This window comes from Falco biarmicus, chromosome 13 (genome assembly GCF_023638135.1).
Source record: "Falco biarmicus isolate bFalBia1 chromosome 13, bFalBia1.pri, whole genome shotgun sequence".
NCBI lineage: Eukaryota > Metazoa > Chordata > Aves > Falconiformes > Falconidae > Falco > Falco biarmicus.
In genome coordinates, this window is record NC_079300.1 from 1,310,160 (window position 1) to 1,536,598 (window position 226,439).

Here is a 226,439-nt window from a genome sequence, read left to right on the forward strand (position 1 = left end):
ATCATAACATTGCCTAGGAATGTTACCCATTGCTTCAGTAACCTCTCGTTCAGCCAGTGAACACACTGACACTGCAGTCGGGTAGTTCCAAATGTTGGCCTGACAAATACCAGCTTAATTCAGTACCATTGGACAGAGGATGCTAGCAATTTAGTAACTCTTTTCTTATTAGTCTAATTTTTTTAAGACAGAAGGAACATGCAGGAACAAGAACAGGAAGCACTTCACAGTATCATAGACAAACTGTGGCTTGCAGTTCTTTTTAGGTTTTCCAAGTAATGACACAAAGGTTAATTTTTTTTCTTTCTTTCAGACTGCAGTTTAGAATATTTTCAGCCACTTTGTCTTTCATCTCCTGAGAAACTTTGAATAAAACTGTAAATGAAACACAAGCACTTTGACACTACACACAAATCCAGATGTGTATTTAACAGCACAGAGCTCACTAGGAAAAAGTCAGGCAAAATTTCTGAGAGCTGCAAAGAAACATTCTTGCTGTATGCGTGCGTACCTTCATCCACTCTTACCCTTTCTTCTTCTATACCCCAGAGGAGCATAATTCAACATTAAAAAAAACCCTCCATACAAAATACATATCATCCTGTAAAAATAGAAACCCAAAGCACAGTAAGACCATGCACAAATATGAGCAATGTTGTATCAGTAACCACAACGCACGGAGATCCTTCTAATCATTCAGAAGGCCACAGAGCATTGTCACCTGTGCTGTAAAACCACTGAGAAGTTGCAGTCCGTGTACTAGCTCAAATGACTTTTTTCAGCTCCCTAAAGCTGGCTGAAAGCCAGCACTGCTAGTTGTTGCTGCTCAGCTTAATGGATCATGAAAACATTTGAGGTGATGCCCCAGCACATTCAGGGCAGCTCATGTTTTGTTTCCACAGCCACCAGGCGAGTGCCATGTTCACTTCCAGTTTCAGGTACTTGTAAGGCCTTTACCAAGTCAGTGGAACTCAGCTAAGTGCTCATCCTTTGAAAAAGGCTCTTGCCTACCAAAGCTCTTCCCAACTAGGTAAGGTATGTGGACTTGAAATTGCCCGAGCAGTCTGCTCTTTGTTAGTCCCACGCTCGTGCACACTGGCCAGCTGACCTGCTGGCATAAATAAGTTTGCATGGCTCTCATGCTAAGATTTTTCAGAGTAACTTGGAAGTATTTAAACTCTGTTAACATTTCTAAGACAGCCTATTCTCCACAGCAGCTATGCTGGGCAAGGTTTCTGCTTATTTTGGGTCCAGTATTGCCTCTCTGGAAGAATGCCTTTTTCAAGGTCTTGATCACCTTCAGTTTGAGTTAAGGGATAAAATCAGTCTGTGACTAATTTTGAAACCAACTGAAAAGCAATAAAAATGTTTTGTCTATGAGGACTTGCTTCACAGATAAAATTAATAATTTACTGCTCAGGCAGAGTGCACTAGCTGTTCTCCTTCAGACAGAGGCCTTTGGCAAAACGGTACTTGTGTCTATTCACTTCTTTTTGTTTTTTCTTCCTTTTGAATCCCGAGTTCTTTCTTCTGGGATTCTGTTGTGTTCTTGGCTCAGTAAGTGTCTTTACCCCCATCTTCTCTCTCTTTAGTCTTGTTAAAAGTGTTGTATGAATTCTCAGACTTCTCATTCTGCTTCTAACTGGTTGTTGTTTCAGCTGAAGGTCTTTTCTTTCTTTTCCTGCAATATTCTGTTATACATACCCCCTCTCCTTTTTGTCTTCCCCATAACTGCACCTATCGTTCTAGAATTTCAATTGCCAGAACTACTACTTACAAACCACAAAATAAATGTGCTTTGTAAATTATGCTTCTGTAACACTTTGTGGTACTGAGACCTGTGCAAGCACATCACCATCTCAGTCTGTTGAGACATGCACCCGTGCTTTGCTCCTGCAGGAGGAAGTACTTCCCGAAATCTCTTACAATGGGAGGTGTAGTGCTGGCCAAGCTGTGTTTGAAAATAAACCCAGGTTCTCTGCTATTGCTTTTACTAGCCTGCACCCAGCACAGGCCATTGGATAGTAGATCCAAAAGGACAGCTGGAGATCTCCTTTGTACAGGAGAGACACTGAGCTATAGAAAGCTCTGGTGTCACCAGTTTTATGTTTCTTACTGCAGCAGAAGTGGGGCTGAAGCACATGACTCTCTGACCAATCCTTCTTTATGTAATGACTCCTGGCTGTCCATGGGCATGTCATTTATGTCTTCATGGCTAGACAATGAACTGGGGAGAACGGTCCTTACCAGCAGAGCCAAGTGCAACAACAGCTCTTAAGCTGACCAGGTACTAAGACAAGTATTTGTAAGAGATGCTTGAGTTGATTGGTTAATGCTTGTGCTTTCAAGAGAGAAGTGCTACATCAAAAGTGCTGAGATGTGCTTTGGAGTTTTCTGTACTTTTTTTATAGAGACATACATACACACATGAAAACATGTATAATTTAAGTATGAGAATTATTTTGTTAGAGCTCTACAGGTTCTTGTGCATTGCATATCTAATTGTGTTCGTTATTAATAGTCTCCTATCTTAATTAACATGAAGTTGAGAGAAGTGAATGATGAAAATTATTTCAGACGGGCTTATTGTCTGAAGAAGAAAGATAATCCATTCTGAAAATGGTGGTGTAGTGGATGAGAAAATGGAAGGTTCAGTATGGGATGTGTCTTTTCGTTCTTAAGAATCTTTTGAGAAGCAGAGAAGTAAATTAACCTTGCAGTTTTGTATGGTAGGCTAGGAAATAAGTGACAACCAAGGTGAAGGATGAAAAAAAGACTTAGATAATATGATATAAATTATTTCCAAATGAGGAGAACACTGAAGTGACTGCTAGAAAAGAAGAGCATGAATCTGACTGGGAGGGAGACAAATTTAGAAAACTTGAGCTTAGAGAAACTATATAGCTGAATTTTGGCACGTACAACAACAGAATATATCCCACTAATTAAAATGTATTTGAGCTAATTAGTGGGTTCAGAGCTGAATTAGGAACAATTCTAAAAGCCTGAAGAGGAAAGATAATAAAAGAAGTGCCAATTTTTCAGAATGTTTAGGAAAGGAACACCCTTACATATACTGCTATTGATGCATTAGTTGCACAATATATTGGGAATTGCACAATGTGGGAATGGCCTCTCACTAAGTAGATCAGGGAATTCTGTCAAACTCATGGTTATTCAGGTCCAATTAGCCCTACTGCAGCCAAAATTATGGTCTTGTTGAAGTCAATAATAAAACTCCCACAGCCTTTCGCAGAACCAGGATCTCACCCGTTACTCACGCATTGATGCATAGTTTCCACTGAAGGAACTTCAGCCAAGAAGCTAAGTGAAGCGTGAAATCTGAATGTAGAGAGTACAAATGGGAAACTTGAACTTAGGGAGGAAATGCACACTTCAGAGTTTCAGCTCATTAGAGAAAAAGAGAGAAGCTTCCATGCCTCACACTCCACATCTCCTAATTTTCTGATTCTGTTGCTATGGCATTCATAAAATTCCAGCATTTTAATGCATCAAAGGGAAATCTGGGATTAACTCTGGGTTAATCAGTTGTCCAGTTTTTTGAAACTAAACCAGGTTCAGTGTTTCTGAAAATCATCCACATTTAGGTAAGCCATTAAATAGGGTTTAGGTATCTACCCTGAGAGATTCAGGTTTGAAAATCTCAGCCTCGATTTACAACAGCTACCCCATCTGTGCAGGCAGCAGCACTGAGTTGCGAGTGGTCCACTGGAGTTATGTGGTATGGAGGTTCAGCAATCTGCAAGTGGAACCACGTCTCACTTGACACTGCAGGGTGGACTGGCCAAGTCCAGTGACACAGAGAGGCTGGATGGTCACAGCCTGAAAGGGGCTACAGAACAGGTGACTCCTGCTCTGACTGCTGAAAATGACAGCAGTGATTCAAACCTATAAATTATTATCTGTCACTAAGGAGGCAGATCAAAAACATAGTGGTTCTCCAATATTTTTTATTTCATTTCTGTATAAGCAGAATGTTCATTCCTTTAAAAAAAACAAACAAAACAAAAAAACAAAAAACAAACCACCACAAAAAAGCTCAACTGAAAAATGAACTTACAGGATAAGAAGCAGCTCTTTGGAGACATACCGACAGTAATGATCCTCTCTTCCTCCTGTCATTTGTTCAGGCATTTTCTGTGCAACATGCAGACAAAGAAAGAATAAAGAAAGAGCAGACACAGAGAAAAGCATCCTTTAGTTGCAAAGACATGTTTTTGCAGGCTCCCAAGCTTTCTTTAGTTTCTAATAGCAACCACAAAATGTCTTCAGCTATGGCAAGCAATGCTTCAATCCTTTTGTTAGGAAATGTTTGAGGTACCTTATCTTCCTACTAAACTGTTTAAATAGCAACATCTTATGAACTACAGTAATCGGTTAAAAGAGTTTATATCCACATTTTTCAGAGACTTTTCCTTAACTGTTCTCCTATAGAAGGGATGTTCTTACAATTATTGAGATGAAGTTCACTGTCAGCATTTCAAACATTGTAAATGGAAACCTAAAACTGGAAAAACAGTGTATATACATAAACTGAAGATGAAGGGACCCAGTTTTCAGTTTCACAACTCTCCTTTAAAATCCAGATTCGTTGCACATTCACTGAACAAAAGACAGAAATAGATGTAACTTTTGGAAAGTTTGATAACCTTTTACAGAAGTTACCTACTTTAACAATAGACAGGCCTAATCCTGCTGGACCTAACTATCTACATTGAAGTCCATGGGAGCTTCACTAGTAAAAGTATTGTAGATACCAACTTTGTATGTCAGCAAAGAAGGACATATAATTCAAGCAAGGCAGGAAATGCTTTTCTCATCAAAATTTGAAATACCACATACACACACAAAATTTGGTTAAGATACTGAAACCTCAGATACTTCCTGTTGGAAAATTCCCAAGTGCCTCCCAAATGATGCAGTTGCCAGGTAGCTTCCTTCTCTCACAGTAGGACATGATCGGTGGACCCACTTCTGATGCAGTAAATGAAAAGACATTATCAGGAAATGTTGCCGTTGAAGTACCTGGGTAACAAGTAATATCATTTTAAGACTTAGTAAACATGAGGTTATTTTTATGATCATGTAGATAAGAAATTTGTAACTTCCATTACTAGAATCAGAGGTAGCAGTACCTCAGTCATTTGTCATGTTTCTCAGGATCCTCATTCTTTCTTACTCTTTTTCTGCTGTTCTATTCCAAGCTACATCCCAGTCTAACAGTAAAAATAGCATCTTATTCCAACATTGATACTCCATGAGCATTAACAGGTCCTTTATTACTGCAGTACAATGGGATTTGGTTTTCCCCTAAAAGCTTTTAGTTAATGCTGGAAGGCTTTATACTATTGCTGATTATTTTAACAGCAAAAACAATTAAGGGGAAAATAGAAATAATGAAACTGTCTTCTGCTGGTTTTGACTTACAGTTAAAATTTAGCTGAGCGTAATTCAGAGTAAAACCTCTCACAGCGTACAGTTGTATAGAAAAGACAGAGGGAGGAAGAGGCTAAGAAGGCTCTGCCCTCTCTACATGGCATGGCTCTGAGCGCGCTGGGATTGCCTGTGTTGCTGAAGTAACAAGTGTCCTTCTCGGTAAAATCCTGCTACTTTCCCTGGCAAGCTCCACTCCCTTGCAGTTCATGGCCCTGCCAGAGCGGAGCAGTGACAGAAATATTTCAGCAGTGGCCTGGCTCCATCACACTTACATCTCATCTTTTTTTCAGTTTGGGGTGACCTCTGTCACTCCTGTTGTTGTGGTCAGGATTTTGTGAGACAGTAAGAGTCTTATTCCTTCATGCATGCTAATTATGAGATAGAGACTTGCACTAATCTTCTGAGAACAGTTGGTTCTTTTTCAGCTGACTGTAAACAGACCAAAGTAATGAAAAGAGAAGAGTTTTAAAATAATGTTATTTATACTAGTATTTCATAGCTGCCAGTTAACACAGGTGGGACATACAGGCGATTTCACTGCAGATTACGCAGCAGCTAGTCCCTTCACCTCTGCTTGCAGGCACACAAGAGGACAGGTGTCACTGAAAATGCCGACAGCACGAGGTTGGCTGCAGTGAAAGAGTTGCAGACCCCAAACAGCAGTGAAGATCATCTGCACTATTCTGAAGTTTTAGGGGCATGGCTAGTCTGGGACCTGATTTGCGGAAGGGACAGTTTCCAAAGTAAATGCAACTCACAGCACCTGCATGGGAATTGTTTCTGCTACGGTCCACTGGCACTGGGTCTCGCTTCACACCTCCTTACACCCTAAAACTGCCTGGGAGATAGAGAGGACTGATACAAGGATGGATTAAGAAGCACTCCGTACAGCAAACAAAGTCAGTCAGTTTATTTAAAAACAATGAATTACAGGTGTTTCCTGAACATGTCTAGGTATGTGCAAGGCTGAAGAGCTATAGCCCAGCGCACCCCTGAGAGACAGCCGTGAGCTTGATGATACATTCTAAATGGTTTTGAAATTGAACATACAAAGTGTTCAAGTATTTTTCTTCCTCTTCTGTTGTTAACCAGAAAGCATAGTCACAACTCTTGAGTTTTTACACATCTCCTGTAAGTTCCTGCATGAACATTTTAATTTGATTACATTAAGATTTTACAAAAATATATATATTGAAACTTGCAACCTTTCCAAAGTTATGTTTAATCTTACCATTACTTGTTGGCTTGTGAACTTGAGAGAATCTCTCGTTCGCATCTGAGTGACAAGATATAATTCTGCTGTACGGAACTGGAGAAGAGAAAATGGTGTATTTAACATACATATACTTATATATGTATATATAATAATATACATACATTAATATAATCTAAAATATGTAGAGTACGATACTGATTACACTGCCATCTATTAAAATTTATCCTACAGGACCCATATAATAAGCACTGCATTTGGGACTGAAGCACAGCCATTCATTTAATAAATGAAGGCAGAGTCTCAGCAATGCTTTCTCTCTTGGATTTCAGAGAGAGGATAAGTATGCTCTTAATTTGGATGTGGGGAAAAGATGAATAATCCTCCATTTCCCTTGGTAGATTTTCAGGGAATAACCATATTCACCACTGAAAATATCTGCACATGTCTGCTAATCTCTGTCTCATACTGGTTATGATAAACATAGTCTTCTGGCTATCAAGGAATGTTTAGTGGCAAGCAGGTATAGAAACGCTTTCTGGTTTGGTATAGATTTATAACACTAGCTTTTAGGTATGTTGTACTTGCTAGCAAATGGTGCGTTTGCTTAAAATTTTCCCTAGAAAATGTTCAAGGTCACTAACTGGATTAACCCGATGGCTGTGAAGACACGGCTGAGAGCTTTGCTGGCAGATGTCTGCTCTCGACATGACGGGGTGTACAGCGTTCCAGGTTTTACCCTTGGCAAGCAACCGCTCTGTCTGTAACGGGCCCTGTAGAAAGGCACGCTCTCCCTGCCGGTACTTAGCTAATTTAAGGTTTTTTCTTTTCTAAAAAAGTACCTCAGTGATTTTATACTGAGACCTTGCTTTGTATGAGGTGTTAATAACTACATTTAAATTTCTTTTTCTCTCTTAAGTGATATAGTTGATTTTACTTTTCTTATGATGGCAATCTTATTGTAAGGGGTTTATTTCTTTTTTACCGTGTCTGAAATTGAACACTGAGGTGGCTGTCCAGAAACCAAAATTATTTTTGCAATTGCGTCATAGTTAATAAGTATGTGTAAGAGAATAATCTTGTAAAAGCTGATTACCTCAGTTATTAATAATTAGGATTTACAAGTTAAGTAATAGGCTGCAACTATATCCAATTCCTTGGCAATTTCATGTGGAAAGCTGAGAGATAATTTTAGGAATAATCCTCTGTGTGAATTTTATTTATAATTAATGCACAAGGCTGTGAAATCCTAAGTGTCAACTGAACTAGCATTTTAGGTTACACCTGTGGCTTCTCCTTCTGTGCTTGTAGTATTTTTACATATATGCAAAATTTAAATAGTATGGTATAATATCTTTAAAAAGGTAATAGAGCACTTATAATCTATTTTTTTCTGATTCAGTGATACATGAACTCTTCCAAGTTTGGAGAGAACAATTAAAAATCTAATAATATTTTTTCCAGCCCTTCTCCTTTCAAGTTTAGCCAGGAGTTTAAGCAGATACCCATCTTTCAATCAGCAAGTTATTTTGTTGAACTCAAGTCAGAACATTAGCACTCTTGAAGTTAGGCATGTGCTGATGCACCAGAGCACATTATAGCCCATGTGAGGCTACCTGGCCCTTTCTCCTCTGCTTCCGTACTCATGGGTATGTTTGGGGGGGGGGGGGGGGGGCGGGGCAGGAATCACTTAGCCTTTGCAATAGTTTGCCATCAAGCCTGATGATAGCCCTTCTCTTTGTTACAGTTCTCTTTTCTAATTTAATTCCTTTCTTGTAACAAACATGATCATCACCTTGGCTTTCAAACTTCCTAAGTAGCAGTCCAAGATTTGGCATCTGCCAAGTAGAAACCTGGTGGGGTTTTTGGTTAAACACACGCTCAGGGGGGCGACATCCCTCCCTGCCCCCCTCTTTCTGCCAACCATAGCGACTGGACCAGTTTTCTAAACCTGTGTTTCTAATACCCAGAGGACAGAGCTCTCATCATTCATTCAGGAACACCTGTGTCACAGATGCATAGAGCAGGGCCAGCTCTGCACCCCCCTAGAACCCCCTGACAAACCCCCTAGCTGGTGTCTACAGCCCTGAAGAAAGCCCCTGGAGCGGTTAGTAGCTGGCAGGGCTTCCCCAGCCAGGCACCTGCCATTGCCGGGGTGTTGCTGGCCCAGTCTCTACATCAAAGCTTTTTGTATTACTCTTTTTCAGTTGAAATCTGTGGAGAAATCAAGTTTGCATCTTGCAGGTAATGAAAGCAAAGTGCCCTCTCAGCCAGGTGTGAGGAAACCAGTTCCGCCTAACAAAGCTTTCGCAGCTCCTAGCTGCTTGGCCATTTCCTGATGGTCACTTAGGTGTAAATGACCTGCGTGTTTCAACCACTGATTTCAGTGGCAGAAAACCTGAGAGTGAAGGCCAAGATTAAGGGAAATAGGTATGTGCTTTATCGTCCCATCTCCAAACCTCTGGATTGCAGAGTGCCCCAAGCTGTGAAAGCAGGGCCTGGACTCTTCAACTGTTCCAGGTGTTTCTGTCCTGCCATCTGGACTGGGTACATTGCACAGGAACAGAAACCATACCTAGATTTGATCTTTCACGCATTTGAAGGAAGCCTGACAAATAATGCAGGTTTGCAATTTGATACTAGGGAAGCATTCTAAATTATATTTTACATTCGTATCCAATGTGACATTTAGTAGCAGAGCTAAATAATTACTCATGCTAAATGTTCTACATACTGTCACAAGGTAGCTTTTAAAACATAGGGATCCTTATTTTTTCCCCAACAGAAGCAGAGACAATTTTAACTGCAGAGAAGCAGATAGTGAAGTAAGGGCACGCTGGAATTATTACTAAACGTAATAGAAAAATTATCTGTGCTATTTATGCCGGGGACTCTGCCGCTGAGGCTCTCAGCGCCGGGCCCTGTGGTGTGGGTGGCAGCAGCCTTGGCTAGGCTGCAGGGCTGGCAGCAGGGTGGCACCATGCGCAGGGACCCGTGCAAAAGCATGAAGCATGCTCTTGGCTTTACTTTACTTTTCAAAACCTAGTTGGTTCTCCTTTAATTATGTTCTATGATGTACCAAAGTTACAGTTAAGTTTCTATGTTTTTACCGACACCATTTTTTCAGGGTGGTGTAACCTGTTGGAGTTCCGAGCAGGTTCACGGTTTATGTCCTGTTTTCTTAACAAAAAGCTGCTCCTTTTTCCAGCTTTCTCCCACCACTTGTTTGTTAGGTGCTCCAACGCCTTCTCTAAGGCCGGAGCAGCGCACGGCCCGCGGGCTCGCGCCAGCCCCTGCCCGGGTGGGCGCCGTGGGGGTGGCACAGGGGCATGGCCTGGGGGGGGCACGGCACCGGGGGGGCGTTGGGGCTGCACGGCTCCTGGCGCAGATGCAGCATTTTCCTGGTGTGCCGGCACCACTGCGTCCCCGCAGCCACGGCCCGGGGCTGTCGCTGCTGGGCTGGCCCCAGGCGCCCGCGCACGGCTGTACGCCCCGCGCGCCGCTGGACGCCCCGCGCGCCGCTGTACGCCCCGCGCGCCGCTGTACGCCCCGCGCGCCGCTGTACGCCCCGCGCGCCGCTGTACGCCCCGCGCGCGGCCCGCCCGCCTTGGGCAGCGCTAGGTGAGGTCGGCCGGCGGCGCCCGCTGCTCCCGACCCGCCGCCCGCCACCTGCGTGGCGCTGGCCCGCGCTCGGCCTGGGGAGCAGGGGGGGCAGGGCAAGGCAGGCCCGGGGAGGGGCCCGGCGGCGGGGCCGGGCGCGGCGGGGCCGCGGGGGCTGGCGGAAGGCAGTGGGGGAAGGCGCGCCGCCCTCCGCCGCAGCCGGGCCGCAGGTGGGGCGGGGAGGCGGCCGTGTCCCCCCGCCCCCGGCGGGCGCTGCCGTGAGGTGAGGGCCGGGCCGCTGCCGAGAGCGGGAACGGGCTCGGGCCCCGCGCTCCCCGCGGCCGGGCGGCCCAGGGCGGGCTCCTGGCAGGGGGGAGCAGCCTCTCCCCGAGGGCATTCGCGTCCCTTCTGGCTGGCGGCGGGCAGGGGGAGCTGGCGGCGCCCCGCGGAGCGGGCGATGGATGGGGCGGGCGAGGCGGATCTCTGCGGCGACGAGGCGGCGCCGCGCTGGAGGAGGAGGGCGACCCCCCGGCCGCAGCCCCGCGCCTGGAGCAAAGCCCGGCTGCAGTCGTACCAGAGCCCCAGCGGGGTGCTCTACACCGACTTCCCCGTAGGGGACAGGTGCAGCTGCTTCACCGTGACTCAGCCGGCCGGTACCGTCAGCACCTGCCCGGGCGGCGGAGCGCCGCGGAGGGGCCCCGCCATGGGCTCCGTGTCCAACGGGAAGGTGCGGCCTCCAGCCCGCGAAGCGGTCTCCCCTGAGCCGCCCGCTCCGGCCTCTGACGCTCCGGTCGGCGTTAGCGCCAACGGCGCCGTCACCTCGCCGGGCAGCCCGCCGGGCCATCATCCCCTGAGGGTCCCCGGGCAGCCGGCACTGTCCCCGCAGCGGGAGCAGACCGCTCTCGCGGGCAGCCCGCAGCTCTCGCCCGCTGGCAGCGCAACCTCGCAGTGCAACCGGCTCCCCCGAGCGCCGGGCCGGCCGCCGCCGGGATCCCCCGCGACCTCCCCGCCGCCCGGCGCGGCCGCCGCGGGCCCGCCCGCCGTCCTGAGCACCGACAGTCCGGCCGCCCGCAGGGTGGGCACGCAGCAGATCATCCCCAGGAGCCTGGCCTCCGAGATAAAGGTGACGAGCAAGCACAGCGGCCAGAGCGCGGAGGCAAGCAGGAGGGTGCTGAAGGTGCGCAGCATGGTGGAGAGCCTCAGCGCGCCGTTGGCGGCCGATGCGGAGGAAGAAGCCGAGGGAGACCTGGACAGCCCGGGGACCCTGAGGCGCGGCCTGCGCTCGACGTCCTACCGCAGAGCCGTGGTGAGCGGCGTGGACTTCGACGGCTCTTCCAATTTTAAGAAAAAAAACCGAATGTCCCAGCCCATACTTAAAGCGGTTGTTGAGGATAAAGAGAAATTTTCAAGCCTGGGCAGGATGAAGGTAAGTGGTGATGAACGGAGACACGTTGATTTTGAGTGGTGTAGGCGACACTGGCGGCGATTTGCAGTCTCTAGGTTTTCCATAGATGCTGGAGTCCTTCCAGTCTGCTTCTTGCTACCACAGAACTTCTCATAGTTATTGGTGAGTCTCGCAGATCACTTACAAATGTTGTTTTCAAAGTGAAGTGGTGGAGGCTTCAGGGACAGGGCTCTGTTGAAATCCAGGCAGCTCAAAAATGTGTGATGGCAGCCTCCTGCTTGCGTTTCCTGCAGGATTCCCCAACACATAGAGGTTCTCTTCCACAATCAAGTGATGTTCTAAAACTTTTCCCCAGAAAGTAGTAAACATGGAAAAAAAAGACTTTGACCTAGTAAAGGCTACCTGCGAAGGTAGGCAGACGGACAGAAAAAATGAACTTTCACCCTTGCTCCTCTGGGATGTTAGTATTTTTAAAAATCGGAATGTGTTTTTTAAACTGATAGCAGCCACTTCAGGTATGTTTATTTGTAGCTTGATTTTAATGACTGCAAGTAAAAGCAGAATGCCCGTTTTTAATTCTTGGTTGTAATCTCTTAGGAGTAGTAGATTTATATTGAATGTTAATGTATTAAATTATAAAGACTTACTGAAAATACTTTTACTTGAACATATCTTATTGTAATATTGTATTTCTTTTTTAATATAATCTGGTACTTTTTGAAAAATATATTGGTAGATTTCTGCAGAGTTTGGAATTGTGTAATAAAGTACTCAAGGCTAAGGGTAATGCTCTAGCTATTAGAATAATTATCAGTTTTCAACCAAATTAAAAATCATGGTTATGGCAGCTTTTGTGAAAACGCTATAAGTGGCGAAATAGTAATCAATCAAATTGTAGACTGCTGCAGAGTAGGGAGGTGGTGATGTGATTTGGTTTTGGTAGTAGTCTTTAACAGTATGTTTTGTTTAAAATAGGAGCATGTGATGTTGTCCTGGCTTTACACACAACCCCCTTTTTGCTAGTAGCATTTTTTTAAAACAGACTTCTTAGACCGTATGACCTGTTGCACCAAAACATCTGTTTTGCCTCAAAGTTTTGTTTTGGTCTCAAAACATTAGTTTATAAAATACTTAATGTGGTTGCTCTTTGCAAAGTGTGTGAAAAGAGCCGCTCAGTTGTGTACCTTCTGTCCTCATAGGAAAGTCCAGTGACAGTGGAATGAGTTGCAGATTCACAGAACTCTTGTAAAGCTAGTGTACTACGCTTTTGAAACATAAGAGAAGCATTGGGGACAAGTATGTATAAACAGCATGTGAGAGAAGGAAAGCTAGAGTAGCTTTTCACTTTCTGTGGTGAAACCATTGTTTTCATGAATACTTGTCCAATACCAGAAGTTTATAGATTAGGGCCTGCTAATGTGGTGCCTAAGTATCAAAACAGAAGTTCTTGTTACCATTGATTGTTTTGCATTCTTTTAATGTGTATATATCTCTTTCTTGTTAAAATTATCAGAAGAAAATGCTGAAAGGACAAGGGACATTTGATGGGGAAGGTAAGCCCTTTTCTGTACAGACTTGATAATCTGCTCAATCACAAGAGAGATGAACTCCAAGATTATTTTGCACGCTTCTTTCATATGTAGTCAAAGACTTAAGTGCCTTGTTTTTCAGTACACTGCCTAAACCATGGAACCATAGTTTTGGCACTAGACATACTTCAGGGAATGTTTTAAAGAATACAAAATGGCAGGCTAAAAATGGGGTTTTGTTTGAAGGGCTTCTTTCCAATTTAAATTCCATTCCTTCCTAAAAGATTAATTGATCAATGTTTCTGTCTTGGCCCTAACAGTTCTGTAGAATTACATAATGAGGCTTCTTCCTCCTGTTGGGACTGCCTTCCTGCATATTCCCTGTGACTCCCTAGGTGCAAGATGTAACTTTTGTGGATCAGTTTATGGGTTTGGGGTCATCGCTTGCAAGCAGATGCCCAGGTTGCTGTTCTCAGAGTTTATGGTTCATGTGTTTCTCCCTTTTCCTCATAAGGCAGGGGTGCTGGGGTGTGTTCTGTGAATTCGTAATCCTTTTCTTGCTACCTAGGCTTCAAGTTTTAAGTGTCAGAAAAACACTGTTAATGTTACTCGTTAATTCTGGGCTTTGCCAAGTTTGCTGCTATTCGCAATATTTCAACAAGAAAAAAAATCTTTCCTGGCTATGACTCCATTATTAGTCTATGGAAGTTTAATTCTAGCAACTGCTACTCTCTTGGCTTTTCTCTGCTTAATGCCTCCTTAAGGTCGTATCAGCTGCTGTGTTACCTTCCTTTTCCTCTTACTTCTATTGTCAAGACTTTTCTACTTTGCTCCATTTGCATTGCTCTCTATCTTACTTTCATCTTCTCTCACACTATCTCCTGATGACGTTTTCTAGATTCTCTTTCAATGTCTCCTTTCTATCTTGAACTGATCCCAGCTAGTACCTTTCTCTGTAATGCCTCTCAGAATTCAGTTGCTGTACATATTTCTGGCCTTAAAAGCATATATGCTGTGTAGACCTGTTCCAGAGGGCAAATACAAAAGGCCAGATGTTGTATAATACTCAGGTGAGGGCTGTGTGGTCTGAGAGGTGGAACATACCTACCCAGTCCAGCATCAGACCTCAGGAGTTGCACCTGTGTGTGGAGCATCCAGACTGTTCACTTCTTTCCCTTTTATCTGGTAGGGGAGGACTGGATATTGTCCAAAGCCTGGCCCATCTCTAAAGTACCTTTTAGAGCTTGCTTTCTTAACAGCTTGATCTGCCTGTTAGGTTGTTCTGGTCTTGAATTTCTCTGTCCTTTTCTGGCTGCTTTTGAGAAGAGTGTGTGGTCAAGGAGATTGGGAAATGGAAAGGGTGTGCTCCACACCTGCATTTCGTTGCCATCGATGATACTGAATGAATGCTGGCACTACTGATACAACGAGTGTATTTTGTCTTAAGGTTCATAGGCCTCATGTTTACTCAAGCAACCTTTGAAGTTTCTATTTGGAATAGTTCTGACCTCAAAATTTTGAAATTTGTATCATTTCCTTAGTGAAGTGCAAAGATGGTACTTAAAGCTGATGGAATGAAAGTTGGCATGGGTAGTGGACTTGTAGATTAAAATAGCTAGACCTCCAGGTTAGTGACTCTGCTCAACATGCTTGTTCAGTTTTTAAATTGCTGGCTAATTTTGAAACATTGTGCAGCAAACCAAGGAAGAAAAAACTGTTTTCTGGTTGTTGTTTTTTTTTTTTTACAAAGAACACATCTGTTATTTAATTCAGTCAGTGTGGATCTTTTGGTAGTGGTACAGTGATCCATTGTTACTGTACTGCACCATTGTCCATCCTAAATAAGATACTATCTTTGTCTCGGAGTTTGTGAACAGCACATTGACATTTGGGGTTTTTGCATTGTTTAAGTGTTACTTACAATTTTATGAAAGCAGCTAAACAAACTTTCTAGCAATTACTGACATACTATTGTTGTTTTATAGAAAATGCTGTATTATATCAGAACTATAAAGAAAAAGCTCTGGACATAGATTCCGATGAAGAGTCTGAGCCCCGAGAGCAGAAGTTGGATGAAAAGATTGTTTTTCACTGTAAGCCCCTGAGATCAACATGGAGTCAGCTGTCTGTTGTGAGTATTTGATCATCATATAGCCAGACAAAGACAGAGTATCTAAGAATGTATTGAAGCAGGTCTTTTTATTTGCTACTGGAATTTTTGGCTGAAGTTTGTCATCTCCTTTTTCCCTTCCAAAATAAAAGATGTCTCAATTTTTTTTTTTACAAGTTTGCAACTATTCAAATATTAATAATACAAATCCAGAGGTCTCAATTTAGCTTTTGTTCAGGTTTCATGTATAGTAACTCATAACAGCTTAAAGAAAGCATAAATCATGTCTTCTCAGTCAATTTTAGTAGGTATAGACTGATGCTCCTGCCAGAATCCCTGGTTATACCGACACCTTCCTTTTTCTAGTGCAAGTGTGTTTGTAGGCTCGTGTGGCCACACAACAGAGTATGTGATTTGAAATCACCAAAATAATAATAATAATAAAAAAATCAGTGTAGTTTAAGGTGAAATCAAATGCAACTTTGAAATGCAAAGGAATTAATATTTCACAATTTTATGCTTTAAGATACTTTTTTTTCTTTTCTTTTTCAACTATGCTGGAAAAAAAAATAATCAAGCATGTCTCTTTTGTATGTGCATTGAATTTAAGACCCTAACTTTGTACTTTCCACAATCACTGGAGGTGGTTGCTTAGGCCTTACCTGCACAGGGTGCTGGCAGCTGTGCTGATGGAGGTCCTCAGAAGAGTTACGGTTTACGCCAATGCATGTTACTGTATCTGGCTGTTCTGAATGAGGTAATGCCAGCCTGAAAAGACAGGTTGAAATCCTAACAGTGTGTAAACTCAGAGCGAAAACTGTGCTTTGTGGTACCATTCAATAAATTTGTGTGGACTAAACCTTGAACAGGATTTAGTCCTGTTTGGCTAGTTTGTTTGTTTGCGTTTGGTTGGTTGGGTTTTGCTGTTTTTGCTAAACATTGTTTTTCATTTCATGAGAGGGACATGGAAGTCCTGATCAATTACTGGTCTTTGTTTTGCATAACAATCAATACAATTGAGAAGGTCCAGTTTAGGGTCCTTTATTTGGCAAAGACAGAACTTTACCTTACTCCTTACCTTACTCCTTACCTTACTCCTTACCTTACTCCTTACCTTACTCCTTACCTTACTCCTTACCTTACTCCTTACCTTACTCCTTACCTTACTCCTTACCTTACTCCTTACCTTACTCCTTACCTTACTCCTTACCTTACTCCTTACCTTACTCCTTACCTTACTCCTTACCTTACTCCTTACCTTACTCCTTACCTTACTCCTTACCTTACTCCTTACCTTACTCCTTACCTTACTCCTTACCTTACTCCTTACCTTACTCCTTACCTTACTCCTTACCTTACTCCTTACCTTACTCCTTACCTTACTCCTTACCTTACTCCTTACCTTACTCCTTACCTTACTCCTTACCTTACTCCTTACCTTACTCCTTACCTTACTCCTTACCTTACTCCTTACCTTACTCCTTACCTTACTCCTTACCTTACTCCTTACCTTACTCCTTACCTTACTCCTTACCTTACTCCTTACCTACCTTACTACTCTAGGTTGATTTGACTGCATGTATTAATGGAAACCATTTTTAAAAAGCTGAGTATTCAGACAGTGGTATTCTGCTACCCATAGCACAGTCCGTGAAGCATCCGCAGTGGCTTTTTCTTAGTAGCGTTGTTAAACAAAGTAGAATTCAGCTGTTTTAATCAGTAATGTAATCTTGCTAGCTTCCCTGCTAGTAAATTAATGATACTGGTTGATATTTCAACAGGCTTTCATCATGTGCATGATTTTGAGACTAAAGGAACTGTAAATAAATCTGTGGTTAATTTTGTTATCCTTTGATCATTTCTGTGGCTTCTAGAGGGATATCCCTAAAATGAAGGGTTTGGGGTTTTGTTGGTTTTTGTTTATGTAACTTGCAGAATGTTGCAGAACTTCATCTCTGTATGCAGCATTGGAATGTTACGTGACATCAGCACTGGGTTAATGGTTGGACTCGGATCATCTTAAAGGTCTTTTTCAACCTGAATGATTCAGTGATTCTACGATCACCTAGAATATTCAACAGTTGGGGCCATTGTCTTTGTATATCCTGTATAGATTAGTTATTAAGCCTCAGCAATATCTTCTAAGGCTATTTATGTTGTCTGTTTAGAAGAGCTGTCTTACAGGTGTTGATGACCTTTTGCTGTTTAAGGTATGGAAATAGGAATCCCTCTTTGATTCAATAATTATGAAGCAGGCAAGACAATGTGGTTTTGAAAAGATTAGCTTTAATTTTTTTTTTTCAACAAAGAAAGTACATTAAATGTAGTTTATTTGCTCAATGCTGCAAAAAAAATTGTTTATAATGAAGTCAGGTTTTTTTCTGCCTTTAGGCAAACCAGCAGTTAAATGTTCAACAGCTGAGGTATTTTGGGAGGAATGCTATTCAGTAATAATAATAATTTCAAAAACATTGATTTGTTGCAAGACCAAAATAGTACAAAGATCATTTCAGTAAGAGAGCCATGCCTATGCCATGCTTACAGTTATACAAACCAGCTTGTTCTTCACGATTTCCAGCACAGCAGACTTGGTCAGTGTCTTTACTTGATTTACAAGGATGGAGGTGGGGAGTATATGGGAAAAGGTAGTGGACTGTGAAAACAAAATATGGGAATCTGAATCTTGTAGTGTCTCTGTTTATAACTCCCTGGAAAAATTACATGCTGTCAGTGTGTATTAAAAAGCGAGTGTGGAATTGTAACAGGAGGTCAGCTGGAAAATGTCAAAGTATTGGGTTTCAACATATGTTAGGAAAGAAGGAGAATAATACATTTATGGTATTTGTTAGGAGTGACTATGCTAGGAAATAGAGGGGGGAGGCAGCAGAATGAATCTGCTCTTTCTGCAGGATGTTTCTTTGGCCATACAGGCTTGATGGCTGATGCAGTCAGTTCTGACCAGACTTGCCATTTGAGGGGAGTAGTGAAACCTTCATGTATAGAGTTGTTGAATCCTTTATGATAATAATAAAAACATGTTTCTCTCTTCCTGCAGTGTATGCACCCATGTGAAAGTAAGATTGAGCTTTTCAGAGAACATATACAGACTCTGAAATGGGGTGCTGTTTAAGTCCAGTTCCTTTCAAATTCTTCTCTTGAACCTTCTTCCTGTTGCAGATTAGACAGCTAGCAGTAGTGAAGCAGGTGACTAGGTAAAGAGCTACCTTATCTACTATCTCTGTTCCTTGCAACCTTCATCTGTTAATTTAAAAGTTTAATTTAGGGAGAATAACCAATATTTCCAAATATATTTGAAAAGTATCTTTCGATAATTGTGAAGATTTCCAGCAAATCATAGGCAGTGATACTAACTTGTGCACTATATTAAATGTGTTTACTTTCCAACAAATGCAGCATTCAGTTGGTATGGTATGGATAATGACAATGTGTGTTACTGTGCATTCGAAGAATCACAGCATCAGTTAGGTTGGAAGGGTCCCCTTGAGATCTTGTCCAGACCCCTGCTTCAGGAGAGTTGGCTGGAGCAAGTTGTCCGACTGTGTCCAGGTTGTTAACATTTCCATGGGTGGAGACCTCGCCACCTCCCTGGGAAACATGCTGCAGGGTTTGACCACTGTGTCTGACTGGTGGACTTTGAACTTAAATGTGTGTTTTTCGAGGTCCTTACCATACAGCCTGGAGATACGAAGCATGTTTACTTTTCATTACTACTGTCAATGCTGCTATGATTCTTACAAATATTCTTGAGATCTACACTGGAAACAATGTCCCATAGCATGGGTAATTCTTAGAATTATTGATGTATTTGATCTCATACCCAGTAGGTTCAATGTGTTTGTGTAGCGCTGCATCAAGATTTTGCATGTTCTCTCAACTGCTGTTTCTCTAACCTGAAACTCTTTCCAAGCTTTGGTCATCTTGTGTTTCATTTTTCTGATCATCTCTTTCTCTGGCTTGGGAAAAGTGCAGCTGTGGTTTTTCTTATTCATTTAAAAAGCTGCTCTAAGTTGCTTTACCAAGCCACTCGCACTGTCACCTTTCCATGACTGCCTCTTCCCTGTGGTATCATACAAAAGCTGCCTGGTTTTATTGTTGAGGATCTTCAGGGCTAATCTTTGCTTTAGCTCCCATTTCTCTCCCATTATCAGAGGGCTTATGTTAAAATTGTTTATGGTGCAGCTGCTTCCTATATTTGTCAGAGAAATATTTCTGGTGAGTTACCCCCATCCAGCACCTCTGTATTTGGAGGAATGTCTTGTACTTAACCACAGAGTTAACCTGTTGTTCTTTTCATCTTTTCCTCCTCATCTCTGCAGCTGAATCAGTCATAAGTGAGTTGGAAAAAGTCCAGTGGGACAGTAAGTCAGCGGTAGTAGCTGTAGTGTTGGGCCTCTTCTTTCTGGTTATGTTCTTAAGCTTATATTAACTTTTTGTTTGCATAGTATGATAAATATAATTTTTAGGCTATTTCAGCTAAAACATTTTGGAATAGGAATTGAATTTTCTTTCACTGTGCGCCAAAAATAGTCTCCATATTTGGGCCTCTTTGGAAGCGTTGCCATTGATTAAGAATATAAGGTTGAGCCATTTGCTTATGCAATTAATTTATATGTATACTTTTATGTACACATCCATATATGACAGAATAATGATCACAAAACACAGCTACACTTTTTGAACATTAATACAGTGGTTGCCGCAGTGACCTCACTGGAAATTTGCAGTTGCTCTGTTAACAGGAAGCATTGAAATCTCTTGGATATGTTCATAGGTATTTCCTGTGTTGGCATATTTTTAGAAACGTCTTCCACTGCACCCAGAAAAAAGTGACATTGTGCTTCCTAGTGAGTGCTTTAAAGCTTTCAGGTTGTTGATTGAAAGGTACTTTAATTCTTGCTTGGTATTCAGAAGTGTATGTTTGTGGTGAGGGATCTGTAGCTTAAGTTCACAAGTTCAATTAAGTTCACAAGAACAATTGCTCGCGCACTGGAATATTTGTTATTTTTGCAAGTATATACGTGCATGTGTATACTTTGGTGTGCATGCAAACCAAAGTGTGGCACTTGTTAACCTTGTGCCATCTTGACTGTTGAGCCTCTTGTGCCATCTTGACTGTTGAGCCTCCTATTCAGATTTGTGGTGCCTGGTAGGCAGGCATAAAATGAGGAATAATACATCCTCTAAAATTCCAGGGAACAAGTGGAGTAAGAAGAGAAAGCTGATGATGATAGTGCATTGGGAGCTTTTGGAAAAGACTGAAAGAGAAATGGGAGCATGAAAGTGCATCTGTTAGGTTTCGTGGAAAATGGCTACAGCTGGAGTTCATGATGGTTGCATACGGAGGGCTGGGGCAAACTTGTCTTGGCTGATTTGGCTGTAGGGTGCTGGGTGGGGGGAGGTGTCATCGTAGGGTTGAGGATAGAAATACTGGGGTATTTACTCAGGACTTTGCCATGTTGTTTATAGTAAAGCTGGAGCTCCTCCAGAATAATTTTTTGGCCAACAATCTACCTGTCTACATAGTTTGTCTATGCCTTTAGGTGTTTAACAAATGAAGGCACTAAGATTATCCAGGGCAAGTCGGAAAACAAACCTTGTGATGTACATGTGTCAGTCAAGAAACCTAACTTAAAAAGAGAAAGTAGTTTTCATGCTTCTGTGTGTGTGTGAAATCCAAGGAGGTTGTACAGGGTCACCATGATTCAGCTGTGCGTGCTTTTGCTGCAGTAGTTCTGTGTTTGTGTCTTGGGATAGTTTTTAATGAAATAAATTTACTTCTTTTGGTAAGTCAAATGACAGATGTTATTAACTTTTTAAAATTATTTCATTTCTGCTAGTTCACTGCTGTCTTTCTGAAATGAATAGATTCTTCAGCTGCATTCTTAGGGCAATATTTTGATAGTCCTGCATATATATATATATATAAAAATCACATTTTTCTACAAAACATGTTAAAAAAACCTGATTTATTTTTTAGGTGAAGAAGAATGGATTATCTGAAGTGATCAGCCAGGAAGAAAGAAAAAGACAGGAGGTACTCCTTTAAAGTAACATTCTTTCTCGTTGCTTGTTTAGGGGCGCACTGCATGCCTGATTAAATACTCTATTTGTTGATAAGAAGGCAAGTTCATTGGGCTGTTTTCTGTCCTAGAGTGAAGTGCCGTCTTTCCTCAGGGAGAATAAATAAACAAAACCTGTCTATTGCTGATGTGCATGACCCCCTGCCACAGGTCTCCTACCAACCCGCTGCAGCTCTTGCCTAGGTACGCTCACTCCAGCAGATGTAGCATGGTTGGTGGCTACTCAGTAGCAGCAGGCAGGCACTGCTGCATGCTGTGCTGGGGAAGGTGTAAAATTAACCTTGTATTCACAGAGGGTAGGAGGTGGCACATTTTTAAAGGCAGTGAGGAAAAATTAACAGCTTTTTACAGTGCCTCTTAGTTGTAACTAATCCTATGAACAAATTTGAACCTGCGAGCACTGTGTAGCTGGCGTAACTAACCTTTTTCCTTTCATTCTGCAATGGAGTAGGTGCATCCATGCTGTCAACAGTACAGACAACAGCAGCAATTACTGATGTAGTTACCTTTTCTCTCTCTGTCTCTTTCCCCTTTGTTCCTTTTGTCCTCTTTATCCACTTTCCTCTTCCTCTTTGCTCCTTTTGTCCCCTTTATCTGCTTTACCCTCCTTCCTTACTTACAGGGTCTATTTCAAATGAATGAGAGGTGTTGAAAAGAATAGCCTGACCTAGCCAACTGTATACCTGCAGTTCTTGAGGTATGTCCTTCAATAGGGAAAAAACCCCAAGTTTTTTTCAGTAGAAACACTGTAGCATTACCTGCCATGGTTGTTTCATTATCTTCAGGACATACCTCAGTGAGTGTAGCCGAGTGAGACCTGACTGGGGTTTTCTGTGAAGTCCACAGATGTGTATAGCAAGCCTCAAATATTAATTTAGCTGCATGACCTACAGCTATTGTGTTCATATGTGAAATACAGAAACATCTTGTATTGCATATGTGGGATTTGTACAATGGTTTGGGGGGTCTTTTATCATGTTCCAGTTCTTTGCTTATCTTTTGGGGCTGTGCAGCAGTTCAGGCCATGTGTTCTGCTTTTCTGTCTCCTCCTGCTGGGAAGCTTTAAGACACAAAAGCATTTCTTTCAGTCATATCCTTTAGGAGCCTTAAGTCTATGTTTCTGGGAGTCATATTTACATCCTGTCAAAGAGAACAAGTTCTTTAGATGCCTTTTAAATGAAAAGTTTTTAATGTTACCAAAAAAATGTTTTCAAGCCTGAGGGTTTTTTATTTGAATGTTAGAGGCCTGTTCCTGCAGAGAGAGCCTAAATAAATATTCCTAGCTGTATTGCCAACTCGTGCTTTTGTTGTATTTCTTTTAAATTGCCTTTTATCAATTATTCGTTATCTATTCTTTAAATTGCTTTTTATACCCTATTAGATTATTTTTGCCATTGTAATATAGTCACTGTAGAAAAATAATTTGTTTGCTTTCTACCTTGATTAAATGTCAATGTCATACAGTCATGCACATCCCATCTTTCAGAACACATTAGTGAGATGGATGGATGTGCATCTTTGTCTAAATATATATTGGACTGAAGACTGGAAACTTAACTGCTGGGCAGAGGCCAGAATGCCCATTTTAGGTACCTTTCTGCACTCTGTTAGCCAAGCAGGATGTAGATTTGCCACCAGAGTTTGGCTGATTTATGTATATGTGCTCTAGATTCTTGAGGCTGATGGGAGTTGGCAAGCAGGCAATGTAATGTCATTTTAAGCATCACGTTTGTGCATCTTCTTGCACAGCAGTACTCACTCCTGCAAATAACATGTTGTAGCTGTAACCTATCTGCTGCTGTGTCTCTTACCAAGATCCCTTCAGCTTTTTAGGTAGGTAATAAGACAGAGGCTACTGATAAGTACATTAGACTTCCTTTCCTTGTACATATAACGGTCCTGTAGGCTTTCTGTGGAGTGCAGTTGTCTTTGGACTGCATAAATCTTGAAGGCTTCAGCTAAAGCAGGTTCTAAGAAATCCAGAACTTATTATTTCATTATTAAAATCTCAGTTCTTTGAAGAAGACTTTTTTAGAAGAGCAAGAGGAATTTTGAAAGCAGAGTCTGGGAACACTGAGTCTCAGGATACCCAAGAGAAATTGTATTTAATGAAAAACTTACCTTAACACCACCAGAATTCACTAGGCTTGAAGTGTTTTAAGAAATCTTAGGAGCAAATACTCCCAGCAGAATATTTTGCTCTCCCCCCACCCCACTCCCGGTACAGTTTGTCGCAGCTGGCAATATCCAGGGAGACCACCTTCAACCTGCCTGTAGTCGCCCTTGACTTTATACCTGTCCCTGGAGGAGCAGGGTTCCTCTGAAGCACATACATCAGCCCATCTCAGTGAGCTCTTCCTGCAGCCTGTCAGCTGCAAGACACTCTCTCTGTTTCTCTCTGTATATGCAGAGCCATGGGCATCAGCCTTTCCAAATACTTAACTTGTGCACTGCAGCATTTAAAGTATCTATTTCTCCTTTGGTTTGAGAATGCTTAGGGAAGTTAGTTGCAAGTAGCTAATGAAACTATATGCACAAGTATTGCCATTAGCTATATTGAGAAGAAAGCTGTATTACTTCTGCTGGTGGTATTATTCTGTGCTAGTAATGCCTGGAATGTGGCACTGATGACAAATGTGACTTGGTGTGGAGCTTGTGACAGAAGGGTTCACGAAAACTATTTACTTTTTTCCATGTATATACATACAAGAACTCTGTTAGATTAACAACAAATAAAGCCTAGGGAGGCAAAAGGTGTCTAAAAGCTGAAATGGTTTCTATTTGAGAGATGAAAATTTCCAGTGGAACAAAGATGTGGATTTCAAAGTCCAAAATCCATTAAAAGTTTGCTTTGTATGTCAGCCTGCTGATGGAAGTTACAGTGGCTACTTAGAAAGTGGTAGGGTGATAAAGCAGAAGTTGTTTGTGGAAGGTGAGGGAATGTACTGGAGGGCTGCCTGGCTGGTGTCTGGTCGCTAATCACTAAAGGGGATTGTGGCTGTTACCCCCTCCTGTCTGCTCTGCCTCTAGGCTCCTGCCCCTGTTGCAGATAGCTCAGCTTCTCATCTGCCTGCTCCTAACTTGATGTTTTGAAAGTAACCAAGATATCGCTGCTGATACAAGACTAAAACCTGAATTTTGCAAAGGGTTTTGCTTTTTGGCAGATGCTTGAGTAAGCAGAGTTCTGTTACCCAGGAACACTTTCAAGTAAATAATGCAGCAGCTTCTGCTTAAAAAAGAGCAAAAGCAAATACTGGCTGGTGAACAGTAGTATGACTGATACAAAGCTTCCAACTGGACCACAGAAAAACCGACATGTTTGGGGTTTTTTTAGCTAAAAAAACCAAACGCAAACCCCACCTTTCAGGAGTATGAATGGGGAGTGATCACAGTTGGTTTTTTGTTTTCAAACTCTCTGTTTGTGCTTGCATTGAAAAGTCTAATATAGACACTTAAATTTTTTTTGTTGTATTAAATAACTTATTTCTAAGTAAATGATGCAGCTATCATAGAAATGAATATTTACGGTATAATCTCTAGCTTATATCCAATAACTTTTCTTTGCACACCACCTCCACGTTTTCCTTTTTTTTTTTTTTTTTTTTTTTAAAAAAAAAAGAAAGTGTAGTCAATAGTAAGTCTTTTCTTTCCCCCTCTGCTTTGCAGGCAATATTTGAAGTGATATCTTCTGAGCATTCTTATTTGCTGAGCTTGGAGATTCTCATCCGGATGTTTAAAAATTCCAGGGAACTGAGCCTTACGATGACCAAAACAGAGAGCCATCACCTTTTCTCCAATATCACGGATGTTTATGAAGCAAGCAAAAAGTAAGTGTAGCAATGCATTTCTACATTTAAAAAAAGTACGCATTTTAGATTAGAAATAAAATCTAAAATTTAGATTTAAATTGTTTACTTTTTAAAATTATATCTGATTACTGCTAGTCAAAAAACATTTCAAACAAGTAATGAAATGTAGCGTACAGAATAATGTCTTTAGTGTTACCACACATCAGAGGAACAGCTGCAAAGTAGCAAATTCAGCATAAATTTAGGCCTGACAATTTAAGAAGAGAAATCAAATGCTGCACATATTAATATGCAGTGTCTTAGTTTTTTATAAGCTGTAAATAAATCAGAATGGAAATTGATTCTCTGTTCTTTGAGAGCACCAAGTATGTGCTCTGCAGTGCTAAAGAATCATATATTACAAACAGCTAAGGTTTTATTTTGCTGACCATAGATTCTGTCGTAATACGAGTAAGCCCCTGTTTATTTGGATTATATTTTCCTTACATACCTCACAGACAGCTCCTTAAATAGTAGAACTTTGGTTAGTGCTGGCTAAGATATATGGTAGTATTTGCAGACTCAAGCTGTGCCTTACCTACACTCTTGTTCTCTGAAGCATCTTGCTGTTATTTGGAAAAATCTTAGCTTTTCTTGCTAGAACACTGCATTTTTAAAGTTGTTTATTTTTCTGCGTGTATGATTTAGTAAGGAGAGCTTGCAGGTAGGCTGAACTGGAGATGTCAGGTTATTTTAATACCTGTTTGAACATGAAAGCAAGTTTTTTATTGGAATCTCAAGTAACCGTTTTAGTGGTAACCATTTCTTCCAAAACTGTTGTGCTAGTTTGAAGATGGAGAGTACGACCAACAGTGGACATGCCGCATGAGTTTGACAGACTCACCCTGCCACTATGTTGGAGCCCCATTTAATGGGGTAGGCTTGGTATTAGTTTCTCTGAAAATTGGTAAGAAGGAAAGAACATAGTGTATTTTAGTGGAAATAAGCGTCCTTCAAATCTAAACAGCTCCAAAGCTCAGTGTTGATACATTAAGCGTTTGTACCTAGTCTTTACAGTCTGTTGAATTAAACTTGGTCTGCCCTTACTGAACTGCTAAGGATTGAGCAAGAGTTTCATACTTGCCCTTAAGAACTGACTCTTGCCAGTGTTTTCCTTAATCAGTTGAATCACTGTTTACTTTCTACTGAGGACTCAATGTGCAGCATACTGTGTGGCTGTGGTATCTTTTATGTAAACAGCGTAGGCATTTTGCTGTTTATGAACAGTGCTGTGCACACCATAGCACCTGACACCAGAGACATGTATTTCTGTTAAAAAGAAGATGATCTGCTGTGCTCTTTTTATTGTTTTTATTATATAAGTTCCTTTGGTACAAAGTCAATAACAAGAAAAACAGGCACACTACAAAAAGGAAATGTCAGATCTTACATGATACAAACGCTGAAAAGTCTGTTGTATGATTGTTGGTAATTACTGCCAGGATTATTTAATACAGGACATGCATATGTATGTGCACTCACGGTGTACTGCAGGGTATGAATACTTCAAACAGTTGTTTAATGAGGCTTTGCTTTGTTTCAATTTGTACATTATTTAGCCTGGTTAATAGTAGTAACAGCAGGTGAATTACTGGGGTCTACATAACTAAAAAATAAAAATGTCAGTGCTTCCTTTCATAGACCTTATTTCCAGTTTGAATTCAAGCACAATGGCTAAAGGATGCAGATGGCCTAGTTAAGATACTGATTGATCATAACTATAGCACTGTACAGCTTTAAATGTCTCTCTCTTTACCTGTGGAACAGAAAAATACTAGCATCGTTTCAGAAATGGGGCTAATGGTTGGATAAGGAATCTTTCAGGCTGGGAATGTTTCTGGAGCCAGACCTTCCTACCTTTTCAGCTTTTTTTTTTTTTTTTTTTTTTTTTTGTTTCCTTCTTGTAGAAATTGTGATGTTCTGAATTCTTTAGCGTTAAACCTGTATTTAACTTTGTGGAACTTTTCAAGTTTTATGTTCACAGTCATGGTAATGGCCTTTCTTGCTTCTATTGCTCTGAAACCCCGTGAAGTCTGTGGAATTTTACCTCTTTGTGCAGCAGTTTGACTTTGTCTTCTGAAGTTTATGCTGTAATAAGATTTAGTTTCATGGAGCATACATGTGAGAGTGTCTAATGTATGGTGTCAAGTGCATACCTAATTTAGGAGATACAGAACAGGTGTATATTTGGACTTATTGGGTGTACAATCATTTCTCCATCTCCCTGTTCCCTTTTGTTTCTCTCATAGTTGAGGTCTTTTGCCAGAAGTTGGATATTGTCTGAATCCACAGCTACTGCAGGAATGAGAGTGGTGTGACAGTAGTGTTCTCAGTGAGTGCAGGTTAACAAAGACCTTATTTTCAAGGAATTTACAGTCTTCTCCTTAGACAAAATGTGAACTGTAAAAGTGTCATGAGCCTGTTTTTTGTTAGACAAACATTGATGTCACAGGACCGTCATATATTAGAGGGTGATTGCCATCTTTTTTAGATGGCTTAATAGAAATCAAAGGTTTAATTGGTGTGCAGACGTTGCCTTTCCTTTGGATTGTTTCTCTAAGATACAGCTGACCATACTAGTAATAGCTGTGTGAACAGATGTGTGTTTGGTTTTTTCCCTCTGTTGAATAAGCCTTCCAAGTCACTTAAATCCACTTTTAAATTTCTTACTTAAAATAATTAAAGCAGAGATGGAGGTGGGGGAAGCAATATTTTTAGGGGAATTCTTACAACCCTTTTGATTAACAGTCTTCAGAGGAAGTGGGATGGGGGCGTGGTGGGAGAATGGAAAAATACTACACTATCCTAAAATTATAATCTTAATTCTTTCTTGTTTGGGAAGTCTTAACGGTTTAAGAACTTGGGGGTTTTATAGCTTGGAGTAAAACCAGAATTTGTAACTCCTTTTTAAGCTTAAATGAAAACATACTTTATTTCCCGAGTTATGCAATACTGTTAAACTATAACAAAACTTTGTGCTGCTTTTCACAACCTCATTTGTGTAAATAACGAAAGTGATTTTAAAACAGAAGCCTTTTTCTTGGTATCTCCAAACTATTGCTTCCCATTTTCAAGCTTTTGTTATAAATTTGCAATAAAGTTGAAGATCTGTTCCGTTATGCTGTATTTTAGGCAACCTTTCCTTTACTTAACCACACTTGTACTCAAACATATTTTTATCAGTGGTTTTGGTTGCTCAGACAAAGGTTTGGTGAGCTGAGGAACATGAACTGATAAAAATACTATCTTTAGTCAAAATTGCTTAAAGCTTATATCTAGGAACTTTGACTTGGAACATGTTTAATGGAAACTCTCTAGAAATGCCAAGATATGCTTCTGATGCATGACAAGGCCATTTCTGATGGAACAAAGCTGCCTTTGTGAGAAGCAGAGTACAGACAGCAAAGACAGCCTCTGCTTTTGGGAGCTTATTGGAATGTCTGTAACACAGAAGAGTTGATCTGAATAATTTGTGCAGCATACAATGTGTTTGTTTATGAAAATGTCTTGTAAGGTGGCTTCAGAAAGCTTAAGGTTTTTATTGCGGATTTGCCTGTATGTGTAATAGGGGAATTCATAACTGATCGAACACAAAATCCCACAAATTGCAACCTGAGTCAGTGCAAGCTGTTAGAGATGTGATGGAGGATGCCATAGGCCAGCTTATTCAGCAGTAAAAGTTGTGTGCTGTGCTTGTGTAGTCTGAGAATACTGTGCAATCTATCTTACTAGTGAGAAAAACTCTCCAGTCTCAGTATGCAGTGCAAAAGAGGTCAGTTTCCCAAGAGCTTGGCTTGGGAAAGGGGAGTTACAGGGAAATTGGTGAAATGCCTTGAAGAACAATTGGTCTGACGGGTCAAATCAGCAAATTTATAGGAGAAAGGAAAGCTTTAGCATTGTTTCTGTCTGCCATTAGGTCAGCGAAAGGCAAAAAGCTTACAGAGTATCACAAGATTAGCAGGGAAAAGCAGGAACAAAAAATGTTTTGACAGGTCTGACTTTTTAAACTCTGTCTTGACTTTGGTAGTGAAGCTTGTGTGGGTTTGTGAGGTAGGTTAACGTCTTATCTGAGTATCTTCAATTTAATTTTGTATGTGTGAATATAAGTTAGGAGCCAGGTAAGCTTTCTCCTAGGACTGTTTTGTAAATCAGGTTCATGTTTCACCTCTTCCCAGCATACCTTAAATGATCCAGCTTCATCTTTTTCCATAGGAAAATACAGTCGTAGTGTTTATTTAAGGAGTGTGTGTATTGAATCAGTTAACTAGACATTAAATAGATTACTTTTAGAGAATGCAGAGTTCTGTTGCTCACTTTCTTTAGAAGATTGCAAACGCCACCACCACCCAACCCCAAACCCACATAAAACAAAAAAAGTAAAAATAAAAACTTAAATACAGTGAGTAGACCCTGGGTGATTCAGGTGAACTACAATGATAGAGAATTATTCCTAAGTTACAGATCACCAATTTGATCTCCAGGTGACAGTGGTATAAATCATTAACATCCTTTTTTCCTGTTTGGTCTAGACTGATAAACTTAGTCTGTGTTCGGTGTTTTATCCCAGTTGTGGCCATTAGCAGTTTTTGAAGAAAGCTGAGTAATGTCTTGAGGGCACCCAGCTGCATGTGGTTACTGTGTTGGTGAAGTGGCACTGAGGTATATTCTGGGGGAGAATTTCTCTGCCCTTTCAAAGATGTTCATACTGGGACATTGTGACACGGATAAGCAGCTTCCTTATCAGTAAGTCTGAGTGATGTTGGTTATGTTGGACAGAGTAATGGGAACAAATGGGGGGGAAAATCCTCCCAAATGATGTGGAAGCAGGATGTGGGGTGTCTGTGGCTCTGTGCAGAAGCTGATGCTGGTGAGCACTGGTACCCATGGCAGATGTTGGTGAGCACTTGACCACAGGTGATGCTTGGGTTCTTGAGGTGTTGCAGAGCATGGCTACGTTTATCATTTGTGGTTTTTGCTTTTCTCCCTCATTTGCGGTTTTTGCTTTTCTCCCAGCCTAGCTGAATAATCTGCTTTTACTACTGATGGGGCCTTTTTTGATTGTCAGGAGATTCCAGGGATTCTGGAGGAAGTATTGTAGAGCAGTGAGTGCAAAATACTGTATTTTTTCTTTAAATTTATGTGCCCATAGAACACGTTTGTGGATTTGCATCATATTGATGACTTGAGACAGTGCATTTATCCTTGTGTTTCCTCAGATTGCTTCCTTCATGGTTCATTCTGGCATCAGCACTCATTGCTGAACTCTTTGGCTTGAATATCTAGGAGGTACTTGTTCAGAGGGTTCTTCTGGCAGCTGAAATAACTCTGAGTTGACTTGCACTGTGTCTTTGCAAATGACTAGCAGTGTTGGTAGACCGCAGCTTTAAAATAATACGCAGCTGGTACTTGCATTCCTGACCCAGTGATTGTTCTTTTATAGTTTAGCTTCCTTATTGGAGACAAGATTAGATATGACTTCAACACTCAGGAACAACAAATCTGAACAGAATCATACTTCCCTCCATTCATTTCCTTGTGTGAACAGAACTTAAGAGAAAGAATGGTTTCTTTTTTTTGAACAAGTTTAGAATTTTTTGTACATATACATATATGCATTGTGTAATACTTAATTTAGTAAATACCTGGCAATTACCTATACAAAAAGTGCCCTTGAAGAAAATATAGTTTCCCAGAAAATAGAGTAAGCTTATTCACTTAAACATACTGAAAAGAATACCCTGAACTCAGAGATCTGCATGCATCACCTTCATGTGTATTTTCGTGCTGTACAAATAGACTGAACTGTTGCCAGCTGTTGCTACGTGTAGGAGGAGGATGCAACAGGAACATATTTGGACAGTGACTCTGCCACAGTGACTGGAGAATGATGACACTGTTTGTGAGCCTGTTCTTCCCTCTGCTGCTGCGCTGCCCTTCCTGGTAACCCAGACTTTGATCCCAGAGCTTTCCTTTCCTGTAGCTCTGATGTGTCACCTGCAGCCACAGTGGTGACCAAAGCAGGGAAGTGGTTTTTTGGCTAGCACCTATGGAAGAGTTTCTCAGCCCAAGATACTGCTGATAGTGAGCTGTGGGGGGTTGCCAATAGGGATGGGTTTAACTCTGAAAAGATTTTCTGAAACAGTTAGTGTTATATTAAAACACTGGTTTAGAGTAGTGGACAGAAGTGTTTTTCTGTACGTTCCCCTCTGTCCTGTGTAGAGTCCTGCTCAAGCTGTCAGGCTGTCAGTGTTTTCCATTTCAGGTGCCCCTCTGTAGGAATGCCAGCTAATCGCAAAGAAAACTGAATCTATTCACGGTTTGCTTGTCTCAGACTTGTGTGACCCTCCGTGAAATTAAATATAGCGTGTGTTAGATTTCACAGTCTCTGCTCAGGCATCTTTATCTTTGCCTTCACGCCTGCTCAGAGGTGTTGTAAAAAATGACTTTTGGAGAGGCTGTCTGAGAGTCTTCAGTAACGCTGTGTGTGGCGCAGAAAGTGTTGGTGGAGGGCATTTGCAGTTGTGTCTCTGTTACCAATGGGTTTAGCTTCAGCCTGAAGCCAGCTATTAAAGCTAGATGGGACTAGAAGCTAGAATAAACTTGCTTTACTTTGTCACGTGGACTGTACAGTATCTTCAAGAAACACCAACATAAACATAAACCTTAAACTGCATTTATGCAGTTATATCCCCCCTGCCGGATATATGAAGTGTAAACATTAGTTGCATAAAACTTGTATTTCTTCAGAAAATCTTCTGTGTCCCAGGAGTCATTTACATGCTGACTGTGTAACCATGGTTTTGTTTCTCTCTAGCACCTTGCCTCCATGGTGTTCTACCCAGCAGATCTTGAAAAGTTGTGTCAAGCTTTGTATAGTCACGGTTTAATCCATTTAAAATTGTACTAGCTGGTGTGATCTTTTTAAGGAGAACTTCAGATCATGTTGATGATTGTCTTAACTTACTTTGCTAATTAAAATAGACACTATGTAGCTGGATTACGTTTGAAAGAAAAAAAAAACCAACCAACCGAATTGCCAGTGTTTTCCAGATCCCTGGAGCTGCCACCTCCTGCTTTGCTCTGAGTAGACCCTTCAGGGCATTGTTTCTGAAAGAGATTACATGATGAAGTATTAGATTAAGTATCTTGTTTGGATTTTAGGATTTTCTTACTTGGCAGTGTAGATGTATCCTGTATTGATCAGCTCTTTTTGCCGCGTAATCAAAACCTAAATGACTACTGTTTGCCCAGATCACAAGCAACAGATGAAGGTCCTCTCATCACAAACTGCAGTACTGCCTGAAGGGTAGGGGGAACCCATTCTTCTGATGAGTTTTACTCAAGAATTTTCTGCAGTAAATCAAGGTCGTTTTTCAATGCATTCTTTTTTCCCCTTAACTTCTCTGAAATAATATGATGACAATATTCTCAAGCATTTGCATGCCAGGTGAGGAAAGAACTAAGAACAGTCCTGCTCAACCCTCGTCTGTGGTAGGGGTTGATTTAAACTGTTGTGGTGGGGTTGAGCTCACCTGAAAAGGCACAGGATACTGGCTGCACTGTGAACCACTTGGCTGTTCTCTGTGCTACTCTGGTTTTCTCTTGAGGCCTTGGCAGCCTGTGCTGTGTAATGCTGTCTCTGGTTCCTTTTTTTCCTGCAAAACATGATTCTGTTTCCTTCTCGCCTGAACTGGACTGACAGCAAATGTTGCGGAATAGTGTATATTTCAGGGGGAAAGGGTTCAGTAAAAACAACTGCAAAGCACCCGAGGCTGTGAGATGCTGGTTACAGTGGTACAGTTGCTGTGCCATCTCAGCTGCATGATGGTGGGTGTGCATTTTTACTGGATTTTAATTGTGGTTGCTGGATGACATCAATGGTGTTTGTCAGCTGAAAGGTAACTCAATTTCTATTTTAAATTTACAGAAACAGTATTATTGAATAGTGGCCATTAGAATCGTACTTGTTTTACTAGAATTCTCTAGAAAGAGGTGATGTTTTTTCTAGCCTATCTATACTTGTATTCAAAACTTAATCTGCATGCTGTCCTCTCTGTATTCTTCATGTGTTGCATTACTGCCAAAATTATGTTGACAAATTAATTGTCTTTGTGTCCTTTCTGAAAAAAATATGACTGAAGCGCTGTACTGTCAATTTATCTTCCTGTGGAAATGCAGCACAGATGGTATGTAACTCAGTGTCCCAGATTCTTCCAAGGAGAGACTCACCGTCAGGTCCCCTTAGAACCTTTCCTCTTCTGATTAGATTACTTTTCAGAACTCTTCTGCCAGTCGTTAGGATTTCGTGGTCAGTTTTTCCTTTACTTCTGTCTCAAGTACTTTTGGAGATACTTCTTTCTCTAGCTGAGGTCCTCAGCCTAAGAACTGATACTTCTCTACCTAATTGTCTTCTAAATGACTGTTTTTAACGTTAACCACCCAACCCCCCTGCCTTCCTTCACCAGTGACTTAAGATGGTTTGTGTTATCCAGCAACAGATAGTTTTGGCATCAAATAAAAATAACTCATTTTGAGATTAAATACTGTTTGAAACAAGGATTGAAACCATATTCTAGATGAATGGCCTTAAAACTGTGAGTTTAACCCAAAGAGTTGTAACAGCCCCCTCTGTTGTAGAGGGCTGCTGTAGGACCAGCGTAGTAGAGTTTATTTGTATCCTTTTATTTTTTGCACTCTGATGTAAAAGGGGTAGTTTTGGTGCTGGTGGTGCCTGGAGTTTTCCCGCCTCCTCCATTACTCCCTCAGGTCAGCCAACTACCAGCCAGATGAGATACAGCTGAAAAATAACTTGCAAAGCAAACCTGGTCAGAGGTTTTTTTCTCTTGCCTCCTTTGCATCCCCATCAGAGCAGCTTCCAGATCTCATCAGCTCTCAGCCCATGAGCAGCTGTGCTGATGTACCTGAAAGAGCATGGTAGGAAAAGGAATGAGTAAGTTGGACAGGAGCTGTCGAAGCTGGCATTGCCGTAACTATGGATGAAGCTGCCATCTGCCACAGTACTTACTTGTACTGCAACCCCTTCCTATATTCTGTAAAAACATATTCTCTGTTAAAAAAACTAATTGCACAGCAGCATTTGTAATGCACTTCGTGGAACCTCTGGCTCTTCTTCTGTGGCCGAACCTCTGCATAGGGAGTTCTTTATGAGAATATTTGTGCTTAAGGACAGTAGAACAAAAATACTTAAAGCCTTCCAGCTGTAACCCAAAAACTATTTATCCAGTAGGTGTTTACGCATCCTTTCCTGCAGAGCATCACTGTCGTGAGCATCTGAAACTTAGTGCTCACACAGATCCCATCAAGCAGTTGTGCTTTGTGGTTGGTCTTGCAGGGCTTGTTCTAGCAGCAGCTTACGAATCTTTCACCAGTTTCCAGAGACACTGTTGCTGCAGGAAGAGGGAAGCTATTTATCTGCATATTTCTCTGGTAGTAAAGTGGATGGATGTCCAACAGTTCCCGACCTTGCATCTCTGCTTTCCTTGTGCAGAGACCGATAAGGAGTGACAAAGCAGCCTTTCTTGGTTGAGACTGAGAAGTCTTCAAGATGTCAGTCTTGTTTCAGAGAACTGCTGTTGCCCTCCATGTGTAAAAGGCACAGAGTTGTTAAGTCTAGAAGTGCTGTCATGGTGGTAGAGATACAGGTGTTCCCTTGGCTCCTCTCATGTATTGTTGGTTGGTGTGCTTTGTTTAGATGAGATTTTCAACTTGAAATTCGTGAGGAGAAAGCTCTCATTGCAGGTAATGAGTTAGGTTATGTTGTTCCACATTACTTTGCCAACAGCAAGGCAGGTCTGTGCAGTGTTTACACCTAGGAAATGTTGCCTCCTGCGTGTTGTGCTGTAACTTCTGCTATAGGTGTGGCTGTATCAACATGAACATTGTGTATACAGGTGTTTATTTATACATTTTATAGGAAAAGCAGCTTTATGTGCAGCAGTATCAAAACCTGCAACTTTCTCCCTACCTTCTAGCATGTGTGATAGTTTGCTGCCCCAGGTAACTGCTACCAATGTGTAGGAAAGAGGCTGAAGTGCCTGTGATGGCACAAGGAGGAATCCAGCAGCATTTGAAGGTGTGCAGTGTCGCATGTCCTGCCCCTTGGCCTTGCTGGTGACGGGCATTGCTGCTCTCCTTCAGACGGCGCTGGCGCAGGGCGCGGAGCACACTTGCACTTCGAACCCGTGTGCCCTCAGCTGCCGAAGCCAGGCAGCTGCCAGCCTGACAGGGCTGCCCCGGGGCAGAGATGAACCCGGAGCTGCTGTGGGGCTGTGCCCATTGGGCTCTGGGGAGGTGGGGCAGGAGCCTGGCGGAGCGGGTGGGGGGTTGTAGTTGGAAACAAGATGACAAATGCCAGACTTTCTCTGAAGAGTTTCCTGAGCGCTCTGTAAATCACCATTATTTCTAGACTGTGCTGGAGAGTTCCCTGGCTGATTTCGCTTCCCTCAAGACTCAGCAGTGCTTAGTTTGTATTTGTGTATGGTTCAGTTTTTATATTAACAGAAATTTCTTCCCAGATAGCAGGACTGATTAGCTCTCCTGCATGCAGCAGCGTCGGTATTTGCCCACAGGTGGCTGTTCGGAGCTAGGGGTTAGAGGTGACAGCCCAGGGCTGAGGGGTGGGACGTGTCCAGTCCTTCTCTGAGGTCTTTGCTTGCTGTGTGTGTTGGTGTGGCCGTTCTAGTGGGTATATACATGGGGAAAGTCTTCATCCTTGTTGCTAGAAAGCTTCACAAAATGGCTTAAAAATTGTGACATGCAAGAGATCTTTTTGTTCTGTGACAGGTGAGTATGTAGGTAACTTTTCAGACTCGTGGAGACAGGCAGAAGTACCCTGTAGAGGAATTTTTAAAGGACCGAGGTCCTTTAAAAATTCCTCTACAGTACCCTGCTGCTTCTCGGTAGTGTAAAAAGCGTTACTTTGTTTGGCATGGGAAAGGTTTTTAAAATGAAGACTCCTGTTGCGATGTCCTCATTGATCAGAAAGATTTACATTTCTGGTGCCACAGAGCATTCTTTGTGTGTTCATTCGTCAGTGGGTATTAATCAGCTGAATCAAGATCTGTTTTTCTGAAATGCATCCATTGAGCTAGATGCTGTGAGCACTTACCTGCTATCTGAAGAATCTCACTGTAACAAAATATATTGGCAGGGTTGCCACGGCCGTTTTGTTGTTCTGGATTTCTGCCGGAATGCTGTGCAGAGTTGAAAAGGCAGGCAGCTTACCGTTGGGGCAGTGACATGGGGGGGAGGCTCCCTGACAGTTGTGCCACTTTGTTGAAGAGTGAATGAATATGCTGTCAGGGTCTTCCCCACCCCCTTCCCCCCACCCCCCACCCCCCTTGTTTGGCTTTGTAATCGCTCAGTGGATATTGCCTAACAAAAGGTATTTTTATGGGCTATTAGCTTTGTGGTGTTAGGCATTATAAATAGATGTGTGTGCATGTATTGTGTGTATTGTGTGTATGTATTATTGTTTTCCATTACTTAAGGTTAACCCCTGTAACAAACAAATTATTTCAAAGGCCTGTGGATGCAGTCCCTCACTTTAAATGCCCTCTTTGCAGCCATTGTTTTGCTAAGAGCTCTGATTCTGATTCAGCATAAAATTTTTTGTGGAAAGCCTTATTTTACCACCCCCCCTCCCCAAACAAAAACACCAAACCAAACCCCAACAAACCAAACAAAAAACAATCAAAAGCAAACAAAACCAACCCAGATCTGTAATGCAGATGTTAAGCTTTTGTTCCTGATGAGAAGATACAGATTTGGAGAGGCTGATCAGAAATTTTTATTACTTTGATGTGAAGTTATCAGAAATTAGCAGTTGTTTTGTCAGCTCCCTTCTTGCTAAGAGGAGGCAGCTAAATTGTACTTGCTTCCATTCCAGCAGCAGCTTTTTGTGTTAGTGGGCAGTAATGTTGTCAGCAGCAACACCACTATGAAGCTAAATCCGCATTATAATCTTTTTTATGCCAGACATACAGGTCATTATGACTTAAAAACATTAAGCAAGAACAGTAATAATAATGAACTTTGAAATAAGCGAACTGCAAGCCAGACTGCAGTTGGCTTCCATATACTGAACAGCTTTGGTCATGGACTGATGCTTTCAGTGAGTGTGGGGTTGGCCAGAGGAGCAACAGCACTGTCCAGCATGGCAGGCAACAGAGAGCTGCATGAACCCGCTGGCAGTAGAAAAAGTCAGATAAATGTTTGAGAACCTGCATTCGATCGCTACGTAATGACCCGTGTTCAAACCCACAAGGATGCCGTGCCATCTGTCCCTCTCGCCAGCCTAGTAGTGCTGTTGCATGTATTCTGTCGTTTTGCAAACAGAATAAAATGACCTCATAAATCTTATTGCTCTCAGGTGCTGATCACCTCATTCTGGGGGCTTTTGGTGTTCCCCAGTTACTTTGGTTTCTGACAGATCTTCTACCACGCTTGCTCTTTCCTAGTCTCACTCACCGCAAAGGCTTTGCTGTCACTTGTCTTCTGTAGTGACCCTTGACGTAAATAAACTGTTAATTTTTTTGCAGTAGCTCTGACCCTTCTGTATATTCCTTTTACGTGCTGTCATTTGGTTCTACATGCTACTTGCTCCCAGATAATAATTGATTCTGTAAGATAATTGTTTTTTGACTGCTGATTTAAAAATCTCTTTTATCTGCCTAATTGGAATTATTTTTAATTCAGTACAATTTAGTTCTGGAATATTCAGATAGCAAGATGTAGTATTCATGTGAATGTAAGCCTTGCCCAGCTAATACCTTTATTTAGGGGTGATGGGAGAGTAAATGTTGAGAAGAAATGTTGCCCAGAATGGTTCATGGCACCTGTTTAAGTAGAACTCTGTTGATGGGAGTTTTGCAGTTGGGAATGAGACATTGTTGAGGCCTTATAAAGGGGAATTGTAGGAATTGTTTGTAACTGTGCGTGTACCACTGCACGTTTGTGTTTGTACAGCTGAATTAACTTGAGTTTTTGAGAAAGTTGTGGGTATCAGTCATTGATTAAAGCAGTGCTAATGAGTAGAAAAAAACAGGTTAAGAAAATTGCCCGAGTAAGCCTGTTAGGATGTTGTTCCTGGTGGCAATTACCAGCTTGTTAACAATCTACCTAAGGACATGGGAACACCCTTAACAGGACCCACCAAAACTTTGAGGAAACTCTTGTCTTAGAGATGGGCAAAGTCCAGTACTGGTGAGATCTCTGGTGTTTCTAGATCCTGTGCTATAAAAAGAAACAAGCAGGATATGAGTTAAACCTGTATTTCTAAATTTGGCACGTAGCCTTTAGGGGAGGGGGAGCCTGAGTATTACAAATTGGATGTTTCTTTTAAACAACATAAGGGCAAGATGAGGGAGATCAAATACTGTCTTGTGATGCTGTTTGACTTTCACTGAATTGGATCTAACTTTAACCAGGAAAGTTTTGGATTTACCAGAAACAGATGCTTTAAATAAATCTTTTTGATATTAAGCAAAAAAAGCCAGTTACACAGTGCAACCGATTTGTAGTTGGTTATATTGAATATAATCACTCAGGCACTCAGTACTGATCTTTGAGAGATTCTGTCATAAAATTTTAAGAAAAAGGTTTTTATGATGCGTCTATCACTGATTGATATTGTAATTAGCAGATGGATGCAAAAAAAGACAACCTTTTAATCAAACTTTGATGCATGGTTTCCAGAGGTAATAGTACGTTCTGTGGAGGGTGGTACTTGGGAATGCTGCTTCTCTCTGTCCCTCTCTTTTTATTGTCTTAAAAAAAAAAAAAAATTACTATCCAAGATTTCTACTGTTCCTTACAGTGACTGTGACTGGATAGATTCTAAAAGTGGAAGTTGTAACCCAGCATGGTCACACACCCTGTCAGCGTGCCATAACATATACAGCAGGAAGAAATGTTGTATTTCCTAATTTCCTGAGCAGAGTAAATTGGCAGCGCACCGACGAGTTCTCCCAACTATAAACATGTCTGAGTAGAGTAGAAATGAATTGCAGTTGTCTGCAGCCAGTGGTGGTCAGCGGTTGATATCTGGTTCGTGAGAAATTGTAGACTGTGTAACTTGGAAACTTTTTAATTTTTTTTTTTTATTTCCTTCTTGGATGCCAGTGCCAGTGAAATTTCAGGCAACTGTTAACTGTAGTACTTGTCCATGATCGTATGAGATCTTATAGCAACTTTGTGTGCTTTGCCAGTTAGTGCTGCTCTTGACACTAAAAAACCAAGTATGTAGCATAATGCAAGCCAGCGACAACTTGAAATATTTTGTGCTTTGAAATAAGATGGGTGGAGGACAGAAGGCTGCTGGAGGGCTGCCTGCACGAAGCAGCCAGGCTATTGGAAAATTTTGTGGCACCGCTTAAAGGGGAAGAGTGAGGAGAGAACTGTGCACTGTAGTAGACAGCATTAGGTGTGTCTGTAGGCAGTGTCCTGTTTTTCATTAAATGATAATACTGATAAACATTGCAGTGCAATCTGCAGTTAGTGTCAGACCTTTAAAAAACAAAACTAAACAAAAAAATCCCAAACAAAACACCCCACCCCTTGATTATTCTGTGTGATTGAGACAGACTCTGGCAACCACTCAATTTAGGCAGCTGCTTCTAAGCACCCCTGAAAAAATGTCTTCGTTTTGGTTTACCCGTGTTGTTAAACACTTGCATGGCAAGTCTCTGTTCATCCTGTTGTCCTCCTCTTACATGTTTGAGGTTTGTTTGTAAAACAAACTATGGAGAACACTGGTGGTGCACTTTAAAAAAAGAAAAAAAAAAAGGAAATGCTGCAAGAAGAAGGATTTTGAAGAGCCAGTGTTAGTAATTAGATAATGTAATAAAGGGCTGAAATAAAACATTTCAAAATACTTTAGCTTTTTTTTCTTTTTTTTCCCCTGTGCTATAAGAGAACTTTTTTGTTAGCTGGTTTACTCTAGGGAGTTCAGGATTCTTTGAGGGACTCATCCTGTATTGATTTGAAGAATCAGTCAGCAATATGCAGGCGAGCAGAGGTTATCTTTATTCTGGAGCGCTGGGTGCATGGGGGATCGCTCCACCAAAGTCATGCACACTGAGGGGACTTTTCAGTCCCCCCTTTATACAAGCTACTCAGACCTATTCATTAGTTTTCCAAGAAATTGTTTATATATTCATTACAATTCTGAGAATTCATTTACATATCTCGTGCCTGCGCAATGTCCTTGAGGAGTTGTCTCTGCACAGACTCTTATTCCTTAGCGGTCACGTTTAAAGTCTCCATCTTCACCACGTTGCATGTACAACAGGAATCTAAGACCAAATGTCCCTTCTAAAGATAACCAACACAAGGACTTAGCAGTCTGTGCATCCGTCATGTGGCAATAAGGGTCCTTGGACACTTCCCGACTTTTAACTCAACATAGGTGCGTCATCCTTTAAGTGGTACAGCATTCGCTATTCAGTATAGAGGCTGAAGGCAAGATCAGTGTATGGGTTGCAGCAGCTTCTGCGTTTTTAAGGATTGCACTGACGTTGGCGTGCCAGTGTAGGTAATTCTAATGACCTGCAATAGCTGATCTGCATGAGCTCTTATACCCCAAACTGTAAAGTACTTCTAATGAGCATTGTGGAAGTAAATGATTTTGTTTTCTGGTAAAATTCAAAATGCAGGGAGGATTGGAAAGCTTTCAGAGGCCAAAGAGACTTGCATATATGGACCAGAGGGCAAATGATAGGGCAGTTCTTAGAGCAGGCATGTTTAGGGTAAGAAGTCAGCACAGGGTTTTGGTTTCTGTTCCCATTTTCCCTGTTTCCAATCTGTGTTTGGTGTCGGTGGCAGACTGGAGCATATGGCACATGAGCACCATGTCCAGCTCAGCCTGCTGTGTATTGGTTTTGTTCATCGTTTAGCAGTCACACAGAGCTTTATTTCATTGAACATTTCTGGTATCATACTGCCTTTGTTACAAGAGGAAATGTATTAATGTGTGCTTGAAGTGGTTTGTTTCTAGAAATTCTAGTCTAACCAGATCAGCAGTGCTGTTTCTTGGGTTTGGCAGCTGCAGCTAGAGAATGGGAAGTCGCTTTGCCAGCATCGCTTACACTGAGCTCTGCCAGGTGACATCGCCACCCTTTGACTTGTATCGTCTGAAGGTTTCCCGTACTCCTCTGCCAAAGGAGAGCTGATCTCGCCCTTCCACAAACCATTTAAGTTGTCCTTAGCTTATGAAAGTCAGGGGTTGTGTCAGGTGAAGTGTAAAATGTGAGAGAAAGTCCAATTTTTTTGTAAGAACAAGTAATTTATTTTATTTTATTTTTTCACAGGTTCTTTAAAGAACTTGAAGCAAGACATCAAAACAACATCTTTATTGATGATATCAGTGATATAGTTGAAAAGCATACCTCCTCAACGTTTGATCCATATGTAAAATACTGCACCAATGAAGTCTATCAGCAGCGAACGCTTCAGAAATTACTGTAAGAACTGATTTTAAAATACGATTGCAAAATCACTCCCTTTGTAGGACGAGTGGGTAGTAGGCTGTGGTGTTTGGTGCAAAACCTATGGCTTCCAGCTGAGCATGTACTTACATGCTCAGCGTTCCTCAATGTACAGGTTCCTTTGAAGTAATTGAGAGTGAAAGTACACCTGGCTGTGCGGGCCGGTCTGTTTGTGGTCATGTGTTACGTTCCCTCTCCACTGACAAGTATGGTTTAGTCAGTGTCAGACACACATGCCGTGTTTGTCCCACGGGAGGCTGCTGCACTCACGTTTGTCTACAGGAGAACTTGAGGTTTCTAAATGGCAATACTGGTCTGGCGTTGTACGTAAATAAAGCTGAAGGCTTAGTCAGTATGACTCCTGCAGATCACACTTTCCTATTAATAGAATAACGATTTATTTAAAATCTAGCAACTTTCACAATTCTTCGGTAAAACATACTGTTTAGTTCTCTTCCCATTTTCCCCAACAGAGCCACAAATCCAGCATTTAAAGAGGTGTTATCACGGATCGAGTCCCATGAAGATTGCCGGAATTTACCAATGATCTCTTTCCTCATTCTTCCCATGCAGAGAGTTACTCGTCTCCCCTTACTGATGGATGTGAGAACAGAGTTATTTTTCTATTTTTCCTTGATGCATATTCTTTTAATGTTACATTGTTCCTTACAAAATTCCTGGTTCTCTTCATATCTTCTTACTTACACCAAGTCCGGGGCTGTAGATACTGCTCTGTTGATTGTGAAGTGCTGTTGTGGTTTTTTGCTTACTGTGCCTGGTATCTCCTTTTCCTGATCCTCCATTCAAAAATTAAATATTTGACATTCTGATAAAAAAATGGTGTAGGAAAGGGTCAAAACAATGATGAAACCAAGGAGGAACCTAGCACAAAACCTGTATATAGTATTTGGGTTAAAATTAAACCCTACAGTTTAAGAAACAGGACTTCCTGTCATATACGTTAGGTGAGGGTCCTTTAACAGTAAATACTTCCAGGAACAGGGTCGTTAAGACCCTCAGGTAAAAGGGTCCTGGTGTAACCCCGAAGAACGAACTCCGCTCTCGAGCGCATGGTGGCTGTTGGCGAGCGGGACAGTATTGATGCGCTTGCTGTCCCCACAGTGTGCTACACTGGGATGTTCCCTTCCTCCGCAGGTTACTGCGTGACTTAGGAAGCCTGATGATGTGCCAGTGAGCGTTTGTGAAGCAAAGTTCACAACGCTAGAACTAAATTTATGAGCTTGACCACCAGCAACAGTGCAGATGAAAATCCAGGCTCTGATTCTAGCATTGGCAGGATCCAGAAGCAGGACTAACAGTTTTGTTTTATATATTTGCAAACTGTGCGCTGATTAATTTGATCATGTAGATAGTTACTTAGTTCATTCATGGACACTGAAAACTGTCTTCCCTGCAGTACGTTTCTAGGTGAAAAATGGAATAATAACCCACTAGGTGTGCCTTCCCTTCTTCAGTTTTTTCTTTTCTTTGCATCCTTCCCCTTGCATCCTTCCCCTCTTTGGCTAAAAGAATCTAAACAAGCAAACCAAGCATTTTACTTTCCACTGTTACAGTTTTGTTTTGTTTGTTTTTCTTGGAGATGGTTGTGTAAACCTTATATCGAGACTTCAAAGTGAATTTGATTTTTAAGGCTTCAGTACCAGAAATATGGCTCCAACTACATTAAAACAAATGAAAAAAAGTGATTTAACTGGTCTGTCATCGATTTAGATGCCTGTTTCTGACAGCACTTCATCTCCACCTCGAACTCATAAGAAAAACTCTGTCAATAGTTAAAACTGTCATGTGTAAGTCATAGAATTTATTTCTCATTACTTTCCAGTACTTGCTCTGTCTGGATGCTGCAGCTGCCTTCTCTCCCATGTGCTTGTTTGTTTTAATAAAATAATAGTTATGTATATTTTTCTACGGTACACATAACAGCATAGCCTTACGAGCTGTTTCTGTGAATCCTTTGGGAATACCTACCTTCCACAAAAAGGTCAGACAGAGTAACCCGGCGCAGTTTTCTTATTGCACTTACGGTTGTACTTCAGTGGGCAGTTCAGCTTCCAGGAAAACCGTAATGCTGCAGCAGGAATGACCTGTTCCTGTGCGGCTGCAGGGGATCCCATTGTGGTTTGGGAAGAAGGAAGAGGCAGGGCAGCAGCAACTCCCCTCGCCGGGAGGGCACAGCCCAGCTCTGCCGCAGCGTGCCTGCGGGTGGAGGTTGGCCCAGAGGGGCAAAACATCATTTACATCACGTGGCTCTAGAAAGCTTTCATGGGAGGCATTCCTTCGTGTGACCGCACACTCTGAAGGAGTGATCTGGTGTTCCCTCGCTTACCCCAGTCCACAGCTATCACTGGGTTTCCAATTAATATGTACATAAAATTCTGTATTTGTTACGGTCTGTGCTTCTTAGTTTTCTGAAGTAACTGACATTTTATTTCAGACTATTTGTCAGAAAACTCCTAAGGATTCATCAAAATACGAGAACTGCAAGCAAGCTCTGAAAGAAGTGAGCAAGGTATGTTCCTAGAAGTTTAATCTGGATGCAGTATTCTTTCTGCTTTGTTTTCCCGTCTAAATTGCACTGCATGCTTTTGTTATTTCAAAAATCCACTTGGAGAAGTGGCTGCTTTTGCTTTTTGTTAGTCACTAGAGAATTAATTTTCATGTTTATTACCCATTTTGTTCACTGCTTTCATTGTGTAGCTGGACAAATTGATCCTGTTTGCTACCACTCCTTCCAACAGAAAGCCATATGGTGGGCCACAGATACAAAAAAAGCCAAAATGCTGTCCTGACAGTGAAAGTCTGAATTTTCTGAGCAAACTTCAGCTTTTGTTGTAAATTAATCAGATTATCTTCTGTCAGTTGTTCAAAACTGTTCTCCTGTAGTCATGCTCTTCTGCCAAGAACGGATGGCAGAAGAGCACAAGTCCATTTTCCATGAGTGAATTGCAAATTTCAACAGCACTTGTATAATAAATTCCAGTTCCTTCCATTTGAATCCGAGCAATCAGATTACCTTTTTAAAAAAAAAAATAGTGGGAAATTACAGTCCATCTGTTTAATATTTATGTTCTGGAACTAGACAGTTCTTTAAAACAGAACATGGTGGTACAAAAACTTAAGGATCTAAGGGCTAGCTATTTTTTGCTTCCAAGATCTGGGAATTTCCAAAACTACAGTGCATTGTAGGCTGTTTGGAGCTGCGAAGTACTGGGCATTCTTTATTAAAACCAAAGCTTTCTCTGCATGTGTAGTGGGTTTGCGTGGCCTGGTTGGGTAGCGGGGGGCTACAGGAGAGCTGTAACCCTTCTCAGTCAGAACTTTGGGCTGAACCTTTGTACCATGTAGACTCCCCTGAAGAACAACTGATTCTCATGGCTTTGTAGGGTAACTCAGGTTGCGGGGATCTCAGGAGATCAGCCAGTGCAGCCTCTGGGTGGAATCGGCTGTGGGGTCAGACCTGCTTACTGGGGGCCACCTTCAGCCTGGTCTTGAAAACTTTGTGATCCAGTGTGAAAATGTCAGTTCCTTCATAAATTTTATGCGTCCCTGGAAGTGTGTTTTATAAAGGAACAAGAGTTTGTCTTACAAGTCTTGAGTACATTAAACCTGTTAAATAAATGTCTTGGTTTTAGCTGGTGCGTTTATGCAACGAAGGTGCTCGGAAAATGGAAAGGACGGAAATGATGTACACGATCAACTCCCAACTGGAATTTAAAATCAAGGTATGATGATACTTCTGACCATAAGTCATGTAGCTTAGAAATAGCTTTGACTGCGTGTTAAGTTTTGATGGGTTTATTGCCAGCGTAAGCGAAGTAAATTAGCATGGGCTGTAAATACTGATGTGACTTTTCAGTCAAGGAAGACAGGTTCATGTTCTGGAGTAGCTGAAGCCCTGGAAGCCTGGAGGGTAACCACCAAGGACTGCTGCATCTAACCAAGCAGATTAAGCTTCCAGATGAGGCTTTTCAGGGAAAGGGAGTATCTGGATATGTATTTTTAAAAAGAGTAATTTTAGCATTAATTACTGAAGAATGAGGTATGCCCAGACTCTGGGTTTACCTTTGTGGATTAAACCCTGTCCCCACTGGGGGGACAGCACCTGTGCCACCAGTCACGGTACGGTTTTCTGTTGTTTGACGTAATTTGTAACAATGTGTGTGATGGTCTCGTCACCACTCACACAGAGTCATATGCTGCGGTGCCTCTGTGTCCGTCCCGTCATCCATTCCCTCACGGCTTGCCAGGGTATTAACTGCTTTTTTGTCTCTTTCTCCTCATGTGAAACAAAAGCGGAAGAATGCACAGTAGCCCTTCCGCGCAAAGGGAGGCTGTGTTGCTGCGCAGCGCACCTGGCCAGCTGCCTGTGCTGTGGAAGGCTCTCATAGGATGGGAACTTGCTGGGTGGATTAAGAACTGTTTTTTGGGGAGGTGCTGCAGCGAGCTGTGGAACAGTTCTGTCTGCTGTGCTGGCACGGCTGGCTGTGCACGAGCAAGGGGTGGTAAATTCCATCATCCCTGAACTGACTGGTCTGCAAGGTGTGGGGAGGTTTGACGTTCTGCTTAGGCTTCTGGCTGCAGCTGAAGGACAAATGGTGCATTTGTAGGGAGTGAATTAGTGTGTGTAATTGGAGCTGTAAACAGTGGGACTCGAACAGCACTTTCCTATCGCACAGAAATTCTTGCATTGAAATGATCTGTGATGGCAGGATAACAAAACTTTTGTCAAGTATTTTCACTTTAAGTAGAAAGGTTGTGTTTTAGCAAAACGGTTTTAAAATATATATTGAATTAAGTATTCTTTGCTGTAAAGACAAAGTTAAGTTGCTGTGAAGATTTTGCTGTTAGGAGAGGCCAACTGCTGCTGCTTGGCACAGAGATGCTCTCCCATACGTGACAGGAGTACGCTCAGGTAAATGCCTTTAGGCCAGGGAAGGATCCCAGTAGTATTTGACTGTCTGAAAACTGGTATTGGACTACCCAGATCTACAGCAGCATGAATTAACAACCCAGGCCTGTTTCTACTTGGAATTACGGTCTGTTTGTACAGGAGTCTGATGGCCTGCTGTAAAAAAATGGCCTGTGTGAGGTGTCATCCTCTTTGTGGGAGATGCTGGAGAACAGGGTGGTGTCCACGGAGGCAGCGCTGCAACCCCCCGGCCTGGCTGGCTCCCCCAGGAGCTGGCTCTGGCTGTGCCTGAGGGCAGAAGCTGCTGCCCCGGCCTGCGACAGCACATCTGGCAGCAGCGTGGCTGCGCAGCTGAGATCCTGCGACGCCTGCCTGGGACTGCACGCTCTGCAGCAGCAGGCTCCAGGGTGGGGAAATAATCCCAGCTAAACGACACCTTTATTAATGCAGTTCACTTTGGTAATCCCACAGCTCTGTCTTGCTAGTGCAGGTGCTGCTAACCCTCAAGTAATTTTAAAAACTCCTAGGCTACTGCAGTATTAAAATTTTTTGTTTTTCTAGCAGGAAAAAATAGCAGACACTATAGTCATAGTTAGTAGCCGTTTTATTGTACTTTCAAGGTATTTCTTCCAAGTACAGTTACTTTTTTTCTTTTCAGTGTTTGTTAAAATACCATTTCTATAACCAATGTCTCACGGTTACATAATGAGTGTCCCTTTGTGAGAAGACTTCGTTACTACTACACATGTAGTAAGTAGAGGTCCATGTTTTTAAAACAGTTCTTTAAAGGATCTTGGTCGGCCTTTGAGGAAGTGCTGTGTCCCCAGAAGATGATTTTCAACTTGTCTCAAGTATTTTGCTTTTCAGGCTTGGACTAAAAACTGTAAGCAATTACAGTATTTACTTGTAACAAACACTTCTTACCGAGTGACATGGCTACATTTGCTAAGTGTGGTGATAATAGCCTAAAATAGTTTGGATCTTCTGAAGTCCTTGGGTGATTCACCTTGCAGTTTGATTCAGTTTTCAAATGCACAGAAGTACCGAACAGTGCGTTACGTGCGTATAGTTTATAGCCCCTCACTTTCCCCACGGGAAGAGGACGCACGCTATTGCTCCCGACTTCACAGAAGCCAGAGGCCCTGCACAATTCGCTGCACACGCTCTAACTGGCAGTTCTTGCTGTTTTCATGGGAGTAACAACAACTTCATCCATTTTGCTTTTCTGTGTTTTTTAATGCAAAATTCTTTGTGCATCTTAAATATAACATATTTGTGGTTTAGACCTTATCAGTGGCTTGAGAGCTTGCCAGCTGGCATATGAAAGACTGCCTTGGCCACATTTCAATACATTTTTAAGTTCTGACAGCTTTTTTTATACAGAAAAGAGATGGTATACACGATGTACTCTTTTGGCAATTAAGGAAAGATTTAATATTACAGTAAAAACAAGCTGCCTCTGGAATATAGTCCAAGAATATAGGACAATGTGGTGAACTTGCTTGGAGGACAGATGAGTTTTTAGTTCATCCTGAAATAGAAATCTTCAAAGTACATTTTGTCTGTAAAACAAGCATCATGGTGCTGTAACTCTGTTTTGTAACCACTATAAATTAGGTAAACTATTTCTATTCTCGCTTCAGCATCCCTGTGTTCTGGGATTTTTGTTTATTGTTTTGTTAGATGTAACTGTAGAGCATTTTATGGGGAGACAAGGGAAGCTACTCAAATATTGTCACCTTTTTATGTAGCTAATCTGTAAATTCAGTTTTTCATGAAGATTCAGAAGTTTTTATTCCTGAGTTTCTCAAATTCAGCCCCAGAAAAACTGTGGTGTGTTTTTCTTTTGTGACTTCTGTGTTCAAGGACCATGTAGCCCAAAGTCTTTCAGTTTTGTAGTGTCACAGAAAACGCAGTGGGATGTAACTGTTAGGGGGTGGGCTGGTGGTGTCACGTGGAGCCATGACTGCATTTCAGTAAATGTAAAAGCTGTATTTTTAAACAATGCATTTTGATGTTACTTGAAGGTATGGAACCAGCCAAGTTTTGATTGGAAGTATGCCAAATTTTTTAAAGCCAAACGATGATAAAACTTTGCTTGATTTCAATGACTGAGCTTGGGAGTTCTCTGTGAGTGTTGTATCTGAGTACTGAGCGAAACTAGCCTGTCATTAACACCCTGTGGGCTTTAACGGGGTCTTTAAAAAAATGACCTTCCGTAAGAAAAATTGCGTGATACAGTCCTAAGAGAAAGTAATAAAGTTGACTTGGTAGAAGTCTGTTAGCCACTGCTCCAAAACAAATCGCAGTATCAATTGATGAACTTGAAGTTACAGGGACTTATAACCAGGCTGATATACTCCGATACACTAACAGACTTCGATAAAAATCTGTTTATGAAACACAGATTTGAAACTAAATTCTGCATTTCCAAATTGGAGAATACAGTAGGAAATGCATTTAAAAAACAAATGGGTAATACAAAACTAGAGATGTGAAAGAAAAAAAAAAAAAAAAAGTTACACCAATAAAACCAGCATATGTGAGATTAGGTTGATTTGGAGGAAATGTCCAAAGGGAATTTCACCAGGATTCAATCCATTAATACTATCTTGGTAATGTGAATGCAAAAATACTAGGAATCACAGCAGGTAAATTAAATATGTTGGTATTTATTTGTAGTCACTGTGGAAGGATGCAAGTGTTGAGAGGTCCTGAAAGTGCAGCAAAGGTTTTGTTCTAGTGGATGCCTGTGTGCAAGTGCCAGGTGACGCTGAATGGTCATTGCCACCTGTTCTGGGTATGTGGGGACATACATCACTCTAGGGCAAGGTCAAAAAGCTCAAGGCTTCTTCAACCTGTAACAATTTGCAGTATCAATTGCAATCAACAAAACTGCAGTAGCTCCCGAGGGTTGCTGCGCTATGAGCAGCCTTCACCTGCTATTGGTACACACTAGCTGCCTCCCAAGGGAAAGTGCAAGGAAGAGAGTTCCCTGCCTGCGTGGTGGTAGAAAAAGCATCTCCGTGAAAAATTCCATTGTGTGCCGTTTCAGTCAATGTAAAATCATACCTCAAAATTCAAAACCACGGGCGTGTCTGCACATCAATTTAGAGTTATTATTTTATTCTTCCAGCAGCAAGATCCCAGTCAAAGCACTGTTTTGGTTTTGGCGTAGGATGTGGGGCAAGTATTGACATGTTGAAGTTAGCTTAGAAAGGCAGCTAAAGCGATTAAAAGATGCAGAAAGACAACCCAGGCCCAATGAAGATGACAGCTGACAAACTGAATGAAGAAATACTTCTTTACAAGCATGTGAAAGGTGCTTTAAATGAGGGGTAAAAAGCAGTTGTCTTCATTAGTCTTAATCATGTGAGACCAACAGTGAATTTGAACAGCAGCAAAGGAAGCAGGCACATTTAATAAGCAGCAAGCCAGTTACATTGAAAGTAGAAACAACAATTTGATTATTTTGCTTGGGGATGAAGAAAAATATATAAGCTCCAAAAAATATAGCAGTAAGCACTTACTTACTGTGTCAGGTCTTGGGTACAAATGTTCAGCAGTGTGGGCAAAGCAGCTGCCTCTCCTGTTCCTGTGGCGTTGTGTACCCGCTGAACCAGCTGTAAGGTCAGGCTGTGCAGCTCGGGCTTTGCTTGCAGAAGTTCCCCAGAGCCTCATCCTTTTTTGTGCCTGGGAGAAGGTTCCAGACATCTGATGCTCTGCCCAGCATGTGGTCAATACCTGCAGGTGCACCAGCATCTTCGGTATTCAAGTTAGGCCCCAAGCAGGTCAACAGCAAGTACATGGAAAACTTCCCTTGCCGCTATCAAGGGGGAGAACTTAACTGGTTTACTGTGGTGGTTACCCTGGAAGAGCGATGCTGCCTACACCTCGCAAACCGAGGGGCGAAGGTTTATGCAAACCTGACCGACGTTTCTGGGCAGCAGTGACGTGCGCACAGCAAGTTGCTGCCTCTGTCCCGAGAGGGTGCTCCGATGGCCTCAAGCCCTCAGCCTGGCTTGCCTGTCCCCGTCAGCTGCAGGAGCAAATCACAAAGCAATTACGGTCAAATGCAACAGTCACCATTTTCGGACACAGCGGAAGATGGGGCAAAAAGCTTAAGTTCATCCTGAGAGAGAACAGTTACTTGTTAATACAGCCTTTCCTAAGTGGTATCTTGAGATGTTCTCTAAAAGCTTTCAGATATGCCTTTGAAACCACCAGTGAATTTATGATAGGAGCAAACCATTAGCGTTTCGGCATTAAAGCGGGCAGCTATTTCAAGCCCTACGTATCACATACTGCTTTACCCATTCCTTTGTGTAGCTGTGTTGGACAGAGTAGAAAATGATGCTACCACATTTGACTGCTAAGCTTTCTGGCATCTTTCACTTTCCTTACTTTTTAATGGAAAAAAAGGTCTGCACACCCTGAACATGTCAAGTTACAGTTCAGTACTGCATTAGGACCTATCTAATTGTGGATGCAATCTCCATAAGCCGTTTGTAAAGTGGAATGTACAGTGTGTTTATGTGTTAAAAGGATTTTAAGTTTCTTTCATTTCTGTGTGTGGTACAGAACACACATCAGAAAGAAGGTACAGCGCCGTTTTAACTGGCCTTAGGGCTGTGATGAAATGCAGAGTACAGGACCCCTCATGTCTGAGGTAAGAAGCTGAAGCTCTTCTGACTGTGCAGGCAGAAAAGCTGTGAGGTACCTAGAGGAAAATCTAGGTTCTGAATGTGCTTAAAGAATGATTACTTACTGTACAAAAATTTACATGTTCCTCCTGGAAGAGTGTCTCTTCATTTTTTATCTCTTTAGGAAGATCTCACATAGCTGTTCCATCCCAAGTACGACCAGTCAAGTCTGTTCATTTTTACCTTAGATGAGCCATAGTGTCAGGTGCCTGAGTGGTGGTGAAGTATTTGCAGGCTGTTAACTTGGGTACTGTATGAATTGATGAAGACACCTTAAACCTCAATTATCTCTTTTATGATTGTACTCATCACCTTTGAAGTTTATTCAAGCATTTTTCCCCCAAAATACATAGTATTCTAGTTACCTGACTTCTAAAAATCTGTTTTTTGAGGATTAAAATGTTACTTTCTTGCTTTGTAGCCATTTCCACTGGTTTCCTCTTCACGATGGTTAGTGAAAAGGGGTGAGTTAACAGCATATGTAGAAGACACCGGAATTTTTTCTAAAAGGACTTCTAAACAGCAGTTGTACTTCTTCCTCTTTAATGACGTCCTCATTATCACCAAGAAGAAAAGGTAAGAGCTTCACTGATACAGAATCACCTTTGTGTTACCCCTCGAATCGGAGAGAACCGTTTAGTTATCGTTGTCTTTTAAAATTACTGCAACTGTTGTGTGTGAGGGGAAATGAAAACTGAAGCTTTTCTGGCTTTGGAATGGCAAACTTGATTGCATCCACAGCATCTTTACAGAATTTTCTAGCCACTTGCTTGTTTCAAAGAATGAAGGAGACTCAGAGAGAAGCAAGTGGGCCTGATTCTTCTGGTTTATACTGCAGATGTAATATGGACTAAACATGTTTTAAGTCCAGTAAATATCTGTAAAACCATTTAGATGTTTTAATCTGCTGTGTCAGAGTAAATAAAGAAGTTATTTGAGTTTCTAATACTGCTCTATCAGACTGCATTTAGAAATGGAAGTGACTACCTGTTAAACAGGATTTATTTTTGGGAAACCCAATTGAAATTCCAAATTGTCAAACAAATTAAAGTTCATACTTCATGCCTTAGCAAAGGGAGAAGTTTTGGAGGGATCAAGTAGTAGTTTTCATTCCCTTCCGTGGTTTCCACAGTTGGGCTGTTTTTGAGAATGATATGAGGGATACAACTTCTAGCAGACTCCATGTTTAAATTCTTATCACTAGATTTGAGCAGAGGTTTAGAATAATTGAATGGAATTTACATCCTCCGTTGTGGTGGTTAAATAAATAATCAATGGATAAACCTAACTATTTTGAAGAACAATTATTTTGCATCTGGGTTGACCAGTTAACCCAAATCGAGTTATTTTTACACAACACCCTTCTGTGAAATCCAATGTAAATTTTGAGAAGCAGGATAAAATCTGTGAAGAAAATGCTAATATTTAAGCAAAGAAAAAACTAAATGTAAAAGAGGGGGGGAATATTTAAAGTAAAGCTTGGGTTTTTTATAAAGATGAGAAGAAAAGTGAGTAATTTCTCCCCACTATCTTCCTGATGTAAACGTGTTTATGAGTGTCAGCGTTTATCAAAGCTTATGCTGAGATGTTTCTACGAGAATCGCTTGGTAAATCACTGGCTCACTGGAAGCACAGAGTTGTATCACACTTTTTTTAAACAGTGCATTTCTTTTCTCATGGGACTGCTGTTAATATATTGTTGCGTTGGTAGCGAACTAAATGTTTGAGTTGGAAAAACTGAAAAATCTATTATGTGTTGTTACGTTGTTTATCGGTTTCCTATGTGATGGCTTGTTGTCCAGATCATAAAGCAGATTTTTATAAATTCTCATCCAAACTTTGAGGCTTCTGATCTACGATAGTTTCCAGCTGCTGGAATTGAAATGAGGCCAAAGTTAACAAACTCATATTAATGATGGGATTCACACAGTCACTCTCCCAAGACCTCCTAAACAAATGGGTGTAATTGAAAAAGACCAATTTCTGCGAGCCTGCCAGATAACTCTGAGCAGGTTTCATACACTTTGCCCAAGCGAATAAGCTTATTGGCAATTTTAGAGCTTTTGGTGAACCGTTCTCTCAGCCAGTGTTACCATGGTCACCTCAGCAGTGGACAGAAGTATTTGTTGCTGGTTGAGTTTCAATGTTCGTATTTCTGCTTGAGCAGTTGCGTTTCAGAAGATTCTTAACATGGCACAAAAATATCACTCCTCACTACTGCACTAAAAATACTAATTACTTAAGTGCTCCAATCATTCAGTTTAATCTTCACCCAAAAGTTAATCTGCAGCTATCCTGTCTGAGCAGTTTGCCATATATGTAGAACCTCGCGCCTGCAGCTGGCAGTGGCTCAGTCCCGACTTCTTGAAAGGCCAGGCTTGATGGTACCCATCAAAGACGTCATCTTGGTGACGGCTAAATAATTTTAGTCCTAGCAGATGCGGCATATATCACTGCTCATGCCCTTGTTTTGGGGACACTTTTCCAATGTCAGAATCATCGTTGGAAGAACCGTGATTTTCGTATGGAGTGAGGAAGCGTCCCACACTTCTCCTCATAATGAGGACTGTTAAGTTTTAGCTGTGGAAAAGGTAAAGGGCAGTCTTGTGTTGGTGTGTATATTCTAATTGTAATGGTACTTCATCCATCATAATCTTGCTCAGCTACAGTTTCACCTCCTGACGGCAAGGTTTCACTGCCTTCCCTCATCCATGAAGCCAGCTAAATGGAATTCAGCTATCAAATTTTTAACGGACGCTGTATGGCTGGATCTCATGCCTCTATGAAATATTTCAGAGGCTTAATGCTTTCCCTGTTAGCTACTGGGCAGTCCATTTTTATGTGTGTTACAGATACCTTGGTTATCATTTAGGCTCTGATTTGTGTGCTGTAAAGTTGGTTGCTTTATCATGCTTGCCCTTCGGAGAAGTAAGGCAAATGGCTGCTGAGTAATACTCAAGACCAGGCACTGGGATTAGGCCAAAAAGGTACATGTGAACTTGTGATGTCATTCTACGCAAGATTTTTGAAAATTAAAAAAATCTGCATATCCCTGCTGCTCAGCTTTTAGCTTATTTGGAACTTTTTCCCTGTTCAGTAGTCATTTCTTGTAGCCCCTTCTGTGTAGACACAATCTGAATTCTTAAAATTTTACAAAATTAGAATACTCCCTCTGAATACTTGTGAAGTTTTAGTGTGTTACTTTGAAAAGAACAGGCAGTGCCAGCATGTGTAGTCCTGGTGGAAAGGCCAACTTTTGTATGGCTGGTGCACAGGAAGATGTGAACAGGGAAGTCAGCCGGGTTTTGGCAGGCAGTAAAGAGCTGGGTGGTGTTTGGACAGCTCAGTGTCCTCTGCCAGGGCTACCTGTGCTGTGGGTGGAGGCGGCAGGTCCCTTTGGAGAGCAGTTCTAAGCAGCAACCTAGCTCAGCTGGACCAGATTGCCCTCTAGAAGAGCATCTCTCTCGCTCTGACTGTCTAGGTATTTCTGGGAAGTTAATTTAGATATTCGTGAAGTTTAACACTGTGAATACTCTGCAAAGATAAGTGTAGACTGACTTTAAGTAACCTAAATATTTAATGTATTGTTCTTTCAGCTTTGTGGCAGTTTTACCCTCCTGTTTCATTCTCTCAATTCCATTCTCCTTTGTTCCTTCTCTGGCTTCTGTCCTTTTTCTATCAATCTCCTTGCTGTGGTGTGAATTGCCACCATTTTGGCCATGACATCCACTACAGGGACCAGTAAACCAATAGCTTCCGCTATCACTACATTTTGAAGGTAGTATTCTGACATAAGGAGTAACATGCAACATAATTAACCCTGTGTGCACTACAGTATAATGGTTGTTACTTATGTCACGAGTGGGAGATTTGCTTTCTCTTGGGCTAGTGAAGAAACGATTCTAGGTTCTACAAAGCATCATGAAATTACTTTAAATACACATACTTCTAGGTTTGTATGTATTTCCTTCATGAGTTTTCACTTTTCAGTTTTTTCCCCTTTCTAAACCACAGGTATGGGTGTCAGTCTCATCCATACCTCTCCTGCACCGCTGATGAGTGTAACTGCTGGGTTTAGATACACACTGGGCCGTTGCTGGGCATGGTAGATTTGGAGAGGACCAGGCTACAGAGGAGGTAATTTCTGCAACACCTTTTGTATGCTGTAACAAGTGTTCTGCTAAAATTACAGCTAGCTTTGAACTCCACCAAAGTCAGATGCCTCCCGTTTATGCCACATGCCCTCCTGGGACCATGGTGATCTGGTTACATATATTTTAGTTACAATGCTCAGAGGAGCCTGTGAGCTAGCTCCGTGTCCTGCAGAGCTCGGGAGAACTCCAGAATAAATACAGTTTTGTTACATACAATTAAACATCTGCCTTATCCAGCTGTTCAAAAAATCCAACAGTTACATCCCAAGTGCTTTTAGAGGACTTCAGGTGAACTCCAGAGGGGCTTATGTTTTTGAATGAGCATACATTTATTGAATGTTCAGTTTTCCGTAACAGCCTACGGGTATCACTAGAATCCTGTCTGTCTTAACAGTTCTATGGCTCGTCAGCTCCTGAGACACCTTCACAGTGGAATGCAGCTGGACTTCACCCAAAGGCTCACTGCTGCTTGGGAATGTTACCTGTTCACAGCTTCTGGCAAAGCCAAGTTTTTTCTCAGGATGCCACGGGTGATTTTTTGATTAAATGCAAAGTAGCTTCTATTGGAATGCCAAGGATTTCTGAGTGGTGCAGCTGGAAAGAGTAAAGGCAATGGGCAGACTGACCATGTGGCTCCTGTTACAGTATAGGTGGCCTAGAACAGATGGTATTACCTCAATAGATACTAGGTCTTCATAGAAGTGCCTGTAAAATTTGCACACATTCCCTGCAAAGTGATATAAAATAGTCCTCTTCTTCCATGTTCTGACTCTAAACAGAAAGTGAATGTTCAGCATTATTGTATTATCTGATTACAGTAATTTTAAGGAATGTGTTCTATGTCCTGCCTGTTACTCCACTGCCTGGCTAAGCAGATTAAGTTTCCGTTTATGTACATCTGCTCACTCCAGCGCCGTCAGCCTTATCAGCAGATTTCATTATCCGTTTGGAAGGAGGAGTGTGTGCAGGTCTCCCAGAGGACACAGGAGGTAAAAAGAGATGAGGACTGCCTAGAGGTTCCAAATCAGACTATTTTGTTGAATGGAGATAATAAGAAAGAGGAAGGATTCATAGAGCGCATTTACAAGTTGTATAGAGTACCTGATTTTTTTCAGATAATATAACTACAGCAGCATCCCCCTAGGTGTTTTTGCTAGTTCCACCCTTGTCTAAGCAGAGGTTGCCCAGAATAAAATACTGAACTTAAGAAAACCCAAACTTAGCAAACACCAGCAAAACAAAACCCACCAGAAAAACCCAGACCAAAAAAAACCTACCTACCTTTCCCTGTTTATACTAATGAAGTATGTATTTTAAGAAAAAAGAAAGGGAGAGGGAGACTAATGAACATAAAGAGGTTTTTTCCTTTTCCAGTAGGACCCCTCATACTATGGACGGCACTTGAAACATCTATCCTCAAGTGATAATGAGTATAATCTTTTTGTAGATAAATGATTTGAATTTAGAGCTGGATTTAGGGGAATGTGAAACCTGAATCTACAGTCTCTACTCCCTCCCCTCTCACAGCCTCTCTTAGAACACTTATGCTTTTCTACAGTAAAACCATCACAGTAACTTTACATTTCTTCTTTCAGGGAAGAGCTGTGTGCGCACCTTTCCCAGAAGGGCATACTGAATAATTAAAGATTCCTTTTAGCATCCCTGGGTTGTATGTCAGAAATTGAAATTTAGCTTCCCACATGCTGAAATATTGAAGATTCTTCCAGCGTCTCAGGTGCTTGTGTTAAATTCCTTTAATCAGACCAAAACCTATTTGTATTCTTTCTACTTTGGGACCCAAGAAGTAATGTGTAATAGCATAATTAACCTGGCTTCATTTTTAGAGAACTCTTGAGTTTGCTGCATTCATTTTTCTAGGTGACTGGCTTTTTAGAAGTTTTTTACTCTAAGGAACATGGAAACAATAGTCTGATCAAAAGCTAGGTTAATCAAAACTGTGGGCAGTTTTAAAAGCTATTTGATTTTTAAATGTTTAATAATGTATTTCAAAGCTAAGTTCTTGCAGCCGTGCTCCCTGAAGTTTTGGTATGTGTGCATTGGTCAGCAGCATCTGAATGGGGAGTTGCAGTTGCAGCCCACAGAAGTGGGAACGCCAGCAGGCTGGGGGGACTTGGTGGTAGTGTTTTAGACTTGGAGAAGAAGAAACAGGGAAACATTCATCACCTTATGAGCCACAGTGATTTCAGTCATCCTATATGGTAAATCTTACTAAGTTTGTCTGTTGTTGCTTCTGCTTCCTTTTGTAAAGCCCCCAAAACTCCTCAACAAATACTTGTGAGAAGGATTAGTTCCATTAGTATCATGTTCTCGTGAATCATGTGAGAAGGTACAAAGCTGCACTGCAAAAAAAACCATTTCAAGTATTGAATTCACAGAAAAAAAGTAAAAACATACCCCACATTGCTGAAATAACTTTTACACTAGACATTAGCAGAAACTATTAATCCATAAATACAATGTGATCTGTAGACCCATCATCACTTGAAAGATAAATTCTTCTATCGCTGTACAAGTCACTGAAATCAGCAGTCACTTCTGTTCTGAGTTGTACCGTTGCTCAGTTGGGTTTTCGCAATACTTTTTCTGAAGAATTTAAAGTAAGAATTACAAAGACCATTGCATCAACTACCAAGGTATTCGCAGGGGTTTTTTTGACAGTTGGCAAAACAGGTATAATATATCCCCACAGACAGTGTCATCATCTCTGTTCTCTTACAGTATCTGAGCAACCACGAAGTAAGAATACACTTCATTTGTGCCTGTCAGAATGTTGTGTGTCACCACCAGCATTTCAGAGGGCTTTAGTTTCAGGTGTTTGGGATTTGTAGGAGTTCAGTGCTAAGGTTTCCATATATCCCTGGCAGCAAAATTAATCTTCAAGTATTTTTTCAATTTAAATTCTTTTAACAAACACTTGGTAATCTGAGGCTTTAACATAGCTTTTCATCACTTGAGGTCTAAACACATTTTACTTTAAAGGTGGAATATGTGTAGTTGCACTTTAAAATTTGATGTAATTTACTACAAATTTGATGAACACGGCAACATACGGGCTAGGAGGGGGAACTGGCTTTATGCCCATGTAAAAGGTTTTTTTCTATCTTTTCTTGTTGCACCTGTGTAGGACAGTAAATCTGAAAAAGTTTACAAGCTTATGTGAAATCATGAGGTAATTAGTTTATCAGTGTTCTGAGTTCATGGTATACCCTGGCAAACTTTCAGTGGAATCCTGAAAGCCTTTTTCAGCTGGTTTCTATTCTTGTGATCAAATGCTATTTCTTGAAGTGATGTAGATTCTATTAACTATTTATTTAACTATGTTTCATGACTTTATAAACGTTTAGAAATGCACAGTTGTTTTCCACTTGGAAGAAGAAATACATTTCCAGTATTGCCTTAAGTAGCAAAAGCAATAGTTAAGAAAACTAGTTTAACTTGCATAGGAGTGCTGAAGAACGCTGCTTAAGGTATCTGGGTAGCCTGGAGCTGAAGCATGTGTCATAAATACAGTCATGGATTGAAGAACAGGGGGGTTGAAGGAACTGTTCCCTGCATTGTCCAGACATGCTTCTTCCTGTCTTCACCTGTCAAGAAGACCTTGATTAGCTGAAGTGATTCTCACATTTAGAAATGAAAGGCTGCTGTTCAGGGAAGAGCACGTATTTTCAGTCACACTTTTATGTTCCGATTTGCAGCATCTAATGTTTTGTCCACCTCTTAGCTCACATTTTGCATAAGGAAAGCAAAGCTTCTAACTCACGTATCTTCTGGAATTCTTTTTAGTCACTTTTGGAAAGTTACTAACCACACACAGCAATCTATTCATATCCCTTAGAGTTGTCCCATTTATTTGCAAAGTACTTTCTAAAAGGTAAATTGCACAGTGCGTTCTGCAAGACCAGTAATGTGTGACAAGCCTTTCCCCATTTTTATAATTAGCAATTCATCAAGGTTATGTTCCAGAATATCATAGAATAGTTTTTGAACTAGACCTTCTACATGCAGATTGGACAAGGAGTGCAAGATGACTGTCCTTTTTTTAAAATGAAGATCAGTAGTGTTTATCTGGAAGCAATGTATGTACCCACAGTTGTACAAGCACAGGAAAAGGGAAATTTTACTTTTTTTTCCTGTAACATTCTAAAATTAAAGTCTGCTGTTCATTTGATGCTACAGAAGAAAAAAGTAAAATTCTATGTAATTGTTGTATTTGTTTTTTCGAATTCAGTGAAGCTGAGATTACACCCTCTCAAGAATGCCAAAGTCATATTTAACTGTGTCACTAAATGAAATTCCACAGGGTTTAAAAAACCTGATCTGCTTTGTATCTTGCAAAATCGGCAATTTCAAAACAAAGTAAGAAAGATGGAAGATCTGAGGTGTGAGAACTGTGCCATACTATGTAGCTAAAAGTGGATTCCATGACTGAGTCCGCTTCCAGATATACTTTATGGAAAATGAAAAAAAAAAAAAAAATCCCACAAGTTTAACATTTATTCCCTTCTTGGTTCTGCAGCGAAGAGAGTTACAATGTCACAGATTACTCTCTAAGGGACCGGCTGGTGGTCCAACAGTGCGACAGTGAGGACCTGACTTCTTCCCCTGTAAAGAACACCTCGACTGTGCTCTACTCACGGCAGAGTTCTGCAACTCACCTCTTCAGACTAGCCGTCCTCAGTAACCACGCAGGAGAGAGAGTGGAGATGCTCCTGGGAGCAGAGACCCAGTAAGTAACTGATTGCTTCTGTAATTTTTCACCTGTTCAGCACAACAGGCTGCCCCTCCCACCCCAGCCAAGGTAGTATGAAATGCCCAGCTTCTGTCTGGCAACTTAAAATTGAAATGAAATTAAACAAGTTCCCAAGCAGGCACTTTGCAATGTCTGCACAGCAGTGACCGCAGGAGCACTGCTGCCGGAACGACCCTGTGTGTGTGTCGTCAAGTGTGCTGGTGCCCTGCTTGGGGACACCAAAGCCCTCCTCGTGATGCCTGTACGCTGCTGCAATGTGCACTGTGTTGCAATCGGGTAGTTTCAAAGCAGGACAAGGTAGCCTCGACAAGCTTTTCTGATTCTTAATGTGTGCCAAGAGCAGGAGAATATGCAGTTATGCCAATATCCAGCAGGACATTAACGTAAGTATTTACTGATATGAAGTATAAAGCCTCTGCAAACCTAGCTCAGTTTCTCTAATCTTGTCACAAGACGACTCCGGTTGTTAGTGTTATTCTCTTTCTTTGAGGTTACAGTGTAGGAACCATGAAAAATTGTATGCACATGTAGAAATTCTGTTAATTGAAGTATCAGTTATTACGTGCTACTGTTTTGGGGCTTCAGGTCAAGAATTAACTATGCCTCTGTCTTGGAAACTGCCAGCTCCCTAGCCAGTAAATAATGGTGCGGCTGCACTTGCAGCATGTCGTTACTGAGAGGGGTAACTTAAGACTCTGTTGGAGGGTAGAACAGAACAGAGACGTCACAAGCAAAGCTTCACATGTACGTGAAACCGGTGTGGCCTGAAACAAGAGTTCTCCACAAAGGCACTGCTATGCATCCTGTGAACAGCTGAGTGTCTCTCCCAGACCCACAGCTGAATGCAGAAGTAGATTTGGTGGCGGTGTGTTTTCCCCAAGTAGTTCAGTACAGAAGAAAGGAGCAGAAATGATGCTGAGGTAATGCAAAGGGAGCAGTGATGAAAGGTACAGTACATTCTAGTCATACGTTGCTTCAAGGCATTTTATCAGTGATAGCTTTGCATACAGATGCTTATAAAATAAGCCAGGAACTGAAGATCTTGAACACATTTTTGTGAAAGAGTTGGGCATTGATGTAAGACCATTCATAAACAGCACAGAGTTCTGTCACTTTCTGGGCAGTGGGAGTTTATGATCAGAGGGAAAGCACAGAATATACATAGAAAGTCAGCGTAACGTCACTGAAATCAGCACAGGATCAAAGTTTAACACATAGGGCTGAAGATCTGACCTAAAAGAGGTCTGGAGAGAGCAAAACCGAAGTTTGTGGCATCAAGTGAGATACAGAGCAGACATAGTTCTTGGGTCTAGTATGTATACAAAAGGGAAAGTTTCTGTACATCACACTCTGAAGTTCAGACAAGATCCTGGCTACCTCTTCCGCTGGCGAGGCAAACAAATGAGGACCGACAGTACAGATTTAAGCAGTCTGGATTTCTTGGGGGTTGCAGAAGGAATTTTCACTGAATTGAAGTTAAGAAGAAATCAAAAGTTTTGCCACATAACTGTGTAGTACACTACACAATGATATGTTCACATATTAAACAGTAAGAAATTTCTGTATTGCAATTTGACCTACAAACATTACTTAAGTATCTGATTTGTCACTGAGTTGTTCTAGCATAATTACAGAGTGTTCAAATACTTACTCTTAACAAACCTTCCAAGAACTGCAAGTCTGTGCTTACCTTACCTGTTAACATAGCGCTTTTATCTAATAATCATTATGTCCAGAGGGTGAGTGCCTAAAGTAAACCAGAACAGCAAATGGTGTACTGTACTTGAAAGCACTGTATGTACACATTCTACAGCTTAATATATAGTTATTCTATGAATGGTTCAGACTACTACAGACCTCAAAGAGCAGAACTTGTGCCAAGGGCCTGCGGGTTCTTAAATTTCTAATGAAAGGTCCATTAAACTGATCGAGGCACTGTGGAGTCAGAGCTACAGGCTCTGTGTAGGAGTGTTCCCATCTCATCCTATGGCACATGTGCTGCTGTACATGCCCTGTAATCGAGCGTGTGGATCTGAGTGTAATGCAGGTTACTACAGGGGAAGTGTTGCTTTTGCTGCTGTAGTTAAGGGATGTGTTCTTGATACTTATCAAGGTAAGATGACTTTTGAGTAATCTGATGGCAGATACTCATTTAGGCTTGCTCTGCATCTCATACTTTTCAGTGCTCATTTGTTTTTTATTGTTTTAAGGTATCTTACCTCAATTAAAAGTCGTTTTGGCGATGTGGCATTTATACCATGTTTTCTGTATGTAGAACACTGTATTACCAGGAAGAAACAAGCACAGCTGTATCCTGAGGCATAACTGTGGTGGCAGACAAACGTTAGGGTATGAGTGCAGAATACTTTTGTCCCAGAGCAGTGATTTGTGAATTATTTATTATATTAGCTGTGTGGTGCAGAAGTGGAAACTGTACTGGGTTAAATGGAAGGAGTTTGACATTTCCCTGGGGAAGCCACGGAGCTGCCTGTGCTGGGATAGAGGCGGTCCTTGTTCTCCTGTCATGGTTTTGAAGAGCGTCTGCTTTAGAAATGAGCAACAAGAAGTGTCTTGTTCTTTTGGGTGCAAATATCCGAAAGGCTGTCATTTCTCTATGGTGCCATTAACTTCCACACAACTGTTCACAAAAATGAAAGATTTTATCTGTTTTAGTGGAAGCTGGAGGCGGGATAGAGGACATGAAACAGACTGCTCCAGACATATCCCAGCCTGGAAAAATTTACAGTTTTAGGTTTGCTTTCAAAGCTTAGAATAACTCTGAAAGAAACCGTAGATCATGAATGATTTCTATTAAAGATCTCATTATAAAGTAATCAGATGATTCAGACTTGTTTGGGAAGAAAATGCCGTACATTTTTAGTTGTCTGGGCTTTTTATGAAAAGACATTTTGTCCTGCAGATTTATTATTGATTTGCTATAAACTGTAATATAAATAGCAGTCTTAGCAGATTGTTATTCAGAGGTAAAGATTCTGAAAAGAATTAAATTTAAAAATTTCTTATTTTTATAGGGTAATTATCATGTACACAGAAGGTACAGAAAAACTTTCTGCAATAGGGAAGCCCAAGCTGGATGGTTTTAGCATGCTTACTGAATACTGTTGCGTATGTAAACCGAAATGTTCTGTGACGCAAAAATTTCTAGCATAGTTTTAATCACGTTTTGTCACTTCATGTGGATTGTGGTTTCCAAGTACAAAAGTACCAGGGTTAGGTCAGGAACTTTATATGGCCCTGTGAATAAAGGCACAAAATGTACGGTGCACAGAGATTATGCAGAAATATATACTTAAACTGGGAGTCTGGCATTACCCAATTTTTCTTAAGAGTTGTCTGAAAGGAAATGTAGTTTTCCTGTTACAAATGGTTACAGGGGAAGGAAAAATAGTCCAACACCTGTTACCTACTTTTAATGACTGAAATGTCTGAAGCGGCATGAAGTTGTAGTTTTGGCCACCTGTATAAGGCGCAACAGGTAGCAAATGTTAGTACGACACATGCCCAAGTTCCATCTTTGAGGAAGAATTTGTGTTAGGATTAAAAAAAAAACCCCTAACACCAGTTTCTAACTATAAATGCCAAAGAAACAGTAAAAATATGTCCATTCAAAATGATCTGCAGGGTATTTTTTTCATTCTGAAAGAAGCGTGGTCAGAACAACTTCATCCCCTGGAAGTTTTGCTAGTCTGTGAGCAGAGACTCCTAGAGCTAGCTGGAAGAAAGGCTACAAAAGACAGTGTCGGCATTCTTAGAAGAGACTGATAAACTTTATCATGGAATGATGTGTAGTAGAATGGTGGAGACTGGGCTTCACAGTCAAACTGCAACACGTGCTGAGCAACAGTATGTCTTGGGAGATGTACTCTAGATCTAGAGAAGTCTCTTACAGTCTGTGTAAAATATCCCATCTTCTGACACTTTGGAAACAGCACTAGTTTCAAGATGTTTCAGATTTTTGACAAAATAACAAGTCTCAGCAGAAGGCACGTGTTATTATTTTTAGTTAAAAACTGCAGTTATCCAAAGATAGCAATGCTTTTTTTTTAGGGGAGGGGAAATAGGAAAAATTCAAGCCTGAAACTCCCTTGAGTTATTCTAATCTGTACTGATAGCAGAACCCAACAAATATGAAAAAAAATCTAATTTCACTGAAATTTTGGCTTGGGAATGAAGTTTCAATTGCCAAGATTTGAAGTTATAATGATTTAAGTTGTTATAGCTCATCTTAGGTTAACAGAGGTGATGTAGGATTAGTTTTCCTTTACCGTCTGACATCACTTTAATCTGTTCCACTCCCTTCAAAATCAGTTGTCAGTAATCCGTGCTTCTGTGCTTTGTTGTGTAACACTTGGGACCTAGGTAAAGCCTTTCTGCTTTCCTCAGAAGTACTGACACACGTCATCAGAGATTGCTTATATTTTTCCTGGGTTAAACAAGGTGAGATTCAAGTGACTAATAATTTAGGCCTTTGTTGGGCCCTTGCTTATTGGTGCAAGTTCCCAAACCAACACTTCTGGAAACATGAACGTGTCCTTCTGAGAGCACAGAGACTCTTTTGGTTTGTATTGCCTTTATTAGATGTTTTGTATGTTTGATGGGTTGTTTTTAAAAAAATAAGATTACAAAGATGCATCAGTCACAGATACTTGTGGAGACGTTCACCTGTATTACTTAAAAATAAATACAACAAAGGCATGCAGGACATGATGCCCGTAGGTCCCATGTTTATAGGCCTTTTTCCTAATCGAATCTGCTTAAAATAGTTAAAATATGTTTGAATAACGTATTACTAGAAGTACTAGCACACCTTTTCTTGCCGTATTTTGAGGGGAAAAGTAGTTTTGTTTTCTTCACCCAGTAATCAAGAGGAAACACGTAAATATAGATTCTTGGAAGTGGTAGTAGGCTTGACCATTATTAAGAGCTGGAAACTGAGTTTTGCCTTTGTTTACAGGAGTGACAGAGCTCGCTGGATTACAGTGCTTGGACAGGACAGAGACAGGCAGAAAACTGACAGGACAAGTAAGTTACAACTAACAAGATTTCTGAGAGCTTTGGCAGGGAATGGAAATGCACTGCCCCTTAGTAGGGATGTGAGCAAGCATAACCATAGAAATCTCCTAGGCTCTGTTGCTTTATGCTTCACATGTGTGAAGCTGCCATCTCTTCCTGCACACAGGAGCTTCTTTGAGGAGTTCCGTTTAAGGCGGTGTTTCTATTTGCATGCATCACCTTTCTTTTACGCGAAGTGTTTAATTCAGCCTTTACTTATTTCTTCCACAGCTTTAACTCAGGTGGAGATCATCAGAACTTACACAGCAAAGCAGTCAGATGAACTGTCTCTTCAAGTTGCCGACGTTGTTCTAGTTTATCAAAAAGTAAACGATGGTGAGTGAGAATTTTGCTGGCAGTAACCATCTGTCACCACTGCAGGTGAATCGAGCTAGGAAAAAAGTATTTTTCCTCATAGCACTGGGCCATACAATGAATAAAGGTTTAGCTTCCAAGAAAAACGTGAGCCTTTTGGTTCAGGTTTCTAAATGACAGCCTCTGCTTAGGCAACAGCTGTTCAAGGTGTAACTCATCACCCATCATAATTTTTATAGATAAATAGCTGCAGAAAGTATGTACTGGCTGGTTTTGACGCATGAAATGTCCATAAATTGAATTCTACCTAAAATCACAGGGCTCAGCCATTTTTGTGAGTGAGCACCAGGTCTGTCTGAAAGAAACATACATATTAGTGTGCTACATGCTGTGCTTCCCTGCCTGTTAGGTAGAGGGGTCTAGCACAGTGAAGAGTGATTCTTACCCAGACATGGAAGCAATTATAGTAGTATCTCACTATGTGCTGACTCAGTGATGCTTGAAGCACCAAATCCTAACTTTTAATGATGTTATTTAATATTACATGTGAAATCAAATATCCCATCAATTGTGCTGCACTGTTGAATTACAATACAAAATTATTTTTCACATTATTTTTCTTGTTGTTCCTAGTCTGCCTGCATTAAAAAAAAAATTTAAAAACAATCTGCCAAAACTATCTTAATTTGATACTATATTCACTAAAAAGGTAACCGTGCAACACTATGACCGTGTCTACTCCAGTGCAACACATGGAGTTCTGACAAAAGTATGTTTAACATTACTTGCAAAGGTTTGTTACTCCTTGTGTCATCTGTTCCACACACACCCCACCCCCCCCCCCCCCCCCAGGTTGGTACGAAGGGGAACGACTGCGGGATGGTGAGAGAGGCTGGTTTCCCGTGGAGTGCGCTAAAGAAATCACATGCCGCGCCACAATTGACAAGAACATGGAACGGATGGGCCGCTTACTTGGACTTGAAACCAACGTGTAGTCTGTTTTGCTTCTTTATACTATACCACAGGATTTGCACTAATTGTGCTGCTGTACCCCATGGACAGCACGCTACAGCTCTCACACAGAAGGTGTGAGTCACCAATGCAAAAAATCTACTTATTAAGAGCACTGATGGTTCAGATACTCATCCCTTCTTGTTATGCATTTTGAGCGGTGTACTGAAACCTGGCTTGACCAGTAACAGATTTCAACTAGAAGTAGTTTCTTAGGCACTAGAGATCAGCCATACATCTTCCTGACTCAAATATCAGTTTCACCATATTTAGTCCCTCCATCTGGTTTTGAGCATTTTGGCTTTCTTTCAGAAGCAGAGCTCTTGTGCAGGAGACTAAAAACACCAGGAACTCCCCCCCCACCCATAGAGCTAGAGGAGGACAGCAGTACTGAGGGTTTCCTGGTCCTCAAACTGCAGCATTACATTCCTCTGTAAGAAGCAAGCAGATCCCTAATCAGCCTTAGCAAACCTGACACAAGCTCCAGGGAGGAATTCAGAGAGAAGTACCTCCCCATACTTGTTCAGACAGCTCAGACATTTTCTCCTTCTAGTGTTGCAGTGGTGAAAGGCTTTCTGAAAGCAAGAGGTAGGAACTCTGGACAATAGATGATGTTGATGATCTCCTCCTCAGATCCATTTTAACAGAGGTGTTTTAAAGGAGTAGAACTGGAAACGCGTCCATTTTGTTTCTGTTTTCCTTGTGTATTAATATGAAGATTTAGTTCAAGTTAACGCTTTTAAAGCAAGGGTTTTGATGAGGACTAGAGAAAACATGAAATACTTTGTTATGGGGTGGGGTGGGTGTTTTGGTAGGGATTTTTTGTTTTGTTTCTTAGTCTTTCTGTACTTCCATTCTGTGGAGGGAGAAGAACTAACTGAACTTCAGTTTACCTACATCTTTAGTATTTGCTAGCATCACGTCGAACCTGCAGGCAAAAATAAGGGAGAATGAAGAGGTGTAGAGTTTTCTTAAGGTGCCAGGTCTTCTCATGCTATTATATGTATGAAGAGTAGGACCACCACTGAGGAAAGACATGGAAGGAGAAGGCTTAGCACTACGATTTAACTTGGTATTTTGTTACCTTTGCCTTCCCTGATTGGCAGTGCCACTTGATGTCATGAGGTGCTTCAGGCAAGAGCTGGGAGCCAAAATACTACTCCAACCTTGCTCTCAGAGGAGCTCACATTGGTGCTGCTTCACACATACTCTTCTCTGCTTTAGAGAAGACTGCTCACAATTGCACTACACAACACCTGCTAAAATTTTTTGCATCTGCAGTTTAGCTTTGGAGTTTCACAGAAGAGACATCACTTGATGTTGTGTGAACAAAACGCACTCTAAGTAAATTTCAGTGCATCTTTTCTGTATATAAGCATGACAGTTTGTACTATAAAAATCTTCACCTTTTTAAGGACCAGCTGGTAACTCAACAGCATAGAATACACATTCAACAAAACCATGGGGAGAACATGTAGTACAAAGGCTTTCTTATTGTTGTATTCCCCATGTTTTTCAAGGGGTTGTAAGTTGTTTTATATACTGTAATATGTTGGTTCAATTTGTGAATGAATTGTATGTTTATAGAAATATATCTCTGTAACAATTTTTAAAATACATTAGGAGGGCAATAATTTTGTACAAAAATACTTACCTTGACAGTCTGACAGTGGTTATACAGCCTTGTGAATTAATTTATAAGTGGACTGATAAATAGTAGTGAGAAACTGTAAATTGAACAAAGACTTATTTAATAAAGCAAAAATACTGCTAATATTGTAACAAATATTATTGTACACAGGCAGATGTTTAACACAACTGGATGTATAAATCCAGACATTAATTTTATTGGATTTTTTAATACCATTGTATGTATTTTTCATACCTACTTTTTCCAAAAATAATGTAATGGTTTATTTAAAGGCATATTTTTCCTGTTGCTGGACACAGTTCTTCAGGAATTAGACATCCATGATTTTACAGGACAACAATCAATAAAATGTTTTTAAGTCCTTACTAAAAAAAGCTTCAGGTTTTTTTCAAGAAACACCATTATACTGCAAGTTGTTAACATTCTTGTCAAAAGACATTAAATCTGTTCTGTAACCTGTGGCATTTAAAGTTTTCCGTTCTGTAAAGAGAAACGGCACCATCGTGTGCCCTACTTTGTCAGTCATAGAACCAATTTACACATATGCCCACAAACTTGGAGCAATGCGTAAAATGCAGGCCAGGACAGCATCTCATGTCTCAGATTGTACTGGTAGAGAGGGAGTCAGGAATAGAGAGTGCTTCAACGATTGTAGCTTTCTATAAGCATAGCCTAGTTCCAGTCAGAAGGGACCTACAACAATCACCCAGTTCCACCACTTCAGGGCTGACCAAAACTTGAACCATGGCATTAAGGTTATTGCCTGAATGCCTCTGACACACAAATAAGGCACGGGGCATCAATCACCTCTCCTGGAAGCCCGTTCCAGGGTTTGACCACCCTCTCAGTAAAGAAACGCTTCCTCATGTCCAGTCGGAACCTCCTCTGACAGACACAGCTTTGAACCATTGCCAGGGGTCCAGGGAGAAGAGCTCAGCAGCTCCCTTCCCTCCATCAAGAACCTGCAGAGCACAGTGAGCGCAGCCCTCAGCCTCTCTTCCCTCAGAACTACACAGACCCAGAGCACCCAGCTGCTCCTCACTGGACATGCCTTCCTGCCCCTTCACCAGCCATGGGAGCCCAAGTATTCTGCATGCAATAAATGCTGGAATACTGTACTGCAATTATTTATAATATACTGTAACTTCTGTAGGGGTTAGTATACAAAAGAAGATCGTTAACTTGTGTTAGTGCTGACAGCTTGGGACTGGCTGATGTCTGCTGGCCACAACAGCGGTCTGGGGACCTTCTCAGCAGCAACCTCACCCTTAGCCAAGCGGCTGTTGCAACCTCCCTGTGCACATCTGCACATTTGTCCCACTCGTCTGTTCACATATAGCTTGTTTGATGCTAAACAAAGGATCAAAATAGAAAAAAGTGGCCTTTTTGGCAAGCTACTGAGGCAGTACTTCCTGGAGAATTTTCGAGGGAAGCAGCTGATGCCATCAGTGTTTTCTAAACTACACAGCTCTACATAATTCCCCCATCCACAGAAAAAAAACTACACTGCATCGCATTCTGTTTAGGGTAGCATCAGCACATGCCTGAGGCAGGCACAACACCGGTAAATGGTACGACCTCTTAAAATGGAAGTTAACATTCCATGGTAGCTCAAAGAGGTCTGAGAAACTTAAGACAGCATGACAAGCTATTTATTTAAAAGTAGGTTTTTAAAAACTAATTTTTTTGTGGTGTGTCCCCCCCTTAGCAACTCCGTGATATTTTCATCAGCAAAACTGCCCAAGGAAGAGATTACACTAGTTTGTCCTTTTTACAGCAATAGACCACAGGAGTTTGTGGCTGTAAAATTAACTTTCATTTTTGCAGGGCCTGGAATCTGTACTACCCCTTCCATACGTGACTTCTCTAATCAGATTTTAAGCAAATTGACCAACTCCCCCCCCCCCCCCCCCAAAAAAAAAAAAAACAAACCACCAAAACCAAAAAAACCCACACACAAACAAAACAAAACAGGCTCTCATTTCCCTGAATCAAAGTTTCATTTTACATGATGCAATTAAGTAGACCTTATGTATGGTCAACCACGTGAAGCCAACATGTACAACTGGCACGGTGATTAGGTACCTGCACAGATCAGAACAAAGTCTCAGGTTTATGTTTACCCCTCTAAAGCTGAGGCTGTACCCAACTGAAGGAACCTGCTTCAGTCCTGGTAAGCCTGGATGCCCCCACAGGGCCTTCAAGTACCCTTTCAGAACACCAGTACTCTTCTGACTTCAACCTGTCCTGGCAATTTCTAAATACTCATAACTGAAGAACAGTTTAGTTATAAAAGAGAGATTATATAAAGAACAGTCAGTCTCTTCTTTGTATCATCCCTACAGCATAGTAAATACATTTTTTTCTACTGAACTTTAAAAAAAAATGCTACAATGTTGTATTGTTCCCGACTTTCATACCAAGGAATAACCTCTTTCTACATTATGCAAAGCTAATTTGCTGAAAATAAAGTTATACCACTTTAGTCAACCTACACAACCTCATGAAACAGTGTCTTTGCGCAGCAGCACATTTACATGCACACACCTTAAAACACTGCATCTCTAGAATATATTCATACAAGCTTCATTTTTTCCCTCGTACTTCCTGTTTCTAAAGTAACATACTTAGATCAAACAAGTAGACACAAGTAGTAGAAACAAACCTAGAGTAAATTTTGATTCAAAGATTGAGGAACTCTGAGATCTTTTTTCCTGAGAATTAACACAGGGAGTGTTAAGTCTTGGCTCCATTGTAATCTGCAAATGATATTCAACACTGTGTTGTAACAACTACATCATTTAGGCAAACTGGAGAGAACACAAACATTAGGAAAAATTAATTACCATCACTGAATTGTTTCCTTCTATAACCTGGAGTTCCAGAAGGTACTAGAAACTCTTTAACACACAGGCAGACACAGCCTTCATTAAATGCAGTAGGAACTGGGAAGCAAAACATTCATGGTCTCTAGCTAGCCATATGAAAAAAGGTTAAAAACCTTACATCAAGCATTCACAGATATTCAGATAGTTGTGGTTTGACCCTGGTATGCAGCTAAACGCCACCCAGCCACTTGCTCCTTCCCTGGGGGCGAGATGAGCAAGAGACTCACAGAAGGGCAGAAGTATCAGAACTCATGGGTTGAGATCAAGACAGTTCAATAGGTAAAGCAAAAACCGCACACACAAAGCTAAACAAGGAATTAATTTCAACGTTTCCATGGACGGGCAGGTAACTCAGCCATCCCCAGGAAATCTGGGCTCCAGCACGTTAAACTGTAACTCAGGAAGACAAACATCCCAACTCTGAACATCTCCCCTCCTTCCTTCCCCAGCTTTTACTGCTGAGCAGTATGAGCCACACACCTAGTGTGGGCCATCCCTTGGGTCAGCTGTCCTGGCTGAGCTGCCTCACAGCTCCCTGTGCCCCACAACCCCCTCACTGGTGGGGCAGCCCAAGAAACAAGAAAGGCCCAGAGACTGTGCTAGGAACATCATACCATCACAAATCCAAAACACAGCACCATACACACTACTGTGAGGAAAATTAACTCCATCCCAGCCAAAACCAGCATACCTGACATCTGGAAAAGGCCAATTTTCAAACTCCAAAGAACACAGAGGTTTACTGATACTCAACATATGTTTTAAAGCAGAAAAAGCTTTAAGCACAGTTGGGAAAGTACAGCCAATGATTACTCACACAGTAGTAGTAAATATCTGGCCATACCAAGCCACAACCCCTCAGCACACATTTCTTCCTAGCAGCAGCCTTTATACCACGCTCTGATCCTCCACAATTTGGGATGGTGGTTTGATTTGTTTAGTCAACACCGTCACAAACAAGTGCTTTATGTAGAGGTGCTTAAAGAATCACCATTAAAAGTATTGAACAAAAGTTTTAATAGGAATTTGTGGGAGTGAGACTTCATAAAGGTCAAGGTTCACTTGCTTGCTACATAGATAAATCACACAAAGAATAAAATCAAAATTAAACTGGAATAATTTATACAGAAATTAAAAATGCAGAAAGGTAGGGGAGAGCCTCCCGCTGAGTCACGAGGTTCAGAATGGACCCCCTTGCTTTCTAAACTCTATTACTAACAGAGCTTAGGTGCGGCTAGATCCAATCCTAGTCTCAGACTTGGTCAACGGTTTATATCTAAAGAAACTTAAGGAGTAAGAGTAGTGGAAAACCTCCCGTTGAGTCACGAGGTTCAGATTGGACCCCCTTGCTTTCTAAACTCTATTACTAATAGAGCTTAGGTGCGGCTAGATCCAATCCTAGTCTCAGACTTGGTCAACGGTTTATATCTAAAGATTTTAAGAAATAAAGAGAATAAGGGAAAAGCGTCCCGCTGAGTCACGAGGTTCAGAATGGACCCCCTTGCTTTCTAAACTCTATTACTAATAGAGCTTAGGTGCGGCTAGATCCAATCCTAGTCTCAGACTTGGTCAACTGTTTATATCTAAAGAAACTTAAGGAGTAAGAGAGTAGTGGAAAACCTCCCGTTGAGTCACGAGGTTCAGAATGGACCCCCTTGCTTTCTAAACTCTATTACTAATAGAGCTTAGGTGCGGCTAGATCCAATCCTAGTCTCAGACTTGGTCAACGGTTTATATCTAAAGAAATACAAAGAGAACAAAGGGAAAATCTCCCACTGAGTCACAACATTCAGAGTGGACCCCCTTGCTTTCTAACCTCTGTTATTAATAAAGTTTAGGTGTAGCTAGGTCCGATCCTAGTCTCAGACTCGGTCAAGAGCTAGACACCAGCACAAACACTGATATTGTTACCCAAGTTCTGCTGTTGCTGTATTTCTGTTTGCCCTTTGTTTTATTAGGCAAAATATTAGCCATCATCTAAAGCACTGCAAAAACCAAGAACAACAGGAATAAAACCACTCACCATCCTTTATCTTCTTCCCAGATTTTAATCCAACCCTGCCATAAACAGCCCTACTGCAGGTGCTTCATCATGAACCTCAACTGTGTCAGTGCAGCAGCAGGCCCCACACACCCCCTTGCTCCACCCTCATCTCTAACCGCCATTTTGAGTCCTCCTGCATCGGCCCCCCTCTCCCTGCACAACACCCCTTTTCCAAACCCAGAGGCCCGAGCTGAAGAACTAGTAATTTCACTATCATTTTCACACAAATTACAAGTCAATTTCTTGTGTTTGTTCTGGATTACTCTTTCGTCTTTCCACTTCAGGCGTTTACTTTACACCGGTGTCCCCCTGCCTTCCCGCCTCCTCAGACGCGAGGCCCTCACAGCAACTCGCCGTCCTGAGGTAAACGCACCCTCCACCTCCCGCGTTTACCTGCGTCCCGATCTCCAGGCAGGTCCCGGCCGTCTCCGGTAGGGTCCGGAGACCCCCAAAGCTCCGATCTTCGAGATCCCAACCGCGGGGGGGGTCCAGGGAAGTGGGCTTGCGGGCACTGCCGCCCGCCGGGACGGTCCGCTCCCACCCAGCAGCAAATGCCCGCCAAACCCCCTATTCGCTGGAGCCGCCGTGGCGTTTCCGTCTGCCCCTTAAATCACCTCCTGCAACCGCCACCCCCCAGGCCAGGGCAGGATCTCCCTCCTCCCTCCTATTTAAAGCACAACCATCAGCACCTGGGGGTAAAATAATCGACCTCCCCAATCAGTGTAACTGCGCGTCAGGGGCTTTTTTGCAGCTGTGTTGCAGAAATAACGAGCTTGTTAACCACTCCCTGTTAGACACAGTCTAGGCGCTAGGTTAGACCTATTTGTGTCTAAAAAAATAATAAGCTTCACCTGACCCATTCTGTTTTTTTCAGGATAAGGTTCTTGTTCACCACTGTCTAGTCCCTAAGTTAGATCTACTTCTGTATAAAAAAAAATAATTTTTCTAGTTCTGTTTTCTTCAGGATAAGGCTCTTGTCAGCCATGGTCTAGGCACTAAGCTATATCTACTTCTGTATTTAAAAAAAAAGTTTGACTCAACCAATTCTGTTTTCTTCAGGATAAGGCTCTTGTTCACCAGTCTAGTCACTATGTTAGATCTACTTCTGTATAAAAAAAAGGTTTCACTTGACCAATTCTATTTTCTTCAGGATAAGGCTCCTGTTAGGCACAGTACAGTCACTAAGTTAAGACTTATTTCTGTATTTAAAAAAAAAAAAAAAAAGCTTCACCTGACCAGTTGTTTTCTTCAAGATAAGGCTCATAAATCCTCAAGATCATTTTGCAAAGCACAAGAAACAAAACTGAACTAAACCCCAAGAAGGGAGAGGGGTTACATCTCCAGGTGACCAAAAATGAGATGCAGGAGCTGTGTTCCCCTGGAAATAACTGCAGCTATGGCTGCAAAGTGCAGGTACGAGGCTGCCAAGTGAAGTGCCAGCACTTTTCAGTGCCTAGTTGAACACCAGCCCTCCATTTTAGCTCCCCAGGCAGTGGGGGAACAGAGCCTGGCCCCAAATCCAGCCCCCCACATTGAAAGGCCCCAGCAGTCTGCCACCCCTGCATGAGCCGGATCACAACAGTATATCTCAAGTCACTCTACTCAAAATCCCAAACAACCATTGTTTCTCAGATGCTCTTACACAGGTGGAAGCATTTGAAACATTCACCACTAAGAGCAGATGTAATAACACTTTAAAGAAAAGACTTTTAATGTAATACTGTAACCCGTACATGGACTGTTTTTAAAAAAGAAAACATCAGAATGCAATGAAACCTTAAAGCGTATTCCATCATGACTTTTCTCTAACCGTGCTTCCTGTAATCTGAAGTTATAGTCAGCAGCGATGATGGATGGAGACAGAAAGTGGAGAAAGATTGACTGAATGGGATAAAAGGCAGAAGAAGGGAATATTTCTGAAGATTGTTTCTTCCCACAGTACAAATTTAATAAGTGTTTTTGAGTTTAGTTTAATTAAGCTATAATTAGCTTCTGTGGAAGTGTTGGTGAGAAGACTGCTGCACAGCTGGAATAACACATTAAGTATAATTACTCACCACCCCCAATAAAAAAAAAAAAAAAAAAAGTCTTCTGAGATGTTTCTACCAGTAGGAAGAACAGTTTTAAGTATTGAGCAGTATTTTAGCAGGTTTTTTTAATGTCTGTTACCTGATGGGTTTAAAAAAAAAAAATAATGCTACAGCAGGTCAAGAACCATACATACATCAACTAACATTGCTAGCATTGCATTTCTCTTACTTAAAAGGCTACACTGAACACAGAATACCATGCATATACAGATATTACGAACTATTTTGAAGTAACTGCTCTTCAGCATGAGGGAAATACCAGCTTACCCTAAAAAAAGTTTTTCCTCTAGCTAAATAAATGCTATAAAAAACAAGACAGGTGAATACATTGGCTTTATCAATACAGATGAAAGTGTGTCAACTATAGCATTCACTCTGGAATCGTGGAGCATAGTTTCTGGCACTTTCATTCTCCTGTGTTGTGATTAAGTCTATAATAGCTGTCAGAACTGCCGTATCCCTGGATTTAATATCATTCCAGTCCACAGGATGAGGGTTTTCTATTTTTTCTTGTAGAAGATCATCGAGCTCTTGTCTTAAATTCTGGAAAGAGTTTGTTGGAATGAAGAGGGGGGGAGGGAAAAAGAAAAGTGGCAATTAGGGCTACACACATTAGTACAGTAAGTTAAAATCCCTTGGGCTCCTCTGTTCTCTGTTTACATCTGCTGTTCTCTGATCAATGCATTTTAATACTGCTACTTTCCAAATCAAAAGCTGTTTCTCAACTGTTTTAGCAGTTTTACCTTTTATGACAGATGACCATCTCTGGATGTGATGGCCTTTAACAGCCTATACATCCCCTAGCTGACTATCTCAGGATTAAAAATATCTGAGTTTAAAAAAAACGAGTCAGCTGCAATTTCTAAGGTCTAATATTAAACAGAGCTCTATTCAGCTCCTCTTTCCACTGGAACTTGTTACTGTTAGCTGAAGAGCCCCATCCTCACGTTTCCATATCTACATAGACATTTCATGGGCTGATAAAAGTAATCTTACAGCCTGTGCTACAAAAAACGACAGCTCTCCAAATTTCTCACTGTAGCACATGTTTGTAAATCCTTCCAGTTCACCCTGTAACTCTTCTTCTCTAAAGCTTCTACAGTTTTTCAATACCCCATGAAATTTTCGGTAGAGGCTGCACTGGCTGAACATCACCACCGCCACATTCCTGAAGCCTCAACAGGCATACAGCCTCATTCTCATTGGCCAAGCTATTACACTGGAAACAAACAAAAAAATTAATGTGAATGCCTTTAAGGCCAAACATAAGGGAGTACATTGCTGTTTACTTCTGCCCAGTTTACTTTTCAGAATGTTATTTTTACTGCTGCATTTTATCTTACATTCATCTACACACCTTCAGTAGATCTCTTTTGTTTACTTTGTGTACTTGAACTGCTTACTGGGAATACACTGAAAACATTATCATCACTCTTTCGTAATAAATCAGTAGCTACGCTGTAATATCAAATATAGAAATCTCCAAGAAGAATCAGTGTTATACTAAATCTTCCACAGACATTATTATTAAACATACTCACCTTAACTAAGTGCGCTATTCTTGCTGGAGACTGGAAAACAATCCACTCATCCACAGCAATGGTATCCTGATCTTTATCCTTCTGAATGGATATGTCTCCTCCAAAGAACAAGAGACAATATGGAGAGACCTCTGTACAGTCATACAAATAAATCTGAAAGAACATAAGAAAAAATTGTCCAGTCACCCTTCAAAATATCTTAAGCAACAACAGTAACACTTAACGAAACTCAGAATTCCAGAATCATTCACAAATTAGCAAGATATATTGGAAAAATATCTGAAGCAACTCAGTTGGATAAAAGTTAACTGAAATCAGATTGAACAGGAGCAAAAATGGTCCCAAATATAGTCCTTCACACTAAGTGGTGAAATTAAAGCAACTATGCTGTAAGAATCAAGGGGGGGGTGGGGGTGGAGAAGGAAGTCAAGAAATGTTACACTGATTTGAAATCAAGGAAAAGACTTAACACCTGTTATTGCCAGAACTTTAAAAAAAAAAACCCAAAACCAAACAACCCCTCCAAAAAAAACAGAAAACCACAGTAGGTAGTTACTTGTGGAACAATACCACCAGTATCACAAAGAACATCATCTGATGGCATGCAAAAGGAATGACCCAAGACAGGAAGGCCTCAAAACAAAGGCATGTTCACATCCCCTTTGAACCTTGATCCAACCTTATTAAAGAGCTAGAAAAATAAATTATAAATGTAAACCCTTCACATACACTGCTAGTTCTCATCTTCAAATGGTACACAAGCCAGTTATAATGGAACTCCGTTTCTTCCACATTAACTGATTTCGGATGAATATTCACTGTTCCATCCGTCTTGGTGCAAACTTTCACCCTTAAAAAAAAGAAAATTATTTTAGGATTGAAATAAGATCTTGAAAGTTTAGCACAATTGAATCCCAAGTTAAAAAAACCCTCCAATTCTCTACTAGAATACTAAAGTCTGAAAGTACAAGGATGTTTGAAGAAACTTTAACTCCCTTCCCAAAAAATTAAAACTGAATCTTCAGTATGAATTTTTAGACATCCCTCTGCATTTAAAAAGTTTGATTTCTTTGTCAAATTTATCCCCTTAAAAAACCCTCTCATTCTCTCAAGTAGAAAAAACAATTAGTATTCTTTCTCCAAATGAAGGACTCCATGAATTACTGAATTTGGTTACATAAACCAAGTTTGAAGCAGCTTTCTGGAAAAACCACATATGAGCCTGCATATCCAAATTCTTTGCTTGGCATGGAACAAGGGATCAGTTACACTACTGTCGACCGACCAGCCTAGAGTGGTGTACCTCTGTTTGTACCGTGCGCCTTTGATCTGACTCAAGGGGTAACTGTCACCTGCTTTGGTTATACTTACTACCTGAAATCACATTTCCTTTCTAACATAATAATGCCATCAGACAATAAAAAGCAGAAACCAACCACAATACATATGAAGCACTACTGTTCTCCGTCTTCCCATATTCCAGAGATGTAATTCTTTTGAGTGCGTACCACTGAGCTCTCTACTCCCTCCCTGAGTGCAGAAGTATTTTGTAAAACATAGAATTCTGTGTTTGAAACTGAAACAGCGCTGTTAAGTGTAACAATTCCTCTTGCTTATAGGATCACAGAGCCTTCCTGGGCAGCTGGCTTACACCTAGCCCCACCGTGCAGCAGAGAGAGACACACATTAATTTCCATCAGGTTTGCAAAATTACTGCATCCACTAGGTGACTCGAACACACCGGACTTTGTTTAAAAGGGAATACCAACTGCCTAGCGGTGTCAGCTACAGACGGGTCTAAATTATGCAATCTGAAGTATAATATTGACTACCTGTTCTTACTCCTTTCATAGAAATAATCACTCGGGTTTGTTTGGGGGTTTCTTTGTAATTACAGGCATAACGATTGCTCTTGTCTTGCTGTTTCAACATTACACACCCAGAAATCTGATCCAAATGTTCAACCCTTCATTCTGCCTTAATATCATGTCCATGAAGAAGGATATCTATATTCTGATGAATGTACTGTTACTGGAGTAACAATTAATAAAACAGCCTGATAATACAAAAAGTATTAAATCAACAGCAGAATTTCTGGGCTCTATCTTGGCAAATAAGAAGAAAGGATAGCGTAGGACTCCTTTGGCAACAGCATTATTGACACGTCGTAACATTAGCCATGGGATGATAAAGGTCACGCAAATTTTTTCACAGACTAGCGGGTATCCAAATGTTAAACAAAGATCAACAATCCCATGCTCTCATCTACCCTTCTCTAACGAAGTAACCCACAACCATGACTTGAGCTGTAAAGAGATTCATTCATACATTCAAGCCACTGCCTCACCTTGCTAAACTACCTAATGTAGAAAACACCTCAAATACAAACCAGCATCGAACCAAATCCTTACATTTTTCTCTTTTTGCTGAAGCTTGGCCGGATCTTTGCAACTTTTGGATATAAGCCAGCACAGATGACTGCTTTGAGCAACTTCTCATTATCTGTAGAAGACAGCAAAGTGAATAACGCAGTTCTGCAAACTAAGATCTCAGCCATCAGAAATTTTCCATCTCCTTCCACTGTTTACCTGAGTTGGTATTAGATTTGGGATCCTTGGGGTCTCTGCTACTCACAAATCCAGCTGCAAGGAGATGCTCAGCAAACTGTCCTTTCATGTTATGCAGCATCTAGGAAGCCACAAAAATTATCCCAGATTGATGCTGTGCCAAAAGGCTCCTCCCCTCTTCCCCACAGACATGATCCTCTTTTTTTAAACTGTCAGGACGTTACCTGCAGTGTATTTGAAGACAAGAAGTACTCCCAGCAATAGTCTTTCTCAGTTCTGAAACCACGACGCCGAGTCTCTTCCCAGCCCTAAAAATGAAAGCCATAGTTCAAAGGTGTTTCATAAGTAAACATATACTAACAAATTAAGGACACCAAAAACTGGTGGTTGGCAAACAATACAGTTATATTTTTCTCTACAAGAGAGAAAGTAAATCCTTTGATCTCTTTGTTTATGTACATGCTGCACAGAGCGGAGACCCATACCTTTACTTCGAATCAAAAACTTCCTTTTTCCATGGCAAGGAGGTAAAATCTAGCTAAGTTTGCCAGAACTTCATCTGCTGTTATTAACAGTCCTGGGTAGAAACTGCATTCCAGGCCATTTCTTTCCTCTTCCTCTTGCCCCAACTCTACACAGCTACATCCCCTGCACTTTTAAAGTCAGCTTCAGTTGTTTGTAGAGGCCAGAAGGACAAGATTTTATGACTTCAGCAAGGTAACTATAACATTAAGTTTTCTTTGTCTTTCCCAGGCTTATCCACAAGAAATCAGGTTACTGAACCTGAAGACAAGATGCCTCAACACTAGAAGGCTGAAAATTAATTTAGTTTTATGTTTCTGTAGGAGTCAAGAAAGAAACACTACAGAGCACAAAGTAATCAGGTTTATTCCTTTGAACAAACCACATTACTCAAATTAAAACTCTAGAAGAAAACAACATTAAAACATGCCTACCGTGAAAGCATTCACCACAGTTAGATGATCACTTTTAGTGTTCTTTGACAGTTCCTTTCTTCTTGCATCTGCTACTTTCTCTTTGCCCTAAGAAAAAGTAGAACCTATAAAATATTCATGACTGACACAACAGTTCTTTTTTGCAAATTAAAGTACATATATAAAGCAATACTTTGTATGCAACATACATGAAAATTAAAACTCTTTCCAACATTCCATAGGCAAAGACAATACTTCATAGTATGTGAAGGCACTCTTTTACTAATAAAAATGTAATTAACATGAAAGTAAGATTAAAGTGCTTTTGAACTACAACATCTCCGTAAGTCCCAATACCCTTCTGAGATTCTTAAAATCTTAGGTGTAATTCTCCTCTCAGAAACTTTACCAAAGGAATGACAAAAGGGTCTTTGAAGCTGAGGCTAGCTGCAATTGTAAGCACTGGATCCAAACAGCAGAATAAAGCTCCAAAGAGGATCATTTTTCCAATATGTGGTTCAACTGGTAATCGCGCTAAATGGACACCTAGTGGAGTCAGTTCTTCCTGTCTGTCCAAAGCATTCTGTCAGAAGAAAAAAAGAAAAAAAAAAAAAAAGATTAAACACCGTATTTGAAATGGGGAGGATTTCCTTGAAATAGCCACTAGTATATCTAGAGAACAAAGGAAAGCCTAATAGCTGGAGGACACAGCTAGCTGTGGTAAGGTAAGCTAGGAAAGTGATTAAGCAAATTATGGAGATATTGAAATGTTCAGAATTGCTATCAGTCTAAACACTGCCCTTCACCTAAATCCAATGTTTTAATTTATTGCTACAACATTATTTGTACAAATAATATCAGAGCAGGAAGTTGGTAGTACGTATGTGTCATTAACTTCTCCTTCCCCAGCATCCAAAGGGGCAATGACATACAAGACCCTTCTCCATATACCTTATCGCCTACAGAAAAGTATCTCAAACACTTCACTAGTCTGACTGGGATAGGAAGGCTTGGTGGATGCATGCAGCTGTCAGCAGGGTGGCACAGAAGTAGTGAGTTAAATAAGTATCTGTAGGGACTTTAAATGCAAAGTGCATGCATCCGTTTTGAGTAATTTACAAAGTTCCTCAGGAACCCTATGTGGCCCATAAGCATAATGTGAAATGTCCTCTGTTCAGTCAAGAAATATAAAGGGTCTACACATTACAGTAAGGGGTTGCAAACATCCAGACCTGTAGAATCAGAACTGCCTGATAACAAACAATGCAGTAACATGGTTCTAAACAGATATTTCCTTGCATGTGCATTAAGTGATACTTTACCAGCTCCATTAGATGATTTATGGCCAACATTACAGCATCGTGAGATGGTGGATCCATTAGCTTGCTCAGAAAATAAGCAATTCCACCAAGCTTTAGAATCTGAAAAAAACCCAATAAAACACCAAAAACCTACAGCAACTGGAGAAAGACGGTTACCTAAAATTAGTAAGCAATGGCCACACTAATTAAAAAAGCGTGAATAATTCACAGCTTGAGTTACAATTTCACTAATTCAGAACTAAGGACAAAACTAAAAATGTATTATTGATAAAATTTAAAACATAAGGATCTACTCTTCATTCAGCATATATACACACATGGTATTCCTTATGCATACGTAAGGAATTCAATACAAACTGCCAAAAAGGAAAACTCGCATCAGTTCTAAACTACTTTTTAGTAAAATTAAGACTTCATATCCCCCAACTTAATGGCATTTTCACTGAAGCTTCTCTGATTGAATTATATTTGAAGGGAGAGGGAGCGGACGCACAGTCCAGATTTTTGTTAGTACACTTAAGCTTTTATTCATACTAGACAATCCTGTTTGTCATGGGTTTGATGCATTAAGATACAAGCATGCATTTTGCAAAAGTTAACTGCAATTACTAGCTAAATAGATTGTACTTCTGCTGTAACAGAATTTTGACTTTAAGACAACCCTGGGCTCACAGCTGCATTAACTTAATCTCTCAACCTCTGACTCTAATGGAAAGTAATAAACATGTTTGAAGATTCATGTTTACCTTGATTTGTAAACAGAGTTCTTCCAAAGGTGTCCTCAAGATCTCTGGCAACTGATAATCATCTAGAAGGCTAGCTCGTAGTCCATTGTATAGATGGTAACAGTGGCCTGGCTGAACTCTGGAATTATTTAAATAAACAGGTTTTGGGTTTGTTTTTTTCCTATGACACTGCCACATTATGATTATGTTTGTTTATAAACAGCTTTCCAAAACACCTCAAGGAATTAGAACTAAAGCGTATTCAATTGTAAAAGCCATTCCAGCATTCTGAAACATAGGCCTATCAACAGTAAAAAGGCACGCAGAACACAGAAGCCTCCCATCAACCACTCAAAACCAGCAATGAAGGGACCAGAGAAGAACTGTAAGCTTGAACAAGAGAGAAAAATACTCCACAAGGTATTTTGAGAGATATTTTTTTTTTTAAAAAAAAAAAAAGGTATATAGCTAAGTGGTACTAATTGGTAGGCAATTTTCACTCCAACGTATCATAGCCTCAAAAATCAGGTGTGCAGGCAAACATTAGCAACAAAAATGACAGAATAAAAGAAAAAAAAAAAAGCAGGACTTATAAAGGAAACTCACGAGCTAAATACAACACAACTTAAGTCAGTTGCCTAGAAAGACAAAGAAACCATTCTCTCTGTAAGAACAAGAGACAGTTGTGCTAGCATCTGCTACTGAAAGTATGAATAATGAAGTAGTATCTTCAGCATACACATGCTCCAAGACTGATGGGAACTTATCACAAGACTTTTCTAACTGTCCCAGTTATCCTTACCTTCCTGCTCGACCTTTCCTCTGCTTGGCATTAGCTTTACTAACCCACTCTGCTGCCATTGTGCTAATGTTGTTCTGCGTGTCGAAGTGAGTCTCCTTTATTTTCCCACCATCTATAACAAACACGACGTCATCTATTGTAATGCTGTTTAAAAAAAGAGAGAGAGAAAAAAAATGCAACTCTTCATCTTTGCAAGCTGGACCTACGATTTGAAAGGGGTTTAGCCTCTCTTTATCCCCTCCCAAACAGTGAGCCAACAATAAAAACCCGTGTTTGGAATTTCATTAAGTATTATGTTACTAAGCAATTCAAGAAAGAGCCTGATTTATGCTCCTAGGCCTGGCAAAAGTCATCACATGGGGTTATGAAGTCTGCAGATTGGCAGCTCAGATTTACCATGTACAACAAAGCCAAGTCATTATAGTCACATCCACATTTTAGTTGTTTAAAACAATTCAAGGAAAACTGCTTAGTCTATAAACATTTCTAAAGATGAAGTGTTATAAACAAATGCTACAAACACAAAAATGTGTTCTTGGAAAGATTAAACAGGTTTATACTTTAAATTATCACTTTTGTTTCTTTTGTGAAATGTATAGCTTTGTTTGGTTTGTATAGCTAGCTATTTACCTAGTCTCTGCAATGTTGGTAGCAATCACGATTTTCCTTACTCCTGGCGGGGTCTTCTTAAAAACCTGTAATTATCCATGGCCCATTTATATGTTTGCCAAAATCAACATATGCTTAATTAATTGTTTTTGTAGTTGTGAAATATTACGATAAAAGAAAAGCATACCTGAGTCTGGTTAACAGTAGGCATCAATGAATGTAAAGGTATAATAATAAACCTATCTGAAAATTAAAAACCAATAAAAGATACAGTGTGAGCAAAGAAACTTTAATTACAGGAAAATCAACTACGCAGAATAAGAAAATATGCTGCAGGTAAGCCTGTTTCTTATTCTGAATTCACAGATATACGTATCACAATAGCAAATTCTAAAAGTAAAAATGTATAAAGGATTTTTTTTTTTACTATGCTACAATGACCTGACAAAGAAAATATATGAAGTTATGTACAGCAATTTATTTTTCATTTTTAAATTCTCAAGTTATTCAATAATTGCTCAAGTTTAGTAAGTAAACTAACAGTCTTTCATCAAATTGAAACTCTTTATGGAATGTATGCAACACGAACCGTAAGATAACTATATGAATATTCAAGAGCACAGTTAGATAAGTTAGATGAAGATGTTAAGTTATGCAAACAGGACAAATTAAAGTGTATCAGGCATACAGTCTTTTAGTGTCTTATTGAAAAAAGCTTCTAGGAATAAATAGGAGTTAAAACAACTATCAGTAAAGCAGCAGACAAGCTGCTGAAGAACGAAGAAAAGAAGAAATGAACACAAAATGAAGAGAGAGAGTTTAGTTTTGGATGGCAGTTATAGCTACAAGAAAGGATAAAAGGAAAAAGATGCAGGTCTGAGATTGTTGTTCCTACTGTTCACCCCCCACACCGAGGAAAAATTAGTTATTATCATTAACAGATTAAAAATACCACAGAAATGCAAGAAATGCTGAACACACTGCAATCATTTTGAGAGAAGAGGAAAAAAAAAAAAAAGAAAAAAAGAAAGAGAAATCCAGTGCAATACCAGGAATCACATGCAAAAATTAGTTTGCCACTAACACTACTGCTAGAATTCCCATGTAAAATTTTGTTTTTACCTGACTTAAACATGACTTGTGACATCAAGAGATCATGCAGAGTGCTAATGTTGTCCCAGCCTGGAAGAAACACTAGAATTGCACCATCCTATATATAAGTGAGGGAGTGAAGGGAAAAGGGGTTAGAGTTAATTATGCTATGCAAAGAACCAGCTACTTGCACCGTAACACATACATGTTGGATAGGTGATATTTGGAACAACGTTTGTAAGATGGTTTTCTATAAAAGTTAGCTGCATCTATCCATCAAAATGTTACAAATAAAAATAGGATTTTAAAAATTTTCCCCTGCGGTGTTTTAAATACAGCCATGTCAACACTAGAAGAATTTGAGCTGCAAATAAAAGAGAGAAACTAGTGTGTAATTTTCAACACAGGAAGAACAATACACAAAAAGCAACTTATGCTCATTATCCACAGCTTAAATGGTCTATCAAGTGAAATATTAAATTATTTGCTGTTTTTGATAATCAAAATTCTCTTTAAGGAATCAGCCAAGGCATCAGCTCTTCGGCAGATGTTTTTGAACACAGAAACAAATATGTAACTTCAGGTTATGACATCCTACATACATGTTACCTACGGTAACTCACTTCATGTTTGTCACTGCTTCAGGCACAGGATCCTTCTGATAATTGATAATCTGATAATATTAATGCACATTTGGGGAAAACTACTAACACAGTTGTATTAACTACTGATTTTGACAAGCTGAAAGCTGGAAGAGTCTCCTAGTGCTAGACTGTATAAAAATTCAGTCTTCATAGCATCTTAAGTCATAATTAGATTACTCAGGCAGAAAAACCATTAAAGCCAACTGCACAGTGTAGATATGAGGCAGTGAACATCAACACTTAGGTACTGCTCTTGCCCTCTCCCTCCCATCGCTGAAGAATTAAGACTGGAGATTTAGTTGTACACTTGTACACTAAAAAGGTTTTCAGACAGTTTTCTACAGCTATTTCACAAAACATTAACTTTTACTACAGATTACAATGAATACTATCTTTGACAAACATGTACACAGTCACAGAAACTACTAAACGTTAAAATTTCATTTGTAATTATACTACTTTCCATCAAATAACTAAGATGTATAATTAATTTGAAGGCTTATTTAAAAGCTTAGTCAAAAGAAAAAAAAAAAGCAGCAGAAATCTAAAGCAAAATGGCACCCAAACCTTCACGTATCCACCCCATTTTAGTTACAGGACAATCTCTACTGTCAGTGCAAAAAGTCAGGCTCTTCCTTTTCCCCCCAACCCCACACCCCCCCCCGTTCAGAAGGGACCACAAATGAGCACATCGAATGCACTGGTAAATTCTCCACGTTTCTTATGTACCTAGCCCTTATTAGTATCCACAACCCCTATTCAAGAAAATGCTTAGATGTGTGCTCCCCTTCAAACGTGGGTTCTGTCCCATCATTTCAACAAAATGCTGTAATTAACTACATTCTGAACTCAGGGCTTAAATAGGAAGTAGATATTTAAAGCTGTTAAGATGACTTCTCTGAAGAGCAAAACAATTTTTTTTTCCTTCTTTCTATCTGTACGATAAGCCAAACTATCAGCTCTGACATTCTCAACCGCCACCAATCACAATTCAGTCACATCATTGAAATGTGACGATAGGAGACAGCAGTGTACCTCTTCTTCCAGAACGATGTGTCTGATAAGCGCTGCTATAAGGTCCAGGTCGACCTTGTCATCATCCATCATTTCCAAGGCATCTATAGTGCTTGCCGAATACCTACAGGTGTTGATAGCATACATGTTGGGAACTTAGGAACATATGAAGTCATGCACTCATGTTTCTCTTGCAGGGCTCTGCAATCACGCATCTGTGTAACTCGTTACTGATCACTGTATTTCTTTGCCTGTACTCTTGAGATTTAGTTTAGTGCAATTATTGCCGGTTTAGAACAGTAAATTTAAGAATTACCACATTATGACTGAACTGCGTTTGAAGCATTCACTGGATCTCTCTCCTCCTCGTGGATTAGCTAGGACCTAACAATCAGAGTTCACCCTTCAATCTACTTCTCGTTCACAGTGAGTACTGGAGGCATCTCATCTGTCCTACACTTTGATCTCATGAAAGCTAACACTATGAAAAGAATTGCTAATTGCTTCTAAAGACATGGTGGGAAAGGGAAGGAGGAGTAGAAATGGGATGAGCAGAGCACGGGATAAGCCAGACAGATATAGCACTGAGGACACTTCCCTTAGAAAAGAGAAATTAAATAATGAATATAGGTGGCTTGGTTGTTACCAAGCTGGATACATAGACAGTCCATATATAGACAGTCCCAAAACACAGAGGACAAATAAGACAGGAGAAAACCAGGAAGACTCTGTTCCTGAAATAAATCAGCCAGGCTATACAATTAATCAACGTATCCAGATTACCAAAGTAGTCAAATACTGGTAATCAAAAGAATGTTTCAAGTGGGCAATCTCTACTAGGTGCTCAAAACACAAAATTATTTAGCTTGGGTTTAAACCACTCTAGAGGAGTATTAGGATATTCTGAGGAAAAGGTGGTGATGGGCTTTTTTGTTTTGTTGGGTTTGGAGGGTTTTTTCTTTTGTTTGTATGTTTGGGTTTTTTGTTGTTTTATTATTATTATTATTTAAACCAGCTCATTTTGTATTATGTTAATTATGAGACTAAAATACTGCAAGCTCTCTCTCAAAGAAAAAAAAAAAACAATGAAGGGGAAAATTCATCAGAGGAGAACTACTGACCAAAGCTCACGAAGCCTGATATTATGCTGCAGACTGTAACGGACACCACCAACACCAACAGCAAGCAACTCTACACCTGTAAGTTCTCTTATGGTTTGCACATGCAAAGGAAGCTAATTCTCTGCAATAACTCTGAAGTACTTCAACAGTTGCCAGCCAACTGTACTGGCAATTTCATCGTTACTGTTTTCCACAGTGGCAACTATCACATCGTTAATAAAAGCACAGTAATAGAATACAGCATTCATTTATGTCTCTCAGTCAAGAAGCATCTAAAAACTTAATGCAAAAGAGTAACTTGAGGACAACCTGCCCCGCAGCTGCCTTAAGTAGTCTGGCCATCGTTCCCTGTAAATCTCCTCTTTTTCTTCTTTTTCTGGTCTGCTTATGTGTCCTTGCATGAAGCCTTTCTTCCACCGTGGCCGACGGTCTGTATTTTCTGGAGTATACCTTTAAATTTAAATAACAAACATAATTCAGTTTTGGAACTACAGTAATTTAAGGCTAGCTGCATAGTAGTTTTACAACTATGGGCAACATGCCGTGCTTTAGCTATATCATGTAAATAAGATTCTTAAAATTTCTTTTCTGAAAGAAATCTTACTTACGATGACAGGTACCAACTCTAGTAAGCATGAGAACATGTAGAAAAAAAGACTGAACAAACAGGAAGAGTAGCTTGATTTAGCAGTCTGAAAATTCACCACACTGAAAAGACAGACAAGTGGGTTTTTTTCTCCTCAGGCCCCCATCTCCAGGTAGCTATGTATCATTTTTAATTACAGTAAAAGCTACTAAACTTCCCATTAAAATTTTTGCTGTTGAAGAAGCACAGCTAATTTTTCCACTGGTTAACTACACAAAGATAATCTTTCAGAAGACATACTGAGCAAAAAACCCTAAAACATTATCTATAATGGTGTTCAGAAAACACACTTACCTCAACTTCTCAATTACATCTTCAAGAAGATACTCCACCACAGGGAAAGTGAACCCAGGTATGTGAATCATTGGACAATTATCTGTTGAGGAAGGCACAATTCAGTTTTAAAACAGCAGATAAAATACTGTACTGAAATAACGGAGGCAATAAACATTCTTCACTATTTTTGCTATATAGTTGCCAAGTCTAAAGGGGTTTTCTGTTTATTTTTAAATTCTCAAAGAAGGTACAAAATTCAATTCCAAATAACGTTGCTGAATAAAAAAACCCCACAGGCAGCAAACAGTATATTGCTCTCCACCATGTTCATCTGGTGCCAGCTGCTGCACAAAGCTGTTAGACTGAGCAACTGAAGGCTTCAGTCTGGTTGCCCACTCACACCCAGACTTCTAAAGTATGGTAAACATTAGTAATTTATTTTAATATAAAAATACTCTGCAGAGTCCACTTCCATAATACGTCTGAAAAGCAAATACAGAAGCAATATATGCCCAGGATGCGCTAAAACGAAGGGAATAAGCATGTCCAACAGTTGGCAATTATTTGTAAAACTCAAGCCATTACCTCTTTTGATAAAAAGCAAACCTAAAATTTGAGAACTACATTATAACACAGAAGCCTAAATTACTTAAGAGGAACTTTGACAGGAAGCATTTCACCTACCAAAATACTCCGAAAACTTCTCCGCATTTAAAGTAGCACTCATTAGTATTACTTTCAGATCCAAACGAATATTCAAAAGATCTTTAATAATGCTCATTAAAACATCTGACTGAAGATTTCTTTCATGGATTTCATCAAGGACTACATGACTAATGCTGGACAAATGCCTAAAACAGAAGAGGAGGAAGTTAAAACATTTGTTTTTAGCAAAATTAAAAAAACAGAGCTGAGACTGTAAGAAGCAGCTCAGTAGTCAAGTCGTATCATAATTGTATTCAGTTTCTTATTAAATAGGATAACTTACTTATCTGACTGGAGCCACTGTAGGACAATCCCTGTGGTACAGTATAAAATTGAACCTTGTTTCCTTGGTAACCGACTGAAAGAGATACATTAAGAATGCCTCAGTTCTCTTCTGTATTTTATAAAGTACTTTAAAAGCTTAAAATCAAAATGCAGGTAGTCATTATAGACACTATGAATTACGCCTCTAACTTGCTCACTTACAGTTCAATTGGAGGAGCAAGGCACCGGGCCACAGTAGCAGCATTTTTGATGACGGAGAATGAACTACTTGTAATCTGCCAGAAGCCCTGACTTCCCAGATATCTTTTGTCATCATCTGCACATTGATCTGCTGACCCCAAATTCCTGCAGCTATCTAAGCTCAGCGCAGACAACAGCTTAATTTACAGCAGCATAACATGCTTGATTAAACAGTAAAGAAAAATAGGAGATTCTATAAACTCAAAATAGAATGTTGAAGACTAAGCAACTGTCACCTCTCACAGCAGTTTTTCTTCAACACTAATTGAGATTCCATTATTTGCTAGTAAGAAATTCAGATATTTTTTTTTTTAAATTACAGATGACTCCAAATATAATAGCTTCTGCTCTACAGCACTAGGTCTACAATCTCCTGTCAATGCACCTAACTTTTATTACCTGATCCCAGTGGGATTACTCAACAGGCAAGTGTAGCAAATAGATAGCTTTCCACAGCAATATGGCTTATAACATTCTCTTCTTTAGCATTTCCATTTTTCCTTGAAATTCAAGGATTAGGGACATCAGTTTCATTGCTATCTATAGCTGAACCTTTTAGCTGAACTGGTAAAAGGGCTTACTAGACAACGTACAACTTGGTGCTACCCATTGTTACATGCTACATAAAATACAGTGATCACACTCAAACATTTTGCTACATTTCAAAAACCTTATTCCTCACACCAGCTATTTTCAGAGGAATCCCTTTTGGAGAAGATACCAGAATGAAAGCAGTCATCTATGTTAAGAACTTCAAGTTTTCTTGCTTGAATAGATGCCACTATACACGAATGCGTAAAAACTGCCAAGGGAGCCTCTCTTACCTCTGCAGACGAATTTGGTATCCTGTACTCTTGCCATTACCACATGCTTCTGCCCTTTCAGCAGCAACTCTCTCAGCAACCTTAAAAAAATAAGTAAAATCAAAATAGTGCATTAAATAAAACAAAATTAAAATAAAATCCCACCAGGCAAACTATGATTTAGCTACCTATTAGGAGGAAATATCTAGAACCAAAATGTTATGTAAAGAACAAAAAAACACCCTGAAAACCACTTTTGCTCCTCCACTGAGAACAGCATTTCCTATCAGCAACCCAAGAACAGGTTTGCAACCCAGGATGTATTTTAAAGGAACACAACCATTATTAAGCATTAGCAATACAATCAGAGCAAGTAATGTTCTGTAATTTTCTGACACTTAACTACCAGGAAGGGTAATTACTGTGCACTTAAAGGCCAAACTCTTTCTTGCTCATTATTACACCTCCAAAGGGCCCGACACAACATTAGTTTTTACCTTTACTCACACCTGCACTGCCCAAATATATTAAAATCACAAACAGAAAGTGATTAAATTCAGGGAAGAATAAGCTTGCCATGCCAGTACTCTGCTAATGACCAAAATTTATGAAGTATCAAATTAGTGTATATTAACAAAGTTGTCATATGCAATAGAATCTAAGGTGACTGAAAATGAACACACTAAAAGCCCCCTTCAATGTCCACTACAGACGGAATGTTTATCTTGAGTTTTAAATTTAGTATGAGTACATGCGATGGCAGAGCAGTTTCTTTGAGAGGTGTACAGCACCTGTCTGGTCATTTGGAATTTTTTCAGATCTTAACTTCAAATAATCTAGCAGACTGTACACCCAGTTCATAAGCTAGCCCATGGATCCTAGGTCCAGTGAGAAATGTATTTTCATGTAATGAGTCTGAGTAAGGCAGCAATTTCTCCTCAGATTTATTGGGGGGGGGGGGGGGGGGGGGGGGATGGGGGGGGGAGGCGGGGGGGCAAATCACAAGAAGTTACTCAGTTTGTCAAAACGGCACTTACCGAGATAGCGCTGATCCTCCTAGGCTGAGTACAAACAATCCTGCATGTAGACCCTTTCCCTCGCTCTATGTAATCATCCAAGATGAACTGTGTAACTTGGGTTGTCTTTCCACAACCAGTTTCACCACTTATCACAGTTACTCGATTATTGTTTATAAGGTTTACAAGTTCCTGTTTCCAAAAAGAAAGTATTTATTGTACTACTGTTCAAGACAGATTTCAGAAGGATTTGGCAATTCTCTACTACTGCGCAGTGAACTTAGGAGAAACTGTCATAGCAACTAAAGAAACAGATACTCATCTGTTTCTCATAATACTAAAAAAGTTTAGTTTAAACCACACAGGTAATTTCTGCACATTTGCGCTTCACATGTGTTAAGGTTTAAAGCATATCAAATCTGAATACTAGCTTCAAATACTTAAGATCCTGTATGAAAACAACATAAAATCACTAAAACGAAAGCCTGAAACACATTTTTAAACTTTTCTCGCTCCTACTTGCCTTCTATGTCTCTTTGGTGACTGAAAACAAGTATTTTCCCTGTTGGACTCTAAGACTGTACTAACTGAAGATTTTCAGCGTGGTATTTTAACATTTCTTATACCAACAGGAACAGATTTCTTACACTCCCAGCCTCTATCTCTCTATCCAAAGGATTGTAAAGGGGAGTACAACTATTAGAAACACACACCAACAGGAAGGACCACATTATGCCAAATATGTTAAATTTAGAAAGGAAGGTCACTAATCATTCATTGAACCTACAAAAGAAGATATAACTGAATACTCAATTTCTATTTCATACAGGTGACAACAAATGAAGAATTAACATCAATTAATAATAACCCATACTATCACGGATGTTGTACTCTTGACTAGGAAACTAATGGCAGCAAGAGTCAGCAGTACAGCCATTAAGTCTGTGATCAAAAAAGGGTTAGTCAGCATTTTATTAAATTCTAAATTGGGCAAGTGTTCAACAAAAGGCCAAAATTGTATATTATGTAAGAAAAATAAAGCGTGACAATTTATGTAGTGGCCAATTACTCTACAAAAAAATCCAAGTAACTAGGAACATTCCCTAGAAGTTTAACTGACAGAGAAAGAAAAGATCTATACTTTAAGGAAAAAAAAAAAAAAAAAGAAAAAAAAAAAAAGGTACTTCAAGGTATCTAGTAGTCAATACCATTTCCATGAATGCTGCTGCCCCTACCGATAGAACTGTACTGTATATAGCCCCACAGCACTTCACCCACTTCATGAAGCAGTGAACCTGAGCTACTTTCTGGAAAGAAGTCAAACCCAGTGTCAGAATTTGGGAGGCTTCAGCACCTTCATAAAAGGCAACAAAGGTTTCCTGTTAGTCCAAGTCACACAATCGTTTTCTCCTATTTTATAACAGAGAAACAGAAACCCATATTCTTTCAAATGAAACACATGTTTACCTGTCTCATCCCATATGAAGGGAGCTTCTCTCGGAATCTCTGAAAGAAAACAGCAGTACATATCTTTAAACACCTTTTCAACACTGAACTAATACAACAGATTTCATCTACAATCTAGGCTAAGCTGTGAAATAACATGACAAACTGTTCAGCTAAAACTTATATAAGCATAGGCCCACTAAAAGTAACTTTCATTCTATGCATGTTTTCGGTTTCATTAAAATCATTTAAAACCAACTGGTCAGTACATGAAGAGGTATGTATATACAGTTGCAAGACTAGGGCCTTGTATCGAAGGGAGCACTGTCTGTTCATGGTAAGACTGCTTTATTTGACAACCTTATATATGGCTATTAGAACAACATAAACTATGTTTTTAAGAGGCAATTCCTTGAGAGCTCATTTTTGTGCTTTCAGATTTAGACATAAATGTGGCGATACAATCTATTAAAAAAAAAAAACCAAACCCAAAACCTCCATCCAACTAAACAATGCGAAACTTCAGACTTTAGATGCTATGCAATCAAAAACTGCAACTGAAAGTCTGTTTTTAAATTGCTGTCCTATTGATAGGCATGCATTTTATAAATGCTGAAGGCAATTTTTAGCAAAAGTAACATCATTACAACTTCCTAGTAAATAAACTGCAAGAATTTATGTTTTCAGGTTAATTTTTTTTAAAAAAAAGAAAACAAAAACACAAACCCAAAACCCAGTTAAAAGGTTTCTACTTAACATGGAAAAGTACCTGCATTTCAATGTATCTAGGATCAGATTTCTTCTTTCTTAAGTCTTCTTTAAGCTGCTCATCTAAATCAGTATCTTGTCCACTTTTTTCAAAAAGATATTCCACATCCCGATCAAGAAACGTTTTTTCCAAAGCTGGTCTCTGTCTTACAGGAGCTTTTTCAGCATCTGGTTTCACTTTTGCAGGCTGTTCTGGAGTAGGTCTGAAATAAGTGCAGAGAAGAGACACTTCAAAGATTACCCAGGATGTGCTGGGCCACTGCGAAGAGTCCATTCAAGGCAAACCACAAATCCGTTTTTGAGACATTACATCCACAAGTTACTTGACCATCAGGCCATAAGAATATAATGTATATCATTAAAACAAGTAAAGTCTGAAAATCACCAGCCGTCAAAAATACTACATCAGTATCCAGAATTGTAATGTGTTCTTTTATATGAAATGAAGCTAACAAAGCAACAAAACATCTCCAGAGAATTACTGCTTAACCTGCTGTCAGAACCACTGCCCTGTAACTGGATCATTCAGCCAAAAAGGCCCAAACACCTCGTTTTAGTGGACTGTGAGTAACACACGTTATTATTTAAAATCCTTTACGTGCAAAAAACAGACCCTGGTTCAGAGAGACCGAGAAAACATTCTGAGACTTCACAGTAACTGAAAAATGAAGTTGAATGCCTGCTCTGGAAGAGCAATTCCAGAGGGCAGGGGAACTTAAAAATTCCATACATCTACTCTAGTAGGCCTGGAAATCAATTACAGGATTTTATGATTTAAAGTAAAAATGTAACACCCCCAACTCAGCAATGATCTGGAAGAGTTTTACGGCCATGGTTACAGCTGACTCTTTCAGCATGACAATCTGCGCGGAAAGAACCCAGAACCCTCGCTAATGTAATTCACTGACTAAATGCAAATAACTTCTGATACATCTTCTTGCAAGTTTGTGGGAAATCTGTTTGTTGCAAAGTAAATAAAACCATTAGTACTGGTTTCTCTTTACCCTTCTTCGTCCCCAGACCACCACGACATGGCCTCTTGCTCCTTCTCATTTCTCGTTTGGACAGTGCTCAACAGCTGCACGATCTGCTCCTCCCGGCGCTCATCCATGCGCACCACAGCTCTCTGGTGAAGAGGGGAACACAACTGTCACCGGCCAGATGTTACACATCAACCACCAGCGACTCGGCAAGCTCTTCCCCAGGCGTAATGTCACCGCGCAGACACCGGCCTCCCCGCGCCGCCGCCGCCGCCCCCCACCTGCTGCCGGTCCGTCTCCTTGCTCTTCTGGCCCTGCTTCCGCGCGTACCACAGCCCGATCTCGCGGCCCTTGAGGTGGCTGGGATGGCGGCCCCTGCCGCCGCCGCGGCCCCCGTGGCCCCCCGCGGAGGAGGAGGAGGAGGAAGGGGCCGAGGCAGACCCGCCATCGCCGCCGCGGCCCCGGCCCCGGCCCCAGTCCCGGCGGTGCTCGTAGCTCATGGCCGCCCGGCAGCCGGCTCGCCCCACGGCCGCCCCCCGCCCCATCCGCCGCCTCACTTCCGCCTGCCCCGCACCGCCCCGCCCCGCCCCCGGTTCGAGCCCCGCGTCCTGCGGGTGCCGAACGTGCTGCGCACCGCCTACCGGGACGGCAGCGCAGCGCACCCGGGGGCGATGCGCAGTCGCGATTAAATATATTCACAGCAATATGCCCCTGCAGCTCACCTTGCACGCCTGCCTCCTCTCGTGTCAACGTACAGACCCTGAAGCTTTGAGGTCCCTTCCTGAGGCCTCCGAGAGGATTTTAAGGACGCGTTCCGTGTCGGTCCCCATCATTACATGTGGCGTTGCCACCCTTTCTCTGTACCGGGTCGGTATTCCTGTTGTTTCTTTTTAAAATAAAACAGACATATTTCAGTAGCTACCAGTTCTGGGTCTGCCGGCTGATTGCTGCTTTATGTGGCATACCTTGTCCACGTTCTCCAGGCTTAAATTAAACTTTTTAAATCAGATGAAATTACTCAGCTTTATTACTCTTTCAACAGTTAATTAATGTTCTTTTTGTTTCCTTGAGTACCGCTGTGAAGCTATAAATGCTTCTTCAATCTCATCTTTTTACGTGTTGTTTCACCATTTCTCCGTTGTTGGTATAATTTACATTTGTTTAAAAATTACTAGCATTCACATCTCTGCAATACAATGTTACACACTGATTTGCAAACTTGGTCCAGGTAAAGGACTCCCTTTCAAAGGAAACCATTTTCTCTTTTTTTTTTTTTTTTTTCCCTCTGCCTACAGTTTACCTACAGATAGTCCAGCAACTCCCAGCAGTTGGCTATGAAAAGAAAGAAGAACTAAGTGATTGAGTTAAAGATCTGTTTGGTTTTTTTTTTCCTTTCCCCTCACAAAATGCTTTAAGCACCCAAGTAGCCAGCTGACTGGCTGCTAGGTTTATTCTTTTCCATGCTTAAATGCTTATCTCTATGGCCTTAAAACACGAAACCAAAGTCACAATGCTTTGTCGCAGCATACATCTGTAGCCTTTTGCTCAAAGACACCTCCGGTGACGGAGGTGACAAGGCAGCCACCGGAACCCTTCTCAGGGACCATGGCAGTAGGTGGCAGATGGCTGAAGAGGGACTGTTCCTCCAAGGATGAAATGGCACTGCGCTGGGGATGAGACCCCCGGTGACCTGTACAGATCTACCAATTCCCCAGCGCGCATCTGTACATCTACAAAACGGCACGGCACCATGCCACGGCCCTGCACAGGAGGGCCAGTGCAAGAAACATCATGTGGGTCTTTTTTTAGCTATACCCAGTTTCAGGTACAAGGAAATCTCAAGAAAAGCTCAGATTTTCACTTTAATAGAGACAAGTAAGGGGTAGAGAGCAAGATCTGTGAACCATCAGCACCAGGAGTAGCTGCACTCAGGGTGAGGTTACCTGGAGACAAGAGGGAAAAGGAGGGGCCAGGGGCGAGTACAAGAGCTAGAAGATACTGAGGAAGATCATCTGAAAGGCAGATTACAGGAAGGAGCATGGGGAAGAAATGAGAAATCTAGGAGGAAATATACTCCTCCTCTTCTCACTCTGCATCTGGGGCTTAACACAGCCCAGGGAAGCACACTCCATGACTTCCCCGCGTTCGTCACTACACAGACCAACACAAATTTCACGGCATTCTTCGAAAGTCTCACAGTGACAACCGATTGTGGAGTAAAAAAGAGCCAAAGAAAATCAGCACAAAGTAAGTTCTCAGAAATCTAAGAAATGTTAAAAGACCCCCTGTTGAAATACGTCACTGGCATACCTATACAGGCCAAACGAGGGAGGATGGCCCACGTCCTTCCGAAGGCGTGGAGGGGGCAGGATACCTGGTGGTGGGAAAACGCATCCCGCTGCTCAGGTATGAGCTTTCCTGTCCATGGCACAACATTGCCCAGACACAAATGGGCTTGCCTTCTGGGCCTTCTTTAGCCTGTAGGTGAATATAAATTCAGGTAGTTATTATCTTTAGTTGTGTTATTTAGATATACCAGGACAGGAGATGTGTCTGATGCTAATCTGAAACCTGTGAGGCCAGGAAGGAAATGGCTCCTGGTGACCACCCATGTACGACACACCCGCAGCCAGGGCTGATAGTATGTCCTGTCAGCAGTGCATGTGGCCGCACTCTCAGATGCCAGCTTAGTCGTGGGTCATGTTAGGCTCTGCATGCCTAAGGAAGCTGTCAGAAAGCTGGTTTTGTCTGTTTTATCTCCTTAAAATCATTGAAGAAAATGTTCTCGGGTTACCTTGAATCACTCAGGTGACTTGAACAGATGTACTCTGTTCGATCCTGGATCCCTCCATGATAGTGTATCTGGGCACCTAAGCAGTGCACACATTGGAAATAAATAGGATTTCAGTGTGAGAGGAAATTTCCATATGCATGCATGTAGCTACTGCATTTCAGCCGTGCCTTTTTGTCTCCTGTTTAACCAGCACTGCAAAAAAACCCACACATTCTAAAGAAAACATTACAAATCCAGAATTTTTAGTAAGTTTGTAGATTTAGATGTTGGAAAGATAGTAAATGTGCATCAATTCATGTAAAGATTATTTTCTAATACATATGAAAAGATACATTTCTTGAAATGGTCTCAGTGGTTTGCATATTACTGGGCCTTTTCAACTCCTTTTAACCGTTGTTCACATTCAGTTCTCATCATTTCCACCATCGTGAGGTGAAGTAATGCATCTGTACATAAGGGTGTCTACGCAGCAGCATGCCCTCAGAGGACAGAAGATAGTGTTCTCCTTTCAGTACTTTGAAGTGAGACTCCTCAAAATCACATTCCTAATGAGGAAACACGTTAGGTAGATACTGAGAAGGGGGAGACACAACAGAAGAGGATCCCACGTAACAGCTCTCTGTCCAGGGAGTGTATCTTGCTACTGCACACCAGCAGTACTGCAGCCAACAGGACTGCCTCCAGCAGTGAAGATTGTGCGTGCAAGGACAGAAAGGCTTTAAAATTCAGTTTGTTTTATAAAATATACAGTGTACAACGTACAGGAGCAGATACAGATATTGTAATTCTTATAGGAGCTGTTGCTGGAGTCCAGAAAAGCAGAATTTACTATGCTCTGAGACACCTAAATCTGCCAAATTCATTAAAAGAGAGGAACATAATGTTCAAACACTCATCTTGGAAATCACTACAGTGATACATACCAGGAAGTGAAATCATGTTCCAGAAACTATGCACTAGCCCCAAATCTATAAAGGTAAAAAAAACATATAGGTAACATTTATTACTTTCTATGAAATTATTGTCTTTTGAAATAGTATGATGCTGTAAAATATATTTTCTATCAAGATTAATATAGCAAATCTGCATTCCAGTACCTGGCTATATCTTTTTCTTCAAGAAGCACAATCCTTTGAGGCACTTGGGATTCTGGGGGCTGGCCTTGCATATTACAGATTTATTTTTCTTGTACCTCTGTTAACATAATGTTATTCTCAGCATACATGAGTGCCACTGAAAAGAAACTCTGGTGCACTGGATATACTGCTTACCAAAGATTATCTCAAAAAGTATTTCCTTGCTTCTTGTTTTCTTTCCTTTGCATTATTCAACAACCCACACCCTAAGAGGAGGGGAAACGTGGGCACTGTTTCACGTCAGATTTTCCAAGGGACTTTTTTCAGTCAGTTGCTGTGGTGTCTGAACAGAGATGAGGCCTCTTTCAAGTCACCTTCAAACGGTCATTGACAGATACTTTGCCCTCAAATGGCAAGCTGTCACTGAAATACGTTAAAAGGTCAGACAAGGGAAAAACAACAGAGGAGGAAGATTTTTTTTTCCTTAAAAACACTTACAAAATAATTGTTATAAAAAGTAAGTCCAAAGGATAAATGAAGACACCTTAGCACTTACGTGAATAAACAAACCAGGAGCAAATTTTCTCAAACAGCAAGTTTTCCAGTGCATTGTGCAAGAAGCTGGTATCTACTCAGTAATTACAACTTGGGTTTACAGACACTTTAAATTGTTTAATGATATGCACCATTTAGAGCAAAAAAAAAATAATCAGACATTTGTACATTATCAAATTTACAGATTCATCAAATAAAATCTATGTTTCATTACAGCAGCAAGACAACACTCTACAATAAGGTCAAGCTCTAGGTCATAGCTATGCAGAATTTTAATGCCTCCAAATCTGAACCCTTTGTAAATACATTCATCAGAGATTTAACACACCAGCCTGTAATCTCATTAACATAGTCCAAATCACCTCCAGAGAACACAGAACACCTGACCAAACCGAAGTTGCAATGGATGCATTCTCCATCACAACTTTGCTACCTTTATCTGGATCGAGCACGTTTGTTGCTATAAAGATACTTTCTGCGTTCCTTCTACAGAACACGGAAAAGCAACATACTCAGAGACAGCAGAATGTTTCTCTGCTCTACATGTATGGATACAATTTTATTCAATAGACTCACCACTTGTTCTTCCTTCTACTGTAGATTCTTTCTGGTAGAAACTTCTACTGTAGTTTCTTGCTAAATATAACGTGGCATCCTAGTGGAACTAAAAGCCTTGAGGCAATCTTAACGAGAGCCCTTGTTTTCACCTTGGAAAGGCAGCATACGGAAAGCAGAACTTGTAGAGCAATCCCTCTCTATCACAGCAACCTGCAGTCTTTGACCCTGATTTTCTTCAGTGCTACATCACTGTCACTCCAGTGCAGCCCCACTGATTGTGATGGCAGGCCTGATTTATGTTGAAGTGAGAAGACAAGTCGCCTGCTTGTTTTTATGCCTCTGTTTCAAATGCTGAGTCCAAACAGACACAGTATTTGGCTCTTTTGCTCTGTCCATTCATATCCCATTAAGGAATCCTGAATACGGTTGTGCTTATATTCCCTTGCATCGTCCCCACTGAGTGGAAAACAGGGTGACTGCAGACCCCTACATGATTATGTCAGCACACTTACCACTTGAAATGAAACCTATTCCTTAAAGAAGCAGTGTAATTTTTAATCAAACTGCTGAAAGTCCTGAGAGTGTATTTACTTCTGTTTAACTGAAATGAATGACACACCCTCAGAAAAAGAGCTCTCAGTTAAAATGCATTAGCATTTCAAGAAAATGCAGCGTATTTAATGTAAGACTTGAGGACTCCATTCACTGTTTCCACCTTGACTTGTCTGAATTTGACACAAATTACAGAGTATTCACTGGTTTTATTTTGGCTTCACATGGGTCTTGAGGAAGAAAATGACACTGTAAAACTATTCCTTGCTTAGGGACGACACAGACATGAAGAATTATTCAAATTAATTTTGACATTCTAGCTCTTCAAACATTTCAAATGCTGCCTTTATCTAGATCAAGTTGGAAATATTCTGTAAGATTGGGAAACTTCTTAACTTGGTAAGAGATCACAGAGGCAAAAGAAGGGGACTCTTCAAAGTAACTGGCATAAAATTAACCAACATCTGTCATGTATGATCAGAGAAATGTCAGCCATGAGAACACTCGTAAGTTTCACAACGTGGTATTTACAAAATGTGCATGCTTATGTTTCAGCCCATACTTAAAAGATCTACGGTGGCCACTTACAGAGGTATTACATATGAAACATGTCTAGAGCAGTAGAAAATTAAACCATTTACATATCTCTAATCCTCTGCTTCATCAACTAAATGAGCTAGTCTTAGGTTTGGGCTACATTTTGTCTGAGAAATGTTTCAAGTCTGACACATCAGCAAGAGCATAATTGCAAGCCAGCCAGAACTATTATAACTTCACGCTGTGGAGCTGCTCCCTCATTTCCTGCAGATCACCCAGTGCCAACAAGCAACCAAAGCTGTTTTTTCAGACATTTTTTAGGATTCATTTTAGACACACATGTTCCTCAAATAAACAGATAAATAAATAACTTGAAATTCACTATGCAGTTTTAATCAATTTAACATTGTACCCGAATAAAATTAATTTATACATTAGGACAAAACAGTTGATGTTGTACTTGCTAGGGTAACTTGAGTCAAGAGAAGCAACGCCTGTCAGATCAGCTTACAAGTCTCGATTGAATGCCTTTTAATTGCTGTTGCCATCTTCTTCCCGTTTTCTGTATGCTTTATTCAAAATTTGTATTTCTTCCTGATAACCACCTCTTTCCATATGCTGCTTTTTACTATTCTGCCGATGAGCTTCGACAGTGTCTGGAATTGATATGTTAATATCACTGTCAGGATTGCTTGATGGTATGAAGAGAGAGTAGGAGGCAGTTTCCCCTAAATCACAGGAGACAAACCTGTTTTCCTTCCGTGAGTAACGTAAGGATGGAGACCTTACCTGTGTGGAGGACTGGCTGATATTACTGATGATTGACACAGTATCCAGGGCCTCTTCATTGTCACAAATTTCAAGTACCTCTAAATGAATTTTAACACTTGTGTCAGCAAGCGTATTAGGAGAGTCCTCTGGGTTTGGCTCGTGACCCACACTTTTAGATCGATATACTTCGATTTTCTTTGATGCAGGTGCTATTTTTTGCCCTTTGGTGCTTACCTCATATGTAGATAAAGAGAGCGTTTTTCCCGTGGGTGCCTGAAGAGATACAGTTCCTTGAAATGCACACAGAGGGATAGTTAAGGCCCCACCTGATCGCTGCAAAGAGAAAGAATGACCATTATCTAATGCTAATTTTTGAAGTTAGAATCCACCATAAATAAGCCAATTATGCTTAGTTTGTTGACTTATTTTACTGACTCTTCCTTGCATTATTTTAGAAACCTGATACTACTTTAAGGAGTAGAAAGGTGTTTTCTAATTACACACTTTAGTATAAAAAATGAAGTCCCAGTGATTGTGACTGAACTACAGCTTATGGACACACACACACACTTCATTAGAATAGTCTACACTTAACGTTTCATTGCAACCATTCCACAACAGCACAGCCAGCACTAGCAGGCACCTCTCCAGCTAGTACTCACAGGCACCTCTGAAAGTGCTTTCACCCTGCTTAAATCAGATCAAGACACTGATCTCCTAGAGCTTCTCATGCAGTGACCAAAAGAAAAGAAATGACACCAGAGGACTGTTCAAAACCAGGACCTTATGCTGACAACATCTGTATCCCTTGGGCACCCTCTTTTAATTAGTCTCAATTACATTAAGTGCCTAAAGTCAGACAGCTTAGCGACCAAGCTGAATTTTCCAAAACAACTTGTTAGGTATTAGTTGTCATGGTGTAACCCCGACCGGCAACGCAGCCCCAGGCAGCTGCTCGCTCACTCCCCACTGTGGGGTGGGGGGAGAATCGGGAGGGTGAAAGGGAGAAAACCGGTGGGCTGAGATAAAGGCAGTTCAATAGCTAAAGCAAAAACCACTCGCGCAAGCAAAGCAAAACAAGGAATTCATTCACCACTTCCCATGGGCAGGCAGGTGTCCAGCCACCTCCAGGAAAGCCGGGCTCCATCACATGTAACAGTTACTTGGGAAGACAAACACCATCCCTCTGAATGTCCCCCCATCCTTCTTCTCCCCCCAGCTTTACATGCTGAGCACGATGTCATATGGCATGGAATATCTCTTGGGTCAGCTGGGGTCAGCTGTACTGGCTGGGTCCCCCTACAAGTCCTCACGCGCCCCCAGCCTGCTCGCTGTGGGTGGGGTGAGGAGCAGAAAAGCCCTGGCCTCTGTGTAAGCACTGCTTGATGATGCCATCCCTGTATTATCAACACCGTTTTCAGCACAAATCCAAAACATGGCCCCATACCAGCTACTACGAAGAAAATTAAACTCTACCCCAGCCCAAATCAGCACATTATTCAAGGAACTTTTTTGTGCGTTTAATTTTGTAGTGGAAATAATGTTCATGCAACGGTATCAGTTGGACATCTATAACAAGGATTTACAGTGCCACCACCCTGAGGGCCAGAGGGAAGATCCAGAACCTCACTGCCAAACACATTTCACAAGGGTACTAGAAGTCAATATAGGACATCTCTTCTAGAACAAAGCTGAATTTATCAGTAGAGAATTTTTGACACACTTGAAAACAGAGAAAGAAAATTCAGTTATGGCTCTGCAGTACTAAAGGTCATGCTCAAACCAAGTGTTTTTATCAGTTGCAATGAAAATATTGTTTCAGAGGCTGTAAATAAATAAAAGCATTACACAAAGAAATCACTGTGAGCGCCTGTGCGGAGAACAAAGGACATGGCTTGCTCATATTGGACTGTGGTAGCTGACTAAGTGGTAGATTTTTACACATGTTCCCTTCCATAATGCTGCAAGGCAGACCCTGACTCCTCCTCTCATGCTCCAAAGACTGTCATTTTTAACTGTGGAAGTTGTCCATTCAGTGACTCATGCTCAGTGACTCATTGGTGGCAGAAGTAGACACACACAGCAAAGAAACACCAGACTCAGGTTCTGGAGAATCTCACTGAGGGCTAATCCATTGCTCTGTCCTCATCTGTTTGCTACAGCTGGGCTTTGACTTTTTACTGAGAAGGGCAGGGATTACTATTTGAAACCTTGCTCTTACTCACTAGAAAAATACTATTAAAATGAACTGCATCTCTGCCAAAAGCACGCTCCTTGGCAGGCAGTGAAGTGCTGACTTTGGGAGAGGGCAGTTCATAAGGAAGGGCTGCACTGGTTTAGAAGGAAATACAGAACAGAGAAGACTACTGAAAACAGGGGAAGCTGCAGAAGCCAGCTCTGTACCCCCACAGACACATTTGGGAGAAGTGTTCACTGAGGGTACTGAAAAGCTGCCAGGTAGCAAGGTGAATCACCCTGTACAGTCTTCTGTGTTGCTGTTGCTATGCTGCTTTCAGGACCCAGTGATGATCTTTTAACTCTGCTTCAAATACCTCCAGGACACAATATTCACAGGTCAACTGCAACCTTACTCTATTGTGCTGCAGCTCTGTCCCCAGCGAACGTGCCTCCCTACCTGCTGCTGCTGCCTGGCAGGGCACATCACCAGCCCAAACCTCATCCTCCTCATCCTTCCTCTACACTACAGACCCATGCACAGAAGATCCTTCTTAGCAGCATGTAATTTTCTGAATGATTTGTGAATACAAAACAGTTTTACAGCAATCAATGCATGAGGTGAAAAAATGACAGTTGATTTATCAGGATGTTTAAGCCTGAGGCATTTAAGGGATTTGGATAGCGCTCACATTTCTTGCTGTCTGTGTAAGTGAGGGCTAAGATGAGAGAGGGAGACAGCTGTCTAAGAGAGAAGGATATGCTTTTTTATTTGTAAGTGTTGTGATTAATCCACCTGCAAGAACAGACAAATCAAAGAAATCCTGGGTTTTGGAAAGGGGTCTTTCCTGGGCAAGTTACAGGGGGAATGCCCTGAGCTCACCCTCAGAAGCAGAAGCTCCAGCACTGTCCTCCTGGGTACTGATTCATTTTGTGCAAACTGTGAATAGAAAGAGGGGAAGAAGAGGAGTGACAGAAAGACCAGGTCTGATAATAGGCATTATGGAGAAGTGCTAGCATTATTTTAGCACCAAAAGGACCCTTTCCACTTCTATCAGTTCTGTTTAATGTTTCCTTTCTATAGTAAAACTGAGAAAGTGAGTAAAACCAGAGAGTTTTAGGGTATTGGTTGGAAAGGTGAAATTGTTCACAGGGAGCTGGGAAGGGCAATTATTTTGTGATTATTAAAGGAAGCTGTTGTGATGATACTTCTATCGAATTAGGCACAAATTTACAAACGCACAGGTAAATCGAGTGCCACATTATCTCACCTTCACTAAAGAGCATGAAAAGGAAATTAGTTTTCATTGCATAGAAAAATCTTGCCAGACTGTAACTTAATGTGGTCCTCTGACAAAGGAATTTGCCTGAAAACCCTAGGAGCCGCCTTGCCCTGCTGGAAGAAAATCAAAGTTGTATTAGTCTCCTTAATAGATTTGCCAGAGAAAAATGGTCCTCAAGTGTTCTTCCAACATGCAGTTACAGAGGCAGCTACTGTGCTGTGTCGTCAAGCTGACAAAGGTCCTAGATCGGTGAATGTTAGATGACAGCAGCTCGCTGCCAGTTCCTGTGCAGAGTACAGAGCCATGGTTGGCACATGGGCTCCCTCAAGTGTAGCTCTCCTAAGGGGAAGCACCAGCAGCCTTTGTGTCAAAGTAGTAATGAGGGAGGGTTTTTTGAAAGCGCAGTTAGGTGTGGGCACTTGTATTTTCTGTAGTAATTAGGATCACTCCTCCAAGAAAGGAAAGATGTGAGAATAACTGTTTTCTCAGCCTGAGGAAGCTCTTGTCCACTTGTCTTCCATCTCAGTTGCTTACCAAGGCCACTAGGACACAGAGCAACAAATCCAGCTCTGCATAAGATCAAGTGGGCAAAGCGTACTGTTCTAAAGCAGCACAGACAGAAGCACAAGCTTAGCATCCCGTATATTGCAATGCAATCTGGATACCTAACAGTTTTGGAACACACGTTTAGAATGGTCTTTTTGTCAGATACAAGCCCTACAGCTCTGTTTCCAGCCCCCAGCCTAGTTTCTGCAATCAACACTGAATATCCTTTGTAGGGTCATTTAAGAGTGTCTGCATTTCTGGCTGTTAATCAAGCTCAAAGTCTGAAGAACAGTCTAAACCAGCACAAAATTATAAAGAAAGATGTCTAAAGAGTATGAAAAAAAAGAAGAACTGATTACTTCAGCACAAGGTTACGTTCTACTTAATAAAACACTGGAGATTTGTCAGACTGAACATCGAGGAGATGGAGGATATGCTATGTCTGAGGCACCAGGAAGAAGAATGAGTAGTCCTCACTCACTGGAATGAATACTCCAGTTCTGGAGAATGACAAAATTTCCAGTGACTATGAATGTAGTGGCTCTTTCCGAAAGTCTATTTTCTGTTGAGAAACCATTATTCGCATTTAGAAGTGAAAAGGATATACCAAATCTTCTATGCAACTCCCCAGTCACTGAATAGGAAAGCCAGTAGCGATGTCATTTTCCACTAGAACACCTCCAGTAGAAATATTGTTCAATTACAGACACCTTCACCTGTTTCTGCAAAGTAGAGAATCCATTTGTCTCTTTGCAAACTGTGCATCATCATGCCATGCACCTGTGACTGTGACAGCCTGCCTAGTGACTGCTGCCCTTGCAGGGAGCAGCTTTCAAATCACAGCTTACATTCCCTCAGTGCAGCGATCGATTTGCAAGGAAACGAGACTATTAAGAGCAAGCTTTGACACGTATGTGTGAAATAAACCCATTCATCAGCAACGCAAAATGTTCAAACTTTAAAAAAATCTAAATGATTACTGAAAAAAAGTAAGCGGCATTTACATGACACTACAGAACTTACTAAGCAGAGTTTGTGAAAAATAAAATCAGACCCTGGAATTACACCACAGGGGAAGGCAGGAGTAAAGCCCGAGGAGAGGAGTGAGCCATTGAACTGAAACTTCACCGCTATTTGCTGAGGGGAACGAGCACCGCCTTGGCTGGCCCAAAAGTGCCACAAATCTAGGAAGACTTCTGTGCTCCACACTGGAGGGGACCCACTGCGGCCACCCACGGTGACCGTCCTGCAGCCAGCGTACCTGTAAGGACTCTGTACCGGAGCCAGCAAGGGGCTAGCGGCTGAGAACTGGATCCAGCCCCTCAGCTCCTTGGCAGCGCACAGGGCACACACCACAGGCAGGCTCCCTCCCTTGTGCTTGCTTTGCAAGCTTCGCTCGACAGTCAAGCAGCCCAACAGAAAAATGCTATGAATAAAAACACTGTTAGCATAAAGGAGGGAAGAATGCATTTCTGGCTTTATGTACAGCCAAATTACTATTAATGAGAATAGCATGTGACCCTTATCTTGTCCTTGATATCACTATTAAATATCTATTTTGCTTCTTATGACACATCCATGGCAATAAATAGGAATCTACTAGTAAACCAGACTATACCAGTGCATCCTGTGAGTATTTTATCTTCCACTCCCATTGTTACCTGCAGTTCAGCTTTCTGATTTTAAGCCTTACAATGCAATTTAATTCTAAAGCAGCAGGAAGAGGAAGTAATCTGAGTAACACTTAACAGTGGCCTTCAGCTCATCCATCCGGGTTCCATCTCTGCATTATTTTAGCACGAACAAGAGCATCCACAGCTGTATAAAGGTTACAATTCATTTTTACTTCAGTGAAAACAGAAAGAAATCCACTTGCTGTTTCTGAACATCTGCCATCTCACTCTCCACAGCCTGGACCCAAAATGCTTTTTGAAAGGATATTGCTACATCGGGCTCTTTCCATGACCTTTCGCCCACATGCTTTGTATTCTTGCATGTAAAAGAAAACCTAGTTTCTAAAAGAAATACACATATTAACTCCTCCCACACAATTTATGCTATGCATTCTCCTTTTAAAGCACTTCTACACAGACCTTTTTAAGAAGGTACAGAAAACTTACAGCCACTTATTTCTTGGAACATCTTTAGAAAGACAATATTTTGATTCTATCTTGAGAGTGCATGCAGGAATCAGGCACCAGCATAAAGCTAAACAGCATTGTGAAATAACATAAACCCCTGTCTTTTCAACCAAAGTGCCATTTTGCAGCTTTTGTGTCTCAGCAGTTTTGCAGCATATTAGATATACATATATAATTATCATTATTCCTGAACAGAATGTGGATTTTTTTCTACAACTCCAGTATTGTTTTGCTTTATCAGAATTAGTTATACCAGGATTTGTAGTACTATCACAAAGACACCCCACAGCTGAAATGCATTCTTTCTAACCCTCACGCATCCCATACCCATTTGGCATCCATGGCAACTACACAGGACAAGGAAGCCTTGACATCAATGACTCCAATCCTGTGAAGACTCGTCTTTCTGAGACATTGCTCACTCTCAGCTAGGAGAGGTGAAGGAAGGATCAGACACTCATCTGCTTGAACACAGCACATTTAAAATGAAGTCTGTTCTGGTTCTTATATCCACTTATAGACACTTTTCTCTGCATGCACACATGCACAGATACATACAAGTATTTATTTATTTATTCATTGTACACACACATATGTATAAAATATTTACCCTTTTTACAATTAATTTCTTAATTTCTGTTAAGATTGAAAAGTTTCAATTTGGAAATGCTCAAATGTTTCAATTAGAAAAATCATGGCATTACCCAATTAAAACATTCTGTAAGCCAAAATCGCTGTCTTTATGCTGAGGACAGCTTTAACTGAATACCACAAAATATCTGCCAGTTCTCATAAAAGCTGCAGTCTAGCACAAAGTTTGAGCTAGCCCTCTGGAGGACTCTTTTCTGCAGGTCTGCATCACAGAAACAGCAAGTTGGTAATTTTCAAAGCTGCTTAATATCTATCCACACACATCTCACCACTTGGGAACGCTGCAGGATCTCCAACGCCATGATGTCTGCCACCAGCTCCTGCCAATGGGAGCTGGCCGTTCCCTTGCCTAGTTCTACTTTTTGCGGAGAGTGTTTACTTCCATCACGTCCCACCACAGGGCATGCCCCCTGTGCAGCTCCTGCCCGAGATGGCTGGAGGCTATTCTGTTAGAATCTGGGACAGGGCTTTCACCGGAGAACTACATGTACCAGCACATCCATTTTTAATAAGCAAAGACAAAAAATTACAATGAAATAAATCACAAATGTACTTGCTCCTTAAGGAGTGGTGATGCATTCTGAACAGAGAAATCATTGCATAATTGATAAAACAAATGCTTTCATTATTAAATTACATTATCCACCTTCTAGTTTTCACAGCAGACAGAAAGCAGTTGTTGCTGTGAGGCAAACCTTCCACGCAGTCATTGCAGTCTAAGACCAGGCCCCCCTGCCCTGTTCCGGCTGCCTGGGCAGAGTTTGAGCTGGATTAGCACGGGAGGATACTGTTGCACAGGGGAGGATCAGCCTCTGCAGAGGACATAACCAAGCCCCACAGCGCTGGGTAACGGGTGCTGGCAAGAAAGGCTTCAATTTGGAAATGCTCACGCAGTGAGAAAGGGCCCACAAAGAGCTACCTGACTTAGAGTTTCCAAGCAATCCTACTAAGGCCATTTATGCAGCCTAAAAACTCCGCAGCCTTCCCTTCACAGAAAATAAGAAAATAGTTTTTTTAAGGGGGAAGGGAAGGAAAGGGGTAGATAACTTTTACAGAATCTGCTGTTGAATTTCTCCTTGCAGACCAACAAAGATCAAAGAAAAACACCCTTTTCTATTCGGTTTGCTATAAAAGTTATACTTACGTGAAATATTAACAAAGGGGTATTAAGCTGCAAGTACACTCAGAGAAAAAATCAATTGCCAAAGCAGAGCCTCATTCTGCATGCTGGTAAGTGCCTCCCAAGGGTGTGCAGCATTCCCTCTGCATCCCTTTAGTGTCTGCAGGAGCGGATCAGCAATTTGCAGAGCTGGACACTTACAGAAGCCAGGAATGCAGGACTGCAATCAACTTTGATTACTGCTTCTGATGTATTTACGTATGATGTTCACAATAATTTAAAACTCTAGTTTACAACCGATCAAGGATTTATTCTGCTAGAGGAAGCCTAGAAAACTCTTTAAGGCTGACACATTAATATTCCGAGTACCAAACATTTCTACATACTTTTTGCATTTTGTATTAAGTGTAACTGGATTCATCCTGTTACAAGGATCTTAAACTCAGCGGTCCCAGTTCTCCAATGCTTAGCACCTGCAGAGACCATTGTCCACTCTAGATAAGCACACACTTCCCAGGACTTCCTGGTAATTTTTTGTTTCAGACAGCAGATGACTGCACAGCAGGGAAAGAAAAGCATGAACAGCTCCATTCTCCAAACACACATCAATTAATATGTCACCTCCTAAAAACAAAGCTGAGACTGTTCCAGAAGTGGATCCTTACTACGTAATCCTTGTTAGCAACTGAAATACAAGATAAACTGTTCAGAGCCACATGACCTGAGTGGTGCCTCATGTAGCTCACAGCTATTTGATTTTAAAGAGAATAAACTGCTCTTGCAGTATGGTCAAGGCCAGCGGAGAGAAAAAAAAGAAGGTTAATTGGGGGAAGAAAGGAAATGCCTAAGAGCCTGGAATCCCTACATGACCAAGGGGAAGAAAAAAATTTGTTTGGAGGATACTCAAGTGCACCCAAGTTAGGAGCTAACCTCCCTGACTATGCAAGAAGGCTGCATACTCAGACATTTAGTTTGAACTTGTTGCCCAGGCATAGGTGTCTAGTGTCATCAGAGATGCCACAGAGGATTTGGGATATCCTCAAAAAACTTTCAAATGTAACAGAGGACTAATAGGTGACCTACAGCCTCCTGAAGCAGCAGCTGGAGGCCAGGTGGGACACCTGAGCGCATCTCAACTGTTTCTACACACCTGTGTCTGGGCAACAGACTCAAGCACAAGGTAGTTTGTAGACTCTCCCTCACGATGCCCAATCTTCGCATCATGAATCACAGGCCCTGGAATAATAATATAGTTGTAACGTCAGTGTTACAGTGAAGTAGAGATCATATTAGAGTGTGTATCTCATCTCTGGAAAAGGTAGGAGAGCTCTGATGTGAGGTCCCAGAATGGACAGTGACTCTCCCAAGCCTGCAGAATGGCACAGTGGTAGAGCCAAGAACAGGCACAGGTTTTGCTGTGTCCCAGTCCAACACCACTCCAATTGGGCCATGCTGCCTTCCCAAACAGAAATATCAGCAATCTAAAGAAAGTTCTAAATAATTTGCATTCCTAATTACTTTGGTGGAATACAGCTCTAGATGTAAAGTTCTATTTTTAGAATGTTTCCAGTAAGGATCCTGATGTTTCTTTCCAGAGTCAATGTGTTTTCCGTTTATTTTAAAACAGAGACTTACTCTTCCACTCTCCTAAAAATAAGTTAGCTGCAGTAAAATTAATTACTGCAATGATTTGCCCTTTGAGAGGCTGACTGCAGTAAATTTAGGGCTAATAGGATACTGAAAGAAGAGACAAGCTCACCTCAGATAACCTGAAAACCAGTGTTTCCTGTTGGCCTACCTAATGTGGACAGACTTTTATTTGGAGCAAATTAGAAAGTGCAACAGAGGCATCCAAGGTAAGAATACTTGCATCTACATAACCAGAACTTCGGTACTCAGTTGCCTGGTGCTGAAGTGAATGAGCTCAACAGGAAGCCCTTTAATATTCCACAAATAATGCATATGGCACATTTAGTGACCCCCCTGTGGTATGGGTTGCATGGACAGAAGCTCAGAAGGTGCCTGGCTTTAAGGCCATTTGGATGATCTCAGGTCTCTCCTTACTGCTGGACTTGATGGGAGCCATCTGCCATGAGCTTCAGTTTCTCTGTTGTCTGTAACTGCTGATGTCCCACAGAAGTCTAGATGCTTACGGTAAATTTTTTTAATGGTAGAATTATTACAAACAATCTGTATTTTCATGTAAAGATTTTTGTTTCAAGTCTTATTACATTTAAATAGTCTTCTTAACAGACAGAATAGCTGATTTTACAAGAAACAACTCTCTTCAATATGGAAACAGGCCTGCCTGATGGGATTTGGTGATATGTCCGGCTTTCACCAAACTTCTTGCCTTCAGGACACCTGTTTCAAATCCTACACTGATCTTTCAAAAATAACTGGGAAAACACATGTGTCTGTTTTGATGTGTATGCTTGTCAGGTTTAATAAGATTTTCAGAATAATTACAGACTTGGCCTTTATGTAATTCTGTGCATTTGCTCTCACAACACAGTATAAGATATTTATGACAATTTCTGATAGCTTATTTGCACTTTCAGGTAAAAAAGTGTGTGCGGAATTAACAATTCAGTGTTAGTTTTAATTCTTTGCGGGAATATAAATATTTGGAGTGTGTGCAAGAAGCAAATAGTCTTCAAACTCTACGCTAGAGGAACATTTAAATTGTGAAGTCATGCACTTGAAAGCATAAAAATGTCAGCACTGTGGCTACCTGGGCAAATAAATTCTAGCTCTTGGAATTCTACTTTGTGCGGTCTCCTCATGTGGTACAGTGAATGTGGGCAACAACCGACCATGCAACTGAAGCCTAAGATCATGGTTTATGTGTATATCTATGTTCACGCACAGAGGCAAGCGGAGAAGCTACCTGAGGCTGTAGAAGCAGACCAATGAGGCTAGAACTGCACTGAGGCAACCACATCATTCCTAGCTGTAGAGATAGCTCCAGCCCTGCATCTCCACTGCACAGTACTGATGACTCTCAATAAGGGTTCTGTCAACCGGACTCCAATTAAAGCAGTGTCAGTGTCCACAGAACTGAAATTTCCTGCTTTAGAAAGGTGCAACTCTGCAATCTACATACCACACTAAGAAGAACATGACTTTTGCATAGTTCTATCTATCTGTCAAAGCTTTCCAGCCATGAATATCTGAGAATGACTTCTTATGTCTTGACTGACAGGGCTGATTGCATTATCAGCTTCTAAAGAAGGTCAGTATTGCGGAAGAGAGAAGAGGTCTATTGGGCAGCATGTGGTGGGTACAGAAATCAGAGCTTGGGATGTTTGGTCCAGCTCCCTCCATCACCTTGCTACCAGGAAGTGGTGACTCTTTACACAGGAGATGATCTGCTGACAGCCATTCTCTTTTCGGCAACAGCCGCAAAATTGGGCCTTACGCTTTTCACCAGATTTGGTGAAGTTTATTTGATGTGTGTACTGCCAGTCCTGGAAAAAAGTTCTGAGTTCATTTGTCAGCATCATAACAGGCTTTCTGCTCAGCGGCAGGTATTGTAAAGTTAAACTGAAATGGTGGTTTTGCTTACTAGGGAAATATAATGAAGAAAAACAGGTTGAAGAACAGTAGAAGCCTTTAAAAGATGGAGAATGTATCAGCCTAGAGTGTAATGGCTTTATTGGGAGCTGTGTAAATTGCAATGCTTTTGAAACTCCTATTCCATTAAGTGGTACTAGTGCAAATGTACAAGGGTCCCTTGGTCAGTCTGATACTGATTTTGTTTGTAGCATTGTCTGTTCTCTCAGAAAAGGAACACTGCTACCAATCAGTGGCAGCTCTTTGCAGGATCAATTCCTTTAAGAGACGCTGATATAACAGTGTCACTGGTCAGCTCCACAAGGCTTATTCACCCTCATTAATTCTGCACAGCCTGGGTTTTTATTTCTTCTCTCTAGTTCTGTGTGTGCATGTATACTTGTGCCTAGCATTCATGAAGACCTGTTTAAGCAACAGATCTGAGAGCTGTTGCTTATTTGTCTGAACCAGACAGAATAAACAGCAGGCATAGGAAGCTAGCTGCTTCACACCAGGGTGCCAGCATGAGGGAAGCGCTATTCCAAATTGTGTATATCCAGCCTTGCCCTCCCGGGCAAATGTTTTTACACCCAGTATTTCTCCCCTTTGTGCAATTCAACAGAGTGCCAACTGCAGTTTAACTGCAAGCAGAGAGTCAGCAAGCACTGCAAGGACCACACCACTTTGTCCCACTTGGAGCAAAGTCAGAAGGTGATGGTAAATTGCTACATTGATTTTCCAGCCAAGGGAACACCACCTGTGGGAAGAGACCAGACAAGAACATCGCAGCAGACCAGCATGGGTACAGTTCTGTAGGCCAGTTGAAAGCAAATACAATCTTCAAGTCCATTCATACCTCAGCTTCTGTGCTGTGCCTGGTGTTCAATGGAATGTTTATACCTTCCTGGATTGAGAAAGATCCTGTGTATTTGTCACTGTTAAAATCCTTCAAACTGCAGACATACAGTGATACAGCACTGACTCTGCCTCAGTGAAATTACACAGCTTCCCCCTCTTTCTCTTTGCTGGGCACATAAACAGATTCTATACAGACAGTCTCTTGAAAGAGGTTGCTTGAGGCAACCCATAGATGAGATATCAAGTCAAAGAAAAAAACCAAGCAGAAAGCCTGTAACATATTGCAAGCCTGGGAGATTTCTGTTGCCTGAAGGCATTTAAGTATAGGTAAAAAAATACATGACATATTTACACTCAATTTCTTTATGACAGGGAGATACACTGGTATTTTATGAGATGTTAAAGGCATCTTTCACAAATGTGGCTCAGCAAGAGTTAGAAATGACAAGTACCATTTTTTATCTCCCTCTCAATTATAGCTAGCCTATATAGGTATTAAATAAAACCTGCTGTCTCATTCTCCTTTCATGACACTTATATTCCAGAGAAACCACTTTGATGGAGTAACTCTTTACTCCCAGAACAGACAATGAGGAGACAACCAGTTACAGCATCATTACTGTCACTCCAGGGTAGCGCCACCTTCCAGGTAGCACATTGCTTCAACAGAAAATCAGAGGCATCACATGCATAGTCTGGCACCCTGCTCTTCAAAAAGCTAAATCAAGTGATACCTTTCTAACTGCTTTTTTAAGGTCTGAAAATAACAGAATAAAAACTACTGCTTTCACAACACAAATTAAAATGGGCAGCCTTCTGCAAGTATCACTTGTTCCTCAGAGGGTGAAAAAAAGTAATGTAGGGAGAGACTTCTCATCCCTTGTTTCCCTGACTGACTTCAGGCAAATGAGCAGTGCAGGCCAGCTGGCATGCACTATGCCTCTGTAGTCGAGTGGCTCAGTATTAAATCAAACTCGAAATTTAGACAAAGTATGTAAATATCTATAATGAAAACAAGAAAGAATTTGAAAAACAGAGGATGTTACAAATAGTTAGCAAAACATGGCCTTGGGAGAAGAGATAGGCATGGTAAATATGTCAAGCTGGGGCATAACAAGATAAGCTCAAGGAGAACCAAATGGTTAATGAGATCGAACAGAAAATTACTTGAACTATGTGTGAACTATCCTAATTAGCATACTGAAAGATACTTCCTAGAGCAAAGTAAGTCCCTTACTAACAAAGCCCCCCTCCCCACAGAACACGATGGAAAAAATAATGCTGTACCTTTAAACGGAGACGAGGCTCCTGTTACTGAAATCGTGGAATAAAGAATTTATCAACATCAATGTGATGCAGATAAGCAGACACTTCTTTATTAACAGGCAGGTGCGCGAGTGATTGCTCTCACGATCAACGTACACCAAGTTTCAAAATCATACACCTTATATAGGACTTACTTATACATATTCATTAAGTATTCATGCATAAACATAGTATTTCCCAAAAATCATTAACATACTCTCCTCCCATATCCGATTCTGTGCAGTAAAGGTTAGAAAGGTCTAGAAATGGGTCTGGGTATTATTCGGGTAGGTGGTACATGAGTCGGTGGTCGCGATGCCCCCTGCCAGAATTACCTTTTACCTACATTCACTGTTTCTTGGCAGGTAACTACGAGTTGCTTCATTCAGCTCTCCCCAGTTCCCATTAATTCTACATTCTGACATCTCAATACACTCTCCTAGGCTACGCATAAACACTGTATCCAATCATGAAACTGTTATCTAAGTTCTAAACATTCCTACTAGGTGATTCTGACCAATCCCTTCGGCCTTGGTACGGAGGATTTCATAGTAGCTGTCGGTTGCTACACAAACACAAATTCCACTAAAATATTTCTTATAACTCTATATTCCTATTAAAATCAAATGTGGTTAATTAATTTAACTAATAGTAGATATGTAACACTCCTAAGAACCCATGAGAATTAGGTTTGACTAAATGCAATTGAAAACAATTATTCAAACTGTATGAAATGTTTTACCCTGTGTGAGTGGTGGGCTAGCTTTGTGGCTTTGCCACCTAGCACCCACCTCTGTGCGGACATGCAATAAATGGTATCTCGGTTCTGTGTGTGAGACTGGCTTTTCACACAGCAGGTAATGAACTCTGAACTCCATTTGTGGAACAGCACCTCCTTTCAGCAGACAGCACAGAAAAATACTCAGTCCTGCCAAGACTTACCTTCCCCTGAGGTACTGGAATGGTTGCTGGCATCAGACACAAAATGTACCAGCAGTTTTTCAAGTGAAAGCTTTATGCCAACTGTGACAAAGCCCCACTAAACAGAATGGAATATTTACCTGACTAAAAGCTGGGATATTTGGACATGAGGTGCTTTGGATGAGACCCACTGTTGACTAACCTCACTATTTACAATCTTTAGTAAAAAGTGCTTGGATTTTTCCCCCATTTTGATAAAGTCTGAGTTGGTAAAGCTAACCAACCCACATCTGCTTCTGATCTTCCAACTTCCAAAGCCAACCCCAGTTTATTACCTGAGCTAAGAGGTTGGTTTATTGGCAAGAGCTGTACTTTTTAACACTAGTCCAATATCACACCTCTGCTTGCTGACATGCAGACAGCAGGTCAGCCTGCAACTCTCACCCTTCATACGGTGTGTGTAGAGGCCATCAATGAGGACCACCTTTACAGTAACTGCAGGGTTGTGTGTTTAACTATGAAATCCTTATGCCTTTATCTCACTATGCGAGTCTGGTAACTTTAAAATCAGCAAAACCAAAGTCATATTCACAAGGATCCAGTTGCAAGTGTTATGGGCAGGGTTTAAATTTCAAACCACAGAGTCTTCAATGCTGGCCAATTTCCATTCAGCTGAAACTAGTTCTCTTTTGTCAAGGTGTTGACCAGGTTTTACTAAGCACACAGTTTTCACATTTTAATTCTTAATCACAGTGCAGCTGCGTGGTTTGGTCATACCAGAACACCAGACACGATTTCCAACTGTACCTGGCCTAACACTGAGAGGAGACCAGCAGTCCTAGTTCCTTTCTTAGTTCTGCATCAGAGATGCAAGGCCTTTCACTAGATCCTTACCCTTACCAAGCAGTGCAAACCACCTTCAAATGAGATGGAAATCATCACACAAAATTCAGTAAGATTTCAGCAAGTCCTTTGCCTCAGAGGTGGTTGGGGTTTTTTTTTTACTATTAAGAAGCGGTAAGCACACTGGGCCAAACAGCCCAGTATATACTGTAAGTTTGAGGGTAGCAAAATAGGAAATGTAACCTTTCTAACTGACAGAGTAGTACATATGACCATCAGCATGATGACTATAGCCATTTAACACCTCTGAATACCTCCTGCTACAGAAGCAGAACCAGGAGGAAATGTGCAAGACGGCTTTGTAGGACAGAAACATAAAGGGGCACATTTCCAGAGCACAGCCTGTGGTTCAGCCTCTTGACTTCCATTAGTGTTAATGGGAAAAACACAGCTGTGTCCCTACCCTTAGGATGCAACCCAAGAGGATACTTTTGCCTGTAAACACTGTGATTTAGTACACAGCACTGCACCCAGTATTCCCACCTCTGCCTTCTTTTCATCAGCACAGCCACTGCCATATGCTAGCTTTGCAGCAAGGCAAGATTTATGGAAGCTTTATTTTTGCGTTTATTTTCCCTGTGATGAAACGGAGGCAAAACCACAGCTATCAGGTGAAAGGGCTGAGTAAATTTACTGGAAAGTGCTGAAGAAAGAAAGGAAAAACTGGACAAGACATGGTAGGAAGGAGCTTGGGAAGAGAGTTGGAATTACCTCTTCATATACTGACACGCAGGAAGGCACGTCTATCCAAAGTTCTATAACATGTAAACCAGTATTAAAGAACTGTATGTCCTCATTAATGTGCTTTATGCTTATTATGCCATGTTGCTCCTTCCACTTGCTTCTCCGTCACAGGAAGCCACATTGTGATGTCCCCCTTCAACTGCCACCAGGTTTTGTTCTGCTGAAAGGAATGTACTGCTGCTTGCAGTACTGCTACAGTGGGGCAATGTATCAGGCTCTGGCTATGAAAAGAAAAGAAGACTAGAAGAAAGGCCAAACACAAGCCAAGAAAATTGTTGCATTCTTTTAGGACTGTGATATAGCACACATAAAAGCATTTATAAAGGGAGTTCCAAGGATGGGTTTACTGTAGTAACCCAAGAGAACAGCTGTATCCTCCCGCTCCTTCCTAGCACCTCCTCTTGTACATGTCCTCTCTCCCACAGCACAGAAAGGCTATACCAGTCCCCACTGCCCCCACCCCATCCCCATCCCAGCTCTGGCTTCCTCTCAGCTCCAGCACTGAAGTCCTGGCAGGGAAACTCCTGAAGTCTGCCCCAGGCTCAGCCTCATCTGATCAGACATTTCTTCCTACTCCGTGCAATGGACTGCCAGCCCATACAACAAAAAAAGCAACAAGCAAACACTGCATCTCTACTGGCTTTATAGTGGCATTGGTGTTAGGCTCCTTCCAGAAGGCAAAGGCAAACCTGCCTTTAATCAGGCAAGTGGCAGGCAAAGGATGCGCTGTCAGTCAGAGCTGTATCAGCTGCTTTTTTTGCTGGACCAACTGGAGGTTGCAGTCAGCAGCAGCTTGTAGTACCACTGGGCTGTAGATGTATTTTGCCCCAGCCTGACTTGGGGGAAGCTCAGCCGAGTTTATCCAGATTATGTCCAGGACAGAGCTAAAATCCACCTTCCCTCTATAACCTCAAGAGGATCCAGTACTGGCAGAGCAAGCAGATTCCCATCTCCAGTTCAGCCTGGGGTTCCTTTCCCTGGACCCTCCCAGCATGACAGCCAGCAGCCTAATGAGCCGAGGAGAACTGGGCACTGCAGAGTGCCTGCAGCTTCACACATTCCTCCTGGGCAGATGAAACATATTAGAGACATTGCAGTTCCACAGGCCTAGACCTCCAGTTTTTAGTGCCTCACAGTGTTTGTATAACATGCATCTGGGTTTCAGAAGAAACCAGTAGATTGTCAGTAACATAAAGCCACAGGGGTAGAGGAACTGCCTGTGGAATTCAGCCCACAGTATCAACTCCTAATGTAACCCAATTTTTTAAGACTGGAACTAGGATCAGCTCTCAGTGAGAGCAGCAATGTCTACAATTAGGCAAGGGACCATCCCATTTCCGTGAGATTAGGTCAATTCTTTTTGATGGCAGCCTGAAAAAAACCGCAGAGAATTTTGAAGTATTGCCAGTACAGACAGAGTTTATAATAGAGTATGGCAAAATAATCCGGGGTTTTGTTGGTAAGTAGAAGGGAAAACAGTCAGCACACATGGATATTTCTGGGAATTAAAAACAGAATGGTTCGTATCGTGCTTTTGCAGTAAGTTATTTGTAGGCTGTTAAAAGCCTGAACAGCAGCCACTGCACAGTCACTAGAACTAGACAACAGCACAAGACAGGGTGAGGAACTGGAATAAATTAGTGAATGCTAAATAAATAAATAAATATTTATTGGTATATAGTAAATTAGACAGTCCTCAAAAAAGAAGGCTAATAAAAGATGGATTTTTCTTGAATTGTATTGCATTTGACCAGCACTACTTCAGTGGCTTTGGAGAGTGGTTTATGTCAGAGCAGAAATAAAGCCCTTTCACTCTAAGCTACATTCATGCATATGACTGAATTCTCTCTTTCCTGTCCTGCTTTTCTCTGCTTTTCCCCAGTTCTGAGCAAACAGAAGCAGAAAACCAATAGCTGCAAGATCTCATCACCAGTTCACTGGTAAGAACAACTTGCAAGGCAATGGAGGGCTGGTGCAATCCCTGCTACCTCTCAGAAGCAATGGGCCAAGCAAGCGCTCCACATGGAATGCAGCTGCACTGCATCTCCTGAGTAGCATCAGCATTTCAGTGTTATCAGATTAATGTATTTCACCCTCCAGATCATTGCAGATGCCTACAAAACCAGCACAACTAATTAACCAGCTTAATATAAATCAACATGCGTGCATACACACGCAGCAAATTTCTTTAATCAATGCCAATTTTATAAATTGGTGCCAGTAAAAACCTCTCTTACCGGTATGAACTCTGGAATCTGATATGGCCTTAAGGTGATTTGCAGGAGAAGTATACATCCTAGTTACATTTCCTTACATAAGCAACACTTAATAATGGGGTCTACAGAGAAAGCAGAATTTATTTCAAGTTAACAGTTTACCTTTTAATGATTTCATGGCTTTTAAAAATAATATAGAGTGACAGGCCTGTGCATTCAGACAGGTCCCTCCCTCAAACAGAACATGACCATGGGTGCACTCTTTTTTATGGGAGAAACCCTCTTTGCCTTTCCTTTCCTCTCATACCCATCCCGCTACCAAAATGGTGAGCAGACCATTCTGCACAGCCAGCTCTGACTCCTGTCACTGCCACTTGTGCCAACAGCTTCCTCAAGCCAGGTTCTGTCCCAGGTAACTTGTGCCACTTGAAGGGCTGAAGTAGTAGGTGACCTTGTAAAGCATAAACCTGGTGCCACAGGCACCCTGAGCAGGATGTGCACTGGGTTTGTTTCTGGACCACCGCATGCTCAGACTGCAGTGTTCTCCAGAATGTCACTGCTTTTCCTCCTGAGCTTTCTCAGAGAAACTTTGGGCAATTACTCTGTGACAAAACAAATCTTGTTCAAGCATGTTTTTATTTGCATGCTACATCTTGTCACCCTTTTCTCTGTCCTCTCCTGTTCAATCTGCAGAGTGGCTACGAGAAGGATTAATAAAAAAGCAGAACAGAAGGCCCTGAGAAAGCTGGTGACACCCAGCTCATTTCTGCTGACCTGTGCTGTACAGGAAGATGCCGTGGCCAGCACCAGGTGAAGACTGAGACAGTTACGTTGTGCTTCACCTTCATGGCAAAATCAGTGCTGATGCACTGATGGAAGCAGTAGGATTATACTATAAAGGGTTTACTTGTCCTGCTGGTAAGAAATACTTGTCCCCTGTGAAAAATCTGCATGCCTGGCTATCTGCTGTTTGGAGATCAGGGTGAGACTATTATACCTTTCTGGCCCTGTCCAAAATGTTCTGGTTTATTGCACTTGGCAAAGCAGGTTTTATTCAAAATGGGACACCTGTCAGCTACAGCAATGCACACTGTATCACCCATTCAGCAGCAGCAACTCTCACAATGATTTCTTTAATACCTGGCTGAAGTTGGCCATAGTTCTATCAACTGTAACTTCCATTAGCATGGTACTTTCTAGATTTGATTACGGCATTGCTCTCCATTTTGCTGCAGAAATGCAAATTATTGGGCTGTATGAGTAAAAGATTCTCTCCATGAACACAAAGGAGCACATAGGCACAACAACAGGAGGGGGAACCCCTATAACAGCATCAGAGAAATAGAGCACCCCAACCTGGCTGCTCCCAGGGCTATCATGGGTGCTCTTAAATTCAAAAGCTTTCAAACAGGTAGTACAACAGAAATTACAAAATAATTTTAATGTGAGAAAAATGCATTCTAATTTTTTATAAGACAATTCACTGTCTGTTTTGCAACAAGTACATGCAGAAGGACTGATATTATGTTTTTCTCAAGCTCTCATGCCGAGCATCTATGCCCTTTGCTATGTGGAAATTCAGCATGTAAGGACACATTTGTCACACTGCCTAAGCTGAAAATCCACGTGCAATTGCTATTCTTCCCCCTACTGTAAGTTATTACAAGTTCTGCTTATTGAAAAGAAAGCTGGAAGTACTCTAGTAAGAACATATGTATCTACTTCTGTGATCAAGCATGTATAGTCTGAAAGTAGTAACAATGAGGAACTTTTACTGTATTTGGATAATCACCCGTTTCTTTGTAAGCTTTGGTACCTTCTCCCCAGTTGGCTAGCTTAATTGACAAATTAAGCATACGTACATGGCCAATAAATTCTAGGTAAAGGCTCCTTTTTTAACAATGGTGAAAAATGGACAGTAATGAGGATACAGTGACTTTTCTCAGATACTTAGAGACTTCCAGACAGGATAAATAAAAGGGATGGGTTTCAACTTATTTAATGTTTGCCCCAAATTGATCTTTCATCCAGCACACATCTGAGAAACGCATTAAAGTTAATTTTACAATGCTTGCTGGAGTTTCATATTCTGCCCTTTTTCAGCAGCAAAGCAAATGTCAGCGCTGTGAAGCTCTGGGAACTCATGCTGAATGTCAGAAACAGTGCAATCTGTTACTCAGAAGCCTTGAACTTCTAGACCACAGAAGCCTTAATGCCTGGCAACTGCACATTGGGTTATAACTTGGGAAATGTCAGAAAAGGATGAATTGGGATTCCTTGTAATGAAAGTAGTGAAGTATGTCCAAATGTGACATATAAAGCCCCAGGGCAAACAAAGCCGTCCACGTGCAGTTGTTACAGCTGCTTCACAGAGAGGTGCTCACACCTGCTGTAATGGAAGTCACAGGTCTAGCAATTTGAAACAGCAGCCAGAAGAGATGGGAAAAGGGATTTTTTTACTTTTTTAAAACACCACCTGGAAACTACTGCAAGGAGAGCCACAGTTAAGGATGAACCTAGTGATATACTGACTTTATTAAGCAAATGCTACATGGCACACAGGAGGTTAGCACGAACTAGTAGATTAAAACCAGTTTGAGACACCATTTACTTTTGCCCACAAACACAGCAGTTCATCACTGCACACTGCAACAGAGTGAACATTTGCTTTTTCATGAAAGGGATAATCAGTTAAATTTGAAATATCAAACAAATTCCTACTTTGACTCACATGATAAACTTGTGTTTATCAGAAGGAGAGGGATTCCCTTATTTAGATATAAAATACAGCTTATACATCTTACCTATGTATGTGCCAAAGGTAGAGAGCAAGTTGATCTAGCTTTGACATCAGCCCTGCTTGGAGCAGGAGGTTGGATTAGGTGACTTTCAGAGACCCTCTCCAACCTAAAGCTTTCTGCAGCGCCTGTCCCATGGACTTAACACAAACTCTTACCCACTCCCACTGATTGTCATGGTAAATGCCAGCTGAATTCCACACTGCACCTTCCAACACTCAGTTCAGTTAACAGCCAATGTTCAAACTTTGGTTCACAATCATGAATTTGTAGGAGATAGAAAATCCTCACATTCATTGCCTGCTTAACAGACAGTTGACAAGGAATGGCTAACACTCTTTCCCTTCTTTCATTAAGAGCATTCAACCTGCAACAGTTGAGACACTTTGCCCCTTAAACAAACACTGATTATAGAAATTAAAAGTAAAGTTTTTGAAGTGGCACAGACCTTAGTCCTGCAATCTGATAACTGAAAGCAAACCCCAACTTTTATGGCAACGGTGGCTCATTCAACAGGGCACCCCTTTAGGTGAAAGGTACATAGCAAGATTGCAGCACTCTATTAATTTTAGATCGTTTTGACAGTCCCCTTCTCCCAAAATCTGAAAAGCTCTGTGGGATTCAATACAGCACACAGCAAATGTGAGAGAGCAGAATCAGAACCTCTGTGCAAAGGAATACACAAGCTGAGGTTATGGACAGATTTAACAGGTCTTTCGCCCGAAGTGCTGATGTACTAAGACTCCGACTTCACTTTCTCCTAAGAGCTCCTGAAAACTTATCTGTTTATTAGCATTTCTTCTTCCAATAACTGTCCACAATCTAAATGAAAGGGAAGAGCAATATATTATTGGGAATATTTTTGTCTGAATCTAAAAGGAATCTTTGTGCCCAGACTGAAATGTGCATTTCTCTGTGGACTTACCATTCAGGTTTGATTTTGTAGTTCTCTTTTTTCCTCTACCCAAAAAGTAAGCATGACACAGAAAGTCACCAGATGCTTGGAAATACTCTTGAAAATGTAGTCTTTTGAGAGAAAATCCCTATTTGTTATGATGAATTAACAGAATTCATACTGAATTCTTACCACATACAAATCATGAAGGTGCACACAAAATAGTAATAATAATTACAACCCCATGATTAAGAAGACAAGTGAGAAATTATTGCAGGATGAGAATCTGCAAATAGGTGTGTGGTTACTAAAATATAGAATACTAAGTATGATTCTTACTAAAAATAACTACACTAACAATAGGACTAATAGTAATTTCAATTTAAGTAAAAATTATTGTTTTGTAAGGTAAATCTTAGTATCAGAAAAAAATAAGGGCAAGTTTGTATTTTACCTGCCGAGGGGTCCTCTCCGATTTACTCCTGCACCATTCCCAATCTGTGAGTTCAGGTTTATGGCTTTCCTCATGAGACAACCTCCTCTCTGGTCCTTCAGAAAAAGTCGACTGATCAAAATTTCTGACCTCCTCTCTTTCCAAGCGCGCCGGTTTGTCCGGGAAGAGGCGGTCGGTGCTGCCCCCCGCGCCGGGCTCCGTCCCGGCCGCGCCCCCGCCACCGCCCCCGCCGCCCCGGGAGCTGTCCGCCCGGGCCGTGGTGCTGAACGCCGCCCGCCCGGCCCGGGGGCGGGCATCGCTGCCTCTGCCAGGTTCTGTCGAGCTATCGCAGTCGTAGCTCACCAGGCTGTGATAGGACATCGACTGACCATCCCCATCGTGGTGGTGATGGTGTTCCTGGGATATTTTGTAGATTCCATAACCTTGCTGGAATGACAGGTTGAATTCGAAGCCCCTACGTTTCGCTAAGCAGAAAGGAAAGAAATGTCGTATTAAAAGAATAAAAATGAGATTGCATACACAATGAAAACGACATTCTAAAACTTGGAATAAATTATTTAACTACTGCTAGAAACAGACAATTTTCTATCCATAAAAAGAATAAATTGTTGAGACAAAAGACCTCTCAGTATGTTATTACACTGCCTTCTTAATAAATTCAGTAATTATGCATTCCAAAGCTAATGCATTCCCAGAAACTGGTAGACCATCTGCCATTTTCAAAACCACACAATATATGATGTTTTATGCCATACACAAAAGAAGAAAATACTTAAATGTTTTAACACTTTTTCACAGCCTGTTTCAGCTATATTCCTAAAAGTAAAAAATCGTACAAAATGATAAAACATTTCTGAAGATCTAACTAACTAACCTTCAATATCAACAGTTAAGCAAGAACAACAGAATTCTACAATAAAAAAATAAATATTTGAAGTATTTACACAGTGAAATTTTTGTGCATTCTCTGTTCTAAACTCATTGCTTCAACTAATCTGACACAGTAACTGAGCAATTAAATATTCTCATTTGTTATTTATACCCCTTCATTATTCCTCCTGACACAAACCACCTGAGATTCTTCATCCTCCTCTTCATCTCACATTATGTAGAAATTAAAGAAGTGTTTTTTATTTAACTAATGAAATCACCTTCCCACCAAAATTTTCATGCTAAATTGTAAAATAAAAGGTATGAGGACACATTTACACAACCTATATTTCTGCTCAACAGTTTGTGTGCTTACTATGGGTGAAATTCTGACCTTAGCAGTCACTGAGTTAAAACTTGAGCATAGTCTTTAGTACGCATATCTAAAAGTCACCGATTTATTTTAAATAATTTTACAATTGCTACTTTTCTATCTGTTGTACATTTATCTCGCTAAATAGTGTCATTAAATACATCTGAAACAAACTGCCTCTTGATGAACTGCAGTCATCCTCTCCAGGAAAGTGGTTACAACAGCATCAGCCACAGCACAAGCCATTTGCACTTGAAGAATGTGTTCAAAGCAAGAGAAAGCCATGAAGGAGAATGGCTTTTCTCGAGGATTCAGGAGCTTGCTTTCTTCCTAAACATGCAGTGAACGACAAGAATTCACCCGATGATGTTAGAGGACTGTCACTCCAGAGAATGTGAAACAACACTCAGATCCTCAGAATCTGGAACGTAATTTAGCTCTTAACTTCCACCACTGGACCAGAGGAGCCTTTTAGGTCCCTTCCATCTGAACTGCTCTATTCCTCCAGCTGGTTTTACATGGAGGCCCTCAGAAAACCAGGGTTTTAGAAGATCCCAAGGTTGCCAGTGAAGGCCTGGCATCCTCTGTTACACTAAGGTAAACTTTATAAACATGCAGGGAAATATTTTTAGGCAAAAACTGCATAGGAGTCCCTCAGCTTTCAACAAGCAGAATGAACACAGTGAGATACAGGCCCCTCCCAGCAATCACATTCTTCTCTATGTGCTTTTTGGTGTCCTTGTGACAGCTGTACAAACAATAGCTTCTCTCCTTCTTATAATTTGCTTGCAATTAGCATGCTTTTTTCCCCCCACAACATGAAACAGGTTTAGCATGTTCCATGTATGTGGTTAGTAGAACTCAGATTTTAGTAAATACATCTTTTCCGGAGTAGGAGAGGAGAGAAAAACTAGGATTCAGAGTCCATTGGGCTCTGCTAAAAGATCTGACAGTAACCTGGGAAAATCAGCCAAGCTTCTGTGCCTCAGCATCCATGATTTCCATCCAGCTGTCTCACATTAATGTTACGAGTCTCACATATTGTTCTGAGTAATGTTTATGCCATTCAGGAAAATTACTTCAAGGAGTACAAAGTACTGTTACTGGCACTGACTTTCTACCTTCTTTATTGCAAGATATATTCCAGCTGCATCACCTTTCCATACTTACTTTTGAGTTCTTCTGAAGACACTGCGTATGAGTTCCTCCTGCAATTAATGATACAGCCACAGGGCAGGTGGATCCAGTGTTCTGACAGGACAAATACTGGGGTGGCTGTGGCAGCCAGCAAAGTCAGCAGGAAGCTAAGGGATTCAAATGGAAAGCTTTGAAAGCCGGTGATGTGCTGGACAACCATTTGTATCTGAAAGGCAAAGCATTTTGAAATTTAAAACTCTTCAGGTACATAAAAGAGATACTTCCAGGAATAAACAGAACATCTCACTATGAATATGACACAACTAAAGGACACAGGTTGTCATTAATATTTGTCAAGCCTAACAGTTTTGTTTCTAACAGAGTGGAGAAAACACACTGACAGAGGCTCTCCTCGTTCTGTATTTCTCAGAAAAATCCTTGCTTAAGCTAAATATAGATGCTTGAGCACTACTAAAACAAGCAACTCAGAGGAGGCTGCTAGTTCAGTCTCTCCTGCATGGTATTGAGGAACTCCAGCTCCTGATGGGGAACAGAAGCAAGAGCTTAGCACCACACCAGGCTGCGCTGCGGATGCTCTGTAATGCTCTCCTTCCTTTGAGAGAATCTCAGGTGCTGAGTCTATACATATCCTGGGAAGGGGCGACAGGGTAACTGTCCCCGACCCATGTTCTGTGTACTCAACACTCCTTTCTAATTAGACACAACTATACCTGTTCTCAAATATACCAGTGCATGGACATGGACAACATTCCCTCCCCACCACGCCTCCTGCCCCAACCAATGCTATAGAGATTACAAAGATGCAAGCAAACCTCATTTTTCTAACAAACTCTTTTTTTTTTTTTTTTTTAACCAGTCTGGCAAAGGACGTGACTCACAGCTGTGAGAAGGGGCAGAAGAGCTAGCTTAGTACAATTCACAGACCCCATAATACTGAACAAATGCTTGCCAGTATAGAAGGGTGGCAGTAAAAAAGGGTGGACTTCAGCCATCCCTGTATTCAGGTGATACAAATGATGTGATGACAGAGTAACATACTGATGAATCAGGCTCTGCCAAACCTGCTGAAAGCCAGTTAAATTCATGTAGTGACACAGACCTGCTTAAAAAGACTTTTGCTGGCACAAACTATACTATAAGGAACAATTGCAATACCTACCGTTCACCTGTTTCAATACACGGCACACCAAGTCACATCCCATTTAAATGTAAGTAAGCATTAGAAAGTAAATCAATCTGATAATTTACCATCATTGGAAGCCAGAGAATTACTTTTGTCAATGCAACAATCAGTGAGAATCGTTTCTGGGCGAAGCCCACTGCGAAGCTCCTGCTCTGTATGCTGTTCATGCAACGGGGCTCGAGTGCACTGCTTTCAGCCACACCTTTCCCCAAAACTGCCTCCGAACTGGGACTTGCATTTTGGAAATGCTTCAGGGTTTTATCCACAGGGTCCACCAGTGACACAGATGGGGTAGTAGTACTGCAGCCTGCAGGTGTCCCAGGGGTGATGTAGCCTCGAGAGATTTCCTGGTAATCAGTATGTAATAGCTGTTGCTCATCTGAGCACAACAGCTGGTAAGTTAGAGGAACAGACAGCACTGTGAGAAGGCAGAAGCACAGCGAGTAGACAGTAAATAAAAACAAGATGTAGGAACTGGCACAGTCAGTGAAGCAACCCCAGGAGGTGGGGATGTACGCGCCCCAACCACAGAGAGGCAAAATGCAGATCAGCAAACTGATGACCCAAATAGTAAGAATGGCCCATACCACACTCACTTGTTGCTTGGAAGTGCTGCAGCATATTGTCTCAGTTTTGTTGATGGTGTAGAAGTTGTAAGAAACTAGAAGACAACCTTTCAGGTTGCTAGAAATGCCCTGGAATAAATACACAAGCGCTGAGGTGGTGCACAGAGGCTGGAGGAAGACATCACTTGACCACTGGGTGAGCATGAAAATAATCACTGGCACAACACTGATCAAATCATCTATTGACAAAGAGGTCACAATCATTGAAACCGTTGTTTTGTTTTGCATTTTCAGCAGGGAAACTAGTGAATAAATGCTGCCTAGAAGTGCTGTGAATGCCATGATAAAAGTCAAGCAGAATAGAAAGACATTCAAAGTTCTCTGCTCACTAGGCTTATCCATAACGCTACGATTTTCCACGAAGAAGCTTGTCCCATTAAGTGACAAATTACTAGGCGTTGCTGACATTGTCCTTGGCAAATTTTTTCTTTACCTTCTCACTGACTCTGCAAGTTTTCACTAGCTGAAACCAGAAGTTAGTTCCACATCACAAGTTTCTTTGTCTTCCTAGACTCTCTTTTGCGGCATCTGATGAAATATTCAGGTGAAAGCACCCTTGATAACCAGAAAAAGTCATGCCCTACAAAAATCAGGCAACAACAAGTATCAAAGGTGCTGAAAAAAATGCAGTTCTTCAAAATCCTTTCAGTACTGGAAGATGGTTAATTTAGGTTCTTCAGGTAATAACATGCCATTCACTTTTGACAGATATCAGGCAATGTGCCTTACTCACAAGTTCAGTTGAAAGGAAGGCAGAATATCAGGTATATCCAAGCTCTAGTAGCTCAGGAAGAAACATAGTAGAAAGGAGAGGCTGTTGGATTCACCCTGCACTGTTCTGAGCTGCAGGAGGGAGGAGTCAGATGCAAGCAGGATAGCAGAGAGGAAGGGAGTATCTTCTCAGACAGAGCTGAGCTGCCTCTTAGCTGGATCAGAAGACTGAAGCAGTGTCCCTGTTAAGCCACACCTCCAATGCTGACACTGAAATCCAATGCAAATACTCAGATCTGATGTCAGCTGTAAATGTCATTCCCATAAAGCCCACGGCTGCTCCAGGGCTGTGCATCATGAGCTAGAGTGCTGCTTTTATTTTTTTGCACTTCTGTACTCCAAGCTTAGCAAGGGGAAAAGCCACAGGCACCTTTTATGAAGCTGAAACAGAATGGATGTGTCTGCTCTGCCTGCCTTCTTGTATTCCTGCTCCCACTGCAAGTGTGAGTGTGTACGTGCATACACTGCACACGGATGCTAACTCTTTAGTAACTTAGTGACAACCTTTCATTAATGGCAGGTAAGTGCCATGCACGTTTGCCAGGTGTTGCCTGCCTATGCGACATCTCAAGTCAGTCTGGGGTTTATAAAACTTCCATTCCCTGCATGACTCAAATGTGACCCGCGTCAAATGCTGAGACTGTCTGCTTTAGTTGAATACATGGATAGAATCACAGCCAAGTGCATTTTGACACCTTATGGATGTTTTCTCTTGAGAAAGTGAAACTGGTGAAACTGAGAAACTAACAAAATTTCCAATACTCAGTTGTTAAGAGGACAGATGCAGATTCAATGCAATCTTCTTGAGGGACTCTGCCTTTCTCTTCTTTTTGGCACCACTCTGAGTTCAAATACACGATGGGGATGTAGGACAAGTATTTTCTGATTAAGGGTAATATTGTAAGGCTGCCGCAATTACTTGCTAGTCTGGGTAACATTAAAAATCCACTCATTTAGGAATCTGTGTTAACAACCTGGTCCTTGCTCAATTCTACCCACTTTGAAATGCATTAGCAATGTCAAGGCAACAGCTGGATTGCTCGGGTGTTTTCCCTCCTGCCAGAGCAGGGCAGGGCTGGAGGCAGTGATTCTCAGAGGTGCTGGAGCCCCAAACAGGACAGGCAGTGGAAGAGAATGCATGGCTGCAGCTGTATCATGCGACAAAAGACCACAACACAATAAGAGCCAAGGGAAATGACAACTTATCTGAATAATCCCTCATTCATCTCCAGTGGGAAGGCTCATGCCCCAAAACAGGCTAGGTCTTCCAGTCAAGCCCATGTACAGCCATAGAACTGTCCTCACTGCAGTACCTGCTGTAAAGCCATGGTCCTCCTATGCAGCCTGACCGAGAGCCTTTCCCTCTCCATTCTACCTTTCACATCTCAGCTGCTCCTGTTTTGAGGATTCTGCGTTATCTATCAGGACCAATAGTCAACCTTCATGTAAGAAATCCACAAAAGAGAGGAGCATCCATCCTGTTTTCCACAAAAGACACAGTTCTGGATCTGGACCATCCATCTGGCCTTTAACTGCACAGGATTTGACTTGGATTTTGTGATTTATTTGTCCTGTTGGACTATTGATTGTTAATCTGGGCTGTGCCAGCTAAAGGCCATGGCTCATTTCCTTCCATTTACAAATCACAGTCACTTCTGCCCCCACAAGTCAACTTTGAATTAAGGACAGTGTTCTAAATCTTAAGATTAAAGTGTGATCCTGGTCAGAAGTACAGTCAAGAGATAAGAAGAGAAAGAAGCATCATTCACCCTTATTTGGACCTTATTTTTCAGCCTGGCTTCCTCAAGAAACACAAGACCATGCTGTCTGAGTGTGGATATATGCGTGCACATGCCTCTCTCTTCCACTCCCTATCCCTCAATTCCTTTTGACAAAATGATCGTTTTCATCTCAGTCTGATAGTGTCAAAGCTATTAAGTACCCACAAGTTTTATGAACATGAGCAGCTGATGCAACAGATCACAGCAGGCTGCAGCAGTTCCCTCTTCACTAGAAACTAGTGAACAAACACAAAGCAAAGGCTTTGTAAATACTCCAACCGTAAAGCTTCAGTTGAAATTTCAATTAACCTGGATGCTAAACTGTGGGAAAACACCTTCACGTACTCTGGCATGTCTCAAAGCTTTCTGATATGTGATCAGTTACTTTCATTCTTAAATTCCCTGTTTCCATTGTGTGTGTCATCTTCATTTGCACTTGCCACATTGCTACTGGGTGTTTAGAAACCATTTTAGTGATGCTTGAAAAATTTATTTTCCCTGCTTTGGAAAATTTTCCTCCTGTCCAATAGCCTTGAACAGCAGGTATCAACTACAAGTTTTCTGAAAGTTCCTTCAGTCCAATCCTCTTCACACACTTCACTGACCTTGCTTTATTGGCTGTGCATATACAGCTTCTATGCCTCTTTGTGGATTTTTGGACACTTTTGCTAAGAGCAGTCCATTCTGTGCCTTCCGTTTATATCTGGAATGAAATGCTCATCAGCGTTTTTAAGAAGTCACTTTTATTTATCACCATACCCATTCAAGGCAGATGACATATGACTCACTTCAGTTTATCTTCCCACAGAATGTATTTTATTATATGAACTGCACCTTGCCATTCTCTGCGGCAGCTTTTACCATAACTTACAATATGGTGAAATGTACTTTCCTCTGGACATTTCATAGTTATAAACTGAAGGTCTTAGGAGTGATGAATTCAAACAGCTTCCCCTCTTATTTATCTTTCTTTAACATGACTGATAAATTCTGATAAAACATGTACAGAAAGATCAGTTTAATTTTAAAACTAAAGAGAGAATTCGGTTGTAGTAAGAAACAAGCAACTCTACAAAAAGAAGCATGATTTTTCACATAGCCGTGCCTCCAGTAGTTGACTTGCACACCCAGTAAAGTCTAAGCTCCGAAACTTCTCTTATGGCTGGGACAAATGAATCCAAATTACATTCTCTGATCTCTTCTAAAGGATGAGTTTGTATTGCAGTCTTTCAAAGCTTACAGGAACACTCTCTTTGCAATGGTAATTTCAGTCCCAAATTTCCCTGAAATTCATGAAAAGACTCAACTAGGCCTGGGGGTGGCAAGGACAGGTAAGTGAGCAGAGAGGTAGGCAGTGTCATCACAATCTCCCTTCTCCCAAATTTTCTAAAGAAACAGTGCTAGAATGGAATAATACAGCACTGCCAAAAAGCCATGGTTAATGATCTTGCAGAAACCAAGAGAAAGAAAAAGACACCTCTGTCTGCTGCTGTGTCCTTGGTTTGGACTGTGTCAAGGCAGGCACGAATATGTAGATTAAGATCCTTACTACCTATTCCCTTTCTGCTCTGCATTTAGCCTCCTGAATTATGGGAGGTTCCTAATACAAATACCATCTTTCGTAATATAGATATATATTCCTTATTCTGGTGTGAATTCTCTTTGCTAAGGAATGATCACAAAAAAAAAAATACATTAGGCATGGAAATCTCCTCTCTGGCCTCATTTCAAACAGCACTGCACAACGATGTCTCTTTTAAAGGAAGAGTCAGCACCCAACAGTCTATGAAAGGATTTCTAAGAGACACACTGCATGTAACAATTCAGAAATGCTTGTAAAGAGAATCATACATTCACCATTCATAAAATTTAACCAACAGGGTATTCAAAATTTATCCTATTTAGTGTATGAGTCACATTTTATTTTCATACCTTGCTTTAAGCTAAGCTTTGACTTACGGTTTTGCTTCCTTTTGCCACTCAAGAGAGACAAGGCTATTACAGCAGCTATATATATAAAAAATATTTCAGAAGGTGATACAACTTCTGCACCAGGCATAAATGTATATATATAAAATTCCATAAATGTCTTTGTAATTTATTCCTCAATAGAATGTGAAAGAAAATGTTTTATTTTTTTCTAGAATTTTTTTAACAGGGTTTTAAAAAGATGTCAAGTCATATGATAATTTTTGGTCTATTGGACTCAGACATCACTTGCAGACACAAGACGGTTAAACTGCAGCTATTTCATCTAGTTATTTGCATTAGATAAATTAAATCAATGGTGGCTTCTAATAAAAGGCAGATACTCTTACACTTAATCCATTTCCGCTGCAGCTGTATTGCTGTGGTGTAGGAAAAGGATGCTTACTGATTTGGAGCAATTACAGCAATGTAAATTGGGAATAATTCCATTAAACTTAAAAATATGATTTAACTTATGTGCTCATTAAGGGCTACACTGCACCAGCTCTAACTCAAACAAAACAGAACCTTGCTGTGCAGAGGCTCCTGACACCAATGGGTTACCACTACTGTCAGCAGCCTGTCACAGCCTGTCCCCCCCTGAGGTAGTGCCTCTCTCAGCAGATGGGCCGGCATTAAGCCCTGCCCATTGCCAAAGCTCCCGAACTTCAGGTTTGTGCTTCCTTGCTGTAAACAGAGACAGTAAGTTGAAACTGCAATGAACTGAACGTTTTTGGAGAACTACAGAATTAATAAGAGACAAATGGAGCTAAAAGTAAGTAAGCCCTGAAATGTCCACTGGTGAGTCATCATCACGGTGCCCACCTTTCCCCAAGACTTCCAGAAGCCTATAAAGAGCATGTCAACGGGCAACAAAAGCAGTGCCAGCACTTCAGTGAGGCTCCAATAAGCAACATGGCTGAGAGATGAGAATGAATCCATCCGGGTTGCACTGTATGCACACCACCAGAGATGATTATGTGCTGTTTTTCAGGAAATGTCCAAAGTGAGATCAACTAGAAGAGAATCAAGCAATTATAAGAAAGTAATTCCAGGATGGCAATGATGAAAGGGAGGAGTTATTAAGTATGCAGTGTATACAAGGAGGAGAAAGGGACAGTTCTAGTCAGAAAGGTGTTATTTCTCTAATGGATGGCAAGGCAGAGAGATGGTGGCAAAATCTGAAGCTACCAAAGCGAAGAGAAGCTCAGTTCTAGACAGTGTGGGGAGTAAGACATTCTGCTAGGTGTGGTGTAATTGCTCTCTTGAGACAAAACACTTCACAATGTCACTTTTATTGAGCAGCCACTAGCTCACAAATTGATAGGAGACAGACAGCTACAGGGAGGCAATTCTTCTACACACCTCCTCACAGTAACTGTTTGCTTTCTAGTAAGGAGCACAGCAGACTATGAACGTAATTCATGGAACAACAAGATACGAATGCTTTTAATTTTTCTGCACAGCTCTACCAGCAGTAGAACACCTCTGATGCAGCTGTATTAGCACAATCACACCTAATCACTGAACAAATCCAGTGAATGTAAGATTGTGCTCAGTAATCACTCCTATTTTAGATGCTGCAAAAGGTGTGTAGCATATCGGAGAAAAAGGAAATGCGCAATCTAGCAGGAGCTAGACAGCAGTAATACCACACCACTTGGAAAACTGCAGGGAGGGAGTTAACTGGCGAATCCAAACAGCTGGGAAGAAACAGTTATCCCTTTCTGAAGGGAGGGGGGAAAAAAGGAAGAAGGCATATGCCTTTGAGTGACCCAGCTGTGACTTCATCTGGAAGGAGCAGGAAAATCAGCTGTATATGTAGAACTTTCTCCAACAGTAATAAAATTAATGAGCACAAGAGCAAATGTGTAATATTGTTTGCACATTTCACTGCCTGCTGTATAGTCTCAAGGGTTCCAGTCTCAGTGGGCTTAGTCCTTCATGTCTCTTTCCATCGTTACTTCCTCATCATCTTCTCTCCCACTCACCTTGAAGGAAGGTTAAATGAGCAGACCAGGAAATTCAGCCCCAAGCGTCAGGATGAAATCAACTTTTGATGAGTGAAGACTGAAAGGTCTGGAACCGCATTCTGCCTCTAGAGAACTAAGAACTTGTATTTGCTGGTTATCACTGCTTTTATCTATACCAACAAAACTATTACCTTTATAGCACTGACCTGTTTCTTGAAAATATACTATTATTCACCAAATATTTTTGCAAGGATGCCAGTGTTTTAAACATTGCTTTACACTAAAACCTCAAAAACAAATGCCATCATAAACGATACCCACAGAATGTGGGCAAAGCACAGGACACAGCTTACTGCATGAAAACCAAAGAAAACATCTTTTTTTTTTCCTAAAAAAACAAATGAATCCTGTCTATTCTGCACATATGTTACAGAGACTTTAAGGTGCTTTAAGGGAAGCAATGATTTCTGTGCGGCAGACTAGTACTTCTCCAAGTAAGCGGAGTAGCAGAAGCATGCTGCTCTTTTCCAGAGAAGCCCCAGAGAGAGGAGCGGCTCTGCAGGAAGACAGCAGCTTTTCCGCAGCCTGAATGAGAAAGAAGAGGCTACAGAGAAATTCCTTAAGGTCACCCATTAGGGAAGGCTGCTATGGCTTAGAGTGTAGCTATTTTCCTGGGACTTCTTTAGGAAGACTTCTATTCTGAACTTGAAGCATTGGAAAAGTTTTGAAAAACAGGAAAAAAAGAGAGTCTGGGGTAAAGCTGAAAAACCCAGAAGTAATACTGTAAAAGAAATACAGGAGATAAACTAAATTTGGTGGATTTCATATATTCTGTAAGACTGTTGAAAAAACAGTAAATGTTTCTTTTCCATAGCTTCAATAAATTTGAGAAGATATGAAAAGTCATATGGGCTAGAATCCATGTGTCAGCTCTAGCCACTGCTGTCTGCAATAGGTGTGTTCTGGAGTTGCTAAAAATCACACTTCGAAACATAACCATATACTCTAACTTGTTCCCTAAAGGGTAACCAAATGTGCATGGTTTTTTGAAGTTTTTTTAGAGTACTAAATAAAGAAAGGGCTGCTAATTAATTTTGAGTGACAGTAAAAAGATCTGTTAGCTTTGCTGCTGTAAAGGATGACTGAGTTGTACTGGAAAGGCTGAAAAAGGTAGTAAAAGAGGATACTGGAATACAAAATGAAACCTTTTTTCTTATGGAAGAATTTTTATTTTTTTTTAATGGAAAGGTTTAATTGAACTATGATCTTATCAAAAGGACAGTGTTTTCACCAAATCTGAAAAATGGCAAGGAGGAAATATGGCAGATTACAAAAGAAATCAATTGTACTTTTCAAATATCTCTCACCAGGTAGTACGTGTTTGAGAAAGAAAATGTTCTCTTTGGATGATGATGCTTTTTAGTTTCAGATTCTTCTGGGAAAATTTCACTTTTCAGTAATTGGGTTTGTCTGTAAAGTACTTATAAAACCCACTGTACGAGCCCAAAGGTCACCAGATCATGAGGCAGCACAACATGAAAAGACATTGGGGCTTTCTCTCTGTCTGCTCCCTCAGGTACATGAAGCAAGGCAGCTACACTAGTTTGCACTCTGCCAAGACAGTTACCTCTTGCTCTGCTGGTTACCCATCTCTAGATCTGGTGTTTTCTTTTTTAATTAATATTCTGGATAACGGACACTATCATCTCCCTCCCCCGCCCTGAATTCCACAAAACTGTTGCTAAAACATGAACAGTTAAACCCCAAAGCTATCTTGTATTACTTCCACTCCTCAAGAATATTCCCCTAAGCCTATCAAAATCAGCAACAATTTTAATATTCCAGCGTTGGGCTGATCCTACCCCCAGAGCAGCAACAGCAGCAACAGTTTGCTTTGGATGCGCTGGGAACTGTCTGGGTGCCTTCATCTGCAACCATCAGCTCACAATTCAGGTCACATAGAACACCTTCCCTTTAAAACCATACAGTACAATCTGATGTTTGGTATCATCTCATGTATTTGCACAAACTAAGTAAACTAAGATGGGCACTGATAACAAACCCTAGCTGAGCTTAAGAAAATGCATTGTTTAAGAAGAAAACATAACATTCCTCCCCAAATCTGTTTCCCTCTCCAGTCAGTTTTAATATCATTACTATTTACAGGGACCTAGTGGTTCTCCATAGGTTTATATTTCACACAAGTGAGGGCTGAATTAGTAGTGTAACAGCCTGTGTTACACAAACAAGGAGTGAAACACACTGGTCTCCTGTAAATACATTCATCATTGTTTAGTTTTCATAACAAACTCTTATGTTTGTCAACTGCTCACCAGGTTCTGAGGCCATTTCTAAATAGAGGATGAGTTTCCAATGCAGGGGCAGAAAGCATCTGTACTGTGACCTGAAAGGTCTGGCAGTTGTTGTTTTGCAAAATCTATGAAGAACGTATTTTTGGCAGTGAGGAGAAATCAGAGAAAAAGAAATGTATAAAAAAGGACAAGATGCTCAATTTTGAGATAGTGGGGCATTTTCCCACCAACTTCAGAGATGCCCTTTGCATAAAGACAGAATGGAAAGTAGAAGGTCATTCAGAACTGTTTCACCCTATGCATGATGATTACTGAACTGCAAAATTTTCAAAGCGTGTGTCTGGATTCAGCCAGTACCTCCTTTAGTTATTTAAAGTCAGGCCAAGTTTTACCAATATATGGGTGCTGAAAAATAGTGCCAGAGTTACCATAAAACCCATCTCTCTTGTGAGTTGTCTAATACTTTCTGTGTTCAGTCTTGGAACAGTGTATGAAAAATGTTCTTCCTTTACCCCCAATATGAATATTGCATTTAGAAGGGGGGGGGGGGGGGGGGGGGGAGGGGGAAATCAAATCTTCATGAACCTTCAAATAATTTCAAAGAAGATTATGACAAATTTAACACAATACTGACAAAGGACAAATATAGGGTCATGTCCTTTACACCGTCAGCTTTCTGCAGGCCTATAAAGCAAAACCCAGGAACTACAACCGACTTTAAAGGCCCTCGATCACATGGCTTTGATGGGTAACCTTCAACCCCACTGTGGGTATTGCTGAAGAGTATCAAAAATTTCTACCGACTGGAACTGCAAATGCATTGTGTTAGGGAGCCAGCTTCACACCTACTGTCAAAAGGGCTGGCAAGGTGTCTCACCATGAATCTCCAGCAAATGCGCTGTGAATTCCATAAAACAAGCTAGACTGGTGCTATGGAGCAGGAGTTACTGAAGCAATGCTTCCCATCCTACTTAAGGAGGGAAGGTAGCTCTAAGAAAAGTGAGCAGAAAAAGCACAAGCAGCAGCAACGTAATACAAGTACCAGAACCCTTGCATAGGCAGCGTGCCTCCTTAGATTCTGCCTTACGGAACGGAGATTAAGAATGTTCTTACAACCTGAGCGAACCCTGGGAGTCTTCTCAGAGGCAATCCACTGATCGCACTGCCCCTGTGAAGCACATGTACAGTCATATAATATAGAGTTATATTTTCACTTGCATTAAAAAAACCTAAAAGGACTTGAATTGTATTTCAACAACCACCCACACAGGAATTATTTTATTCTCTTTAATCAATGTCATACTATGTCCTCCATCCTCCCAAGATGAAGAGCTGCTTGGTGTAAACTCTCTTGATGCTCAGTGAGAGAAAAGTGCACCTATGAAAAGTGATGATCTGACACGGCACAGAATGGAACAGTTAAAACAATTTGAATTTATTATTTTTTCCAATTCTGGATTCAAACTAACACGGTTAGTCAATATATCTCTATCTTCCCATTCTTGCTTTGAGAAGAAAGAGCTTTTTTACTGTGAGGAGAGTCAATCAGTGGCATTGGTTGCCAAGAAAGGCTGCAGATGTCCACCTTTGGAGACAGATGATGCTTCCCGACAGGACATGGCCCTGGGCAGCCTGCTGTCACTGACCCTGCCTGAGCTGGGTGGGACGGGCAAGCTTCAGGGCTGCCTGCCAGCTGCAGCTCTCATGGGATTCTGTGCCTTGATGAAATGCCCTGGCATGGTCAGCGTCACTGCTCTCCACAGTAAAGTCTAACTCCCACATGTTGTCTGAGGAAGGGGTGCTCATGGTATGAAAAAATGTACGAGGCTGTTTGCTGGTTTCTGATTTGCAAGCTACATGTGTAAGACAGAAATATCTACCCTGGTTGTACCCCACTAAGCTGAACTTTAAACAACTTGAGCTGTATGCTCAAACTTTGTTAAAAATATTCTGGCTGAGGTTGTGAATTTGGTAGAAGCAGTCACATATTCTTCCATATTTTTTTGACAAATAAACTCTTCTTTCATTTTAAAAGCAGTAATACTGAATAATTTAAAAAAAACTGATCATGAGCAAAGAAACTAAATATATTATGCAAACCAGACTTAACTTTCAAAACAAAAGAGTTGTCAGTGCAGATTCGCAGATGACCTGTGCAGCTTCCAGTGACACGTAACAGTTACAGCAGAGTGAGTCAGCAGCAGACCTGTGCTCCTGGAAGCATTTAATCAGTCTGACAGAAGTTCTAAGTGACAAGGGGAGATGGGCTCAAAGCTTGCTCCTTGCCCACTGGAGCCAGTGCAAGTTGTGCACTGTCAGTAGAATTAAGCTTTTGCTAGGTATTAGTTTTCTCTTTTACTATTTGTTTTCTTCCCTTTGTTAATCAAACAAGGGGGGGAACGGTCTTGGGACCTGTTTGTACAGTATGTAAAAGCACAAAAACCATAGGATATAGATAACTGTTAATGAATGTCACAGGATTCTTAGAGACATGGTGTGAACACAAAACCATAAGGCAAAACCTGTTCTTGCTGCTCATGTAAGTAATTTCAAGTATTTCCACTAGGTTACCCATGAGGAGCAAAGACAGGCTCCCCAGCTCCCTAAAGCAGAACAAAATCAAACCAAACTCCTTGTGATGCCTGGGTTCCTAAAAGTGGCCATCCAAGTGAGAGTACAGAACCTCTTGTTTTGATATTTCTTGTTTTAACAGGGATTTTAGAAGCCTGTGGCTCCCATGAGGGTCGAGAGACACTGTGGAATGCAGGAGGGCAATTAGTAGCTAGGACAAGTACTTCAGTGGGCTGGGTAATGATTTAAGAAGATGTTTAAGTCATGGACAGGAACCCTACAGCAATGAGGGACATGACAACTACCTGCTCTGACACTTGCAGCCCTCATTTGGCCCTGCTCTAAGGAGCTGTTACTGTCGCAAGACTTGACACATTGGTGTCAGCATGGGGTTCTACTCACTGAGCTCATTACTAAGTGGCAAGCACAGCTATGTCCCATTGGAAAGTACGGAATACAAGACAAGCAGCCAGTATCCTCGCTTCCTTGCTTCCCCACAAGCTCATAATCCCAGTGAAACAGGAAATTAAGGCCACCAGTGTATTCATCAAGTTGATTTATATCAAGCATCCCAAAAATGTATGCAACAAGGGGGTCACTTTAAATCCTGCAATACCTGCAGAAAGTGTGGCATAACAGAAAATGCTAAATGCCATTCAAGAATCCTAGCAGAAATTCATTACTGTAAAGAAGGCTATAAAATTGCAACAGATCTTTCTTATTTTGCAAAAGGTGCTGACAGTAGCCATGTCAGTGGCTACAGTCAGATCCCATCAGTCTTGTTGCTCACACGTAGAACTGCCTAACAGATCAGAGTAGATTTCAAATCTGCAAAAATTCACATTCATACCTCTGAGGCTCTAATACATCTGTATTTCTTGAGATCTTCTTCATTTTTAAGGACACAAGCAATTTGTTTACTTTAGCACAGTAATCCTGCTGTCTTCATCAGACTGCACTAGCTGAAACAACAAAAACATGTGAAGGAAGCTCATCTACTCAGACTACTTCAATAAGAAAATTAACAAACTTAATAGGATATGACACTGAAGAACTGATTATTATGTAGCTTTTATATCTGAGGTAGTATTTTAAAAGGATTCCGAGTGACTTTAAAATAAAGTTCTATAAAAAATGCAGGAAAAAAGGTAACAGGATCCTACATTGCATACTTTTGAAAATAGTACACCTTGTATTAGAATTTATAAGACAGCAATAAACCCAAATAATGGATGGTAGTACTGTAAACAAAATACAAAGTCCTGGATGTAACTACTGAATAGTGAGTACAAGATAAGGAATACTAAAGGAGTTTCAGAGGCTTTAAAATAAACACCTTTGCAACGTAAAAGGAGGAGCAGGTATTTCCAAATGCATGTTCCAAGTCATAGGCTGATTCTGCAAACTGGTTTTCTAAGAAAAAACTGCATTAAAGAAGTTTTCTTACTAATGTTTCAGTACTGTACTAAGCTCAGCCCCAGTTACAGTAAGCCCTGATGACATGTTACATCTCACATATAAGACATCCTAAAATCTTTCAGTTCTATTTCATGCTTCAGAATATCTGCACACAGATCTTGGAAAGCTCATTGTGAGGATTTTCAGTGTCACTTTCAGGTAAGAAATCACCTCCTTACTCGAATGTTGCAACTTACTTATGCAGCTATAACACAGCTTCTAGAGTACCAAATAGCATACTTCTGTGGTGTCCTCCAGAAGATGGCATTAGTGAGGAGTCACTTTTATTTCTCTGCCTTGGTTAAAGCAAAATACTCCTCTTTATTCAAGTTAGAAAGTTAATAAATGAAACAGAATTAAACCTTAGGTTTGGCAATTCAACCTTCTTTGTTATAATTCCTTTTTTGGCTCAATTCTGCACGTGCTGAAGCAGGGAAGTTTTGTTTATCAATTTTGGTGAAATATGAGCAAGGAAAGCCCAGCAGGCTTTTAAAACTCCATGTTTACTACCAAATTACAGATGCTGTAATTCCAAGAAAACCAAGACAACAAAGGTATAAATATTTCCTAGAATTTTCAGCACATTTATAATGAAGCTTTCTTCTTTGATATTGCAGTTTTATCTTTCCCAGTATTGGTATTTTAAAATGTTATTTTACAGAAGTAAAAAAAACCAACCTGTCAGATTAGGAATGTGGAATAGTAAAACATCCAGCAAGAAGGGAAGTGCAGAGCTATGCCACTGAGCATCAAGCATCTTCTTAAAGATTCTAGTAAAGAGAAAGAACTCATGAATATTTTAATGAGATTGTGAACAAAAACCTCCCAAACAATATAAAATCACACTTAGAAAACAGCCTTTTAAATGTAGTGACAGGTCCAGCCTCTTCGATCAGCGATTTTTTAAGCTCAAATCCTGACAAAGGGACTGCAGAATCCAGGCTTAGTGCCAACATAAACTGGACACAGTGTGTCAGCAAGATACTACGATACTATGGAAAGCCTTGCCATAAAACTATATCAGGCTAGACAGAAACCGTGCATCAGACCTCTCAGTCATAAAGGTTTCAGAGAAAGAAAAAAGAAAATATGCCTGAGAAGAACATGATATTATTTTCAAATGCTAAATCATTTCAATTCATATGTTTATCTTACCCCCAGGACTGATGAAGAACTTAACTACCTACTACAGGGCAAGGCTGAGTTTTCATTAATGTCGCTACTGGCACAACAACCAACGGGAGACAAGACACTCCCCCCCACACTGGTGTGGGCTCAGCACCGTGGATTTCAGTGCAGCCTGTCTGGCAACACAGGGGGAAACACTGCAGCAGTATGAGCTAATGCCAGCTCGATTCCCCCAAACTGCATGCAGAGGTGCTGGAGAGGACAGACATAAACCAAGCCCACAAGTGCCAGCTGGGCTGTGTCGAACTGCAGCAAAAGTCTGAAATATCCCCCGTTAAGTTACTGCAAAAACTGGGCACTGTGTTCTGTTACCCTGCCTCACTGGGGAAGCATCAGGCACAAAGGGCTGAAAAATCTAAAGTCTGCATTTATACTCCAAAAGTGACCAAATTCTCAAAACTTCTGTGCACCTGCTCATGCAACTGGCCACCACAGGAATTTAAATGCAGGCCTCTCACTAAGATGCTCCAAAACCTGATTGCTTTGCCGTGGCACCTGCACAGAAGTAGTACACAAATCACGTTTGGGGCTTTAAGCTATTATCATTACTTTTTCTACCATATGACACTCAAAAGAGCCAGGAAAAACATACTAAAAACGCACATAACCCATGATTTTTCTAGTGAACAGACATTTGTGCTTAGCATGGAAAAGTAAAATCTCACTATAAATGGGTCATTCTCTCCTAATGAAAACAGGTGTGATTAAATAAGCACACAGCCATAGTGCAAGACGCATTAATCAGGTGTAAAGTGCGCAGATTTCTAGTTGAGTTATTTAATAATAACATAGGAATAAATTGTCTCAATTCCCTCCATACCCAATCTTGCATTCTCAGTAATTTTTAATCTGTCAGTGGAAAATTTTAATGGAAAAATTAAACACATTCATGATTATAATCACAAGCTAAAAGAAGTCTCTGCTATGCTCTACATTCTTGTGTGTGTTTCAGATTTACACATGGACACAGGTGGTGTATGTCTCAGTGAAACACACAGGGGATTTGCTCAGTAAAGTCCATAAAATAACTGATTCTATTCATCACTATCTAGCAAAAAACTTATCACAGAAAGCATGGATCAGGTTCTGCTAACTCCATCAAATTCAATTTCTGTGGGAGTGTCTAGGCATGTTCTGAGGAGAAAAAGCACCACAATCCTTCCTATTAATATGAAAGAAAATAGCAAATTAATAGGAAAGAAAAGCACTTCAAGGTGTGCAACAGAACTTTTCTGGTGAATATACTACTTTTCATCTCAGAAGTGTTCAATGATTTCAGTCCATTCCTGGCATCTTACAGAAGACCAGATCCTCCTTCTGAAGCACTAGAGAAGCTGACACTTTGTCAAATAAGCATCTATGCATTGCTGAGGGTATGTGATCACTGAAAATCAGAGCAGAATCATTAACGTAAGACTGATAATGCAAGACTACAGGAATGCAGCAGGCCAGCAACTATCAATTACAGCCCAGCTGCTACTAAGCTGCATCTGTCCCAAAGTACTAGAATCCAAGGCTGCTCTCCTGTTACACAGGCACTGTGACCCCAAGGACACCAGACTGGCTCTTCTGACCATTCTAACCATGACTTGTAGCATTCCAAGTACATCAAAGCATGGTGGTAGCCTACAATAACAGCACACGATTCTCAGTAGTTCATGACACAGACCATTAGTGTGCTACGGAAGCCATCACAGTTTGCTGTTCCGCCAATGGCAGAAGAAACCTCGACTTTCAACTTTTATTTTCCTGACCCTACACAGTGATGGAAGATCTCATTTCTGATGAGATAAGGAGAGGGGACTGTTGGAGGGTCAGCACCTAAAAACATGTGGAGAGGCAGTTATCATTAGCATTTATTCATATCTTTGCTTTTTCCCCTGAAACCATCATCAGTACTGACAGTGTTTTTCAGAATACTGGTATCAAGCTATCTCCCAGGTATTAAACTAGGTCTTTCATTTCCTATTAGATTTTATATAGGTAATAAATGAACATGCACCAGCAGATTACAGTGTGACCATCTGTATCATCAGGACTAATCAGTATCACTTTCAACCAAAAAGACCCTTGAACCACCCAGACTCCCAGTTTTCACTTAATCATGCCATAAACACTTACATTACCTGATATTACAGAAATAGTTTTTTAATACAGTCATCGACCTAAGCTGTTACAGTCTCTCGTTTCTTCTCTTGTGTTAAATGATCATCAGAGTTTTCAGATGTCAGATCTAATTTCTGGAGAATTGTCCATTTCTTTCTAAAGTGTTTTTCATACCTTGCTCACTCATGTCCCCTGACTGATGTCACGAATTTTCAGATTAACATCCCAATTTATAGAAGATGTCTCGAGTTCATTATGTTTCTGGAATGTATGTATTATGTATATATCTAAAGATTCTGTTGCTTGCTTTCATACCCGACACAAAATGCAGTAAGGTTGTTGCATACTATCTCCGGGTGCAAGAGAGAGAACACCTATTCCTCCAAGTGAGCTCAATGCCCAATGTGGTCATTATCTGGTTCACAAAGACCCAAGTGCTTGTGCCCTTCGAATGCCACAAAGGCATCAACCGACAGTCATTCTCAAAATGGAACTGTTCTTTATTTCTCATCACTGGATGTTTGCTACTCTTTTCCCTGAAAAAATCCAGCCAAGACAATCAAAGGGCCTCCATGTACTATAGCATGCCCGTAAGTAATTTTAAAAACTGTTTCAACCACCATGGAAACAATAATTGGTTAAATACCAATCTGTAAATCTGTGATTTTAAACTATCCAACTACAACATTTTGCTTAGAAGGAAGTGTAATGTTGATGACAGATTTTTTCTGTCTGTAGGCAGAAAGGTTATTCTTTTCTACACCAACAGGCACTTATTTGATACTACGGAAAAACTAGTATCATTTAATAAGCTCTAAGCAGTCAAGTTCTTATGGCTGTGTAGCCTGTGGCTTTGTACAGTTAGCCTACTTTATAAGGTAACTCAACTTTTTGAGATGAAAGAAATCAAAGGGTGCCTTTTTTCTACCTGCTGGTAAATACACAGCACAGTATCATACCATCATAGATCCAGCAAAACAGTATTGTAACACTCTAATGCTAAATGAATACCAAGATTTTTTTCAAGAGTTATTTTACATAAACAATATTTGGTGAAATCATTTACCAAAAGCCTGTGAAATAGATCAGTACAAATATTTAGAAACAGAAGTTATAGGGGGAAAAAAGTCTACTTGTTCAAAAATATGCAAGAAAAATTTCAAAAAACAGATGTCAAGACTGATACCCATTTCTAAAAGAGCAGAAGCTGTAGGAGGTGACGTCATGGCCTATCTGCACTTTGTCAGCACACAACGTAAGGCAGGACAGACCGTATTCCATAGTCCGAATGCATTTACTGGCTGGGCCTTCCCAGAGTTTTTTAGAATGTCTCTGACAATTGTCCCTTTCTGCCTTTTTAAAGTGTCCCACTACAGAACGTTAAATGTTTAGGTTTAGATCAATCCTGCCCTCCACTCACACACAGCTACTACATAGTTCAATGTCAAAGCAAGATTTGTCATCCCTAATTATTCTAATAAAAGAGATACAAAGCTTTGCTTTCTCCCATTTCTCCTTTTACCTGCCACATGGTGCTATCTCATCCTCAGAAATCAGCATGTTTTTACTAACTAAAGGTATAAACAAGAACTTGTTTCAAAGCCACACCACTACACTGAACAGAAAATAATTGATTCATCTATTGAAAAATGACAAGGGGAAATAATACCAAAAAGGCAAAATTTTTAATTTTACTAGACTACTTTCTACATAAATTAAAAAATATGGATCAAATTATCCTTAGTTTATGCAGTGACAGTCTAGTTTGTGATTAAAAAGCTAAGGAGATCAGAAACTGTATAACAGCAATCCCTTATATAGTATTAGCTTTGCAGAAAACATGCTTATGTAATATACATGCATCAAGATGTGATTAGGATGCAGTTCTTCATTTTGATTAAAATGCTGCTTCCTTTATGTTTATTGAGCTTTGAAAACAAGCCTGAGTTGTATGCTTATATAGTATTTTCTGTCTTTTTTAAAAAAAGCAGAACTACATTTAACTTCACTGCTATGTATGCAAATATGAAATTTTCTTTAGCTTACAATTATTAACCTAAGAGATAAACTAGAAGCCCAGGATGATGACTACTTCTAATAACAGTCACTCGATAAGCCTGAAAGGAGGTCTGGGATCCACTGCAGTGAGCCCTGAACAAACACATCACAAGAGTTGGACCTTGAGCTATCTTTGCAGCTCTGCCAGGGCTTCGGCAGGCTGGGCCCAAAAGAGCAGCCCCTCTGTCATGTCAAGAAAAGTACCCTCCTTACAAAGCAGACCAAAGCCATTCCTTTTACTCGTCTGCATTTCTTTTACTACTAACTTCACTGACACAAAGTAATAGCACATGAATATCTGATTCTTGCTTTAATGTTAAGGATCAGGTCTAGTTCATGTGGTAGTTGGCACACAAAAAATGAATGCTATGTTTTCCTCCATCTATGCCCAAACCTGGATCTGCACAGACCTATGAGGCAGAAGGAGATGTCTGCTGACCAGCTCACTGGTTCCAAGGGAATAACACTGCTGATAAATCCCTCCACCACCCCTGATCCAAAGGCTTTCAGGTGAGGTCAGAGTTCAAATAAGGAGACTGGAAAGGAGATTTCGGAGCCCAAGCTGTCTTTTTAAGATTCTTGTCTCACTGCCATCACTTAGCCCTGGATCTGTTGAGGCCAGAGAGTTTCCCTTCACCAGAAAGGGCAGCATGTCCCCTCCTTCTGGCCAGAGCATTCACAGAGATACACGGCTGAAGTGGTTTAAGACAATTAATTTAAAAAGTGAAGCAAATCGTTAACTCCAAAGTATAAAAAGATGACCTATATGATGAAAAAGAGAACTAACAGGATCTTCTTCAGTTAGCAAAAAAAAAAAAACCCAAAAAAAAAAACCTGGAAATATAGCTGAAGAGGTAGCATCCATGTAGGGAGTGAATCATCCCATTGCAGGGAGTGCTGTGTGTCTCCTCACAGATCCCTGAATGAGGCGCGGAAGTGCTGTTATGGCATTACACGCTCTGATCTTTGCTGAGAGCTGTACAAAGCGTGCTGTGTCTTATGGATTCTGCAAATATAGAAAAAAAGGCCCCCTTATACAACCTATGATGTTCAGGCTAAATACTCAAGCCAGTCAAGGCAGACATAACTTCAAGGGATAATTTGTACAGCACTTCATACACCTGGCGCATGCTCAGCCCTGCTTCTCTCCAAGAATATGAACAGTACATGGCAGCAGTATCCAGAAAACTCCACTGATTTATCAAATTCCCCTTCCTTTTTTTTAAAAAAGTCTCCTCTGATATGGAACTATTGCATCAAGACCAAAGTTGGGAATGCAAAAAATACCCCAGAATGTACCCAAAATACATTCAGAAAAAATTAAGTAGATGAACTAGAAAAATACTGCTCCCTTTCCGCAAAAACATCTTTTCATCCCACAGGCTCAGCTTTGATTGGAGATTTTAGTAAAAGCATCCCAATGGCTTGTAAGTCCTTGGCAAGAACTACTTAGCGGAATGACATAACACACCAAAATAATGGACTGATCAAGAAAGCAGTTGAACCATAACTAGTAAAGAGCTCCTTTAGCATTTAGTCATAACTGCATCATTAGCTTAATGCAATGTTTTTAGGGAGCTTAAGCCATGTATAAAGCCAAAGAGTTCTGCTGTATTCAGTTGGGTTAAGTGAAAGTAAAGATCGGCATAAGATAGAAACTCAGAGTTGTGCTTCTTGGATACACAGCAAGCCTAGCTACAACAGAAGAGCTGACCACCACCAGGGTGGCTCCTGGAGGCAAACAGGATTCTTGAAAAGCCAGGGAAATTAGATGCATAAATCCAAAACAATCTTTAAGAAAAAAATATTTTTCACTCAAACATAAGGGAGATCCACCAGACTACAGACAGCAGTTTTTGCCCGTACAGCACTCCAAGGGGGTCTCTACAGCACTTGTATGAACAGCACGTGCTCGTTCTCTTCCACCTCATGACTGCTTGGCCGCGGCCTGCCCCTGTGAGCCACCAGCATGGCAGCGAGGAGGTACCAAGAGGCCTGTGCGCCCTGGGGTGCCCAAGGTCAGGTTCATCTCCACACACTGCAGCCCTCCAGACGCAGTCTCACAGGCGGTCTGGGGGCTGCTACTAGCAAACATATGTACCCTGTGTGTCCAGGATTCCCATCAGGGTGAGGCACAATATATCCTGGGAAATCCCTGGAAATTATGCTTTGGGGAAAAATCTTAACTAATCTGGATTTTTCAGACTAGAATAAATAAGTAAAGCTTTTACTTAAATGTCAGTTAGTGAACAAACACAATTATGTAAAGCTAATTTTGGTCGGTGGCTCCAAATGATCCATAAATCACAGTGTGCTTTGATTTTAGTGTGTTCTTCCCCTTCTTTCTTTGAGCTCTCTTTTGTTAGCCCTTGTTAAAGCACAAGTTTCACCATTATTTGGAAAATTCCAGGAAAAATTATCACCATAGCTATTATATGGTCCTTCACAGCTTAAGTTAAATAACATCATTTTCAGCATCCTCTAAAAAGCCTTTTCTACTAGAATTTCTGAAGTTGTTAGGTTCTGCAAAAAGAATTCACAGTCTAGAGGAAAATAGAACTTATTTGGTGCAAGCTGCATAAATAAATAAGTGACATAAATCAAGCCTTAAAAGACAGAAAGGTGATTTTTTTCTAGAAGGAGTGATCATTTTGTTTTCCTGGCAGTTCTACCAGTACTTTTATTACAGATTTTGTACTATTTTCTCCTGTGACTGCACTCAACCAGGTAACCAACATTCAGTCAGCAGTGTTCTTAAATTGAGCTGCCTTCTGAATCAGTTTCTGTTATTACTTTAATGTATCATATATCAATGCCTCTGAAAGACCTGTCACAAGCCTTTTTAACAGTAAAGATACCACTGATTTCAGAGGCCCTAATGGCATCTATCTGTTGCTATCATAGCTATTCTGAGGAGATGGTGTTCAAGTTCCTATTTCTTTTGACAATGCCCAGCTTCCCTTCAGTCCTCTATTTTAATTAAAATAGAACAAAATTCTGAAGGTGACAGTTTGGTATTGCTCACTGAATATCTCTAGCCTTCAACAACAGGCACCTGGGAAAACTGGTAGCTGGTCAAATTTGGCATGTTCCCTTGTTCAATGAAAACAAGTCTTTTTACAAAGAAAATCTGTTCCGACAGAAATTATTATCTAATCCTTTTCTACAAGAAAATGTCTCAGGATCCATCCCAGAAACAAACTTTTTCTCAGTCAATTACTTTTCATTCACATGTAAGCAGGGTGACCTAGAGGAAGGCCCTAGCCAGTCAGGTCTGGAATAAACTACTGCCCATGTCTCTTGTCCTTTCACTAGATGCCACTGAGAAGAGCCAGGGTCCTTCTTTACTCCCCCCCCCCCCCCCCCCCAAGTATTTATAAATATTGACAAGATCCCCCCGTGATTTCTTACATTGAATAGTGCCTCCTCAAAGCCCTTTTTTCTTTAGCTTTTCCTTATCTTTCTGCTATTTCTGTCAACAGTACAAAATCATCACAAAAGAACACCAAAAAATGACTGCATTCATAGCCTGTTGCGTTTGGAGGTGGAAAGATGAACATGTTTCTTGAAGAATCCAGTAGTGGCTGGCACTTCCATTTTGCCTACTGATAAGAGAATTCATGAGAGTAACTGTGTTTTCATTTCACCACTCTTCAGTGAAATATTTATAAACTTTTTTTATTCTCCTTAAATTCTTAGAATTGATAAGCCCTTGATCTACTGCTAGATTTGAATAAGGAAGACAGCAAAGGTCACCATGACAATGAAACTGCAAACTGTTTAATCACAATATATGTTAGCATTGAGCATTGTCAAGTTCACATACAGAGGTAGTATGGATCCTAAATGTCTGTCTGTTTATCTCCCATTAAAAAAAATAAATGGATGCTAAATATCAATAATTTTTAAAATGTGGATTTTGACCAAAAAATCCTTCAGATCTCACTAGTACCTAAGTCATATTGCATAAACACCTTTAAAATGTTTGTACACAAAGACAGAGTGGCTCCATATGTCTTAAAAATACCCCAACAAACATATACACATAAACTGTATAGTTAGACACACACAAACATGCTATGGGGCAGTCAGCTATGTTTTCTTGTGTTAGCACACTTCTGGTCCATATGATACACGGGTAACTAAATAATCACATGGACACTAAAGCTTTTGCCTCAGAAAGTCAGTTGCTTACCATCCAGCAGATAAAAAATATATTTGTGTACTAAGTACTCATAGTACCATCACTAGGTTGGCCTGATATACCACTTACATCTCAGTCCAGCAAAGGAACATAATGCACATGGGTAGATGCAGCCCAGTTTAAATGATGATAGCACACAGGTATTGGCACAGCACTAGTGAAGGGATAAAGGACCGTAGCTATCCTTTCTCAATAAACCCATTCCTCATTTAGGCCACAGATGATCCAAGGTAACAGCTGCCACACCACAATTGAATGAAGACATGCTGGTTTTGGTTTGTTCTTGAGCTCTTCACAAACAATGATATAAGTGTCAAAAACTTAAAACAAGATGCCAAGTGATTCCACGTGCAAGGAGAAATCTGAAGAGAGAACTGCAAATTTTAAAAAGCTAACACTGAGGTACCGGAAAGTTTGTTGTCTCATTAAAACACAGCATGCAAGCCAACAACCTCCTTCTCATCATGTTTCTCACGCAGTCGTGATTATTCCCTTACCCACTAACTTCACAGCTGCATCCAAGGACCTCAGAATCAGGAACACCAGGGCACAAAACAAAACCTGAAACAAAAGAAAAAAACCCATGTAATGTGTAAATTAACATAACTGAAATGGAGAGGTTTGCACCAGTTTACATGTGTCAGTTAAGGGGAAGCAGTATGAGATTTCTCCCATTTACCCTGACAGAAAAGGTTCAGAAATGAGCTGGGAATTGTAGATAATGACATGGGATATACCTGGTGTACGGTTCTGTGTCCTACTCCCTGCCTAGAAAAAATAAACTGACAGCAAATCCACAGAAGAAAATGAGAAGATTCAAAAATAGTTCCATACCTTTAATTTCAATATTTACTCCTATTACTGTCCTTCAGAATCTAGTGAGGTGGGGTTTTTTTATTACAAAACAGGGATCATGCCTCGATAGGTGGATTTTCCCAAATTCTCCTAGTCCATGTGACAGCAAACACTTTCAGCTCACTAAAGCAAAACATTCTGTTATAGTGTTTCACAAAGCATTGAAAGATTGCTGCTGGGAATTTAATTTGCAGGAAAAAGCATCAAAGAATAAATCAAGAGTCTTTCTTACAGGATAGCTGCAGTACAAAACATATTACATTATGTCCTGGAGGTAAACAAATTCCAGTTTGAATTTTCTACCCTTTAAGGTAAAGACAATTGCTTCTTTTATATTCATCCTCCCTGTGAAGTGCCAATAATAAGAAAACTATGACTATCAACCTCCCTTGTACCACATGAACATATCTGTCAATATAAAAGTCTTGTGATGTCTCTAATAAATGATGAAAACAAGACATTTTGCATGTCATTTATCTTAAGAAAAATAACATATAATGGTAGCCTGCAATGCTAACATGTAGTGTAGCGTGGCACTGACATCACCATCAAAGTGGAAATCCCATTTGCAAAAATATGAATGTCAGAGGCAGACATGTTGAATTTGGGCTGCATGTGTGTACAGAATAGAAGAGAACATCCATAAATCTTAATTATCTCGGACATCTGACTGAACACAGAGCAAGCCTTTCCAAAACAACTGATATTTCAGTGAATACTGAAGCAAGAGTTTTACTCCAATGGCCAACAGGATCCTTGGGGATGCATGGAGCTCATGACTATGCCAATGCAAAACTAATTAACAATAATTCATGAGTGAGAAAGCATATGAGTTGGCTCTTAGAGGGTTTGCAAGTAAATATGGCCATGTAGCTGTTGTAAAAAATTGCTGGTTTAATCTGAAGTAGCAAATGTTATGAAAAAAACATACATTTACAGCTATGTTTAAACCTGTGCCAGCCTACAGATATGACATTAAACAGTTAAAAAAAAACACCTTTCCTTCTCTGTCTGTACCTCTCCCTGCCCCAGTAATGCTTTTTACAGCTCCAGACAGTTATGACACCCGATTAGTGGTTACAGTTTACAGTGGCAAGTTAGCTTGTGGTCACAGATCATGTGTGTGTGCATACATTCACTCTCACATAATGCAAAACTACAGATTCACCCCAGCACGACATTATTTTCTATGTAACTTTCAGCACCAAATAATGTCACCAAGTACTACACATCTGTGTAAAACTGCATGTGTACTTTGTGGTTTAGGGCCCCTGAGTTCATTTAAGGTAGAGGTAATGATTGCTGGAAGACTCAGGCCAAGAAATTATGCCAAGAAATCTTTATATTCCCAAATGAAAATTAATTCCATAAATAAAATGAAAGTTAAGCTGCTCACAGTCTCTCAGCACAAGTACTCTTCCCAGCCCAGTTGTGAGACCCTGGACTAAACCAACTAGAGCACAAAAGGAGCCGTGACCAACCCTCCGGAGGCACAGAAGGGTCCAGCAGCCCTCAGGTTAAGCATCAAGCCAAGCTTCTTCAAGTTACACTGCTCTTTATACTGCAACTGTTAATAAAAGCAGCCTATATGCTAAACATTTACACCTTTAAATTTTGGCAGGTATACATATGAGGACAGGGAGTTTTCAGCATAATTGGCGCTGCAAAGTCCCAAAGCTCCTTTGTTAGTCATGCATTGAGGATGAGGATGTGGTCTGAACATCTGTCAGCGTACACAAAGACTCATCTCTGGCAGAACAGTCTCAGTCCTTGCCTTCCCTTCAACACTTGCAGTGCTTTCCATTCACTACAGAGGGTAATTCTTCCACAAAACCAGAGCAAAGATACACATTAGCAATTTTACCACACAGTATTTACAAACATTACTTTCATTAAACCCCGTTCCTCATTTCAAAAATCGTAATTAACAACAGCAGTGTGTTAGCACACAAATGGAGGAGCTGATAGGTATGAGGAGGGAGGAAAAGGGAAAACATTAATTGACAGTTGTGAGACTTGTCTGCGCCAGGATGCCAGTATGTATCCCAGCCTAAGTACACAGTGAAGACCCATGGACAAGGCTATGTATGAAGATCACTGTGGTGTATAAACTAAATTTCCATTGGAAATTTATTATTTATTTCCAGTACGATGCACTTCACCAGCAGGGAATCCGTCCATTATGAATTTATCAAATACACTGCTTTATCAAAGAAATTCATACTTTTGCTTAGGAAACTACTTTTTTTATTCATATTCCTCCTAAAATACTCTCTCTACAGAAACAGCAGGACCAGAAGTCGTCTTTTGTGATTCACACGCAGATTGGAAATAATAATTGATTCATTTCCATTACCATCACCCTGCATTTTTTGTGCCAGAAAAGTCAAATTGACATAAATATTCTGTTATAATATCAAAAAGTAATCATACTTTTTGTATTTTCATATATATGTTACTAATATATAGTTAATTTAATTTCATATTTTATCTATTTCATATATATTTCATATATAATGTTAATAAAACATTATATATGTTAATAAAAAACATATATAATGTTAATATAAACATTACTCTCACTTGAATTTGCACAGACTAATAAAATAGTAGTGAGAATATGCTACCAAATAGTATTTTTTTAAACCAATTTGAGAGAATTCTTAATGCTGATTTCTTTAAATTCTGAATTACACAAAAATGTGGTATTAAAGAAAGAAATGTTAAAAGCTAGACCTAGAGTAGATTATATTAGAGCAGCTGTGACACATCACTGCTGTGCATTACAAGCAATACATTGTTAATATTCAGCAGGAGGCAATATAATTTAATAGTTGCTATACTGATTTTAGCAAAAATTCAATCAATGTGGAATGTTAACTGCAAATCAGAGAAGTTTTACTTTATAAAGCTTTGGCTAAACAGAGATGGGCCTCAGCAGGGTCCTAAAGTGTCTTGGAAGGAATGAAATGGCATTAGTCCTATGGCATTTGCAGTATGTGCCAATGACACAGGACAGACATGAGGAGGAGTCTAAAACGTCCATTGTATGAGGCTTCAAAGAGGTCTGTCTTCAACCCTTAACCTTAAAAACACTGCCATTTTCACATAAGTTGCTGAAGGAGTTTACCTCCTCTGCCTAACAAGAAAACAAGGTACAGCTGACCAAGTCCATCAGCGGCAGCAGGAAGTGGCAGGTGATCAGTGCTCAGAATTGTAAATACTTCTGTATACTGAACTGTCATATGATTGATACTGGTAGTGACAGAACAAATAGTCTATGGCTTGGTATGCTACATTATTCTTAAAGCAGATGGCATAAATTCTGGACAAATCCCCTAGATTTAGATTTATAACAGAATATAGCTTACTATCCAAATCAAAGTGTGCTCTCCAACACTGTATTACTACATTTCATTCCTGTTCTACCATTGTTCTTTTCCTACATTTAAAATCACTGAAAGCATTTAGTTGGTTATCTTTGGTATCTACCGGGGTCATGGCCTCACTTCTTCCATTATGCTTTTCTCATTTATGTGACTATGGACTCACATAGTAGTTCTTTTCATTTCCGTTGCCAGATCCAGCTCAGTTTGACTTTTGCAATTATCCTTTATCCTTAAACTTCCTGAGCTACAAGACCTAGTACTTTCTTATAAATAATCCCCTTTTCCATTTCTCTTAAACTCCTTGTTTACTCCTAACAACCGTTCATCTTGAAATTGCTTTGCCTGACAAAAGTCACTGTCCATGAGTGCTTTGTAGCCTATCCTACATCTAAGAACATGAGGTGAGGTACAACCACTGTAAAGGAACATCAAATCCATCTTTATGCTATAAGTATCAGCACTTACACAGGGGATAAGCACCTTCCTTGCGGAAGGCCTTGCAAAACCCCAGATTTTTAATGAAATAATGAAGTTGGCACTCCTTTTTATTTGCCTGCCTGTTTTATGTTGTAAGGACAAATAATCAGAAAATCAAGAAACTAAAAAAACAAAAGGAAACCAATCAAAATACTGCTAGAGTCTTACACAAAAATATGAGCTATTGCAGTGTTCCTGCAAGAAGAATGTTGTTTTCCAATTGTTGCTCTTGTATTAGGTGCATACTACCCCAGCAGTGGCTGGCAGCCGTCTTGAACTAAGCAGTCAAAAAGTGCAGTGGACAGAATCCTCTCCAGCCTAAAAATCACAGATAGAGAATGAGACTTTAATTATATAGGCTAAGCAAGAAACCCTTATTTTAAATTTCTTTATATACTTTTCTTGAAAAAGTAAATGAGAAGACATGGATGAAAGGTGAGATAAGGGAAGTGTCAGAAGTTCCCTTTTCAAACATTTTTTTATATAAAGGAAAGCTCTTAGGAAAAGAGAATTGTGGGGTCTACCCAGGACAGCCCTTGCATAGTTCAGTTTGAAGAACTTTCTCTTTTCAAAATGTTACAAAACAAATTTTTGGTAAGACAGATGGATTTATAAACTACCTATTTCTTATGGCAGGCATTTTCTGCAAACCTCTTTAAGAAAATCATTCTGGATAAATAAGGACTATCTTTATAAAACCAGAAAATGAGACACATTAAAACAAAATTTCCAGTAATCTAAACCAGCTTTCAGAGATAAACTGTTTTTTGTTACAGTTTTCAAAAAAACCCTAAGATTTTGGGAATAGCATCCTGGTCATTCATTAATTTGAACATAAAAGTGAGTATGAGCCATGATTGCTTTTCTTCCTGTCACACTGGAGAATAGCCTAAGCCCCATTGATCTGAATGAAATGTTGCTTCAGTAACTAATAAAACTCAATTACATCATTCAAGCTTCATTAGGATTTCATGGCATAAAGACAGAATAGCTGTATTAATAACACAGCTTTCTTAGAGCTCTGCTACTCAAAGCAACGTATCATACTACATCTTCACTCATTTTGTTTTCACTTCATAAATTTTTAATCTTTCCAAACCAACTGCAAATGCAGAAATAAAATGCTAAATTCAACATGTAGCTATTAGCCTTCCTTGCCAATTTCTGCTTTTAAATATTTTAGATCATTAATATCTAATCATTTTTATGAAAGAAAACAAAACAACAAAACAACCACTCTGAAACCTATGAACAGGAAATATATCTTACTAATTTTTGTTGCTGTGTAGCAAACAAAATTTTCCTTATCTTCAGAAAAGGCAATATTGAATCTAGTCCTTCACCTCAGTCCCTTGGAAGGCGACAGATAAAATCTTCCTAAAAGGCATTTTGAACCACATGAAGGACAAGGTGACTAGGAGCAGGCACCATGGATTTTCAGAGGGGAAATCATGTCTGACCAACCTGACAGCCTTCTACAATGAGGTGACTGGCCTGGAGTATGAGGGGGGAGCCACGGATGCTGCTTACCTCGACTTCCTGACGCTGTCTCCCGTAACATCCTCATAAGCAATGTGACAAAGTACAGGTCCTAGTGGATTGAGAATTGGCTGAAGGGCTGGACCAAGAGGGTTGTGATTAGAGGCACAAAGTCCGGTTGGAGGCATATCACTAGTGGTGTGCTCCAGGGGTCAATACTGGGGCAAACACCGTTTAACCTCTTCATTAATGACCTACAGCCTAGAACAGACTATACTCTCAAGAAATTCACAGACGATACGAAACTGGGAGGTGTGCTTGATACACCAGCTGGTTGTACCGCCATTTGAACAGAGCTTGACAGGCTGAAGTACTGGGCAGAGAGCAATCTCAGGCAGTTCAGCAAGGGAAATAGTAAAGTCCCGCATCTGGAAAGGAGTAAGCCTAGGCACAGGTACAAACCTGGAGCTGACCAGCTGGAAAGCAGCTCTGCAGAGAAGGACCTTGGCGGTCCTGGTGAACGACAAGCTGACCATGGGCCAGCAATGCAGCCTTCATGGCAAACACCACTACCAGCAGCCTGGGCTACATTATGAAAAGCATTGCTGGCAGGTCAAAGGAGGTGATCGTCCCCTCCACTCCAGCACTGGTGAGACTGTCTGGAGTGCTGGCTCCAGTGCTGGGCTCCCCAGTACAAGAGAGATACCGACTTAATGGAGCAGGTGCAGCCCCGGGGCCACAAAGATGATCAGGGGGCTGGTGCACCTGAGAGAGAGGAGGGACTGAGAGAGCCGGCAGGGTCCAGCTTGGAGAAAAAGGTGCTAATGTGATACTCTGAATGAGTAACATCTCAGTTCTAAATGATACGATATAGCCCCCCTGCAGATTAAAATGATCAGTAATTGGAAAACATCAGCAACGCAATAACCATCTGAAAATGGCAAATTTTCATTTTATTTTGTTCAACAACATTTTAAACCATGAAAATCCTCAACTAGAGGACTAAAATTAATCCTATGCAGCTTCAGAGGTTGGAATGTATTTATCCAAACAAGTTGTTTTCTATTCTGCTCCTGTCTCTCTTTCTACTCAAAATACAAGGAGATCCTAAATCTTAATTAAGGTACTTAATTAGGTACCTTGAGGCAAGCGGGCTGAATCCAGGCCTTATGGATGAGATTTGGAACAATAATGTACAAACAGGTTCTGGGGAAAAAAGTCTGGGCACTCTCACAGGGGACAAAATGTAACAAATCTTGACTATAGAGACTGTGTTATACAAAAAAAAGAACTAACAGTCATCAAGAAAAATTATTTACTAAGTCTCCATTCTATTGAAATTACCACAGAAGTTTTTAGGTAGGACAGATGTGGATTAAAGGAAGCATTAGGAAAACGTAACAAACAAAGGACAAGCACAGAATAGAAGAATTAGAGAATGAAGGGGAAAAGTGAGTCACTTGGAAATAATAACATGTTCTGAAGGTTACACAGTAGTTTTCCACATGGCTCCCTACAGAAAAATGAGTTTAACGCCAGTATCCTAGAAGCAGGAAAATAAGAGTATACAGTAGTTTTCCATGCTACACTCTGCAAAAAGCTAAGGTTTATATCACTCTTATAGAAGCAGGAAAATGGACAAAGAGGTGGGTTTAATAATGAGGGAGAGAAGTTCTCTGGTATCAAAGGGCCTAAGAAAATATCTTAAGACATTAAACACACAAATCAACCTGCAGCAGAGTTTGTTTCTGTCTACCCTGTAACTCTTGCAAGGAGAGGAGGAGCAGGGAGGGAAGGAGAGGAGTAGGGGAAAAAAGGAGAAAAATATGGGAGACAAGCTTTCCGGGCTCCAGGACACCAGTTTGCAGGCACAGAAAGGCAACAGAGGCATCAGCAGGTGAGTAGTTTAGTCAAGCAATATGAGGAGGAAGGTAAACCAGACAGTAACAGGGCAAGAAGCTGGAGTTGGTGCAGGAGACAACCGTGATCTAATGAAAAGATTTTATGAGTGAACGAACGTAACAGTACCATCAGAAAAGGCAGACTCTTGAATTTCACATTTAATAACAAAACTAAAAAAATTGTAATGGTTTCTGTCACTGTAAACCCTTATCTATCACCATGTATAATACAGCCAACATTGAGCTATTTTAATTGATATCAAAATGGGATATTTTAAGACCTATTTTAAGATCTAAAACTCCTAACAGTGAAGGTCTTGTTAATGGCTATGAAGTCTACCAACAACCCTCCTCTGGAAGGGCTCTTGTGTGTGCAATGGTTTTGACTACAGCTGGATTGTAACTGGAAGAGGATTTCACAGAGGGTTTTAAAATTTCTGGATTGTAACTGCAAGAGGATTTCATGAAGGGTTTTAAAATATCTGGATTGTAACTGGAAGAGGATTTCATGGAGGGTTTTAAAATTTCTGGATTGTAACTGCAGGAGGATTTCATGAAGGGTTTTAAAATATCTGGATTGTAACTGGAAGAGGATTTCATGGAGGGTTTTAAAATTTCTGGATTGTGTGTGTGTGCGCGTTAAATTCAGACAGGAGAAAAGCATTTTGAAATTCTTCACAAAACATGAGTGCCTGTTTTCTAGTCAGGGAAACTTGTTGCTCTGCCCAGCATCAGCAAGACTCAAGTGCTGAGGAAATGCTGCTGCCAGACCTCCTCTCTTTATCAGCAGGCCAGACAGGATGCTAACGGATGGGATACATACCAGGAAATAACAATTTGCAATGGAAAGGTGTCTGAAACACAGGATTTGTTGCAGCCAAGTGATCTTTCACCAGAATTTATACAGTTCCATGAAATGTTTACATTTCAGTGAATGGGCAAATTGCAATCATAAAAAAATGACTGAAGTTTTTCCAAACAGCTAATACAACTGAACTGCTTGTTCTTTGGTATGCATGCAGTGCACATGGGCTTGAAAATTCTATAAATAAGACAGAGGGAAGGGGACATACATGTATATACACATAAATATAAAACAATGCAAATTTTGGCTGTTCTTTCTACATAAGAGGTCTCTTCAGACAGCCAATCCAGCTGGCAAAGCACCACATGAAGTATCTAACAGGCAAGAGCAGGCAAGGAATGCAGCCAGTTTCCTCCATGTAGCAGATGCTGAGCAGAATTTGCACAGCTGCCTCTGAGTTATTGTTTAGAGCATGCTGTATAGTCACTAAAGATTCAAGAGGACAGGAACTAAAGCCAACTCCCCCTGCAACACCATCAACTGACACCAGCCAAAAATTGAGCACAACGTGTGTAAGGAAATCTCCAGCCTCATCATGTTCTGTAGGTAATAGTGCTGTTGGGAGTTTTTCAAACTCAAGTATGGACAAGGTTCAGCTACAGCAATAATCCAGTTCACACTGATAACTTGTGTGAGATTACTTATGTTAGATGCTGCCATTGAGTAAGACCACATCAGCAAATGTAATTCATACACGCTAAAGCACGATGTGCACACAATTAAAAACATCACTCACAATCTCTCTAAAATATCCACATTAAACAAACTTTTAGATACCAGTCTCCTGGGAGCAAAAAAGCAGCAACACCTATTTAACACTCCTATCTGGTGGTGGGAGGTCAGCAAAAGTACACCTTTAAGTACTGCAACAGTTGAAGCACAGACCTGTGAACAGAATTTTGCATGTGCAAGTAATCAAATATGAGCTGATAACTGCCATAACGGAACACAGCTGTTCATCAAGAGCTTTTAACTCTGCCCCACCCCACTCCTCAGCTTAGTACAAAGAAACCAAAAATCCTTTACCTAGTGTAAACATAATTCCCGAAAGTGATTAAAGTACAACATAAGTAAACTTAACATCCATCAACATTTGATTTAAAAACCAGAAGGAAGCAGAACAATACAAAACTATCATCCCTTACCAATGAGGTGATTTATCAGTAAGAAGTACTTTGGTACTCTGCATACACATGAAATCATCAACCGATTACTTGACAGCTGAGAACAAACTTTCCTTTGTAAATGGAAATCAGGAAAACCTACTTCTATAGCATTTATTAGAAGCAATTAAATTCTATTTGCTTTAGTATTCTATTGTGGGTTTTTTTTAGTTGAGGCATTATCATAATTCTACTAGTTCTTAAAAAGTGACAGTACTTTAACTGTGATTTGTATCAGGTTTTCTGTAATTTGCAAGGGTACAAATGACCTGAACTCTTCAGGAAAATATCACCCCTTCAATATTTTGGATCTCCAGAATTCTGGAGAAACTATTTTTTTTAAACTTCATTCAAATTTATTAATAATTTGATATTAAAAATAAATGAACAACAGTTTATTGTCTAGAATGAGCAGCAAGGTATCCTTTTAATCAGGTTGAAAGAAGCATAAGAATACAGTTAATACTGATAAAAATGGACAGCTACTAATTTCATAATTCTTGCACTGTGACACTGTATATTCATGTTAACATGCCCTATTTGTCAGCATATCTGAATCTCATTAGGAAGAGAGCTTAACTAATGCTTTATAAATAAAACATATTCTGTCAGATAAGCAGAGATCATCTTGAAACACAAACTCCTAAGAAAAAAGGGTCTGTCCCAGCTGTCATTGATTGAGTTTCCAAAACAAAACACATTTGGGCTCCAGTATTTCAATTTTATGTGCTGACTTTTCATGGGGAACTGTCCTACTTGCTGACTGGGGTAGTGGAGTTCAGCATATACTTCAGACACCGATGGAGACACTCCACATGAAAAATTTAGCAACACCTTGCTCTGAAGACTCAATCCTGCACAAATGTTGCTTTGAGACTAACGAGAATTCTAACCAAATTAAAAATCTCATTTAGCTCTGAGAATGTGCAAAACAGTTTACTGAACTCCTCTGTCAGAGAGTGCAGAAAAATATCTAGCCAGGTACTCAATAGCCATAGAGCATCAGCAATGACAAGGAGAATGCTAAGAACCGAACTAACAAAAATTGGATTTGTAGCAAGTTCTGATGTGAGTACTGCAGGGATAATAGAAACAGCATGAACTACCGTGGTAATTCAGCAAAGGCACGGAGGGATGTGAGTCTTTCAGAAGAGACAAACACGGGTGAGAGGTGACAGGGTTACTCTGCATGTTCATAAGGTGATACACTGTCAAGAAATGACAAATGATTACCAGAGTCAGGCTAAATCAAAGCAACTTCAGAGGACAGATGAGAAAAGAGGTTCTGCTGTGATGTGGCAACTGTCTCTCCTCACGGTTCCGATCACCCATATCCAAGAACAACTGACTCCCATGGGAACACACGCAGAAGGGCTAACAGGATGGCCAGGTGCACAGAAAGCCTACTTTATGAATGATGACTAGAGAAGCTTCGCTTACCAAGACTAAGACTAAAAGGAGGTATGATTGCTAAAATGCACATTAGAGGAACATGGTGCTGAATACTTCTATATAAGATTAAAAAGACAGAAATGCACAGACAGAATGAATTAAACTGTATATAAATTTATGTCAGAAGTTAGAAGAAGGTTTGTAACTATTACAGCAATTGGACAGCCTCTGGTTCTTGGATGCTCTACAATAGTCTTCCATTCACTATGAGAAAACACAGGAATCAAAAACGTTTTGCAGATTTTGAGGCAAGGCTGGGTACCTTTATGAAAGATATGACAGGCTGCCTGTAAAAGCTGAGCACCGACCCACCTCTAAGCTCCGTGAGGCATTGCCACATAACCTGTAGAAGCTGCACATTCTCAATTCATTGTAACACCCATGAACTGCAAGGACTAGAGGGCACTGCTCTCTGAATTCCACCAGAAGCCTATGAAAAAGGCGTTAAGAAAACATATCATACTCCACACATGAAAAGACAGTGGCAAAGCTGTAAAATAGAAAAAAAAACCAAACAACCTGTAAAAATAATCTGGTTACAAAGCTAGGCTTGGCCCTCTTTTTCCCCAGAGAAAGCTATTTTTGAAACTCATTGTTTAATGAAAAAGCTATGCAATTTGGAAATTATTTTTGAGTCAAATGGAATATTATCTGAAAAGCACTGACCCAGACTCAGTGCCAGCATGAAAAAAGTCTTACAAATTAATTTCCAACCAGACAGCATTACTGAAGTTACTTACCCATCTACTAAAAAAAACTTGTTTCTGACCTTTCTCATACAGCCTAGCCTGGATGGAACTTAACTGTGAAAAATGATGCCATGAACTTTTAATTTAAAGATTAAAACAGCTGAAGCAAAAGGCAAAATAGCTTCATTATTTCAGGACATAAATCATGATAAATAAAAGATGAGAAAGTAAATTCAATCCTGAAACATTCTTGGCTTGATTCAGCATTTCTGTTTCTTCAGCAGTAACTTAGAGGAGAAAAAGAATGGGCAATATCTGGGAATTACTATGTGCTCAGCATTTTGAAAGTCCAGTTACACATGACGTTTCCTAGGCAAAACAACGTCTGGAAAAATGAGTCATGTGAAAGTGATGGTGGTGGGGTGAAAAAAATTAATGTCAAGAGAAATTAATCCCCAAATCTTCTCACAGTGTAGAGTAAAATAAGGGAAGACAGGATAGTGCTTTGATCTGTTCACTGATATCAGCAATAGGACTAAGTATGTCCAGTAAGAAAATGCCAGTAAATTCTGGTGACATTTTCTGCAAAAATAGCTCAGCTGGGAATGGCGACACAAGGTGGGCCCCCGTGCACCCTTAGACTGGGCCAGAAGTCCCCTAGATCTGTGTCAGCCTAAGGCTACATATGCAAAGATCATTCCAGTAAAGCACACCTCATCACTAATCTTGGGGTGAATTTATTCAAAGATGGTCAATACTGGAAACTTGTACAGGCAAAGCCAAATATTTTGCCCAGATCCACCACGGCTCTTGTGGTGAATCCCCTGAAGATAATACTCCCTCTGGCTATGACTTTCATTCTGAATGTCCTGGCTTCTCTCAAATGCAGACTCCCATACACTGTAAGTTCATCTGACACATGGAAGAGCAGAATAAGGAAACATATAGCAGGAAGTGTTGGTAACAGAAGTTCTAAGATAAAGCAAGCCTTCTCTTTTCATAACAGCTTTTCCTTAAATTTACCCTGCTTGTATGCATGAAAATTTTAATCAATTTCCTTTTACAAGAAACACCAGTTGAAAACTTACAACACAAATCTTCTTAAAGCTAACACAAATCTTTTCTATCAGTTACAGTGAACTTCAGAAACAGGTTTTCCGAACAACTATTCTCCATGTTTTATTAACATCTTCCATATATTCTTTTCGGCTACCTTAAAAACTGTTGAGTAGCTTTTTAGGAGAGCTTCAGGAGGAGCTCTAACACAGAAACATGCAAATTTTTAATCAAAAAAAAAAGAACTATGTTTCATTTAGCATAAAAAAATCTAAGGAAATGCTACAGAAGTGTTGAACTAAGAGTAGAACAGACACTGGAATAACGCTACTTAGCTCTTACATCACAATAGGAAAGGCATACCAAGTGACAGATTTTCAGTCAAAACAAAGTGTGCTAGGTTTATTTACACTAAAGAAAGAAACCGACCGATCTGAAAAGATCCACAGGTGTCAGCAGAACTGCAGCAATTAATGTCAGCAAAGGATCTGTCCCAGTGTGTATGTGTGGTTGGGTGCAGGCATTTGAATGTTTCCTTTACATGCCTGCTAAGAAGATTCTGTGCTCTTCACTGCACATCAAGCTCACTGCACATCAAGCTGTGCTTTAGCAAGGAAGTTATGTATGTGAAAGATGAAGAGATGGAAACACAGAATGGTGACTAAAATTGTTTTTAAGGTGTACCAGTATTATTTTCAAATCTACAAGCTAACAACGCTGTAGGACACAAGGATGTAACATTGTACAGTATGCACAAGTATCTGCTTTGTTTCACCTACTACCTTTTTTCTTCACAAAACAATTCTCTAATAAAAGAACACAGAGAGAGCACAGTTCACGGACAGTGTTGCAGCTCTACAAGCTGGGACTAATTCTGGGGTCTTTAGTCAAACCGAAGACCTCAACAGAACTCGAGATTAAATTAAATTTTTATCAATGGCTCAATAACTTCAGCCTTCTGAGAATAACCTCTAAGGAGCCTTCTCAGAATCAAGCAGAAATACAGAGTTAGATTCTACCTTACGCACAAACCCAGAGCAACTACAGAGAACCTGTTGGAATTATTTCAGAGCTACACCACAGCAAAACACAACTATCTGCAGTGCAATGGAGTATAAATTCAGCATTCAGCCATCTACATAAAAATGTCTGGTTCCTTCCTTGGCAGAACAATCTAATAAAGTACAAAATTAATGGATGACAGTAGCGCAAGTCCTGCCACTGTAGTTTATGATGCCCACAGATTACTCAATGTAATTACATCTCTAAGAATCACAGTTTATTTTCTGATGTAAAAACCCACAGTTAAACATATATATATATATATATAAAAATATAAACTTATAAAAAAGAGTGAAGCAGTCCTGAAGTAAATGCTGATAAAGGGCCTGTCCTAACCCAAATTAACTGGCATTCTTTTATCTGTTACTTCCTTTTGATCTTAGTGTTGAGAAGCTGTGCATTACACAAGCCTAAGCAAGGAAGCTTAGTCCTCATCCACACATTATTTTCTCATTCACATTTCACTGAAATTATTCTGAATTATCAAACACAATCCCGGTACAAAAATCATACATTGTTTTTTAATGGGTACTCTATTTTTATTATTTAATACTTGGTATATAGGCAGCAATTCAAGGTCAGATAGGTCCTGTATCCTGCACTAATACAGCCAGTGAAAGTGCTGGGCTGCAGTTTGGGCTTCAGCATTCACTGGCAGAAAATACTTCATCACTAGCTAGTAGTAACTAGCAATATCCCTGGCAATTAGCTGCTACCATGCCATCCCTACAAAACAACATACAACAGTGTATCTGAAGTGTGACTTGCCAGCAATAAGAAAGTATTAAGAACTCCTTCAGACTCTGCTCCAGATATTCTGCCCCCAGCCTACCCCTCAGCACCTGGCACTCCACAGACATTCCTCAGTGCCTTTCAGGTCTAATGCTAAGCCAAGTGTTACTTGGCAGTAAGAAGACCTAACATCTCTATATACTGAAAGATTTTTATATTCCTTTCAGTGAAGTCAGTGAAAAAATAATGAAGATGGGCTGTGGCACTGTGTGAGAAGTGAGGGATTCAAACACGGCAATAAAGCCTTCCAAAATATAGACCTTTCACACATAGTTTTGGTATAAGTGATACGATGCATACATATACAGAAAAAGTGTATTAGCAGGTCAAAGACATTAAGGTAAGATAGTGTATCTCATACTACAGGAGAAGCAAGAGTTAATTAAGGTTTGTTCTGTGCCACCATATAAGGCAGTCTGTCAATAAAGCAATTCTTCAATATTTTTGATAGGAGTATACTGTGCTGCAAAGTATCTGCTGGGTTCAATTCATTTGTTGTTTTCATATACACAAAATAAATGCTAAAAAATCACAGGCACATTTGAAACTCTTCCTGTATGATTTACAGAGTTATCTTCATTTTTTGATCAATAGCTTTGAATATACTGAATATCCTAATGCTCATACTAGCAAGTGTTTATAGGCACACACAGCCCTTGGAAAGCTGTCCCACCCTGGCAACACAGCTGTAAAGATCATCATTACTGCCTCCGCTTACCCATGTTCTGGGAAGAATAGGCAGGAAATTAGAGGAGAATTGTCTCATGGGGAGAGGTGAGGTACAGGTGACATGCAGTCAATCCCATAGTAACTGTATTTATATCGTTCTTAATGGTCTTACATCATTTATAGGGAATTACTATGCAGTTGTAAGCAGATCAAAGTGGCCTTTCTTTTAATATCCTTCTTGAAAAGATCTGAGTCTGTAATCATCCTAGGACAGAATAATCACAATCATAATAATAATAGGGAAGGTTATCATTTTCTTTGTGTGGGATGAATGCTGCACAAAGACAGCCTAAAGTAAAAGTACAATTTAACAGGCAGTTAGAATGAAATGGGTTGCCAGGAATGATGAGGCAGTTCCAGTGACACATTTTCTTACCATCTACATGTACAAAGATTCTGTGTAAACACACAAGGAAATTCTCCTATATTACATGCAGTGAAAATGGGTCATCAAGAAAGCGTGCAAAAGACTTGAACTTTTGGCTTTATGCAGATGTACCAAAATGGTTGATTCAACTGAATTTTCATTATTTCAAAGACAGCAAATCAACTCCAAACCCAGAAACTTTCCCTGACAGTAGCTATTTGTCACTGTTTTGCAAATAAAACAGGAAAGAATATGAACGTCAGAAAAAATGCTTTGGGATGTGATTCTTTATATTGTCCGATAACTGCAAGTATTTCCCAGTCAAGAGTTCTGGGGTAAGATTATCCCATGCCCTCTTTCTTTCTCAGCCTACAATGGGAAAAAACAGAATTTTCACAGTAGCCAAAACAGATTTACCTGTTCTTATGTCAGAAGCTTTATGGATTTAAAAAAAAAAAAAAGGTTTTTTTTTTTATGATAAAAAGCTTGTACTACCCTAAAACAAGTCTGTCAATACAAAAAAACCCCAAAACCCAGGCAAGTTTTACTGCAATATTGGTGAAAGGTTTGGCTTAATTGTATGATCAACACAGCAACTTACTGTGGTATACGTCAGTTGTTTCATGCCAGTGCAGTAACACAGTCACAAGCAGATAATAAATACCAGTCTATACAAACATTAAAAAGACATTTAAGAGAAACAAGACATTAAAGTAGAAAAAAAGAAACAAAAGAACTAAGACAAATTCCAGTAGCAATTCTGTCACAACCTGAAAGAATAAAAGCTTGGGTCTTTTCAAAGTCAGAGAAAATGGCAGATATTTTCCCAAAGCAATTGGAAGCTGTAAAATGGATTACATGTAAAAGAACAGAAGGAACATCTATAGCGAAAATGAACATACTGAAATGTGCCTTCAACCTTAGGGCTTAAAGAAAAACTATTTTCCTGCTATAAGAGTAACGATCCCTCTTGTCTATTTAATGAAAGGCACAGGCATCAGCATGAAGCACATGCATAAAGGACTAGTATCAGTGAGAAATTCACATTGTTCCCTTGATAGCAGCTGTCTTAAGACCCGCACATTGTGAGGAAACTGCTGCACAGCCATGCCTCCCATCCTTACAGGCTGTACCCTTCCATCTCACTACCCAGAAAACCATAAATCAGAAAAATTAGATTTTCCCCAACATACTAAGAAAAACTGAAAGAAGACCCTTCACTTATATACTGTCTTCCTTGAAAAAAAAACAGCTGCCTTCTCCAAACCCAAGACAAACTTACGATCCTTTTATCACAGATAGGAAACACTGCAGTAATTTCATGGATATTTTTTCCTTGCCTTGCCTGTTTACAAGCTATACGGGATCAAATTGTATAGTCTGTCTCTCCCTAAATCACCACAAACACAGTAAGTAAGTAGGCCTTATGTTAGTGCAAGTGTAATACAGAGGGGCATTTTTACTTCTGCTTAACTTTGTCTCCATTGATTTTCCCCCACTGTCTCATTTTTTTCTTATCTGGTTTGTAAGTAATGGGCCACTAAGATATCCCTGAATTCCAGAGCTTCCACCCACTTGGAATACAAGTATTTGCAAAAGTCAAATTATTGTAACGCTTAGTAAAGCATACCTCCTAAAAGGAGCTCAACACACATACACTTTTTGTATCTAAGAGAAAAGCAGTTATAAGGCCTCCTAAACTCCTTTATTGTTTTGGTGTGCTCCTGAGTACAAACACTCCCATTTACTAACACAGTAATTCCATTCAGAAAAGTACAACTGGGAAGACATCTCTGGGGTTTTGCAGAACCTGGCTTTGCATGTTGCTGGTTACTGGTTGACACTAACCATCATTTACACCAATAAACATTAATTTTAATTAAATATCTTAATTTGCATTTATGGTAAGCTGTCTTTGGGGAAAAAAAACCCGAAAGAATAGCACTGTTTTGACTTTCATTTCTAGGGAAAAAATCACTACAGGTGCTTTGTGGTTCTACTGTAAGAAAGGTACTTACACTGTCACCCTTTTGCCAAAGGGAGTCTGTCCTGGAAATTTTCTGCAAATAACCTCATGTGTGAGACGGGAGGGAACTGCAGAGCAGACCACACTGGCAACCTCTAACAGCTGCTAAATGTGATGTAAGTTCCAGACCTCCTGACAGGGAGAGGCTGAAATGCTAAGAGACCCCTTCATGTCCTGCACTGCACCTGCACACAGTCCTGAGATACGCTTCATGCTACACACTGTAAAATGCCTTCACTGCTCTTGGTGTAGGGAGCTCTTAGAATATCATGCCTTCAGTCAGAAATGTACCTCCTAGAAAGGGGTTTTACCGCAGTGTTCAGCAGAACTGTAGAACTGTTCCGAGGGGTTAGTCTTCAAAGAATCCTAGGGGTTTTTTTAGAAGCATGCTATTCAGATCTTCTGCAACCAAAACTAAGCTCAGCAGCCTCCATCTATTAATAATCACTTAGTTTTCAACCAGTAGAATTTGATAAAATTATGTGAAGTTCATCAGTTTGTTCTGGACATGATCTTTAAAAGCACTGAGGAAAAATTCAGCTGTTCGTCCCCCAAAGCTGTCTTTTGAAATTAGGCAATTCTTAGCCTCACTTGGGAAAGCATAGCTGCAAAAACTTGAACTGGTTTTACTTAAGGCTGCAGGAGTATAAGATCCTACTAGAAAACACAAGTGATGCAGTTTGTGTTAGCATCACAGTACTCTTTCTCTGCAAGGCGGGCAAAACACAGCTGCAGAATTGGTACTAGTTTTGTGACAAGGAGGCAAAAGGTATAGTTTCCTGCACTAGCTGATTGTTAACAGCTGCTCCTCTACAGCATTCTTATTAGTCAATTTTACATCTTAGTTTCTTCTGGAATGGAACATAACAATTTGAGAAGCTTCCAAAAGAAGTGGTTATAGAACCCACGAATCTACTACTTGCTTTATTCAAAGAGTAGGGATTGTTATGCAAACTGCGTGAAGGGTAGCAATTGAGAAGTGAGATGTCTGATTTTTCATGCTGAATAATCAGTAGCATCCCCCATAGTTTCCTGTTTACACCTTTGTCCTGTTCCAGTTTTTATCCACCATGATGTCTGAACAATAGAAATCAAAGTGGATCTATACATACCACAGAGACAAAAATCTCCATGCATTATTTTTTGACATTTTTACCACAATCCACTGTTTACTCCAGAGAACAAATCTAAGAAATATATTTTACATTATGTGCAGTTTGCTGATCAGATGAGAGATTATTTCACTTTCTAGTACCAAGTAGAACATGTATCAATAAAAGCCATGCTAGTACCCACTTCCTTGCTTCCCTCAAATGCCATGGGCAGTGATTCATAGTTGATCTAAAAATAGCTTTTATCTTGAATAAAACGTAGGAGTCCTGCTGCTTATTTACATGCAGCTGCATATTTTTCAGTTTCTTTGAATGAAAATGATATGCTGAATGATCTAATAAAAAACTGTGTAGGACCTGAAAAAAAGGAACCTTCCCAAACCCTCAAATCTTGGACCTTCAGTAACAATATGGACACATGGGTCTACAGCCTTGGTAACATGACAGTACTAGTTGCAGTTGTAGCTGTATTTCTCAGTTTAACTCAGTTTCTTGAGTATCGTTTTTGTCTAGCTAGGTCTTACAGGGGACAGACTGTACATTCACTGTCCACTTCTTGCAGGGTGAAATGCCTGCTGCTCCTGACAGTCATGCATTGCTTCTATGCAGACTATGTAAGGGTAAGCAGAGGTGTCCTTTCTTTTTTGTATAAAATCAAGCCATAATCTGCTGCAAATTAAGATCCACCAGCCAGTGAGATTTACACTCTTTTACATACACATATGTAATCTCCTTCCCTGCAACTTTGGTTTTGGTTATTTGTGTATTGTGGATACACAATACAACTATAGTAAAAAGTTGGTGGTGGCATGAATGGCTTAGGGGAGCTGAAGGGAAAAGAAGAGCCAAACCCAGGTAATAAAAGATCTGAGGTTTTGGACACAGCTGGTTCCAATGCATTTGGTTAGTAATTTAAGTCCTGTTAACATATGAAAACACATTAAAGACTATCACAAGACCTTATCTTTTCCTCTCCTTTGCATTTCACAGCTGCTCTGCACTTCAAGGTCCTTTGAAAGAAACAGGAGTGTTAACTCCAGCTGCATGGTCTGGTTTGAAAACAACAATGAAAGTACAAAGTCTCCTGTTCTGTTATGCAGAAAGCTCTTGTGCGTTATGCACTAGTTGTATAGTACAGGTGGTCAACTGCATACATACAGGTGACAAATGCAGCTTATTCTCACATCCCTGTATCTGGTCTGGTTATACAGCTGCTAAATTCAGTTATTCCAATAGTATTTCCTCACAGAAATAAAATGCTAGTTTCTCATCAGCATCACTGCAACATTATTTAATCCAATCTTTGTTCCATTCATTTTATTAATAAGAATAAACTAAAATCATACTGTGCAGAACTCTATATCCTTTGAATCCAATTTTAGGAGTTGTGGACCATCTGGAGGTAAAACATGAATTAAAGTCCTTGAATTTAAGAGGAACAACATGCCTGTGTGTTCAGTAGCACAGCTAGAGAGAGGCAAGCAAGCAGTGTCCCCCAGTGTTCACGAATACAAAAACAAGGTGCAGAACAGCCACAGCAGCTCAAGCAGCAGTTTCAAACTGAGGGTACACCATTCTCACTGTCTTATAAAGACAGCATTGGCTTCAGAGGGCAAACGAGGCTTGGGGATGGCAAGGACTGGTGCCACTCAGAATGAAGACAACAAATGGTAGAGCTGTCACGTGCACATGTAGGCACTGCTACCAAGGAAAACATAAACACAGACAATACTGACAGTGGGTTACTAAAGCCACAGTTTCTGTAAAGAATCCCTTATAAAAGGAAATTGTGTAAACATTTCAGGCTCAGTTCACTGAATGATAAGCATTCTCTCACCTCTGACAAGTCAAACCTTTCTGCTGAATGCAGAAGAGACCTCATAGCACCTTAACAAGTGCTGTATAACCTTTTTCCTTCTCAACGACAAAGACACAGCAGATGGAAAGAATATTTGTGGTCCTCTCCAATAATGTTGAAAGCCTCAGAACTGACTAAAGCTCAAAAGTAGTACTCAGAATAAGGTGACTGTTCTACAATAGGACAATATGAATGAATTTTCATTACTTGTTCTCATTCTCAAATCTGTCCGAACATCTGTATTTTGTAGAGATTTCAAATATGATTGTTCAGACAGAATTAGAGAAGAATTTACTGTGTGTGAGAGGAAGTTCCACTACAACAAAAGGAAGAAAAGCACAGCTTTACAGTGTCTCTTATGACACCGTGTAAGAATCTTTCATTCAACTCATATGCACCTTATTTGCTGCTTTTTATAACTGGTCAGGGACGCATAGTTCATAGCTCTCTTCTCATTCTCATTTGTGTAAAACTTCACTGACTTCAGAGAGCAAGGTTGGTTTCATGTTCTGAAAGGAAAGCCTAGTATATTTCTAAGTAAAGGTTAAAACAGAGCAATTAAAGAAACATTAATCTTCATCACATACAGTTACTTCTTTGCCAAAAAGCTGGAGATCATGTGAGGGTTAGCGAGATATAAGCATATTTTACTTCTGCTTTGTTCAGTCATATTAAATTTCATTTTTCTTGACAATACTAAGCAGTTTTGTTTTTTTTTATCTTCTCAAGCATAAGATAACAACCCTAAAAGCAGAGTGAGAACATCAAAACAACTTTTGTAGCCAAAGTTCAGCCATTGGAATCAAGGAACCCAATCTTTGTAAAAAGCTCCCAGTACATGCAGTAATGCCAGAAAATGGCTTTTAGACTTGCTATCTTGCAATACTAATGCATGAAGCAATCAATTACAAACCTGTATACTGTCAAGAGATATAATGCCATTAAAAGATTTCAGGGAAGTAGAGCCAAGATGCCTGAAGCCAACAAAAGGTTTCTCCTCTGGAAACAGTTTGAGATAGTTGTGAACTAATTATAACAGAATTTGGAAGAGGCAATGAGGTTTTTTCAAAATAGGGAAATCTTGACTCTTTATATTAACTGAATTTACCTAGGAAATAAAATATAAAAAAAAAAAAGAGGCAAAAATTAAGGATGGAGGGAAGTATCTGGCAAGTTGTCATTGGGAATACTGAAGGATTTTCCTTTATGAAGTGTAACCTTGAACTACTCTGGATTTGTTATTAAGCTATTGTCTACAAGTTTTGGCACTATAGAGTGCTCTCTTTTCCAACACAGGAAAAAGGGATACAGGTGAAAAGAGTGCATTCAGGATAGTGGCTGAGGTGTGAGAAGATGAGCAGGCCATTTTTCAATTTGTTTCGATTTCTTTCCTAGTTTGGTAACTGGTGAACATCAGGTTATTGCAACATTTGTCCTTTTCTTTACACATTGCCAGGACTACTGGCACAGAATATGGGCTTGTTTTCCAACTTGCTTTTCTGTTTTTTTTAAATTTCTCTTAATTACTTATAAATTTATACTGCTGATATAACTTTTCCAATCTGAATGTCTCAGTTCTGTCTTAGCTGCTTTCAGCAGAAAGACTGGCACCAGGGGTATGCTAGATAACTGCATGTACATAGTAAAATTGATATGACTTACAAAACAGAACAGATCTTGTTCACATGCCCTGTGCCAAAAAAGCCAAGTTCTGCTCTTTGTCACAGTGGTGACAGAAACCCCAACTAAGGTCTTATACCACCACTGGATATAATGGAGTTCACATTCATTTTCATGATTAAATGGTAAAAATGGGCTCAACAGATCTGGCTGAGTAAGTAAGGGAAGAGTGAGAATTAAGTACCTTTCTTCGCTAGAGACAGCTTTTTCTTAAATGCAATCCTCCAGTCATGATTGAGGCCTGAGGCTGGTAACGACTTTGGAAAACAAACACTGCTAACAGTCATGTTAACAAAACATTCCTAATTGAGACATGTTAATTTTCCAAGTGCAGACTGCCAGTTGACCATGGTCATCTGACATCCTCAATGCAGTTTAATCTGCAGTGAAAAAATCCTTTCACATGATACAGTCAAGACAAATGGAATAATTGTCTGTGAAGTCATGTGAATGCCACAAAGCCTAGATGTATATTCAGTGAAGAAGCTTTACTTCACTGGGCTTGAAAAACGGCAAGCAGCAATCGAGCTAAAAAAGCTGCTCACATCAACCAGTTGGCCTAAACACATTGCTATTTCCACACAAACAAACAAAGGGTTACGTGTAAAACAGACTTTCACATTGCACTGTGTAAGGTGTTGATGGGAAAACACAGAAACCTCATCTCTCAGTAGCAGTGTAAAAAGTAGCACATGTGATGGATTAGTAAAAGTTGGCTGGAGAAATGGTGAGTGATGTCAGCAGAACCAAAGGTATGCCCTCTTTCCAGCTTAGTTCAGTAACTAATTAATTAATACATTCATTAGACTGACACAGCAACTAGATTCTTCTTACTGCTTAACAAATCATATTACTGTAATGAACCAGGTATACTCATTTTCAGACTAAACTACAATCACTGATAATTTTCGTCGTATTAAATTTAATGCAATTACTTAAGTGCTTCCTCTAGAATTAGTACTAGTTATTAGTATGACTAATGTCAAGTGGTTTCAGTAATTTTACCATATACTTCTTGTCTTGTATTTGGCTTTATACAATGAAATAAAAATGACATGTTGACACATGAAGTAAAATGCCTCCTTTCTCAGCGTCTGCTTAGTTTAAGTATTTCCTCCATGTATTTTCCAGAGTGGGTGTTTGACCATGTTTTTCCTGTAGATTTTCCCACTGTTCAAAAGTGAATAATCAACTGGCACGCCACAAAAATAGAGCAGCAACCACAGCAAAGACTTTAAAGGACTTCTAATAAATATACACAGTAAGAAAAAACTGCTTTGAATTGTAAGAAACTAGGCTATGTACGGATCAGTCCCTGTGGGTTCCAGATAGCCATTTTTTTCAGATATGATGCCAGCAGTATTCAGAGGACACAGAGAAAGGGCCTGACAGCAAAGGATTTTTTCTTAGGTACCACCAGCAGCCATAACTCTTGCTATGCTAGTGATAAAAACAAGTATCATCATCATCATAGAGAAAAAGTATACAAGCATTTCTCACTAAATCATACCGTCTCATCTATGCATGTGAAAGAGAAGAAATTTAAAATTTAATGTAGAGCGAATATTATCTCCATTAAAAAACCAAGTTCATTCTATGACTTAAAGCAGAAAATTAGAAGCAAAGAAAAACCAAAGAATAAACGCAGAAAGTTTCATGCATAAATTTACATATTCCTTACAAGTGATACTGACTTGAGCTTAAAATGTTCAAGGGTGAAACTTATTGTGTAAGTTATTTTTGAAGCCTCAGAAAAGTTTAAATAAATGCCCCTAAATGTCAACTTTAAGGGGTATTTTAAGGGTAACTAGAATTTTCTGCATAAGGAGAAAATGATCCTAAAAAAAATCTCCACTCTTTCCATGATTATTATTATTATTCCCATCCAGATTCTTTATGTATGTAAAGTCAAGCACATGACAAAATCAAGCAGCATCTAGCTGCTTTGCTGGAACCAAGCAGAATGCCCTTTCAGCATGCAGTCCCCAAAGGTTTTATGGTTCTCCTAAGAGTACAGATTAGGCTCTGTACTCCGTGGAAAAGGAGGAATGGTAATTACAGGTAATTTTAACCTCAGCAACACAGGGAGTGAGCAAACAAGCAAGACTTACTACTACTTCTGCAGTATGAGGAAGTAAAACTAGGGAAGTTAGTTCATGAAAACACAAGCAAATAGGAAGTACAAAAAGGACTAGAGATTCTTATCCTAATGTTAATACAATTAAAATTCCATTTTAAGTTATTTTTAAAATTCCGTAAGCATTGTAAGCACTGTACTAATTAACAACAGGGAGTGTGAACTCTTGGGTTCCATTCAGCAAGTCATGTAAGCAAGTCATGAAAGCAGTCTATGCAAGTCAATGTATCTTTGAATGAGCTATACGTACATTTGTGGAATCAATGTCACAACTTTCAAACTTTTTGTTATTCAACTGTATTTGCATTAGATAGATGGAAATTATGAATCTTTCTTATCACTAGAGGGAGCTACTTTCCCATATTAATACACTAATAGCCAAATACAAACACTCGATAGAAAAAATTGGATGATCTTTGCACAGATTGCAAATCACACTGTCTGGTTCAAACGGTCCACCAGAGCTGGCGTTAAATTGCAGGTCCAAGGATAAAGTTTTTGTTCACTGACTTTGAAAAGAGGCTTTAGGAAGGTAAAAGCTTTTGGTTTGGGTTTTTTTTCATGTCCCATGTCTTTCCTGTTTAGTTTAGTTTTGCAGTACATGTTACAGATTATTCTTGTGTGCTGTTCCCAGATACCATGGGAACAGCATATAATGACAAAACATAAGAAATTAGCCAGTTATTTATTGCTAAACATGTAAAACTACATCTTCCTAATTACTCTCATTTTCTGTAGCTCACATTTCTGGGTCAGATTTCTCTCTTCCTTCTTGTACAGAAAACCCATGCTTAAACTCAGATCCCTCTTCATCTCTATTGCAGCAAGAATTCAAAGCAGCTAAGGGTGAATCATTGTTTTTCTATGGATAATAATGAAATGCATTGGTGGTTTCCATCACAGCACACAGGACAAGCAGCAAAACAAATACACAAGTTAAATTCAGCAAGACTGTCAGCTGCTGCTTTATTAAAATGCTTTAACAGGGCATAGTTTCTTTGCCTAGTAAGATGCTTCTGTGACCTCCAAACACTTAACTGAGTGACAAAAGAAAGAACTTCTAGACTTATTTCTCAACCTGCAGCCTAAGGCCTGGCTCCAGCTGTTCTCATGTGGGTTTCCCCTAAGGTCAGGGTCAGTTTGTCATCACCATACGGGGTATGTGCAAACATACCATTGTGTGCACGCTGTATCTTCACTGATACATCGATGACATTCGGACAAGCACTGAACTAAACTCACTCCTGTGCTTGAATTATCTAAGCAACAAAAATCAAGCTTATACAAGGTTGGTATAGGGTGAAAAACTGCTCTGATTCCTCAGAGCCTCATTATACAGAATTAGGCAACAGGAAAAATCACTCAACTCTGAATGGGAAGATAGGGAGCATACATAATACCTTTTTTGGAAGATGAGTTGTCTAACCCTAGCCATTTTTTCATCTTGTTATAACAAGGATGAGTTACTGGAAAATGCTGCCTATACTCTCCATTTCAGTTACTTTATCAGTAAAAATGTGACACTCAATAAGTTTTCTGCATCCAGACAAAAGTAGATAATTTATTCAAGTTCCAGCTTATCCAAGGACATCAATAGGAAAGGCTGTTACTTCCCTTCCCCTACATCTTAGAGGTGATATTATGATGTGCTTATTGTGACTTATTTACTTAGTTTGCAGGTTGAGTAATTGATCTCAATACATTTTCTTTTACCTTATTTATGAAAAAGACCAGGAGATTAGCTCTGCCTATGGTTGTGCGATGTGGTGGTAAACTGCTGGGGAGCTTAACAACTCAGGTTTTGTTTGCATCACAACACATAACTTCTAAAAGTGTAGCAAGACTTGGTCTGCTGCTTGGCCCCACTATGCTTACATCAGCAAAACCACTTTCTGTCTCCCTAACCAGGCCAACAGTTGATGTATATAATTCAGGGATCTGTGGAGTTAAAACATTTTTTCTCAGTTCTGCTGCTGCTACTGAGTTGGCATGAGTGGGTTTGCAGAGCTGTGAGAGGAGAATTTGTCTGAAGGCGTGTTTTCTTTTGTTTCATTGTGGCATTCATACTGCTCACCCCATAGCAAGAGCAAAGCAAAACAAATTTGTGAAGTGAATTCTTAAAAAAATTCTCTCTGCCAAATGAGAGATGCCTGTATTGTGCAATTTCTGAAGGCAGTTGGGGGAGTTCAGCAAAATAAAAAAGTATTTGTTTTAAATGCACTCCCCTTTGTTTCAAGAGAACAATGTCAGTAAGGATCTCTCTTCCATCATCACCCCCAAGGGCTCTGACAAGGGAAAACAGCTTCTCATTACTTCTGGGGCTCTGCAGGAGACTAGAGATGCTGATGGAATATGTGTCTCAAATCAAGGTGTCCCAGAGATGTCTGTGAGACCTCTTATTCCTTCTAGCTCCTAGAACTAGTACAAATGCCAGAACTTCTAGATGGACTACTTCCTCTTGGGAACCCAGAACAGAGGGTGCTTTGTGGCACAATGAAGTATAAAAAAAGAACTGAAATTAAGCCTTGATAGTACAAGAAATTTGTTTTAAATCAGCATTTTCTGTGCATTTTTTGTTTGTTTCTCTTGATGTGTTTTCATTCTTCTGGATAAGCAGATGGAAGAAGTAATTTTCTGGGCCTTTTTTCAGCAACAGATGGATCTTTGTCTGACAGAGTCTCTTCTACCTTTTAGCATGATGTCCACTATTAATTAGTATGTTTTCTTCTCATCTTTTTAGAGAAGTTCCACATGCTACAGGCATAAACCTTAAGCCTGAGCTGAACCTCTTGTGAGAATGGGAAGAACAACAGAGAATCACAGAACGGTTTGTGTCGGCAGGGCCCTTAAAGCCCACCTAGCTCCAGCCCCCTGCCCCGGGCAGGGCCACCTCCCCCCAGCCCAGGTTGCCCAGAGCCCCGTCCAGCCTGGCCTTGAGCCCTGCCAGGGACGGGGCACCCACAGCTGCTCTGGGCGGCCTGGGCCAGTGCCTTACCACTCTCATAGTGAAGAATGATAGCTTTAAAACCTGTATTTGTGTTATATCTTAGCCTTACAGCTCTCAGGTGTCTCACGGACCTTCCTCTAGCTGCTTTTGTGCTCTTCTGAGTCCCAAGGAGGAATAAACACTACATTCTGGACTTCCCTGCTTCCACTTCCTCTCATGGTACTACAAAGAAACCTTCCTGTGTGGTGGGATTAACACATTGGATACATAAAATGCTTGGATCCAGGTTGGATCTAGGGTCATCATTTTTGCTCTTAGCAGTTTACATTTTTTTTAGGTTGGTGAGTTGATGGCAGCAGATAAGTGTTAAGCTTAAAATTGTAACAGCAAGGAAATGGTGCCTAAAAGTGGAAGGTTTTTGGCTTGGATGCCCTCAAGCTTTCATTCTGAGATTTAGGTCTTGTCTGACAGGTTAAATCTACTGACATGACTTCTACCAAAAATGTTTTTAATAGCTGTTTTCCTCATGTCACCTCTTCCTCGCCAAAAGAGGACACACTGTCACATTAACATAATTCCTAAGACATCAGTCGCAAATTGCACAAGTTAAAAGACACAACTGCAACATGAAAGTTAAAGGTGGATCAAGTATCCTGCCTCTCAACATCACCTTGAATAGAGCAGAGCTCTTCCTGCCCCTCCTGTGACTATACCGGTAATTACACAGAATCACAGAATGGTTGGAATTAGAAGGGACCTCTGGAGATCATCTAGTCCAAGCCGCTGCTAAAGCAGGCTCTCCTAGAGCAGAGTGGGACAGTCATGTCAAGTCAGGTTTTTAATGTGTCCAGAGAAGGAGACTCCACAACCTCTCTGGGCAGCCTGTTCCAATGCTCTGTCACCCTCAAGGTAAAGAAGTATACTGATAATGCTGCTTGTGTCCTCCTATTCTTTACTGAACATGAGCTGCAGTTAATGCTATACATCACACAGAAGTCTGCTGAACAGGCTGGCGTCTTAGTACCTGAAGAGATTTCCATAGGACCACCAACACTGAGAGCATTTTCTGACGCAGGTAAATGCACATTAAATACTTTTTCATATGGGAAGAAATCTGAATGTTCTTACACTTTATCAATCATGCAGGTAAGGACCGACAACCTCTATGAGTTAACATATAGTAGTTTCTTACTGCATAGAAGGAACTGAATGCTGTCAGAAAAGACTCAGCGTAAGCAGCAACATGGAGACAATGGTCTTAATAAGGAGGAAAAGACACTCGTCTATTTAAAATAGCTCCTGACTTCTGCAGCAATGAAGTATTTGCCACCGTGATTCAGACAGCATTTTTCGTGTCTAATCTCAACTTTACGAGTTTACGCAGACTTTCTTAATAACTCAGTGTGTTTATTTTTTTAACAAGGAATTTTACAGTCTCTCACCTGCTGATAGGCCACCATGTTACTTTTTTTACATTTTGTTAGGGAAATTAGTAATTGTTTCTAATAAAACCTTGGAAATTTCTGCATGTGCTTTAACCTAGCCATAAAAGAATGGTAAAGCACTGACACGGACTTGAAGACATATAAAAAGATGATAAAAGAGACATATAAAAAGATTATAAAAGAATCAAAGACTCTGCATCTTTGATCTCAAATTATATTCTAAATCATGTTATTAAATTAAGCCTAACTTAAATGCCAAATATATGAAATCCTTTAACTGGATCAAGGTTAATGCATATGAAAAACATATCCTAGAACTTTTTTTTAAATTGTGTGCCCTATCAGTAATAAATAAAATTCAAGCAGAGTCTAACTTAATAATTCTTCCTCATCTGCAGTAATCAATAAACACTCAGTAGACCATCAGTGGTTCACAGGCTCTTCCGGGTGGTCTGTGGAGTTGCTCTTGTCAAGTACTTGTCAGCCTTCAGCCAGTGTTTGCTGTAAAAAAGGCAATCTCTAAGAGCTGTCAGGAGTCAAGGCCTCCCTGCTTGCCTGCTCCAAGTCCTTCTGTCTTGTATATTTCTCACCTGGGAATTTAATTACAATAAATTTTCCTTTTGCAGGAGAAGTAGCACTGCACAGAGCAGTATCACTAGGTACAGATGGGACCAGCTGGAGCTCAAAACAGCAACAGGACTCAGTACTAGTAAGCATAAATCCCGAAAGAAGAAATAAATAGCTCAGACAGAACATGTGGGAGAGAACGCTGCACACCCATTCTTTCAAGCAGAAGCCAGCTTATTTTACTCCTTTTCTTTAAGGTCATGATCCATTGCAACTTAATACCGTACTGCGACTAGAAAGGGGAAAACATAAAAAGCATGAAAGTGCCACTTAGGGAGAGAAATATGTATCCAAAATCCTTTCCCATTCTTGTCAGAATAGGAAGGACTGCAGTGTAAAGGTTGCAGATAGCTTATGATCAGCGTGACCATAGCATTTTAGTGAATTTTCCCAGCAGCCTGCAAAAAAGAAATCTCAGGTGAATTTCCATGGGGAAACTGATTCAGACATAAAGTGGACACATCCAGAAGAGTGGCTGCTTCCCACTTCCTTCTTCACCTCACAATATACAATAAATATATCCCTGCTCTTTCCTCAGTGTGCACTTGGGGGCTCCTCAGATATACATACACTCACCTCTGCTAAATACAGCAGAAAGCAAAAGCGTAAGCAATTTTCAAAGCTGCTAAACTGAATTATGTTATTGTGAAATTTAAACTTAAAGCACGTCCAGTAAGAATGACTTTTAACTGCAATACTTGTTCTAACAGTGACACCTCTCACACATTTTCCAGCACTTCATCCACAGAAATATCACTGCTGCCAACTGCCTCAAAGAAAAAAAACACCCCTTAGCCTGTCAAGAGGGAGAAGGACAAGCCTCTTATTCTCTCCAACAGTCCCAGTTACTCCTGGACTGCACAAATGCATCCTTCAAATTGTCCACAACCTTCCAAAGGTAAAAGCAAATAAACCAAGCAGAGAGAAAGAGCAAACAGAGTTACAAACTATTGAAAGTTTGTTTACCGCTGTATTTATACAGAGATCTATAATACCATGTAAAGGCAAAATGTAAATGGAAAGGAGAAGAGAATAAGAAGGACCAAGCACGTGGGAGTTAGGAGGTGGGACAAAGATGGCCACAGATGAGTGACACTTCTGGAGAGACTATCATAGGAAACAGAGAAGAGAAACAGACCATTAACAGACATATGGCAAGAGAGGAGGTAAGAGGTGGCTGCAATATCTAACTAGTGAAAGTACAAAAGTAACATCCCATCACAAAAAGTCATGAATTATAACAGACACCTTATGTCATGGTCTGCATCCAGCAATCAATAACATTCTTCCAGGGCTTCCTTCAGCTAGGCCTCTACTTCCAAACTGCTATCACCCCTCTAGAGGGTCCTCCAGGATGAAATCCTACCATTGCCGAGTGATGAGATAGGAAGCAGAAATAGCTGCTGATCTATGCATCTCTGCTAGTGGACAGTAACACGTCCACTATTGCTGCTGGAGGCTCTTTGACACTCCAGCTGGACGATTTCATTCACTTTCTTGCAATAATTCCCACAGCCCTTAAGGGTGCTTGCAGGAGGTCCTAATGACTCTGTGACTTAATTATAATCCCTCTGTTCCATAGGCATTTGTTGTATCAGCCAAAAGTAAGATCTGATTCTTTTTTTGACCTCTCCAAAGCCAGTTTTTACCTGTCTTTCATCTGCATTTCAAGCCCTAGTGTGTGAGGAATGCAAGTAATGTAAGCTGAGTGGTCAGTATGCCTCCAAATACCTCTATATCATTTCATAGTGTCTCAAGAGTTACATGGACTTGCATAGTTTGGTTTAAACAGAACACATCTCAAACTGTGGTGCATGCACGCATTGTATCCCGACTAACCTTTACGACAGATTATCACTCATTTTTTCCCAGTGAATTCTGTGATATGAATCCCAGTGAATCAGATATGAATAAGGACTGAATCAAAACCTCAAGACCTAGTTCACTGGAGACTTAAAATGCAGAAGTAGCATCCCTGACTTCACTTCCGGAGTTAAAAAAAAAACCCTAAAATTAAACATTAATGTTTTCAGTGGAAGTTCACACAACTGACTCATCCAAGTAGGTCTTCTCATCTTTCAGTAACCAAACTAGAAAAACCGTGGTGACTGCAGCCTATACAGACACTGTTCCCCTGACTTTGAAACAATACTATTAGCCCTATAAGTACAGTATCTTCAAATTCTGTGTACACTGCAAAATCGTCTGAATTGCCCAACAGTCTGCCTAGTTCATTGCAATTGTCTCTACTAGCCATACCAAGGTCTACTTTATATCCATTGTATGTTTAAATTAGTTGGATTCATAGGGATATTCTCAATTACATGACTTTTAATCTTGTATTTGATAGCTCTGGAAAATCTGTTTGAGAACAAAAGCCCTGGTAGCATGCTACAAAGAATCTCTGGATTTCTAGAACACCATCTCATCTAAGAGTATGTCCTCAGGTTCTAGTTATCTTTCATAGGAGAGAATTTACTCTGATTGCCACCTCCCTGTAACTCTACAGGTATATACCAATTAGCATGTTACAAGTTCAAATATACCACTTCATTTGCAGCAGCATTAATGGAGATCTATGGTTCTGTATCTTTGCCATCGCTGGATATCAAAGCTTCCAGGCATGAATTTGTTCCTGTCTGTAAGGAAGAGAAAGCTTTATAATCATCAATAGGTTGGAAAACTCTTCCCAGAATGATGATGAGGTCAGCACAGCAGAGTGCTAACAGAAACTGTAAGCTTGCAAACAAGGATGGGATGCAACACTTTCAAAGTACTGTAGCTATTCTTTAGTAATGCCCCACTGCCATTACCATCCAAAATTTCTAAGGGGGTACAGTCCCATTTGGGATAGCTGGATGTGCATTACTACACAGGTGATAGGGAAGACAAGGAAGAACTGTTAGAAACCTCTTTTATCTTCACCTATCCATGAACATTTTGGCTACATAAGGTTATTTTCCAATCGGGAATAAGAGCAGCGCTCTGTCAACATTGCTGCATTTTGAGTCATCAATTTACAAAGATAAGGAAAAATCTGATTACAATTGTGTGTTATTTTCTGTTCTCTCATATTTTGATCAGCTTCAAATGAGGACAGACATAAGCCTAAATGACCCTAGCTGCACCCTAGACTACACTGCAGAGAGATCGTATCTCACAGTTATTTTTTGGTGGGGTTCCAGCTAAGTACTCCAAGGTCTACCACACCTACAAATATATGCAAACTTACACTCTAACATGCTCTTCTGATTCCCTTTCTGTGCAGACAGTGACTTAAAAGGAAACCCTCTGGCTCACTGTTACACAGACAAGGTCAGTTATGCCATGTACTTCTTTCTGCACCTGGCAGCTTTGCAGGAATGAGAGCCAAGGAGCTAGTGCAGACAGCTCTAGTAGCAGCTATCCATACTGTGAATGTCTCTGCACAAGCGTCACAGTTAGGAGAAGGCACTTCAAGCTGCAATTTGACCCATTTATATGTGGTCTAAGAGAGTACCGACTGATAAATATCCCACGCTGCTGCAAACTAATTCTACTTCAAACAGATTTCTTCAAGAATGTGTACATATGTGGGAGTTGGAGTGTAGGAGCATGTATGCGGATTTGAAAACAGGATGACTTGACTTTACTTTTAATTCCAGCTCTTCACAACTTGCCAGAACTCACTGCCCCCTAACAGCTGTTTCAGAGTCCAGATTAAAAAATGGTGGCAATTTCAAGCCAGCCAATGTTGACAGTGGTAACTGCCAATGTTATGGGCATGACCCTCACTGGCAGCTGCATTGGATGCTCAAAAATCTTGTGTGTGGAAGTAGAGTAAAAGTTGAGTAAAAGCTAAATAAGGAGTTAAGGGCTGTGAAAAGAGATTCCACACAGACACACAATTCAAAGAGATGCATGTTGATTGAATTGTGAGAGAAATACTCACCAAACCTGTTCACTGACTAAAGAGTTCTTGTCTCCAGTTCTGTGAAATCAGCCTTTCAGCAGCATAATATTCTCTCCACTGTTTTCTAGAAGGGTGACAAAAAGTAAAAATTTGGGAATAATAAATTTGCAGTGAGCTCTGCTAGTGCAAGTTCTTCTTCATCAATCCTTTTAAATGTTTCTAATAACGGGATGCATATACTTACATCTGTTAAGTTACAGATGTAATTTTCACCCACTCAATTTGGAAAGGTATAAAAATAGCCTGGTAACAGGAATACAGCCCATTCCTTATAATGATTATTAGAAATATAGCTAGAATAATTATTTTAGTTTCACTAATAACATGAAAATGAGGTAGAAATGTGTCAGTGAACATTCCATGACAATCTGTTTTGCTATCAAATATGAACATGGTTCCTGCAAAAGTTCTGTTCACTCTTTCATACTACCCTTGTCCTCTTCAGTTGACTCTTTCAGAATTGAATGTTTTTGGAAGAAAGCAAAATCTCCCAAGATTGTTCCAAGACATAACAAGACTCAGGTTCATTGAACTGTCCATTTCAATTATGTGCTTGATGATAGAATATGCATCTCTGCTACCATTATTTCACAAGGATGTCAGTATACATTCTGTATGTTTTCTTCTACAGCTGAACTTGCTGTATACTGGCCCATAAACACAGAATATTATGCATGCAGTTAATACAGCATTCAAAAGAAAAAGAACTGAGTAATAGCCTTCGGCACAAGTCATTTGTATGTGTCAATCCTAATTGGGTCACTGGATCACAGGAATAGTACTGATGACTTCCATTTCAGTATTGCTTCCAAAGAACATCCCAGAACTCTGATTTCTGGAATTATCTGGTTTCTCTTTAGCAAAAATTTACTTTACCTATAGTATAGTTATTATGACAAGTTTCTACTAGCCATGTTTATTTTAGTTATAAACTGGTGGATATTTTGCCTACAATTGTACACATACGAAATCTGGTGATACGTACTTCATTTGTAAGCGGAGCTACAGTCTGTTCTGTGATTTGTAGCATCTTCTGGAGGAAATTGTTATCAAATTTCAGCATTTCAGCTCTTTGTAAACTTTCAGCTAAACCAGTGCAACATCTCAACCCATTACATTTTCCAGATTTAATAGCAAGATTTCTTCCCTCTTTAATACTTTTGGTGAGAATATATGGAAGGCATTTTAATAAATATTAAACATTTAACCAAAGAATTAGAGAGAGTTGTAAATCTTTATTGTGCTACACAGTAGCTTTGCAATATTTGCATCTGTTTCCTTCAGGATTTTTCTGGAGAAAGCTAGAAAGAATTTATGTTATGTTAAAACCCAAATCAAGCATTAATTTTTCATGCTCCTCTTTTTCTCTAAGGTTTTGCAGACTGCTACGCAGACAGATACATATCTTTGCAAAACTGAACCAGCAATGTCTGCTTATGTCTACCAACAACAGCATCATGATGTTTTGTGTAAAATGCTTGCTTTATTTAGGATAACAATGCTGCAAAAATATACATCTTCATTAAAATCTTGTAAATGAACAAAACTTCAAACTTCTCATAAAGAAAAGCCTAAGGGACAACCGATCTTCTCTCCAGGGATTCATCCACATCCCTTTTGCAGTACTCTGGAACAACACCAGAATATTCTGGCTGTGTTGCTCTCTCTGTAAAATTCATTCCAGAATTTCTGTGACAGCTAACTGTGGAAGGTAAGCAGAGAAGATGACCTGAGATTGTTTGAATAGATTCAAGTGAGCAGGAGAGTGGAAGGGTTAGAAGCCAAACCATTCAGATCATCCCTCTCTGCAGCTGTAACTGTCATAGTCCACATGGCAGCTACAACTTAAATTTCTTTCAGCTGGATTTTAACCTTGTATGACAATATATCAAATTCAACAGTCAGTACCATAATTGTATCACAACTTGCCCTAAAATTCATGGCAATCACACTGTCTACAATTCTTTTAAAATAAATGGCACTAAATGTAAACTTTCCACAATCTTTGATTATTATTTTCAGTAAGAATGCAACACCTCACTAAGCAAGTGTGCATACTGAGGAAACTACATTCATACAAGCTGAGTTACAGCACTGTATTTACTCACATCTTTTATCATGCTCTGAAATTTCCTTTTTTGCTCTTCTCATTAACCACTTCTTTCAGACACACCTGTGCTTTCTGACACCCCTCTGAAAAAAGTCCTCTCTTCAGGGTACATCTGTAAAAGAGTTAACAAATAACTGTGAAAATAGTAAGAGTAATTACTGTACTTCAGTAATAAATAACTTGCTTCTCTCTGCCAAACTATCTGTACTTCAAGAGTGCCATCAATGTATCCTACAAGAGCAGGAAGTCAGCAAAGAAAACCCATCAGGAGAAAGGAATGTAAGAATTATGTGTCTGCACGTAGGTTGCTGTTTGTCTAGAAAGCAGAAATGCAGACTGTCCTCTACATAAAGCAGCGCTTAAAGACATGATAATGCAAGTGCAAGGCCCCACAGGAATCCAACACTAAATAAGTTAAGACCTCAAATAAAAGATTTAAGCAACATCTGCGCTGCAGAAGAATGCAGACAGTGACTAATCACAATTCTGGACTTACTGGCATAGCAGTTATGTCACAGTCAAGAGTCTTGAGCCCACTGTACTGCTTGCTTAATCTGTTGTGCTTGGCAGGGCCAGCAATACTCTGATTAAGGAGCATTCACAAGTCTTACTTTTGACCATAAGGTTATTGCTGGTGGGCATTCACAAGGGAACACAGTTCACCTTCACAGTTTTGTGAAAACATCTCTGATTTTAACATGTACTGTTGTGTAGAAGATTCGTTTAGTGGTTCTATCACAATCTCACTCCAGAAAAGTGGGTATATTTTTGCGAAGAGGTCACACAACTTCCAGTCCAATCTTGCTGTCACCAATACCTAAGATAGCTCAGTTACACCCGCATTTCACGAAGTCACAGTACAGGTACCCCTGTTTCATATGCAGATGCACAAGACAAGTAAAACCAAGAAAACTTCTCCGTTGGCACTCCTTATCAAAAGCCTCTGCCCCAAGAATCCATAGATTTAGTCTTTAGCAGCTTACATTTCCTGGGAGAAGACTGAACTTCCTCCTGGGAAGAGCTACTAGCTCAGCTGGTTCCTTGTGGGAAGCATTTGAACCTCCCCACACTGAACTATTCAAGGCATCCTAAGTAATTTCCTTTGTTTACAATGAACAGATCTTTATTACTTCTAAGCAAAGGGCTGTTGGTGTTGGGCCAGAAGGTTGCCCTTATAAAGTACTTCATCCCTGGCACCTCTGGCAGGCGTAACATGCTGACTGGGGCTACTAGACCTCAGCCAGTCACCCCACCACAGAGGAAATACGCAGTGCTGTGAAGTGCTGAGCAACTTAAAGGAGGTCAAATTCACATGAGAAGGCACAGGTTTCTCCTTAATATTATGCATATTGTTGTGAATAAATCATTCCCATGTACTTTCTTCAGGTTCAGGCTGTCAGTCGTGATACAATAGCAGTGCCTCAATCACAACCTTTCTTACCAGCTACTTCTTTTGGGCCTTCCACCATCACCATCCCTCTTCCTTTTGTTCCATTTCTCACCCCTTTCTAGGATTTCTGGCTTCACTTGTTTACATCTGACATTACATTCTGAAATTCCAGTGAATTAATCAAGAATCAAGCTTTCCTGGAAAAAAAGTAAGAGCTTTGCTTGAACTCTAAAACTACCCAGTATATTGTGGATATGCCTACCTCTCTCCTTGCCATAAAACTAGAAGCAAATACATTCATGTCAGCAGACCCTGCTACATGTAAAATAAAGGTAGCAAGGGAATCATACTTCATTTTAGCCTAATGCAAACAAATCTAAATTAAGAAATTTTATTATTGAAAAGCATATGGGGCAATGTTGCATTACATGACCGCTGCTAAAATGCTTGATGTACAAAAAATGAAGAATTATTTCATAAAAATCCATTCTTCATAATAATAAATATATGACACACCTAAGGCCCATCAAACCAATTTATTTTCTCAAAATATCCCATCACATTGATATAAACTAGTGGAAATATGGTCTTTTATTGCAGCATACGAAAAAATAGTCTTTTTTAAATTATTTTTCTTTGTTCAGGGGTACATGAAATGCATCAGCTTCATCAGCTACAATTCTACAAAATGGGAGTTGGAAGCATTACACAAATCAAGATTAATTTTCCTGGCAATTGCAGAGGAGCAAATGTCCTGTCTGGACTTCTATAACTATGTGATAATAATTTATCTACCATTTACTGTTATCTGATTGCCATGAGATCATATTCCAGAATCTAGTTCTGTCTTGTATGCTGTGCAACATTCTAACATTTAATAAATGCTGTTCTGTAGTAGATTGTATTTGTGCCTCCAGAGAAAGATCCCTTTTCCAATGTGGAGGTGGAACCTCCCAAAGCAGACTGCCAGGGAACGCTTTCCATCATATGAAATTCATCACATTAATTCCATCATATAATTAGCAAACAATCCAAAAAGAAAATCTGCACAGATTTAACTTTACTTTCTGTTTACAGAGGTACAGATATAAAACCTGCAGATGGCATATCAGGAAAATCTAAACTGCTACCAAAGTAAAAAATCCCATTTCTTACTGTCATGCAACATCTCTTAGGTTTTAACAGAAATTTAATGCTTTTTAACATGGATGATTCTCATTCAGCAAGTCTAAAGCTTCCAGTATTTTTAAACCAAATGTTTCTAACTGGGTTGCTGTATTACAGGAGCAAGAAGAGTGTTCTCATTAGGCTGTAATGTACTTCAGAGGCTCCTTTTGGTGGAGGAATGCAAAGATGCATCTCATTGCATTCACACTGAGCTCTACATATAAATTCAGCTAAAAGCTTATGGCTATATTCAATTACTCAATCTAAAAATCACATCACTTCTGCAAAAAATCTCAGCTTGGTTGCACAGCAATACTCATATATAAACCCCTTCATTGGAGCCCACTTCACCAAACTTAGCAAGTGTGAGCAAATAACTTAATTTTTGATAGTCTGAAAGTAAGTTAGTGGAATAAGACTTCAAATCCTACTGTGTGCACTACAGAAAGCCTGAGCTATTATTCCACAGGATTTAGAAAATCAGATGCTACTCAGATCTCCAGGATTTAAATGCATTAACAGAATTTTCTGAGAAAGCTTTTACAGAGCTCTCTATATTGCAATTAGCTGTTTCCATTAGTCTTTCATTTCTATAGGAGTCAAGTACATCCAGTTAAAAGAAAAACAACAAAGAGTGAAAGTGAAAACCATTACTAAATTATTCTCATTTTTAGTAACAGTGTAATAAGATTCCTTCAATATTCAATTCTTACTGGATTTGTGGAGAAAATTTAACACTAAGCAAGGATCAGCTTTAGGCCCTGAACCCCCAATGCAAGTGAAGTTTGGATGTGAACTGATTGGCCAAAGCAAATGCACAGAGTAATTAAGGACATTTTCCATTTGTATCTATAAGAGAAAATTTCCCTTCCACATTGTAACTCACACTGTTGTTCTATACAGGGAACTCACGTCACGTGTTCCTTTTTGAGACCTCAAAGGTAAACCTTATAAAAGTAATCTTGATGCAAAATAAATATTTATGATACAGTTATCTGGGAAAAGCAAAAGCTAGTTGTATACCTACAGATAGAAGATGTAAGAAAACATTATGATAGAAGTGAGGGACAGGACAGAGAATGTTCCTCCCACATCTATTGATCCTCAAACACAGTGATGAAGTTAGTGGCACTGTACTGAAGAATCAAACACAACGCTAATTTCTCTCCCAGTTCTGCCTGGACAGTCAAATGGAGTAAAATACCAAGAATGACCAAAAGTGTCTCCTCAGGTCACAAGGTACTAACTATGAGACTCAAAAACGTTTTGCAGGACAGCAGAGGTGGGACTGTCATACATTCTGATTTCTATGGCAAGTTTATTTTTGGATTTTTTTCCTCAAGAAAATTCAGGATCTGATGTTTCACCTTTTCCAGGTACAAAACTACTACTGATTTCAGTAGAAGAGGGCTAGTGATAACCCGAAGTTAGAATTCTAAAAAAGGGGGGAGGAAGGAAAGAAGAAAGCATTGGATTAACTTTAAAAGAATGACAATGTAATACCTGCTGAGCAATCTCCTTCACCTTTTGGGGAATGGTCTGTAATAGGTACAGACATTCATGAGGACAAACACATGGCTTATGATAGACATGTCTGGCAAGAGGAAGCTGCAAACCCGTTATTTAATATCAGTGGAGTATTTCACTCATAAGGGCTCAAGTTCTCTATTTATAGTTCAAATAAAGTAGAAGCAAGCAGAATGTGATGCCTCCTGAACAGCCTGCCAATGACATTAACAATTACCCAGAATGGCTGGTTAGATTGTCTGTCGGTCTGCACTTTAATTTTTGTCCTTCATACCCCAGACAGACTCAGGAGAGTATTTCTTTGCACCTGAAGGGAAGACAGTGCAGCAAAATAAAACAGCCCGCAGCACTCTCATAAAGTCAAACTTCTTGAAGTAGGTCTGACATAGCAGCTGACAGAAATGGCAAACGCACTGTTTACTCAGAAAATCACCCTTTCTCTTACGGTGAATACATCGTACCTTTTTCCTGCATGGTGTGCAGCTCTGTACAGAAAAACATCCAAAAGATGCAACCGAGGAAAATAATATTCTAAGATAATTGTACTCACCTCTATGACGGTTTTTAAGTGTAGTATGACGCAGCTAACCACTGCTGCCCTTTGAAAATGGCCAAGAACTATAAGCTGCAAAAACAGTCTAACAAATTTTTTCCTGTCCTTTCTAGGTGTAAGATTTTTCAGTAAAATTATCCTTAAAACCCACAGTGAAACATTGCTGTTTGCCAAATTTCAAATATGTATGAAGAAAATTCTTAAATGTCCAGTTCATGCAACTGCCTACATTCCCTTTAAGTCCTTTGGTATGAAAATAATTTTGCTTTACTGGTATATGAAACATTTAAGCATTTAAAAATAGACTGTGGAGGTAAAAAAATTATGGTCTTCACCTCACTTTATTTTCAGGAGTTCACAAGAGCTTTCCCTCTGCAACACAAAAGAGCTGAAGCCCAGCTCCTTCATAAACCGAGAAGTCTGTAACACGTGTAACTACCAGAGGATTAGGAACAAAACTTGACACTTGATCCACTGTACCCTTATTAAAGGGCTGATTCAAAGTTGCCTGAAACCCTGTTTCCAGTCTTTAATGAAGTTCGTATCAGGTACCAACCCCACCCCACCCCCCAAACAAACAAACAAACAAAACAACAGACAACAAAAGAATGAGGCATGCATAGGTGCTGTAAAATACTTTCTGCACCAAGTAGTCCTTGTTCAGGTAGTAGAATTTGCAGGACTCAGTCCCAACCTATATACCCACAATGAAAATGACACAAGCACACAGACTGCTCTCCATTTCAGCTGTCACTATGCTATTGCTTTGTAAGATGTCTTCTGAGAGAACACGTGTCACACAGTGCATTATGCAACAGAAAAATTAAACATTCAAAGGTTCCTTTTGTAGACTGGCTGTGTCTCTTAATTCATTTAGCAGCAATGATGTCCCAGGATTCTCTTAGAAAAGTAAATGGGTTAAACTGATGAGGTATTTTTAATGTGTGTTGACAAAGGTCCAGAATGAATGCACAGTTACATTAGTGAAATTGGGGGCTGCTCTGCCCATCCCCTGTAGAAATGTCTTCCTTTTTTATTATTTAAAGCTTCTATTTTTTCTTAACATTTTATTATGTAGAAAGTAGTACGTCAAATGCTAATTCACTGGGAAAAAAATTGTGCATTTTCTGCAAAATCACACTGAAGAAGACATAGGAAAGGTATTTGTTTAATTTTCACACATCCTTTACACTTAATTTGTACATAATGTTTTTCCTTTCCTTTCCCTTCTTTCATTGTAGGGTACGAGGAAAGGGAAAATGAAACATCACTTTTTGTCCTCTTGATTACTGAAAGCATTAGAGGAGAACCCTAAGACATCTGAGTCACTCTACCTGTTTATGCCTCTTTCTACCCAGCTATAAACTTGAACTAAAAGACATCTCGCAGGAACAACGTGCTGCATAGATGAGCATTACTAGGCATCTGGCACTCTGCTGTAGTATTTCCTGATGTCCTGACGACACGACTGCCTTGTTAGACACTAAGACTTCTGAATTTGTCTTTTATATGTGGACCTCAAAGATGAGGCTGTCTTACCCGCAACCATTTGCTGGGAAGGAAGAGCTTCTAATGATTCACAGGAGCGACTGAAAACTAGTTTCCTCTTTGCATTTCTCTGAGCTACAGGGACAAAGCAAGACTGGTTTCGCTGCCCCCTGCTAATAAAAATGACAACACTCTTCTACCTTTTTATTTGCACTTGCCTCATGTCAGTTTATGATATTCCAACATTTCCTGCGAGACTGTGCCCTCTTGACCTCACCAAGTGCAGTGCAACTCCACAGACATAGGAATGAGGTAAGTGGGACACTGGCTATGGCAATGGGACAAGTTGCTCCAAGGCAAGCTAGGATGTAATTTTCTTAGCTTACGTTAATCTTTTTAGTTTATGCTGAACTAAATTGGACTAATTTAGCTATGTTGCAGTAAGCTTTCATTTAAATCTTAGTCAGGCAGTTCTGAGTTTATTTTTAACTATGGATCACTGAGGCAGTAAATTGCATAATCAGGTATAATTTCTGGTGAATAACAGGTTTGGGGGCTTTTTAGGGAGACACAAATCCTTATAGCAGTTGGCCCAGCATCATGATCTCTGAAGTTAAATTCCCAAGATTTTCCTGGAATTGCCAGCAACCTGGGATGTTTCCAGTATCTGTAACCAAACAGGCAAATGGCTTAAGAAACAAACTGGCACTCACAAGTACAGTAGGTAGATGGCTGATTCAGAGGGAAATTTTTCTGCTTTTCATCATACATTTATTTGTATTGTTTTCTTATTTTCCACCACCAATGGTGCTAATTGAGACCTGACTATGCCAAGAAGTGGGGTTTTATTCCCTTTGTTTATTTGATTCTTTTTAGAAGCAGAAATGGCAGGTTAGAAAATAACAGCACATAAGCAAACAGCAAACCCACTGTGTGAGCTTCATGCTCTAGAGTAGAATACAGCCCTCATTCCTAACACAGGAATGTGAATAGTGAAAGCACAACTGAAACAGTTACATTTGTAAAAGCTGCCTGTCCAGCAATACTCCCTGCAGTCGTCTTGGGGAATCAGCAGAAATTACTTAACCAGCTGCGAGAAGACTCAAACAGTGAAAAGATTTGTTGACACTTGCCTTATGTCAAACATCATTCATACCACTGATTCTTTTCCATGTAAACAAGAAATAAAAAAGTAGAAGAGATTTCTCTTTTTCCAAAGTTACAAAAAATAGACCTTTATGATCTTTGAGAAAGACCTTCCCCTTTCACGGTAACAAAAAGCTAAAATCACTACCGCTGGGTTAGGCAGTGACGTCTCAGACAAGACTACACAATCTTTCCCCGAGGCTGAAGACTGACCTGCCTCCAATTCTGGGATGGTGCTAAAAACTGTAAAAAAGATGCAATAAAGATGTATCTTTATTGTAAGAAACATACTGCACAGTTGCAGAGATTGACAGCAAATAGAAAAGTTGGAAGGCAGCTGTTGAAGCCGTTAAAAAGATATGAGGAGGTAGAATAGTTTTACTTTATTTGTCATCAATCCTATTTAGAATGTATTGCTTCCAATCATTTCAAGCTTATGTTATATTCTCTACTTCCTTAGTATATTCTTTGCTTGCTTCAAAACAGACCTACACTTGTGAGGCCAGAAGAGCTTCCCTTTTAGAGCACTCATTTCTGTTTCCTCTATTGTTGAACTGAAGCGGAGGCTTGTATGTTTTTTTATGTCCAAAAAAAGCATTCCTAGATATCAAGCTAGGCCCTGACTGCTGCTGAAAACACCTGGAAGTGCTAGGTTCCCATTAAAAACAATAAATTGTGAATTAATTCTGTATCCCTTTTCCCTGTGTCCACGCCACTTTACTGTTCTTCCCAGATGAAATCTGGCAGAGAAGCAGTGTGACATTGCTAAGCCTGTTTTACTGCAAAATATGGCCCATCTACGTTTATTAAAACACAAATCTACAGATTTAATTCTGGATCAGGTCAAATCTTCTAGGTAGAAATTTCCTGGTGAAAGAATGCATCGGCCTTATATTACAAACAGTCTGAACATAATCAGGTTTTACTGTTATTGCTTTAGATAAAATCTTTCTCCTCTTCCAAGGGTTTATATCATTTCACACTTACAAGAAAAAATCCCAAAAGTTTTTCAAATGGGATTCAGCCACAGCTGCTCTACCATAAATCTAGAAAATTAAAATCTGCAGTGAGACAGTTTGGCTAAACATCATCTTAATTTCCTTCACGTGAACCAGCTTGTATAAACATTAACAACAGCAGGGTTGGGGAACTTTTTCAGAATTATGTACATGGATAGAAAGAGACAGGAAAGGCAAAGAGAAAATGTAACAAGGGAGGGAAGGAGGGAGGGAAGGAGGGAGGGAAGGAGGGAGGGAAGGAGGGAGGGAAGGAGGGAGGGAAGGAGGGAGGGAAGGAGGGAGGGAAGGAGGGAGGGAAGGAGGGAGGGAAGGAGGGAGGGAAGGAGGGAGGGAAGGAGGGAGGGAAGGAGGGAGGGAAGGAGGGAGGGAAGGAGGGAGGGAAGGAGGGAGGGAAGGAGGGAGGGAAGGAGGGAGGGAAGGAGGGAGGACCTTCCCCTCAGCCAGATAAAATAAGATCACTGGTTGACAATAATGAGAAAAACCCACTGGAGCCACTGAATATAACAATGGAAGTGGGAAGAAAGAGAGGTGCGTGATTTGGCATCATCTGCATAACTGAGAGGAACTTCAATGTTACAATTCAAGAAAAAGGTTATAGTGATTACCTTGCAGTCTTCCCGAATCAATTACTACACTATTTAAATACAATTCCCTCTCTCAAAGGGCCATTCTTGAATCCAGATTGAATACTTCCATTTCTGACTATATACTTTTCCTGTAAGATACCTACACGCATTGTGCCAGCCACAGTGGATACCAGGTGTAAGCGACTTTCCAATGTATTGCAGATTTTAGAAGCCACATGAATCAACTTTCTACGAACAGTGGAGTCAGGATTAATACTAAAGCCAAATGTAACAGATATGCACATGGCATGCAAAACTATTTCTTACTCTTGTACAACTAGCTGAACTGGCAACTGGACATTCCTAATAAAAATATCAAATAAAAATAAAAAAGAACCAAAAATCCTACAGGTCTTACCTCTCACTTGATTAATCATAGGCACATAATGAAGATACTGTGGTTCATTACAGGGATGAAATTTGTTATTCCTGATGGAAAACATGTTTTCTACTGATACCAGCAACCAGATGGCAACTGAAAGACGAACTGTCAAAGGAAATTGGCAAGAGTTTTCCTTCTTCAACCTAATGTGGCTATTAGGTTTGTATTGGCAATAATATCCAGTATTCAAGGTAACCAGATTCAAGCAAGAAATGAACATAAAAATGCAGTATTCACAAGGTTTAGGAATAAACATAAAAAGGAAGGAATCACAAGGCTTAGGAGGCTAACATGATGACCTTCCCCATCTATCAGTGACATGGCGTGCCAGTGCAGGTGTTATGTACTATTCTAATTAACACCAGTGAGATAGGTACCACTCTCTCCACCTATGTGAGACACAAAGACAGTCCAGGCAGGGAAATCCTTTAGCTTTATACCCAAGTCCTAAGCCAAATTTTCAGTGGTATCAATCACATACAACTAGTCCTAAGTTGAGTGTACCTTGAAAAATCAGATCCAAATTCCATATTAAGAGTTTTTCAATAATCAGCACAAACTGGATCTTTTCTCTCTGCAGTTTTGTCACACAGAAGTGCTGTTTCCTAAGGAACAGTATTATTCTGACAACACAGCTAACGCATATCTTCATGCACCAGGTGCTGCAGCATAACTGCAGGTATGCCAGTCTTTCAAGTTGCTTAGTCGTCACGTTGCTCCACAAAGCACAGCCCTACAGAGCTGGTAGGGAAGAGCACTAGTCTCTGTAGAATTTCATTTATAACAGCAACAGTTCTCTTTCTGACCTCCCGACCAAAGAGCAAGATTGAGAAACTACCTCACAGCTACCCAAACTGGAAGGCTCTAGGACTCAGAGCTTTCCAGCTGCAATGACACTTTGAAGGGACAGCTTCTTAGAGCCTTGGAAGAGTCAGTTTTATTTTACCATTATGCATTAAATTATTTCCTGGTTGATCAAATGCATTGATTATATCAGCTAGTGCAAGTATAATTTCAGGATTGTTCCTGTCCTTGATTTTAGATTGGCCCTTATATGCAAGTACTGCCCCAACTGGTACATGTAGCTGGAAGCTTAGAAGTCAGTTGTGTGTGGTGTTTTCCTTTTCCACAGTGTCTCAAAAGCTTGGGAACTGAATGTCTTTCTGCAAGGGTGCCTGCTGAAACACAATCCACATGTCAGCATCATTTTATAGGCCTCTACCTTTCCCCTGGTTATTTTGTAAAGTTGCCTGCCAAGTTCAAGGAACACAACACACACTTTGATGATACACAGTACTCAGACCACACTCACCTACCGGCAAGGCACAACAGTGGAGCATCTGATCTGCATTAGATTATGAATTCCATGGCCCACACATGAGCCACCTTTGCCTGCCAACATTGAAAAACACCACTCCACTGTGAACAACAAGGGTGATTAAACACTAACATACTCTACGGTATGGCCACATCACTATTTCTCAGTGGCATATGCTTTCAGGAAAAAAAGGATATGTAGGTTTACACTAACCACTTTCTTCTCCAAACTCCAAGCATATTCAGCAGCCAAGTCCTACCAGAGTAATTTTCATGCTGGTCAAGGGCAGCAGGAAAAGGCCAAAGTGCAGATATCTTGAGTATGAGCTATGACCCACCTGATGGGTGAGTACAAAGAAATCTAAACATGCTGAATTTTGTTACTAAGAATGCTGCAGTTCAGCTTGGCAGAGTGCACTGGATGACAGTATCTGTAATATTAATAACAATAATGAACAAAGTCAATAGCAAAGAGGAATAGCCTAGCCTTAATCATACAATTATAGTGTAGGACACCCCCAGAGATAATGTGACCCCCAGCCCAGATAGATCTATGTCTCTTTGGCTCTCCTTTTCTCCCAGGTGAGTCTCACTGAGACATGTCCGCAGTTCACATTCTTCTTTTCTTCACATAGCTTTCTCAGATTCCTCTTATATGCCTGATAGGTTACTACTTAATTTGCAATACCAACTAAAAACTACCAGGATCTGTCCTTCCATATATATATAGCTGTATTCCATGCTGAACTCAGTCCAAAACAGCGTTATCAATTCTTATGCTCCCATTTCAACATTTCCAAAATTAACTGCCTAACTTTGAATACTCCTGTCTATTATACTAGCTTTTCTGGCCATCCTTTGTGACACAAGTTAGGACAGACGATGTCTGTATTTTAAGAAAAGCCAAGAAACCACAAACACCCATGCTAGTTCAGAGACTGGTGTCCCTTCAAGCACCAGAGTAAAAATCCCAGGGACCACTCTGTATGTTAGAAATGTCTGGTTACATTCCCAGATAAAATGTACTTGGTTACAGGAACAGCATCACTATTCCAATGCATCTCATCTGCCCTTGCTGCAGTTTCTGCTCCCTATTTTTTCTTACATCCAAGGTGATGTGGCAAGATTTGCTGGCAGCCTGAGTTCAGTCTGGCTGTGAAGGCACTACAGACTTGTGGAACTGAGTCTGTTGCACCTTTGGGCTTTGCCACAGTCCCAGAGCATAAATACAGTCTAATAATTCCTGACTTCCCCACTGTCTCTACCGCTATCCCACATGCAAACATGAGCTGCAGAGAGTCAAACTGATCTGCAGGCATTCCTAAGAAAGCCTGTTTTAAGATAAAACAAAATAAAAGGCTCCCTCCTTTAAAAACAGAAGCACAAGGCCCCAAGCAAAAACATGCAAACAATTAAATTGATTTGAGCATGGAAACATGGTGAGCACATGAAAATTCAGCACATTTCTGTGCAGCCTTGGGCTTCTGACTTTATGGAAATACACCCCGTTATATAAAACCCATTAAATATACCCCTATTCTTCCTTTGAAAAACAAAAACCCCACCATCAACTAAATTCCACAAATTGAATAAATATGACTGTCCCATACTAGCTGAAAAAAATTATTTTATTTTTTTTCTAAAAAAACTAGCACTGTGGTGTTAATATCAATTTCATTAATATAAACTGTCTTTTCATCAGAAAAAAAGGAAAAAGACAATGGAAGATTCTCTTATGTTTAGATACAAATTAATTGCCAAGTCACCAGGAAAAAGTTAATAATCCAAATAGGGTTCTACTTTTCAGACTAAAATGAGTATTAGTAGCAATCCATATTCAGCGAGAAAGTATCATTCCTGGGCTCAATTAAATCCAAAAGACCTATCAGTAGGTTGGTTCTTCAAAAGAACAAAACAAAATTTCTGATAGAACAAGATTTCAATAATGAGAATCCAGGAAAGTCTTCTTCCTTTAGGGTCAGTCACTGTAACATCCCACAGTTGTGCCTCAGGGCCTCATTTTGTGGGGATACTGGTTCTATCAAACAATTTTTTAACAAATGAGTGATACAACTTTCTAAACTGAAGGAGTAGGAGGACTAAGACAGACAAATCCTGCAACCAGTAGTATGATCATTGTTCATTCTCCTACCTCTTCTGATTCAAAAGGAGTTTTGTCACCAACTTTGGTGAGAGCCAGGTTATACCAATACTGAATACTGTCAGAACAATAAACCCCGAGAAGGTTTACTCACAGAACCCATCAGTCCACTATTCATTTTATTTATGAAGTATTTATCAAACTTCTGTAACAATGTTTCATCTAGATAACTATTGCTAATTCTATTTTATACCTCATCTACCAGTTTTCTCTTCAATTCTCATATATAATAAGGTTTAAGAAAACATCTGTTTTATGAATTCAGATAGCGGCATTACAAAATGCAGCCTGCACCACGTATTTGCTGAAATGCTTGTAACACTGATGTGTACCATTGTGGAAGGATATTGCAGGGACCAAACCTTTATTCCTACTACGATGGTCTTCACCAAGACCAAACCACAAAGAACAGATGAATCTGAAGATCATCAGAATTAGTTCCTGACAAACAATAGTGCCAATGAGATTCAAACCAAGACTAATATTAAAGACATATATAAATTGGAGCAGGATGACATTGTAATAGTGAAATATCAAATGTCCCAAGCAAGCTTCTTGGGGTTATTTAATATACTCAGTGAAATATATCAATTGTGATATAATATTGTTTCACTGAAATATAATTCTGTCAGCGAGACACAACAAAAAGTTGTTGATGCTTTGTTAGAAGGATATTAAAACCTGTCTTTGGTGACAGTTCAGGGCAGGGAACATGCAGCTCACTGTTCACTGCAGCTCACAGTTCACTGCAGCTCAGAACATGACAATTCAGCCATGGGTCTCATTCCACATTGAACCATTTCCCAAGTCGCTCACAGGTCATAACAGAACATGTACTGTTGCGTAGTCCACAGACATTGGTTACACACACATGTGTTCATGGTCAGGCGATAAAAGCAAACCCAACCACATGAAAGGGGCCAGGCGTGACTCACAGCCTGCTGGCATTCTTAAGGAGCTTTGCCCACCCTAAAACTGAGGTTGGACACCACTGCTCTAGACAATAACCTAGCCGCTGTGCTGCTGAAGCAGTCTGATATTGACACATGAACAAAGAGGACCTACTATGCCTTCTTCAATTTTTTAACAGGGAAGCAACAGAAAAACTGATAAAGACTTGGATTTCAAATACTAAAAGCACAAAAATACCATAGCAAACCTGTATTTCAATGTAAACTCAATTAAGGGAAATGCTACAAGAAACCTGTCAGAACTGTAATGCTCTGGGTGTTTGTAGCACTTCCCCAGCTACTGATCAGGGCAAACGAACATAAAGTATGTGTGCTGTGTAAACTCAACACTTCCGCTCTCCTTCGTGGAGCATGGAGCCCTCTTACTGTTCCAAGTCATGCATTAAGCACGGGCTTCCAAGTGGAGCTGCCCATTCTGGGTTACACACATCTTGAAGCACCTAGAAAAAAGGCAAAGCATTTGCTTCCTTCTTCTGAATGATCACCCTGGTTAGCAACACTTCGACACCAGCTGCAGCTGTTCTATCTGGTGCAAATGGAAGGAATAAGATTTCAATTATTGCTCAACAAAAGATGTTCTGTTGTGACTGTGTGTTTGGGGTCTGTGATACTCCTGCCAAACACCTGCATTTATTCAGACACGTGCAAAAGAATCGTATTTTGCAATTCATATTTATGTTGCCAGATACGAACCACAACTAGGTAACTAGGGAAAACTGAAAACTCTGCTTCAACACTGCATTTTGGCATTCTTCATACACTGTATAGCAGGTCTGAATAACTGAGTTAACGGTTGGAGTTGATGATCTTAAAGGTCTCTTCCAACCTAAATAATTCTATGAAAAAGCAATCCATTTATCTCACTATTAGGGCAATTCTGCATTGGCAAATACATCACAGAATGTATTGTGGGGAAATTCAGACACTATTTGGTTTTGGGTTTTCCTTCATATTTTTCATGTCAGTTCTGACTTGCTTCCTTTTTACTGGACTACTGAGATTTACCCCTTAGTTCTATTTGAAGTCGTGTATTTATTTATTTCATGATCACAGATAACATAATCTATATATGTATTTTAAGAAGTATTTATCTGACTTGTTTTGTTTAGATTGAAGCTATTTTATCAGCTGAAAAACTAAGAGAAGAATTTCCAAAGAGTAGTGTTGTGCCCTATACCTAGAAGAGAAGCCAGGTATAATTACCAGTTTACTTAAGATACCACAAGATCTAAAGAAAAAAATTTAGCATTTCCTTGTCAAGGTCTTATATACTGAAATATTTTCTTCAGTTACAGCAATAGAAATTAAGCACAGGAGTGAATCTGTATCTTAAGCTATTCTTTCCTGTAAAACTGCTTGAACAGCAGCTATGCTGCAAATTATCACATCCTTCAGCTTTTGAAATTCTAGTTGAGCTCTCCCATGGCAGTGACACCAAACACATCTTTCCCTGAAACACCTAAGATGCATAGCTGAGGTAGAAAAGGTGATGTGATGAAGAATTCTTCCAACACATCCTAGTGCAACCTTGGAGCAGCAGTCATTAATTGTAGCACAGTGGCCTACACAGGTACATGAGTGCTAGCCAGCTATATTAAAACTGGCTGAGATTTTCTTCCCAGCAAGAAGCCACAGCCAGTTAAACTGATACCACTGAAATTTAATAGCTACTCCAACTCAATCACTCTTTTTCTACGGCATGTGAAACCAGAAAATAACTCAAAAAAGGAATATAACTAGTCTAGGTTAGCCCTAAAAGAATTCACTTACAAAGGCATTGGCAGAGCCATTTCACCCTGCCATAAACAAAATTTGTACAAGGAACCCCAAGGCTCTTAATCTTGATTTAGGATTTACTGTCACCAATACCATAAAACATATGCAATCATTTGAGTGGCTGGATTAAAATAAATTTTGTGGCAATGAATGCAAGTCTGTCAACTTCATGACAATAAATGCACGTCCACCTTGCACTAATCCTGATTTTGACTCTAGAACTTGAGTCAGGATACATAGTATACGGTACAGCTTCAGTTGTACTATGGAAAACTGAAGGAGTCAGTTATATTCCCTTCTGATTTCTTTCAACTCTTGAAAGTTTTCTTGGTTTTCCTCACAGAAGCTAAATTCACACATCCTTTCCACAGAACATGTAGACTGATGGCCTTCTTGCTTTACACTGACATTTTCTTTAGAACACACAGTCAGTTACCCAATAACTTCCAAACAAGCCTGCTCTTAACAATCCAGACATGTGGCATCTGCCGCCCAAGTTATATCACCGAGCTTCTAATCTCTCTCTGTTCTGCTGCAACAGCTGCTCATGCTGAGATTTGTCTTCTCAAAACGTTTTTATTCTCCACAATAATCTAAATCCTTGCACCAACTAGAAAATGAAAGTGGCATACAATACAATATGCAAGTTTTTAAGCTGATCACATGAAACCTAGAACATTCCTTGCAAAGAGAAGTGATTGACAGGATGCAATTTAAGACACTAACTTTCACCTTCGGTGCTGCAAGGAGTCAAGGAGACAGCTGTGGGAACATTTATCTTGCCAAACAACATCACTGTGTCCACAACCAGAGGCAACAAGTGGTGAAGTTTCTCAGCTGCAAACTTTTTCACAGCGTACCCTCTACCACTTGCATCAGGTTTACATAATTCTCAGTCTACCAGTGAGCCAATCTGCTAATATTTCCAGCAAAGTGAACAGCCCAGGCACTTACAGGATAGATGGAAAACTAAAGAACTGATCTTAATCCATTTTGTTACTAACTGGCTGGTGTGAAAATTGAAGGGGTGTTCTGTACTAAAGCTGATCATACTTAACACTGATCATGAGACCTATGAGTATACCTTGTAAAGGTGAGTTCCATGAACAATTATAACCACGTTATTTCTGAATCTGTAGAGTTCTAAGGATCACTGAGAAATTAAAGACCTTAAAGTAACATCATTAGCAGTACCACATTTTCTGAACTCGAAGATCACGATATGTGACCAAAAGAAGCAGTTCAGCATTAAACATTGCCTCTGTGAGGCTTCAAATACATGACATGGAGGGAAAATCCACATATATTAGGGAAAAAAAGGAACATAACTTTTTTTAAAAAATACTACCAGCCACCCAAACTGTTTGTTATTAATTTTGCATGCATACTGCTCCAAAGTGCGTGACAAATTTAATTCATTACATCGTATGTCCTGCCACAAAAGTATTTCTCCCTATTACGTATACATAGAAATCACAAATACTATAAATTATATGTAACTTTGGGTAGAAGTTTACTCACAGGGATTTTTGTGCAACGTGCAGATGTCTTCCTTGTGTAAGCATTAACAAAATGGCTAACATGTTAATACAATACAGTAAATAGGGCAGGTGCGCCATTTGCAAAGACTCAAGCAGGAAAATCAAGGAAGATTTACTAGAAAAAGAAACAACAAAAGCATGTGAAGAATAGCTCTTCTGGCAAGATTGTTGAGGTGAGATGACAACCAATCATCAAGAAAAGGTAAGAAGGGAAGAAGTTTATTTCTGAAGATGACAACAGTACCCAGTACCACCAGACAAAAGCACACAAATGAAAAAGTTCAAAGCCAGCCTTTCTGAGCACTACACTGAACTGGCAACCAGACAGAACTGCTTACTCACTAACAGACTAGGTCAGGGGTCCTCAAACTTTTTAAGCAGGGGGCCAGCACACGGATGAAGTGGCAGGCAGTCATCTGCGGCTGCTTGGTTTCCCCCCCCAACCCCTGGCGGGAGGGGGGGGGGGGGGGGCACGGGGGGGTTCTGTAAATATGGGGGGCCAGATTGAGGACCCTGGGGGGGCCATATCCGGCCCGCGGGCCATAGTTTAAGGACCCCTAAACTAGGTTGTTGGGTATTTTCTTTTAAAAATCACAGCTCAGGTAGCTGTACACATGCCAGCTGGGCTTCAGCTTTCATAACAGACCCTCCAGTTGCACTGCTGAAACGGCTTGTTGAAGCTAGGCATTCGTTAATATCCCAAGGTCATCTCACAGACAGCGTGTAACTAAAACCACAGTCTCTCTCACACAGGTGAAACTATCTGGATCGATTATGGAATATAAGACTGACACATAGCACTCACGCATACCAAGAGACTATACGTAGTCTGGTCACTACACCACATGAGCCTGATGCATGGTAGCTTAGTATTGGCTAGAGAAAAAAACCCACCTCAATCTGTGGAAATGGCGTCTGCAGTTGTCTGCCTCAGACTTCATAATCTCACCAAGATAAATGCCTGGCTAGTAAGAGTCATATGTTCATGCAGTTGGAATTATGGTCCATGCTATTATGTCACCCATTGTGTTAATAACAGGACATGGATTGAAATGCCTGAACTTCCAGCAATGAAAGCCTGAGTAGTTATAGTGCGAGTCAAATGGCTAAGAACCACTAACCAGAGTTGGTACAGGAGAAACAGTGCAGTTAAGAGGACACAGCTGGAGTATACACATAGCCTTCCAGCTTGGGGGTGGGGGGTGAAGAATGGAAAAAAGAAATGTTCATCTTTAAGTACAAGTATTTCTTCAGCTCCATTTAGCAGTCACCTAGTGTGCAAGCAGCATATATCGGTATTTAGTAGTTAGAAATAACTAAAAATACCAAAACTGCTTCTGTGAGCATTCAGATGGTCTTGTCACTGCTTAAAATAGCTAAGTATGCTACTGACTAGTCAAGAATCAGAAACATCTTCCCTATTACATAGGCACAACAGAAACCAAGTTATATTTTCTCTCAGTGAGCTGTTTCAGACACCCTTGTTTGAGTCTTGCTCAAGATCACCCTTATTTTGCCTCTCAAGCACTGACAAACTCAAACTATTCTGAAGAAAAACATGAGGCAAGTGTTAGAAGCCTGCAGACATTTCTGTTTCAGATTTCAAAGTGTTCAACCTTAAGAGTTTCACTGATAGTATGTGGGAGAGTGGGAACAGAGAATGCTAGCCTTCAAGAAAAGGCTTTATGAGACAAATGCATTAATTTCCACACAGAAACCAGTAGGGATTAGGTCTTCCATTCACTTTGCCAGTAAACTCCCAACTCCTCCATACCCGAGCAAGCCTGCCTTACTGCAGTCCAGGTGAGAGGTGAGGTAAGTTGTGGCCGTGACAGGAAGGACAAACCTCATCTCTGACACAACCTCTGACGTGCACCCCAAAGTCCTATCAGTCACAGGCAATCAGATACAAAAACTTTTGTGAACTTTACAACTAGGGATGAAGATGTTACAGTTGTCTGGTTTGTCAGTAGCTACTGACTTGAAATCAACAGTCCTTCAATACAGTCAACAGCCCAATCTCCTCAAAGGAGTTGGCAATTTCTACCATTAAAGCACTGAGTTCCTTCCTGCACTATGAACTACAGTTCTCTAAAGTGACCAGAAAGGAAAGAGCTTTCACTCACTGTACATGCTGCCCAGCTTCCTTAGTCACAAACTTTGTCTGAAACCAATGTACTCTTTGCAGAATAATCATTAGGACATGAACCTACCTCAACAACTGAGCAGAGCAGTTAAGACTGTGAACTAGGGCTCCTGCTTCTAATGACACAAATAGACTGATCCAAATATCACCGACACAAGAGTGGGAGAAGCAGAGGATTAGTAATTGCAACTTAAAACTGCCCTCAGTGTAGGGAGAACACTGGGTGTATGGCAGCCAAAAACTGTAGTCTGGATCTTTCTCCCAGGAACCACAAAATGCCCCAGGAAGATCCATCTAGAAAAAGAGGCTGCTGTGTCTTTTTGTTTGGTTTTCATGTGACAAAAGTCATAGCGGTAATATCAAGTTTGACCATCAGATATTGAGAAAAGGTGGATTACCATGAACAGTGTGCAATACGCAGGACAATTATAAACAAGCTGCTGTGGCATCTTCAATATAAATGCCAAACAAACCAAGTAATAAACACACAAAATGGTAACAGCTGGGAGTGCAAGACTTACTCTGCAACGCCCAAAAGAACATGAGGCACGGAAGGGACAATGAGGTCATACTCCTTACACTAGACTGTACACTGTGAGGGGAGAGGGGGGGGAAGTCAGAAAAGGAGCTACATAAAATCTCAGAAAGCCTGAACAAATTAGAAATGCTATTGTGTGGCTGAATGAACACTTAGACAAAAGCTGTCCCAGTAGAGATACTCCACAGAAACTTAAGCACTGGCTCCTCTTACAGCCTTGTAATGTTGGGAGATAATGCAGCCACAAGAATCATTGGAGAACTTAAGTGCTGCCTCAGCACTATCTTTTTGGGTTTTTTAAGAGTTATTCCTTGCACTAAGAACAGTTTCAAATCGTTTGGCACCTCCCCCTGGTTTGATATAATTCAAGTATCTGCAAAAAAACTTTCTGCAACCCTAGACCGAATGTCATCAGCTTTACAAGGTGTAATTTTTTAGATGGAAACTGAATACTACAGAAAAACGTAATACTGCTATGTATCAAAATGAATAAAGCTCCTAATGGAGTTCTCTGAAGAAGAATTCTATATTTGGCCTGTCAAGAGTCACAATGATCTGCAGTTGTCATCTTAAGGGTAAACTGTCTGCCATGTTCCACTGAGAGGTAATCTGAAAATGATGGAAGGGCATCAGAGGAAATTCTGACTTTCTGTAACAGTGTCAAATATATCTCATTTGCTTTAAGATTTCAAATAATTTTTTAAGCCTGACTGATTTTTCTGAAATCTCTGCATTCCATACCAGTAGGCAACATTATCTGCAAACTGTGGGTTTTACTCTGTGACTTCTTCAGGTTTCTGAATTCTGATACTCAACAGATCATTAAGATTTTCACATATTGGCCACATAAAGCCACTGTGACAGTGAGAGTATCAATGCTTCAATGCTCTGATCTTTCACTAAGATTGACATGAAAAAGTTTCAAATCCACTTTAAGGAGCTGCTAAAAAAGTAACAGCCAGAAGATCTCATTATTTGAGGCTTACTTCTTATTATTTACTCTCCTGTCAACATCAATTATATTTAATCCTTGGAGACAATTTGGAACTCATACATTTTTAAACACATACTGCCCCCCAACCTCAATTTGTGACTGCTCGTTTGTGTTCCTACATACATGGGAACCAACACAATATGCTGTAACAAAGGTTACTGAGACCACAGGGAGACAGAAGCATTTTATTTCTTCAGGAGATGTTTGACTGAGTGCTGTGGATGCCTGACAGTTTTCTATTTTCTGTGTGGCTTGAAGCCTGTTATCAGAGCAAGCACAGTCCTGCTCATTCATAAAGGGGATTTGGAATTCTTTGATGGATGCCAATACTGGCTATCATGCCTTGGATTTATTTTCTGTGTGCACTGTCATGCACTAGTATTTTGCTTAATTTCTGTGTAATACAGTATTTCTTTCTTTCCCCCATGGTGTCCTAAAATAACACTTTTTATTACCAATCCCTAACTGTCACTCTGGGCAAAAATGTGTATGGAAAATTATTACGTTGGGAACATGCATTTAAATGGTTGCCAAAAGTGCACAATTTTAAAATAGTAAGAGCAAAAGCAAAGTACTGTGGCTTTTGGCCAGAATAAATTTTCACTCCAAAAACTTATTTAATATACACAATAATTTCCCCAAAGAAATCATGCTGTTCTTGTTTATGGGATGGATCTCTTCTGAGCACTGGCACAAAATTTAAGTTTAACTGACATGAAGCATAATTTAGCTTGAGTTCTCTTGATTAGGCATCCATTGGCAGCTTCTCTTGAACTATGAGGAGTAACAATTAACTTCAGATAGACATGAAATCTAAATTACAGCTGCTAAACTTAAGAACAGCAAAGAGAAGTTTTTCTTATAATAAGATGTATTCAAATTACATACATGGCACCTTTAATTTAGGAAAGTGGGCTCATTAGGAATGGGAGAGATGTGGATAGATTATGAAGTTTAGTATTTCTTTATATTCCTCAAACATGATCATGAGCAACACAAGATTGTACTTTGTTTTCTCTTGAAGTTTACACATAGAAAATCTTAAACAGCTTCTCAACTGTGTATGCATCTCCTCTATAGACACAACTTAACTCATGTTCCACTGGGCCTATTTTCTATCCTAAATCTTCCAGAAATTACTCACTCATCTCCTGGAGAGGAGACCAGGAGCTGTGCTTGAAACTTCAACACAGTAACACCTGATAATACAAGTAGCTTGGCACATGGGCCTATAGCTATGAGAAAATGCCTGGCTTTTTTATTTGCAATCTAGATAGTACAAGTCACAGACATCAGTGAGAGAGACAGATGCCAATACATCAATACACTGATACAAAATTCTTGAAACAAAGCAGTCTGTCTGTTTAAGTGAAACCACTTGCAAAACATCTTTTCATTAGGAAACACTTATTCATTCTTATTCTGAGTGTAATTGCTACCTGACATATTGTTTCCCTAGTTGTTTACTTTCCCGCCCACCTGCCCTAACATGGTTGAGCTCAACCCAAAAGTGCTAAAAAAACTCATGCTGAAACACAGCCTTGCTCAATTTTCCTGTTTTCAAGGTCTTGCTCAACTGATAGAAACTAAACAGAAAGTTTCCTAGACATACTCCCCCCACATAGACTCTGTAAACTCCCCCCAAAAACTTAGATCAAAGCAAATCACATTTAACTGGACAGATGTTATCTTCCAGCATACCCTGATGTAGCTCATCAAACAACCCAACTCTCCCCCTTTTGAGCACACCATCTTTCTCTCTTTTAAGTACGTTCAGATGTACCTGTTTCATCTCAGGAGGCACAGCTGACATTCTCAACTCTCCCAAACCTCCTGCGGCTGCACAGCAGGATTGCTTCTACATTCATCACCAGGATAGCACAGCTGAGAAAACTTCCCTTACTATCATGAACTGGCCTATCTCCCTATCACATTTCTTCTTTGTAGAAGACACCAAGCAGTGAATTACCTTGAAAAGTTATTACTGTAGCTGTATCAGGACATCATCATTCCACATTTGCTGCTTTATATGCTTGGCTGTGTCCAGCTGCAGCCTTCATTACTACAAAAGCAGTTTCAAAAGTATGCTGTTTTCTTTGCCAAGTATATCAAAAGCACCAAATAGTTGAGTACTGCAGAGGGCGAGATCTGAAGTCACTTTATCTATTAAAAACCTCAATTTATTGATACTGCTAAGGTGGTCTGTATTAAGCATATAGCAAAAAGCAAAGAAAAAGTGTTACTTATCACCCATGTGAGACAGTACTGATATACTGGATGGTATTCAAACATATGTGAGTATAACCTTAGAAGGAGAAAGAATGGAAACTCTCACGTTAGATTTCCAAATCAGCGATTATTTTGCTTTGTTTAGTTTCTTAATGTTCCACCTCTATGATGAGCAACTTCACTCTACTTAGTAACAACAATAAGGGGTTTTGAAAAATATTCTCGTCATCTAGTGGAAGCTGCAATACAGAAATCACAGTTTACATATTTGTTTTAAAATATGTGAAGCAGAACAGCTCTCAGGATTCCCTCCATCTTGCTGAGGGATTACCTGCCAGACTAGAGTAATGCTTTCTCAGGAAGAACCTGACATAAACCTTGTCTGTTTTTTAAACACCACCACAGATTGTTCCCTGAACAAAATGAAATATGCATAAATGAACATCAAGTAAGATGTGTTGAGACAGATCCAAAGCCCAGAATCAAAAGACACGTGGGAGCCACCCTATGAGAGCAGGATCTCCAATGAATGAGCAGGCATGACCACGGGACAGAGAAAGCCACTCTGCTTTTCTGAAGTGGAAGGACCCTGCCTTCCACCCAGCTCAGTGGGAGCTGCAGACACCAGCATCTCTTTAATGTTGAGCAGAACAATAGTGCAGAGCACTAGAGAGAAGGAAAATTTATGTTTATGTGCTGGTCCTGCTCTGTGAGGGTTCTTGAACTGTCTGCTTTTTTGCAGGTAACAGGACAAATCTACTTCATCATCGAACTGCAAGAGAAGACTATGACAGTATTTTAACAGTCATGTCTATAGCATGCAAAAAAAAAAAAAAATCACTAAACCCCCATCTCATTAATTCATCAAGGGACTTCATGTAAGTAACAGGTAATTTCTCCGTTTGTATTAGTTGACTTGAGACTCAGCTTTTAAGTCTTGGACTTCTGATTGGGGAGCTGCATGGCACATCTCCTGTCCCAAACCACTCTTGCTGCTTAAAAATTTATTAGAATTTTATTCTGCAAGCAAGTTCTCACATTTATGCAACTATGCCAGATATGCTTTGAGTATATGCCTTTAATGGGCTTTATCCCACCCAGACAGGCTTTGAATTAATTATTCAAATTAATGGGTATAGGGTCTGTTTCCCAGTCTTCCTTCTTCTAACATTAAGTGACTTACAATTTTACCACACAAGTATGTCCTTTAACAGTCATATTATTGGGACCGTGCTCCATGTTTCAGAGCATCCGTTTAATCACAGGCATTGCTCTTGGACAGTTTCAAATATCCTCCATTTATATTGAGACAATGACACTTCACTATTCCCTCACATGCAGTCAACTCACATTCAGTCATATCATTTCAGCAGGTCACATGGGAAATGTATTAAACTAAACAAAAATCCCTACTAATAATGGCAGCTGACTGATAAAGAGCCAGTATGTTCCTAGGGCCCTAATTACACCCATTTTCTGGTGCAATAAAGGGGAGGAAAGAATTTATAAGATAGACTAGATTTTTTCCAAAAGAATCTAAGTGATTTATGAATTCAAGTTCTAATGGAAAGCAGGTGGGACTCATACTATAAATGGCTCCAGCTCTAGCAAATAGAAATGTTCATTGAACACATCCTGTCAGGTAACCACAGAAAATTCTTCTTTAGAAAATAAAAAAATCCAGAAACATTGAGGTTTTTTGGCAGAGGATAATTCTAGCATGTAAAATTGCATTATTTTAAATAGCACCAAGAAACAAATAGTAGAAACGTATGCTATGTTAGAAACTTCTACAACATTTCAAACATTCTTTTACTGCTACTTTTTACTGTAAAAAAGCAAACAGCCCAAGTGAGAATAACTTGGGAAAACACAGTAGTATTGCAGAAATGCTCACAGGCAGAAAGAGAATCAGACAGGTTTTTAGAAGTGTCATGCTGACTATGAAGGAAACATATTGAAACCCACTATGAATAAAATTTTCAAACTTATACATTTTCTTCCAGTGACTTCAAGGATACCTCCTGCCCACTTACTTAAATGTTTGGCAGCTTAGCTTGCCTTTCTGTGTCCAGTGTTCATTATACAGGGCCTTTGCAGAATTTCACAAAAGCTAGAATGGAGAAAGGCTCAAAGATAACAATGACTATTTCCAAAAATGTACAAGCTTCCATTTGCTTCCATTTTCTATCTTACTTTGGCTATCACTCAGGAAGACTATTAGTATTTAAAGGAGAAATGTGCCGGGACCTCCTTTTAACACAGTATTTTTAAGTTATTCCTGAGACATCAGCTGATTAGCCTCAGGGAAGTCACGATTTCACAGCAGGGTATTAATGCATTTTTCCATTAAAGTAGATACACACAAACAAAGCAAGTCACAGCCTAACAAAAAGAATAGTACAATCACATTTCTAACTAAAGCATATACTATGACATTTTCTATGTGATTTTATTCAGCTACAATAAATGCAATAAACATAATCATTAACTTTCTTTTAGCAAAACCTATTCATGGAAAGCCAGTAGTGTCATCTTCTCAGGTGTTTATTTAATCAAGCTGTATCTTCTTACACAAGCAACAGAACTCTTTAATTTTAGGAAATAGTCCAGCAGGGTAAACTTAAAACTTCAGAACTTTTGAAATTTCAGAACTTCTAAATCTTTTCAGCTTCAGCTGTGACTGTGCATGGGACAAACACAGCTCAAAGAAGAGGAACAATAACACTGAACTATACGTGTTCCTGAGTCTTACCAACATAGAGAAATACTAGTTGCACATATCTGTACTTCCCTCTTTATTTTTCTAAGATTTCTGTGTATCTCAGCTCAAACATGAACTTCAGGTGAACTCTTACTTTATTAAAGGCTGATACAGAAGACTAATAATTATTATGCTGGAAAACCTTACTGTGCTTCACCACCACAAGATGAAACAGTCACTTGTCAAAGCCTTTAAAATAACTAAAGCTGTCAACTCCAAATTAATCTTAAGAAAGCAATGAAAATATTAACTGGAGAGCAGCTGATTCAAATTTCTAATCTCCTAAAATGCTGCAAGCAAAAATGGTTAATTTTTAGATCCCAAACAAATCTGGATTATTCCCTCTAATCCCCATTAAATCATTTGGAAGATAATGAAAAACAATTTTGTTTTAATCATTATTAGCAAAAACATCTGAGAAATCTTATCCTTTAATCTCCACATAACTGAAATATTAAGATGACTTGATTAGCAATGATTTCACTACACCTGACAAAAATCATGTGTCTTTCCAGCTTAAATATGATGGCAATAGGGAAGATGTAGCCAATGTCACCATTATTATAGAATGTTTCAATGTCTACCTGAAGGCTAGCAAGGTTTTTCCAGTGAGTACCAGCTAAGAAAACCCAACAAAACCAAAACCCAAAATAGATTACGTTAACACACATTTAAGTCTTGTCTCACACACACTTGAAATCTTAATTTTAGTCTACCTAGTTGATCTTATAAAAGATATAGTACATTTTCACTTACTGTCCCAGCAGAATCAATTATCTTTAACAGTCAGCTTCTTAAGAAACCAGTATCTACATCAGACAAAGTCTAAAAAAACCCCAAACCCACCTATAAGATAAAAGGTAAAATACCTTTTCTTCATCATCACCATCTCATATCAAGACGATTATTCAAGATACCTACTGTTAAGCTATCCAATATATAGAAGGATGTTTCAGTAGTGTTTCAGAGCATATGGTAGATAAAACCTGGGAAAAGGTGGGAATAAATATTTACAAATATTCTCATTCTTGTGAATTTTAGTTTGGCTCCGCCATCTTTATCAGATCAGAATATTATTTACATAGTAAAAGCAAATTCCTATCTGCAAACAAAAACTAATAATCAGGGCAATAATGTACGCTGAGGACAAATAATTTCTGTCTCTTGTGGAAACCAATGTAACTTACAAACATTAGAGCATCAGTCAGTGAAAAAACATGAATAATGTCACATGGCATATCACATGGTTTGAACTGATCTTCCCAAACATAAAGTAGCAGCTGAAAATGATGCATAAGTAAACAGTATTTACCTAAAAGTGTCAAGAAAAGCTTGAATAAAATAGAAGTTAAAAGACAGCTCACCGTGAAGGAATTATATACTGTAAATGGGAACAGATGAAATCTCACAATGTGAAAAAAGTTTATTTATTTAACATTTCAAATTTAAAAATACACAGGGCAAGGCTAACTCAGTGTAAATACACACCAGGCAAACACACTGCACTAGGTTCTTAAGATGGTCAAGATCAGATGAACGCAGAGATGCTGCAAATTCATTTTTCTTCTCTCACTAAGCTAAACACACCTTACTACAACACACAGCCAAACAAGTTGAGAGATGAACAGGAGAGTCACAACTCAGAGGTACTGTTCTGTAAAACCAGAAGTCTGAACTACATAGTTCAAGTGAAAGATGCATTTTACACTACTGGGTACCAAAAAAAACCCCAAACCAATTAAGCACCAAATAAGTGTACTGCCTATGTTGAAAGATTAACATGGTTCTTACCCCGGTTTTATTACTACTATCAATGCTCTAAGTTCCATTTGGAACAAATTCACAAATGAACTATCCTTCCTTTGCTGCCTGGGGAGGTTGCATAGGACACTCCCAAACAGCAAATGTAGATCTCTACTAGGAGAGCTTTTCAACATTGGTGCTTGGTTGGGCTCACCCACAGAAAGAATGGACTTCTGGTAAAGATACACCATCCCTGTATCAAATGAAAGAAGGGAAGACTAAATAGAGAAAACTATTTTTAAACTGCAGAAAGGTTCAGAATGCCGTAAAACCATACGCACAGAATAAGGAGAAACAAAGTGAAACAAGCTAGCTATACAATTAGAAAGAACTTGTGTTATAAGCACTACTTTGCACCATTTGCTCACATAAATCAACAATAGCTTTGACAAAAATTCTTCTTTGAAGTATGAAACCAAAGAAAAGAATTTTATTAGTTATGAGCATTTCTGAATGTTCTTCAGAGGAAGTCTTGCTGGAGTACAGGCCAAACTAACTATAACAATATTTTAAAACAAGAAAAACTTAAAGGCCTATGAAAACATGTGGAAATTACATAAACACATTCTTGTATTTCATATGAATTTTCACGAAATAAATACTACAATTTCCAATCCTCAGAAATGAAGAATGGATGTCAGAATTTTCACATAAAGAAATTTAAACAAGTGTATTTTCTAGATTTTCACACACGGAAAGAAGCAAGAATTGCCACACACCTAAAGTAAGTTAAGTATTATTATCCCTTATAAAAGTAACTGCCAGATTTTGTTCTTATTAATGTTTAGTTTTCACTATGCACAGGAAGAACCTCTGCTTGGCAAATGCAGATACAGTATCTACCATCATCACCACCATCACTGAAGAAACACAGACCTAAAATAGTTAAGCTGTTTCTCCATGTCTGCACCGTAAGTCTGTGGCAGCCCGCAACATAATGCAAAAGCATCTGCACAACTTGTGTGTGATTGTCTCTACCAGCTCGCAGCGACTCCAGTTACCAACCTCACACTGCAAAGCAGGGGCTGTGGCAGAAGCAGCCTCAAGGCTTCCCCTGAACTCCTTCAACAGTTACAATTGTGTCTCACCGGAGTTACTTGGGCCTTGTCATGGCGCAGTGCTGAGTGCCATGCTTCCATTACCAATGCTCACTAGTTTCTCTCGCTCATGCTACACTGGGCATCCTTCATCATCAGATACAGCACTTTCATTTGCTGTTCATTGTTTGTTCTTGGGCAGGGAAGGAATATATTTAACTGGTCCACAAACCAGAAGTCTATTTTAATTTTTACATGGCATTCCCTGGGGTTATCTCCCTGAGCGAGAGAACAACACCACACTTCTGGAACGGGCTTGGTGCTTCAGCCAGATTCTCTCTTCTCACTTCCGCCTGAGTCACTCTCTGATCCCCCAGGCTTCTCCACAGCTGGGTGTCAGATTATTTTGGCTGGGAGTTGTACTTGCACAGTTGGTACCACCTGCTGTAAATTCTTCAGTCCTTGTTATCTCTGCAGCAGCCCTTGGCCTTTCAAAAGCTAATTCAGTGAAGAAAGAGGAAGGGACAGTTTGTGCTTGATGTTTAAACTGCAAATTTGTTTTCCAGAAACTCTTCTGATTGATAGTTTTGATTGTATTTTAAGAAATCACAGCATGACACAAACTTCTGCTGTTATCATTTAAAGAAGGCCAAACTATGCTGTTGAGCTGGATGATCCATGGTAGAGTGTAACGCCAAAGCCCACAACAGAATTACTTTATCTGCAGGTGACAAAGCTACTCTGACATTGTGTAAATAAGAGAATAAAAGTTTGCTGTACCACTTTATGTAGATAAAAACCAAGCTATTAGGCACAAAGACTCTAGTATTTTTCTGTTTATCCCACTAACTCACAACCGTCAGCATTTTTAGAAACACGTGTTTTTAGTACCGAGGATACCATCAGTCAAGTAATGGAGGAGGTAACAGAAATAATAGTTGTAGTGGCTACAGAAACAGCTGAATTTATATTCCTGTATTTAAAACTCACTGTAGCTTCAAGACTTGAACATTCTAAAGGAATTAATTGATTTAACATCAACAAGTGCCTTTGGATTGCTGCAATCAGGAGATATCTGTATGGATCCAAACTCACCTGAGAAATGCTGATATACATTACAATTAAATGAAAATCTGAATGTAAGCCTAGAGCCAAATTTCACAAGTCAACCCCCCACTGCTAATCCAAAAATAGATCTGAACAGGTCAAACAAAGTTCTACACTCACTTTGCTGTACAGGTAAGTGAACTAATTTTTATTGCTGCGTGGTCTTTTTACAGGGCAGTCATTGAACAAAGAGAAGAAAGCTAATTATGTTTTGGGTATCTTTAACCTGGAAGAAAAAAACTGCAGTTTTGTGCTACTATGAGAAAACTGACCATTTGTTTTTTGCCTTTGCCTTACCCTCCGTCCTGCCCAAGATAAAAGCTTAATCCAAAGCACTGAGACATGGAGTAGGGGGAGGAAAGTATTTTTAGGTTGTATGTATTTTGCCCTTCCTCTCTGGAAAGAAAACAACAACAGAAGTTCATACTTGTTCTCAATTATGGGTAAGAATAAACCAGGACTTCATAAGAAAATAACCTGGCATTTAACAGACACAGTCTGATCTCCCCAAAAGATACAGAAAAATGTAATGCCACAGAGCCTTATAAATGGGTAACAGGTAGGACGGAAGAAAGCAAATACTTCATGATATTTTTTAAACACTATTATGTATTCAAAGATCAAGAAGCAGCAACAGTAATATATACCTACAGTATGATGCACACATAGTGCCTAGTTAATGTGTATTTTAGTATTCATGTCTTACCAAATACGTAAATATACATTCTCACAGAAAAGACACATTACATGGTTTAAGCCAGCCATATGTTACCAAGATGATTTTGAAAGTCGATTTCTGCACCTTAAATTAGAAAATATGCCAAACTTTCTCTGCAAAATAAGCATTATTCTACTTCTCATCTCTCATTTTTATGTGCATTTAGAAACGCCCTAGTTCAAAACCTTTCCCTGCCTGATTCAGTGGTGTCTTTAAAACTTCTTAAGGAATTTAATAGGGCTGGAAACTCTTAGTAGGCTACTAAATCCCCCTATAAATCCGGGCAAATTCCCAGACTGCCCATTCTCACAGGGATACATGGCCTAATTACAAATCCATTAAACACTGTGAGTTCAAGGGTCTGCTTTAACCCTGAAATTATTTGATCCACCTTACACTAATAGCTTCAGTGAAACAGAGAAGAGTAAAAAAGGACAAAGCCAAGAGAAAAATAAAGTGAAATGAGGATCAGAGGGTAGGCAAACTAATAACATGAGAAAAGTAAATGGCAATTGAAAAAGATTGAACAGTAAGAGATAAAGGGGAAGACTTTCAGCTAAGGGGAAAAAAGAATACTGTTTGCATTGTGTAAGCTATCTCTCAGCCAAGCATAAGTAAATTAAGAAAAGATGTTAAGATGGTGATATCATGCCACCTCTCCAGGTAACAAAGGTATGGGACCAGCTTTGTTTCTGCTGTGCAGCAGGGGCCACAGCCCACCACTGCAGGTTAGTAGGCATCACTGTAAAACTCCATCTGGCAGAGGCGTGATGATGCCTTTTAAGCTCAACATAGAGCAGGTATTTGCTTTTATTATACAGGCTTAATTTCATGTATGCTTAGACATCTGCAACTGTGCTTTATGCAAGTCCTCACTGAGACAATCAACAGATTTATTTTCCCATTTTCAGATTCACAAAGAAACTTTGCCCTTTCACATTTTAAGGTAGAAAAACTAAGGTAAACATTTAGGAAAAACTACTTGTTTTCTCTCCCAGATCTGCTAGTCAATGTGACCTAAGGAGGACAATCTGGAACAGGACAACTCTCACTGTGTTCTGACAGTCAAGGGGTTTTCTTCCTCCCCATTTTCTATATAGTACTCACATTATGCAAGCCTTGTACTTTGTAATTCAGGATTACATAAAGACCAAAAAGAGACATTTAAGTCATAGACTTTGTTCAAATTATCTCATTGTCCAGGGACATGGAGCCAGCTAATCTGTGATGCTGAAACAGAACTTTTCTTGTAGACTATTTGCTTATGTCATTTGGATGGTGAAAAGAAAATCTGATCTAGGATGCAAGCAGCAAGAAAAATGTGACTATCAATTTGCCACTGTGCCAGGCAACATGATACTACTTACAGTTTTGGTAAGCTGTGGCTGATTGTTTTCCAGTGACCTACATGTTAATTATGTATATTTTTAATCTGTCATCCTAAATTTAGATATTTCTCTGCTCTCATTTTGAGTACCTTCCAGCCTTGACTGTAACTGCACTCAGCACTCACAGCAAATATGGCCTTTAGTGTTTAGCATGTTTATTAGGCTTGCAGTACATCAATGGCTTTTGTTTTAACAGAACATGACAATAAAAAGAATCACACCCTTCGGCGCAACATAACCTGATTAGTGGCTGTACCAGTCTGACATTTTTCCAACATACTGATAAAACGCATACTTTAGGATCTGTTCTTCAAAGAGTTTTGTCTCTCCTGATAAAGGCCGCCTCATCTATTAACAACCTAATGTGGTCAGCACACAATACAGACGTCCAGTATTTTGGCAGAATGCTATCTTATATATAACTCCCACGCAGCACTGCTATGTCCTACTATTTATAGTTAGTTGATGATTTCTTTTATATTCTGAACAATAATTCAAAGTGTTGTGGGACAGGATGCTTAGATTTGTGTATCTGGTCTCCAAACACATCCAGACAACTATCACACTAGAAGAAGAGTGGACCTTGAAGAGGCAACTCATACAAGAGCTCTTCTGCGTGCAAGTTGGCACACTCAGTTCTGAAAGACCATTTACACTATATGGCACAGGAGTCATCAGCTTCTGTAGCACACTATATTGAAGCACCCACATTAGAAGAGCTCAGGTAAGACTTACACCAGGGGTCCTCAAACTTTTTAAACAGGGGGCCAGCGCGTGGAATAAGTGGCAGGCAGTCATCTGCGGCTGCTTGGTTTCCCCCCCCAACCCCTGGTGGGAGGGGATGGGGGGGGTCTGTAAATACGGGGGGCCGGATTGAGGACCCTGGGGGGCCGTATCCAGCTCGCGGGCTGTAGTTTGAGGACCCCTGACTTACACAGTATCGCTCGCAATCTCTTAACACCGAGTGCAAGGCTAATTATTGCCTGGTCACTTCAGACCACACTCAGAATCTGTTGCTATGAAAAAAAATTAATCCATCTTCCTCAAGTACCACGGGTAAACTTTCTTCGCCCATCAGTGCATTTAGCTATAGCTTTATGCGGTGGTTCTGATGCAAAACAGTTTCAGCCAGTGCCAATCTAGTACCTGGGTAAGTTATTCTGTGACCACAGTTACCACAACAGGGACATTTCTGCAGGCATGTACCTTTGCAAAGTGGTATCAGGGCTTGGAGAGAGGACTTCGGATGGACAGCAATACTTCCCAAACTTCATGCAAGTCATGTCACCTTCCTGACACTATGTTTGAAGCTTTGTCTCACTGTCCAGGGAAAGACAGACACATTTTGCCTAGAGCAAGTTGCCTGTGCCATCTGGAGGCTGTTCCAGATCTGGGGCCAGGTGGCAAGGCATTTGACAAATCAGGTGATAGCACACAGCTGCTGACTCCCATAATCTGTTTCTCCATACCATTCCTGCTTCCTCTCTGATAACTCTCTGAGAGCTCTTTAATGGAATGGATCATCTAAGAGACCCTTTTTTTTCCCCACAGAAGTTCAGCAAAGCACGACTTTTAATCTACACTTCCACCTCTACAAAGAAGCTTTGCTTCAAGGTCTGTATAAGAAAAGGCACACACGTATCGATGGCAGCAGAAGTTTCACTACCACACAAATAAAAATACTGGATATACTTAAAGGAAAACCAACCAACCCAACAAAAAGATCAGTCCTTCACAGCCATTTCTTTGCAATAAAGATGTCATGGCACGAAATCTATGAAAAACAGCAGACAAATTAGTACAAAACGTTCTCAGTTTGTTAATCTCCTTTGAATTTGACTTATAATTTATTTTGTGCTTCAAGATGCCTCTTAGACACTGTGAAAAGGCAGTTTGCAAGTAAACAGTAAAGGCTTCTCCTCTTGATTTTTTCTGCTAGAATGTTTTTCCACTACATGAAAAGGTTTCTTCTTTCATTACTTCTAGAAAAGCTCCTATGGATTCATATGCATTTTGTCCATTCTAAACAAAGAAAAAAATGAAAACCTCAAAACTATTCTCTCAGCAACTGGAGAAATAAGTTACTTTTATTCATCAAGCATGGTTTATATTTGCTTTACTCCAAATATTGCTACTCTTCAGGAAAAGGTCCTTCAAGATGCTTTCACCATTCTTAGTTCTGTAGATAATTTAGATACTCCACTGGACCTTTCCAACCATTCAATGCCCCGTTACAGCAAACAAACAAAAAAAAGACTAAACATTCTGATACTTGACAATGAAAAGAAAGGAAAGGTTACTGTATTGTTGAGAAAATGTGCAATATTAAGTTCATTATCTTATAAAGAAAAGGCAAGACAGAGTAAGACTGCAATTCTGCTACCCTTAGGGCTGACACAGCCCGGAGTAGCTTCAGAACATTTTGTACTCTGTAATGGTCTACCTATCTTTTCAGCTGATAACCAACCCCCTCCTCCCCAGCTGCCATATTCCACATGACGTATTCTGCCATAGTCTCTACTTTCCCTAGAATTCCAATAATCAAAGCGTACCACAAGAATATTTGCTGCAGAACTCTAGGCTACTCTATACTCTCAGACTATGCTATCATCATAACACTAGGACAAGGGGCAGGCTTTTGATTTGCTGCTGCTAGTCCACTCCATATTTTGGGTATTTCTGTTTTTATTTATATCACTACTACATTGTTTCTCCCATCAATTAAAGCACCAGGTAATACCCTTACTAGATGCCATTTTTGTAAACTTTATCATGTACTTCACTAAATAATAGAATGGAATAAGAAAATTGAATGTTTTAAGTGAAAAGTTGCATGAGGCTGCATGTTGTAAATTTAAAGTAGCTAAAGCCTGCTGCTACCATGACCTTCAGAAAACAACTAGCTTCTACCTTAAATTTCTTAACTATTAATACTGAGAATTTAAATTTGCAATGACTGGTTATTGCATTACCACACAATACATATTCTACCCTTGCTTGCATGGCGGAGATGTCAGACACACAAGATAAATCAGGACAAGTACTCTCATGGACACCGAGTCAGTTTTACTCCTTGCATTAGTGTTTATACCAACACTGGTGGCTCTGCAACACACTCACTTTGAGCCTTGGAGGAAACAAAACAGCCCTCTCTTTTGTATTTCAGTAGAAGTAATTATTTCCACAAATCTGCTCAGAATTATGTACCCTCCGTCAACAACTGGCCAGGCCCTTTCATAAGCTCATTACATGGGTTCCAGTCTTAAAGTCCTCTGCACAACTGAGTAAAATTGGTCAAATAACAATTCCTGGACAGCCAAACCTGTAAACTATCAAATGGACCCAAAAACCTGTGCTCCTTTATTTCTTGTTAACTTTAATTATCTTGTAGATACACCAGACATTACAATTCAAACAGCGCAGCAGTCCAACATAATATTAGCTTAATCTCATTATTTAGCAGCATCTAGCTGCCATCATTTAGCCAGGCTAAATACAGAGCAAGCACATGCTTGACAAGTTCCAACTGCAAAATATTCTCCACATCGATGGCCCCCACAATCTCCTTACCTGTGGCTCGCTCTGGGTAGTGCTGCTACTCTCTGGTATTTCCCTTACAAAAGTAACTCCAAAACACCCACCACCACCATCCAACCACCTCTGCACGGGCCTGTCCTAGCATATCGCTCCTCTCACCAGCCACAAGGCTCTCTGGCAGTAACAAGCTCCGTATTAAAGGCAAATAGGAAATTACAAACCCCAAGGCCTAAGAACAATAAAGATGATGACAACACTAACAGAACACAAGAAAAGTTTAGGCTTTTGAGATGGCATCAGCAGCTGACTTCTCCGAACGAGAAATACATACATTTAAATGTGAACTAGGTTGTCAGGAAAAAACAAATGAAGAACCATTTGCCTGAGTCATGGTAATGGCAGCAATGCCACCATGCCTGCTGAGGCACCACGGCCTCGCCCTCCGGGAGCTCACCCCAGGGGCTCTGGTCCGAGGCCCCGCCAGGCCACTGAGGGATGAGCCGCAGACCCCTCACCGGGGCATGGCCGCTTCTCCAAAGGGGCAGAATTCACCACAGGAGCAACAGCCACCATGTCAGCTGCGGGCCGCCGCTCGCCCGCCTCAGCCCGCCCTTCCCGTCCGGCGCGCGCCCCCTGGCGGCTGCCACTCCGCCCCGCGCTTTCCAGAAAGTTCTGGCGCGGCGCGGGCTGAGGCCTCTGGCCTCCCCTCACAGCTGCTGTGGCGCGGCCCGCCTCGTCCTGCGGCCCTGGCGCCGGCAGCTGAGCGGCTGGGACAGGCTGCCCGCCTGCCAGGCAGGCGCTGCTGGGTGAGGGGGCCAGGCCCTGACAGCTACTTGGAAACACGGTGGGCTGTTAACTCCTTCCATTTCGTGTGTCCCTAGTAGTTTCTGCGCCAAGTTGTTGCTGGAGTAAAGGCCTCGCTGTGCTCGTTCTCATTTCATTCTGGAACGCTGTGGGTTTATAGTTAACTGGAAAAGTGTGATTAAGCTTTGCATAGGCATATTTGCACTGTGCAGGAAACCTTGTAATTCACCAGAATCCTGTCTCTGTTTCTGTATTTACATTACTATCGACCTTTATGTTGTTTGTGTACATCACATGCAGTTTTACCTCACTTTGGGTTTTGCCCATTTCTTTCACAAAACCTGCCCACCATTTTCTCCGTAGCTGCCAGCATGGCTGCAGGGCAATTCAGGACCCCAGAAAGCCTGTTAGCCAGTGTTAACTGAAGCATTGTGTGTGGCATTTAGGCAAGCTCCAAAACAGCCGGGGGAAAAAAAAAAAAAAAGGAAAATGCAGCTTTTCAGCCAAGCATTTTATCAGGCTTGCAAACACCTGCAAATCAGTTACACTATGAAGACTGTTGACTAACAAAAACAAAGCTTTGTAATACAATACAAATAGACCTGAATAATTTAGGCACTGAAGCAAGTATTTTGAGACCTAGGTTGTTTACTTTCCTGAATAAGAAATTACCCAGACTTGGATTCATTATAAACCTACTGAGGAAAAAAACCCACAAATGAGTAAACAGTGTGTTAGATACTATGATCGAAACTCTCTCACAATCCAACCGCACCGAATGTGCACAGGGCCAAGGAGGAAAGGCAGGCGATTTTCCATTTTCTTCTTCTGCCTATGACATAGGGCTTAACAGGGAGAAGACATTGGTAGGATTAAGATGGGCAGTCAAAATCACACAAGCAGGGTTAATGTTGGCAGCTGTTTGTTTCTTGAACGTTGACTTTGCTACCTCGAGAAAGTGAGCTTTCCCAAAAGGAAATGCAAGTATCATCAACATTGTTTCATAGTAATGTACATGACTCCTGATTTCCTAAATGTCATCCAGAGACCATATTGAGAATAAGGTCTTACTGTTGTCAGTTTGGACTAACTGGAGAAAACAGAATGAGTAACTGGCTTTCCTTCACTTGATGAAGAATTTCAGTTGAGCTATTGTGACGCAGTTTAGTTTTTCTGAAGACTGGGCAGTGCATCCATTTTTATATGTTGTTCCAAACTATCTGTGGGCACAGTTTTTGCAGAAGCATACTTCCCAGGCCACTGATTTTTAAGAAACAGTAGTCCTGTCTCCTCTCAAATTAGTATTGAACAGAAACCTTTATTTTTCAAGGATACTGATTTAAGGACAATGTGCTCTTTCATTAACTCCTTTTTCATTATCTGACTCTGTAAATCACATGCCGAGTTTTATTTGGTTCTATAAATTTACCATGTATTTGTTTCAACCTTGTCGTTGTCCATAAGAAGTCCAGAGTATTATTGGTGGTAGTGCCAGTCCCATTACACGCACCCCCGAAGGATGAACCTGCAAACTCTTAATCCTGCTGTCTTTTCTCACTGAAAGTAGTAAGATTACTTGAGTGTAAGACAACTTGAGAAGATTGTAAGGACGGCCTATTTATTCCAATCTCTAAATGCGAGGGTTTCATTATTTTTTTTCAGTTCTGGGCTGAACCTTATGTTGCTGGTTTACTTTTTTGTTTCTTATCTCAGCGTTGTGAAATTACAGTACTAGAAAGATGAAGGTGAATAAGGTGAATAAAAGGACAGCAAATACTTAAGTGTTTGACAGGAATCAGTACAAGCTGTAATCTGCTTTTTGGTTCATGTTGGCATTGGGTGTACACCTTAGCAATCTCTAGGGCATTTCCAATTAACGAAATGAAGCTATAGGTCTCTTATTATCCCTAAAAATACAGGACATAAAAATGACCAAATACACTATTGATCTCACCTAGGAATGTGTAGAAGTTGTTCATATGTGGAACCTGAGGGTCAGTGAAAGAATGAACTTCATGTGTATAGGACCTACTGAAACCCTCTGTTCAGCTGAGGTGCGCTGGGCTGGGTAGCAGAACAGCACCGCGTCCCCGTCACACCTCCGCGTGGGCTGAGAGCTGTGAGCAGCAGGCAGCAGGACAGCCATCCTGTGGCAGCGGTGGGGCTGTGCTGACCACAGAGCATTCCAGCTATAGCATGGGCCTAATTATAGAATCATTTCGGTTGGAAAAGACCCGGAAGATCATTAAGTCCAACTGTTAACCCAGCACTGCCAAGCCCATCACTAAACCGTGTTTTCCCTAAGTTCCACCTCTACATGTCTGCTAAATACCTCCAGGGATGGTGACTCAATGACTTCCTTGGGCAGCCTGTTCCAATGCTTGACCACCCTTTTGGTGAAGAATTGTTTCCTAATACCCAATCTAAACCTCCCCTGGCACAATTTGAGGCCATTTCGTCTTTTCCTGTTGCTTGTAACTTGGGAAAAGCAACTGACCCCCACCTCACTGTTGTCTCCTGCTACAAACCTTGCTTCTCTGATTGTCCACAGGAGCATTGATAATAGGTCTTTGCTTATTCTTAGGCAGCATATTACACTATTGACTTGATGGGAGCTTTCCCTAAGTAAGGTCCAAACAGGAATCTCAGCATTTGACTCACAGATCACACCTCTTGCAGCCTGTGTATATAAAAATGTCAAACCCCTATTTCCAACCATAAAGTTGTACAAGAGCAGTAGCTCTCACATTGCCTGTTGGGTATGTTAGCCCTCTTCAGACTATTTACAGATTTCCAGTCAGGTTTCTCCCTTTTTCTCTCTCTCTTTGTGTTGAATTAGGCAGTTACACTTTTTTGGTTCACCAACAAATTTTGAAACAAGTCCTTTTTTGCCACTTCAGTCTGTTCACGCACAGGCATCACCCTCTCCTATTCAAGCTTCATTGTAGTTAAGGCTGTACAATAGGCATCTAGTTACAAAACCACATGTATTTTTAACGATTCCTCTATCACCTTGCTTGGTGGGGTTTTCTATTGTTTGCATCAGAGTGTCTTTAAGGTACCAGGTAATGTCACGACTGACCTGCAGGAACAGATGGCTTATTCCCGTAACCAGAATGGAACTCTGGAAGAATCAATGTAGGAAAGGTTGAAAGTGAGATATTTCTATTAATGTGAACACTGATTCTGGAAAGGAT

The 226,439-nt window shown here is 40.3% G+C and overlaps 3 protein-coding genes across 5 annotated transcripts; 1 reads left to right on the forward strand and 2 right to left on the reverse strand.

Moving 5' to 3' along the window:
- Positions 1-10,478: 10,478 nt before the first annotated feature.
- On the forward strand, positions 10,479-68,835 carry ARHGEF26 (Rho guanine nucleotide exchange factor 26). Its single transcript, XM_056357997.1, has 14 exons — positions 10,479-11,696; positions 13,189-13,228; positions 15,190-15,335; positions 21,313-21,369; positions 25,082-25,242; positions 41,592-41,744; positions 42,242-42,371; positions 44,224-44,298; positions 45,422-45,511; positions 51,823-51,977; positions 60,093-60,302; positions 65,302-65,369; positions 65,631-65,735; positions 66,567-68,835. Exons 1-14 carry the CDS (start codon positions 10,728-10,730, stop codon positions 66,707-66,709), a joined length of 2,502 nt encoding a protein of 833 aa, XP_056213972.1. The 5' UTR covers positions 10,479-10,727; the 3' UTR covers positions 66,710-68,835.
- Positions 68,836-74,995: 6,160 nt separating this feature from the next.
- On the reverse strand, positions 74,996-95,472 carry DHX36 (DEAH-box helicase 36). The gene is made up of 25 exons (XM_056357995.1): positions 95,217-95,472; positions 94,960-95,081; positions 93,957-94,158; positions 93,209-93,247; positions 91,763-91,933; positions 90,747-90,826; positions 89,681-89,755; positions 89,377-89,543; positions 88,711-88,792; positions 88,080-88,220; positions 86,671-86,773; positions 85,022-85,109; positions 84,087-84,142; positions 83,921-83,985; positions 83,291-83,434; positions 82,510-82,627; positions 81,764-81,862; positions 80,851-81,024; positions 80,463-80,549; positions 79,731-79,814; positions 79,528-79,627; positions 79,351-79,441; positions 77,669-77,789; positions 76,940-77,092; positions 74,996-75,941 (listed from the first exon to the last, which is right to left on the reverse strand). The coding sequence occupies exons 1-25, from the start codon at positions 95,433-95,435 to the stop codon at positions 75,756-75,758; spliced, it is 2,967 nt and encodes a 988-aa protein (XP_056213970.1). The 5' UTR covers positions 95,436-95,472; the 3' UTR covers positions 74,996-75,755.
- Positions 95,473-95,583: 111 nt separating this feature from the next.
- GPR149 (G protein-coupled receptor 149) lies at positions 95,584-129,462 on the reverse strand. 3 transcript variants are annotated; one of them, XR_008825091.1, is made up of 5 exons: positions 127,993-129,462; positions 126,757-126,949; positions 124,344-124,807; positions 97,730-102,111; positions 95,584-97,413 (listed from the first exon to the last, which is right to left on the reverse strand). XR_008825091.1 is itself a non-coding variant. In XM_056357998.1 (4 exons), the coding sequence occupies exons 1-4, from the start codon at positions 128,959-128,961 to the stop codon at positions 101,539-101,541; spliced, it is 2,199 nt and encodes a 732-aa protein (XP_056213973.1). In that variant the 5' UTR covers positions 128,962-129,462; the 3' UTR covers positions 95,584-101,538. The 3 variants fall into 3 exon arrangements, 1 of the variants encoding a protein (XP_056213973.1); XR_008825090.1 differs by having other exon boundaries at positions 95,584-95,821; positions 97,246-102,111; XM_056357998.1 differs by having other exon boundaries at positions 95,584-102,111.
- Positions 129,463-226,439: the final 96,977 nt, after the last annotated feature.

What these genes read in the sequence shown, in the direction of transcription:
- ARHGEF26 (XM_056357997.1), top strand. Translation starts at nt 10,728, where the DNA reads ATGGATGGGGCGGGCGAGGCGGATCTCTGCGGCGACGAGGCGGCGCCG. An exon ending in GTTTATGAAGCAAGCAAAAA is followed by an intron (nt 25,243 to 41,591) that starts GTAAGTGTAGCA and finishes ATTTTTTCACAG; the next exon opens with GTTCTTTAAAGAACTTGAAG. An exon ending in CTCTGAAAGAAGTGAGCAAG is followed by an intron (nt 44,299 to 45,421) that starts GTATGTTCCTAG and finishes TCTTGGTTTTAG; the next exon opens with CTGGTGCGTTTATGCAACGA.
- DHX36 (XM_056357995.1), bottom strand. Translation starts at nt 95,435, where the DNA reads ATGAGCTACGAGCACCGCCGGGACTGGGGCCGGGGCCGGGGCCGCGGC. An exon ending in AGGAAAGGTCGAGCAGGAAG is followed by an intron (nt 82,628 to 83,290) that starts GTAAGGATAACT and finishes AAATAATTCCAG; the next exon opens with AGTTCAGCCAGGCCACTGTT. An exon ending in TGAAGATGAGAACTAGCAGT is followed by an intron (nt 77,093 to 77,668) that starts GTATGTGAAGGG and finishes ATGTTCTTTCAG; the next exon opens with ATTTATTTGTATGACTGTAC.
- GPR149 (XM_056357998.1), bottom strand. Translation starts at nt 128,961, where the DNA reads ATGTCAGCAACGCCTAGTAATTTGTCACTTAATGGGACAAGCTTCTTC. An exon ending in TTCTCTGGCTTCCAATGATG is followed by an intron (nt 126,950 to 127,992) that starts GTAAATTATCAG and finishes TTTGCCTTTCAG; the next exon opens with ATACAAATGGTTGTCCAGCA. An exon ending in GTCTTCAGAAGAACTCAAAA is followed by an intron (nt 124,808 to 126,756) that starts GTAAGTATGGAA and finishes CTTTCTGCTTAG; the next exon opens with CGAAACGTAGGGGCTTCGAA.